The following is a 220,076-nucleotide window of genomic DNA, read 5'->3' as shown; positions in this document are numbered from 1 at the left end:
CGTTACTACGGCCAGAAGTGGTTGTTCTGGGTACTAATTTCTCAGGATTTATGCACCTAAATTGCGTGAAAATGTAATCACATGTCAGTTGTAGTATAATATATTTGTCCAATGAATACCCGTTTATCATCTGCACTTCTTCTTGGTGTAGCAATTTTAATGGCCAGTAGTGTTGTTGTGACTTGGCAAGACAGCCAAGTCACAATGAGAGGAAGCCGAAAGGCACGCGTTAAGCTCACGCAGATTGGCGTGAGGTCTGGAACAGTTAAAGGAATTAATAGTAGCAAATAAAGTACGTAGTTGATGTAATACTTAACTTTAATCCACAATTGTAGAACATCTCTCTTGACGGTACATGTTATAACCACAATATAAAATAATATCAAATGCTATGGCGACTTGATAGGTCGTAGCAAATGACGTAACTGAAGGCTATGCTAACTATCGTCTCGGCAAATGAGAGCGTAGTTGTCAGTGATCCATCTCTGGCTAAGTCGGCTGGGGGCGAGTGCCAGGACGTCTCTCTAGACCTGCCGTGTGGTGGCGCTCGGTCTGCAATCACTGACAGTGGCGACACGCGGGTCCGGCGTATAGTAATGGACCGCGGCCGATTTAAAAGGCTACCACCTAGCAAGTGTGGTGTCTGGCGGTGACACCACAGTGTAACTTTACAATCTAACAGTTACTGACCCACCACTATTAGCGAGTTGAACATTCGGTCGCTTCAGTGGTCTTCTATGTCAGAAGTGCTCGCCAAAATATTCCATACAGAACACGGAATCTGCCAAGCGGAATTGTCATTATGACCGAAAATTACATACGCTCTTAAAACTTCAACTAATTAATTTAGAAATATCACACTTTCATCAAAATGTTCGTAACTTAAGCCGTTTTAGCCACAATATGTTCTAAACACATTGAACTCCCGAGTCCTCCATTTTACATAGTATTTTCACGGAGACACCTAGATTGGTGTTACCTGGAAGCAGGTTATCGAGCGACTCCTCCGATGCTCCTTTCGTCTCTGCCTGTCTGATTATCTGCACGCGGGAACCGCTTAATTCTGATTGGCTATTGATCTGAACGACCAATTAGAATGATCCTTCCAGATCATTCTCGCGGCAAAACTTGCCTTAGCCGACCACTAATCAGATAGTCATTTACGTCATTACAGTTTCAATTTCTAATATATTGTTTAATAAAATAGAACGAAATGTAAAATACTCTTTAAATTAATATAGAAACTTATTCCGCTTCAGACTTTTATTCTGGCTGCTCTCTTACAAAAGCAAGCACACATCGACATATGTCATCAGCATCGTGGTTGCAACACAGTTTTCCACCAGTACAATTTTATAAGGTTTTACATAAAATAACATTAAGTTTTAACGTATGTCCCGCATACACTATCTCTTTCATTCCCATGTATTCGCACAACAAAACAATAAGCAAATAATAATTTTGAATGATTTTTATGCTACTTAACGTAGAGTAATTAAAGCTTTGAAAAGAAAATTCCAATTAAGTTATTTTATATATTGTGAGCTTTGTTATGAATTCAGATGATAATAAAATAAATTTGGTTATTGTTCCTAACTGAGTTTTCAAACATAATTGTCGGTTTTAGGACATTTAAGTAATTTTCTCAATCTCCGTAACTATAATACATAGTTAAAAATCTGAAATTTTAACAAGATTCCTTCCTTAATAACAAACGATTGCTTAACAAGTGTGAACAAAATCGTATGATAATTACTGTAGTTTATTTAGATTCGTAGTGAGTATGAGTTTGCACATCGACTGAATGTTACTTGAGAGCTTCTCACGGCTGGTAGCGTCAGCTGCGTTGTGAGTCAGAGAGAAGAAAAAACGTAGCCATCCAGAAGCCACAGTGCTACTCGATTGCGTGCCTTACTGTATCGAATGTTATCTCGTGATAACTTCCGTTTTCCTCAGTCCATGTTTCACTACCACACAATGCTGTGCTCCAAACGTACTTCAAAAGGAACTTCTTCCTCATTTTAATCCCTGTGCTTGATACTATTAGACTTTTTTGGCCAGAAATGCCCTTTTGGCCAGAGGTATTCTGTTTTTGCTGTCTTCCTTGCTCCGTCCATCATGAATTATTTTGCTGCCTAGGCAGAAAAGTCAGTAACTTCATATACTTTACGATCCCCATTGCTGACGTTAAGTTTTTCGGTATTCTCACTTGTGCTACTTCTCATTACTTTCATCTTTCTTTGATTTATTCTCAGTCGATATACTGTATTCATTAGACTGTTTGTTCGTTCCATTCAACAGATTCCGTAATTCCTCACTTTAATTGAGGGTAGCAATGTCTTCAGCGAATCTTATCATTGATATCCTTTCACTTTGAATTTTAGTCCCATTCTCGAACTTTTATTTTATTTTCTCGCTGCATCTTCGATGTATAGATTGAAGAGTAGGGGCAAAAGACTACATCTCTGTTTTACATCCTATGTAATCCTCGTCCTTCCTTCATGGTCGTCCACTCTTATTATTCCCTGTTGCATCTTGTATATATCATATATTACACTTTTACCCCTATAGCTTAACCCTATTTCTTTCAAAATTTAGAACATCTTGCACCAGTTTATTCATATGGGGATGTAATTTCAAGTCGATGAATTAAAACGTAGTCCGCCCCTATTCATATTCATTTTAATAACATAAAAACCTGCACTTTGCCTGTTCTGTTGAACTTTTCCTAAAGTATAGATATCAAAGTAATCTACCTTAAAAATTCTAAGGCGATATCTACCAAACATTTCAGATACAATAAGTTATGTGTCCCTACAAAAATTATTTTGAGGAGAATGACACGTTTTTCGGGCCCAATGAATCACTAAAACCAAGGATGGCACTTTCAGAATCTGGCAAACGTTTCTGCGGATGTCCATGCCACTCGCTGATTGCTTAAGGATACAGGGTACTAATAAATGGTGCAAAAATCGAAATTTTTTATGACTTTATTAAATTCTATAGTCTTTCCTGATTACATTGATATATACATTATAGGGTTTGAAATTAAAAATGACCTATATGTACCAAATTTTAAAATGATAGTGATGTATGCCGCCACGCCCCCTATATTTCTGTTACAGAAACCAGTATTATTTCGAAAATAACTGAGAGGTTTCTGTTTTCAGTGACTATCCGTATGATACATTGTATAAGTTGGTAACAGTGCAGGTTTCTAGTGTCTGTAAATGATTATCTTTGCTAGTATTTACTTTTGTTTCGCTGAAGCAGTTTGTTCACGTGTTACTGAATGTTTGCTGCCCAAGCGCTACATACAGTATATTTGCGGAAGTACATATCCTTAAGTGGGCAATAAATGCGAACGAACTATGCCACGCATCAAGAAATTCAATAAAAGGAAATTCCGTGGTAACCAGTTCACAAACAAAGCAAGCCACACTGTTGAAAGTAACCTATGTATCAGTACTTCAGAGAAGAAACTCCCACATAGCACGCCTCCTGGTGATTCAAATTTTTGAGTTAACAATGAAGCTGTTTGTAATGGATTTGTTCTTGTTGATGTGAGCATCTTATCTTCTTTGATAAAGGAAGTAGCGAAATGTAAACAATGTGATTGTGTAGGCTGCTGGAAATAACTGAACAACAAAGTAGCAAGAAGGGTTTAGCGTTAAAATTAGTAATCTGTGTAGATCCTGCAATAAAACTACCTCGAAAATTACTTCGAACATAGTGCATAATTCATATGTTGTGAATTTGAGGTTAGTGAATGCACTGCGTGCAATGTTGTTGTTGTGGTCTTCAGTCCTGAGACTGGTTTGATGCAGCTGTCCATGCTACTCTATCCTGCGCAAGCTTCTTCATCTCCCAGTACCTACTGCAACCTACATCCTTCTGAATCTGTTTAGTGTATTCATCTCTTGGTCTCCCTCTACGATTTTTACCCTCCACGCTGCCCTCCAATGCTAAATTTGTGATCCCTTGATGCCTCAAAACATGTCCTACCAACCGATCCCTTCTTCTAGTCAAGTTGTGCCACAAACTTCTCCCCAATCCTATTCAATACCTCCTCATTAGTTACGTGATCTACCCACCTTATCTTCAGCATTCTTCTGTAGCACCACATTTCGAAAGCTTCTATTCTCTTCTTGTCCAAACTAGTTATCGTCCATGTTTCACTTCCATACATGGCTACACTCCATACAAATACTTTCAGAAACGACTTCCTGACACTTAAATCTATACTCGATGTTAACAAATTTCTCTTCTTCAGAAACGATTTCCTTGCCATTGCCAGTCTACATTTTATATCCTCTCTACTTCGATCATCATCAGTTATTTTACTCCCTAAATAGCAAAACTCATTTACTATTTTAAGTGTCTCATTTCCTAATCTAATTCCCTCAGCATCACCCGATTTAATCCATTATCCTTGTTTTGCTTTTGTTGATGTTCATCTTATATCCTCCTTTCAAGACACTGTCCATTCCATTCAACTGCTCTTCCAAGTCCTTTGCTGTCTCTGACAGAATTACAATGTCATCGGTGAACCTCAAAGCTTTTATTTCTTCTCCATGAATTTTAATACCTACTCCGAATTTTTCTTTTGTTTCCTTTACTGCTTGCTCAATATAAAGATTGAATAACATCGGGGACAGGCTACAACCCTGTCTCACTCTTCCCAACCGCTGCTTCCCTTTCATGCCCCTCGACTCATAACTGCCATCTGGTTTCTGTACAAATTGTAAATAGCCTTTCGCTCCCTGTATTTTACCCCTGCCACCTTCAGAATTTGAAAGAGAGTATTCCAGTTAACATTGTCAAAAGCTTTCTCTAAGTCTACAAATGCTAGAAACATAGGTTTGCCTTTTCTTAATCTTTCTTCTAAGGTAAGTCGTAAGGTTAGTATTGCCTCACGTGTTCCAATATTTCTACGGAATCCAAACTGATCTTCCCCGAGGTCCGCTTCTACCAGTTTTTCCATTCGTCTGTAAAGAATTCGCGTTAGTATTGTGCAGCTGTGACTTATTAAACTGATAGTTCGGTAATTTTCACATCTGTCAACACCTGCTTTCTTTGGGATTGGAATTATTGTATTCTTCTTGAAGTCTGAGGATATTTCGCCTGTCTCATACATCTTGCTCACCAGATGGTAGAGTTTTGTCATGACTGGCTCTCCCAAGGCCGTCAGTAGTTCTAATGGAATGTTGTCTATTCCTGGGGCCTTGTTTCGACTCAGGTCTTTCAGTGCTCTGTCAAACTCTTCACGCAGTATCTTCTCCCATTTCGTCTTCATCTACATCCTCTTCCATTTCCATAATATTGTCCTCAAGTGCAATAGGAAAAGGAAAAAAAAGGCTGCTCAACTGTTTTGTGGTTTGATCGACCTTCCTCCTCCTCCCAGTAGGTTCAGTAAGTACAAAAAAATATATTTAGGTTGTCTTACGGTTGTGTCTAAAGCATCTATGAAACGTGCGGTAGAAGAAACTGTAAATATTACTCAAACTAGGGACATTGCTGTTGCACTTGATGGGACATGGCCACGTCGAGAACATCATTCCTTGAATGATGTTGTAAGTGCTACTTCTCTGGAGAATGGAAAAGTTGTTGATGTTGAGTGCTTATCTAACTACTGCCACACCTGCTACGGTAACACTGAAGGACGTATTGTACATCAGTGTTCTAAGAATTATGATGGTTACAGTGGAGCTCTAAAAGTATTTCAGAGGTCGTTGCCGATTTATAACGCTAGCAATGCTAAGTACCTAGGTGAAGGGGACTCAAGCTTTCAATAAAATTAATGAGTTCAATGTTTATGGTGATACTCTGGTAACAAAACTGGAATGTTGTGGACATGTGCAAAAGAGGATGGGTGCTAGGTTGAGGAAGATATGAAGAGAAATGAAAGTTGTTGTTGTTGTTGTTGTTGTTGTGGTCTTCAGTCCTGAGACTGGTTTGATGCAGCTCTCCATGCTACGCTATCCTGTGCAAGCTTTTTCATCTCCCAGTACCTACTGCAACCTACATCCTTCTGAATCTGCTTAGTGTATTCATCTCTTGGTCTCCCTCTACGATTTTTACCCTTCACGCTGCCCTCCAATACTAAATTGGTGATCCCTTGATGCCTCAGAACATGTCCTAGCAACCGATCCCTTCTTCTGGTCAAGTTGTGCCACAGACTTCTCTTCTCCCCAATCCTATTCAATACTTCCTCATTAGTTATGTGATCTACCCATCTAATCTTCAGCATTCTTCTGTAGCACCACATTTCGAAAGCTTCTATTCTCTTCTTGTCCAAACTATTTATCGTTCATGTTTCACTTCCATACATGGCTACACTCCATACGAATACTTTCAGAAATGACTTCCTGACACTTAAATCAATACTGGATGTTAACAAATTTCTCTTCTTCAGAAACGCTTTCCTTGCCATTGCCAGCCTACATTTTATATCCTCTCTACTTCGACCATCATCAGTTATTTTGCTCCCCAAATAGCAAAACTCCTTTACTACTTTAAGTGCCTCATTTCCTAATCTAATTCCCTCAGCATCACCCGACTTAATTAGACTACATTCCATTATCCTTGTTTTGCTTTTGTTGATGTTCATCTTATATCCTCCTCTCAAGACACTGTCCATTCCATTCAACTGCTCTTCCAAGTCCTTTGTTGTCTCTGACAGAATTACAATGTCATCGGCGAACCTCAAAGTTTTTATTTCTTCTCCATGAATTTTAATACCTACTCCGAATTTTTCTTTTGTTTCCTTTACTGCTTGCTCAATATACAGATTGAACAACATCGGGGAGAGGCTACAACCCTGTCTTACTCCCTTCCCAACCACTGCTTCCCTTTCATGTCCCTCGACTCTTATAACTGCCATCTGGTTTCTGTACAAATTGTAAATAGCCTTTCGCTCCCTGTATTTTACCCCTGCCAACTTTAGAATTTGAAAGAGAGTATTCCAGTCAACATTGTCAAAAGCTTTCTCTAAGTCTACAAATGCTAGAAACGTAGGTTTGCCTTTCCTTAATCTTTCTTCTAAGATAAGTCGTAAGGTCAGTATTGCCTCACGTGTTCCAGTGTTTCTACGGAATCCAAACTGATCTTCCCCGAGGTTGGCTTCTACTAGTTTTTCCATTCGTCTGTAAAGAATTCGTATTAGTATTTTGCAGCTGTGACTTATTAAGCTGATAGTTCGGTAATTTTCACATCTGTCAACACCTGCTTTCTTTGGGATTGGAATTATTATATTCTTCTTGAAGTCTGAGGGTATTTCGCCTGTTTCATACATCTTGCTCACCAGATGGTAGAGTTTTGTCAGGACTGGCTCTCCCACGGCCGTCAGTAGTTCCAATGGAATATTGTCTACTCCGGGGGCCTTGTTTCGACTCAGGTCTTTCAGCGCTCTGTCAAACTCTTCACGCAGTATCAAATCTCCCATTTCATCTTCATCTACATCCTCTTCCATTTCCATGAAAGTTGTTATCTGATGGGAAATCTCTGTCTGGCCAAGGCAGATTGACAGAAACTGAAATAGTTATTACGTACTGGCCATTAGACGAACTGCACCTCTGAATGATGTTACAGCAACGAGAAAAGCTATATTGACCACCTACTTTCATATGTTGTCCACAGATGACCACCCTGTTCACAGACTTTGCCCTAAAGGAGCAGATTCTCGGTGTGGTTATCTAAAAGAAAAAGAAAGTGGTCAAATATACCATCATAAGCATTCTCTTCCTGAGCCTGTTATGAATGAAATAAAACCAGTTTTAAGAGATCTGAGTGACCCTGTTTTGTTTAGAAAACGTTTTCATGGGGGCACTCAGAATACAAATGAAAGTTTCAGCACATTGCATATGGGAAAGATTACCCAAGAATGTTTTTGTAGAAGTAAATACATTAAAAGTTGGTGTACGAGATGCAATGATATCTTTCAATGATGGAGTGATAGAAAGGTTGGAAGCCCTGAGAAATTTAGGCATGAAATGTAGCTCTAATACGGAAGATCAATTGCTTCCGTGTGACAGACAATGGGTACATGAAGCTGAAAGATTCGCTCTTCAAGTTACCAAAGAAGCAAGAATTGCTAAAAGGAATGTCAAGAGGAAGCTTGAAGATGAAGAAATGCTGCAGTGTGAAGAGTATGCTTCAGGAATGTTCTGAGGCACTGTTTAATTGGAATCATGTCTTCATTAGCAATTTCCCACAAGTTGTGTTCTTCAGAATTCAGGTACAAATATTTGCTAAATTTTATAAACTATTGCTCTAATTTTTTTCTCTAACTTACAATAGTCCATACTTATGTAGTATACCTTAGCTTTATTGCATAATTTACTGAATTATAGAAAAAATAATATATTTATTAGGGAAAAATTATTAAAATTAAAATGTAAGATGTGAATTTTTTTATTCTTGTAATATACAAAATAGGTGGAATTAAATAGGTCTAGTGCCTCAGCCCTCATGTTAGACATGTCTGGTAAAAATTTGGTTGCCTTCAAATGTATAACATTGGATTAAATGGTACCTCAATTTGAGGAATCATTTTTGGAAAAAAACTGCATCAATTTCTTCATAATTTTTTTACAACCATAAACAGTTTCAAAAATATTCATAATGCCTCAAATTTGTTTAGAAAGTGTGCTGCATTAACTGATATCAACAAAAAATCTGTAAAACATGTACATTATAAACAGTGCCTAAAAGAAATAGGTGCTGATTTATACATAATATAGAGCCAGAAAAGTACCCTGTATCCTTAACTCGCTTCTAAATCGTTCCTTTTGATCCGTGCGTCAGTTATTCCGTAGCGGCGAGCCAAGACACATAGGCGGCCGTGCTTAGAGTACATACATACACACATACGCGCGCGCGCACACACACACACACACACACACACACACACACACACGTACACCTGGCAAAGATCGACACGTAACTTAAATTACGCGACTTACTGCTGTCCAGACATCCTCTGTTGGTGGATCCGAGTTAATTTTGTGCAACACTGCGCATACATCGACGAGGCAAAGCATTATGACCAGAACCTTGATATCCATGCATATTTGCGCCATTTCGGTATTCAATACGTAGTTCGAAAATATTTTCGATTTATTAGAATGGATTTAGACATTTTCTTAAAGGAAAATTAAAGAGACCTTTGGAGAAAAGAGAACCACTTGCATGAATATCAAGAGCTCAGATGGAAACTCAGATCTAAACAAACAAGGGAAACCAGAAAGATGGAAGGAGTATATAGAGGGTTTATACAAGGGCGATGTACTTGAGGACAATGTTATGAAAATGGAAGACGATGCAGATGGAGATGAAATGGGACATATGATACTGCGTGAAGAGTTTGACAGAGCACTGAAAGACCTGAGTCGAAACAAGGCCATGGGAGTAGACAACATTTCATTAGAACTACTGACAGCCCTGGGAGAGCCAGTCATGACAAAACTCTACCATCTGGTGAGCAAGATGTATGAGACAGGTGAAATATTCTCAGACTTCAAGAAGAATATAATAATTCCAATCCCAAAGAAAGCAGGTGTTGACAGATGTGAAAATTACCGAACTATCAGTTTAATAAGTCACAGCTGCAAAATACTAACGCGAATTCTTTACAGACGAATGGAAAAACTGGTAGAAGCAGATCTCGGGAAAGATCAGTTTGGATTCCGTACAAATATTGGAACACGTGTGACAATACTGACCATACGACTCATCTTAGAAGATATATTAAGGAAAGGCAAACCCACGTTTCTAGCATTTGTAGACTTAGAGAAAGCTTTTGACAATGTTGACTGGAATACTCTCTTTCAAATTCTGAAGGTGGCAGGGGTAAAATACTGGGAGCGAAAGACTATCTACAATTTCTACAGAAATTAGATGGCAGTTATAAGAGTCGAGGGACACGAAAGGGAAGCAGTGGTTGGGAAGGGAGTGAGACAGGTTTGTAACCTCTCCCCGATGTTATTCAACCCGTATATTGAGCAAGCAGTAAAGGAATCAAAAGAAAAATTTGGAGTAGGTATTAAAATTCATGGAGAAGAAATAAAAACTTTGAGGTTCACCGATGACATTGTAATTCTGTCAGAGACAGCAAAGGACTTGGAAGAGCAGTTGAACGGAATGGGCAGTGTCTTGAAAGGAGGATATAAGATGAACATCAACAAAAGCAAAACGAGGATAATGGAATGTAGTCAAATTAAATCAGGTGATGCTGAGGGGATTAGATTAGGAAATGAGACACTTAAATTAGTAAAGTAGTTTTACTATTTGGGGAGCAAAATAACTGATGATGGTCGAAGCAGAGAGGATATAAAATGTAGACTGGCTGTGGCACGGAAAGTGTTTCTCAATAAGAGAAATTTGTTATCATCGAGTATAGATTTAAGTGTCAGGAAGTCGTTTCTGAAAGTATTTGTATGGAATGTAGCCATGTATGGAAGTGAAACATGGACGATAAATAGTTTGGACAAGAAGAGAATAGAAGCTTTCGAAATGTGGTGCTACAGAAGAATGCTGAAGATTAGATGGGTAGATCACTTAACTAATGAGGAGGTATTGAATAGAATTGGGGAGGAGTTTGTGGCACAACTTGACTAGAAGAAGGGATCGGTTGGTAGGACATGTTCTGAGGCATCAAGGGATCACCAATGCAGTATTGGAGGGCAGCGTGGAGGGTAAAAATCGTAGAGGGAGACCAAGAGATGAATACACTAAGCAGATTCAGAAGGGTATATGTTGCAGTAGGTACTGAAGAGATATTCCTTCACTAAAAGTGTCTCACTTACCTATTCGCTGGGAGCGCATCCATACGGCAGTGGGATGTAACTTGGCGCGATGTAATTCGCTTGTCGCGCCAAGACGGTTGAATGACCTGCGAGTACAGAACTTCCGTTGATATATGGAGGTTTATGGCAGCAAACATGTATTTTCAAGCCACTGTAATTCTTTATTGTTTTAATTTCTTGTACAGATCACCTGAAGATGCAGCTCTATTGAAGCGAAACCGATAGTGACTTTTTAATAAAAGTATTTTAACAACCAGCGCGGAACGTTTTATTCACCGTATACTACACCCTTCCAGAAGATTTGAGGAGCGACCTAAGAACCTCCGCGTGAAACAGTTTCCGCCCACGCTGCGCCCGCAAGTCCGTCTGCCCCCGCGCCCTCCAGAACGCTAGCAAACACGTCTACTCGCTGATTCATTACTTTCAAAATTGAATAGCAATCGAACCATAGGTACAATTTTTATGCAGATTGCATCAATGAACTGGAAATTTGCCGGAGCATATTTTCAAGCCTAGTAAACAACAATTTATCGTTTATCCCAACTTGTGTTATTTCGTAATACGCTCTAAGACAAAAAGGATGCACGACAAAGGAATTATGCGAATGGGACTGAAATCGTTAAAAATGACATACATGTACAGTCAAGGATTGGAACTTCGGAAAAAAATGGACGATTAATTCAAGAGAAAGACCTTCAAAAATTGAGCAAGTCAGTAACTCCTCCGGCCTTTATCCAAGCAGTTACTCGGCTCGGCATTGATGGACAGTGTTCTTGGATATCCTCCCAAGGGATTCTGTACCGAATTCTGTCCGAATGGTGCGTTAGATCGTCAAAATTACGAGATGACTGGAGGGCCCAGTCCATAATGTTCCACGGTAGAGTTGGCAAGATGGACGACATGCAGCTAAGCTCTCGCCCCGTGTTGGCTGTAATGTAGGCTCAGGATGGTTAACCATGAAGGGCAAGAAAATCGGGCATGAAAATCGTCGACGTACATCTGTGCTGTAAGTGCTGTGGATGACAACCAAAGGGGTCGTGCTATGAGAAGAAATGGCACTCCTAGGTGTTGGCCCATATGGCGCATGACAGTTGGACTGGTTTCCCAGATTTGTCCAGATCGTGTCCAGACAGGTCTTTGCTGGCCATTGGGGCTCATATTGAAGCAGGACTCATCACTGAACAAAATTCTACTCCACTCAACGACATTCAAGGCCAAAGACGTGTCTGGAGACAAGCTGGACAGCAGTGGGAAACCAACCTGACTCACCCACCACAGGGCCTGACAGCCAGGAGTGATAGTCTGGGGTCCCATTTCCCTTCATAGCCGGACGCCTTTGATTATCATCCGTGGCACCCTTATAGCACAGTGGTACAGTGGCGATATACTACGCCAAGTCTTGTTGCCCTCCATGACAAGCCATCCTGGACTTACATTTCAGCAAGACAATGCCTACCCACACACGGCTACAGTTCATACTGCTTATCTTTGTACTTCCACTGACCAACCTAGCCAGCAAGGTTAGCGGATCTTTCCCCAATTGGAACGTTTGAGGCATTATGAGCAGCATACTGGCGAGGCATTCGTCTTCATGGATGACAATTCGCGCCCCCATCGTGCACATCTTGTGAATGACTTTCTTCAGGGTAACGACATCGCCGGACTAGAGTTCAAAAAAATGGCTCTGAGCACTATGGGACTTAACATCTGAGGTCATCAGTCCCCTAGAATTTAGAACTACTTAAACCTAACTAACCAAAGGACATCACACACATCCATGCCCGAGGTAGGATTCGAACCTGAAACCGTAGCGGTCGCGCGGTTCCAGACTGAAGCGCCTAGAACCGCTCGGCCACACCGGCCGGCGCTGCACTAGAGTGTCCAGCATGTTGTCCAGACATGAACCTTATCGAACATGCCTGGGGTAGACTGAAAAGGGCTGTTTATGGACGACGTGACCCACCAACCATTCTGAGGGATCTGCACCGAATCGCCGTTGAGGAGTGGGACAATCTGGACCAACAGTGCCTTGATGAACTAGTGCATAGTATGCCACGACGAATACAAGCATGCATCAATGCGAGAGGACGTGCCACTGGGTATTAGAGGTACCAACGTGTACAGCAATCTGGACCGCCACCTCCTAAGGTCTCACTGTATGGTGGTACAACATGCAATGTGTGGTTTTCATGAGCAAAAAAAGGGCGGAAATGATGTTTACGTTGATCTCCATTCCAATTTTCTGTACAGGTTCCGGAACTCTGGAAGCGAAGTGATGCAAAACTGCTTTTACGTGTGTATTTCAGTAAATTTTGCTAGCTACAGGACTGTTTTTATGTTAGCAACATGACTGTAACATACGTTAGCAGTATACAAAAGGTAAACAAATAGAGTGGAATATTTGTTACGTAAATTTTTTATAAGTTACGGAATGCCATATTTGTTACATGATAAGGAGAACAAAATTTATGCAGGAATATGAATAAGTGTTATTATTGCCATGATGTTGTCTTGAAGCCATGATGTTCTGGAAATTCTGCAAGAAAAAGTTTTATGTTGATTCAGTTTGTTCATTTAGGATTTTTTGAGGTGATTTTAATTTTTGGATGTAAATCTTTAATCATTCAAAGAGGTCCATCTGTATTCCTCTCTCAGAATTGTTTGGCACAGAAGATTGGCATTGATATCACCAACAGAGTGTTCATGATGAGCAATATGTGATGCAAAGATGACCTTATTTAAGTTTTCGAGTCAAAGGGCGTCCATCTGTTCTTTGTAGCGGGTGGCAAAACTTTTCCCTGTTTGACCTATGTAGAAACAAGAACAGGAGCGTATGGGTTTGTATATGCCAGAATTTTTAAGCCAATCTCCAGTGGATTTACTGCCGTGAACAATTTTATTTTGTAGTTTATTGTCAGCGTGGAAGGATATTTTTATGTTGTGTGGTCTGAAAAGATTTGCAAGTTTATGTTACACTTTGCCAAGGAATGGAGGCCAGATAAGTTTTGGCATTTCTTTCTTAGGTTGTAATGGTGATGGTAGTTGCTTACGGCTACTTGGGATTTTTGTCCTAGAGATTTAAGTATATTCACGCACATGATGTTGGGGTACTCCTGTGGCCAGAACTATCCACAGACTGTGACGCATAGAAACGCGTGGGACCAGCACGGATGTCAGGTTCCTCCCAGCACCAACATCAGGGATGTCAAGGACCAGTTACAATAGCTGTGGGCGAGCTTGCCTCAGGGCAGGATAACACGGCTTTACGAAGACCCTTACCAATCGAATCAGTGCACGCATCTAGTCCAGACGGGATGCAGTCTCACACCAACAAGTGGACTCACAATGCCAAGTTGTTTATAAATTTGATTCGACATATACGGCTGATGTTTAACAGTATGCAAGGGTTGCCAACTTGTAGCACTACTTCAACTGGCTTCTCGATATTGAATAAACGCTCGCCACAAAATTCCACATAATCTCTTTCAGTAATTACGACTGAAACGTCGTGAGTTAAGGAGAACATCAGGAGTACGACAGACTGCACTATACTAAAATGCGGTCAGGATTGACCTCTACAGTCTCAGGCCTACAATCACAGCTGCGCTGTGGCGTGACGAGCCGCTTCAAGTGGATGTAGATAAAACTCGCGGATGCGATAAGATCGTTGCCACTTCAGGAAAAACGTTCTAAACAAAACATTTCATGTACTTAGCCCACACCCATTGCCAAAAATAACAAAGCCAGTTAGACCACGTGTTTTTGTTTTAGATGAGACATACGATTTTTTCACGAGCATTATGCGTTTAGAAAAGTGCGAAGATTTTTTTTTTTTTTTTTTTTACAGAAAACCAACGTCCAACATGCAAATAAAGCAATTGCTCTTTGTAAATATCTCCCGGCATACAACTCCAGTCATAACAGTAATACACTCATGCAGTTATTACATATAAAATTAAGAGGCTTTCTTGAAAAAAAATATATTATTGCCAGTATGCTGCGCTAAAGACTACCGTAGTAACATACAAAAGATGCCTAATTCGTTGGAGATGAAGTGTGCAAGCCAAGAAACTAGGATTTTTTTGCTGATGTCTTTTAAAAATATGTCCTATAACAACAAAAACGACGAATCACAAAAGAATTATCTGAATTGTAAAGAAATTGATAGATGTCATGTACATGTACAGGCAAACAAATGACTACAATTTCAAAGATATTGGATGATTTATTCAGCAGAAACAACTTCACGAATTGAGCAAGTCAATAAGGTGAAGGTGGCCATGGGGTCGACCTGGGAAGCAATGTTTTAGACAGAGCGGTGTTGCTCCTGGCGAGACAGGGTGTGGGGGCCATGGGGCCGACCTGGGAACCAATGTCTTAGACAGAGCTGTGTTGCTCCTGGCGAGACAGCGTGTGGGGGTGCCATGGGGTCGACCTTAGAACCAATGCTTTAGATAGAGCGGTGTTGCTCCTGACGAGACAGCATGTGGGGAGCCATGGGGTCGACCTGGGAACCAATGTTTTATACAGAGCTGTGTTGCTCCTAGCGAGACTGCGTGTGGGGGTGCCATGGGGTCGACCTCAGAACCAATGCTTTAGACAGAGCGGTGTTGCTCCTGGCGTGACAGGGTGTGGGGGGCCATGGGGTCAATCTCGGAACCAAGATATTGAATGATTTATTCAGCAGAAACAACTTCACGAATTGAGCAAGTCAATAACACATTGGTCCACTCTGACACTTATGCAAGCAGTTATTCGGCTTGCCATTGATTGATACAATTGGTCGATGTTCTCCTGAGGGATACCATGCCAAACTGTGTCCAATTCGCGCGTTAGATCGTCAAAAACCCGACGATGTTGGAGCGTCCTGCCCATAATGCTCCAAACGTTCCCGACGACCTTGCTGGGCAAGGTAGGGTTAGGTAAGCAGTGGAAAAGCTCGCCGTGTGCGAGTGGGCACTTGCTGCAATCTAAGCCCAGGATGGCTTGCCACGAAGGGCAACAAAACAGGGCACAGATTATCGAGACGTTCCCTTGTCCTGTAAGGGTGCCGTGGATGACCACCAAAGAGGTCCTGCTACCAAAAGAAGCCCTCCTGGCTGACAGGCCGTACAGCGAGTGACAAATTCGTATCCACTGCAGTCAGGGCCTTCTCCAGACGTATCTTCGGTGGTCATCAGCGCTCAGTTCGAAGTGGGACTCATCACTAAAGACACTTCTACTTCAGTCAATAAAATTTCATGGCGAAAACGAGTCGTCTCGGACAGCAGTGAGATACCAACCTGCGTCCTGCCATACAGCATATATATCCAACAGGAGTAGTGCACGAACAGGCAAATTTTTTTGCTTCAAGTCTTTTTCGACCGATGGCACAAACTCGTCGAAAAACCAGGATTTGAAAAGGTTGCAGTCCATCCAAGCAGATTTTTGATTGCGGTAATAAACCGGCAAGGAAGATAAGTTTATATTTTTGAATTCCCTTGGCTTCTTAGATTTGCCAATGACGAACAAGGGGAGCTTGTGGGTACCATCTGCATTGCTACAAGGAATGACTTATTCTGTCTTTTATAAGTTTCGTTCCTACTACGGATTCATTTGAAGCTGCGAGCGTTTTTGTTAGCAACATTTTAAAGTTCAGCCCAGTGTCGTCGATGTTATACACTTGGCAGGGTAACAGTTCATTTTCTTCTACAATTTCTTGAAACTTAACACAAAACTGCAGCTGCGGCATCGGCAGATAGTTTTTCACCGGAATCGGCAGATAGTTTTTCACCAGAAATAGAAACAAATCGGACACCGTGACGAGTTTTCCAACGGTCAATCCAGCCTTCACTGGCAGCAAATTTACTTTCGGCTTCCAGTTTTTTGTGCAAAACTATAGCTTTTCCTTTGAGAATTGGCCCGGATATTGGAGTTCCTTTCCTTCTTTCTTGACAAAACCACATCCACAATGCGTAACACCTACATTCAGTTCCTTTGCAGTTTTTTGGAGCGATTATCCTTCGTCTAGTCTTTGTAGCACTGCTAACTTTTCATTTAGTGAAAGAGTTACGTGTTTACTTTTGAATCCAGACATGTTGAAAAACAGACAACTGTACGAACAATGAATCTACAGTAATAAGTACTGCAGAGAACACGGAATAAAGCAAACAACGACGTTTTTTAATCTCAACAATGGATAAAACTGTACAATAACGTACAATACAACAATACGCACAGCGACAGACACCGCAACAATGGCCCGACAGGCGTTCAGTCAGTGACAAGTCGGCACAGGCACGCGAGCCTGAGCACGGTCGGACTAACCGGAGTGACGGACCATCCAAGGTCGGATTAGAGGGGTTCTACTGTGTGTGTGTATATATATATATATATATATATATATATATCGTCCGCCAACAGCACAGCAGCATAGTTACCAGCGCGCCATTGTGTCTACCCTTTAGGCCCTTTAATAGGGAATGTTCCTAGCCAGAAGGCTCGGTGTGGTGGAAGTGTAGTGGAAACGTGTGAAGCAAGCAGGCAACAAAGCCATGGAGACGTACTAGTGCTGCCTACAGCCAACTGAGAGAGTTTGAACGTGGTCAAACTGTAGCCTTCCCAGTGGCGGGATGCTCCTCTCAGATAATTGGCACACAAGATGGACGTGCTGCGTCAGTTTTACAACAATGCTGGTATCAGCGGTTACTTGAGTTTCTTCACTCCTATAGGTATGGTCTAGGGGTAGCGTGTTTAATTCATAATCTAAACTTCGGTCCCGGGTTCGATCCCCGCCACTGCCTAAATTTTGATAAATAATCAGCATTGGCGGCCGAAGACTTCCGGCATAAGAAGTCAGCCTCATTCTGCCAACGGCATGTCAAAGAGGGCGGAGGAGCGGATAGAGGTTCAGGGCACTCTCTTGTCCTAGGGGTGGGAAATTGCCCCTAAAGGCGGAAGAATCTGCAATGATCAACGACATGAGGATGCAGAAGGCAATGGAAACCACTGCATTAAAGAAACGTAACGTGTATCCACAGGACATGTGGCCTGTAATTGAAGAAGTATCATGATGATCTCTCCATTGGCAAAAGATTCCGGAATAGTCCCCCGTTCGGATCTCCGGGAGTGGACTGCCAAGGGGGAGGTAACCATGAGAAAAAAATTGAATAGTAAACGAAAGGATAACGTTCTACGAGTCGGGGCGTGGAATATCAGAAGCTTGAACGTGGTAGGGAAACTAGAAAATCTGAAAAGGGAAATGCAAAGGCTCAATCTAGATATAGTAGGGGTCAGTGAAGTGAAGTGGAAGACAAGGATTTCTGGTCAGATGAGTATCGGGTAATATCAACAGCAACAGAAAATGGTATAACAGGTGTAGGATTCGTTCTGAATAGGAAGGTAGGGCAGAGGGTGTGTTACTGTGAACAGTTCAGTGACCGGGTTGTTCTAATCAGAATCGACAGCAGACCAACACCGACAACGATAGTTCAGGTATACATGCCGACATCGCAAGCTGAAGATGAACAGACAGAGAAAGTGTATGAGGATATTGAAAGGGTAATGGAGTATGTAAAGGGGGACGAAAATCTAATAGTCATGGGCGACTGGAATGGAGTTGTAGGGGAAGGAGTAGAAGAAAAGGTTACAGGAGAATATGGGTTTGGGGCAAGGAATGAAAGAGGAAGAAGACTAATTGAGTTCTGTAACAAGTTTCAGCTAGTAATAGCGAATACCCTGTTCAAGAATCACAAGAGGAGGAGGTATACTTGGAAAAGGCCGGGAGATACGGAGAGATTTCAATTAGATTACATCATGGTCAGACAGAGATTCCGAAATCAGATACTGGATTGTAAGGCGTACCCAGGAGCAGATATAGACTCAGATCACAATATAGTAGTGATGAAGAGTAGGCTGAAGTTCAAGATATTAGTCAGGAAGAATCAGTACGCAAAGAAGTGGGATACGGAAGTACTAAGGAATGACGAGATACGTTTGAAGTTCTCTAACGCTATAGATACAGCAATAAGGAATAGCGCAGTAGGCAGTACAGTGGAAGAGGAATGGACATCTCTAAAAAGGGCCATCACAGAAGTTAGGAAGGAAAACATAGGTACAAAGAAGGTAGCTGCGAAGAAACCATGGGTAACAGAAGAAATACTTCAGTTGATTGATGAAAGGAGGAAGTACAAACATGTTCCGGGAAAATCAGGAATACAGAAATACAAGTCGCTGAGGAATGAAATAAATGGGAAGTGCAGGGAAGCTAAGACGAAATGGCTGCAGGAAAAATGTGAAGACATCGAAAAAGATATGATTGTCGGAAGGACTGACTCAGCATACAGGAAAGTAAAAACAACCTTTGGTGACATTAAAAGCAACGGTGGTAACATTAAGAGTGCAACGGGAATTCCACTGTTAAATGCAGAGGAGAGAGCAGCTAAGTGGAAAGAATACATTGAAAGCCTCTATGAGGGTGAAGATTTGTCTGATGTGATAGAAGAAGAAACAGGAGTCCATTTAGAAGAGATAGGGGATCCAGTATTAGAATCGGAATTTAAAAGAGCTTTGGAGGACTTACGGTCAAATAAGGCAGAAGGGATAGATAACATTCCATCAGAATTTCTAAAATCATTGGGGGAAGTGGCAACAAAACGACTATTCACGTTGGTGTGTACAATATATGAGTCTGGCGACATACCATCTGACTTTCGGAAAAGCATCACCCACACAATTCCGAAGACGGCAAGAGCTGACAAGTGCGAGAATTATCGCACAATCAGCTTAACAGCTCACGCATCGAAGCTGCTTACAAGAATAATATACAGAAGAATGGAAAAGAAAATTGAGAATGCGCTAGGTGACGATCAGTTTCGCTTTAGGAAAAGTAAAGGGACGAGAGAGGCAATTCTAACGTTACTGCTAATAATGGAAGCAAGGCTAAAGAAAAATCAAGACACTTTTATAGGATTTGTCGACCTGGAAAAAGCGTTCGACAGTATAAAATGGCGCAAGCTGTTCGAGATTCTGAAAAAAGTAGGGGTAAGCTATAGGGAGAGACGGGTCATATACAATATGTACAACAACCAAGAGGGAATAATAAGAGTAGACGATCAAGAACGAAGTGCTCGTATTAATAAGGGTGTAAGACAAGGCTGTAGCCTTTCGCCCCTACTCTTCAATCTGTACATCGAGGAAGCAATGGTGGAAATAAAAGAAAGGTTCAGGAGTGGAATTAAAATACGAGGTGAAAGGATATCAATGATACGATTCGCTGATGACATTGCTATCCTGAGTGAAAGTGAAGAAGAATTAAATGATCTGCTGAACGGAATGAACAGTCTAATGAGTATGTAGTATGGTTTGAGAGTAAATCGGAGAAAGACGAAGTTAATGAGAAGTAGTAGAAATGAGAACAGCGAGAAACTTAACATCAGCATTGATGGTCACGAAGTCAATGAAGTTAAGGAATTCTGCTACCTTGGCAGTAAAACAACCAATGACGGACGGAGCAAGGAGGACATCAAAAGCAGACTCGCTATGGCAAAAAAGGCATTTCTGTCCAAGAGAAGTCTACTAATATCAAATACCGGTCTTAATTTGAGGAAGAAGTTTCTGACGATGTACGTCTGGAGTATAGCATTGTATGGTAATGAAACATGGACTGTGGGAAAACCGGAACAGAAGAGAATCGAAGCATTTGAGATGTGGTGCTATAGACGAATGTTGAAAATTAGTTGGACTGATAAGGTAAGGAATGAGGAGGCTCTAACGCAGAATCGGAGAGGAAAGGAATATGTGGAAAACACTGATACGAAGAAGGGACAGGATGATAGGACATGTGCTAAGACATGAGGGAATGACTTCCATGGTACTAGAGGGAGCTGTAGAGGGCAAAAACTGTAGAGGAAGACAGAGATTGGAATACGTCAAGCAAATAATTGAGGACGTAGGTTCCAAGTGCTACTCTGAGAGTAGACTGATGACAAAAAAAAAAAAAAAGCTGAGTTTCTGGTCGTTCACACAACACAGAAGACCGTCAGGATGGCCGTATTGTAAGGGCAACACAGGCAGATCGTAGAGCCACCACAGCACCGATAAATGGGCATGTGAGCCCAGATGTGTCAACACGAACTTTTACGAACTGGTTATTAGCAGTGAGTTACGGACACGCACGCCTCTACCGCGTCTTCCAGTGAATGGCACGAGTGGTGGTGTTAGAAGATCACTTGGAAAGTGGAATGGCGCGTCATGGTCTAAGTAATGAAAGAAGATTCTGCCTCCACGCAAGCGATTGTCGTTTACATGTACGATGAGCACCTGGTAAGCGCTGGCTCGTTGAGTACATTCGTCCAAGACACACTGGCTCCAACCCAGACCTTATGGTCTGGAGTGCGATAAGCTACAACTTCCGTTCACGTTCGATGTTTCTCGAGGGGACGCAAACCAGCTCTCGATACATGCGGAACGTAGTTGGACCCGTTCTTTTGCTGTTCTTGCAACGGGAATGTGATGTATTGTTCCACCAGTGTAATGCCCGCCCACACACTGCCCTTGGAACTCAACGAACTCTGCAAGACGTGCAACAACATCCCTGGCCTGAACGATCTCAGGATGTCTCCAACGGAGCGTGCGTGGGGCAGGATTAGACGAGAAGTGACTCCAGATGCCGGCAGGTGTGGCCGTGCGGTTCTAGGCGCTTCAGTCTGGAACCGCTTGACCGTTACGGTCGCAGGTTCGAATCCTGCCTTGGGCATGGATGTGTGTGATGTCCTTAGGTTAGTTAGGTTTAAGAACTAAGTTCTAGGGGACTGATGACCTCAGAAGTTGAGTCCCATAGTGCTCAGAGCCATTTGAACCATTTGACTCCAGCTCGTCAACCATCAGCTCTTACAAAACTACATGAACAGGCCAAATAGGAATGGAATAACGTATCGCAGGACAGCATTCGCCATCTGTACTATCAACTGGATGTCAGAGTCAGCGCCAGTATTGCAGCCCACGGAGTGTATATCACGTACTAATACGGGTCGATACCTGGTACCCAAGCACCGCTTGTGCTACTGATATGTAAATAATTTCATGTACTCCTTATGTAGTATTGCAATGGAATGGGAATGAGCGTTTGGCGTCATTGGCCGGGAGGCCCCTTATGGGGCAGGTCCGGCCGCCTTGGTGCAGTTCTTATAACATTGGACGCCACATTGGGCGACCTGCGGGCCGTGTGGGGATGAAATGATGATGAAGACAGCACAACACCCAGTCCCCGAGCAGAGAAAATCCCTGACCCAGCCGGGAATCGAACCCGGGCCCCTTAGGAAGGCAGTCCGTCAAGCTGACCATTCAGCTATCGGGGCGGAAAGTATTACTGTAATAAATCTTGAGTGAATTGAAACCCCTATAAGTGTGTGTGGAAGGTAATTCAGCTTCCCATGCCAGTAGGTTTCATGCAACCCCCCATGCCTCGGAAAACCATGTCCTAGATTTTCATATTCTCTGGCTTACTACGCATAAATTATTAGCCCTACAGAAAAAATTAACAGGACCTTTTTGTAGCAAATTTAATGGTTAAAATTTATATCGGAATACGTTTTCGCTGGAGACCGCAGTTTTCGAGTTGTTCAAGAAAACGCTTTTGAAGCTCACTTTGTAGCGAAACAAGCGCTGTTATCATTGTGAGAGATACAGAGGCGAGCTAATGTGCCGGGGCTGACCCCAGTTCTCTACCACTGGCGCCACGTTATCACAACGCGCCTGCGCATAGCATACAAAGTATTGCACCATAACCTAAGAGTGAAATTAAACATTGAAACAGCTTCTCGAAACCTGTCAGTGTATGCTTCAACATATTAATGTTAGAACTGTGAAGTCTCAGAATGATCTAATGAATATGTTTCGTTTATTATTTTCATCATGGCAGCGACAACAGCAACCGTTATGAAATTGCCTCGAATGAAAACAGCCCACAGTTGCACTAAATTATGTTTTAAACAGTGGTAGTGGCGGAGTACATACGGTGCCATATGTAATTTTACTTATGTTCGAAACAGGTTTATGTCTGTTGAAGTTATTTTATTGGTCTTGACGGAGCGGCTGGGCTAATACATTTTCCATTTATTAGAGTGTATGACTTCTAAAGAAGGCTATATTATTATAGCAGAGACCATGGTCACGATTTAAAATAAACGTAATTTAGTGCAACTGTGGGCTGTTTCTCATTCGAGACAATGTTTCGTTAAATATTTTACTTTAAGAAAAAAATATGTGCCGCTAAATAATTAAACTAGAAAGATGAAAATTGTTCAGAATGTGTAAATGTATGACACAATCAAAAGTTACAAGGGCCAACTTGATCTGAGCAATATTTTGCTCAAAATAGGCACTTTTCCGAAAATTTGAAGGCTCTAATATTAGACTCAGAAAGGTGAAAATTCGTAGCCTCAGTTTGATACAAAACCACTAAATATGTAACACCAATAAACTACCTCTCTTAGTTTTCAAGTAATTTACTAAAAGCTAAATTTATAATTAAAATGACTGTGGCAGATTAAAACTGTGTGCCGGACCGAGACTCGAACTCGGGACCTTTGCGTTTCGCGTGCAAGTGCTGAGCTACCCAAGCGCAACTCACGCCCCATCCTCACACCTTTACTCCCGCCAGTAGGTCGTCTTCTACCTTCCAAACTTCCAAACTTCATTCTGGAAAATGTCCCTATTTATAATCGATTAAGTATCATTTGTAATTGCTATAGAAACTTATAACTACAGCACTTGATTACATTCATTAAATAACACAACTGTATCAAGTTTCAAGACTTTATTGTAAATAACAATCAATGCAAGGACTCTTAAAGAGGTAGTTCAGAGATCATGTTCTACCCTACCGTCGGTTCCGTTCTAAAAATTCTAACCGGAAAAGTGTAAATGTAATCAAGCTAAGACTTTTTCAGTAACTAAAGCAAACTTAAATTACACAAAAATTATGAAGATTGTAAATTGTTACACGACAGAGCTATTAAATAAAACGTTTCCGAGAAAGCGGCCATTTATATGCTGTTACTTGAGCCTACAGTGGTTCATAACTCCTTTCATCATTAGAATAAACCTGACGTAAACAAACACAAACGTGATGATTGGTCAGAAGCCGTAGCACACGTACACTGGTGTTATTGCTCACTTGGAAGTAGGTCCTACTTATGTATTACATATATTATTACTAAATCACTTTAAATGAAACTTTAAGATATTGAAATGTATTAACAGTCATCAACGATTTTCTTAATCACGTTATAGCTAAGTAGTTTTTATTTAAAAAATCTTGTACAGTCACAGCCTCCGCACTATTGTGCTCTGATTGTCGGGCTGTTAATGCGCAATATGAAAATGGCTGATGCTATTTCTTGTGCTGTAGTGAAACACGGTTAAAAAGTACCGAGAAATAGGTAGTCCTTAACGTTTTTCATAAATTTACAGAGATTATCGGCTTTGAAGTTTTCCAACAGATTGTATTAGATACACTATAGATAGAAATAGCAACGGGAACGTATACCGGAAGCGGCAGGGTGACGGAGTGATCGTTTACTGCTAGTTCATAGTTCGCTGGTTCAAGTCTTCCCTGAGTCATTTTTTTATCACGTTCATTTTCAAATACATACATCTCGTATTTGTAAAATTCTTCATCATTTTATGAATAATGCACGTCTTCTTGTTTCTAATTACATACCGTACGCGAAATTCCCGTTTTCATTCCAAATTAAAATTCTTAATTATCGATATTTTATGAAAGGCTGTTAATAAAGGCTGCTTAAAATTAAGATAACATAACAATTTAATTTTTAAGGCAAAAATGAAAAACCAAATACTCACAGTACGGTGAAATCCTTACAGTATGCTTCTGCATCACACATAGCTTGCTCAGAAAAATTATGTTGTGTTTAAGTTAGGAATTTTCATCGCTCTTGTTTGTAATTAGGACACTATGTCAGGTGGGAACGAGAGCATTTTATGCTTTCCGTCTGGTCACCTAAGAAGCGTGCAGTAGTGCTGGAGTTTTTCCGAGTATTGGTTCATTTTCCTTAAAAATTAAATGACGATCGAAGCTATATTGTTTCTTTCCTAGTATCTTTTTACGTCTGAAGTGCAGCTGCTCACACCATTGCAGGTCCATTGTTTTACACCACAGATGTATATAAGTGTCGTATAAACATGAAAAACAATCATTTTCACAGCATCGAGCGAGCGCACCATACAAATGCTGCATGTTTACATTTTCCACTGTACCATTACAATATGAACCAATTTAAGGGATTTGGCTCGAGAAATAACAAGACTGTTAATCTGCAGACGCACTGAAACTGACGCACGCAGCTTTTTCACACGTCACTGACGAGCACTGGCGGGATATAGAACGGCACGTCATAAAAGAAAAGGCGAAAATGCGGCGCCTGGTTGGCTTCGTGGATTTTGTTGTTGATCGATTCATTATCAACGTAGCAGATGACAGTTCTAGAGCTCAAGTGTATTTCTCGGATTCGGATAAGAAAGGAATTAACACTGACTGTAATTAATAAAAAAAAATGGTTCAAATGGCTCTGAGCACTATGGGACTTAACTTCTGAGCTCATCAGTCCCCTAGAACTTAGAACTACTTAAACCTAACTAACCTAAGGACGTCACACACATCCATGCCCGAGGCAGGATTCGAACCTGCGACCGTAGCGGTCGCGCGGTTCCAGACTGTAGCGCCTAGAACCGCTCGGTCACCCTGGCCGGCTTTAATTAATAGCTTCAGTGGCTTCGGTATTCAACAGTACGGTGAAATCCTTGCAGTATGCTTCTGCATCACACATAGCTTGCTCAGAAAAATTATGTTGTGTTTAAGTTAGGAATTTTCATCGCTCTTGTTTGTAATTAGGTTAGGGGTTAGGTTAGTGTTGTTTAACGTCCCGTCGACAAAGAGGTCATTAGAGACGGAGCGCTAGCTCGGGTTGGGGAATGAAATGGGCCGTGCCCTTTGAAAGGAACCATCCCAGCATTTGCCTGAAACGATTTAGGGAAATCACGGAAAACCTAAATCAGGATGGCTGGAGACGGGATTGAACCGTCGTCTTCCCGAATGCGAGTCCAGTGTGCTAACCACTGCGCCACCTCACTCGGTTGTAATTAGGACACTATGTCAGGTGGGAACGAGAGCATTTTATGCTTCCCGTCTGGTCACCTAAGAAGCGTGCAGTAGTGCAGGAGTTTTGCCGAGTATTGGTTCATTTTCCTTAAAGATTAAGTGACGATCGAAGCTATATTGTTTCTTTCCTAGTCTCTTTTTACGTCTGAAGTGCAGCTGCTCACATCATTGCAGGTCAGTTGGACCGCTATGTGACCAGTGCTGTCCAAGTTAAATGAGCCGGTAAAGCTGTTATCCCCCATCATCAAATGGTTCAAATGGCTCTAAGCACTATGGGACTTAACTTCTGAGGTCATCAGTCCCCAAGAACTAAGAACCACTTTAAACTAACTAACCTAAGGACATCACACACATTCATGCAGTGTTCTCTCATGTGGAGACCATTTTGAATCTGCAAATCCACAAGCTCATGAAAGTCTAAATATGGTTTGCTATATTTTACTACAAAATGTGCTGTGCGAAATACTTTCTGCTGTTCAACTACAAGCTGTTCTAGAATACTGTCTTGTCTTTCTTTTCGTTGTCTGCATGCAGTTAAATGGGCTACAGATTTCCTATGTTTATGAATTAACTGAGCTTGTTTACTTCCACTAACTGGACCCACCAAAATACTACTCCATTCTTTTCAAATGTACTCTCCCAGTGATTTACTAACTCCAATGTTCTGCACATCTTTACTCACCGAGCTTCTCATATTTAAATTGTCTCCGTGTACTGTCGTTCCGGCAAAAAGGATAATCAGATACGTTTTGGGAATCCAAATAACAAGGAATTGCTTTACATAATTGGCTTTTATTTTCAACAATACCTGTTCCGGTGCTACTATTCGCATATGAAATAGATGGCCCATATCAGCTTCACATGGACCATCGTCTGTTGATTTACTGAAATAATCTACTGTACCATGTTACAGTCTGAAAAATTACATCTTTCAATTACTAGGACAGTTTAGGCATTATTCACTTAAAAATGTAATACGCCAGGCTTTAAAGCGGCGAAGTAATACGTAGAACCGAAGAGTCATCAGAGGTGTTCACTACAGCGTCTATAACTGCACTGAGGAAAAAAAAAAAAAACTGAGCAGCAATACCCGTGCCTGCCGTGCAGACTAGCTATTAACAATCGGACTGTAAAAGCTCAAACGAAAGGCACGACAGTGACTCGAAATAATAAATAGGTCTACTTCGATAACATCACAGCCGAGTAATCAAGTGAAGAACCGACATTCGATATTGTCGGTGTATCATTGGAGATTGCAATATCAGCATGAGGAAGCGGGAAATGTTTTCGTTTTACTTATATCTTATCTTACAGATTAGGTTACAGATAAGAGTCAGGTTTTGTTTTATTATTAATCTTCAGGCGCTCGCGCAATTTCAAGCAACGTTGATTAGTGCTCGAGCGGCGGCATCTACACCGCCACGAATTGATTTTCGTTTTCGAATCCCCATACATCATTACAACGGGCTGTAGAGTCTGAGGAGTCATTGTCAAGGTCACACGCCATAAGGCAAGCCGATAGATAAACGGTACCTGAGAAAAAAGCGCATAAATAGTTAACATGTTCAAGAGGCAACGTAAATGGTGCCCACGCGAGCACCCGAAGGTTAATGAATACATCAGCCTGACGAAGAAGGGAATTAAGTGTTATTATCATGTCACGCTGTGTGAGCTTCTGTAAGCGAGTCAACATGGGATGTGCAACGCCGCTCGGGCCGCCGCATAGCAGTCCACAACTGCCAAGAATGCAGCAGTCATTTTAGGTGCCCAGCAATGCTCCTGAGGGGCCGCACGTGTGTGTCAATCATTAATAATGGAAAACGAGAAACGGCGTCCAAACAGAGCGCGCATTTCCTTTGATGTTTAGACATGGCACGAAACTTTTCATTGTTGTGCAGAGCGGCGCGGTTTGACGTGAGTATGGTCTATCAGTTATAACTAATAACTGACGATAATTTAGAGAGACGATGAAAAAGAATTACTGCAATAAGAAAATATTATGCACTTAATATAGTAACGGGACAGAGTACCAGTCCGAAAAAAGATGGGAGAACGGCGTCCACACGCATTCCCCCTCCGATACGGCCCTGCTCTTGATTCGTCCGCCGGATGGGCACGTTAAATTTGGCGGCACCTTCGCCGTTGTTTGAGAGAAGTACGCTGTATGGTGGGACAGGGCTTCAGCATCTCTATTTCCATCATCCATAAAAACATACACTACTGGCCATCAAAATTGCTATAGACGCGAAATTTAACCGACAGGAAGAAGATGCTGTGATATACAAATGATGAGCTTTTCAGAGCATTCACACAAGGTTGGTGCCGTTGGCGACACCTACAACGTGCTGACATGAGGAAAGCTACCAACCGATTTCTCATACACAAACAGCAGTTGACCGGCGTTGCCTGGTGAAACGTTGTTGTGATGTCTCGTAAGGAGGAGAAATGCGCACCATCACGTTTCCGATTTTGATAAAGGTCGGATTGTAACCTATCGCGATTGCGGTTTATCGTATCGCGACAATGCTGCTCGCGTTGGTCGAGATCCAATGTCTGTTAGCAGAATATGGAATCGGTTGGTTCAGGAGGATAATACGAAACGCCATGCTGGATCCCAACGACCTCGTATCACTAAGAGTCGAGATGACAGGCATCTTATCCGCATAGCTGTAACGGATCGTGCAGCCACGTCTCGATCCCTGAGTCAACAGATGGGGACGTATGCAAGACAACAACCATCTGCACGAACAGTTCGACGACGTTTGCAGCAGCATGGACTATCAGCTCGGAGACCGTGGCTGCGGTTACCCTTCACGCTGCATCACAGACAGGAGTGCCTGCGGTGGTGTACTCAACGACGTACCTGGGTGCATGAATGGCAAAACATCATTTTTTTCGTATGAATCCAGGTTCTGGTTCAAATGGCTCTGAGCTCTATGGGACAACATCTATGGTCATCATTCCCCTAGAACTTAGAACTATTTAAACCTAACTAACCTAAGGACATCACACACATCCATGCCCGAGGCAGGATTGGAACCTGCGACCGTAGCAGTCGCGCGGCTCCGGACTGAGCGCCTAGAACCGCTAGTCCACCGCGGCCGGCAATCCAGGTTCTGTTTAGAGCATCATATTGGTCGCATCCGTATTTGACGACATCGCGGTGAACACGCATTGGAAGCGTGTATTCGTCATCGCCATACTGGCGTATCACCCGGCGTGGTGGTATGGGGTGCCATTGGTTATACGTCTCGGTCACCTATTGTTCGCATAGACGGCACTTTGAGTGGACATTACATTTCAGATGTGTTACGACCCGTGGATCTACCCTTCATTCGATCCCTGTGAAACTCCATATTTTTATACAGAAAATATTCGGCTGCTGCCCTGGCCAGCACATTCTCCAGATCTCTCACCAATTGAAAACGTCTGGTCAATGGTGGCCAAGGAACTGGCTCGTCACAATACGCCAGTCACTACTCTTGATGAACTGTGGTATCGTGTTGAATCTGCATGGGCAGCTGTACCTGTACAAGCTATCTAAGCTCTGTCTGACTCAATGCCCAGGCGTATCAAGGCCGTTATTACGGCCAAAGGTGGTTATTCTGGGTACTGATTTCTCAGGATCTATGCACCCAAATTGCGTGAAAATGTAATCACATGTCAGTTCTAGTATTATATATTTGTCGAATGAATACCCGTTTATCCTCTGCATTTCTTCTTGGTGTAGCAATTTTAATGGCCAATAGTGTAGAAACAACACTCACCATGGACATTCACACGACACAGTTACACATGCTGGACACTTAATAAAAGGTCCGAAGAAGGCAACGGCAAAACAGCTCCCCTAGAACAAACCTTGCCGCCAACGGCGATGTAGGATTTCTGCACCTGCTCCCCCACGCTCAATCCCTGAGTAAGGAACTACTATGAATAATTAAAATTGAAAACATATACACAAACAGATAAAAATTTTCAGCTGCGTCAGTGTGCAAGATTAACTAAGATAGAGAACCACTGCAACGCATTATGGTAATACTGACAACCTCGTTTTCCACAAAAGATGTCAAATTTACTGAAACAACAGAAAACTTGCAGATTTTTGCAGCAGTCTGTCTTAACACACAAACCTCCACATGACAGACACTCAGATCGGTACCGAACGTTGTATGTCGATAGAGTATCAAGCAAAACACCGATTTAGTTCGTACTAAGAGCTGTCATCCAGCAGAACGGGCGTAAACGTTAATTAAAAGTAACAACAGATCTATGGACCAAATTAAAATCATAACTGTGAGCGATTAACACATGTTGCTTTCATGCGGAAGTTGGTAGAGCGTTAGATTTACGTATCAAAGGCAGTGGCGGATACACATCGGGGGCGCACGGGGCCGACAGCATTTCCACCCTCGCTGCCCCCGCCAGTCAGCCCGCACGCAATTCGTTCGTTTCTTTCGTTAGTCATCATTTAACGAAGAGAACCACAATTGTAACATTTGGACATTTTGTTTAAGAATCATGAAAGAAGTTTGTACACATGGAAGAAGCCTGGAGATACTGACAGGTTTCAGATAGGTTATATAATGGTAAGACAGAGATTTAGAAACCAGGTTTTAAATTGTAACACCTTTTCAGGGGCAGATCACAATCTATTCGTTATCAACTGTAGATTAAAAAAATGGTTCAAATGGCTCTGAGCACTATGGGACTCAACTGCTGAGGTCATAAGTCCCCTAGAACTTAGAACGAGTTAAACCTAACTAACCTAAGGACATCACAAACATCCATGCCCGAGGCAGGATTCGAACCTGCGACCGTAGCGGTCTTGCGGTTCCAGGCTGCAGCGCCTTTAACCGCACGGCCACTTCGGCCGGCAACTGTAGATTAAAACTGAAGAAACTGCAAAAAGGTGGGAATTTAAGGAGATAGGATCTGGATAGACCGACAGAACCAGAGGTTGTAGAGAGTTTCAGGGAGAGCATTAGGGAACGATTGACAAGAATGGGGGAAAGAAATACAGCAGAAGAAGAATGGGTAGCTTTGAGAGATGAAATAGTGAAGGCAGCAGAGGATCAAGTAGGTAAAAAGGCGAGGGCTAGTAGAAATACTTGGGCAACAGAGTAGATATTGAATTTCAACTGATGAAAGAGAAAATATAAAAATGCAGTAAATGAAGCAGACAAAAAGGAATACAAATGTCTCAAAAATGAGAGCGACAGGAAGTGCAAAACGGCTAAGCAGGGATAGCTAGAGGACAAATGTAGAGACATGTATCACTAGGGGTAAGATAGATACTGTCTACAGGAAAATTGCAGATCGCTTGGGGAAATTCAAAATCGACATCCTTACCTTCTCGATGTTTTCAGGTGTTCTGGTGGTTCTTGAAGGTCCTGGTTTCCTTTTCTGCACACTTCCAGTATCCATACACATATCAAGGGGAGACATATCAGTAGGTATGAGAAAGTCCATTCTTAGTATAAAAATAAATGTGCAGCTTGTTCACTTATATTGTCACAAACCCCACAGGAATTCACATTTCGCACGCTATTGATGATGCTTAAAAATTACATTATTTCATTTTTTTAAAATCTGTAGTTGCTTGAAAATCGCGATACATATGCCAAATGGTTCAAATGGCTCTGAGCACTATGGGACTTAACTACTGAGGTCATCAGTCCCCTAGAACTTAGAACTACTTAAACCTGACTAACCTAAGGACAACGCACACATCCATGCCCGAGGCAGGATTCGAACCTGCGACCGTAGCGGTCGCGCGGCTCCACACTGTAGCGCCTACAACCGCTCGGCCACTCCGGCCGGCGGTAGATATGCCAGTTTCGCATATTAATCACGTAGCAAAATACTGTTCACTTTGCGTGCTGTCATTTGTCAAAATCTTGTTTTGACATCTCAGACCATTAATGAGATACGGGGAATTGATGAATATTTCATTCTGGCCTTTTCACTGCCCAGTGCGTTCGTGATGGAGTCGTTTACATAGATTACGTTTCCTCGACATCGGGGACAGGCAGCGATATCCTTCGAGGTGGAAAAAATAATTTAATATGTTATCTACACTTCTCATGCAGCAAAATATGACCTAACACACACCTCAGTGAGTACTCACAATGACCCTATTTTTCACTGCAAACTTTAAGGATTTGTTGCAGTAGTTTCGCTAATACCGAAATATCACAGTAACTATGATCGTCAACAAAGCTATGACATGTGTGAGACTCAGAGTTTACTACCGTACAGTTTCTTTATAATCGTTTGAGGAAGACTGCAGATCGGCCAGCTGTCGCGCCAATCAGGCCTGGCGTTGTCGTCGCCCGCTGACGTGTCCCGCACACGCTGGCAACTGCACTTCCATCCACCTGCTCCGTAGTGAACTGCCAAAAGTCGCAACTAATTTTAAACGCACTATAGACAAAATTTCTATTAGGACGAATGGCAGCTAGCTCTAAATGTAGAAAAATGGAAGTTAATGCAGATGAGCAGGAAAAACAAACCAGTAAACTTTGGATACAGCATTAGTAGCGTACTGCTTAACACAGTGACGTCGTTTATACATCGGAAGTAACGTTGCAAAGCGATATGAAATGGAACTAGCTTGTGAGGACAGTTGCAGGGAAGTTGGATGGGCGACAAAGTGTGATTCAGCTGTAAGGGAGACTGCATATAGGGCGTTAGTGCGACCAGTTCTTTAGTACTGTTCGACTGTTTGGGACTCGTACCAGTTCCGGTTGAAGGAAGACATCGAAGCAGTTCAGAGGCCGGCTGCTAGATTTGTTACCGGTAGGTTCGGACAACACGTATGTGTTACGGGGATGCTCCGAGAAATGAGAATCCCTGGAGGGCAGGCGACGTTCTTCTTCAGGAACACGATTGAGAAAATTTAGAGAACCCACGTTTGAAGCTGACTGCTGAACGATATTACCGCCGCCGACATAAATTACCCCAAGGACGAAGAACACAAGATAGTCGTTTTTTCCTCGCTGTACGAGGGGCGTTTGAAAAGCCTGTGCAAAAATAAAAACTACTTACGTGTTCGGGGGAAACCTTTTGTATTTTTCGACATGGTCTCCTTTTAGACTTACACATCCTCCAACGGTGTTCTAATTTGTCGATCCCTTCCGAATAATAGGAATTGTCCAAATCTGCATAATAGCTATTAGTTGCTGCAACCACATCCTTGTTTGAATAAAATCTTTGTCCCACCAGTCATGTCTTCAAATTGGGAAACAAATAGTAGTCCGAGAGAGCCACGTCTGGAGAATAGGGGGGATGTGAAACGAGTTGGAATCCTATTTACATTAATTTTGCGGCCACAACTGCTGAGTTGTGTGCTGGTGCATTGTTGTGATGGAAAAGGACTTTTTTGTGGTCCAATCGCGGGCGTTTTTCTTGCAACTCAAACGGTCCAATAACGAAGAATAATATGCACCTGTAATAGTTTTACCCTTTTCCAACTAGTCGATGAGGATTATCCCTTGCGAATCCCAAAAGACAGTCGCCATAACCTTTCTGGCAGAAGGAATAGTCTTCGCCTTTTTTGGTGCAGATTCTCCCTTGGTAAACCGTTGTTTAGATAGTTGTTTGGAGTATAGTAATGTATCCATGTTTCATCCACAGTGACGAAATGACGCTTAAAGCCCTGCAGGTTCTTCCTGGACAGCTGCAAACCATCCTTGCAACACTTCACACGATTCCGCTTTTTGTCAAGCGTGAGCAATCGCGGAACCCATCTTGTGGATGGCTGACTCATGTCCAAATGTTTATGCAAAATATTATGTACCCATTCATTCGAGATGCCCACAGCACTAGCAATCTCATGCACCTCAACTCTGTCATACATCACCATATCATGAACTTTATCAATGATTTCTGGAGTCGTAACCTCCACAAGGCGTCCAGAAAGTTCAGCATCACTTGCGTCCATACGGCCACTCCGAAAATTTTGAAACCACTTATAAACTGTTCTAATCAAAGGTGCAGAGTCATCGTAATGTTTATCAAGCTTCTCTTTAGTCTCCTGAGGCGTTTTACCTTTCATAAAGTAATGTTTAATCACCACACGAAATTCTTTTTCGTCTATTTTTTGACAATCACTCGACTTCCTTGGTTCACACGAATGCCAAACACAAAGAAATAGACCAATATGGCTGAAACTTGGTGTGCATTCTTTCCAAAGATACTACTAGCTAAACATGACATCGATACGCGCTGGTGGTGCCATCTCTCGGACTTTGCACGGACTTTTAAAACGCCCCTCGTATTTGTGAGTGGAAAAGGAAAGGAAAAGAGTAGTAGTGGTGCGGCGCACCCACCGCTACGCGCCTTACGGCGGCTTGTATGTACACTACTGGCCATTAAAATTGCTACACCACGAAGATGACGTGCTACAGACGCGAAATTTAACCGACAGGAAGACGATGCTGTGATATGCAAATGATTAGCTTTTCAGAGCATTCACACAAGAATGGTGCCGGTGGCGACACCTGCAACGTGCTCACACGAGGAAAGTTTCCAACCGATTGCTCATGCACCAACAGCAGTTGACCGGCGTTGCCGGATGAAACGTTGTTGTGATGCCTCGTGTAAGGAGGAGAAATGCGTACCAGCACGTTTCCGACTTTGAGAAAGGTCGGATAGTAGCCTATCGCGATTGCGGTTTATCGTATCGCGACACTGCTGCTCGCGTTGGTCGAGATCCAATGACTGTTAGCAGAATATCTAATCGGTGGATTCAGGAGGGTAATACGGAACGCCGTGCTGGATCCCAACGGCCTTGTTTCACTAGCAGTCGAGATGACAGGTATCTTATCCGCATGGCTGTAACGGATCGTACAGCCACGTCTCGATACCCGAGTCAACAGATGGGAACGTTTGCAAGACAGCAACCATCTCCAGGAACAGTTCGACGACGTTTGCAGCAGCATGGACTATCAGCTTGGAGACCATGGCTGCGGTTACTCTTGACGCTGCATCACAAACAGGAGCGCCTGCGATGGTGTACTCAACGACGAACCTGGGTGCACGAATGGCAAAACGTCATTTTCTCGGATGAATCCAGGTTCTGTTTACAGCATCATGATGGTCGCATCCGTGTTTGGCGACATCGCGGTGAACGCACATTGGAAGCATGTATTCGTCATCACCATACTGGCGTATCACGCGGAGTGATGGTATGGGATGCCATTGGTTACACGTCTCGGTCAGCTCTTGTTCGCACTGACGGCACTTTGAACAGTGGACGTTACATTTCAGATGTGTTACGACCCGTGGCTCTACCTTTCATTCGATCCCTGCGAAACCCTACATTTCAGCTGGATAATGCACGACCGCATGTTGCAGGTCCTGTACGGGCCGTTCTGGATACAGAAAATGTTCGACTGCGCCCTGGCCAGCACATTCTCCAGATCTCTCACCAATTGAAAACGTCTGGTCAGTGGTGTCCGAGCAACTGGCTCGTCACAATACGCCAGTCGCTACTCTTGATGAACTGTGGTATCGTGTTGAAGCTGCATGGGCAGCTGTACCTGTACACTCCATCCAAGCTCCGTTTGACTCAATGCCCAGGCGTATCAAGGCCGTTATTACGGCCAGAGGTGGTTGTTCTGGGTACTGATTTCTCAGGATCTATGCACCCAAATTGTGTGAAAGTAATCACATGTCAGTTCTAGTATAATATATTTGTCCAATGAATACCCGTTTAACATCTGCATTTCTTCTTGGTGTAGCAATTTTAATGACCAGTAGTGTAGATGTAGTCATAGATGTAGATGTATCCTCAATTGAACAGATGGCCGTTGTCCACGGCGTAAACGTCTCAAGGGGGAGCAGGTAGCGTTAGTGTCTGGGGAATGTTTTTATGGCATTCTCTGTGTGACTTCGTCATTCTGGAAGACATAATGGATCAACACAAGTATGTGTTTATCCCTGTGGATCACCTCCACCACTACATTCATATCGTTTTCCCTCAGCACGATGGCATTTACCAGCAGGACAATGCATCGTGTCACACAGCTCGCAGCCCCTGGCCACCAGACTCGCCGTATTTAAGCCAAACTGAGAATCTACAGGACAATTTCGAGCAGGTTGTACGCGCCATAGAACCTCAACAGAGAAATCTACTGCAACTGGCCACAGCACTGGAGCTGATATGGCTCCACATCCCTGTCGTTACCTTCCAGAACCTCAGTGATTCTCGTCCTATCCTGCGGGTCTCGCAGCCGTTCGCTAAGCAGGAGGTTGTTATTCGGGATTTTGACAGGTGGTCATGCAAGATGTGGATGGACCATGTACGAGGCCTGTTGAGAAAATTGCGGTACTTCGTCCGCAAAACTTTTCTGCGCTTGAGTTTTACTTATTGTGCACGGTCTCGTTCGGCATACTCTCCTCTATTATTGATACACGGCTCCCAACGCTGTTTTCACTTCCCGAAGCAATCTTAGTACAACTCTTGTTGGATCGCGCAAAGCACCGTCTGCGAATTTTCTTTTATCTCGTCTGTCGTTGCGAATCTTCGATCTCTCAAAGGATTTCAACTTTGGTAATAAAAAAAAGTGCTCACGGGCGAGGGCTCGAGAGTGCGGAGGATGAAGCAGCACAGTGATTTCGTTTTTTGCAATAGCCACACGCACCAACAAGGATGAACGTGCGGGTGCGTAATCGTGATACAAGAACCAAGAATTGTCTCGCCATATTTCAGGCCCTTTCCTTCTCCACATTTCAGGCCGTTTCCTTCCCCATCTTTAGTCAGAGGCGATGCAACATGTCCTGATAGTACGAGGGTGAGTCAAATGAAAACCTTAAATTTGTAATAACAAATCGAAATTTCGCGCTATTATCCTGTAAGTTGGTAACCGTGCTACAAACAGCGTGCAGAATGGCCTGTAGGTGGCAGCACAGTGCAGATGCACACATATAGTCGCAGTATCGGTATAAAGATAGCCGCCCCACTTGCGACTTGCACCAGGGAAGAACAGCGTTCTGTTATTCGGTTTTCATCGACCAATAAGGTTCAGTACGGTGATGCATGTGTGTCACAGCAGCAAGTCTACGAATGGAGTAAGAAGTTCATAAATGGTCTGACTTGAGTGGAAGATGTTCCTCGTCCAGTTGTGACTCCACAGAACATTGCAGCAGTTGAAGCCATGGTGAAGGAAAACCGCCGAGCGACGCTGAATGACACTGCAGCATGTTTACGGATAAGCCATGGGTCAGCACACCACATTGTGCATGATGTGCTCCAGTTTCACAAAGTGTGTGCAAGATGGGTGCCACGGCAGCTGACTCCTGAAATGAGAGAACGACGTGCTGATGCTTGTGAAGAACTTCTTCGGCGCTCTGAACGAGAAAGTGATAGCTTCCTTGCAAGAATCGTTACTAGGGACGAAACCTGGGTTCACTTCCAACTGGAAACGAAGAGAGCGAGCAAGGAATTGCGCCATTCCTCATCACCAAAATCAAAGAAGTTTCGAACAGAACCATCAGCAGGGAAGGTTATACTGACACTCTTTTGGGACGAAAAAGGTATCATTTTGGAGCATTACATGCCTAGAGGGACCACTGGCACCAGTGCATCATACATAGATCTCCTAAAAAAACATCTGCGGCCTGCAATCAAATCAAAACGGCGTGCATTGTTGTCAGCAGGTGTTCTTTTGCAACATGACAATGCAAGGCCCCACACTGCCCGTACAACAGTTGCAACAATCACAACCTGCATTTTGAGTGTCTTCCTCATCCACCATACTCACCAGACCTTGCCCCAAGTGATTTCTATATGTTTGGACCACTCAAAGACGCAATGGGAGGAAGGAAGTTCCGTTCTGATGAAGAGGTACGCCACGTGGTGCATGAGTGGTTGCGCGGACTACCAAAAGAATTTTTTTCTGAAGGAATTTATGCATTTTGTAAGCGCTGGACGACTTGCATTGAGCGTGGGGGAGATTGTGTTGAAAAGTGATACAGCTTAGTACCACTTCTGCACAATAAATAATATTTTAGAAAATATTTAACGTTTTCATCTGACTCACCCTCGTACCATAGATTAACTGTTTGTCCTTGTAGCACAAATTCATGATGAATTAATCCTTCAAAGTCAAAGAAAACTATCAGCATGGCTTTGACATTTGACCTGACCTGACCAGCCTTTTTTGATCTTGGATAACCTTTCCCGACACGTTGCAGGATTGAACCTTGGTCTCAACATCATAACTATAGACCCACGTCTCATCATTAGTTATGGTTCTCTTAATTCCTTCTCATTTGCGCGATCCAAAACTTCTTTACAGATTGCGAGGCGAAGGTCGTTCTGGTCATGACAAGTGGAACGTACTTGGAGGCAACACGATGCATTGCAAGATGCTGTGTCAGTATTTCGTGGCATGATCCAACTGAAATGTTATATTCTTATGCAATCTCACGGACAATCAGTCTTCGGTTGGCACGCACAATTTCGTTGACATTCGTCAAATTGGCGTCGTCTGTAGACGTCGACGGGCGTCCTGAACGTGGGTCATCTTTGACTTCCGTCCGGCCATTTTTAAACCGTGTAAACCATTCGTAACACGGAGTACGGCTTAAGCACTCATCAGCGTAGGCTTCCTGCATCATTTGGCGTCTCTCTGTAATGGTTTCCTTCAACGCAAAATTTAATGCAGACGTCGTGCTCCTTCAACTCTTCCATCTCTGAATTCGCAAATTGTGCAACACAACGTTCTACTCAATACAGCACTGAACAATAACTAACACACACAACAATGAAACTTCCGGCAGTTAAGGGGACCACATCCTGCCTATCTAACCCATGTTAATTTAGGCAAGTATTTGACCCATTTCTGAGAAAACTATTTGATACAGTATCGGACTTATGGAGGAATATGGCCCAAACATCTCTCTTCATTGCCTCCAGATTTTCTTTATTTCTCCTAATTGCCTGCCTATAGTATACCTGCAAGTTTTCTATAACAACTACTCGCAATCACACTTGAACAAAACTAACCGCGTGTTTGAAAGCGTGTTGTTTACAAACAACAGAAACAAAAGAATACCGGCCGTCGCATTACAAGGATATCCAACACACTATGGAGTAAAAAAAAAGTACTATATGTAGGGGATATAAAGATCTAAAATATATGCAGAAAAGTGGGTGACAAAGAAAGTGGGTGTGGCACATAAACACACGTGGTAGGAAAATGCTCTTTAAATGCTCGAAAAAAAAAATTTTCTGCGAAATCCTTTTCAGAGTACTTAAATAAAACCTTAATCTATCGAAATATGATGAAAACCGAAAATCGATTGTTTTCGACCTGAACCATGGTGTGGTCCTATAAAGACTCCTTTCTTACTAGGCTAATTACTGTTTAGCTCTACAGGGCCTTTATACTGAAATGTTTCCCCACACCACCTAGTATTGTCTTTCTATGTGTGTGAATAACTGTATGTTCACTGTTGTGGGTAAAAACATACAGCGTACACAGGGCGGTGTGTGAAACTGATAGCGATTACACGCTTCCGCTGTTGTAGAAATCTGCTCCAGATGCTGCAGATACCGTGTTGAGCTGAAAGTGGTAACCAAAGTACGGAGAAATATTCTTCGGGGCTCTGTTGCATAGCAATCAGATTGCTTTCAGTTCTGAGAAATGTCCGGTTACTATTGTGGATTTGAATGATCCATGAAGTGACTTCTTTTCCGAAGAAAACATCGAACTATTTCACTAGAACTGAACGCCCCGGCCGGAACTGTTCTCAAGCTGGTGTTTATTAGTAAATCACAATAGCAGTATATCGCTGGGTGTATAATAAGACGTACCTTCTTGAAATGAACAATATTTTATTGTTCTATTAACTGATTTCCTTCCATATACACTTATATTTTACAATGTGAATCAAAAACTCGCAATGGCGTCGATTTTTTACATCACAAGAATGGCTCTCCACTCCTCAAATTATTCTTAACAAGAACAAAAAACTCGATATCCTAAGAATAATTATGTGAGCGCTGACCGCCAGAGAGTAATAAACAATATCTTTGTCTCTCTCTCGCACTGTCACAGCAAGTTACGCTGCATGATACATCATGGTCCCCTTAAAAAAACACATTAACACAGGGGTGTGCTGGGGTGCTATTCGCATTTCGCTCCTGCACACTATTGGCGCGAAATTACGTATGTTCCAGAATTTTTTGAACAGACCTCGTATACCAGTGCTGGCGATGAGCCAGACGCTATTGCGCACTGCAAAAGCTTACGCAATCAAAACACTGTTTCCGGTCTGTGGAGAATGATCCGTGTAGCGCACGACGCAGTCATTGGGCTCGTTTGGGCACATCACTACCTGCGACACAAGTAAAAGATTTTTCTTTTGTACCCATCTCTAATTTTTAAATGACTTATACAGTTTCATCACTCATTAACGTAAATTTTCCAATATCTCCGCGTTCTGTAATCCATACACATAACATTTCCTCAGAACCTAATTTACTTCTACGTATAAAACGAATAAACAAAGGCTTATCAAAGGCAATAGCTGCATTTGCATTAGCACGATCTACCACACAGTCGATGTTTACGTTAAAATCCTGTCGCTGATGACATCTCGAAATGGGATATTAGTTATTGCAGTGATCCCAGCTGTAATATTCTTGTTTAGGTGAACAACAGCAAGAGTTAAGTTTTTACCGCTGTCAACATAAATATTCGTCAAGGTGAAATCAAATTTAACACCATGCATAACTGCTCGACCACGAAATAACTACTGATGTGTAGCGGTGACGGTAGAAAAGCTATACTCAATTTATACATCATAAACTTGTTTGTAGGCGGTAAAACGCCACCTATACACGCGAGGTGTCATCTCCACATTCTTCTTATATGTTACGCTTCTTATCTCGGTACTGTTTCTGTAGCTGTTCTAGATTAAGTAAAATTGATAAAATATAAACTCTTAAGTTTCTTTAAAAGCCGGATATTATGGATAGAGATGAATGACTCGCAGTGGAGAAAATACAGGAATCCCCCCAATAATTGCAGTTATGTCGCTTGTAACAAAAAGATCTTTCAGTACAGTGTTCACCCTTTCAGCTGTCCAAATCTAGAAACGATTATCATGGCATTGATTCTGGGAATTTCGGAAAAAATTTAGTCAACTGTACTATCGCATGTGTAACGCAGCGTGTGCTTAAAGTTTATGATTACAAAAAATCAAAACTAGGAAACTGTTAGATATCGAGAACCGTGGCTTGTTGTAAAACGTTTAGCAACGGTCGTAGTTTTATTTTTCTTTGTCCTTTGCTGCAGATTTGACTTGGAGTGTGTGATAATGGTCACAGATTACGAAAAGCGCTAAGTGTCATGTGGTATGTAGAATCCAAATCTGCGACAACAGTAGTGCAGAATAGGGTATTCGACTGTTTGCTGGAAATCGTCTTAAATGGTTAATTATGTCATTTTATACTTATAACATGGTTTCTTCCTTCTTGAATTTCCACATTCTTTTAGAAACGGAATTGAAATTCAAATCATTTGAAAGCCCGCTAAACCCCCCCCCCCCCCATTCGAAACATGTGATGCCTCTGACGTCACTGGCTACCTTGCTGCTCTTACTGTCATTAAGCTAATTCACAGTGATGTCTTGTTTTGGAATTTACGCTTCGGAAAATGGATTACAAATGGTGTGTAATACCACACTGTACAAATAAATCCATAAAAGCTCTCCAAAAATAGTATTTGAGTGCTTCAGAGAATGAGAACGTGCGTAAAAATTGATTGCACCGTACTGACAAAGTGCCACCATGTCAATGCCCAAGTTGTCTTACTTGATTAAACGCTTTCCCGCTATGACAAAGATGGATAGCGTCAGTCGAAGAAATTAGACTCTGTCTAAAAATTATCGTAGTTCCGTTGGTAGAGCGGTGAATTGTCGAATAGTGAACGAAGAAATCCATAGGTCGCTGGTTCGAATTTAGTCTGTGACAATATTTTAACTTATTTATAAAACAAATTGACAGCCCTTGCGTATGAAAATCAAGACAAAATTACAGAACTTCACCTCACCGATTAGAAACAGAGTAGTATTGCGTTTTCCTTGCACTTACATTTGCGTGACAAACGTCGCGTTCAAGAAGATGTTTCCTGCTTGACGTGACCACACACTTTTTATTTAATTAGAAACATTGTTTTTTTATCTTCTTAGCGTCTAGCTAGCATCCTTACTGTTTAAGCTTTGAAGTTTCAACATCTTACAGAAGATGAAGCTAGGTTTGCTTCAGACACTGACGTTAGTTTACACTCTCAACGTTTGTGTTACCTGCATGTTATACATGCTTTATGTCTCCCGCACACAAAACCTCATCCTCGTACGCCTCATTATGGGAGAATGGTGATATCTTCCTTACTAGAAATGCTTTCTGAAAGAGGTAATTGTTTGTAGGCAAAAGTAGATACATTTATCCATAGTTGTCCATTTCTCAGACTAAGATTACTGTGACGCTATATGCAAAACATCCCACCATCGAAACAACTGCTATAATGAGTGCTTGCTAACGGTAGTTTCATATTTCGTGTAAAACTTTAAAAAATGTTGAACCCTTCCAGGATTCGAATATGTGCTCTTCTTATAAGTAGTCGCATGCGCTTTACGTTGCGTCACAGAGAGCACGTTGGCAGTACGTGTGTTGAGCGTCTTGGATAGCGGAAATCAGCACATGTTACCCCGTGTAATAGGTCCTACCCGAATAACACACACATCACAGACCTTCATAGATAATATATTCTCAAACATAGATTCCAATGAAATGGAGGTAAATAACACTGACCTTGGTTTACCTGATCACAATGCTCTTGTGCTTACCGTTCCCCCAATGCATATGAAAAAAACGTATTTTTTCTAAAGAAAAGTGCACACATTTTGTTAACCGTCTAACCAATGAAATCTGGACAGATGTGAGATGAGAATCAAATGCAAATAATGCATATAATACCTTTTCTTCTATATTCATGCCACAATTTGAAATGTTTTTCCCTAAGAAGTTAGTGATGTCCAAGTCTTCAGAACAAAAAGTACACAAACTTTGGATAATTACAGGCATTAGTATTTCCAGTGTGGCCATGAAAAGACTGAACCAAGAAATTAAAACTTTCTCAGATCCACAGTTTGTAGAATATGTAAAAACATACAGAAAAATATACCGAAAGGCAATAGCAAAGGCAAAGTTGCTATATAATGACAATTTAATCAGTAACTCAGACAACAAACCACAAACTATATGGGACATTGTGAGGAACGAAACTACTACCTTGGGAGAAGACGAAGAAATAATACTCAAAAGCAGTGAAAATTGCAATGTAGAAAAGAAGAAAATGGCAAACTATATTAATAACTATTTTTTAAATGTACCACGTTCACTAAACTTAAACTTAACAAAACAAAAAATAATACATGCTCCAAGGGTTTCCGGGAGCATGAATATTCCTTCAACAAATGAACAGGAAGTAATTAGAAGCTTAAAACTAAAAATGGCAGCAGGTGTTTATGAAGTATTAGTTTCAATCATAATGACTGCAGTGCAGATTGCAAAACCTTTAGCACATATTGGAAATTTATCCTTTAGTGGAGGTGTGTTTCCTCAGCGACTGAAGATCTCAAAAGTGAGGCCACTATTTAAAAATGGAGACAGACATAAAATAGAAAACTACCGTCCCATATCACTTCTTCCTGCTACCTCCAAAATATTAGAGAAACTGATGAAATTGAGAGTCACCAGTTACCTAGACAATAATAAACTTTGGAATAGTAATCAACATAGTTTTCGTGCAAAATGAAGCACAGAAACTGCAGTCATAGACTACACCCAAGAAATAATTAAAAATTTGGAGAAAAACAAAAGTGTAGTAGGAATCAATTTAGATCTACCTAAAGCTTCCTTGAGAAGCTGGAAGCAGTAGGTATTAGAGGAAGAGTTAAAATGTGGTTTGAGTCATATCTCAAAAACAGATCTCAGATTGTAGAGCTCACCACTGTAAATTTAAATCAAAAAATAAGGTTAGTTTCAGAAGCAAAAGAATTAGGAGTACCCCAGGGCAGCATGTTAGGGCCACTACTATTTTCCATATATGTCAATGATTTACAGTTACAATATGATACAGCCAAAATTGTACTATATGCAGATGACACAAGTCTGATAGTGAGCGACTTTAAAAACTCGTTACAGTCAACTGCTGACAAAATCCTAAAAAGTACTGAGACTTGGTTCAGTGCAAATAAACTTACACTCGATGAAAGAAAACAAATTACATACAGTTTGGTAAAATGATTCAGGATGAAGACATTAATCTAGAACTGGATGACAGACTAATAGAGAGAGTGAATTTTTCAAAAGTGTTAGAAATGCATAAAGATGAAGCTATGAATTGGAAACACCATGTAAAATTTCTGACAAACGGACTCAACTCAGCCTGCTTTGCACTGAGAGTTATTGCATATGTTTGCACTCTAGAAGGCATCAGAATGGCATACTTCGGATACTTTCATTCTATTGCCTCATTTGGAATAGTGTTCTGGGCCAGCTCAAAATCTAATTTGAAAGACATTTTTATTTTACAGAAATGGGCTGTTCGAATAATTACCCACAGTCTGACAGAAGCTCACTGCAGACCTTTTCAAAAAGTCAGGAATACTTACTCTGCCATCAGTCTATATACTTAAATGCGTACTCTTAACCAAAGGTAATGTAAGCAGTCTCCACACAAATGCAGAGTGTCACAACTGTAACAAGAATGACCTCCACATAGAACAAGTAAGAAGAACAGGAACTCAGAAGCATGTAAGCCACATGGGTATTAATCTCTATAACGCACTGCCTCAGTACATTAAAGATTTAAAGGACAATACAAATTTTAAATTGGAACTTAGAAAATATTTAATTGATAAATGTTGCTACTCAATAAATGAATATCTTGAAGACCAAGAAAATGAGTTTACAAACTAACGTCCAAAATGACTTTACAAACTAACCTCCACAATTTTCTATCTTCGTTTGTTTCAGCTTTTATTATACCTTACCATCTATAGTACTAGTTATATATTGTTACTGAGAAACAAATTACTATAAACCATTTATGTGGAAAGAAACTGTAAGTTTGCTGTCATTTATTATAGACAATTTCATTTTGTACATTCTATATTTTAATTTCTGTGTATGAAAAATCCAATTTAGACAATTTCATTTTGTATATTCTATATTGTTAATTTCTATGTATGACAAGTCCGATATCGTTTATACGATCACACAGATGCTAAATAAATCAACAAAAAATAAATAAAATTTGCCAAGAATAACTTTATTGTGCTTTAGGTCACATTTAATGACTGATAGTCGATAATCTAGATGTAAGATACGGACCCATCTTGCAAAAGTTTCACAATTCCTTAGCTAACAGCAGGTTTAAACGATGTTGCAAGGAGCAGGGAAAAGAAGGTTTGTCCTTGCACATATCGCTGCTCTAAATGAGTGAAGCATGAACGCATCAGTTTTCGTAAGGTTTCCACTAACCTGTGTTAACAAAATTCTTTCCTATTGTTAGTTAAAAGTTGTAAATGCGTTTCCCATCACTAAGTGGCTAAACTATTTGCAAAAAAAGTATGTTCCTGTAAAATACGTATAGTTTCATCTTAACTCCAAGCCTCTGACATCATCATAGCTCCAGCCAATAACAGAGCGTTTCCGAACACGTGGCCAGATCTTGATATTTAATGATTTTAAGGTTTAATTACGTAAAAATAAGAGATATTTTGTGAGAACATTAACCGAAAATGTGATTTGAATGTTATAGTGACTCCAAATAACATCAATCCGAACCATATTTTTAACACAGGAAAATAGGCTATTATAGACGCTAGCATGGGAGGGTGCTACAGGCTAAGACAAGGATAATGAGGTTGTTCAAAAAACTTTAGAGCCAAAGGATAGTAACAGTCCTGTGACTCGAATACAAACGTTGAAATACGTGAAAAAAACTTTAAGTTGTAACACATTTTGAACAAACGACGATGCTCTATCTCTCATAGTTTCCGGGTTTTTGGAAGGATGGCGGGACCTCATTGGCAAGCTTTGCTAACAGTCGAACTAATTTATCCGAAATTCTCAATATTAATGTGATGATAACCGTTTTTACATTGGCCAACTGAAACAGTTTGAAACTCTCTAGTGACAGTTCCTTAGCGGCAGAGCTAGAGTTGTTATGTGAATTTCACTATGAGTCGCTTAGTTCGCCAGTTCAACAGGAACAGTGAAGGAATAGCAGTTCTATATCACCTCCTTATGGTCCCTTTGATATATTAAACTTTGATTTGAAAAATCTTTCACTTTTTCTTTCTTTCTTCTACAGCGCATTTGTAAATATATTGTTGTTGTGCTTGTCAGTTATTGTTTTCTTTACTTTTCTACAGTGAATAAATCAAAGCAAATTAAATGTTTATTACTTGCAACAATGCACTGCAAACAATTTTCTCCACAGGCTGTCGGCCGAGACACGGAAAGTAAATAGTTGGAAGTTTAGTTTGAAACGTGACTATTGTGCAAGCAATTTTGCTTTTCTGGCTCGTGAGTTTGGAACGATAAAATTTCGGGACAATATGAAAGCAAACACCGCGTCCCACTTTTTGATGGAAGCAGTTTTGGAAACTGGAAATTTCGAATGCAAGTTATATTAGACGAACTAGCTTAGCGCTCGCTGCTTCGCTCGCTTAGACTCTATGACCTTAACAGTTTTGTTTAATTATTTGATCTAATTTTTATATTGTTCATAAATTGCAACGCCTTCTAAGCTTTTCACGCTAATTAAGGCCACATTAGCATGGTCTTTTCCGAATATACTTCTGACGAAAAAGCGTTTCTGGTAGGTGGAGTCCAAAGTTTTTGTTAACCATGCTTTTTACGTTCTTGTGCAGATATTTCCATAGCAACTTTCATCCCCTAACATATATTTCTTTATATCTAACAGAGAAGTGAAGTTCCAATTTTCATAAGTTTAGCTTTAAAACTTTTATAGTATAACGAAATATTTTCTTAAAGAATTCCATCCGCTGTTGCACTCCCTTAGGGGCTGAATTTTCGGAAGCACTGAAACACATATTTTTTTAATTTCTAGCCGCGAAGTCAAATACCAATTTTCGTAGTTGTGGCCTTACAATCCTTTAGTAGTTCTTTAGTACTTATTTATTTTCAAAAAACTTTCACCACTGTTTCAGCCCCTTAGTGGTTGGATTTACAAAAACACTGAAACACATATTATTTATTTTCTGACCTGAGAAACTAAATACCACTATCCGTAGTTCTAGCTTCAAAATTCCCTAGATAGTGATATACTTTCAAAACGCCTTTCATCCCCTATTTCACTTCCTTAGGAGCGGAATTTCGCACAACCCTTTCTTAAACGATGCCTAAAGTACAAGATCCACACCCTCTCCAGGTTTCTATCCTTAGCGACTTGGGCTGGGCGGTAATGAGCTCGTGACTTCATTTCTGACGAAGAGGCTGACACCAATTTTCAAAGATTTAGCTTTAAAAATTATTCGCAATGAAATGTTTTCATATACCATTTCACCACCTATTACACATACGTACGGGTTGAATGTCCGAAAACAGTGGCATGCGTATGTTTTATTTCTAATGGAGAAGTAAAACAAAAATTTTCAGAGATTTAGCTTCAAAAATACTTTCATCCTATCTACGAAATATTTTCATAAACACTTTCATACCTCGTTTCACCCCCATAGAGCTTAAATTTCCAAAAACAGTTAAACTTGTATTTTTTTTATTTCAAACTGAGAAGCTAAAATGCTTTCATGGTAAAATATTTTCATAAAATACCTCATCTCTTATTTCACCCCCTTAGGGGTTCAGTTTCCAGCAACATTGAAACACGTATTTTTTTATTTGTAACGGAGAAATCAAACACCAATGCTCACAGAAGTAGCTTTAAAAATACTTTAGTAGTTCTTTAATAATGATGATTTTCAAAAAAAGGTTTCACTCACTATTTCACCCCCAAAGGGTTAAATTTCCAAACGTGCTGAAACATGAATTTATTTATTTCTGACCAAGAAACCAAGGTATAGCTTCCAAATTGCCTTAATAGCGACAGTTTTCAGGAAAATCCTTCTTCAGGTATTTCACCGCCTTACGGTTGGAATTTTGACAAATCCCTTCCTAAACGACACCTACAGTATAAGGTCCACACCTCCAAATTTTAAGTTTCTATACTTAGCAGTTTGGGCTGGGCGATGGTGAGTGAGTCAGTCAGTCAGGATATCGCCTTTCATATATAAGAAGATTAGATTGGCTGTATCTCGCTTCAGAAGAATACGTAGAAAAAAATCAGATTCTAGAAACTGACACAGAAGAGGAATGTACTGATAAAGACGAACAACTCAAAAATCTAACGAAGCGTGATAAAAAGCGTCGTTCAAAAACGATAGGCCGTATTGCTGACAGCCATCTGGAATACTTGGAAGATTATGACAGTGCGTTTCGGATGTGGAAAAACTTGTCTGTACATATTTGAAAGGAAAAGCATCGCTAGTCAGTTACTTCTGCGTAGTTACAACAACTGAAATTCAATCCGAGACGAAGTGCACTGACTGAGCATTTCTTAGAATTTCACAATTTGACTCGTGATCTTCGGTCGGCCGGTGCGTCAATTAATGAAACTAGTGCCATGTGCCCTCTATTGTTGAAAATTATTCAAAAATATGTTGACGTCGTAACTGCTATCGAAACATAATCCATCGAAAATCCGAAGTTAAGCTTCGTCATAAACAGGCTCATAGATTACGTAAATAAACATGCAGATAATAAGAAGAAACCTGCAGTAGACTCGGGACAGAATGCAGTGCTTAATGCGTACCGGAATGGTTTCAGTCAGGGGCAACTCAATGGGAAAACAAATTCGTGAACGTCGTCGAAAGCGACAAGCGCTATTCAGGCAGAGAGAAACCGTTTAGTTTTAAATGTAATAAGTACGGTGAATTTAGACACAAAAGAACTGACCGTAATAAAAGAAACAAAAAAAAGTTCTGCAAACTCAATAAGTTGCGACTCTCGAGAAGTTTTTGTGAGTTAGGATGCACATTGTTTTTGTACTGTTATTGAAACGGTTTCGTGGTATTTGGAGTCTGCTGCTAGTGAACACTTTGTGAATGACGTGAAAGATGTTGGAAACACGGAAACGCTAGAAAGACTGGCAGTGATAAACGCAGTTCCGTGAAATGAATGTTGTCAGCTACATCGACAGAAGGTTAGTTCCAATTTCGATTAAAAATAATTTCTTTGTTCCTGGGCTGGCTCACAACTTGCCGTCAGTGCACGAACTGGATACATATGGTTTAAAAATCACGTTTACGAACGAAAGAGCAGCTATTCATAAGGAAAAGGATGTTGTTGTCACGACAATGAAAAATGAGGTGAAAATGTACGCTTTGAAATTCGCTAGAAACCCCTCAAGGCGTTTCTTGTCGAAACACTGCAATCTGTTTTCAAAGGTTATGATACGTGAATTATGCCGATCTAAAGGTCCTTCCGAATTCCGTAATACTTGGAATGAATGAACAGTGAAGATCTGAAGACACCAGTATTATGCACCATCTGCACAGAAAGCAAGCAAACAAAACCTCCACAGGATCTGAAGAGGACAAGAGCAAAACTTCCACAGGAACTACTACACAGGATGTCATGGGTTCTATCACTCCCACGTCTTACGGTGGAAAGAGGTACATCATTAGATTTATAGACGACAATACTCCTTTTACAGCTGCATATGTGATACAAGATAAATCCTACGTGTTGGAATATGTTAAACAGTACGAAGCAATGGCCACTGTTCGTTTCCGTTTGACTCTGCTGTGATAATGGAGGTGAACATCTGTCAAATGAGATGAAAATCTTCTTAATGGAGAAGGAAATCTATGATTTGACGCTGAGACACACTCCACACAAAATGGGGTGTATGAGCGAATGAACAGGACCATTATAAACAAGGTTCGTTGCATATTGTTGAACAGTAAACTTGAAAAATGTTTTTGGTCAGAAGCAATAAAGACTGGTGTTTACGTGATGAAAAGAACATCAACATGTCCAGTAAAAATGACAGTTCCCGTTACTCCGAGGTACGGTGAAATGCCAAAGCTGCAATAGTGAAAGTGTTTGGCTATGGCTTTCTGCAAAAGTAATCGCTGGAAAGTTTGATTACAGAATGAAGATGCGCATGAATAACGCTGTATGGCACATTTTGACAATTCGCAGAATCGCGTGGAATAATGCTGTGTACGGCAGTCTCTATCGCCTGCTGTTATAATTGACATGTTCACCGTCCGAGGGCAGCACTAAACAGCGACGAAACGCGCATAGTTTACGCGTCTCTGCGCGAACAATGCTGTATGTCACAACAATGGCGGAGTGCAGCAAGGTGACGCTTACCGCAAGTGGTTTGAAACGTGCACGGAAAAGGAAAATTAACATTGGTAGTTGGCAGGATAACAAGAGGAAAAGGCTTCGTGATGCTGGACTGGAACATAAATCACGAAAAGGAAAGGTAGTTCCTGCGAAACAGCCTCCAACACAGGTGAGTGGAATAATACTGTATGGGTATTGTAGAAAGGTGTATATCTTTAGAGAAGCATATGTGTCCTGTAAAGCGGCGACGTGCCCTGTAGAGTACATGGCTCTAATGACATGTTATGTGTATCTTCTGAAAACATTACAGTAAAAGTATGTAACGTGAATGAAATTAACTACGGTTCTGAAAAAATAGAATACTCAGTCTGAGTAATGCTATATTATTAAAAGAGAATGTGAAATTTGATAATCTAGTTGAATATTAGATAGTAATAGTGACTGATTTCGTGATTCAGGAACGTGTATGCAATGCAGAAGTGTGCTCAAAAGAAGGATGCAAAAAACCTGGAAATGAAGATAAAGCTGTACGAAGAATATCATCCCTTAACATACGATGAGCAGTCCATATACTTAATAAAATCCATGGAAATAGGCGTGCCAGCCAGGCGCAAGAGAGGTAAGACAGACGATACTTCACGGAAACAAGCTACTTTCAAATACAAAGTTTACTCAAAAGAAGTGTGTCAAAAAACATCGCTTGACATATTCTCCATCACCCAGCGACGAATGCAGACTCTGTAACGTAAAGTAAAAGGTGGAATAACCACTCCTAAAGCCGGTAGAGGAAAACATTGCAATAGGCCACATGCCATATCAAATGACGAGACGGCTCTTATTCGGCAACACATATCGAGTTTCCCAAAGCAGATGAGCCATTACAGCAGGAATAAATCCTCAAAAGAATGTCTGCACCCCGATGTCAACCTATGCAGAAACTATCGGTTGTCTACCGAAAAGTTTCCTGATAGGTCAATAAGCAGGTCATACTATCAAAGTGTGTTTCAAACAGATTTTAATCTGCGTTTCGGAACACTTAGATCAGATACTTGCAGACTGTGCGATTTGTTGTTTAACAAAATGATTGCAGCTTCAGATGAAATAGAACTGCACAAGATCTAAATTGAGAGTGAGTTGCATCATTCAAGAGCAGACCAAGCATACAAAGCCCTAAGAAACGATACGGAAATGGCTAAGAAGAATAACAATATACATGTTATATGTGTTGACCTACAACAGGTTTTACTTTGTCCTAAATTGACTCATTCCATGGTATTCTACCAGAGACAGCTGTCGTCGTATAATTTCACGATTCATGACGTTGGTACTGGAAACATCACCGTAAATTTGTGGGGTGAATCCACCGCAAGGAGAGGTTCAGCCGAAATAGTTTCCTGTCTGCTTAAATTTGTGACGCACAATTACGATACGCTTGAAGGATGTATGAGACGAAAACTGCTTGGTCTGACCGCTGCGTCGGTCAGAACAACAACTGGAGAGTTTTAGCGCTTTCTTTCTATCTGACCAGCTGCAAGTACTTTACAGAAATACATCAGAAGTTTTTATGTTCGAGTCACAGTTTCCTACCTTGTGACAGGGATTTTGCAGTCATCGAGAAAAGAAAGAAAGTGTCAAAACTTATGGTTCCTTCAGAATGGAAGCACGTCATTGCTGAGGCCTTTGTCGATCCTTCAAAACGGACCATTCACGCGATGATGATGGAAGACTTCAAGGACATAGGATCTATCGAGTTGCTTTTGAAGAAGCCGCCTGCTTTGAAAATTACCGATGTACTTTGGTTGAAGCTGTGTACTGACGATACTCGAGGTTTAAGCGTGCGCCGTACCCACAATGTGCTTCGTCCATGGGAAAGACACTGTATTGTAAAGCATGGTTGTCAACATTAAGTAAAAAATTGGCCATTGCCTTCTGAATTCCGGTTGCTCTATAACGAGACACTGAAAGTTCATAAGGAGAAGAAAAGGGACATGACGAAATATATGGAACCAAAATACAGGTAGTTTTATGAAAACCTGCAGTGTGACAACTGACTATAATGTACTAGATTTGAGCCTAAACTTGATAAACTAATGTTGTATTTTTTTTAAGGTCAATCAATTCAGTGTAGAATAAATATTATTTAGTATCTTGTTTTAAATCTCTTACTTACTATTTTTGGATTCTAGACACCTTATAATTACAGAAGAGCACTGGCTGATCTGGAATAACGCTGTATATCCATTGCCATACAGCGTTATTCCATTTTAAAACTTACTTATTTTCGAAAAATCTGTGCTTAGCGCAATTTTAAAAACCAGAAATTAGTATTTTCCACAGTCTGTATGCACAAACAATACATATCTTCTATTACATTATTATATTGTATTATTTCTCTGGAACTAACAGTTTTTGTCAGTTTCCCAAATTTTGCCATACAGCATTATTCGTGCACATGCTTCAAATTATGAAGCTATAATCGATGAAGAAAATGTCAGTGACTGCAGAGGTGACTCTATATCAAGTAGAAATGAAGCTGAGGATGTTAAACCTCTTGAAATACGCCGAAATACCAGAGAGAGAATGCGTCTTTGGTGGATGGAAGACTATGCTGTATTAGCATTTAAGGCAGAAATGTACGTTGAGGATGGTCTGGAGACTTTCAGTGACATTTACAGAATATCAGATAAAGAAGAATGGTTTCGCGCTGTGGCAGAAAAGATGCAATCAATAAACGAAACAAGTCTATGAATCACCTTAAAACAGGACGGCTCTTGACATTAAGTTGGTCTTTAATGGGAAACGTGATGATGTAGACAACATTAGTAGTTATAAAGCTAGACTAGTTGCTCGATGTTCTTCTCAAAGAAACGAGTTTGACTGTTATGAAAAGCATGCTTCTATAGCAAGGTTGACAACCCTGAGTACATTGCTTGCTGTTACAAATCGTGAAAAATTGGTTGCACCTCAGATGCATGTGAAAAATGCCGTTCTTCATGAAAATTTAGATGAAGAAATTTTTGTAAGTATGCTGTCAAAATTTAACGTAGAACCATGACTGCAGGTAAGCTAAAAAAAAAAAAAAAAAGGCAATTTATAATTTAAAACGGGCTACAAGATCTTGAAATTTAACGTTTGACGAGTTGTTTGTTATATATTCATGCATTGTTCAAATCAACCCTGATGGGTGTCTGTATACTTACAGAAACTTAAACGCTACTGTTTATGTTTTATTATTGTTTTATTATATGTAGATGACACTGTCATTTAAAAAAATGGTTCAAATGGCTTTGAGCAGTATGGGACTTAACATCTGAGGTCAGCAGACCCCCAGAACTTAGAACTACTTAAACCTAACTAACCTAAGGAGATCACACACATCCACGCCCGAGGCAGGATTCGAACCTGCGACCGTAGCAGTCGCGCGGTTCCGGACTGAAGTGCCTAGAACCGCTCGGCCACCGCGGCCGGCACACTATCATTTAAGATAACAATAAGTTCAAAATTGAAGAATTCAAATTAGCTTCCAGAAGAAAATTTAAAATGAAAGATTTGGCTGATCCGAAGCTGTTCTTGGGAATTAAGACAGAAAAGTGGGAGAATGGAATAATTTTGAGCCAAGAAACTTGATTGGAAAATCTGTTGAAGAGGTTTGGTATGGATGAATACAAGCCAGTCAGCACACCAATGGAGCAGAATTACAGAGAAGTAGAGGATGATGGGAGATTGTATGAGAAAGCGCCATTCAGAGAATTAACAGCATGTTTCCTGTATGTGACTTAAACAACGCGTTATGATTTAAGTTGTATGTTAATGGTTTCAGTCGTTATCAAAATGATCAAAAGCAATCAGGATGGGAAGGTTTAAAAAGAATTCTGCGTTATACAAAAGGCACACTATGTTATGCGATGACAAAACTGAACAGAACGATGAAACTGTAGTAGCATACTCTGATGCTGATTGGGTTATTAGTTCAGATAGTAAATCAACGTCAAGTTATGCTGTCAAGCTGTTTGGTAACACTATAAGCTGAGGAACTAATAAACAGAGCACTATAGTTTTGTGTTCTACAAAAGCAAAATTTGTATCAGTTGCAATTTGTATTATAGAATACCTGTGGTTTGAGAAATTATTCCAGGACCTAAAAGTTTTGAAATGAAAAACTTGTAATTTATGAAGACAGTCAGTCTTGTATTGCCTCCCTTTGTAAATGTAAATATAATAGTCTAAAACACACAGTTGTTAACAATGAGTTTGTTAGAAACTTATCTTCGATAAGGTAAATGGTTGTCAAGTATATTGCCACAAAATATCAGTTAGCTCATTTTTTTCGAGATCATTGTACAAATAATTGAAAAACTGTCGAAAGTATTGGGGATATGTAAAGTTGTAGACTAGAGTCATACAGAACTGAGACAGAGTGAAGGAATAGCAACTATAAATCATGCTCCTTGTGATCACTTTGATATATAAATCTTTGGTTTGAAGGATCTTTGATTTTTCTCTTCTTTCTTGTACAGTATGCTTGTAAATGTATTGTCGTTATGTATGTTACGTATTTTCTTTATTTTTCTACAGTGAATACATTGTTTCACCCTAAATGTTTCTTGCTTTCAGTTACGCTCTGCAAGCATAGAAATAGAAGATGAAATATCACTTTCGTAGTAATAATGTTTAGTATTCTGTGAATTCCTTAACAATATGAGTGAATTTTTTTCTGCTTTTATCTGGAACTAGTGAATCCACCGGTGCTTGACGATTGCTACTGATGTATTGGTGTCAGACATTCGTCCTAATGTCCTCTTTCTCCTCTCTGTGTCCATCTCCTCCTCCTCCCTGTTACTGTTTATCTCCTCCATCCCACTCTCTGTATCAATCCTCCCCCCTCCCCACCGAGCGATCGTCACCTCTCCCCCCCCCTCCCTCTCTAACCCTGAGCGTTGAGCGAACGAAATTTTGATTGGGAAATGAAGTGGTTTAAAGCGAATGGGTAAAATGGTTGGGATTGTTGGTAAATGGGGTATGAGAAAGACGCCTCCTGCTGCTGGGTTGGTGGGGTTAGCAACTTCGATGACAGTACTGCGCGTAGTTTTAATTTGTAAAGGGGTTGGATTACAAAATTTCGGGCAATTCAGATTCCACGGTAGTATTCTAATCATAAGCCTACAAGCCATAAATATAACTTTCTTGTTTTCTGTGAGGAAGAAAACAAACCAGAACATAGTTGGGTATATCATTTTTATTTAAAACTGCACATAAGAAGTAGGAACATATAATGGGAGAAACAATTTGTGTAATGTTTAAACGCGCTGCTATCGCAGTTAAAACTGAAGAAGAGAATGGAAATGAAGCCGTACTTTCTCTTCAGCACAGCATTTTTCATATCACAAGGGGTTTTAATACAAAACCTGCACACTGTTGTTTTTTAAAAAATATAGCTGTATGAACGTTTGTTAGACTGTTGTGTAAAAATCTGAAGTAAATCAGTCAAGAACTTCTATATATATATATATATATATATATATATATATAATCTCAAACATTTCTTTACCTATTTACCTCAGATTTTTACGCCTTACCCTAATAAACATAGCATAGGCTACATACTTTTTAAAGCATATATACACATATATTATATGTAGCCTATATATATATATATATATATATATATATATATATATATATATGCTTTAAAAAGTATGTAGCCTATGCTGTCCAAATATTTATTAGGGTAAGGCGTAAAAATCTGAGGTAAATTGGTAAAGAAATTTTTGAGATTTTTGCTAACAAGTTTGCCCCATATATACGTTCTGAAAGTTTATTAGACTATTGCGTAAAAATCTGAAGTAAATCACTCAGGAACTTTTCGAAACTTTCTTAACCATAAACAACGACTTGTCTTGAGAAGTAGTATAGATTTTATATATCTATTTATATACCAAGTGTATTTAAAATACCAAACCTATATGAGTCCAAATGTTTATTAGAGTGTAGTGTAACGACTTGAAGTAAATCGGTCAAGAATTTTTCGAGATTTTTGGTAACAACGTTAAATAACGACTTACTACTGTAGAGATATACAGGGCGAGTCAAAAGTCCTTAGACAGCTTCATAAGTTGGAAGATTAAAGGGAAAATTGAAATGTGATGATGGGAACATAGGTTTGATGTGGGGCCACAACTTTTGGAGTGAATGTCATTATGGCCGCCATGTTGAAATCCGCCATTTTGGATTCAAGTCATTTTTTTTTTTTTAATGGGAAGTGGGGGTGTATGACACATCAGATAACACTCGCTTGAGCTCTGGAATTGAGGGGTGTAATTTGTTTTTGTCTATCTTGTACAGTTTAGAAGTTACTAACGTTCAAAGTTTCCTTGATACCGACTCATTTCGACAAAAATGGTTAAAATGGCTCTGAGCACTATGGGACTTAACATCAGTGGTCTTATCAGTCCCCTAGAACTTAGAACTACTTAAACCTAACTAACCTAAGGACATCACACACATCCATGCCCGAGGCAGGATTCGAACCTGCGACCGTAGCAGTCCCGCGGTTCCGGACTGAGCGCCTAGATCATATCGACATATCTTTGTTTTAGGTGATCTAAAATGGATCAGACACGTGAACAGAAGGTCTAATCATCCTTATATCAGGGAAACGTAGCTACCGAACAATAGCAGCTGACTACAACAGACGGCGCCCAGTATAGACGACGTCCGTTTACACCAATAATATACGACTTTTACACAGAATGAGGGTTTATGTCTTACTGTTTTTGCTTAATCTAGCGCTGCCACTACATCAGTATCCGTAGAGAAAGCATAAGGTGCATTAGTGAACAATAAGTCGTTCAGTTATTAAAACCAGTATTTGATTTCAGCTGCAAATAAGACTAACTGTGAATGTCGATCCCACTTGGCACAGCATGTAATGCGAGGATCTCTGGTCTCTGTCTCGGCCACGTGCCTCAGACGGCAGAGCCTTAACACGGCAGAGGTAGGGCAGTGCGTGGTCTACGTGTAACTCTACAGGGTGTTACGAAAAGGTACGGCTAAACTTTCAGGAAACATTCCTCACGCACAAAGAAAGAAAATATGTTATGTGGACATGTGTCCGGAAACGCTTACTTTCCATGTTAGAGCTCATTTTATTACTTCTCTTCAAATCACATTAATCATGGAATGGAAACACACAGCAACAGAACGTACCAGCGTGACTTCAAACACTTTGTTACAGGAAATGTTCAAAATGTCCTCCGTTAGCGAGGATACATGCATCCACCCTCCGTCGCATGGAATCCCTGATGCGCTGATGCAGCCCTGGAGAATGGCGTATTGTATCACAGCCGTCCACAATACGAGCACGAAGAGTCTCTACATTTGGTACCGGGGTTGCGTAGACAAAAGCTTTCTCATGCCCCCATATATGAAAGTCAAGAGGGTTGAGGTCAGGAGAGCGTGGAGGCCATGGAATTGGTCCGCCTCTACCAATCCATCGGTCACTGAATCTGTTGTTGAGAAGCGTACGAACACTTCGACTAAAATGTGCAGCAGCTCCATCGTGCATGAACGACATGTTGTGTCGTACTTGTAAAGGCACATGTTCTAGCAACACAGATAGAGTATCCCGTATGAAATCATGGCGGTGAATCTAGGAAGTACAGTACATACTGACGAAACTAAAATGAGCTCTAACATGGAAATTAAGCGTTTCCGGACACGTGTCCACATAACATCTTTTCTTTATTTGTGTGTGAGGAATGTTTCCTTAAAGTTTGGCCGTACCTTTTTGTAACACCCTGTATATCCACGGTCTAAGGAAGTAAGAGCCGCGCGGAGTGGTCGCGCGATTAGAGGCGCCATTTCACTGGTTGCGTGGCCCCTCCCGCCGCAGGTTCGAGTCCTGCTCCGGGCTTGGGTGTGTGTGGTGCTCTTAGCGTAAGTCAGATTAAGTAGTGTGTAAGTCTAGGGACCGATGACCTCAGCAGTATGGTCCCTTAGGAATTCACTGAATTGAAGGACACACATCTGACTACGTGCAAAGCGGGTAGCGGCGATTCGTTCGGCAACCTGCAGGTCGTCTTCACTCACCTCCGTAGCCCGTCGTGAGGAAATGTATCGCTCAGCTGGCAGCGAATCTCTGGATGCGAGGCCGCCCGTGTGAGAAGGACTCTTCGTTGCAGCCGATATCTTAGCAGTGTACGTCCCTTGCCCTATCTATGAACTTTCACATCAACTCGACTTGTGTTCACCAATCGACATACCTCGCAAATAGTCAACATGAGCTATATGTGCTAGTGAATTTATGAGGTTACAAATGTAGCGCGTCTTTTACAACATTCATCATCACGTTAGCTATGCAGTTTTCTGCGGATGTGAATCAGACGACCAGTTTTGCAATACTTTTGTGCATATTCCCTGTCTCCTTGAGGGAGAGCTCTCTTACAGGTACATAACATGGAATATTTCGGAACATACTTGTATTAAATTAACCCTCGTTATACTAGCATTTTTTTTAGTCACTGGGTAGCACTGGATTCATGCAGACACCAAGTAATTTACATAGGATAAATTGGAATTATTTTAACGAAGTAACATAAAAAATGCATTACAATTGTTCAGTATAATAGTAATGATCCTATTTTCATTAATATTACGTTCAAGAAACAAAAGAAATTTAGATTGGTGTAATATCGACCTCAGTGGTACTCGCTAGAAAAAACCACGAATAAATTTTAATTTGTTGTAAATTTAAAAATGAACGAAACATCTTTGGATGCAACTGGCTCAGATCGAGAAAGTGAAATATTCTGAAAATAATCGGGAGGGTCCGTAAGAAAAACCCAGAATCCCTTAGAAGCTTGAAGGGGAATAAGTTTGGAAGTACCAAGTGGCGAACCTATTCCTTCTTACTTCGTGCCTCCACGCCTTTTCACACTACACCACTGTTAACTTAAGCAATTTGTGTCTTGCAACCTATAGTCTCCTTGTCATTGACTGAAATTTTATTATAGAAAATCCTACCAAGGACGATACTCTTTTAGAAATCTTCACTATTCCATTATCTTGAAATGTCATAAATTTATAAGTTATAACATGAAAACCATCAAATACAAAGTCCAGTATCGGTGCTCCCAATTTCTTCAGAGCAATAGTAGGGTCGACGTAAATATGGAATGTTTGACGTTAGTATTCGGTTACGTCGCCTCACGTCATTTCATAAAGGCGCTCGTGTGCAAATAATCTTTGTCAAGAATTCTACCCCCGACACTTTGTCCCTGAAAGCAGTGCTGCTAACGTCTTCGAAAAAAAAAAACGTTTTTCAGCTTCACAGGCTCCATACACTTACATTCTGGTCATGCCTCCTATATTCTAGATGTGGGACTACATGCAGCACGTGCTTTTGGTAAAATAGGCATGGGTGTCAGATGAAACCCAATTACAGCGTTATGCAATGGTTTGATAATGACTGTCATAACAAAATGGAAGAAGGTAGTATCCTCTGAGTGTACGAATAATGAACCACGAATAGAGTCATTGATGCTGTACGCACATTTTGGTAGTAGCGGTGGGCAGAGCACTGAAATGGAACCATGACATAGATCTAACTGAGGGGCACCAAATGGCAGGTTACGAATCTCTGGTAACACTGGCATCTATTCATCGTAAGAACAATACTGATATTAACAGTACTGTGCGTATGCTTTCGCGTTTGCTATTACCTCATTGGCTTTTATTTTCCGCGGAGCATGAGCTGCGTGTAGTCAGGTTCAATAATAGCCTTACGTGTCATGCAGCAGCGTAGCTCACCCACGCTATCGAACGAAGATAACCCAGGGTACAGCGCTGTACCGGCGTATTGAAGCAGGGAATCCGGTCGATAAAGCCGGCAACAGTGTGAAAAACTGCGGGTAATCATGTGCAAGCTTATTTGTCTCTGTTCCACGTTCCACAACTGAATGTTAATAAGGTTTTCTTTAATCTATATGCAGTTGCTTTATTTTAACACTTCTCGTAGAGAGCTACTTGAAATTACTAGAACACTCAAATCATTCACGTCAAAAGTATTAAAACATTCGGAAACAGATTATACGAAACACTACACCTGCAGATAATAAAATCGACAAACAGCAGACAAATATTAAGCTTTAAATTTTAAAAGGGATAAATTAATATACATGAATACTATAGTAATACGCTTTTTAAGGGACAAAGCGTAAATCGTATTTTAGCCTAGAAAAAAAGCAACAAAAAATACTTGTGTAAACACAATATAATAGAGAGCTACTTGAAATTACTGGAACACTCAAATCATTCACGTCAAAAGTATTAAAACATTCGGAAACAGATTATACGAAACACTACACCCGCAGATAATAAAATCGACAAACAGCAGACAAATATTAAACTTTAAATTTGGATTTAAATTTTAAAAGGGATAAATTAATATACATGAATACTATAGTAATACGCTTCTTAAGGGACAAAGCGTAAATTGTATTTTAGCCTAGAAAAAAAGCAACAAAAAATACTTGTGTAAACACAATATAATAGAGAGCTACTTGAAATTACTGGAACACTCAAATCATTCACGTCAAAAGTATTAAAACATTCGGAAACAGATTATACGAAACACTACACCCGCAGATAATAAAATCGACAAACAGCAGACAAATATTAAACTTTAAATTTGGATTTTAATTTTAAAATTGATAAATTAATATACATGAATACTAGAGTAATACGCTTCTTAAGGGACCAAGCGGAAATCGTATTTTAGCCTAGAAAAAGAGCAACAAAAAATACTTGTGTAAACACAATATAATTCATCCATGATAGCGATGTGTGATTTTGAGAGCGTACATAATTGAATGCTCCTCTACAGGAATGTCATCTCTTACAGGCTGATGTATGGTGGGCAGTGCATTGTCACATACAAAAGTTGATTTTCCTCCGCATACTCCACTTATTCTCAATTGTGCAATACAAAATGCCATTTCGACAAACATTTTAAAAAAAGTGGAGTGGAATCGAGCCCACGGCCATGCATGTACAAGTCAGCTATTATATTCACCACTGTAGCACAACTGTGTACAATTTGTAACGTTTTCATAATGAGACTACACAGTTTCTCAAATTTACTAAAAAGAAGAGCAAAACGTAAGCCTGTAGTATAACACAAATATCTAATGCATTCAGGGTGACAATTATTGAAGTATATGAAATAAGATCATCATAACTTCTGCGTTAGGACGTTCAAACTGCACGACTGGCCGCGGGGCATGATGGGAATTAGTAAGCGCTGTATTATTTTGTTTAGAGACGAAGCCCACTTTCATTTGGATGGGTTCATCAGTAAGTAAAATTGGCGCATTTGGGGGACTGAGAGTCCGCATTTCGCGATCGAGAAATCTCTTCGCGCTCAACGGGTGACTGTGTGGTGTGCAGTGTCCTATCAAGGAACAATCGGTGCTTTATTCCTTGATGGCACGGTGACTACCGAATAGTACGTGAAGATTTTGAAAGATGATTTCATCCCCATTATCCAAAGTGACCCTGATTCCGACAAGATGTGGTTCGTGCAAGGCGGACCTCGCCCCCTTGAAGCAGGAGAGTGTCCTGGAGGAGCAGGCATGGGCCTCGATTGGCCACTATATGCTCCGGATCTAAACACGTGCGACTCCTTTTTGTGGGGCTATATTAAAGACGTGCACAGCGCTAACCCCAAAACCATTGCTGAGCTGAAAACAGCCATTCAGGAGGTCATCGACAGCATCGATGTTCCGACAATTCAGCGGGTCATGCAAAATTGCGCTATCGTCTGCGCCACATAATCGCCAATGATGGCAAGCGTATCGAACACGTCATAAACTATATCCGGATATCTGTAGTCGTGTTTACACTTTGAAAAAAATGTGTGCACGCCGTAGTTTGCAACTAATTTACGTTTTCTTTCATATAGTTCAACAATGGTCACCATGTAATTAGCATCTATTTCCAATGGCGTAATAACACCCGTGAACCTGTGCTACGAAGGATGCCAAATCTCCAAGCATGTGTTTGGTTACATCAGGATCATTCTTACAATAGAGGGATTATAGCTGGGCACTTGGAGTGTACACAGATGGAGCGAATGGTCACAGTCTCGGTTTGAATATAAATATGGAAGTCTGTGGCCTATCATTTTTGAAATATTTGTTTATTGCCCTAAACTAGTTTTCCTTTTCATGCTCATCTTCAGATAGGTCACATGGAAGTTACGTCTTTGTTTTCGTACTTGATGTTCGACACTGGCTCGGTAACAAGAATGAAGGAGACACTTTAATGTTCACTTAAATTTTATTCGCCCCTTACATGAAGCTCATACAAAGCCCGTATATATTGTGATGCTACAATTGCCAGCGGTGTGGGCCTTTATCGGCGTCTCTGGGGTGCGGTTGTTACAGCCTAACAAGATTTTGAGGCTGTCACAGACACCTCTATGGAAAGTAATTAATGTTGTTGTGGTCATCAGTCCAAAAGCGCTTGATGCAAAAATCGTTCAAATGGCTTGAGCACTATGGGACTTAACATCTATGGTCATCAGTCCCCTTGAACTTAGAACTACTTAAACCTAAGGACATCACACAATACCCAGTCATCACGAGGCAGAGAAAATCCCTGACCCCGCCGGGAATCGAACCCGTGAACCCGGGCGTTGGAAGCGAGAACGCTACCGCACGACCACGAGCTGCGGACCGTGTGATGCAGCTTTCTATCCTGTCGAAGCCTCTTCTTCTCCAAGTAACTTCTGCAATCTACATCCTTCTGAAACAATCTGCTTACTGCATTCATCTTTTGGTTCCATCTACGATTTTTACCTCCCACACTTCCCTCCAATTCTAAATCGGTGGTCGCTTGATGTCTCAAAATACTGATCCCTTCTTCTAGGATCCCTTCTTCTAGTCAGGTTGTGCCACAAATTTCTTTTTTCCCCATTTCTCTTCAGTACTTTGTCATTAGTTAAGTGATCTACTCATCTAACCTTCAGCATTCTTCTGTAGCACCAGATTTCAAAAGTTTCTATTCTCTTCTTGTCTGAACTGTTTATCGTTCATGTTTCGCTTCTATACATAGCTACACTACAGACAGATACCTTTAGAAAAAACTTCCTGACACTTAAATCTATATTGGATGTTAACAAATTTCTCTTCTTCAGAAAAGCTTTTCTTGGCATTGACAGTCTACCTTTTATATTCTATCTACTTCGGCCGTCATCGATTACTTTGGTGCCAAAATAGCAAAACTTGTCTAATACTTTCAGCTTCTCGTTTCTTAACCTAATTTTCCTCAGCACCATCTGATTTAATTCGATTACATTCCATTATCCTTGTTTTTTTTTCGCTGATATTCCTCTTATATCCCCTTTTCAAGACGCTGTTCATTCCTTTCAACTGCTCTTCCAAGTGCTTTGCTGTGTTTGACAGAAATACAGTGTCATCTGCAAACCACAAACTTTTTATTTCTTCTCGCTGAACTTTAATACCTACTCTAAATTTTTCTTTGGTTGCCTTTACTGCTTGCTCAAGGTACAAATTGAACAACATTGGGGATAGACTACATCTCAACTGCTGCTTCTCTATTATGCTCCTCTACTCTTATAACTGCCTTCTGGTTTCTGCAAAAGTTGTAACTAGGTTTTCGTTCCCTGTATTTTACCCATGCTACCTTCAGAATTTCAAAAGTCCTCCACTCAACATTGCCAAAATCTTTCTCTAAACCTACACATGCTATAAACGTTGCTGTGCCTTTCCTTAACGTATCTTCTAAGATAAGTAGTAAGGTTAGTATTGCCTCGTGTGTTCCTACATTTCGCAGGAATCCAAACTGATCTTCCCTGAGGTTGGCTTCTACCAGTTTTACCATTCTTCTATAAAGAATTCGTGTTAGTATTTTCCAACCATTACTTATTATAGAGTAATGTGGTACAGTTCCGCTCATTTAGGACAAATGTTATTGTAAGTGGAAACATATTGAGGAAAGAAATAATTTAAATTATTACACTTGTTCTTTGATGTTCAATGAATAAGTAACACAAATATTATACCATTACAAGTGTTGCTTTAAACACAAAAAAGATTACAGAATTGAACTAAACTGTTCGAAAACGTATCAGACTAGATACAACTATCACTTCTTGGTACAGTTCTGATCTTTGACATCTTCCACATGAAAAGCACTTTTCTCCTCGGGCACAGACGCAAACTTCGTCTGAAACAGGTCTATTGGTAGTTTGATATTTGAATTTCTGGAATTTGTACGTACTATGGATGTCTCAAACGTTCAGCGACAATTTTGGATCGATTATTATTCATTCACAGCTTTTGGTCACAGTAGCTCTGTCGCTGGAAGATGTGTTTGTCTTGTCATCGCTGCTTGGCAGTGAGGAGTGAGGGAATTCTATTGTTAGTGTAGTACTGAGGCAGGGGCCGAGAAGACGACCTAAATTTTTACGTGCATCTGTGTTTAAGTAAAATGATTTGTGTTTGAATATTGTGAAACAGAGGTCAAGGATTTGATTAGTGATTTAGAATGAAAAGAATATGAAGAGGAATAAAGGTAATATTTTTATTTGTGCGCACACAGTTGCGAGTAGTTAGAGTCACTGATGAATGAGATATCCACGTTACGGAAGTTTAGATTTTTCATTAAATGGTTCAAATGGCTCTGAGTACTATGGGACTTAACATCTATGGTCATCAGTCCCCTAGAATTTAGAACTACGTAAACCTAACTAACCGAAGGACATCACACATCACCCAGTCATCACGAGGCAGAGAAAATCCCTGACCCCACCGGGAATCGAACCCGGGAACCCGGGAGCGGGTAGCGAGAACGCTACCGCATGACCACGAACTGCGGACTTTCATTAAAGATTGAGTAATTTTCACTGTCAGGTTTTTTTCATGTTTGTTAATGAGTTGCCTAGCATTTGCGAGAGTAAGAGTTCGATATCAGTGTTACCCTTTGTCAATGTTAATCAGTGTTGTAACATGAATTTCATACAAGTAATAATATATCAGATAGTTTTTTTAAGAAAAATATAGAGGAATATTCCACATAAGAGCGTTGTCCACATCCTCGATCCAAGTAATTTTTTTTAAAAAATGATAGAAGAATATTCCACATAAGAGCATTGTCCACATCCTCGATCCAAGTAATTTTTATGATGTGTATAAAATAGTTTACTTGTTGTCTGGAGCATTGCACTAAGCTCTTAGCAACGGTAGAAATTTTCAGTTGGTGCAGAGAGCAGGAAGCACCGCATTTCCAGGCAGTTACATTATGAGGTAAGATATTATCATTTCAGGATCAGTTTGCTACGCAAATTCGCAACAGCAGTATTAATGCACAGGGACAACTTTGTTTAATTAAGAAGATTAACAGTAAAGTTCAGGATTTAATCAGTTTGCACATTTTGTTAGAAATATTATAAGACAGAGACGATTTCATGTTGTGTTCTCACAGGCAGATACGTATATTTGGTTCCTCTCGCATTTGGAAATGCACAGTCACCCAAAGCTAAACAATAGCAAAATTGCAACCAACCAACGAAACGAGTCAAAATCAAATCAAACGAAAAGAGTTTTTAAAGGAAACTTTCGTGTGGTACCAAACATTACATTTTTGACAGCGAATGCAGTCACCATTTGGCAATGATTCCGCACAATAATAATTCAAGAAACAAAATCCACAGTTATTCTCGTTGTTTGCTGGCGATTTGAAGCTTTTAACGCTTCTTTAGTCATTGCTCATAAACCTACATTTTCTTTTTATTGTTCTTGTTGCATTTGATTATTTCTTTCTTTGTGTGCTGTTGAAAACGATTTCTCTTGCTGCGGAGATTTTCCAGGTTTTCATCTGAAGTGAGTCGACTTGATGTCTGTATTTCCTCTGTGGTTGGCGAAATGTCCTTGACAGTATAGTGTTGAGAAATGATACTGGATGCTGGTGTTACGTATTTGCCGTGCTCTTCAGTTTCACCTTTTAGAGATATGCTCTCTTCACCCAGAATGCTGGTAGTGGCTTGACTAGTGGGGCTGAAGGAGCAGGAACCTTGAATAATGTTGAACGTGCAAATTTCTCCTAGGGAACTGTGTCTTTGCAGAAGGGCATTGTTCTGTGCACAGGAACCCCTTGGCTGCAACGCAACTGCTGCAGTATTGCTCTAAGCACCATAGCAAATAGTACAGAATTTTTTTTTAATGGTTGCATTGAGGATACGATGAATCCACTCTGTAACATTTCTGTGATATTGAGCCTTTAGAGATTCAAAGAAATTTCCGTCTAATGGCTGTGGTAGGCCTACATGAATACTGTGTGGGGGCAATCCCAAAGGTCCTATCCCATTTTCCTGACAGTGCTCAATAGCATCGAAGGTGGTATGGCTGCCATGGTTGCCAATAATACGAATTTATAAACTCTGGTTTATCAAACAAACCATATTCCTTTGTGATTTCTTCCAAATTAAGGAAATATTTACAAATGCAGGATAAAACTGCAAAACAATTTGAATTTTTTTACTGGGTAATTTATTAGATTGATTCTTTAAGAATAACATTGCAAAGTTTCATAATCGAATTCTGGATAGAAATATGTTTTAAAAACGTTTGTTTAGGTATCAGCATTTGCCTCACCCCCTGTTATCCACATCTTCCCTACACTAGAAATTCCTTGTGCGTTAATTTTTCGTTCACACAATGTAAACGAACTACAAATGAGTCTAGAAGGCTGTGAGAAAGATTATCTTTGCTTGTTCCTTTGTTTACAACGATGGGTATGAAGATGGTAGAAGATGTAAACCCCACTCAAAGGTGTTAACAGACTAACAGATAAGGAAATTCACACTTTACAAATATATTATGGAAAACCTAACATGGATATTTTTTATAGTGTGAAAACAATGCAGGAAGCAGTGTGGGCAATACTCTTTCTCAAACTTCCTACAGACGATAATCCTCAACGTTTCCTTTGTGACATATCATGGTGCAAATATCTTCAGGCAGAAGCCAGTAGAAAGCCATACACCCAAAAACGTGGTTTGCCACTTGCTGTTTTAGATGTTATAAAACCAACTTTCAGGTACCAAGCCAATCTGGAACTGCTGAAAAAAATGTGTACATGGGAAAATACAGAATAAAAATGAGAGCTACACTCACCTTATATGGATCAACAATATTTGTGTTGTCTTTGTTGTGAAGATAGCTGCACGTGATGCCTGTGTAGCATTCAGTAGTGGAGATATGTATGTATGATCAAGTGCCTGCAGAGACTAAGTGCATTCACACTGAAGATTGTCAAAAGCATCGATGAAGCGTGACTGGACAAAGGTCAGGTAGCAGAAGAAGAAAAAAATGCATAAGCTGGCTAGGCAATAGGGGCAGGGGAATGGAGTACTCAACGACGACGAGGAAGAGAATAAAATTTTTGGCTATGGACAGCATTAGTCACTAGAGGTATACCAATGTTGTCAAAAATTGAAATAAAAATTTGAAATGCGAATTTCCATAAAATGACTTTTTTGAGTTATGATGTACATTTTCTCAGGAATTATAAAAGTTAACATCCTGAAATTTGGCACAGTTCTTAAGAATTATTTACTGAATAATCCTGTCAAGCGCTTTCCCATTATCTTTTCTCTGCGAAAAGTTCTCCTTTAAAATTTGAGAAAGATAGAGCAGTCCTGGGTAACACAAAACTGAAAAATTAATTTCAAAGCAACTATGACCTTAAACAAAAATCTGTTCAACACGTTTTATTAGCCTCTAATGGACATGTAAACTGTGAAATTCCAGTTTTATTGCTTGATTAGTTTACGAGAAATGCTACATTATAGAAACAATGGTAATTAAAAATGCAAATCTTTATAAAATGTATGTTGGTGCTCATTTTCAAGTAAAAATTGCACAGAATGTAAAGCATTATGTTGTACATAATTTTCTCAAGTTTTACTATTTTAGCTGTAATATTTGTGGAAATATACGCGTTTAAGTACAAGAATGCATTTTGTCCTACAACTGACCTTAAGCCTTCAGCTATGGTTCTTGATATACCCTTGTATTTTCGCAGGTTAAGGTTAACGTGTCTCTTAATAAAAGCTCTAAGCCTATCGGTTTCAGCAACCTTGCTTTCTAAATTCCATCGATCTTTCAAATTATTATTCTCAGCCAAACGAAATGCAGCTTTTCTTAACTGGAGTGGTGACAGATCGAGTGTTCTCTGTTCTAGAAATAAATAACCATTCTTTCAGAATTGAGTACCATTGGATGACCAATTCTGCTTTTTTTGTAGTTCAGAAGTAATCCAACTTGTATTTTCTTTTTAATCTGTATTTTACCCTGTGGAGTGCTGAAAGGAATGTCGCATAATTCCGGTGGAACTCGAAGGCTCATATGTCCACCCATTGCCTTTTGTAATGCAGGTGGATGCCATTTGCAGTAGATTTTCTTTTCTGGTCGTTTATGGGGCATATAAGAGAAAAAAAAGGGTTTGCTTTAAAAACTCATGAGAGAAAATATTTTTAAATATACAGAACTAATTTGTAATAATTGTGTATAATATATCTACACGAACTAAACTGAAGAACTGCATTGATCGAAATTGTACTAGGGTATCGATATTATACCTTTTTTCTGATCGAAAATTTACTACTGGCGGGAGTGAAATCACGAGTAAGTAGCACTGAACTGTGCCAAGAGATGGCAGCACATTTCACACGGTGTTTCCCTGTCGGTGCGCCAGAACAAGTTACAATTTAAAATAAGTCTAACCTGACTACTATAGAATTCACAACGACATGGAAACTAGTCAGTTTACAAGAGTGCATAAAGCTAATTAACTTCACTTACCTCTCAACATGAAAAAAATTATACCTCTGTAGCACAAACTGGTCGATTCAGGGAAAAGACAGGAGGAGCTACAGAAACCTTCCACACCGCAACCCCACAAAAAGGCAAGTGCTACCACCACTACGAAACTGAAAAACGGCGTGAAATCTTATGTTGATCGACACTGTACTTATATCGAAATTGTACTACTGTACCCTACTGATATTGTATGATTTTCACACCTGTTAGCACCTCTTCTCTTTGGAACAGGAATTATTATATTCTTCTTGAAGTTTGAGGGTATTTCCCCTGTCTCATATAGAATACTTAATATTAACTACAATTATTTATTTATAATTGTATTTGGGTTAAGAGGGCGGAAAGAGATGCCAAATAGATATGGATGATGCTATGGTATAGGATTTTGTGGATCGTAGTTACTAATAAGTGAGAAGTAGGCAATTTTTGCCAACATGGCGTTAACAGTTGCAAGGCAGCCCTCTGTTTCTGGTTTGAAGTGTTCTTTGCTCATAAATTCACCACAGGGTCGCCAGATAAACGATCCCGACTGTTACAGGAAGGCAGTGGCAGCCCAACCTGACTTGACTTTTTAACCTGTCCATAACGGTGGAAATGAGCGCTGTTAGACTGGCTGTGGAAAGCAGAGCCTTCCTCGCAGTCGGCCGTTTTTTCTGTTACCCAAAGAGTTGAATAACCCCACAGCCTCATTTGGACTCAACATCTCCTGCAGTCTAGACGCGTTTCTGTGGCTGGTACACACAGTCACCAGAGCACATGGTCCTACCGCTCATATACTCTTCAGTCCCCAGGTATATGATATCTCCAGGTATTATTTTTTTTCTGGGGCGCGTACGCAGCGGAATCTTTTTCGGCCTGTGGTATCATACACGATAGACACAGCGCTTGCCGCAGCTCGCTTGTTCGTGCTTCTGCCAAGCGCCACTAGGTGACAGCATAGATTGGAAAATACGGATTTTGGAACTGCACAGCATGTCTCGGCGAAATAAAGGTAAAGACATAAATTTTATCAATTACATGTGCTTTCACGTGCTTTAACAACTTATGAGAGCTGTACAGACAATACTCACTCAATAGTCAACTATAAATTAACGTAACACAGGATTTATAAAAGATAATGTTTTGGGTATCATATACTGTACCCTGCGACTCAATGCCGATTTTGTTCACGTCAGTGGAAGTGAGGTTATATTTGTTTTATGCTTGATTCTCAGGCTTGACTGATGAAGAGATCACTGAGTTGGTCAACAGAATTGATCCAGATGAGTCTGATGTACAGTTTGATCAGTCTGATGATGAAGATGATGCTTTGATACAAAGAAATCAAAGTGACGAAAGTTCATCAGATGAAGAAACTGTACCACTTGCTAAAATTTGAGAAAGAAGCGAGTTTTGGAGGCATACAGATGTGTAAGAATAAGTGGGTTATTAAAGAACTTACTAGATGGTTTACTTAAAAAAACTAATTTGCCTTTTTTTTAGTTTTCAGGTGCTTAGCACTTCCAAAAACCTCCGATCCAACATTGCTGCCAGCACATCAGTAGCCACAGATGAACTCAAAAAACCATTTGAATACTTTTGCAAATACTTTTATTGTTCATTTTTTCAGGATATGTCTCAATTCACAAATTATAGGCATGTCAGTAAAACAGGAAAATCACTAAATTGTACTGTAGAAGAAATGCACAAGTTTTGGGGAGTGAGTATTGTTGCAGCACTTATAGGTGTACCACGTCTAAGAATGTGCTGGGAGAGGAAAAGTAGGTACCCACTAGTTGCAGACAGTGTTTCAAGAGAGAGATTTTACCTACCGAGGAACAATATAAAATTAGTTGACGACAATGCTGTTAGTGAACAAGAAAAGAGATACCACTTTTAGAAAATATAACAAATATTGGAGACTGTTAGAAAGGGATGTTTAGAAAACCATCAGTCAATGGAAATATCTATCGATGAGCAGATGATTCCGTTTCATGAACAAGTTAAAATGAAGCAGTATGTAAAGGGAAAACCTAACCCAGAAGGTTTGAAGAATTTAATCATGACAAACCCTAATGGCATACCCCTTGATTTCTGTATGTATGAAGGAAAAGGGAAAGTAATTCAGTCTGAAAAAGTGCCCCCTCCAGGAAGTTAGATTTAGGAGGCAGAGTATTGTTGAAACCTAGTGATAGAGAAGTTGTCAACGTATGTTGACAGATATTTTACTTCTGTTCCCCTCCTCGACAAGTTACTGAGAGACAGGAACATTACTGCCACTGGAACAATAATGCTGAGTCGCATCCCCAGGAGTATATGGTGTCAGGAAGGTGCAGCAATGAGAAAAACAAGAGGCAGCCATGATCAGTTGGTAAGGAATGATGGGAACCTAGCAATTATCAAATGGTTTGACAACTGAGCAATTTATTTGGCTTCAATAGAATCAGGCATCGAGCCAATTGAAAAATGCACTCGGTGGTCTAAAAAAGAGAAAAAGTACATTGACGTTCCTCGCCCATGTGTAGTAAAGGCATACAATACTTACATGGGAAGTGGTTGACCTGTTAGATATGATGCTGGGAAAGTATGGCATGAGAGCCCAGACCCACAAATGGACCATCAGAGTGATTCATCACTTTATTGACTTTGCAATTGCTGCTGCATGGTAGGAATAAAGAGAGACTCCAATGCAGAATGGTATTGCAAAGAAACATACATTGCCATACTATCAGTTCAAGCTTGGTATTGCAGAAAATTTGATATATTTTTACCAACAGGCAAGTTTACTGATCGAACCTGTGGAGCAAGAATTAGACTCCGAAGATGAAGATTATTTACAAGATAGGAAAAGATCAAGATGTCCCATCCCACCACCACCAATGGAAAAAAGAAAAGCAAGCAAGCTTCATTTGCCTGAAGTGATGAACCATGTTCAGAAAAACAGGTAAAAATGCCGGGTAGAAGGCTGTAGATGTCTCACTTTTGTACGATGTGAGCAATGCAAAGTATTCCTTTGCTTCATTGCTGACAGGAACTGTTTCCACAAATTCCACAAAAAATAAAATAAATTTAGTATAGGTGTTGTAAATTTACATTTGATACTTGTCATAATACGAAAAGAGGAACAAAAATTTGACACATTTTTCTATGGTAATTTTGTTTATATATTTTTAATTGTTTACATAATGTAGTTAAAAATTTTGATATCAAATTTCTGTTTTCACCTGTCATGGTATCTACAGAAAATATGAACAATGTGTGTAATATTTCTGACTGGAATTTTTTTGGAATAAACCAAAATGAAACTGAATAGTTGTGTGTAGAAATGCCCTGCTTGAGTCCCGAGGTATCATATGTGATACCATCTATAAGAAATTGTCAATGGTTAAAATTTTTTTAGGGTCATTCATTGTTAACTAGCATTAACAGATTGCAGTTAACACAAATTTAGCTCACTTGGAATTTTAATATGTGCTCAGGACTGAAGAGGATATACCATGTGGGGATAGTTGAACTGAGTGCTACAGCCATCAGGCCACAGAATTGTTACTTCCAGTTAGTCAGATAATCAATCCATTGTCTTGTTGTCTGCTAGTGGCTACAATCAGATAGCTTGAAATTATGAGCCACATTCAGTATGTAATGCAACACATTCATTTCTGTTGGTTTTATTAAGGATTTCAATACACCATGTTATTCCCCACTCTTTTGGCTATAAAACCCTATTTTTCAACACAATCTCCGTTCAATGAGACTGCCTTAGGTCGCTTTACTGCGAGGGCACGTATGCCTACATGGCACAACTCTACTAGTTGATGTTGGAGCCAGCGTCGTGCTGCATCAATAACCGCCCCATCATTCAAGTGCTGCTTCCCATGGAGTGCATCCTTCATTGGGCCAAACAAATGGACATCGGAAAGTGACAGATGTGGGCTGTAGGGTGGATGAGAAAGAACAGTCAGTGCATCGTTCATTGGGCCAAACACATCGAAGTCAGAAGGCGACAGATCTGGGCTGTAGGGTAGATGAGAAAGAATAGTCCAGTGAGGTTTTGTAAGCTCCTCTTTCGTGCTCAGACTTGCGTTGACATGGAGAAGTTCGTTTACATTTTTGTGACGATGAATACACTGTTGCACCATGAGGGTGCACATTAACCAGAATAACCCCTTCAGAGCCCATAAAATCGTCGTCATGAGATTTCCGGTTGAGGGTGTGAACTTTTTCTGTGGACACTACTCCGTGGATTGTCATTTTGTTTCTGGTTCAAAATGATAAACACATCTTCCCTGTGACGATGTTCGACAAAAAATTGTCAAAATCAGTCTTGTAACATGCAATCAATTCCACACGGATGGTCCTTCATTGCTCTTCATGGTCTTCTGTTAGGCCTTGAGTAACCTAACGGGCACACACCTTTCAGTGCCTCAACTGGTGGATGAGTGTGTCAGCACTAGCAACAAGGATGTCCAGATGAGCAGCGAAGTGTTTGATTGTAAAAATGTCGATCACTCGAATCACTGTCTCTGCATGTTCCAACACTGCAGGAGTCCCAGCTGTGTGCACTTGTCCGGCACGCGGCATTTTGGACAGGCTTGCGTGGCCTTGTTGCGATGGTGGCATTATAGCCTGTTTTAAGTTTAGAACCGTGTAGCTTTAGGAGTGGGAGTGTTTATATTCTCTCTTACCAACATCCTCTGGTACTGCTCCCAGACACTGGAACAATACTTTAAAATTGATAGCGTAGTTGATTCACATAAAATGCTTTGAACTCCACCTGTCTGGAGCTCCGTCATTCGTAAAAATCACACATTTCTTGTTCTTCTTGACTGTCCGCTATTACATCTCAACACTTTCCAATCTGTTAGTATACATCGATGAGTAGTGCTAACCTCCTCGACATGGGCGAATCTGGAGAAATCTTGTGCTCTTGGATAGGCGAGGACTCGGCAAGCTCCATTCATTCACGAGACATGGAATGAAGCGGTCTACTTCTAGTCGGCTGCAGATTAAATCGATGACGGTGCTGCAGGTCAGGTTGGTCAAAGACAGTACGAGGGGATCTTTCAGTCTCTAACTTTATCCTAAGACTGCGAGAATGCTCTGTGACTCCCATCCGCATAGAGATAGATCGTAAATTAAGCAGTATGCTCGAGATGCTAGAAATATGTAGAGCACTGTCTGGTATACTTTGATGTTGTATGTGTTCGAGAATTAACAATGAATGAACGTACCTACATTTGCAATGATACAAAGTAGGGAAGCGGTGTTTTAGCTATGCTACTGAAATTGGGAAACATGCTGTCGCATCATTGGTCGGTGTTGAAATACTGTAAAATTGCTAAAATTTTTCACAGTATCAACTGTGATGCTTATTATTATAGCTCATTGATGGTGTCTTTTCCATCCAATCTGTCCACTGGTATGCTGTTGGTTACCACATAATTACTGACTGTCATCGCTTGTTTGAGTTGGAGAAAGAGTTCTGGTGAAGGGGCAACATCTTCTGGGGATGGCTAGCACCGAAACAGTGATCGCATACAAGACTGCATTATGAGGAATCAGTCGAAATGCAATGCAGAGTTATCAGCTATTCCGTCACTGTGACAGATGAGTGTAAATGTAGAGGTCATCAATTGCCTTCAGACAGCAGCTCGAAAAATCTCCACAACGCCGCCAAACCCTTGCAATTTCCTTATGTTGTAACTGTCTTTTATTTAAAATCATCCAGGGTTTGTGGTGTGTTATGGTAGCAGCAGTAACACCATGACTTATACCATGTGACGTCTAGTTTTCTGTGAGAAGCAATGGATCAGAACCTTTTTAACGTCAGTTTAGATCCTGGCACGGATGTCAAAGTCGTGGCGGAAAAACAAAATGTATGGCAGTGTCCAAGGCATGTTACAGCATAAAAAAACATTTTTTCAAATTACGACACAGGTTCACAGGGAGCGGTTCTTGGGACTTATTGTATAGTTTGTGGGATACGGTCATCCGCCTACAGTACAGGAGATGCAACTTTACACTGGTCTGTGTAGGAGGAGAGAGACGCAGTAGAAATGTTATACAGTTCCCTGTTGGATGAAGTTAGTGGAGCTTTTATAGTTCGTAATTTTTCTCCGTTGGATGGTACAGAATAACAAAGATAGCGTGTTGGGCTGATAGACATGAATGGGACTGAGGGACGCGGATCTGCTTCAGACAGCAGTACTAGTATGTAGTTTGGGGACCCACCACAATGCAGTAGCAAAATGCTCGTCCTTCCCCCAATACCAGACTGTCTTTTATACTAACTCGTTTGCAGCAGCAGGCTTCATTTGGTGCTGACCTTACACATCGTACACTGTTGACGGAGCTACGACAACATGTTCCCCATTTCCACTGACTGGTCAAAAATTGTCCTGTCACACTAACTCAGGTCACTCTGTTTCTACACGGGTTGCAGAAGGTGGTGGATATAGCTCTCTCTGACTTCTGCTGAGTTGCAACTTAAATTGGTACGATCACATGTGCAAAGCTGCATAAATGGCACCAGTTGTAAGAGGCATTGGGACTATCTGAAATTTTACTGTAGCTGGATAGGTTCGAAAAAGGTGACTCGTTTTGAGATATGAGAGTGCCAGAAATATGATTCACTAGTGACAGCAATCATTAGCGGACTTCTCCATAGCATCCAATGCAGGTATGTGGTTGAATGGAAAGACTTGATTCCATATCCCAGACAGCATTTCTACTGGAGTGTAACACTAGGGATCTGAAAAGCCTGTGTACATTTCTTACGACCTCAATCAGAACACCATCTACGGTTTGTGATCCTTCTCCATCAACCTTCGTCTATAACACACTGGATATATCGCCTTTGACATGGCATCAAGACAGAATACGTTACAAATACTGGAGAAATATCTAGTGGTGGCATGAGGGAGATGCAAATACCGGTTTCATACCACGTTCCTTAGCTTAATCACTTTCTAAATTCGGTAACTTTTATTATGAGGTTGCATCGTCGGCAATGTGTAACAACACTTTTGATCTGTGGCGATCACTGTCTATATTCAGGGTCGCTGTATTTGTCTGGAAAAATCACTTCGGAGGTAATGCCATACCTCGACTTTTAAAGCCAGTATAGCTTTTAACATGGATATTTGTATGCACCTGTAGAACCAAGACCACTTGTGACGGTAACATACAGTAGTTGTACCGATCGTGTTTTTTATCATCTGGCGGTTTGTAGAACAAATACGCCTCTCTTCCTAAGGCACAGTGGTGCCACTCGCAAGAAAAACTTATGAGACATGTCCACCCATCGCTGATTTTCGTTGTGGTGTGCGTACTGTAAGACCTTCGGTACACACACCATCAGATTATTTGACTTGTCGCTCTAACGAAGTAGCCGCGCGGGGTTAGCCGAGCGGTCTAGAAGCTGCAGTCATGGACTGTGCGGCTGGTCCCGGCAGAGGTTTGAGTCCTCCCGCAGGCATGAGTGTGTGTGTTTGTCCTTAGGATAATTTAGGTTAAGTTGTGTGTAAGCTTAGGGACTGATGACCTTAACAGTTAAGACCCATAAGATTTCACATACATTTCTAACGAAGTAGGCGTGTGTCAGCAATACTCTCATGGTCTTATCGTGGCGTGTTTATCTTCTGCCGTTAGGTCAGACGATAGAAATGCCACTTGCACGCTTAGAGTAGCAGATTGACGGTGACCAATTTTAAACAGAACTTGATTAATTTTCACACACATTTATTAAAATAATAACAATCAAAAACATTACTTAACTTGATTCTGGATGCTATTTACAATTGGTATAAGTACGTTAATCTTATTCTCACATACATCTCTGATACTTGACAAAAGTGTCTATACATTTATCTTCATGACTATGTACAGGAATATGGTAATCTTATTAGGCGCAGACTGAAACTTTACTATAGACTGGTACAGACTAATGCAGACTCGTACAGACTAGTGCAGACAAACGCAGACTAATGCAGACTGACTAATCGGAGGTCTGTACAGTCGTTATAATACCTCGCACGTTCATGTACCACTGTGCGAGTGTGATCCCCGAGGAGAAAAGGTTCTACGTTAGCAGCAATCTCATTGGCTGCGTTACATATTAATACATATTAATACATGGATTGGTGGAAGCAGAATATGGTCCGTCTCTAAGGCAGCGCCATCTCGTAGTGCGGAGACGGACGAGCGCTGCGCCTGCGCTGTTGTGCTTAGTGGGGCGCACTCTAGTGGGAAAGTTGTGTATGCGCTGACTACGTGGAACTATGTACACACCATTCAGTCAGTATTATTCCGCATCGCTAGCAATCAGTTATTGACGAAGTATTATACTTAGTAGTAGGAAATGCATGATAGGTTCGCCTTGAGCCTCAGACTTACAAAGTATGTGTTTGTGTTCCAACATGTGCAAAGGAAATGATTATGTCCACTCGTAAGGAAGGTATGGATTTGACATGGAATACTGTGATAGCAAAGGGAAGAGTATGTCAAGTGATAAGAATGGTAAGATATTGCTATTTCCAGAGCCACAGCCGTCAACAGGATTTATTTCCGATACTTCGCTCATTGTGGAATGTCGTTCAACTCAGACCACAATCATAGCATTTAATTGTAAGTATAGCGATTAAATATACACTACTGGCCATTAAAATTGCTACACCACGAAGATGACGTGCTACAGACGCGAAATTTAACCGACAGGAAGAAGATGCTGTGATATGCAAATGATTAGATTTTCAGAGCATTCATACAAGGTTGGCGCCGGTGGCCACACTTACAACGTGCTGACATGAGGAAAGTTTCCAATCGATTTCTCATACACAAACAGCAGTTGACCGGCGTTGCCTGGTGAAACGTTGTTGTGATGCCTCGTGTGAGGAGAAAAGCATACCATCACGTTTCTGACTTTGATAAAGGTCGGATTGTAGCCTATCGCGATTGCGGTTTATCGTACCGCGACATTGCTGCTCGCGTTGGTCGAGATCCAATGACTGTTAGCAGAATATGGAATCGGTGGGTTCAGGAGCATAATACGGAATGCCATGCTGGATCCCAACGGCCTCCTATCACTAGCAGTCGAGATGACAGGCATCTGCATGGCTGTAACGGATCGTGCAGCCACGTCTCGATCCCTGAGTCAACAGATGGGGACATTTGCAAGACAACAACCATCTGCACGAACAGTTCAACGACGTTTGCAACAGCATGTACTATCAGCTCGGAGGCCATGGCTGCGGTTACCCTTGACGCTGCATCACAGACAGTAGCGCCTGCGATGGTGTACTCAACGACTAACCTGGGTCCACGAATGGAAAAACGTCATTTTTTCGGATGAATTCAGGTTCTGTTTACAGCATCATGATGGTCGCATCCGTGTTTGGCGACATCGCGGTGAACGCACATTGGAAGCGTGTATTCGTCATCACCATACCGGCGTATCAACTGGCGTGATGGTATGGGGTGCCATTGGTTACACGTCTCGGGCTCCTCTTGTTCACACTGACCGCACTTTGAACAGTGGACGTTACATTTCAGATGTGTTACGACCCGTGGCTCTACCCTTCATTCGATCCCTGCGAAACCCTACATTTCAGCAAGATAATGCACGACCGCATGTTGCAGGTCCTGTACGGGCCTTTCTGGATACAGAAAATGTTCGACTGCTGCCCTGGCCAGCACATTCTCCAGATGTCTCACCAATTGAAAACTTCTGGTCAATGGCTCCGAGCAACTGGCTTGTCACAGTACACCAGTCACTGCCTCTGATGAACTGTGGTATCGTGTTGAAGCTGCATGGGCAGCTGTACCTGTACACGCCATCCAAGCTCTGTTTGACTCAATGCCCAGGCGTATCAAGGCCGTTATTACGGCCAGAGGTGGTTGTTCTGGGTACTGATTTCTCATCTATGCACCCAAATTGCGTGAAAATGTGATCACATGTCAGTTGTAGTATATTTTTCCAATGAATACCCCTTTATCATCTGAATTTCTTCTTGGTGTAGCAATTTTAATGGCCAGTACTGTATACGTGGCTGATTTCGGAGGGCGATTCTGTGTGTGTGCTAGGCGCGGCGGCGGCGGCGGCCACGATGGCCTGTGGCGGGAATGATTCACGTTTCCCACTAACGGCAGGAGCCATCTGAATGGACAGGCCTGTTGGGATGCAGGAATGTAGTTGACTTAACCATGTCGTCCTGTAGACCGCCGAATAGCGGACTAATACCTAGTATGTGTTGGACAGCTTTCGTGATCGCGTGGAAATTTGAGACGAACAAAATCTTTGTTTTGTTTTCTCGTAACAAACTCAATTTTGCCTCTTGAAAGCGCAGATCCATCTCGAGATGATCCTACCCCTGCTCCAAAGTGTTAAATAGGTACGGTGGTTAGCAACATGAACTTAAAAATACGCTTAGACTACAACAGTTTTGCGGTTTCTCCACGCACCTGCTCCACCCGTGAAAATTAACTCTGGATGATCGTACTCCAGTATATTTTGCACTCACAATGATTTCATAGTCAGGGGACAATTGTGTGATCTGGGTGGTGGAAGCTATGCACGGAATGCATGGACACAAACCCCGAGGCCGGCCGGTGTGGCCGTGCGGTTCGAAGCGCTTCAGTTTGGAACCGCGTGACCGCTACGGTCGCAGGTTCGAATCCTGCCTCGGGCATTTATGTGTGTGATGTCCTTACGTTAGTTAGGTTTAAGTAGTTCTAAGTTCTAGGGGACTGATGACCACAGATGTTGAGTCCCATAGTGCTCAGAGCCATTTGAACCATTTTTGAACAAACCCCGACTCGGCGGTCTGAAGACGCCACTGTGTGTTGGCTGGATTTACAAGTATCGAAAATAGCAAAAGGTTTCGTGGAAGTGGTGAAATCGATAAACCAAAACGACTCTAGGGCTTTCTTAGATTGTAATTACATCCTTCATCCATCCACAAATACGTAATGGCGGGAGGCTTTTTGCAGCGCAAAAACGACACCCAGCTGGTGCAAGTGTGGATGTACCATTATTTTTTTATACACCTATAATCGATAGTCAGAAATCTTGTGGTGCTGCTTGAACATAAAGGTACCGTGGTTTAAGTTCCGACATACGTTTGTGGGGAGTAATCAGACTACTATTCACGTAAAAATAAAAAGAAATACGTATGTCTAGGCGTAATGGGAGGATAGATTGTACACAGTGAATTGTGATTTCTGCGCACTGAGGAGTATATCTGAACGGAAGTGGTGATAGATCAATTTCGTAAACAGCTGCAAAGTATAGCAATGCAAGTACTCAACTGGACCTGCTGTAGTGTTCAAGCAGGACGGGTAATATGGCTCTAACAATAAATCGCCTCATCGGCACCCCTAAGCGTACCCTCGCATTTTCCTTGTTGTTCTATCCGTAGTTATTTAATTACAAAACACCAATCCGTGTCAGTGATGTCTTTCCAAGCATTACGTCCGCGGGTGCGGTATTCATTATCATGTAGTGCCGGATCCCTGTCCTGCGTAACACTCGTTTCAGAGAATCTTGGCAGGATGCAGCACTTTCCAGGTGCGCTGATTCGAAGACTTTGTCAGATAATTTCCTAGAGCTAAGGAGAATCGAGACAGATAGCCGGTGTGAGTGTAGGCATACCATAATTTTTTCAGGCGCTGTACAGATATAAACGATAACTGCATCGTTTGTGTAAAATGTGTATACATTGCAGTTTAATGTTACTGTGGCTTGTGTTGTGGCATGTCCTCTCGTGAGGGACGTATAGATTCAGTACATCTATAACCGAGAGGATATGAGAGAGATTTTTACATAGAAAATAATGTGCGCTATAGATACTGAGATTCGTTCCAGATCCACAGCCGTCAAGAGGAGACATTACCTGTACATCGATCGGTGCCAGACTGCAGCAGCAATCGTAATATTTAATTGTATTCAAACTGGTACACCCGTTCCTGACTCCCAATATTCTTGTGAGTCTTGCATGTATTTGACGATCTGTAGACAACTTTTGCGGGGTCTAACAGTCAGTGCAATGTGGCGATCTGCAGAAAGTCTCGTCTGCAGAAAGCAATGGCGGATGGTGTTCGAACACTGGCAGCAGCATCAGTTTGACAAGTAAATTCAGTGAAGAGTGTTCTGTCCCATTACGATTGCTAGGAAGAATGCAACCTGTGTTATTCAGGAAGCACTGCAACAGATTTCTATAGCGTGTCCAGAGGGGGGACTTGACTATTATTTACACAGACATGTGATGTCAGTATAACATTGAGAACCTTTTAGCTGCTATGCAAACATCTCTGTAGGTGCTGGACCGCACTGCAGCTATGCGTCTTTGTGCCAGCAACAGTGTCTAGGTGAACACGCATTTCGACAGGAATTTCTCAGTGTCAAGTATGAAAAGGATGACGCCGCCAGATTCTTGTGGGGCCCAAATGGACACCTGTGCATGGCTCGGCAGCTGATGGCCAAGTCGTCTCTTCGCGAGGGCCAACAGTGCACCCCGACTCCTGGGGCTGTGTGCGGCGGCGTCCTGTGCGGTCCATTGCACAGGGGACGGCAGGAGGTCTGGTCATCGTGATCGAGAGATTTTTAACTGTGTAATTACGTGTGATGTGTGTTTCATGATGGTATTCCTTGCGCAATTGGAATAAAAAAGAAATGCGACTGATGTAATCACGTCTTACAAGACCTGCATCTTACCAAACAGCAGAGAATGATGTGCAAGAGAAATTCAAGCCTCACAAACTGATTTTTTTTATTAAAAATCAATATACCCTTGAATTTCCCTTCATGAGATCCTTCCTCTCCATCGCACAACTGCCAATTTCCAGGTAGAGGAAGGTAAGGGGGAACGGAGGGGCGAGGAAGGTGGGGATGGTGTGGTGATCGGTTTCCTGAAAAATTATTTAAATATATAAAGAAACTACATTCTATTCACTGCCGTGAACCCCTAAATTGTATAAATAAACAATATTTCACACACTGTCTAAATTTTTTAAACAATATTCCATATACAGCTATCGATTTCTGGACAAATTCTTTACCTAAATAAACTATATGCCATACACTACTATAAATAATTAAACAATATTTCAAACACTGTATAAATTGTTTAAACAATATTCCATGCACTGAAATCGAATTCCCTCTAAATGACCGATCAACTGAGTCTTTTTCCCGCCAATTTCCGAGAGGGAGGGTGGGAGGGGAGGGGGTTTACCAGGGGGGAGAGGATAATTAATTTAACAGTTTAATTAGGTAGTCAATCAATTTGATAAGAGTGAGAGGGGCTATTCAAATAACTCAGACCTGAAAGTGCTCTTGTAACAGCGATGGGGGAGGTTTCCTGAGGGTTTGGGGAGGGGGGAGGGGGAGGGAGTGGGTGATCAATAGGTTAAGAACCTGTCAATCAAAGGAGAACAATAGGTTAAGTAACAAAGGAGAACAATAGGCTTGCCCCTGAGTGCATACCTGCCGCTGATATAAGCAACCTATGCTTTTTTGCCCTACAACTGGTGTGTTGCATACCTATTAGGCATTACCTCATAACGATCGCTTTCTTTACGTATGCCATTACTGTCTTAGATTCCCCTAAAAACCTTAAGTAGTGAACCCTCTAGAAATTGGGTGAGCTTATATAAATGTCTGGGTAACCTACGGGAAATTTTTGTACAACATATGCTACGTCCTTAGAACAAGACGCAGCCAGGGCAAAATTTATTCAAAGACAATAACTAACCTGCAGTAAGAATGCCCGGTTAGCCGAGCGCTTCGCCACTTGAGCGAGTTCCACCAGCTGACAAGGGAATCTCCCCATCGCACCCCCCTCAGATTTATTTATGTTGACACAGTGGATAGACCTTGAAAAACTGAACACAGATCAGTCGAGAAAACAGGAAGAAGTTGTGTGGAACTATGAAAAAAATAAGCAAAATATACAAACTGTGCAAGATAGGCAATATCAAGGATAGGCCGAGCTCGGGAGCGCAGTGGTCCCGTGGTTAGCGCGAGCAGCTGCTAAAGGAGAGGTCTTTGGTTCAAATCTTCCCTCGGGTGAAAAGTTTAATTTTTTATTTTCAGACAATTGTAAAAGTCAGGCACTCACACATAATCATCTTCGCTCTCCAAAATTCCAGGACATGTTCAGATTTGCTTGGATATATGCAGGATTTGACGGTCTACACACGGGAAAGTTTGAAAACGCTAAAAACATATGTTTTTACAGAGCACAGGGAAAACTGTGCGACTGTGAAACTGTTGCATTAATTTGTTGCAGTTTATGTGACAAACTCTTATGTTTTCATCACTTTTTTGGAACTGATTATCACATCCACAAGAAAACCTAAATCGGGCAAGGTAGAAGAATCTTTTTAACCATCCGCCAAATTTACAAGTTAGGTGCGTCGACAACATGTTCCTGTCAAAAAATGGCTCTGAGCACTATGGGACTTAACATCTGAGATCATCAGTCCCCTAGAACTTAGAACTACTTAAACCTAACTAACCTAAGGACATCACACACATCCATGCCCGAGGCAGGATTCGAACCTGCGACCGTAGCGGTCGCGCGGTTCCAGACTGAAGCGCCTAGAACCGCTCGGTCACACCGGCCGGCTGTTCCTGTCATGTGACGCACATGCCGTCACCAGTGTCGTATAGAATATATCAGACGTGTTTTCCTGTGGAGGAATCGGTTGACCTATGATCTTGCGATCAAATGTTTTCGGTTCCCATTGGAGGCGCACGTCCTTTCGTCTACTAATCGCACGGTTTTGCAGTGCGATCGCAAAACAAAGACATTAAACTTATTACAGTGAACAGAGATGTCAATGAACGAACGGACAGATCATAACTTTGCGAAAATAAAGAAAGTAAACTTTTCACTCCAAGGAAGACTTGAACCAATGCCCTTTCGTTCCACAGCTGCTCACGCTAACCACAGGACCACGGTGCTCCTGAGCTCGCACTCTCCTTGATGCTGTATATCTTGCACATGGACTACTCAGTTTGTATACACTCCTGGAAATGGAAAAAAGAACACATTGACACCGGTGTGTCAGACCCACCATACTTGCTCCGGACACTGCGAGAGGGCTGTACAAGCAATGATCACACGCACGGCACAGCGGACACACCAGGAACCGCGGTGTTGGCCGTCGAATGGCGCTAGCTGCGCAGCATTTGTGCACCGCCGCCGTCAGTGTCAGCCAGTTTGCCGTGGCATACGGAGCTCCATCGCAGTCTTTAACACTGGTAGCATGCCGCGACAGCGTGGACGTGAACCGTATGTGCAGTTGACGGACTTTGAGCGAGGGCGTATAGTGGGCATGCGGGAGGCCGGGTGGACGTACCGCCGAATTGCTCAACACGTGGGGCGTGAGGTCTCCACAGTACATCGATGTTGTCGCCAGTGGTCGGCGGAAGGTGCACGTGCCCGTCGACCTGGGACCGGACCGCAGCGACGCACGGATGCACGCCAAGACCGTAGGATCCTACGCAGTGCCGTAGGGGACCGCACCGCCACTTCCCAGCAAATTAGGGACACTGTTGCTCCTGGGGTATCGGCGAGGACCATTCGCAACCGTCTCCATGAAGCTGGGCTACGGTCCCGCACACCGTTAGGCCGTCTTCCGCTCACGCCCCAACATCGTGCAGCCCGCCTCCAGTGGTGTCGCGACAGGCGTGAATGGAGGGACGAATGGAGACGTGTCGTCTTCAGCGATGAGAGTCGCTTCTGCTTTGGTGCCAATGATGGTCGTATGCGTGTTTGGCGCCGTGCAGGTGAGCGCCACAATCAGGACTGCATACGACCGAGGCACACAGGGCCACCCGGCATCATGGTGTGGGGAGCGATCTCCTACACTGGCCGTACACCACTGGTAATCGTCGAGGGGACACTGAATAGTGCACGGTACATCCAAACCGTCATCGAACCCATCGTTCTACCATTCCTAGACCGGCAAGGGAACTTGCTGTTCCAACAGGACAATGCACGTCCGCATGTATCCCGTGCCACCCAACGTGCTCTAGAAGGTGTAAGTCAACTACCCTGGCCAGCAAGATCTCCGGATCTGTCCCCCATTGAGCATGTTTGGGACTGGATGAAGCGTCGTCTCACGCGGTCTGCACGTCCAGCACGAACGCTGGTCCAACTGAGGCGCCAGGTGGAAATGGCATGGCAAGCCGTTCCACAGGACTACATCCAGCATCTCTACGATCGTCTCCATGGGAGAATAGCAGCCTGCATCGCTGCGAAAGGTGGATATACACTGTACTAGTGCCGACATTGTGCATGCTCTGTTGCCTGTGTCTATGTGCCTGTGGTTCTGTCAGTGTGATCATGTGATGTATCTGAGTGTCAATAAAGTTTCCCCTTCCTGGGACAATGAATTCACGGTGTTCTTATTTCAATTTCCAGGAGTGTATTTTGCTTATTTTTTTCATAGTTCCACACAACTTCTTCCTGTTTTCTCGATTGATCTGTGTTCAGTTTTTCAAGGCCTATCCACTGTGCCAACTTGTAACTAAATCTGAGGGGGGTGCGATGGGGAGGTTCCCTTGTGAAAATGAAGGTATCGACTTCGCCTCGGCCAGTTGCCGGGCTAGTACAATCCGATCAGACGACAACGGACGGATGCCCACTCTCCCACTTGCTTATAGATCATCGTTCAGGGCTTACTTAAACAGGGAAAGTCGTTTGGTGAACTCTTAGAAGTTGTTATAAATTGCATTTGCTATGTACTGTGAAGTTTACCTACGATTATGTGCACTTAGTCATCGATGCAGACTTTGTTATTCGACAAGTCACAAAGATAAGTAAAACTTTTCAACTCATTTGAGTCACTTCATTACTAATTTGTCGGAGTATTATACTACATTCATTCTTCTATCCTATTACCTGACCCTGGAGCATAACTGTGTAATAGTGGCAGAGAGAAATTGTCTTAATGGTGTACTGCACCGGAAGCCGTTTCACGAACTCACAAACACAGCCTGGCTTCAAATCCGTAGCAACTCGGCCTCCGCAGCAGTAGCGACGAGGCCTTTATAAAACTGGCGACGACGGTTTTCAAAAACATAGTTACGCTCCTGTCTGCTACTCAAAAGTAAACAGTATTTGTAGCAAAATTGAAACTCTAAATGTTTAATTCAGGCTTTATTCGTAAATTGTTGATTAGTTGTAGCAAAAATAAAGAAAATAATACAGATTTTTCGTATTTCGCTAGAAAACACAATTACCTTAACAAAAATGTAAAATAAAAAGAAACTGCAAAAGAAAAATGTAGTTAACATGACTTTAATACTTTGTTGAACTTACATAAAACATGTTTCTGTTTATCATGCACAACTATCTCATTTATCAGTATGAACAGGAAACTCTTGCCTTTGATCATGATGAAGAATGTTCGACTGAGTGCACAATAACAACAATAATTATACAGATAATGATGTCTGAACATATAAACTATACCTGCATCAAAAGTAATTGCTTTCGTTACATACCGAGCGAGGTGGCGCAGTGGTTAGCACACTGGACTCGCATTCGGGAGGACGATGGTTCAATCCCGCGTCCGGCCATCCTGATTTAGGTTTTCCGTGATTTCCCTAAATTGCTCCAGGCAAATACCGGAATGGTTCCTTTCAAAGGGCACTGCCGACTTCCTTCCCCGTCCTTCCCCAATCCGATGAGACCGATGACATCGCTGTTTGGTCTCCTTCCCCAAAACAACCCCAACCCATCCATCCCGTTCATCTTCCCTTCCAGGTCCTTTGCCGTCTCTTACAGAATTACAATTCGTTACATAGAACAGCAGGCATCAAATAATTTCTGTCACTTATAAAATTCAATTTATAGGCCTATTTTTTGGATATAAAATACACATTGGACTAACATTGAATAATATTCGATTCTCATTATGTGCAAAACGGACAATCAAACAAACAAAAAAGCAAAGAGAAGTCGTCGTCTTCCAGTTTGTCTCTTACACATTTATAATGACGTACGTTGGACACTCATTATTCCTGCTAGTTCGTAATATATCAAGTATACCTAGATTACTAGTGATCAATTTGCATAAGAGGAGTGAAATATTCCTCCCTTCACCTCTGCCGTGCCTATGGTTAAAATAAATTACAGCCCGCTCCTTTCTGCCCCCCCCCCCCCCTCTCCGATCAACATATTATACCGTATCCCTTTCGTGTCTTCAACTTCAGCTTCTAAGGTAAGTTCCACCTGAGTCCCAGTCTACGAGTACATAGATGGCCTAAAGAGAGGATCAGTTGTGCTGATTACTATGACTGATTACCGTAGGCAGTCTAATCGTATCAATTCAGTCAAGGACTTGATGTATCAACATTGATTCTTAGAGTCATAGTAAAATAGTAGGTACGTCTAGGCAACTGGCGGGTATCCATCGATAGTTGGCCTTTTAATTCGACGCTTTAGAGGCACACTGACTGTGAACTCACTGCCATAGATAATGGATATGAGTGAGATGGCTTGAGTCATACTGCTGTAGTTACTCATGTCGCATCGGGATTCGTGACTGAATGCGCCCATGCACAGTTACGGGGCGGTCAAAATGATCAGTATTAGGCTACTATTACTGCTATCGTGATCACATTGTTATTATTAACCGTATGCTATTTAAGACCTCAGCAGCTGTCCCACCAACATTTTGGCAGACTTGTCTGTCATTGCAATTGTCTCCCTAATTTGTAATTTTCAAGTATTTTGCGTCCTTTTCCACATTGTAAAAAGAAAGGTCATTACACTAGGGTAATTACCTATGTTGGGTGGTTGGCTTAAAAGGGGGGAGGGGGGGAAGTGACCAAACTGCTTGGTCATCAGTCCCTAATTATCTATGTTTAGCACTTTCATGTTAGCACTGGCATCATTATTTGGAGACTGGTAAAACTTTGGGAGTGCAATATTTCACGATTTCACAAGTACCAGAGCAGTAATTATCATTGCAAATAACATTAAATTAAAGTCAGTATATAAAAATACACTTGGATTTGCCTGTGTCTCACAAATGTCATGTTGGTCAACATAAATCCCGCCTTTATAGTGATGGTTAATTTCTTTGGAAGCTTTCTCAAAATTCTATCATTTGTAGTCCAAATGGCAAAATATTGCCCCATCAGGTCACATGGGCGGTAGTTACTTATTTCTGGGGCAAACAGTATTTCATTTTGTGTTAGTTTGCATAAGTTTTTGACAATATGTGTAGCTCACTGATATTTATGTTGGAAGGTGGCAAGCAATCGTCATTTTGTACTATGTATCTGTGTAGAAAGACGGCTCACATGTGGAATGGCGATATATCCTGTTTTCAAGTTTTACCAATCTAAAATATGTTAGACTGCATTTTTACTACGATAACTATGTTCTAATGTGCAATGTCTTTTGGTAATATCCTTGGAACAGTGAGTCCAACCATCACAATGCAAATGTAGCTGTAAACAAAGTTCATTTAAACAACCAAGTATGTTTTACTTTCTGGACGAGTTTATTGGCATCAAAGACTGTATAAGCATATTCTCATAGATAAATACAAAGTCATTTATGAGAGCACATACATTTGTTAGCAAAGGATGGTACAGTATATTAGACTTTTAATTTGTTTGGCAATAAAGTGAAGTTACCATACTGGGCAATAAAGAAACATTTAATTGAGCTGTAGGGTGTGTCTCATATATATATTGAGAATATATGCAAAACTTTTTGAAGAAACGCTTTTCTTGATTAATTTTATAGGCTAAATAACATTTATATGAAGGTCTCCCAAATAATTGGCAAACACGAGCCTTGTTAAGGTCCTCTTTAAGAAATCGGAACCGACCTTTGACAAAATCCTGGCTACATCATTGGTTAGTTGCTGTGTTCGTACACTGGCGCTTTATGCGGAGTCCAGCTGCCTGTTTCCATAAGGCTTGACCAGATGGTGTAAATGGTGAAGGATGCCATCGATGTGGGCAGTGCGCAGTGCTGCAGCTGTGGTTACATCCCTGTGACATTCACAATAAAGTAACATCATATATAGTTTATCTTCATTATTAAAAACCAGCATTTTGACAAGATGACCCCAGATGTCGCAGGCAACACCAAAACAGGGGAAGTACTGCCCCAAACTTGTGATAAATGTGTCACAGTGTATTTTCCTGTTTGTCACTGACAGCAGTGCAGCAGGGCTGAGTAGGAGAAACTGGCAGACCTAAGAGTGTAGGAGAATGTAATGTGCATGCTGATAGTGGCCTGTTCGCAGCAGGCTGCAGATCAGTGCAGTCAAGCCTTGCCCTGCACATTATGACAGAAACTGCAATGCTGTTGGCATATTTTTAAAGTCTAATATTACAGAATGTATGAGGGTTCGGATAGTGAAACCAAGTCTGCCATCATCAATTGTACCTCTAGCTTTCATTTGGCCATGCGGGGTAGCTGCGAGGTCTAAGGCATCTAGTCATGGTCCGCACAACTCCTCCCATCGGAGGTTTGAGTCCTCCCTCAGGCATGGGCGTGTCTGCTGTCGTTAGTGTAAGTTAGTTTAAGTTAGATTAAGTAGTGTGTAAGCATAGAGACCAATGTCTTCAGCAGTTTGGTCCCATAAAACTTTACCAAAAATTTCCAATTTCTAGTTTTCATTTCAGTAGAGAAATCATATATGTGCCATTTTCAAAAAACCTAACTTTGTATTGAAGGTTGTGTTCATTGACACGTCAGGATTATGCATTTCTGCTCACTTGGTGAAACCCTGAGAGAGGTGCATCTCTGGCCAATTGTATTTTCCACATCTTGTTTCTTCTGTACAGTAATTAAGTCGCTGTATGTAACTATTACAAGGGTGAGTCAAATGGAAACCTTAAATTTGTAACAACAAATCGAAATTTCGCGCCGTTATCCTATAAGTTGTTAAGTGTGCTACAAACAGCATGCAGAATGACCTGTAGGTGGCAGCATAGTTCAGATGCACACATACCGTCGGAGTATCAGTATAAAGATGGCCTCCCCACTTGTGACTTGCACCAGGGAAGAACAGCGTTCTGTTATTCAGTTTTTGGGTAGTGAAGATGTGAAAACTATTGAAATTCATTGACGAATGAAGATTCTGTACGGTGATGCATGTTTGTCACAGCAACAAGAGTATGAATGGAGTAGGAAGTTCGCAAATGGTGTGACTTCAGTGGAAGATGCTCCTCATCCAGGTCAGGCACAACAAGTTGTGACTCCACAGAACATTGCAGCAGTTGAAGCCACAGAGAAGGAAAACCACGGAATGAAATTGCAGCATGTTTACAGATTAGTCATGGGTCAGAACACCACATTGTGCATGATGTGCTCCAGTTTCACAAAGTGTCTGCAAGATGGATGCCATGGCAGCTGACTCCTGAAATGAGAGAACACTGTGTCGATGCTTGTGAAGAACTTCTTTGGCGCTTTGAACGAGAAGGTGATGGCTTCCTTGCAATAATCATTACTGGGGATGAAACCTGGGTTCACTCCCACCAACCAGAAACGAAGAGAGCGAGCAACCCAGACCTTGCCCCAAGTGATTTTCATATGTTTGGACCACTCAAAGATGCAATTGGAGGAAAGAAGTTCTGTTCTGATGAAGAGGTACGCCACATGGTGCATGAATGGTTGCACAGACTACCAAAAGAATTTTTTTCTAAAGGAATTTATGCACTTTGTAAGCGCTGGAGGACTTGCATTGAGCATGGGGGTGATTATGTTGAAAAGTGATACAGCTTCTGCACAATAAATAATATTTTTAAAAATATTTAAGGTTTTCATTTGACTCACCCTCATATAAAATTATTCTGTGCCCTTAAGTGTATATACACTTACAATTTTGTGAAACTTTGGTTTTAACTTGTAAAGGAAAACATGTTTCATATTTTGTGCTTATCCTTTTTGGAAATATATGTATGAATATTTCCTTTCAGTAGTAGAACCGCCCTTGATTTAAAATTCATTTAAATTAAAAGAGAAAGGACAAGATCATGTTGCCCCATTACTACTTGATGATAAATTCAGTTGGGAGGACCACACCAGTGACTGTGAATGCCTGTCAAATCTTTATTTTCAGCATGCATTTTGTTACAAACAGCTATTACAAAAATTTAGGAAAACTGGCATACTTTGCTTAATTTCATTCTGTATCATCCTACTGCATCATACTTTGAGGTAATTCATCAAGCTAAATTAAAATTCCCTTAGTACAAAAGCATGTAATAAGAATTAATTGATGTGCAAATTCAACAGTGTGTTATATAGGCCTGTTGAAGGAACTATACATGCTAATTCCTGCATCCCAGTATATTTATTCCTTAATGTAATTTGTCATAAATAGTATATCTGTTTTTTCAGAATAACAGCTCAGTTCATGGAATCAATACAAGAAACAAGAATAATCTACTTATGTATTTAAAGTCTTTTCCTTTTATGTAAGAACGTGTCCATTATTCAGTAACATAAATTTTCAATAACTTCATTGCAGCCATAAAATATTTAGCTTTCAATAAGTGGAGCCTGCAGATGAACTGGTGACAAACTTGTACTCCATTGAAAATTCCTCAGTAGAACCAATTTATATATAAGCAAGTATTGCATAATATCTGACATCTGCTCATCTGTGCAGTAATTACATCCCTGTATGTAACTACTATAAAATTATTTTACGCACTTAAGTGTATATAACTTTACATGTTTGTAAAACTTTGGTTTTAACTTATGAAGAGAATTATGTTCCAGATTTTGTGCTATCCTTCTTCCTTGATATTGGTAATCATTTCCATTAGGATCTTTGGAATAATCATTACCATGTCTCCTATGGATTGTATGTATATCTATCTATCTACCTATATAATAGAAGGAAACATTCCACGTGGGAAAAATTATATATAAAAACAAAGATGAGGTGACTTATCGAACGAAAGCGCTGGCAGGTCGATAGACACACAAACAAACACAAACATACACACAAAATTCAAGCTTTCACAACAAACTGTTGCCTCATCAGGAAAGAGGGAAGGAGAGGGGAAGACGAAAGGAAGTGGGTTTTAAGGGAGAGGGTAAGGAGTCATTCCAATCCCGGGAGCGGAAAGACTTACCTTAGGGGGAAAAAAGGACAGGTATACACTCGTACACACGCAGACATATGTCTGCTTGTGTCCCCTAAGGTAAGTCTTTCTGCTCCCGGGATTGGAATGACTCCTTACCCTCTCCCTTAAAACCCACTTCCTTTCGTCTTCCCCTCTCCTTCCCTCTTTCCTGATGAGGCAACAGTTTGTTGCAAAAGCTTGAATTTTGTGTGTATGTTTGTGTTTGTTTGTGTGTCTATCGACCTGCCAGCGCTTTCGTTCGCTAAGTCACCTCATCTTTGTTTTTATATATATCTATCTACCTACCTACTTACCCACCCATCTACTTACCTACACTTATAATAGTCCTTTTGCCTGGAGAGTCGAGTTTACTCTTGAAATCCTCCACAGGTCTAGATACTGTTTTTAAATGTTCAGTTAACATGTGTGTTACAGATATACAAATAGATGAATGACAAATGTGTGTACATACATATTGATGTGCACTGTTGAAATATAAAATCATCTCCAATAAGTAAATACATTGTATGTAGCATAAGCAAAAGGTGCCTGAGGTTCAACAGTCATAAGTCTGCTCTGAGATCCAGTAAAAATAACACAATGAAAGAGAAACAAAGGCACACTTCTCAGTCGAAATGCCTGCACAGAAAGAGGGAAGTGACTGCAGAGGTTTAGGCACTAGACTCACATTCAGGAAGAGCAGGGTGCAGATTCTTGCCCATCCATACAAACAGATATTTCCCATGATTCGGCAGCAGTACCTAATTAAAGTCAGCAAATCTAAATAAAGACCTTTCCAACTGGCTCTGGTACTGTCTTCAACAAAGCATAAAAATTACACTAAAAGTCATACTGAAGACTAAATTTTGAAAGCAGAGCTGAAAATGGCATTTGCGGGTATCACTTTATTTTGTCCTTATCTCTGAGTGGAATGGCATTCTTCAAAGGTATGCTTAAGCTCCTGAAAAGGGTGACAAACTTTACTTTATCTTCTAGGATCTCTCATATATAGTGATATTTTTAATCCTCCTGACTCACTCATTGACTGCCCGTTTCTTGCATATATTTCATCAGTAATCACTTATTAAATTAATCCTGATAAGTACTTTCAATAGTTCAAGTTTTGTGACCGACAGATTTCAAATAATTTTCATAAAATAACTGATACCTTGGTTGGTGTATAGTTTGTTTCCTATTCATGCTTCTATGGCAAGAAGACAGTTCAGCTCCAGAGAAAGCGAGGAGTGTGGAATGAATGACATAACTGGAAGCTTTGAGAGGGAATGATTACTGCATGTGCAAACAAAGTTGACACTCAGCACAGTGGCTGATGGGAATGACTGTAAAGGCATTTCCCATTTACAGTCGCTCCCATCAGCCACCGTGCCGAGTGGCAACTTTGGGTGCACAAACAATACTTGTTTCTTAGTCCGCCTCCGTAGCATAACAGTAGTGTTACTGCCTACCATGCAGGGGGGGCCAGGTTCGATTCCCAGTAGGGGACTGGGTGTTGTATGTCCTTCAACATAATTGACTCGCAAGTCACCAGTGTGGCGTCACCTAAAAAGGACTTGCAATACGGCGGGTGAACTCGCCCAAATGGGGCCTCCCGGCCAACAATGCCATACAATCATTTCCATTTTAGTCAGTACTGGCAACCTATGGATGTGCTCAATCAGGATCTGTGGTATAAATAAGGACTCCCAAAAGAGGATTATAGAGATATTCATGTTACAACAGGCTAGTTACATTATTTATTCCTTAATAGACTTGGGCAACACAACAATATTTCACAACACATCAAGAGTTTTATCTCTTACAAACAATAAATGAACTGATCAGAAAAATAGCAGCAGCGTAGAATTGATTAAGTCAGAGCTTCTGGTTGAAAGCCATTCTGATTACAGAGTTCTGCTAAGTACTTTTAGGACACATATGATACATATGTGCAAATTTTTTAAATTTTATTGTGATTATATTTGTGTATTATGTTCAATGAACAAATAAACTTGTTTGTTTGGATTCGATTAGATGTATTTTTAATTTCATGGACCCAAAAATGGGGGATTGTTGTAGATGTGGAACATGTCAGGAAACATAATATAACAAACATATTTAGAATGCTTGAATGTAAAGTCCATTTCTGAATTTACACCACAAATAAGTCTTAGCACGTGCTTTTGCTCTCTAAAAACTTTGCTTTGCTTACAACAAATATCATAAGTGAATATAAGTATTATGAAGGTGCTATGAATATCCTTACTTCCTTGAATAAATGTCTGCAAGAAGATCTTGGGAGGGCTCCAGCTATTATTCTGTTTACACACTTTTGTGCACTGAATACTTTTCTCTTAGTTTGTGAAGCAGCAAGGGTTTCATGCAACCAGTTATTACTCAGTGTGTTTCATTTAAGCTTAAGGTGACCTTTCTGGCATGGAACCACACTGGGCAAGCATAGTCTGCTATGGAGAAGTACAGTGTCTTGGTTGTGGTTCTCAGCACCCTTGGGTTAGCTCTCCATCTGCTGTTAGCTAATTTTATCAGTCTTATTTCTTGCTGAAACTTTGTAATGGCCTTTGTCAGCAGTAGACACACACACACACACACACACACACACACACACAAATGCAATTTTCACACTCGTCTGCAGTCTCAGAGAGCTGAAACCCCACTGGTGTTTGATTTTAACACCTTGTCCTATAGTGGATCCTGTCTGTAGTCAGGATTGTCATTTGAACTTCATATATCTGCTCCTTATACAACTGGCTTTCATTCATTTCTTTCTTATTTGAAATATTTTCTAATGATGCTTTAACATATCTTATAATGTGTGACATAAAAATGATAAGGATAGAAAATTGTATCGAGCAGTGCTATTATGATCACAGATTTGTGTCACGATGTTGTGCAATTACTTGAGAAAATGATAAAATATTTTAACGATTTAATTCATAAAGACATTTTTGAGGTGATCCAGAAAATACACATTCAAATTGAATTGCACTGTTTATAAACATTCATTTATTACAGAGTGCAATTACATGATAGTGTAATAATGTCATGTTATTTTATTTGGAGCTGTAGTCATTGTTCCTCTTTCCAGTAGCTCAGATCCACCTGGGGAATGAGTGTGCAGTCCGTTGCTGGGTTCCTGGGAAAACAACATTGCAAATGACAATCAAATATTAACAAATCTTAAGTGACAATGGTTCAACAAAAATGTGTCAGAGAACCTCAATTACATACAGGAAGAATGCAGGATGCAAGTGGAAATGTTGTAGGAAAAGAAGAAATACACTAATAATAACAAGAAATCCTGATCAGCATGTAAATATTGTTTGATTTCTATGCAAGTAAGCATCTCCCACTAGACCTCAACAAACCTACCTGCATTGCTCAGGCAGTTTACTTTATCATGGAATTAATTTTATAGTTAATTGATTCTTACATTCATTCTTCATGTTCCATAGATCCCACCAAGAAAGATAAAGAAGTAAGATATACATTAATAAAAGACGAGCAAATTAAAAACTTAATCTGTACAATGTATTAACAATAGACCATCACTGAAGTGCTTAACACTATTTATGCTAAACCCAAGTAAGTGTAACTCAGTAAATTAAAAGAGCAGCTGCTAATCTGAAAAAAAATCAGGTGCCTCCTCATTTACATTAAATAACTGCCATTTATCTCCAGTCAAAATATGCTCAGAAAGCACTTACGTGTCACTGACTTTCTTGAAACTGTTGGTCTGTATTCTGGTTATGTTGTCTGAGTTGTCACAAATTATCCTGGACATTGTTACCTTTTTAATTTCATTTAGCTGATCTGCAAACAAGTTAGATAAAAATTAATCTCAGACAATGTAATAAACCATATTGGAGCAGTGAGTTTGCTATTTTCAGGTACATGATATAATTTGAAAGCAGAGATGCAGGGTGTGTTTACAAAACTACTACAATCTAACTCACCCTTGCAGCTGAAGTCAGTAAAGCATGCCTGTGCAGTGGCACTCAATTCTGAGGTAATGAATTGGTCTTTTTTACATTCATTAATTCACTCATTATGTTCAGCAAATCTCATCAGGAAGGAAAAGCAGCAGAGATGTGAAATGAGTCAAGTTATACATTAACAGGCAGGAGCAGTCATCATAGCTATTATACTTACAACAGATTATGATTAGTGATAAATTACTCATTTTAAGAACTATGGTGTTGCTTCCCAATTACTTTTTATGTAAGGCTCATTCCAAAAGTAAAGAAAAGTTTGGTCAAACAAGCCATGCAATTCTCCCCTTGCCCCCCACCCCCCAACCCCACCCCCACCCCCACCCCCACCCCTCCCCACCACCGAGTCATAGACCTTTTAATCATTGGCACCATGTGTGCTATTTTGAAATGTATCCAAAATATAACAATTTCAGCAAGTGTGAGGTTTATATTATAATATGGTTTCTGAATAACAGCAAAAACGCACTATCAAAATTTGCAGATGGATAATCAAAATTTATAACAATGTGGAAAACAAAGCTTCAGTTTGAATTTGATGCATAATTGTTAATGGTGGATAAACAAATATTCATGAAGAGGAATGCTTAAGTCAGCCTTCAGTTGTGACTGACAACCTCAAATCAAGGATTATGAAAAGAATTAAATAGGACAGATATGTCACGGAAGAGGACTGAATTTTCACTTCCAGAAATTTCTCGATCATTATTTATGACTTCCTTGTTGGTGATTTTGGGTTGTAGAAAACTGTTATCAGCACCACAGAAAAAATGCTACGATATCAAAATGTGTTGTAAAAGAATGTTTTCTTTCATTGTCTTGAGTAGAAATATATGAGAAAACAAATATTATTTACTGTTAGGATAACCCTCATACATTTATGAATAATGGGAAAAAAAAACAGATAGTTTGAAGAAAGCCATTGATCCTGTCCTTATACCGTGCAGTAAAATCTACTCACTTATCTTTCACAGTGAATAATTATATCATTTTAAATATTTTCTCGGAAATTGTTACATTAATTCATTATGGAAATCTGGGCTTTCAAAAATATCAACCATTATCATTATCAGGAAACCAATTGACTGTCAAAGTAACAGAGTCACAACAATGTAACTTGTGTAGCATTAACCCCTGTGACCAAAGATTGTCTTGACGTCAATGATGTGATGTTACTAACAGCATCCTTGTTTCCATTGTCATGCATATTATGAACATACCGCTATGCACTCAGTAGAGCACAGATGCAGACACCAAAAGACTGCATAGGTGTGTGTCTCATATTGTCCATCGTGATGATAACAAGGATGTTGTGAATGACATTTCATCATTGTACCTATGTAATGTTTGGTCTTAGTGGACACTACTTCATCATCTACAGCTGTCAGTACCTTTCCTGGCATTGACAATGGTGGATATTGTCAACAACTCTTATTCTCATCTACATCTACACTCAGTAAGCCACCTTATGTGGTGTGGTGGAGGATATTTTGTGTACCACTATCACTATCACATTTTCCTGTTCCATTCACAAATGGTTTGTGTGAAGAATGATTGCTGGTAAGCTTCTAATTTTATCTTCATTGTCTTTTAGCGAGATGTACCAGGTGATTATAATTAAACTTTTCCTATTTAACACATTATAAAATGGAAACTAATTACAGTACAATTAGCAAACTCGGTAGCATTAACATCAAGGACATGGGGAAAGATGTAATGCAAAATCAACTCAATTGAAACACTTTTAACGTGCTACTATGGTACATTTTTCCCGAGGGCATGCAGCTTTACTGTATGGTTAAATGATGATGGCGTTCTCTTGGGTAAAATATCCCGGAGGTAAAATAGTCCCCCATTCGGATCTCCGGGTGGGGACTACTCAAGAGGACGCCGTTATCAGGAGAAAGAAAACTGGCGTTCTACGGATCGGAGCATGGAATGTCAGATCCCTTAATCGGGCAGGTAGGTTAGAAAATTTAAAAAGGGAAATGGATAGGTTAAAGTTAGATATAGTGGGAATTAGTGAAGTCCGGTGGCAGGAGGAACAAGACTTCTGGTCAGGTGAATACAGGGTTATAAATACAAAATCAAATAGGGGTAATGCAGGAGTAGGTTTAATAATGAATAAAAAAATAGGAGTGTGGGTAAGCTACTACAGACAGCATAGTGAATGCATTATTGTGGCCAAGATAGACATGAAGCCCAAGCTTACTACAGTAGTACAAGTTTATATGCCAACTAGCTCTGCATATGACGAAGAAATTGAAGAAATGTATGATGAGATAAAAGAAATTATTCAGATAGTGAAGGGAGATGAAAATTTAATAGTCATGGGTGACTGGAACTCGACAGTAGGAAAAGGGACAGAAGGAAACATAGTAGGTGAATATTGATTGGGGCTAAGAAATGAAAGTGGAAGCCGTCTGTTAGAATTTTGCACAGAGCATAACTTAATCATAGCTGACACTTGGTTCAAGAATCATAAAAGAAGGTTGAATACATGGAAGAATCCTGAAGATACTAAAAGGTATCAGATAGATTATGTAATGATAAGACAGAGACTTAGGAACCAGGTTTTAAATTGTAGGACATTTCCAGGGGCAGATGTGGACTCTGACCACAATCTATTGGTTATGAACTGTAGATTAAAACTGAAGAAATTGCAAAAAGGTGGGAATTTAAGGATATGGGACCTGGATAAACTGACTAAACCAGAGGTTGTACAGAGTTTCAGGGAGAGCATAAGGGAACAATTGACAGGAATGGGGGTAAGAAATACAGTAGAAGATGAATAGGTAGCTTTGAGGGATGAAGTAGTGAAGGCAGCAGATGATCAAGTAGATAAAAAGACGAGGGCTAGTAGAAATCCTTGGGTAACAGAAGAAATATTGAATTTAACTGATGAAAGGAGAAAATATAAAAATGCAGTAAATGAAGCGGGCAAAAAGAAATACAAACGTCTCAAAAATGAGATCGACAGGAAGTGCAAAATGGCTAAGCAGGCATGGCTAGAGGACAAATGTAAGGATGTGGAGGCTTATCTCACTAGGGGTAAGATAGATACTGCCTACAGGAAAATTAAAGAGACCTTTGGAGAAAAGAGAGCCACTTGTATGAATATCAAGAGCTCAGATGGAAACACAGTTCTAAGCAAAGAGGGGAAAGCAGAAAGGTGGAAGGAGTACATAGAGGGTTTATACAAGGGCGATGTACTTGAGGACAATATTATGGAAATGGAAGAGGATGTAGATGAAGATGAAATGGGAGATACGATACTATGTGAAGAGTTTGACAGAACACTGAAAGACCTGAGTCGAAACAAGGCCCCGGGAGTAGACAACATTCCATTAGAACTACTGATGGCCTTAGGAGAGCTAGTCCTGATAAAACTCTACCATCTGGTGAGCAAGATGTACGAGACAGGCGAAATACCCTCAGACTTCAAGAAGAATATAATAATTCCAATCCCAAAGAAAGCAGGTGTTGACAGATGTGAAAATTACCGAACTATCAGTTTAATAAGTCACAGCTGCAAAATACTAACACGAATTATTTACAGATGAATGGAAAAACTGGTAGAAGCTGACCTCGGGGAAGATCAGTTTGGATTCCGTAGAAATGTTGGAACACGTGAGGCAATACTGACCTTACGACTTATCTTAGAAGAAAGATTAAGGAAAGGCAAACCTATGTTTCTAGCATTTGTAGACTTAGAGAAAGCTTTTGATGTTGACTGGAATACTCTCTTTCAAATTCTAAAGGTGGCAGGGGTGAAATACAGGGAGTGAAAGGCTATTTACAATTTGTATAGAAACCAGATGGCAGTTATAAGAGTCGAGGGGCATGAAAGGGAAGCAGTGGTTGGGAAGGGAGTGAGACAGGGTTGTAGCCTCTCTCCAATGTTATTCAATCTGTATATTGAGCAAGCAGTAAAGGAAACAAAAGAAAAATTTGGAGTAGGTATTAAAATCCAGGGAGATGAAATAAAAACTTTGAGGTTCGCCGATGACATTGTAATTCGGTCAGAGACAGCAAAGGACTTGGAAGAGCAGTTGAATGGAATGGACAGTGTCTTGAAAGGAGTATATAAGATGAACATCAACAAAAGCAAAACAAGGATAATGGAATGTAGTCGAATTAAGTTGGGTGATGCTGAGGGAATTAGATAAGGAAATGAGACACTTAAAGTAGTAAAGGAGTTTTGCTATTTGGGGAGCAAAATAACTGATGATGCTTGAAGTAGAGAGGATATAAAATGTAGACTGGCAATGGCAAGGAAAGCGTTTCTGAAGAAGAGAAGTTTGTTAACATCGAGTATAGATTCAAGTGTCAGGAAGTCGTTTCTGGAAGTATTTGTATGGAGTGTAGCCATGTATGGAAGTGAAACATGGGCAATAAATAGTTTGGACAAGAAGAGAATAGAAGCTTTTGAAATGTGGTGCTACAGAAGAATGTTGAAGATTAGGTGGGTAGATCATGTAACTAATGAGGAGGTATTGAATAGAATTGGGGAGAAGAGAAGTTTGTGGCACAACTTGACTAGAAGAAGGAATCGGTTGGTAGGACATGTCCTGAGGCATCAAGGGATCACAAATTTAGCAATGGAGGGCAGCGTGGAGGGTAAAAATCGTAGAGGGAGACCAAGAGATGAATACACTAAGCTGATTCAGAAGGATGTAGGTTGCAGTAGGTACTGGGAGATGAAGGAGCATGCACAGGATACATTAGCATGGAGAGCTGCATCAAACCAGTCTCAGGACTGAAGACCACAACAACAACACAATGGTACATCATACCATTACATACTGGTATGATTAATGCTACAAAAGATGCTCAATATGGCACCCATCAGTGTCTAGAAGAGTATGCAAGTAGTGAATTGCATTCTGCACAGTAGTACAAGGCATTTCCGTAGGTATGCTGGGTACCTCTCTTGATATGCTGCACTTCACATCAGCACATGTATTACTGTTCCTCTGGTAAACCCTGTCCTTCAGGTAGCTCCACAACCAGAAATCACAGGGAGAGGGATCAGGTGATTGTGCCAGCGAAGCCTTTGGATACAATCAGCTCATAATTCGATCATTTCTAAATGTGTTTCAGAGAAGCAGGTGCGCTTCACAAGTGATGTGTAGTGGGGCCCCATCATACATGAAAACTGTTTATTTCAATGTGTGTCTCCTGTAGGGCGGGTATGACATGCTGGTGAAGCATATCACAGTAACGCTAGCCAGTCACACTGCACATCTTTGGTCCTTGAGCACCAACCTGTTAAAAAAAAAACAATGTGCCAAAGATGAATGTAGCCACAAAGCCACACAATATGGTGACACGTACACCATACAGAGGAACTTCATGCACAGTGACTGGAGGTGAAGGTCCCCACACTCAGCAATTCTGTGTGTTTACCTCATCCATTAGGAAAACATGAGCTTTGTCTGTCCATAGGATGGTTCAGGACCAGCTCTCATCAACTTCAGTCCTGGTGAGAAAGTGGAGAGTGAAGTCAATATTTCATTGTGCGTCCTGTGGTGCAAGCTGCTGTATGATACAGATGTTGTACTGATACCGTTTGAGAATGGTTCAAAGTACCTCCCATACAGTGGACCACCACATGTTCAACTGTCATGACACAGCATGTGCAATGCCTGACAATTGGGAATTGCGTGCAGTGTTGTCTGCTGTAGCAACAGTGATTTCATCACCCACCTGTGGTGTAACCGTCATCGGCCTGCTCCTGAAGCGATGCCCAGTTCTCCAGTTGATTCAAACTACTTCATCATGCTCTGCACAGGGAGTGGAGAAAGAGGACCCTTCCATAATTCTTTCAGCTGGCAATATTCTCAAATTTCAGCTGCAGTATTACTGTTGTTTTGATAATAGAGTTTCACCAATAATGCCCTGCTCCTTTTGTCCAACCTCACGTTGACACGTCAACAAGCACTATGACTGATCAGGTGTGTAAGACTGTGAATCATGATGATTGAACACGGCATCTGGTGGCCATAGTAGGAACTGGACGGTGACACTGTGATGCATGGAAATCATGCACCTCATACTCTGTACGTTAATGCTACCAAGTTTGGTACTCATACTGTAATTAGTTTCCGTGTTATAATATGTACACAAGCAAAAGTAATATACTGATTGACTCTTCTAGAAATGTAAGCTATCCAAACTTTGACTGTAAACCACACCATGACATAGAACACCTGTCTTGCAGCATCTATCACTGGAGTCAGCTGAACATTTGCATGATGCTTTCATGCTTACTATATGAACCTGTAATGAAAGATGCTGTCCTTCTTTGGATCTTCTCTATTTCTTCCATTTGTCCTATCCATAAGGAATGAGTGCAACAATGTACTGAGAGCATGTAATATGAAAGGAAGGTCTAGATACCTAAGTTGAAATAGTCTAATAAACTGTGGAACGACTGGCTAATGAGATTTTCTTTTAGCAACTAGGGATTTCCAGTTTCCTTTCTGATGTCTACCGACACCTGTTCTAGTCTTTTCCAACAGTATATAAAACTCCATTCAGAACCCTAAATTGAGATGCATAATTACATGGAAATTATCCTTACTGCCAATATTGTCATGAGTTACAGAGGCGAGAAGACAGTAATTTCCCTGAGATTACAGAAACCCAAATTAAATGTTTTTCAGAACTCCATGAGTCTATTGACCTTCACTTCAAACAATTCACTAATTTTATTACCCACAAATACATTAGAGAATTTATCTATTGATATGTAAGCCTAAGAATCCCTGGGTCCCTACAGAGTCTTGTGCAAGATGTTTGGTTATCAATTTTAGATAGCATTCTTACTACATGTATCTGTAGAATTGTGCATTGTGCACCTTAGTAGCATTGCTCCACAATATGTCACTTGACAGTACTTAGTGAAAGTAGCCAAACTGTGTTAGCAATCTGATGTGCAGGTCAGCACAATGAGAGAGATTTCTACATTCAAACATGTATAACTGAGTTTCTTGGTTAACTTATGTATGTGCTGCTGTCCATTCAATGTATTATTAATTTGTATGTCAAGGAACATAACAAATGAGGCCTCAGTGTGTGCTCACTTATATATCTCTGGTACCTGTGAATCATTTTCACTTGTTTGAAATTGCATAACATTAGTCCTTTTTATGATAAAGTGTTAAACTATGAACTAGTTCTAATACTACAACATTATTTTCCTAGGTGTGCCTGATATGGAACTGTGGACCCTTTATCAGTATACTAGCGTAATCAGCAAACAAAAGTTTTTGAAGGGTAGTCCAGTGTCCCAGGTAAATCACTTATGTTGGTCAAGAACAAGAGTGGGCCAAGCACTGATTCTTGTGGGGAGCCATATTTCATGATTCTTAACTCCTAATTTAGTCTTATTATTGCTGTATCATTTGTTAGTCTGTATATCTGTTTTCTGTTGTTAACACATTTCCATTCTGGCAAAGGGAGTGCCTTTTACAAAACACCAGCAGCATTTTAGTTTTTTGGTTTCTTTAGTAGACTTTCACAATCTTCATGATTAAAGGCCTTGGCTAGAACACAGAAAATTCCAACATCATGAGATAACATGCAGCTTTCTCAGTCAAGAACAGTTAATGGAAGCCAATCTCAGCTACTGTAAAAATGTAATTCAAAGGAACTTGATTTAATATTCTGTTTTCAGCTTTCTTCTCAGAAGTGTTAGAGAACTTAGGAATGATGTGTCTAACATTGCTGGGACTTTACTTTTGGAGATCACAGCACAGTATCCCTTAGGCTGTGCATGTACAACTTAGTAACAACATTCAGACTTTATGAAAGATGCCATCATTGGCAGGAAGGACATGGGATCATCATCCAGTAAATTTCACAGACATTTAGTTGTAGTGCCATGACTGGATAATGAATAGAGATGAAATTTGGTGAGGACAACAGTCTGTGAAGAGATCAGGTGGGGGGTCCTTCCATAAAGCCTACATCACAAGAAGAACATAAGATTGTTATACCATTTCTGATGAGCAGGAGGATGACAATAGATGAAATCCAGCCAGAGATTCGTAGAACCATTGGAACAGATTATTGGAAGTTGAAATGAACCTATACTTTGGTAATACATGTGCAATAATAGATGATGCTGTAACTGTGTCTAAATAAACATCTCGATACAGTAATTGTCCCCGTGATATCTCTCAGCATTCACAAACTATATTTACTGTGTGTGTGTGTGTGTGTGTGTGTGTGTGTGTGTGTGTGTGTGTGTGTGTGTTTGCAGATTCATTTTGATGTTTTGGGACGTGTGTTTGAAGTTTCATTTATGATTTTATATTGTTTCTTCCATATGTTAAACATCCTTTTCTACATATTTTGCACCTGCTATCTGAAAACATTAATTGTATCATGTGATCCATATTGCTTACTATAATGAGTGTCAGCAGTGGAACTTATTCTCAGCAAACAAAATTATTAAAAATTCCATTATTAAAAACCATATTTAAAAATTACCTAACAAATTATATTTAACAAAATATGCTAATGAATTAAATAGTAATATCTACCTAAACATGATTTCAGTTGAAGTATACTGATATTTATGGAAGTGTTTGATCTGTTGGAATGAAACATCTTTGTCTTTGCTTTGTTTTACTCTCTGAAGCTTCTATATATGGATAGAATGTCATAATGTGGCAGTGAAGTTGTAAGGAAGTCTGTTTCGAGTGTTAATAGTGGATGAATAGGGGAGGCAAAATTGAACTTTTCTCCACAGCACCCACATGCAATGCATCCATAGAGTTATATTGTTCTACAAAAAGTGTCAGCAGTCAAGAAGTGTTTTGTCAGATGTGCGAAAGATATAAAAGTGGTACTTCAAAACATGTTTCATTCAATAATATTTTGAGTTTACATAGTTACAGTATTTCCAAATGAAACAGTATTGTACTTCGTTATTGTCTTAATTGTTTGATGAATGGATTATGACAAAAAATTGATTCTAGGAAGAAAGATGAATTTTGTTCTTAAACATGACAAACTGTGGCCTTTCTCAGTGAGATCACACACCATTTTATTACATGACAATGGGCAAGAACAGCTACTTTGACATCAAGAGAATTAAGTTGAGGATAACTTTTTAACTGTTGACTTTATCAACAAATGAGTTGCACATTATTCATCTGCAACCTATGTCCCAAAAAGTGCAAAAATCATTTCTATGTCTGTGGCTTTAGTCAAAAATCTTGAAATAATTTTAATAAGGAAAGTAACATTATTACAATAAATTGAACTGTGGGACTGAGTCATTTAGAAAGGTAAGATCAGATCTCAAGATGCCATATGTCAGTTACTGCTGATGCCATTCCAAAACAATAGACCCTTGCATGGCATAAAGCCAGAATGAAATGAGGTATTGGGTAGCATTCTGTGGTGTTCACCTATGAGTCTTGCTTCTGCTTGTGGCAGTCAAGTGAGATCAAAGGGCCTGTAGAGGATGTGGTGAACCAGCAATTATCAAGACCCTTATGTCTTCATCTCTTGGAATCATGGTCTGGGGAGCTGTGGGACATGACAAAAGGACTGATTCCATAGTAGTTGAGTGGAGACTGAATGTTTTCCAGTAAATGGAAAGAATGACAAACATTGTTGTCATAGACCTCATGGCCATGGTACAAAATCGCATATTTCAGCAGGATACTGTAAGATCTCACATACAGTTCACACCTCAAATGGCTTGAAGAATGTATGGATTCTTTTCTGCCCCCACTGGTTTCCTGATTTGTTGCCCATATAACTTGTGTGGTATATGGTGGAAAACCAAATATTTCCATACAAGCCTTCGACCAGCAATTTTCATGAACTGACACAGTGTATGTTTCAGACATGACAATAAATCCACCAAAATGGCATTTAGAGGTAGTCTGCTTCAAAGCCACAATCAATACAAACGTGTTTTCACGCCCACAAGAGTTACACTTCATACCGATATTGTTGGTGTGGATATGTTTGAAATGGAGTAAGCTTGTTTAATCTGCTTCTGCCAGTTTACATGTAGTTTGACTCATTTCACAACTCTGAAGAGCATCTTCATGATCAGATTTGTTGAACAAGGCATTTGAATAAATGAATGTGGACACACTCTTGTTTCATGATTTTACTTAGCTTTTAAATATTGATGCATAAACACACACACACACACACACACACACACACACACACACACAGAGAGAGAGAGAGAGAGAGAGAGAGAGAGACAGAGAGAGGGGGGGGGCTGGGAGGGGGGGTTAGGGATTTGAAAATATTTACAAAGTAATGGAAAAAGAGGAAGGGTGCCATATTGTGAATGTGCTAATGAAATAACAAGGGCAGTGTTTGTTATTCTGAACCATGTCAAATCACATAAGTAATGTTTGCTGATAGGAAGAAAACAGTAACAAAGTTTATACAGACTTATTAAACAGTGAAAAAATGTAAAGCAATGAGACATTAACTGATACCTTCTGAGAATGGGTAAGGGGACCCACTATAATCATAGAAGAATCTGTCTCCACATCTCCAGCGGTAGAACTGCTCTGCGACAATAGCCTGCCTCACTGTCAGTTTGTCTGGGCTGGTTTTCTCCAGCATCACCATCATCAGCTCAACGTCATCTGGATCTGCATAATACTGTCCCAAGGCTATGGCATCCTTAAAAGGAAAGTTATGTCAGCTGGAAATAACTTATATGCTTTTTTGATTAATGTGCATATTGTGTAAACAACTCTGTTTTTAGGTGTCTCACATTGTCACCATTCAAATAGTCATGTTTAATCGAATAAAACAACTCATTAGTAGGTATTTCAGATTAAAACTGTAAATTACATTGTGTGTTCTCTGGTTAGGTGCAAAATGAAATCAAAGTTTCATGCTGTACACTCTCTTCAGACTCTTGCTTCTCTTCTATACACTTCTTGCTCATATGAGTTTTATTTCAACATATTTCTCTGACAGCTCCACTATTTGCAAATCTAGTTTTGTAACTTTAGTAAATGACTGTATGTGTGAATATGCTCTTCAAAAAAATCTGCACCTCAAATGATGTGGTAAGCTCGTGGTGTAACAGACGACAAGTGGTCTGTTGCATGCACCATCTATCGCCTCTGGCCTTGCACAAATTCTAATTAAATGATAAAATTGAACTGCGGGCTAGGATTTGTTAGTTATGTGCATAAATACTGCGGAAGTATTTGGTTTTTATATGTGCAGATAATTCAAACACCGAGCCAGCAACCAGCGCGGACTTTCATTGACGCGGCAAGTAGGGGGCTGCCGTGGAGCAAACGCAGTGAGGCTGATGACGTTGCTCCATGGAGGTCCAGAGTCACGGTGGCGGGATACTTCGAGATGACTGTTGGACTTCAGAGGAAAAAAGAAACAAAGAATGTATAATGAGGAACTTTGTGTATAACAGCGAAAGTAGCAAGAAGCAATTTAACAGCCAGTAATGCAGTAGGCGGTACCTCAAGAGCTGACTGTACATAGGTATCAGAAATAAATCACTATAACTATTGTAAAAAAGGAGTTCTGAGTAAGAGTTATTACAAGAAGCAGTCAGACAGCATCAGTTACTGGTGAATGATTGCCATAGGCAACATTTACTTCATCAGCTGCGCCACCCCCTCTTTCACTCAATGGATTTAGTCAACATTAAGACAGAGCCAAACTACACAAATAATAAAACTCATCAGTGGGGTGGGGACAGCGCAAGCTGACGAAATAAAACTGTTACTCTGGTACGGAGCACTGCTGGTTTCGAATCCGCACCAGACAGCATGGACCTCGATTACCTCTAGAGGGCTCTGCAGCCATCACACCGTAAGCCGTGGCTGCGTGAGCTCCTGGCCCACATATAATGTGAGGGTGCCACAGTGGAGCAAGTGGTCCCAGTGGCCAATAGCAATGTACCCATCATATATTTAAGCGCCTGCCTCTCATTCAGCGAGGCAGTCTGATATTCACGTGAGTATATCGACATCCCGCCTACAGACAGTGTTTGCTTTGTTTCCGTGTGTGAGTGGACATTGCTTCTTGCGTGTTGTTGTTCATAAGGTCTTGCTCGGTCATCTGTCATTGTTCTTGTATGTCCTTTCCCATTCGTTTTGTTTGTTCGCGGGCCGCTCCCATTTAGTCCCTTCACTACAGACTAAAAATATATAATGATAACAGAAATTACTCAATGTAAACACCAAATAAAAATGAGTAAAAGCAACTAATCACCAACGGACTGACTATTGGTATTGCAGTGATCAGGTTTCATGTATTATAGTTGAGTGAGGGAGAGTTATCTTAGCTGTCAGAGTTAGAATTAATGAAATGGTATTGTCATGGCCAAGGAAATCAGCATTTGAATTTTGTTTGACAATGTTTTACATGTGCCCCACATATCTTTTTATTTGTGAGAGAATGAATGTGCTTCCCACAGGCAAATCTATCCTCCCTCAGCCCAGGGAACATTTTACCAACAGCATCTGTATTTTTAAGTATGTCAGTTCTCAGGTTCAATGGTAATTTTTTGGAAAATAAACTAGTTTGGAACTACTCTAAATACAGAAAGGAATCCTTGAAAATCACAAGTGGGCTGACTGGTTCCAGAGAACATTCCAGCTGGGTACAGGCACCCATTCACAGGCTGGCCACATCTTCTGCCAACAACAAATCCAACTCAGTTCCGGAGTCTACATGTAACAACAGGAAGGGGAAGACCCTCCACCAAAGATAAAATTACAGAAACACTGAGTTCCCTGACTGTGAGCAGAAACAAACAGCACTACATTCATTCACACACTCACATAACACTAGTCTGCAGACCTGTGTTCACAACTCTATTCTCAAATGAGACAGTGATAATGATGAGTGCATACTTTGATTTTATTTCATGTGACTTACTATCCTTGTACGCTATTCTAAATCAATCTACCAAACATCAATCTTACCAAATTGTTAATATATTAAATTAATTATTCCATTCTTGTTACTATTAAATTCTAGCTATCTGAGGTACCTTAAAAGTGCTAGTAACACCTTTTCACATCCAAATGCTTGATACAAACATATTAATATATGTAACCTCATATAAGCCCAGTGAGGGTACCCACAGTAGGAATAAAAGACCTCCTAGTGGATGTCTCTGTCTCTGCCTTTGCTGTTATTTGTCTCATGTCTGTCCGTGGACTCCACAATGCTGCAACTATTTACAGCATTTAGTTTTGTGGATCATAAACATGGTATTTCCACCATCACTAGCCTTTATGAAACACTGAAACAAAATACTGTTTATCCAGGTAAGTCAAGCAAGGACTGCAGTCTTTCCACTGGAACAATCTCAGATCCATTTCTGCTGATATTTCACCATGAACTGTTTCTGCTTCATTCATGGACTAACTGATTAATTACATCTTCTGTGCTTATGTTAACCTTCCCCCTCCCCCCTCCCCACCTCCACCCCTCTCTGGCCCACTTTCCAGATGCAACCCTTGTTCTGTGTCTGGCCTTTCCTCAAATTTTTATTTTTGGAGATCAGATCTGCTTTAAGCACAGTTTTATTTTATTCTCACCCAAACATGTTTTGCAACAGCTATGGCATCATCAGTGTATACACTATTTGTCCTCTAGCATTATTTCATGGTATGTTTGCAGATGACTTAGTCCTTCTAGCAGTGGATGGAAAAAAAGTTACAGGGACTCTGGATGCCATTGAAACTAAAGAAAGAGCTATGGAATTAACATGAATACAAAGAAAATGAAAGTAATGAGATTAGGAGGAAATGAAAGAGCAAATATAATACTGGATGGAGAATCATTAGAACATTTGCAAAACTTTAACACTTAGGAAGCAGAAAGGAAATCAATTGGAAATGGAGCACAGAAATTAAAACCTGGGTAGCAATGAGGAAAAGGCATTTTATAAGAATAGGCGACTTTTCTTCAGCAATATGGAGAAATATTCGAGGGAAAGAGTGATGAAGTGTATTGAGTGTCATCCTGAGTGGTTCTGAAACATGGAAAATGAAGCAGAAAGAAAGAATAAGTTAGAAACTTTTGAGATGTAGACATGGTGCAGGCTTCTGAGAAGTGAATGTGGTGCAGGACAGAAAGAATAAGTTGAGTAGTGAAGTGAGATGTTGAGATGCTGAGAAGACCATGAGAGCAGAGACAATGTGTAATAAAATAAGGAGAAGAAACTAAATGGGACATATGTTAGGAAAGAAGTGGGGGGGGGGGGGGAGGGCATTTTGTTGGAAGTCTTACAAGGGAATGTTGAAGTGAAGAGAAGGCAAGAGAGGAAGAGATTTGAGGTCTTTCATGATGTGCTGGATGGTAGCATTGAGAAGCAAGTGATAGACTGCCAGAAATGAAGAAATGAAGGCTTTCCCAGCATAGCATAAAACCAATGATGATGATATTTTATGGTATGGTAGGCACATAACAGAGTTGTAAATTATAACAATATCATTACAGGATATCATATTCTGGCTTATCTCCATCAGCTGAAATGTGTGACTTTGGGAAGGTATGTAATGTCTGCTATAAACAGGAAATTGAAATTTGCACCAGCTTCTTGAAGTAAAATTTCAATATACATAGGTTCATCTGTCCACCTGTGATAGACATTTGCTGTTTTTTGGCACACCATTGGGACAAAATTATTTCCAAAAAGCATTTGTGGATGTTTGCAAATATGGGGAAAACTGTGAGTAGCCTAGAGTTACAGATATTGAAGATGATTGCCTTTCCTCCATTTTATTTGTTGTTTTCTATCATGAAAGATCAATATCAGTTTTATTAATGGATATGATTCAATTAATATATGCTCTGCTTAGAAAATTATATCATTCTGAACCATTAGCCCAAATTGAATTATAAAGACTAGTTAAGATGTAGTACTTAGTGTTTAATTTTCACAAATAAAAATGAACATAGAGTAACAATGACTGTTTAAATACCTCATATGACATAAGATCAGCAAAGTCTTCAAATTTTGTTGCTCTTGGTAGGCCTATTAATTCTCGATAATCATTATAGTGTCCCAAGCCATTATCTCTCCCTCTTATTATGTCAAACATGTCCAGGTCCTGGCCGTAAGGCCCATCAACTTGGAACAGGTTCCTGTTAAGCTGAAATCATTTAAACTTCATTAATTCAAGCACTAGTGAAAGAATATTGAAATATTTGCATTAATATTGTTAATTCGAAACAGGATGACTGACATTGGTCAGTGTTATTTAACTTAATTTGGGAATGGAGAGAAAAATTCCAAGGATAAGGCACAACAGATATAAGGCTCAGTGAAAAGAATGACAAACTACAGTGAAGGCAAATGGAAACTGCAAACTACTGTAAAGGCAAATGGAAACTGCGTTAAGAAATAGATTTACAGCAAACACAGAAATAAGAAGAAATGTTACAGAACTGTAGATCTGGAAGAACATTTATTTAATATTTGACAATATTATGAAAAGGATAGATTGCTACCCACCATATAATTGAGATGCTGAGTCACAGACGGGCACTACAAAAAGAGTACTAAACACACAAGTTTTCAGCCAGAAGATCTTCTTCTGAAATAGACAACATACACCCACACATTCACGCAAATGCAGCTTGCACACACATGACCACTGTCTCTGGCTGCTGAGGCCAGACTGCAAGCAACAGCACATGATGGGAGAAGCACTCTGGATGATGGGAGTAAGGAGGTGGGTAGGGAAGAGAGGGGGTGCGATACAGAGTACGGGTGGGTGGCAGTAAAGTGCTGGCTGTGGTAGCATAGCGATGGGGTGAGGGTAGGACAGCTAGGTGCAGTCAGGAGGTTAGACAGAGAGCAGGGCAGTGGCAGAAAAGTACGAAGACTGTGGGTGCACTTATGGAATACAAGACTGGAGTCAGAACAGGGAAGGGATAGGTGGGTGAAGGACAATGGCTAACAAATGTTGTGGCCAGGAGGGATATGGGAATGCAGGATAAGTTGCAGGGATAATTCTCACCTGTGCAATTCAGATAAGCTGGTGTTGGTAGAAAGGATCCAGATGGAACAGGCTGTGAAGTAGTCATTAAAATGAAGAGTGTTGTGATGGGCATCATGCTGGGTGGTCCAGCAGCTTCTTGGCCACAGTTTGTTAGTGGCCATTCATGCAGATGGACAGGTTGTTAGTTGTCATGCCCATGTAGATTGAAGCACCATAGTTGCAGCTTAGCTTTTAGGTGACATGACTGGTGGTGTGTTGCAAAAGATATCAAGTGCCAATGCTACACAGTAACATACTGCCATTGGGTTGGTTGCCAGCTCAGTCCCTGTGACTACCTGACATTCCAACTCCACTATTTGCAGTGCAACCTGCAGAGGGCCTTTGCCTACACTGGACTAAAGCACAAAAATGGCTCTGAGCACTATGCGACTCAACTGCTGAGGTCATCAGTCGCCTAGAACTTAGAACTAATTAAACCTAACTAACCTAAGGACATCACACACATCCATGCCCGAGGCAGGATTCGAACCTGCGACCGTAGCGGTCACGCGGTTCCAGACTGAAGCGCCTTTAACCGCACGGCCACACCGGCCAGCGGACTAAAGCACAGAGGGTGTTTAAATCAGCAAGAGAGGTTGCTCCTGCCTTGAACCTTTTTTTGCATCTGCCAGTGTCGCAAGTAGCCAATCAGGAGGAAGTGTACTTCCACTGTGTAGGTATTAGGGCCGTGTCTGCAATGATCGTGGCAGTTGTGATGCACCCAGCCAAGAGAAGTAGTCCACTCTACATCCAGCACAACTGACCGCATGCTGCCTTTACCACCAAAGGACCTCGGAAACTCCTCATGGGCCTGTTAGTTTTCTGTCAGACTCACTTGGCAAGTCCTTAGAAACTGTTAACTTGTACAGATCATAATTAAAGTGTTAGTCACTTCTACTGTGCTCCGCTAAAGAAGAGTGAGGACTTAAAGATTTGATAGTCAGACTAGTGGAGAGCAGAATTTGGCTGTAAAAGCCTTCCTTTTGTTGTCCCCTAAACCAAGATTGGTATTACAAGTACTTGCAATTAGTTACGAACTTATTGCCCTATTAGGAAACAGTTACAAAGTTGGTTACTTGTTTTTTTAAGGTCAATGAAAATTATTTGTGTTGAATTCATTGTGCTCTTAAATATAGACAGTGAACTACATGCTTGTGGATTTCTTGTAGAAATGTTCAAAGTAAAGGACACTTCCTGGTTTCACGGGTATCTCTGCCTTTGATGAGATGGATTATGCTTGTTACCAGACTGGAGTAGGTGGTGGCAGGATGATGCATGGGACAGGTCTTGCATCTAGATCCATTAGAGGGATATGAACCATGAGGCAAGGGGCTGGGAGCAGGGATTGTGTAGGGGTGACCAAGGATGCTGTGTGGAACATCACTGTGGGAGTGGTGGCTAGGGTACAGGTAGGACATTCCTCATTGCAGGGCACAATGGGAGGTGGTCGAAGTCCTGGGGGAGAATGTGATTCAGTTGCTCCAGTCCTGGGTGGTACTGAGTCACAAGGGGTGTGCTTCTCTGTGGCTAGATGGTGGGACTTTGGGAGGTGGTATGTGTATGGAGAGTTAAGGCACAGGAGATCTGTTTCTGTACAAGATTTGGAGGGTAATTACGGTCTGTGAAGACCGCAGTGAGACCTTTGGTATATTTTGAGAGGGACTGCTTGTCACTACAATTGCAACTGCCATGTGTGGCTAGGCAGTATGGAATGGACTTTTTGGTATGGAATGGGTGGCAGCTGTCAAAGTGGAGGTATTGCTGGTGGTTTGTAGGTTTGATATTGACGGAGGTACTGATGTAGCCAGTTTTGAGATGGAGGTCAACTTCGAGGAAGGCGGTTTGAAGAGGACCAGGTGAAGCAAATGAGGTAGAAGGTGTTGATATTCTGGAGGAATGTGGACAGGGTGTCCTCACTCTCAATTGAGATCACGAAGATGTCATTAGTGAACCTGTACTAGGTGAGGAGTTTAGGATTCTGGGTGTTTTAGGAAGGATCCCTTTAGATGGCCCATGAAAAGGTTGTCATAGGATGGTTCCATGTGAGTGCCTATTGCTGTACCCCAGATTTGATTACCGATGATGTCTTCAAAGCAAAAGTAATTTTGGGTGAGGATGTAGTTAGTCATGGTGACCAGGAAGGAGGTTTTAGGTTTGGAATCCATTGGGCATTGGGTAATGGTAGTGTTCAATAGAGGCTAGGCCATGGGCATTAGGGATGATACTGTGACAGAAGATGGCATCAATAGGCACCATGTGAGAAAGCATGATCTCCAGTCTCTCCTCAAATCCTTTGGCCTATTCCAGAACCTCTCCCCAGAGTCTCTCTCTCTCTTCACCCCTAACACGCCTCACTCATGCTTCCTAAAGTCCATAAACCTAGCCACACAGGACACCATATTCTTGCCAGTTACTGTGCCACCCCCACTGAGAGAAACTCTGCTCTCTTGGACCAACACCTTCAGGCTATTACCCACAACCTAACCATCTACATAAAAAATACCAACCATTAACTCCACCGACTCTCCATGGTTCCTGTTCCTTTACCAGACAGTGGCCTGCTCATCACTATTTATGCCACCTCCCTTTATACTAACATCCCTAATGCCTATGGTCTGGCCACTGTTGAATGTTTTCTACTATTGATGAACTCCAAGTCTACAACCTCCTTCCTGGTTGCCATGAGTAACTACATGCTCACCCACATTACTTCTGCTTTGAAGGCATCACCTGTAATCAAATTCCTCCAGAACATCAACACCTTCTTCCCCATTTGCTTCACCTAGTCCTCCTCAGCCATACAAGCCATCTTCATGTTGATCTCCATCTCAAAGATGGCTACATCAATACCTCCCTCCATACCAGACCTACCAACCACCAGCAATTCATCCACTTTGACAGCTGCCACCTATTTCATACCAAAACTTCCCTTCCGTACAGCCTAGCCACCCATGGCTACTGCATCTGTAGTAACAAGTAGTCCTCTCACAATATACCGGGGGTCTCACTGAGGCCTTCATAGAGCACATGTGTACAGAAATAGATCTCCTGCACCTTATGTCTCTGAACACACACCACTTCCTGAAGTCCCACTGTCGGGTCACAGAGGAGCATACAACCCATAACTCAGTACCACACAGATCTGGAGCAACTGAATCACACCCTCCGTTAAGGTTTCAACTACCTCTTGTAGTGCCCTGAAATGAGGAATATCCCACTCACTATCTTCCTCACCCCTCTCACAGTGGTATTACAGCGACCACCGAACCTACACAATATCCTTGTCCACTCCTACACAGCTCCTATTCTCAACCTCTTACCTCATTGTTCATATCCCTTTAGCAGACCTAGATGCACACCTGTCCCACACATCCTCCGACCTACTCCAGCCCAGTCACAAGCATCATCTACCCTATCAAAGGCATGGCTACCTGTGAAACCAGTCATGTGATCTACAAGTTAAGCAGCAACTACTCTGCTACATTCTCTGTGGACATGACAACTAACAAGCTGTCTATCTGCATGAATGGCCACTGACAAACTGTAGCCAAGAAACAGGTGGACTACCCACAACAATGTTCTTCAATGTATCCTTCCTATCAATGCCAGCTTTTCTGAATTGTGCAGGCAAGAACTCTCCCTGCAATTTATCCTATGTTTCCGTAACCCTCCTGGCCTCAACATTCGTTACTCATTGTCCTTCACCCACCTATCCCTTCCTGTTCTCACTCCACAATATTCTGTTCCACTATCACACTCAAAGTCTGTTTACTTCTCTCCTTTTCCATCCCAACCTGCCCACCATCTAACCTCCTGACTGCACTAACTGCCCTACTCCCTCTCTGCCTAGTCACTATATGCCCCCACAAGCAGCACTTTACCATCCCCCACCCATACCATACCGTCCCTCCACTTTCCCACCCCAGCCACCTCCTTATCTCCACCATCGGGTTTGGTTCTCCCATCATGCACAATAGCTCACATTACATCGGCAGCCAGAGACAGTGGTTTTGTGTGTGTGTGTGTGTGTGTGTGTGTGTGTCACAGTTTAGTAGTCATTTAGTTGGGTAGTTGGGCCTGTCTGCGATTCAACATTTCCACTATATGGTGAGTAGCAATTTATCCTTTTCATACTATTGTCATTACTCCATCCTGGATTTTCTATAGGATTTAATTTTCTCTACGCAATGTAGAAGTTAATCAAAAAATGACTTAAAAAGTCATTGAAACCATGAGAAATATGAAGATGAAAACAAGCTAAAATTATCAGCCATAATTTTTTTCAAAGTGTATGGATTTCTCATCTTATTACAGTCATTTTAGTTAGTGTATATGTCTTCAAGTGACTGCTCAAACCAGTTTTTGGTGAAATTTATGCCCAGTTGCAGTGTGCTTAATTGCTTAATGTCATATTATTTTAGAAGCAGGAAAAGAAATTGGAGTGATTATATGTATAAAAATTGGTAAGTCCCAGTCTGAACAACTCAATACTGAACAGGTGTTTGCTAAACAAGATCTGAAAATATGCAAGTTAAAGTACTAATACTTTATGGGCCATCAGCAGGAAACATAAGTTTCATCAAACAGTTAAAGAGAGTATTAATTATATCTAAAGAAAAACTATAAAATTGCAAACAGGCAGAAAGACTGGACAGTGCTACCTTCAGGAAGTGAAATTCCAGTACTGCTGATAGACACATTTATAAGTGACATGCCCCTCCTTTCTAACCTTACAAGACATATCACTCTTCTCTCCCTATGGAAGGAACAAACAGGCTCAAAATCTAGGTATAGCCTTTTCACATTCAAACGTGTTGGTCAGCAGTGCGGGATTTCACTTCCTAAGGGCAGCACTAGCAAGCCATTACTTATCTTTGTGCTATTAATAATGCTACACAGATTTAATTGAAGGCCCATTGCCCATGGAGACTTAACTATAATTTTCTGGCATAGTGTGCTGATGAAGAGACTGTGAGGGGCTGATGCATGGCTTTCAATTATTTCTCATAGAAAAACTCCTGACAAGGATTGAAAATCACAGAGTGACAGCTTCTTGTCAATTTATTTAGAGATACAACTACTGTCAGTGATTTACAGTAAAACTGATAGTTATTAATCTGATCATGATGGCTGAATGTAACAATAAGGTATGCTCCCCATTAGGTATATATCACAAAAGTAAAAGATTTTATAACAGAAACATTGTATCAACACTACAGGAAAGAAGAAGAATTATCTATATCAATTCCGTATCTACATCACATTGAGAACTTTTTGTCTTGCATCATATGTACCAGTCTTACAGTTTATATGTATATGCTACATACCGTGTAGCAGAGATGCTGAGTCACAGATAGGCACAACAAAAAGACTGTTTTTTGTTGTGCCTATCTGCAAGTCAGCAGCTGCGCTATATGGTGAGTAGCAACTTTCCTTTTCATGATTTTGTTACATTCCATCCTGGATTTTCCATTGTTTGATATATGCTACATATACAGGTATATGCTAACTGGAAGAGATTTGTTTACTCATTTTGGCCATACATCGAAGAATGTATTTGATTGTAACAGACATTGCACTTAAATCTAGCATTTTCAAGTAAAAATGTTCATGTTGATATGTACAAGCTCTACAAAATTATTAAATAGAAGAACTGAAGTGGTAAGTAGATATTCTCCAACAAATTTTCCAGATGCATTTTTATTTGCTATTCATTTTACATTTTGTGGAAATTTTTATTCCCACAAAGAATTTTCTTTCTGACTACAGTGTCACTTGTACTGTCTGAATAATAAAAAAAATTTCTTCTAATCTTATATTTTTATTGGGCATATCACTAGCTTTTTAATTGACTCCATCTTCCCCCCCCTCCCCCTGCCCCCTCTGGATATTCACAGGGACAAAAATACATATTTTGAACAGACACCATATAGATGCATGGAAATAACAGCACATTTAGTCTTTTGAAGAATAGTAGCCAAGCTCCCTGCAATAATCCTGACAATTGTCTTTTTGATTCTGAATTACTGCATTCATATTGAAGTACTGTATTCAAACATGTGGTGTTTTTACTGTTCTGTACTTGTCAAGATAATAATGGCAGATGGCCACTAAGTGTCAAGTGTGATTTTAGTGCTCATCAAAACACAAGTTTTGATCATATTTTTCTTGTTTCTTATCTGTTTCACATTTTGCATACTTTTTAGTATATTTATTGGCTATTACATTTAACATTTACTGTACACTGAATTTCCAATACTCATTATCTAGGCCTGACTTTTGTTTACTTACTCATAGTGAACTGTGCAAATTCATGCACATTTTACATATACTTTTGATGTGAATATCTGCACTAAACAAAGTTGCAACCAAGGCTGTCTTATTTCAAGACCATCTTTTTATTTCTTGTCACAAAAGTGAAGACTTGTCATCTCTGTATTGCATTTAGGAAATACCATGTGTCATTTTATGGTATTTTTTTGTAAGTATAACTGAAGTTACTGAACTCACACTCATAGCAAACTCAGCACATTATCATAAGGTAACTTTCTTTGTATTGAAACAAACAAAATACATATCAGAATATCCATTTAGTTTCACACATTTAGTGTTTTTATTTGCTGTAGATATTTCATTTGGACATGAGTGGATACTGTGGGAGCTACCATAGGAAAGTAAGTAGTGGGATACACTGTAGGAGCTGTAGCAAAATGATTACTGGAAAGGAAGGGGGCATGTAGTGAGGAGAACCCTGGGAAGGTCACCGAGACTCTCTCTTGAGCTGTAAAATATGCAGCAAGAGAGGAAGATTTATGCACTTGAGGTACATTTTGATGAAGGTAGGAGAGAGCTAATGAGGATGAAGGAAGGCAGTGGTAAGAGGAATGGTTGGGAACTGGCAGTTGGTAGGAAGGCTAGTGGGAAGAGTACACAGTCTGACAATGTTGTTGTTTCTACCAGTAACATGTTCCAGCTGTTAGAGTTGAAGGGAGAGGAGCCTCACATAAGTGTAGGAGTATGAAATGTGCAGCAGACTGTCTGTGAGGAGGGAGGCTAGGAATAACACTAATGTTAGGAAGAAGAGACTGCTGCTGCTAGGTAGCAGTCATGCCAGAGGCTCAGTTACAAGAGAAGTTACGGGGAGAATTTCAGACCAACAGCATTTTCAAGCTGAGTGTTGGGCTGAATCAGATGACTGAGGGTTTAGAGCCTTTTAAAGAGGATATCATGAAAGATGATTAGATGGTGAAAGGAGGGAGGGACAGGGAACAGCTTGGGCAGGGATAGGGCTCACAGCATGGTTGGTGGTGACCTAAGCAAGATAGCTTCCCTAACTGGAGCACCAGTGTGAGCCCAGTTGGTCTGTTTGGGAGGCACAATTGGCCTCATCTCAACAGTGCTGTGTAATGAGTCACTGTGGAACTGGAGATGGTGCTGATGACTACTGATGGGCACACATTGTAATGGTACTACTGGAGACTATTGGGAGAAGGGGCTATTCTAGGCATGATCTGCACCTCACCAGGATTAGGAAGGGGAATTTGATGGCATTAATTATTGAGAGTATAGCAGGTGGGTACTGACCTGCACATGTTCAGATACCTGTTGTGATGGGTAGGAGGACTAGGCCTTTTCTTGGAATAAAACATGACACCAGATTTCTGCCCTTTAAAAGTATTTCAACCAATTTACAAATTTCTTCAGCACTTACAAAGAAGATACGATGTACCACACTGGAGAGCATAAGCATTGCAGTAATTTGCTTATAATTATTTAGTCTTCATCAAAATGTGCAGTTATTAACTGACTAATATAGATGTTTGCATGATGAGTCATGGACAACAAATCTGTAGATGTATACTTTTTTTATTTCCAGGTACTAACTAACATGATGACACTGAACATAGGAGGGGCACTTGTTGATGACTAATTACCAACTGAATTAGAACTTCACATAATTATTGCAGAAGCCTGTTTGACTCAAATATAACTATATAGAATGATTAACATGTGCTGACTGATCAACAACACAGTCATTGTTCTATTTGATGATGACTCACTGTGAAGTTTACTTGTTGACTGCCTGGCATGGACTAACTGTGGCATTGTGCCCAAAAAGAAACACGTAGTACAGAAATCACAGAATACTCAAATACAAGACTATTGTGTTTTAAATGTTAATATAAATGACAGAGAAAGTAAAAGATGCAAAGATACAATTGGCAGTGAATTAAATTGGTTTATCTATAGGCTGTATGATAAGGAAATAGCCATAAAGTAGGAAGTATTTTTGTGAGGGGAGTTTTTTCATATAAGGGTTTTACAAAGCCTGCCAACAATTTTCTGGAAAGTTAAATTTGTCAGTTAGAATACTTTGTTAACTAACATGTTATTTTAGAAAGATTATACATTTTTGGACTCAGAAAAGTCATGACTATAAAACTATAATAGTGGCTTTTGGGAAGAATCACATTTTAAGATTTGAATTAATAACTTTTGGAATGATAGGTTCTGGAAACAGTAAAATGTTTCTTTTAAAGAGGACTATAGGGGCTCTCAAATAAACACTATTGATCTTAAAATAAACAATTCTTAGTAAGTTTGAATTTTGACGAACACTTGGTTTATGGGTACTGTAAATTATAAATATTTCTATAAATAATATGTCTCCATGTGAGTGTTATTTATACTATTGTCATCAGCACAGTATAAAAAATACCCTCAATAATAATGTTTCATGAAATGTAGTGTATGTAATAAATTAATTATGGTATACCAGCTGTAGCGGTATGAAATGAGCGTTTTTTTTTTTTTTTTTTTTTTTTTTTTTTTTTTTTTTTTTTTTTTTTTAAATGAAACACTAATTTTGAATTGAAAAGTAAAAAAATTATATCCAAAGTATTGACCATTGCTTTCTATACATTTTGACCACCTTTCTGGCAATTTGTGGACACCACACCAACAGAAATGTTTGTCTTTTGAAGCAAACCAATCAGACCCCCCATTTTCGACTTCTTCGTAGGAATCGAAGTGTTCCTCAGCCAATTTGTGTCCCATTAATGAAAACAAATGGTAGTCAGATGGGGCCAAGTCTGGTCAATACGGCAGGTGGGGTAGCAGCTCCCATCCAAGTGTTTTGATTGTATGCTGAACCAGTTTTGCTTTGTGTGCAGGTGCATTGTCATGTAAAAAATTTAATTTTCCATGTCTTCTGGCCCATTCTTGTCTTTTTTCGATCAATGCATAGTTGAAATTGATCATTTGTTGTCTGTAGTGATTAGTATTCACAGTTTCACTGGGTTTTAGAAGCTCATGATACACTACACCTTTCTGATCCCAACAAACACAGGGCATTGTCTTCTTGCTGAATCAATCTGGTTTTGCCGTCAATGTTGATGGTTGTCCCAGATTAACCCATGATTTTTCCCATTTAGGATTCTTAAAATAAATCCATTTCTCATTGGTAGTAACAGTTTGATGCAAAATTGAATTTCTTTCATGTCTTTGAAGCAAAATTTGACAAATGGTTTTTCGGTTTTCCATCTGTCTCCCCCCCCATGAACCATAGACCTTGCCGTTTGTGGGGAGGCTTGCGTGCCTCAGCGACACAGATAGCTGTAACGTAGGTGCAACCACAACGGAGGGGTATCTGTTGAGAGGCCAGACAAACGTATGGTTCCTGAAGAGGGGCAGCAGCCTTTTTAGTAGTTGCAGGGGCAACAGTCTGGATGATTGACTGATCTGGCCTTGTAACATCAACCAAAACGGCCTTGCTGTGCTGGTTCTACGAACGGCTGAAAGCAAGGGGAAACTACGGCCGTAATTTTTCCCAAGGGCATGCAGCTTTACTGTATGGATAAATGATGATGTCGTCCTCTTGGGTAAAATATTCCGGAGGTCAAATAGTCCCCCATTCGGATCTCCGCGCGGGGACTACTCAGGAGGACGTCATTATCAGGAGAAAGAAAACTGGCGTTCTGCGGATCGGAGCATGGAATGTCACATCCCTTAATCGGGCAGGTAGATTAGAAAATTTAAAAAGGGAAATGGATAGGTTAAAGTTAGATATAGTGGGAATTAGTGAAGTTCAGTGGCAGGAGGAACAAGACTTCTGGCCAGGTGAATACAGGGTTACAAATACAAAATCAAATAGGGGTAATGCAGGAGTAGGTTTAATAATGAATAAAAAATTTGAAGTTTGGGTAAGCTACTACAAACAACACAGTGAGCGCATTATTGTGGCCAAGATAGACACAAAGCCCATGCCTACAACAGTAGTACAAGTCTATATGCCAACTAGCTCTGCAGATGACGAAGAAATTGAAGATATGTATGATGAGATAAAAGAAGTTATTCAGATAGTGAAGGGAGACGAAAATTTAATAGTCATGGGTGACTGGAATTCGATAGAAGGAAAAGGAAGAGAAGGAAATGTAGTAGGTGAATATGGACTGGGGTAACAAATGAAAGAGGAAGCCGCCTGTTAGAATTTTGCACAGAGCACAGCTTAATCATAGCTAACACTTGGTTCAAGAATCATAAGAGGAGGTTGTATACATGGAAGAAGCCTGGAGATACTGACAGGTTTCAGATAGATTATATAATGGTAAGACAGAGATTTAGGAACCAGGTTTTAAATTGTAAGACATTTCCAGGGGCAGATGTGGAATCTGACCACAATCTATTGGTTATGAACTGTAGATTAAAACTGAAGAAACTGCAAAAAGGTGGGAATTTGAGGAGACGGGACCTGGATAAACTGAAAGAACCAGAGGTTGTAGAGAGCTTCAGGAGGAGCATAAAGGAACAATTGACAAGAATGGGGGAAAGAAATACAGTAGAAGAAGAATGGATAGCTTTGAGGGATGAAGTGGTGAAGGCAGCAGAGGATCAAGTAGGTAAAAAGATGCGGGCTAGTAGAAATCTTTGGGTGACAGAAGAAATACTGAATTTAATTGATGAAAGGAGAAAATATAAAAATGCAGTAAATGAAGCAGGCAAAAAGGAATACAAGCGTCTCAAAAATGAGATCGACAGGAAGTGCAAAATGGCTAAGCAGGCATGGCTAGAGGACAAATGTAAGGATGTAGAGGCTTACCTCACTAGGGGTAAGATAGATACTGCCTACAGGAAAATTAAAGAGACCTTTGGAGAAAAGAGAGCCACTTGTATGAATATCAAGGGCTCAGATGAAAACCCAGTTCTAAGCAAAGAAAGGAAAGCAGTAAGGTGGAAGGAGTATATAGAGGGACTATACAAGGGCGAAGTTCTTGAGGACAATATTATAGAAATGGAAGATGATGTAGATGAAGATTAAATGGGAGATATGATACTGCGTGAAGAATTTGATAGAGCACTGAAAGACCTAAGTCAAAAAAAGGCACCGGGAGTAGACAACGTTCCATTACAACTACTGACAGCCTTGGGAGAGCCAGTCCTGAAAAAACTCTACCATCTGCTGAGCAAGATATACGAGACAGGCGAAATACCCTCAGACTTCAAGAAGAATATAATAATTCCAATCCCAAAGAAAGCAGGTGCTGACAGATGTGAAAATTACCGAACTATCAGTTTAATAAGTCACGGCTGCAAAATACTAACACGAATTCTGTACAGACGAATGGAAAAACTGGTAGAAGCCGACCTCGGAGAAGATCAGTTTGGATTCCATAGAAATATGGGAACACGTGAGGCAATACTGACCCTATGACTAGATTAAGAAAAGGCAAACCTACGTTTCTAGCATTTGTAGACTTGGAGAAAGCTTTTGACAATGTTGACTGGAATAACCTCTTTCAAATTCTGAAGGTGGCAGGGGTAAAATACAGGGAGCGAAAGGCTATTTACAATTTGTACAGAAACCAGATGGCAGTTATAAGAGTCGACAGACATGAAAGGGAAGCAGTGGTTGGGAAGGGAGTGAGACAGGGTTGTAGCCTCTCCCCGATGTTATTCAATCTGTATGTTGAGCAAGCAGTAAAGGAAACAAAAGAAAAATTCAGAGTAGGTATTAAAATCCATGGAGAAGAAATAAAAACTTTAAGGTTCACCAATGACATTGTAATTCTGTCAGAGACAGCAAAGGACTTGGAAGAGCAGTTTAACGGAATGAACAGTGTCTTGAAAGGAGGATATAAGATGAACATCAACAAAAGCAAAATGAGGATAATGGAATGTAGTCGATTTAAGTCGGGCAATGCTGAGGGAATTAGATTAGGAAATGAGACACTTAAAGTAGTAACGGAGTTTTGCTATTTGGGGAGCAAAGTAACTGATGATGGTCAAAGTAGAGAGGATATAAAGTGTCGACTGGCAATGGCAAGGAAAGCATTTCTGAAGAAGAGAAATTTGTTAACATCGAATATAGATTTAAACATCAGGAAGTCGTTTCTGAAAGTATTTGTATGGATTGTAGCCATGTATGGAAGTGAAATATGGATGATAAATAGTTTGGACAAGAAGAGAATAGAAGCTTTCGAAATGTGGTGCTACAGAAGAATGCTGAAGATTAGATGGGTAGATCACATAACTAATGAGGAAGTATTGAATAGGATTGGGGAGAAGAGGAGTTTGTGGCACAACTTGACTACAAGAAGGATCGGTTGGTAGGACATGTTCTGAGGCATCAAAGGATCACCAGTTTAACATTGGAGGACAGCGTGGAGGGTAAAAATCGTAGAGGGTGACCAAGAGATGAATACACTAAGCACATTCAGAAGGATGTAGGCTGCAGTAGGTACTGGGAGATGAAGAAGCTTGCACAGGATAGAGTAGCATGGAGAGCTGCATCAAACCAGTCTCAGGACTGAAGACCGCAACAACAACAACCATCTGTCTTTCATTCAATTCATGTGGCACCCATTTTCCACACTTTTGGATCTTTCCCATAGCTTTCAAACGGTCAGAAATTGTTTATTGTGCAACATTTAGCATTGCTACCATTTTCTTCTGACTCAAAGTATCATCTTCATCCAATATTGCCTTCCACGTTCGTCATTTCTTACATCAAAATCATTATTTCTGAACTGTTGAAACCATCTTTTGCATGTTGCTTCTGATAGAGCATGATCACCATATGCCTTGACAAGCATTCAATGCAACTCTGCAGCACTTCTATTCAAATGAAAACAAAAAATTAATGCTTTCCCCAAATCATCACTTTCTGGTACAAAATTCGACATTGTTAACAAAATGAAAACACATGATGTTGTTTGTTCCATGACTTGATGTAGACTGAATATCTTTGACAGATGACATACCAACCAAACAAAAAAAAAATTAAGGCTTGTTCACAACAAATGTTCCCTATCGACACATTTGTATCTTAACACTCATTTCATACCGGTACACCTGGTACATTGAATTACCATACTTTAATGTCCAAAAACTGGGGAAATTCAGATAATGTGATTTATTTCACATACTTTTTATTTGCTTGGACCTTTTCAGTAAATCTTTTTTAAAGATAATTCTGTTGTAGTACTGAACACATGTTGCATTTTTCATTTTGTACAGTACGATCAACGACAGCTTTGCTCTGAGGTTACAAAAGTCGTGTTACAATGATGAGCACATATACAGATGGAGGTAGTATCACATACACGAGGTATAAAAGGGCAGTACATTGGTGGAGCTGACATTTGTACTCAGGTGATTCACATGAAAAGGTTTCTGATGCGATTATTACCATGAGACTGAAATTAACGGACTCTGAATGAGGAATGGTAGTTGGAGCTAAAAATATTGGACATTCCATTTTGGAAATCATTAGGGAATTGAATATTCTGAGATCCACAATGTCAGGAGTTTGCTGAGAATACCAAATTTCAGGCATTACCTCTCATCACAATGTAGTGGCTGACAGCCTCCACTTAACGGCCAAGAGCAGCAGCGTTTACATAGAGTTGCTAAGAAACTAGGAACACAGTGAAATAATCACAGAAACCAATGTGGAACATAACAATAATCATATCCATTTGGACAGTCTGGTGAAATTTGGCATTAATGGGCTATGGCCACAGGCAACTGACTCGAGTGCCTTTGCGAATAGCACAATGTCAGCTGCAGAGCATCTCCTGGCTTCATGACCATATCAGTTGGACCCCAGAGGACTGGAAAACTGTGGAATGGGAGAGCTGATGGTAGGGTTTGACACCACAAAGTCATGGGTCCAACTTTTCTGCAAGGAAGTTTTCAAGCTTGTGGTAGCTCCATAATGGAATGGATTGTGTTTACATGGAATGGACTGGGTCTTCTGGTCCAACTGAAGCAATCTCTTACTGAAAATGCAGTCAAACAATGATGGAATTTTGAAGGATGATAATGTGCCACATCACTGGGCCACAATTGTTTGTGATTGGATAGAGTTTTGTTCTCACCTTCAATGTGTAGAATTTCTTTATGCATGAAGCTCATTATGCCATGTACAAACCATAAGTAGCACTGTGCCAATGTGTATTCTAAAAAGAGCCTAATAGTTACAGGACAGGTTTGTTCAGATAAGAAATAAATTTTTAGACAGTCATATATCTGCATATGCTAGTGACACCATCTTATTAGCAGTGAGACAAAACCTCATATTCTGTTCCCACAAACTCAGAGCGATTCATTAACTTCTGAGCTCTTACAGTGCAGATTGAAAAATATGAAAATGCTTTATGTATGAATGCCTCCACATCCAAGTCAAAATGTCAGAGGTAGCCTTCCCAGTATTATGAAGAATATGACAAGAATTGTACTGAACTGAAAAATAAATAATGTGTTTTTGTTGTGAACTAAAATGGGTAGTTTAGCAAAACAATTCAAAAAACTGAATGGGGATCATGGAACGGTGTCAAAAATGGGTGGCTCCCAGTAAAAACAGGTAATATTGCATCACTAGGTATACATAGTGCAACTAATTTCCCTTTATAGATATTGAGGAATTGTAGTGGAGACCATGACAATTAAGTTTATCATAGGAACTTATGTCCACAAATGTACTATTGTCCCCACTACATGTAAAATACCACAACAGACATTCAGATCCATGCTCACTACAGGTTTGCTTACACGGCATTCAGTTGTGTTTGTGACCTGCCTGGACCTCATTTTACACATGCTGTCCTAAATCATGGGGCCAAAGTGGATAGGTCACTGTGGGCTGACTGCTTGGCCTGGACATTCTCCCAATGTGAACCTGATAAACTACTGGCTCTGGGCTCACATGAAATGCTTGATTTACAAGATCCCTGTGGTTTATGGGGAAGACCTACTAGGGTTAGTTACGACTGTTACAGACACTGGAGGACCAAGGACTGGCACTCACATGTTCCACAACACGGTACAAAGATACTGTATCTGTTTTGATGTTGATGGTTGCTACATTGAGCCCTGCTTGTAAATGAACTCAGGCAACAAGAAACTGGAGTCAGAGAGCAATGTGTACTGTGGTATTTTTTGTGTAATGGGAAAATAGCATGTTTCCAGACAGGAGTTTCTATGCTTAACTTAATCACCTTGCTCCTCACTTCAAGTCCTCAAAGTTTTGTAAATGGAATTTAGTTACACCCATTGTGTATTATGAAACAAACAGATCAGAAAGGAAAACTTAAGAATATTGACACCAGGTGTGGTATAAGAACAAGCAAGATAATTCCACCTTGCTCTGTTACAAACTATACTCTAAATACTACACATGAAGTTTATTTTTGGGTGTGTTACTGGGTTTGTGTAAATCACAGTTCAGGTGAAACAAACTTGTATTATCTGCAACAAAAAGCATTGATGGCAAATGTACTGGGAAGTGAGTGTCAGAATTCCAGCATCCTTAAAGAGACCTCTGCAATGTACGTAGTCATCCACTCTACACCATATTCTTTGTACTTGCTTCTACTTAATAAATACTTTATTTACTTTAGCTGTACTACCTCCGAATATAATTCCATAACAGTAGGGTGTGAAAGTATGTAACATGTGGCAATATCCATACAATCAATACAGTGTGTAAAACATGCTGAACTAACTGAAGGAAAAACATTTTTCAATTTTTATACCAAAGCTTCTAATTATTTATTGGCTGACTAGTTTCAGGCTCTGCCCATTTTCACAAGCCATGTACTTGTTGTGGGCAATTTATGCCATCACGGTCCACCCCTGGTAGATGAGTGGTCAGCGCGACAGACTGTCAATCCTAAGGGCCCGGGTTCGACTCCCGGCTGGGTCGGAGATTTTCTCTGCTCAGGGACTGGGTGTTGTGTTGTCCCAATCATCATCATCTCATCTCCATCGACACGCAAGTCGCTGAAGTGGCGTCAAATCGAAAGACTTGCACCAGGCGAGCGGCCTACCCAACGGGAGGCCCTCGTCACACGCCATCATCATTGTATGCCATCACGCTTTGGATGTTGTAGCTCAAATATTTAGTATCCAGTACGATCCTGATCCATGTGGCAAAGATATTTCATCTGCAATGGATAATTTGTTCTCATTGGAATTAACTGCATCTCATGCTGGCTTATTTTTCATAAGTATTATTGTAAATTTGACTCATAATGAATTGCATTGACATCTGTCAAATTTACAATAACACCTACGACAAATAAGCCAGCATGACACATGGTGAATTCCAATAAGAATGAATTCTCCATTGTATTGTGAAATATCACTGTCACATACCTCAGGTCATGCTAGTTAATAAAGATCTGAGCTACATCTAAAATGTGATGACATAAATAGAACTATCCTCACAAAATATATACCTAATACAAAATATGTGGCTGATGAAAATAGGGAAAGCCTGAAACTTGTCAACCAATAAATAATTAGCAATTTAGGTGCAAGCAATTAAAAGTGCATTTTTTTCAATATTTGAAAGTTGCAAGCTGTTACATACTGAAAACCTTTATATGCTGAATTAAGCTTAATGATTAGTTTGAACATGTGTTGACTTTACTTTAATTTGTTATTCAGTTGTGAAATCAAGATGATATCATGCAGAATATTCAGACCTGAGAAACAAAAATTAAAAGAGGAGTATGCTATGCAAAAAGTGAGTGTGTGGCAGCCAAATTCCAGCAGCAAACAATTTACAATTGATTCAGGATCAAGCTGTGAAATTTAATATTTCAAATCTGCTTATAGAACAACTGCATTAAGTATGACAAAAGTTTGTAAAAAATTGTCTTACCTCATAGACTGTGTATTTGTCATCCTTTGTGGCAGGCTGCTGTGTGAGGCCCAAGGTCAGCTGATCCAAGTTATTACCCTGAATGAGGATTTCTGGTTTATCGAACCATCTGTTTATTTTTATTTTTCCAACTGGACATCCTATATCTTTGTACATACTGTAAAATGTGATTTAATTAGTTTATCTCATTAAAAAGAAAAGTGAATGTATACATGGACTGTTTCTTCGAAAAGGAAATGGATTTAGATTTTGGTAGCAGCTGCTGTAAGAGGGCTTGCACAATATTTGTTCAGTTTTTATCTCTTTATTTATATTTTTTGCATGGAGCCATACAATAATGCCTTTTGCACATGTCAGAAGTGACAATAATTGCACTTACAAAATATGTTACATATTAAAGTTGTTATATCTTACATTTGTTTTATACATTTATTACTTAATAGTTGATATGCTACTAGTTGAAGTTACTGTTCAAAGTCTTAAAATTTGGTAAATGAATATAAACATTTACCTGTCAGAAAAATTTTAATGTGACATTAAAATTGTTCCCCATACACTTTCTTAGAGAGTTTGGTAGTTGGTTAAACCAAGTAAAAACATTAATGAGTTTCCTCTTTGCATGCATCCATGCAAGTGCTGACTATATACATAGTTAATCATAAGTGATGTACAAAGCTGACATAAACTCAATGATAAGGTTACAAACTTTCAGTCCAGATATGAAGCAGCCACAGAAGGTGTACCCCAGGGCCTAATTTTAGTCACTTTCCTCTTCCTAGTGTCCATGAATGATGCAGAGTCACCCATCATCTCCCAGTTGGTAACTTATGCAGATGATTGTTATTTGTTGGCAAACAAAATGATGAGTTAAATAACTGAGGTCAAATAATTGCTTATTTCCAGGATTGAGATTTGGAGATTAATATCTGCAAATAACTGTTATTACCATTTAAACTTGCAAATTCACACCAAACATCTGTCAGTAATATAGGTGGAACTGAAGCAGCAGAAACAGAAGACTGTAGACTAAATTTCTAGGTATTTACCTAAATGAAAACCTATGAGGGGTAAAAGATATCAATTTCACATGTAATAAAATCAGTAGTGCACTAAGGCTAATTAGTCTTCTCCCATCAGACATTAAAAACAATTTATCATGGGACAATTTTTGCACAGATTATTTATGGGATAGAGATATGGGACTGTGCTACTGACATACATACGAACGGAATATTAACCCTGCAGAAAGTGCAATCGTGATCATCAGTGGAACAGGGTACAGAGGGTCACACACAGAAATAATTGTACATCATAAATACCTCAAAGTCTGCTCATTGTACTGGTAGCTTTACAAATCAATTACATTTTTTTGTGACATCAGAAGAAAGCATTCAAGCAGTCTATTATGTATGACTGTAATAAAAGAAAGGAAGGATGCTACTATTGACTAGGAGCTAAACTAAAAGCAATGGCCCATGCTTTAATAGTCACATATAGTAAAACAAACTGCTGGCCTTTATAAGGTATCACAAAGAGAACTAATTCAAATTGAAACAGAAATCATTCTTGATGGAAAAGTGCTTATAATTTTTAAGTGAATATTAACATTAAGCTGAAATGAAATCTTTGTATATTTTCTTATGTGAAATATGAATATTTGTAATAATTATGATGTAATATCCAATTGTGTTGTCTTACTTAGTACACTGACATTTGTATTATGTGTATGTAATCACCTACGCATATATAAAATGTATCTGCTCTCTGTTCATACTAAACTTATTAATTCTTTTGTCTTGCTAAATAAACTGATATTTGTATTACATATATGTAATCACTTATACATGTATAAAATGTATCTCTTCTCTCTTTGTAAAAAACTTGTAAATTCTATTGTCTTACTGAGTAACCTGATATTTGTATCATATACTCAAATATCTAGTCACTTATGCAAAAATTGCTGTGGCATTTGCAAAAGTAATCAGTTGGTGGCTCCATGAAAAAAAATACAATAAATAAATAAACAAATTGTTTTTGGGGTGCACTCAGCCCCATGACGCCAAATGAGGAGCTGCTCGACCGAATAGTAGTGGCTTCGGTCAAGAATACCATCATAACGCCCGGGAGAGCGGTGTGCTGACCCCACGCCCCTCCTATCCGCATCCTCCACTGAGGATAACACGGCAGTCAGATGGTCCTGATAGACCACTCGTGGCCTGCAGATGGAGTGCTTTATTTTTAGTCTTGTTCTTTTCCAGAAATAGTTAAATTTTCTCCTAGTGTTGTGATCATATACATCATTGCACTTGATAATTTCGTTGGTTGACTCATAAAAAATGTAACTAATTTAAATGTGTATAAAGGATAAGTTGTTAGGTACTTGTCATGCAAAAGTACTTCACAACATGAATCTCTGTGGGCGATCCTACAAATAAATCTTATTCGACTTTTCTGTAACACAAATATTCTTTTGAGTGAATATCAGCTGGACAGCTCCATATTTCAACCCCTTAATTAAAAAAGGTGTAATTTATTCCATGGTAGCCTTTAAAATTTTTAATGTTTGGCTAGCAATTGTCTATGTGAAGTAGTTAAGGAGATATAAGCCACCACTGACTTTTCCACATACAGAGTTAATGTGGTTTGTCCACCGACAATTTGTATCATCATACATACAAGAAATTTATTGCCATCAGATTTTGTTACTGAGCGTTTACATACATAATTAATATAGTTGTATTGTGAACTATCTGCTTTAAATCTCAGTAAGTGAGATTTAGTGACATTCACCTTGAGGCCCTGATCATTGTATTTTTTTACTTTTCCTACACCACTAGTTCCTTACACTCTCTACCATAGAATAAAACTGAATTACCATTTGCAGAGCTTATTATATCAGGATTAGTGGGATATGCAATGTCTTTCTTGTTACAAGGAAGAGAAAGTGACCAAGGATAGAGCCTTGATGTTCACCTTGTGTTATTGTTTCACTCGTGGACTAAAAGTTAGTTAGTTAGTTTCATGTGCGATGGATTATTTTACGTGCTAAATCTTATTGACTCAGAGTGAGTCATTTTACATTCACATCTCAGATTAACTAGGAAATATGGTTATGTGCTGAAAATTTATGAGCATTCCTACCTGTCAAGTTTGGCACATTAGAATAATAGAAAATCTTCTCTGGAATAGAAGGAGTTGTCGAGGTGGAATGTTTTCACTTTGTTATCAGATTTTGCTTTGCTGTCCTTCAGATATTTTACATCACTAGGTAAGTGATGAAAAACTTTAGTTGCCACATTGTGTACCCCATGCCCCCCCTCCCCCCCTTTTTTTAAATTTTTTTTATTTAAAAAAGCTCTGCAACAGCATTAAATCCAAAGCCTAAGAGTTTAGTGATAATTAATTCTTCAAGAAATGCTTAAATGGCAAAGACTTCTGTGCACTTTTAAAGGCATAATGTTCTTATTGCAACATACTACAAATTACTTGCTTTTGAATACTTTGGTGCATTCTTAATTTGGCTTTGTAATATTTCATTTTACATCTGGAGCACAATTTCTTTTGTATTGGCAGCAACAACTATGAATTACTATGATTGCACATGACTTCCAAGACACTCCTAAGTGTCCTATGCCCCTAACTACAAATTATACTGCTAATGATAATGATGTAAATATTTTCTGAATGTTATTATTATTTGAAAATAAGCCTATTAGGACTAGAGGTGAGCATTTGCCTTCCTTTGTGTCCATATTTCTTTCACGTTCCCTTCCTGTGGGCTTCCTTCCTCTCTTATGATCATGTCATTCCAGACTTCTTCTTCAGTTTCTCCTCTTGATCAACATGTCATTTGTGAATTTCAGACCTAAATATTTTACAGTGTTGGACATGTTGTGGATTGATTCCCACTCATTTCAGATCAGTCTGGATATCACAAACCCATTTCATTGTGTCAGTTTTGGCTTTGCTCCTGCTGTCAAAAAATTTCTGTTTGTTTTGTAAGTTTGTCTGGCTTCATGCTTTTAATGTGCCCATAGAATCTTAACCTGCATTTTCAAATGTCACTATGTATATTTGTGTATTGTTAGAGTTCCTGAGTGCTTTGGAGTTGGTATTGTTTGTCTATAATGTTTCCAGTGTCTGTTTTCCTAACCAGAATTAGCATTTCTGATCCATAGAGGCACCTGGTTTAATTACTGTATTGTAATGTCTGAGTTTCGTGATACATTTCTTGTTGAAAATATTTTGGGTAACTCAATATGCAGTTTCCATCTTCTGGCATCTAATTTGCTTTTCTTTCAATTCCATTTCACTCAATTGTTTCACTGAGCTATTCAAATCGCAGAACTAATTTAATTTTGCCATATTTTGTCTCCATGAATTTTGGTGTGTCTTTGTTGCAGAGCATGTACTCTGTCTTTTCATATCTGGGAACTGACTTTTTCTGCATTTTCTTTCAAGAGTTCAGTCTGATTTTGGGCTGATGAGATGTCATGAGGTAATACTGTTAGATTGTCTTCAAGTGCTCGGCAATCTATAGATAACTTTCCTCTGCCTGAAGTGACTGGTTCATGAATTTTGAAATCTGACTTCTGTTTGCATCATTCTTGTATCACTTTCTCAAGAACGGAGTTGGAAAATAACTGTGACTGTCCATCTCCTATTTTGATTTCAAAAGGATGTGGGCATTTTGCCATAAATTTAACCTTGGACTTTATATCTCTCAGTGTCTCTTTTATGATTACAAGTGTTTTCACGTTTAGACATTGTTCTTTTAATATCTGGAAGAGTGATTCATAATCAGCTGAGTCATAGCTTTTTTGAAATCAACTAAAGTGCAGACTAAATTTTTGCTACAGATGTTGTGATGTCTTAGGATTAACTATAGGTTTAAGATTTGCTCTGGATATGAAAGGCTTGGTCTGAATCCTGCTTGATATTCTTAAATATTTAGTTCTCTGCAGTAAAATGTCATTTATCGTAGCATTCTAGCATTTTAAGTATTTATACTTGTATGATGATGCAACAGTACACTTACAAATACATGGAAGCCCAGTTTCCTCATACAGTGCCTTGTAGCAGATTTTCATACTTTTTACAGATCTCTAATGTAGTATGTCAGAAATTGCAGAATGCAGTTTTGGAAAAACTGTTATTACGCTGTGTCATTTAATTCGTGTGAAATCATTATGAGTTAATTTTAGAATCAAGTATCACTTACAGCAAGTCACTCTGAGCGATCCCATGGAACATCCTGTAAACTGCCTCTGTGAACTCGGAAAGTGTAGCTGGTTTCAAGTCCTCCTTGTAACAGTTGCTGTAGCCAGTTTGATTTGATTTTATATGGAACTTCTCTAATAAGTCATCACCTGTAAGCAACAGATAAATAGTGCTGCAGAATTAGCACCTAAAATTAAAGAAGGGGTAAACTCAAATATTTTTAAATAAACAAATAAAAGATGGTATCATAAAATTTTAAATTGGGGCAGGTATACTTTAGTGTAGTTGTGTCGAGTCTTTGTTCTGTAAAGAGTATCCTCCTCACTATTCTCTCTACCTCTCCCACAGTCTATTTCCACACCCACACAATCTGTTCATTATCCTTACCTGTCCCTGTTCCAGCCCTGCTATTAACCTGTTGCCCTGAGAGTCATGTCCCTGCAATGGACCTCAACGCAAGACCTGTCCTGTACTTTCTCCCTGTACCGTCCACTCCAGTCCTGTCACTGGCATTTTCTACCCCACCAAAGGGTCACATGTGAAAGCAGCCATATAGTCAACCAAGCTAGCTGCAACCACTTTATGTGTTTCTATTTGGACTTGACCGTTAACCAAGCTCTCTGCCTGCATAAATGACCAACCCTAAGCTGTAGCCAGTTGACAGCTGGACCACCCAGATACCAAACATACTGCACAGCACTGTGTGCTTAACTTCAAAGACTGCTTCACAGCCAACACCAATGGTTTGTCAGTACTAATGCCAGATTTTCTGACCTGCACAGGTGGGAAGTCTTCCTGTAATGCATCCTTTAATCCCATAACACGGTGCTCACTTCACAGCCCACTATCCTTTTCCCATCCCTATCCGACTAGTTTCATTTGATTCTATCATAATCTGATACATAAAAAATCTACTCACAAAGCAGCAGCAGAAGAAAACACATGTGGAGGTACAGAAATTTGCAAGTTTTCAGAGCATTGTCTTCTTCTTCTGTACATGTCTTCAAAAGGATCAAATGTAATGTGTGATGGTATTCATCATGGCAAAAGAAAAGGGTTGGGTGTGTTAGAGGTGGTGGGAGTGGCAAAAAAGAAGCACATATTAGGGTGTACATATTTCATTCAGTCCTTTCGAAAATGTCTACAGTAGAAGCCACTGTCTCCAAAAGCTTGTAAATTTCCTCCTGGCACCTCTTGGTGAGTAGATTTTTTATTTATCCACTTACACTATATTTTGAAATATTGATTATTTTTGTTAATCTATCCTAATTAATATACAGGGGGAATTGTCAGTATTCATGGTATGACAGGAATGCTCATTTGAAAGAAAAACCTACTTATGGACATATGCCCTAATCTGAACAGTTTCTGAGACAGAAGACATTTAATGTACATTTAATTTTGTTCTGGTAGCTTGTATGTATGTGTCTTATCCACTCAACCTTTTTGAAGTTTTATTCTAGCCCAACTTAGCTCATTGCTTTCAACCTCTTTGCTCAGGATGTCTTCTGCCATTGAACTACCCACTGAATGCACGTTTTCCATAGAGTTTCCTGATTGAAGTAGTGTGAAGGACTGAGAATGTCTCAGAGAGAAACATAGGTTAACTGCGTTTGTACATATCCTGGGCAAAATATCACACATCTACAATAATGAGGAATATTCAGTTACAGTGTATGTTTATGGCTACTGTGATGGTAGTGCTTGTGCTGCTGTCAAAGAATACCATGAGTTCTTTCTGATACGTTGAATTCATGATTGTAGGGTATTTACCAGAGTTTTTAGCACTTAGCATGAAATAGGTATTCTTCCAAGATCTCTTTTTCATCTGAACATGTAGTTAAACAACATGTACAGGAACAGTGACACATTGTTGAAATGGTGCTGTGTAGTCCATCTATCAGCATAGGATGACTTACTGCACATATCAATGTCCCATGAACAAATGTATGGTAATCATTACATGTGGAAAACTTGCATCCATTTCACATAAGTGTGTCCTAAATCTTGAAGTTGTTGAAAATGCCACACACCTTATTTTGTCACCAGGTAAATGACAATTGCCATTTGCTTTCTTCAATTCTACTCACTGATGAAGTCACATATACATGGAATGGAATCAATAACACATGTAGTAATCATTGGTGGTTGCAGAAAAATTCACACACTATAGTGAGAATCAAATTCGAGTTTCACGTTTTGAACAATATTCAGTGCAAGGTGATCAGTAACGTGTTGTTGGTAGGTCCAGTCATTTTAGAAGAGTAATTTATGGGACAGAACTACTTGCAGTTTTTGGAAAATTCACTTATTTAACACCTTTTGAATGTTCCTTTGGCCATGTGGACAGCAGTGTACCTCTAATATGATGGATCCCTTCTCAGTTTGCAATGTATTTGAGTGAACATCTCAACTGCACTTACCATAATTGATGGATTGGTATGGTAGTACCTATTAATTGGTCACCAAAACCATAAGACCTTATGCTATTAGGTTTTTGTTTGTAGGACTGGATGAAGTCTGAGGTGAACAAATGAAAGGTGAATACAAGAGATGAACTGCTTGGTTACATAATGTACGTTGCAAAGCACTCAGACAAGCAACACAACATGTTCTCCCAAGACTGCACAAATGCATTGAAGTTGATGCTTGATATTCAAATGTTTATTGTGAACTGTACAACACCTATAGTGTGAAATGTATGATAATGCTTAGATGTAAACATGTTAAACTATTTATTTTTAATTGATACTTTGTAAAACACATGTTGTAATGTTTACTAACTGTTGTACATGTGTATATTTGCAAACCTGACAATGTATTGAATAACACAGAAAATAAAAAAAAAAAAAACAATGTGCATTGAATGCATTCTATCTTGGAAACTATTCAGAACAGGCTATATGCCAATATGAAATTTTTGTTTCAAATGATCATACCACCATGTCTTTAAATACTGACCATTCATTCTGTGACAGCCTGTATATATAAGGCATTGTCATTGTAAGTGCATTAGCATTAGTGGAACTGGTTGTTAGTATATGTAAAAAAATGTAGTCTGCAGTGGTTGCTTCTGCTTGTTAATGTATAACTTGTCTCATTTCACACCCCTATGGCCCTCCTTCATTATGGCGTTTAGGGAATGCGATGCATGAATTAACGGAGACTCAGAAGTTTGTGTGTTAAAACAGAGAAATATAATAAGTTAATTCTCTTACAGTATAACAGGTTAACAAGGGTACTTACGCAGAATCTGTGAAATGAATTCCGTGTAGGTTATGTGTTCATGTTCTGCAATAACAATTCTGCGAGCCTCTTGGTATGTCTTCTCGTCATCCCAGTGTTGGTTCATGGAAGACAGCTTGTCAGCCACCCTGTTGTGTTCTCGTAAATACAAATTTTGTAGAATCGTCAGTTGGGTGTTCTGGTTCACACGCACATCACCTGAACATGTGACATTTTATATCAAAGATTAAATAAGACACTGTGAAGATAAAATCAATTTTAACTTGTGAAACGAGGTCAGACTTTTTTTCCAGTTTTTCATTTATTGCACTGAGTTTCACTCAGTGATAGAAGATTGAAATATCATAAATTCTGTAGAAAAAACATACTGGCATAAACTCATTTGCATATCCATACAGGAAACTGCAGTTTCTCTGTGTAATAAGTATTGGGCTAAATCTGTGTCTGAACTAAACTCCCATCTGATTCAGTTCTTATGTTTTTACCCACAACATAAGAAAGTACAGAACATTTGTGCTAAATTTCAATTATTAATGCAATGACATTTTTTTCTCAATCTCTCCTCTTTCCATGCCCCTATGGCCCTACTCTGCAGCCAGACTCTGTATAGACATTACAATACTGTTCTTTTATCATACAAAGAAGTATCATTGAACAACACTTCCTCACATACAAAAAGTGCCCCATAAAAATAAATGACATGTAAAATTATGTACCTGCGATGAAGCATGTTCCGTTTGACGGCAGGCTACAAGATACCATTGAGTTAGACACTTGTGGCAACACTTTTCTACCATCAGGAAGGACCTGTTCAGTAAGCTTCCCACCTTTAAATTTTCTTATTTCATATGCTCGCTGCTGGCTAGGGCCATATGTGAAAGAAGCGTCAATAAGGTGATTTTCAGAATTAATCTGAAACAGATAGTGATAATTGGTTTCAGTCTGAATTTCTCTAACTGTCCCAGAGGAAACATCCAGTTGGTAACCAATATTGTAATATTGTAACTAACTATGTATATGAACATATGTGTAAATTTTGTTTCAGTTTATGACTCTCAGACTATACTGCATATTAATTAAAATGCAGCAGAACAAGGAGGAACATTTGAGTTAGGAAAACCCACATGAAGAGGACCTTTGATAAAGAAAACTTGTTTTATTTTCAGCAGTAAGCTAAATAAGATAGAAAAACTTCTTGGTGATTATGTCTTAAGTAACAAAATTTTGACAAATTCTTTAACAATATTCTAGATGTCTTCAGTGAAACATTTCCACCTAGAACCTTGTGCCAAATAAATTAAAGTGGATTTACAGTGAATGGAAAAGGAATCGGCACAAGAATAAAACTATAACACCAAAACTCTGATAATACTTTAAATACTTATATTTAGAAGGAGTTGTTAAGGCAGAAAAACAAGTGGAAGTAAGAGAATAATTTTAAAATATGGAAATAATATGAAGATCAAGTGGTAAGCTGTTAAATCACAATTATGTGTTAAAATCTGCAAATGAATTTCAGAAATTGAGCTTGAGGGAAACATTGTTGTATGTTGAACTCTATGTCAGAGTGCTGCAAGTTTTCTTTAAAAATGAAGGGATAACTTGTATCCCTGTAACAGAGTGTCACAATAAAGTAACTCTCTTTGATCTTGATGAGAACTCTGAGGGCCTTGACTATTTGTTAAAAATTTCAATTAAGGGTGTAGAAAATACAGAATTACCATTAAAAATACCCACTAAAATTGTCAAAGCATTACACAACATAATGACATGCCCAGTCTTTGAATCAAGGCTGCTTCCTACAGGTAATGAAGTACTCATTGCAAGAAAGGGATAAAATGGATGGGAAATTAACAACCTACCTCTTTCCTCTCAGCCACATCAAACATATCTGAGGTATTTGCTGCTTTACAAATCAAAAATTCCATTACAAAGTATGACATTATTCTAACTGACAGTTTGATTTTCAGGAAGGGATGAGCTAAATAGATGCAGCCATCAATTTTCTAGAGAAAATAGTAAAACATTAGAAAAGAGCAACAAAGTTACAGGAATCTTCTGTGACTTCACAAAGCCTTTTAATTCTGTAATTGGCAATTGTGTTTTTGTGGTGTTTCTGGGAAGTTTTGACATGAATTGTTTGCTTTTGGAGAATAAATAAACAAGTTAGGGGCAGTATTCCACATAGCTGAAGTCCAACTTATGGGACAGAAAAGAGAGAGTTATCATCGCTCTAAATCAGGAAAAATTATTAGTCTGACTGGTAAACACAGTTCCACTCTGTGTCTCTAGATTCCATAACAGACCTTGTCTTGTTTCTGTTCTGTGTGTGATTTTCTGGTAGATATCAGCTTCTCATCAGTTTTGTTTGCTTATGATAATCCTGTGTTAGTTGAAAATAAGGATGCAGAAAAACTTCATGACTTGATGATTAGTATTCTCAGTAGCTTAAAAACTTGGTCTCACTGAAATAGGTTGAACCTGAATACACCTGAAACCTACATGGTGCAATTCAGAACCAAACAGTCAAATTGTGACTGAGTTAAGATTACTCCTAACAGTCAAAACTGACTGACCATCAAATTCTTTGGATTTAATTTAGCTATAAACACTGAGAGAAGGGCCAAAACATGAAATCACCTTCTTAATGGTGTGTTTGTCCATCTCTGAAACACAAAATGCCCATTATAGTAGCACACAAATAGCATACCAGCTTTGCCATTTCATTCATAGATGTCATGCCATAACACTCTGCATTTTGTTGAAGTTGATTATGTCAAAAAATTCCTCATCTGCAGTCTGTTTCATCATTACAATGATTCATCATTTGTCTCTTGTTTGCTTATGTATTTTTCTTATTGTAGCTTGTGTTCACAACTCCATCAGGTGGCATTAATCTGGTGGTGGGCAGTGGTCATAATATTTTAACTTATCAGTGTATCTGAGAAGCATGCATACATGGAGTGCCATACTTGGTAAACAAGTAAGCAGCTTTGCATTTGCGATGCATATATTATCAATTTTAATTGGCATGGACACATTAAAAGTAACATATAATAATTGTTTTTAATCTGTACTTAAGCATAATATTGATTTTTGAAGAATTTGGGTAACACAGTGTGGATACTACAGATACAGAAAAAAAACATTCAGAATATGTGATTTGTACATCATAAAGAATCATGTCACCATTATTTAGAGACCTAAAACTATTAACTGCCCTGTCTATGTCTGTTTATGGAATTGTTATCATTTTGCACATACATACAATGCAATAAACAAAGAAGGCTTTATGCGTCCCACATGCCAACTCGGAGTATACTCTCCGGATCCTCAGTAGTAAACAATTTTATGCTTATAATTTCTAATTATGTTTATAGTAATTAAAATGGGACAGGTTACTTGCCCCACTAAGTAAATATAGCTTTTTATTGTTTGACATTGCATTTTAATATTGTGTTAGTCATTATTAACATAAAAAGTACTGTTACTATGATGTACATTTCTGATGTGTCTCCTGTACACAAACCAAATGTTTTACAGATTTTCATCACATGATGAATAAACTGCAGTCCTCATAAAGTAGTAATGTTTCTTGCCAAATACATGCTTAAATACTTACTGTCTCTGCTGGACCTAAGATACCTCCAAAAGTGTAAGTCTTCATAGATCGTGCAACACTCATACATGTCACCCCTTTGTCTGCATAGTACTCATCATTGCGTGGTATCCTAGCTGGGTAACAACCAACACTGATGTTCTTACATGGGAGACGAGATGCATTATATGAGCAACATTCTACCCCAAGCCCATCTGCAATTAAGAATGTAAGACATTTTATCAAATTTATAATACATTAAATTTGTGTGGTGTTAATACAACACATAACATTCCAGTAATTGCTACAGTGGTAGTGTAATCATTATTGCAATCCCAGTTAACTCCATTGTTTGCCATTGTGGTCTCCTGAACAAATACACATAACAATACTTATCATCCATTTAGAAGATTCCAAAGTACAGCATGTCCAGTTCCTTTGGTATCACTCTTACAGTGAAGAAATATAATATTTTTTCCTTTTAAAATTTGATTTCAGACAACAATTTCTTAAAAAAATATCAGGATAACTTCACAGGCTATGTTTTCCAAATCCTTATTAGTCAGACAGCAATTCATGATCTGATGATTCCTATGGTGTTGTGAATTTTCCTGAGGTATTTTCATTTTACTGAAGCACTTGAGATTTAACATTTAAGAATTTCATGAACTAGAAAATTTTTGACCTCACTAATAAACTCTTGATGGAACATTAATTTATATACTAACTTATATTACTAGGTATCCTGATAATAGAAATGCTTTTAATTTTACCTAATAGTCTTAAAGTGATGTTAATTGAAAGATCTGATTCTTTGTATAAAAAGATAATAATGTAACAATGTGATGTCATCCAAAAAGTGAGGTGCGAAGCAAGGTTGGTAGCTTATGATGGAACCACAAGTAAACTTAGTTGCTACCAGAAGCAATGAAAAATGTAAGACAGTGGTGTAGACACACCCAGAACAGTTTCCATATGTCACCACATCTGCTCGCTTACTTACGCTTACATGCAGTGCCACTCAGGCCAGTTAGCACTGTGTCTCTAGCAAACCAGAAATCAGCATAAAAGTTTGTAGTTGGTTGTACTCTGTGAGAAGGGACTAGTATCTTGTTCTACATCAAGGCATGCATTAATTTTGAATAACAGTAATGAATACTTATGATATTCTTGTGGACATGGATTGTTGCAAAGTTAAGTATTTCATCTTTTTCAAGTTGTAATATTTTTGTGTTGTTGTAACATGTCAGTCAATCCAGAACTAAAGGTAAGAACCCACCGTGGTACTGGCGAGTGTTATTTTGTCTGAAAACTGTTTCAATGACACTCCAATAAAGTCGGAGCTGATTAATTAATACCAGTTGTTAAAAAGTCATATGAACTATCCTGAGTTACAAGGAAATTTGTGTTAATTATGCTATTAACTAAAATTACTGTATGAAGTAAAACTACTTACAAAATTTTTGAAGTATTGGTATAAATACTTCAAAAATAAAAATTTATACTACATAGAATGAGGTGGAGTGGGAATTGCACATTGTTGTCAGTAACAACATGTAATGATCTTTACATGATTCATCAGTTTGGACTCTCCCTCACAAGCACCCCCCCCCCCCCCCTCTCATCCCCCCAATGAGCTTTAATTTGTTAAAACTTGATAAGACAGTTATAATGTCTACAGTCAGAATTATGCATAAGAAATGCATGGCAGAAAATGTATAGTCTGTATGAACTATAAATATTTCAATATGTAAGGTTTTGGACAATCATCCATGGATGTGCTCATTATTGAATAAAAACAAAGGGTATCTATAAAGTAACAGATGTTTTGAAATAAAAAAATTAATGATATGGTTAAACCAAATTTTACTATACACATTTTAAAGGTACATGCTTAAGCCATTTTTTTTGCATAATCACCAAGCACTTTGTACTCAATCACCAAGCACTTATCATACCATGGCACAAGTTTTTCAACACCATTTCTGTTGAAACTTGCCACCCACAATTGCAACCACTGATTTATACCAGAATGCAGTTGGGCATCAGTATCAACGTTTTGTGTAGCGAGCCATGTCTTCAATGCTGGGAAGAGGTGGCAGACACTTGGTGCCAAATTCGGACTGTATGGTGAATGATCACCCACCTCCCATCCAAAACCCCATAGAAGCTCTCTGGTATGATTGGCCATGTGTAGATGTGTGTTTTTGTGTAAAAACAAACCTTTTGTGCTAAGATTTCCCAGACCCTTGTTTTGTACTGCCCACCTTAACATTGTCAGTGTTTGGTAATAACTCTCTGAGTTAACTGTTGTGCCACATTCGAGGAAATCAATGAGAATCACCCCCTTAGAGTCCCAAAATGCAGCAGCCATAATCTTTCTTGCTGACAGCGTTTGCAAACATATCCTTGTTGTTTTGGGAGAATTTGTGTGTCCCTGTTCTATCAACTGCCTTTTTGTTTCACAATTTTCATGCTTCATCCCCAGTTATGATATGGTCAGTAACTTAGTTATCATTTTTCTCGTAATCTTTGAGAAACGTCAGTGCTGCAGCCAGTCTCTGTTTTCTGTGGTCTTCCATTAGGATTTTGAGAACCCACCTAACACATTGATTTCATCATCAGTTTGTCAGTCACAAGGCTACCCCACCACTGCAGTCCTTATTGGTACAGTCATTTTTAAAATCACTGCATCATTGCCTCACTTAGCTTCCACTCATTATTCCTCTTCTGTACAGATCACAAAGGTCATGATAAGTTTCAACTGGTTTGCAGTTTTTTTGAAAAAAAAAAAAAAAAAAAAAAAAAAACTAATCACAGAATGCACCTCACCAGTGGGGGATTTTCCATTGCAGCGCACATTTTACTGCATCACAGAAAGCAAAAGTAGCGTAGGTACAGACCACATGCTGCCATTGCTGGATGCGTATTGAGTGTAGGAACCTCACGGCACCAAGAAGGCAGCTGTAGTGCTGCTCACAGCCATGATAGACCAAAATGTCTATTACTCTCCGGATAGCACTCATAAAAGGCAACAGTTTTTCACCATTATCTTTATTGTTTATGAAAACCTCTGTCATGAACTGTGTAATTTCTTGAAACAATGACGTTATAACAGTAGTTGAGCAGTGAACATTAGAACACTATTAAGTTATAACTTTGCACACTGTGGGGAATAAGCAGTATGAAGCATTGACTTTTGACTTTAAAAAATGTTTAGGTTCAGTAGCACTTCAACACTCCATATAAAAAAATGTGTTGACAGTGGATTATATAGCATGACTGAGGACTCTGCAATGGGCACAAGGCAACACATCATCCTTGACTATTGAGATGTTCTCAGACTCATAAGCAACTGCTGGTGTTCCTCAGGTAAGCATGAGAGGGCTATTACCATACATGTTCTTTTTCTTCAGTGCCTGACCCACCATTGCATTGTCTGCTAGCTATAGGTCATGATCAACCGGTGATCAGACACTTTTTTTATTCCAATTCTGTGGCTGGTAGCCCCAAGGGGAATAAAGGGTGTGCACTTTCAGTCTGTGAACTGTATTAGTTTTTTCCACTTGTACAGATATTCATATATTTGTGTGCTGTGTATCAGAGACAAAGATTGTGAATAAGTCTGGCACTTACCATGAAAAGTAGGAAAAACCAACTGAAATCCACACTCAGACTGCCTGCTAAACCAAACAAACAGCTGATCTGGTGTACCAGTTGGGCCAGGGTTTGCCTCACCTTTGTAATATCATTGCCACAGTGGGCAACAAAAGTCTGTGCATTATGGTTCATGTTTGATGAAATGATTATAATTCTTTGTTTGGGTTACAGGCCATTTTTGTCATTGAGCAGAGAAGCATGTTTGTGCCACTATCATTGCTGCTTACTTCACCTTCAGGGTTCACAGTGAAAGAGCGAGAAGGCTATCGGTGTAGAGATAGGGACACTCTTGTGTTTGGACAGCGTAGATGTATTCATTACTCTGTCTGACCAACATTCACATCACTGCATTACTTTATGTATTTTAAATAGTTTCTGTTAGAAGTTACAGAATTTCCAGACTGGGATTGGCTGATGAAATTAATCTCAAAATGTCGGGTCTTACAGTTTAACAGCAAAATACTTGGCTGGGAATCAAGAGGTTGGAGTAACAAATTCCATTTAGATCACTGAATATTTCAGTTTTCCTGTAACTTAGCCTTTACTTCTGAATGATGTGGAATTCACCAGGAACAACACACTATTCAGAGTCCATGTAAAAACTGTAGGTCCCCTTTCTCCACTAGAATTACTGGGTAAGGTTAGTGGCATGCAAGTTACCGATGTGGTGTCAAATTGATCATCATCATCATCCTCAACAACAACAACTCAGTGTCTGTGTGAAGAAATATATTTGTAATTTGCTAAGAATGGAGGTGGCTATGAGGTGACCATGAGCTGGCTGTGACATCTTTGTCTCACAGGTTGATGTATTACACTGAACAAGTGGATCCAGACAAGTGGTGTTCATGTTACATAATCTTATGTTGGCAGATAACATTAGCCATAATCTTAGATTTTTGTAACTAACATAATGGCTGTGTGCAAGAGATTGTCATCCAAAATATGTTTTTCTAATACCGGTATCCAGACAGAGCTTGACAAAATATGAAGCTGAAGTAAACAGTAAAAGGATCTGTATTTAGAGAATTACAAATCTTTATATATCAAAAGATTAAAAAATATGGTAGTTTGTGACTGCATGATTAAATAATTTTATACTTTCAGTCATGCAGAAAATTGATATTTCAGTAGGATGTTATGAACTACTTTTTCTATAGAGGGGAGACTATATATAAAATCATTGTATAAAGTAGACTAACATACTGTTTTGTTGAGTAAAAGTAGCACATGATTAGATTAATCACAGCATACAGGGTGTGATCAAAAAGTAACGAGAATTTTTTTCTCGTAATGAGTCTTTATTTATTCATCAACATCAAATGTGTCCCATTTAAAGTAGTCCCCTCAGATATTATACACATGAGCCAGCATTTTTTCCAATCTAGGAAACACTTCTAGAACAGAGTTTTTGTTACTGTGTTCATTCCTTCAGCAATTCTGTTTTTATATCATCAATGATGGCAAAATGACGTCCTTCATGGCTCCATTCATCCCCAGGAATAGAAATAAGCTGCAGGGACCATGTCCCCAGTTTTGTTTTTTACCAAAAAATCATGAACATGCATTGAAGTGTGAGTGGAAGCATTGTCATTACCATAAGTGGTTTTGGCACAGTTCTGGTTGTTTTCTTCGGATTGCTTCACACAAACAATGCATAACTTCAATGTAGTATTCTTTATTGACTTTATGACCAGAAGGCAGGACCTCATGATACACTATCACACTGTAATCAAAGAAAACAGTGAGAAGAACCTTCACATGTGATGAAACTTCTTGAATAGTTTTTTGTTCTTGGTTCTTCACGCAGTTTCCATTGGGGTGATTGGGCCTTCATTTTGATATCAGATCCATGTACCTATGTTTTGTCACCTGTTCTCCCACAAGCTGCTTTCCAAATCCTAGAGCATTGTCGACTTCATTCAGCAACTCCTGAGTGATGTCTACATGATTTTGTTTCTGGTCAAAATTCAACAATTTCGGAACAAACTTTTCTGCTAAATATTTGATGCCCAAAACACTCAAAAATTGCTTGGAATGAGCCAAAGGATATTCCAACATCATCAGCAACCTCTCTGATGGTAATTTGCCAATTTTACAGAATCATTTTCTTTACTTCCTCCAGATTGTCATCAGTAATTGATGTGCTAGGGTGTACAAGGCAGTCTACATCTTCAATGTCTTCTCAGCCCTCTTTGAACCCAACAGCTACAGTAACATTTTGAATGTGGTGCTGCACTTATTCCATTTTTCAAGTAAAATTTAATGCAAGTTCTTTGATCCAGCTTATTCTAAAGTAAAAATTTGTCAACCACTCAAAAACTTATATAACCTTTTTGAGTGTCAACAATAAACTAAATATTAAAGCCAACTGAAAATGCAATTGCATGCCAGGAATACATGTACCAACAACATAAAAAATTTGAAAATCGGATGCATAAAGCCCACAAAATTAAAAAAAATCCCTATTATTTTTTGATCACACCTTGTGTATGGCAAAGTACAGTGCCAGTGGTCACAGGTCTAACACACTCACAGGTAAGTATCACAAGATTTGCTGCATATGTGAGTACAGACAAATGGAACATATTATTTCTGTAAGGCACATTTTGTTCTCCAAGACTGTGGAAACTGCTATCTCCTTCTTGTTAGAATTAAACTGGGTCATCATAAATTTTGTTCTCAAAATCCGTGTAACATTGAAATTTGTAGAAAAAGGAAGACAGTACTACTCACTAAATCCAAGCCAGTCAGAACTAAGTGCAGTATCATGTGCTATTAGCTGCCCATACTGCATTACCAGCAGAGTATTTGTTTCATCATCAAAATCACCAGTGGGCAGTAAGTGCTGTCTGAGAATTCTGGGATTTGGCAACTCTTTGCCTGTTACTGACTTCTTTGGTGCATTGATACCTGCCAAGGAGAGAGAAATATCATCATCATTCTAAAGGTTACATTAAAACACAGGGCTACAGAGAGCTCAGGAATGATTAATATACTTTACAGAACTGACTCAAAGTTGTTGCTTCTGCCAGTTAATGTAAAACTTGAATTTTATACATCACTGAAGGCTCTCCCTTGTTATACAATTTATGGAATGCACTGTGTGAATGAATGAATGTAAATGAGAATTCTGTTGCAACTGATTTTTATTGTTAATAATTAATACCATTAAGGAGTTAATGTACTATGGATTAAATGAATAAATGTAGAAATTCCAAGATCTTTGAAGAGGTATTTGTAACACATATGGTTATGTACTTTACAAAGCTCTCTTAGTGCTTGGTTTAGCTTGTGTTGGATGTTACACAAGCTGTTGGGTTGGTGCATAAGTTAGTAGCACTTTCCATAAGTTTAATAAATACAACAGGTACACATAACAGCAGAAGCATTAGTCATCAATAATATATTCTCCTTCACTATTTACAACAGTCTATCAATGCTGGTGTAAGTTTTTGATTCCATGCCTGTAGAAATCATGTGGGTTTGTGATAGAGAACTTATCGAGCCATGTTCAGAACGTATTTTCATCCAACAAAGAAGTTTCATGAAAGTTGTTCAATAAAGTGTGGAAAAGGTGAAAATCTGAGGGTACAACATCAGGTGAATAATGGAGGTGTGGAATGACTTATAAACAAAACTCCTGTATAGTGCATTTTTGCAGTCTAGCAGAATGCGGGTGAGCATTATCATGGAGTAGACTCACTTCTCGCAGTCTTCTTGGTTGTTGTTCTTGACCTGTGTCTGCAAAACGTCTCAATTGTTGACAGTAGATGTCTGCAGTATTGGTTACACCTCAGAGAAGAAATTTATAGTACACCATGCCTTGGCTGCTCGACCAGATGCATAACACTATTTTTGTGGACATGTGCAGGTCTTTCAGGGTGAACTGCCACTCTGTTTGGGCTCAGCCACTCCTTTCTTTTCCTTATCTTAATGTGAAGACACCATTTCTCTTCATATGTGTAGATGTGGGATAGGAATGGTCAGTGTTGTTCATGAGCAAATTCATTATGAGCAGGCAGAGATGCACATATGCCAACCCACTGATTTTTGTGATTTTTGCTTAGAGCATGTGGTACCCACACACCTGATTTTTGAACCTTCCTCATTGCATGCAAATATCACATTTGCCAGTTCTCAAGTACACTGATATGGATCATTGTGGATTAATGCATTTAAATGATCTTCATCAAACCCTAAAGGTCTTCGTGAATGTGGGGAGTCGATAATGTTGAAACATTTTTGTCACTGGTTTGATGCAGCCCAACACAAATTCCTCTCCTTTGCACAGCTCCCTCTAGTACAATGGAAGTTATTTCCTCTGTCTTTCTCTACTGTTTTTACACTCTACAACTCTCTTTAGTACCATGGAAGTTATTTTCTGATGTCTTAACTCATGTCTTACCATTCTGTCCCTTCTTCTTGTCAGTGTTTTGCATACATTCCTTTCCTTGCTGATTTTCCAGAGACTCTTCTCATTCCTTACCTCATCAGTCCATCTAATTTTCAACATTCTTCTTATTCCCATATTCAGTGCAAATGTTTCTTGCTGCCTTTGCTGCTGTCACCCGACTATTTAACTCAGACAGACGAATATGTTAGAAATGTTTTGATATCTCCACTTTTCTAGTGTCCACAGCTTTACTCTCTATCCCCAAATAACAAAATTTCAATATGTAAACTCAAATGGCAATCTTTAAGTACAAGTAAAACATGAAAATCGATAAATAAATCCATAGGAAAGGGAATACCAACATGCAAAAGAAATATGATATGAACTTATGCATCAACCTAATATATAGAAGCCTCAATTCAGCAGTGTTTGCTATTCATATGATTGCACCCGTTTGTAAAAAGAAGGCAACCAAATCAGTCTGCTAGGGCTATTTCCATTCAATTAGGGTGCACAGGATTATATTCTATGGCAGTGAGACTCATGCAAATAGTTTGTTTCTTTCATTCAGTTTATCGGAAGCATGAACGGATCCCATCCCAGACACTCCTAAGAGATTTTGTCAAACAGTCTGGAATCCTCACAAAGACAAATAAGTATATTCTCTCAGTTATCTTCTTCATTGTAAAAAAAAAATTAAATGTTATATAGACTGAAAAGTGTATATAATGAGTATGATGCATGTAATAACTAGGATTTACATAAAGAGATAAAAATCCTCAGCACTGTACCGGTTTCAGGCTCTGTCTCAGGCTGATACTGATCTTCGGCCTGACATGGCTGCTTGTCCTGTTCCAGAGGTTGCCCCTCAGTCTGCAAGATCCGGGCAGTGGCAGAGGGTGGGCTTACTGGTAGTTGGGAGCTCCAACGTCAGGCGCGTAATGGGGCCCCTTAGGGAAATGGCATCAAGAGAGGGGAAGAAAACCAATGTGCACTCCGTGTGCATACCGGGGGGAGTAATTCCAGATGTGGAAAGGGTCCTTCCAGATGCAATTAAGGGTACAGGGTGCACCCATCTGCAGGTGGTCGCTCATGTTGGCACCAATGATGTGTGTCGCTATGGATCGGAGGAAATCCTCTCTGGCTTCCGGTGGCTATCTGATTTGGTGAAGACTGCCAGTCTCGCTAGCGGGATGAAAGCAGAGCTCACCATCTGCAGCATCGTTGACAGGACTGACTGCGGACCTTTGGTACAGAGCCGAGTGGAGGGTCTGAATCAGAGGCTGAGACGGTTCTGCGACCGTGTGGGCTGCAGATTCCTCGACTTGCGCCATAGGGTGGTGGGGTTTCGGGTTCCGCTGGATAGGTCAGGAGTCCACTACACGCAACAAGCGGCTACATGGGTAGCAGGGGTTGTGTGGCATGGGCTGGGCGGTTTTTTAGGTTAGATGGCCTTGGGCAAGTACAGAAAGGGCAACAGCCTCAACGGGTGCGGGGCAAAGTCAGGACATGCGGGGACCAAGCAGCAATCGGTATTGTAATTGTCAACTGTCGAAGCTGCGTTGGTAAAGTACCAGAACTTCAAGCGCTGATAGAAAGCACCGAAGCTGAAATCGTTATAGGCACAGAGAGCTGGCTTAAGCCAGAGATAAATTCTGCCGAAATTTTTACAAAGGTACAGACGGTGTTTAAAAAGGATAGATTGCATGCAACCGGTGGTGGAGTGTTCGTCGCTGTTAGTAGTAGTTTATACTGTAGTGAAGTAGAAGTGGATAGTTCCTGTGAATTATTATGGGTGGAGGTTACACTCAACAACCGAACTAGGTTAATAATTGGCTCCTTTTACCGACCTCCCGACTCAGCAGCATTAGTGGCAGAACAACTGAGAGAAAAGTTGGAATACATTTCACATAAATTTTCTCAGCATGTTATAGTCTTAGGTGGAGATTTCAATTTACCAGATATAGACTGGGACACTCAGATGTTTAGGACGGGTGGTAGGGACAGAGCATCGAGTGACATTATACTGGGTGCACTATGCGAAAATTACCTCGAGCAATTAAACAGAGAACCGACTCGGGGAGATAACATCTTGGACCTACTGATAACAAACAGACCCGAACTTTTCGACTCTGTATGTACAGAACAGGGAATCAGTGATCATAAGGCCGTTGCAGCATCCCTGAATATGGAAGTTAATAGGAATATAAAAAAAGGGAGGAAGGTTTATCTGTTTAGCAAGAGTAATAGAAGGCAGATTTCAGACTACCTAACAGATCAAAACGAAAATTTCTGTTCCGACACTGACAATGTTGAGTGTTTATGGAAAAAGTTCAAGGCAATCGTAAAATGCGTTTTAGACAGGTACGTGCCGAGTAAAACTGTGAGGGACGGGAAAAACCCACCATGGTACAACAACAAAGTTAGGAAACTACTGCGAAAGCAAAGAGAGCTCCACTCCAAGTTTAAATGCAGCCAAAACCTCTCAGACAAACAGAAGCTAAACGATGTCAAAGTTAGCGTAAGGAGGGCTATGCGTGAAGCATTCAGTGGATTCGAAAGTAAAATTCTATGTACCGACTTGACAGAAAATCCTAGGAAGTTCTGGTCTTACGTTAAATCAGTAAGTGGCTTGAAACAGCATATCCAGACACTACGGGATGATGATGGCATTGAAACAGAGGATGACACGCATAAAGCTGAAATACTAAACACCTTTTTCCAAAGCTGTTTCACAGAGGAAGACCGCACTGCAGTTCCTTCTCTAGATCCTCGCACAAAGGAAAAAATGGCTGACATTGAAATAAGTGTCCAAGGAATAGAAAAGCAACTGGAATCACTCAATAGAGGAAAGTCCACTGGACCTGACGGGATACCAATTCGATTCTACACAGAGTACGCGAAAGAACTTGCCCCCCTTCTAACAGCCGTGTACCGCAAGTCTCTAGAGGAACGGAGGGTTCCAAATGATTGGAAAAGAGCACAGATAGTCCCAGTCTTCAAGAAGGGTCTTCGAGCAGATGCGCAAAACTATAGACCTATATCTCTGACGTCGATCTGTTGTAGAATTTTAGAACATATTTTTTGCTCGAGTATCATGTCGTTTTTGGAAACCCAGAACCTACTATGTAGGAATCAACATGGATTCCGGAAACAGCGATCGTGTGAGACCCAACTCGCTTTATTTGTTCATGAGACCCAGAAAATATTAGATACAGGCTCCCAGATAGATGCTATTTTTCTTGACTTCTGGAAGGCGTTCGATACAATTCTGCACTGTCGCCTGATAAACAAAGTAAGAGCCTATGGAATATCAGACCAGCTGTGTGGCTGGATTGAAGAGTTTTTAGCAAACAGAACACAGCATGTTGTTATCAATGGAGAGACGTCTACAGACGTTAAAGTAACCTCTGGCGTGCCACAGGGGAGTGTTATGGGACCATTGCTTTTCACAATATATATAAATGACCTAGTAGATAGTGTTGGAAGTTCCATGCGGCTTTTCGCGGATGATGCTGTAGTATACAGAGAAGTTGCAGCATTAGAAAATTGTAGCGAAATGCAGGAAGATCTGCAACGGATAGGCACTTGGTGCAGGGAGTGGCAACTGACCCTTAACATGGACAAATGTAATGTATTGTGAATACATAGAAAGAAGGATCCTTTATTGTATGATTATATGATAGCGGAACAAACACTGGTAGCAGTTACTTCTGTAAAATATCTGGGAGTATGCGTGCGGAACGATTTGAAGTGGAATGATCATATAAAATTAATTGTTGGTAAGGTGGGTACCAGGTTGAGATTCATTGGGAGAGTGCTTAGAAAATGTAGTCGATCAACAAAGGAGGTGGCTTACAAAACACTCGTTCGACCTATACTTGAGTATTGCTCATCAGTGTGGGATCCGTACCAGATCGGTCTGACGGAGGAGATAGAGAAGATCCAAAGAAGAGCGGCGCGTTTCGTCACAGGGTTATTTGGTAACCGTGATAGTGTTACGGAGATGTTTAATAAACTCAAATGGCAGACTCTGCAAGAGAGGCGCTCTGCATCGCGGTGTAGCTTGCTCGCCAGGTTTCGAGAGGTTGCGTTTCTGGATGAGGTATCGAATATATTGCTTCCCCCTACTTATACCTCCCGAGGAGATCACGAATGTAAAATTAGAGAGATTAGAGCGCGCACGGAGGCTTTCAGACAGTCGTTCTTCCCGCGAACCATACGCGACTGGAACAGGAAAGGGAGGTAATGACAGTGGCACGTAAAGTGCCCTTCGCCACACACCGTTGGGTGGCTTGCGGAGTATAAATGTAGATGTAGATGTAGAATTACTCAAACATAAAGGTATAAATAACTCGCGTCAAATCTGTTGGTGGTCACCAACTCTGCAGTGATTTTTTTTATCTTCTTCTGTAGTGATCCATCTGAGGACAAGTCGATAGCAGATCTCCACTGTCACGTCTTTCCCATTTGCTCTTAACTGCTCAGTAGGTCTATCATCCCATATATTTCTTAATTTTCCATGTGTATCTTAGTTGTGATCTTTGTTTAGGTCTCTTTCTGTGAACATGCTGTTCAGCAGGTGTTTCCAGAGTCTCTCAGGTCTCATTAAATGGCCAATAAATGGCACTCTTTTTTTCACAACTAACTTCCGCAAGCTTCTCTTCTCTCCCACTTCTTTAATTAAGAACTTCTTCACTTGCAATCATGTCACTCCACTTTACTTTGAACATTTGTCTGTAGCACTTGACCTCAGAAGAACTTAATTTATTCCCTCCCTCAGTTGCCAGAGTCCAGGATTCACAACCACTAATGTGCCACACATTTTAGCATCATAGGAGGTGTGTGAGAAAAATAATAAGACTGACAACACTGCAAGCAATCTGGCAATGCTGTGTTGTTCTACTTGTGTAGGCCACTGTGTTCATCACTCCCAGATACTCAGTCCAAGTTTCAGCTCTGTACAGTCATCATGTGACTGTTGAGAGTGCCATTACTGAAGTTGTGTTTTTGATATGTGTTATGAAAATGGAATTCAGAGCAATGTTATGCCATCAAGTTTTGTGTTAAACTTGGGGAATCCAGGAGAGTGACCTTTGCAAAGTTGAAACAGGCCTATGGGGAACATTCCTTATCAAGAGCACAAGTTCTTCCCTGCCATAAATCATTTTTCGGAGGCCGAGAATATGTTGAAGATGATGAACCTAACTCGGGGACACCTTCAACTTAAAAAACTGACAAAAATGTTGAATTCATGTGTGCTCTTGTTAGATCAGACCAATGTTTAACACTAATGATGATGGGTGATCTGTTAAACTTAAACCCTTTCACTGTACATCAAATTCTGCGCATGCGAAAGGTTTTTGCCAAAAAACCTCACAACTGAGCAAAAGGACAACAGACGTGTGCATTGAGAGATAGCCAGTGACTCCAAATGGTTCAGTCATCTGATCATAGATGTTGAATGCTGAGTTGATCTGCTTTTCTGACAGTAGAGTTTCAATCATAAAGAATTTGTTCTTCCAGGTCAAACTGTCAACAAAGTGTTTTACAAATATTTCCTTGAAAGGTCCAAGAAAATGGTGAATCAAGTGAGACTGGATATTGCAGGTATGTGGATGCTGCATCATGACAACACACCATTTCACATGGCCACTTCCATCACAGAATTTTTGCTTTCAAAAGACATTCTTGTTGTTTCACAACTCCCCCCCACCCCCTACCAACCTGTGTTCACCTGATGTCTGGTGACCTTTTACTTTTCATAAAATAGAAAGATGTCTCAGAAGGATTCATTTTGAAACTCTGGAAAACATTCAAAAGAAAGCGAATGACATATTAAAGGCCCTACCTATTTAAAACTTTCAGTGCTGCTACTGAGACTGGGAATGCTCTGGTGTACAGGAGCCAAAGGGTGATAATATTGTTGTGTGAAAAAGATTAAAATATAATAAAATCAGTCTCATTAATTTTCTCACACACCTCATATAATACTTTATAAGTTCTGAGGTTCCACTAATCACATCCATACTTAAACTTAAAATCTGTGAATTCAGTTAACTTGATAAATGAGAATTTGTTTGATATTATGGTGAAATGCATGTAGTAAATGACATGCTGTCACTACAGTACCCTACACCATTTGTCAATAAACTGTAATAACACAGCAGCTGTACCATTATGTAAAAGTTTGTCATTGTTATTAACATTATACCTTATTATTAGTATTGCATTATTCCCAACTATTGCTCTAAAAATCTGGCTGTAAAGTCATATCTGCATTTAATAATTTATAATGTAGCCATAACATGTGAAACGTTCTACATCTGCACTAACCACTTACAATCAATTATTCAAAATGACAGTAACAAGCGCATTATTTATTTTGCCGCCAACCAGTTTCAACCCACAGTGGGGTCATCTTCAGGGCAATTTACACCATTTGGTTGCACAGGCTGGGTGATGACTGCAGCGAGCAACCAAATGGTGTAAATTGCCCTGAAGATGACCCCATCGCAGGTTGAAAACGGTTGGCAGCAAAATAAATAATGCGATTGTGACTGTCATTTTAAATAATTGATTATAAGTAAATTAATCACTGTTTATCTCCGTACAACTATGTTATCTAAAAAAAACACTTACAGCATGGATTCACAAAACATGAAATTAAAAAATAATGATAGTTACTTAGTAACAGGCCATACATAATTACTTTCTGAGTTTTGTTTACCTCTGTCAAGGTGTACAAGAGTACTTTGTGAAGTTCACAGAATCACCACCAGATGTCACCACTAGTGCAAGAAGGTTCCCACATAATAATAGATCATTATATATGAGCAAACACATGCCACATCAGTGCTCTGGGTGGAGATCTGTGATTCAGATGTCTCTGTGTTGTTGTTCCCATGTAGTGGTTTGTAAAGATTTGAGCAGTGATTAAGTACATTGTAGACATGTATGACAGCAGAGGAAAGTCACACCCATTTTCAGGACACACTGAAGGAGTCTGCCACTATATATTCAACTGTTGATTAGTGGACATATGTGTATAAATTTTGTCAGGACAGCTTAGAGATGATCTGCACAGTGGTCGGCCAAGATGTGCAGCTACCCCAGATATTATTGCACAAGTGCATAAAATGGTCATTGACAACTGCCAACCGAAATTGTGAGAAATTACTGTAGCTGTAAGGCTGTCACCTGAATGGACATATAACGTTTTAACAGTGCAGTTGATATGAGAAAATCATCTGCTAAATGGATACCACAACCCTTAATGCAGCATCAGAAACACATCAAAATGGAAATGTTGGAACAGTGTTTGACCTGTTTTCAGAGCAACCAACAATATTTTTTGTGTCAGTTTCTGACTAGAGATGAAAATTGGGTCCACTAGTACACCCCACAGACAAAACAACAGCCAAAGTAGTGGGAACATTTTGATTCACCTCCAGCAAAGGCAATATGCTTGGCCAGAAAGATCATGGTGTCAATTTTCTGGGATGCAAAAGGGATTCTGCTGATAGCTTGTCTTCCCACTGGTCAGACAATTGCAGGATAATACAGGGTGATTCAAAAAGAATACCACAACTTTAGGAATTTAAAACTCTGCAACGACAAAAGGCAGAGCTAAGCACTATCTGTCGGCGAATTAAGGGAGCTATAAAGTTTCATTTAGTTGTACATTTGTTCGCTTGAGGCGCTGTTGACTAGGCATCAGCGTCAGTTGATGCTAAGATGGCGACCACTCAACAGAAAGCTTTTTGTGTTATTGAGTACGGCAGAAGTGAATCGACAACAGTTGTTCAGCGTGCATTTCGAACGAAGTATGGTGTTAAACCTCCTGATAGGTAGTGTATTAAATGTTGGTATAAACAGTTTACAGAGAATGGGTGTTTGTGCAAAGGGAAAAGTTCTGGACAGCCTCCAAGAAGCCCTGATCTTACCCCCTGCGATTTTTTCTTATGGGGATATGTTAAGGACATGGTGTTTCGGCCACCATTGATGATTTGAAACGAGAAATAACAGCAGCTATCCAAACTGTTACGCCTGATATGCTACAGAGAGTGTGGAACGAGTTGAAGTATTGGGTTGATATTGCTTGTGTGTCTGGAGGGGGCCATATTGAACATCTCTGAACTTGTTTTTGAGTGAAAAAAAACCTTTTCAAATACTCTTTGTGTTATGTCCTAGCCAGTAATGCCACCTGAGCCCGCTGCCAAAAGGTTGGCAGCATCACAGTCCGGACGCCATCCGCATAAGCAGCGCCAGCGAGAGAGGAAATCGCCGCAAGTCTGCGCGCGCCACCGCTGGCTTCTGGCTTCTTAAGCGCTGGAGTCGCGAGCGCTACCACAGTTCTGCATTCGCCGCTCAGTTGTATACTCACCTCCGAATTGTGTACTTGGTAGTCAGTTGTGTGTTCATCGCAGCAGAGTTGTTGTTTGTCGTCAGCCGACGCTGACCTAGCCACTCCGACTCGAACTAGACAGATTTCTGTAGACACCGAGTTCACTACTGTGTTACTGTATCTTCATTAATAAAAGATAAGTACCGACTTTTATTTAATCTGAGTGTTTGGGCTTTCATCTTTCTGTTCACTGTTCCAGCGGACCGGTCGGCCCGCTATTAAAAGTGTGGCGGTGACTTCGTAAGTCATTTCCACAGCCAAGTGTTTGTCGCTACGAACACCGCCACAAAACTTTGTAATGATGTATAACAGAAGGTTATATTATGTTTCTTTCATTAAATACACATTTTTAAAGTTGTGGTATTCTTTTTGAATCACCCTGTACTATATTAATCTCCTGGACAAACTACAGCAAAAGACACATGGAAAAAGGTCAGGTTTGGTAAAGTCATCTTTCATCAAGACAAGTGCACCCACACACAAGTGTCATTCCATGGCAAAAATGTGGAAACTAAGATAAAATTTGTTCCAGAACCCATGTTATTCATCTGATTTGCCTTCATCAGACTTTGATCTCTTTTCCAAAATCAGAATTTTCCTCAGTGGGCATAGATTCCCTTCCAACAAAGAACTGACAGCAGAAGCTGACAGGTATTTTGCAGGCCTGGAGGAATCTAATTTTTGAGATGAGATCAAGGCATTCAAACTTTGCTGGATCAAGTTCATTAGTGTACAGGGAGATTACACTGAAAAATAAAAAAAAAATCCACTGAGGTGAGTAACTGCTTTCTATTCTGTTACAAGAACTTTTAGAACTATCCTTGTACCTCGACTTGATCAACTTTTTTGAAAATGAAATATTAAGAGTGATTGAATGAATGAGTTTTATACAAGTATTTATTAAAGGTTTTTGTGAACAAGCATTTTTTTCTAATTAAGGTAGCAACAGACTTCATCCAACAAGAAACTGAGATTCTATATTGCAAGAACATGTTCCAGTATTACTTCTTCTCTGCCCAATTTGACTGTCTAATTTTCATACAATAGTTAAAGAGGATTTATAATTCATTGAGCTTGTGCTCGGACTCAGCTGTAACTGTGGTTATGAAATACTTTACAAAAGTAGGAGAACTTTTTCTTAAAATTGTTAGAATTTATTGCTTTCAATTGTTATAAATTATCTTACACCACATTTCATGAGTCATTAATACGTATCATTTAAAATATTGCTTTGTAATACTAAGTAAAACTAAATATATATATATATATTACCATCACGAAAAATTGAGCTCACAAGCCGTGGGTAAACAGTCTCAGTCATTCCCCAAATTGGATGCTGCAGGTTGTTGCATGACCCATTATATGTTCTGTAGATGGCAGACACATTGCAAGTTGGACTTTGTGGAATATGGGATGGATCTGCTGGTACCTGAATGTCAATGAGAAGGTCACCCACTTTGTCTCGGGATATGTTAAACCTGTGAAAAAGCAAAAAATTGTCTGTGACAAATAATATCTGTCATATCCTCAGAATCTAAGGCAAAAGATGCAACTAATGGTTTCTGTATTACAGTACCTAATGACCAAGTAAATTTCAGTATCCACTTTGAGATTTGCCTGCGCCAGCTATATGGAAACTATCAAACTGGGAAGAAAGTCTAACATTAATAATATTTATTGAATGTCAGAACCACCTCTTATTTTCTGTAACATAATAGGTTTTAAGGTGGATGGTTTTCATGAGTCAGTCGCACCAAGCCTGATACAAAAGTAGTGCTCAGACTTATTATTTTCACACCTTTCCAAAATGTTTTTTAAGCGACTGAGATGTCTCAGTAACAGCAGAGCAGAATACCACAATTCAGACAACTGACTGCTATTAAAATATTAATTAATTAAAAGATAAGAAGACACCCATAATTTTCAAAACACTTTGCCTTCACAAAATCTGATTATAGACTTCTACTCTCCTCAACAAATGCAGTTATTTGGTACACATAACAACTAGATTCCTTTCATCCTTTGTTTTGGGAGTGTTGTAGACAGGGCCTGTTCTAGAATATTTTTCAGCACAGGCACCCACACTTTCCCCTCTTTCCCCTTGCACATTCCCATTGGTGTAAATTATCACTACACAGACAATATGCGCAGTATCCAAGCCTTGCATTTGGGTGTCATGGGTGCTGTGATCAGCCATACTAATTGTACTATGCCCTGTACAGAAATATTACAATTGTGGCACTCCTGGCACCCATCTCAGCTTCGTGCCGCAAGCGGCAGCTTGTGTTGCTTGGGCCTAAAACCAGCCCTGTTTGTTGTAATTCTTTTCATGTGTTGTGACCTGCTTTCCTAACATCATATCAGTTCAGTAAACATAGTTATTATGGCACCATGTCACAGATTGCACGGTCCCTCCTGCCAGAGGTTCAAGTCCTCCCTTGGGCATGAGTGAGTGTGTTGTTCTTACCATAAGTAGTGTGTAAGTGTAGGGACTGGTGACCTTAGCAGTTTGGTTCCATAGGAATTCACACACATTTTCTAATAATATTTACACATTAAAAGTGTGGCAGTCTGTGAGAGAATCTGATTTTTATTACGATGCACTTCATCTTGCAACAAATTGACCTTCAGCTTGATTTAAAATTTGAATTAAAAGACATGTTGTTATTATGATGTATGGCTTGGCTGATGCCATAAGAATGATGTCATGCACCATTGTTACAAAACTAGCTGTCTCACTTGAAGCTGGGTGGAGTGATTGGCTGTTAGTCTGACAGTGATAGCAATGAACAAATGATGTGTATAACTCGAGTTGGAACTCTATTTTAGCTTTAAATAATTATGTAGTGCCAACAATGGTGGCATCCACATTGGTGTGATTCAGGCATATGTATTTGTTTTTGCTGGATGCTATTACAATAAAGAAAAAGGCAGAATTATCATTGGTCAAACAATGGAGTCCCCCAAAGTTTTGTACTGGGTTCAATCCTGTTTTTACTACATTTAATTGATTTTGATACAAACAGTAGTAAAAGGAAACAACACCAGTTTGCAGATGACATGAACATCTTAATTACAAAAAGTATCAGAGAAACATTTGAAAAAAGAACATTAAATTTCCTAGAAATAACATAGCAGTGTAGTTTTTATGCAAACAGTTTCATTATAAACCTGAAAAAAAAACTGTTACAGTGGACATATTAACCACCCACAATAGGACCCCAAGTTATACTCGTACTGAAATAAATGGACACGCAATTAGCAAAATAGAAAGAATGAAATTTCTCTGTGCATGGATATGATAGAACTTAAAATGGGTTGGACGTAAACTGAAAATTGAGCAAAACATCTTTCATAATACAAATACTAAGAAACTCTACATCAAATGATGATCTCAGGGCTATATATTTTACCTATGCTCACTCAGTACTGAAATATGGTGTAGTATTTTTGGGAAAGTGTGCAGCATGTTTGAAATCATTATGATTACAGAGAAAGATAATTAGACTAATGGATGTGGTAGACCAAGAGCTTCATGCAGGCAGCCATTTAGGAAAAATAAAATTCTACTATGTATACATAGTTACATACTGTGAAATGTAATTATTATAAAAGAAAAATCCATGTATTGCCTGTAATGAATCTATACACAGCTCCTACACAAGAAAAATAAATGAAATACATTTACAACAGACAAATACTGCACGATTACAAAAAGGCATACTCTATGCTCCTAGCATCAGCTTGTACAACACTTTACCCACATCTGTGAGAACACGAATGGACAGGAACAGTTTCAAGTCAACCATGAAGGATTACTTGGTCAAGCACTGGTTCTATATAATGAGGGTGTTTCTAAGAAAAAAACTTGGAGCAGCAATTAAAATTGTATTTGGAAAGAGTACAGATCAACATATACATCTATGCTTTGCAAGCAACCTGACAGTGTGTGGCAGAGGATATTTGTGAGCCAGTGTCTCTTCCACCTTTTCCTATTCCAGCTGCATATGGTTTGTGCAAATAATTATTGCTGGTAAGGTTCCACGTGGGCTCGAATCTAAATTTTATCTCCATGGTCTTTTTGTTAGCTATGCATAGGAGAAAGCAATATGTTGGTTGACTCTTCTAGGAATGTACACTCTTGGAACCTCTACAGTCAACCACATCATGACACAGAACACCTCTCTTGCAGTGTCTGCCACTGAAGTTGGCTGAACATCTCTGTGATGCGTTCGCACTAACTAAATGAATATGTAATGTAATGTGGTATTCTTCTTTGGGTCTTCTCTATTTCCTGTATCAATCCTATCTGGCAAAAATCTCAAATTGATGAGAAATACTCAAGTTTTGGACAAATGAATGTTGCATAAGTTACTTCCGTTGTTGATGCACTACTATTCCAGAGAATTCTATCAGTGAATCTCAGTTTTGCATGTGCTTTATATACAGTTAATTTAATGTGGTTGCTGCACATCAACTGACTCTGTAAGCATATCCTAGACATTTTATGGAAGTAACCACTCCCATTGATTGTTCTGTAATCGTGTAAACTTACAGTAATGGGCCTTCTTGTCTATGTATGCACAGTACATTTAATTTTTTTATGTTGAGAGTCAATTGTCACTATGTGTACTAAGCATTGATCCTGTCCAAGTTTTCCTGTATTTCACTGTAATTTTATAGCATTTATAGCATTCTATATATAACAGTATCAGCTACAGAAATGCCGATGGACCTTCTATTTCTTCTATATGTGTTGTGAAAAATAATGGACATATAACACTGTGTTGGGATACACCTAAAGTAACTTATATGTTTGATGACTTGTTCCACTTCATTTCAATTTATCATGTAAATGATCCATGGGACATGATACCAACTAACTAACTCTCCATTGAGAATGACATCCTGTTCTGCTTGAGAGAAACTGTTCAGTCAAATCATGCAGTTGGTCTGGCATCCCGCATGCTCATATTTTGTTCCTTAAGCAGCAGTGTGGAACTGTATCAAATGCCTTCTGAAAGTCAAGGAACATGGAATTCAACTAGGCACCTGTATCTACCACCTTCTGGATCTCATGGATGAACAGGGAAAGCTGGGTTTTGTACAATTGTTGTCTCTGGAATCAGTGTTGATGTCTACAGAGGAAATTTTTGGACTCCAGAAACATCATACTACGTAACATAAAACATATTCCAAAATTCTATAATATACTGACATCAGAGATATAGGCCTATACTTCCATTCATCTCTTCAATGATCTTTCTTGAAAATGAGAATGCTCTGTGCTTTTTTACAACAATTAGGAATGCTTTGTTCCTCTAGGGACCTACAGTACACAGCTGCTAGAAGTGGGGTAAATTCTTTCACGTATTCTGTGTAGAATTGAACTGGTATTCCATCAAGTTCAGTGGCCTTTCCTCTGCTAGTCAATTTCAGTTGCTTTTCTATCTCTTACCCTTTTCTATTATTTTGATATCTGTCATGTTGTTGTTTGTGTGACAGATCAAAAAAATATTGTGTAATATTACTTCTTGAATATTGTGTGTGTAAAAGATCAAAAAATGTATATAGTGGCTAAAAATGGTCCAATTTCTTTTGTACACTTTGCAGTTGTAGAGTTACAGGATCAATTAATAAACACATAATGCTATCCCAGGTTTTGGAACCAATAGTTCCTCCCATAGATAAGAGAATGGGATAGGTTGAGGAAGTTTAAGGACAAATACCTAGATCCCAGGATGAGACAGGCTGTCTGCACACATACATCCACAGTCCTGATGTTTCACCTCTGGAAGGTAAGTACTGGCAGCAATTCTGGCTCTTTTTTTTATAGTTTTCTTGAGTGAACACTACTTTAGATAGGGTGTCCTACTTATCTTGCCCACCCCACATAACTTTTTGTCTAGAAGCAAAATAAAACGTGTATGAAGCCAAATTTGCCAAGCTACCATCTGACCTTAACCAGAATGACTGCCTCATCCACTTGCAGGAGTGGCCAGAAAATAAGTGGAAATACAAGGACAATGCACATCAGTCATTCAATCAGCTGTCTTAAATTGGAGCTCATCCACTTGCTGGAGCTGACAGTAAGCAAATGGAAATAAAAAAAAAAGCTGTGCACTGATCATCCAGTCAGCCATCATCTGTTGAAGATTTGTATGAGTACATTGTACACAATGAGGAAAAGGTAGAAATATTACTCACCTATGTAGAATGTAAGTTAGCAGAACAGTAACTGCAATAAAGCTTTCTTACTTACATTACAGATACAAGCAGTATGCCTGGTGCTGTACCTTTAAATAATATGTTGTGTATATTCTCCATAAATGATTATCAACTGCTAACATCTCTTCATTGGTGTACCTCGTACTCACACAAACCTTCAACTGAAGTGACTAATTGGAAGCCCAGTGTGCAGCTTTGTCTACAGTCAACTTCAACACTGCACTGTCCACAAACATCATTGTACACTGATAGGTGGTGCTATACACTAGATTACTGGAGTGGATTGCTGCTAGGTGGTGCTGTACACAGGAGTACTGGAGGGGAATGTGAAGATTTCCTCATTCAAGCACTAGTCAGCATATGAGAAGCTCAGAACAGTACATGAATGGTGAGCTTACAGGCATGTGCTTAATCTGTGGAATAGCTGAGTGCAATGGATGAGCTGCTGGACACATATGTCAAGAACATTTTCCAGAGAGATGTCAACTTTGCCACAGTTTGTTTGCACATCTGCATCAAAATTTGAGGGAGTACAAGTCATTCAGAAGTGATAGGGCTAGTGAGGGCAGCCCACAATTGGCACGTTTGATCACTAGGGAAGAAAGTGTGTTGGATGCAGTGTAGACCAGTCTAAGCAGTAGCATACTTGGCATTGCCTTGGACTTACGAATGTGCTGTAGCAGTATCCAGCATGTTTTGAATGCCAAGTCCTTACACTCCTTTCATCTCCTAAGGGTGCAGTTATTGCATCCTGATGATCATTCTGCATGGATGCATTTTTTGCAGTGGTTTCTGCAACAAAGTGGCCAAGATGTGAATTTCCCAGCTTATGTGTTGTCCACTGATGAGGCCACATTCACTAGGGGTAGCATACACAATCACCACAGTGAGCACTTATGGGTACCAGGAAATCCCCCAAGGTGTATGGCACAATGTGGTTTAATGTCACTTTACACTTAATGTGTAGGTGTCTTTGGTCAGTGAGTGCATAGTCAGGCTGTACCTTTTACAATCCCACTTGACTGCCATGAGTTATTAGACCTCTCTGGAACAGGTTGTTCACAGCTTGCTTGAAGATATATCAGAAAATGTGAGGTGCAGTGTGTGGTTCCAACATATGGGTGCCTGCTTATTTTGGACTGGCTTTTCATAGAAATTTGGAGAGACCATTCCTACACTGATCGACTGGGCATGTTGGACTGGTTGCCTGGCTTCCACACTCACTGGATTTATCAATCCTTGATTTCTTTCTGTGGGTAGCCATGAGATTCTCATGTATTGCGATCCTGTGAAGTCTGAATTGGATCTCATTGCAAGAATCATCTGTGCAGTTTGTAATGGTACTTGAATTATGTAACCATTATGGCACCTCACCTCAACCTCTCGATACTAGCAATATTCTACTGTGTTTCTGTAAAATAGTTAACATATTTCTGTGACAACATTCAGATTTGATTTATATTAATGTAGAGATACTTTGATACACCGATATGTTTATATTGCAATGATGTTATTCTTATGTGTATTCTTTCTTTTGTCACTATGATCTTTGACGTACTTGTAACTCTGATTTTTGGGCGCGTAAGTGATTATTAGAGAGTCAAGTCTTGGTTGTCATGTTGAAAAGACGCAAATTGTAGTCAGTTTATGAAATGTGAACTTTAACAGTGAGGAAGATATTTTCAAGTATGTTTTATATTGTGAAGTGATGTTGCAACAAAAGTAATAAAAAAGAAGTGTAACTTAAATTCGGAGTGCTGATTAGTTTTTTACATCACCATTGTCTTAACTTGCAAAAGTTTAATCTTCAAGAATGGTTTATGAAACACATCTATAAAACTTTTGAATATCGCAGAATAACACATAGGCCTCTTTCCATCTGAGCTTGGAATCGTCACTACCTAGATTTTCGACGATTGAGCCATGAGTTCACAATGAGATCAGCATGGGAAACACGAAAAGATGAGTGCCTAGTTTATCCATTATTTCAAGAAATGACTTTATTAACTGTGCTCTAATGATACCTGCCACATAATATAACTTTGTTGTTGCCCGAAAATGCAATATTTAGCAGCGTGAGCAACACTACAATCGTAATTAATTTTTGACCTTTGTTGTGGTAGGGTTGTTAGAAGTTGCTACAGTCAAAGAAGCTCCTGGTGAATTTGAGCATCTCTGGCAAACAGTTCTCCATTAGTGTCAAGCATCTCCGGCAATCAGTTCTCCATTGCTGTCGAGCATGCATGGCATCTGATGGTGCAAACTTCTAGCATCTGTTGTAACAGGAGAGCTGTAATCAAGTCCAACAAATTTGTCAAATGAATCACTCTCGTGTTTCCTTTCCAAATCTTTGACCTCTGCTACAACTTACCCCTGGCACTTGTGGTCATGGGCTGCTATGAAATTCTCCATCGTTATGATGAGCCCCACCTCCACTAGAAGTTTGTCACAATGTTTCTGGGTCACTCTGTGTGTGTGTGTGTGTGTGTGTGTGTGTGTGTGTGTGTGTGTGTCTAGATATATGATGCCAGTTGATGAATTAACTGACTGAGTAGTAGCAAATACAAAGTGTCAGAAGAGGACGATTTAAAAGTCAATAAGCACTGAATGATCCACGATCATGATCTATGAGAGAGAGAGAGAGAGAGAGACAGAGAGAGAGAGAGAGAGAGAGAGAGAGAGAGACTCACTCGTGCACCAGGAGGGTGGCCAATGCGGTGACATTGGCAAGGTCTTCTAGCGTGTCCATCACGTGTTGCTTCTCAGAATCAGAGGCCTCATTGGTGAGGTAGTGGTGGTACTCTGGTGTGGACGGTGGCACATGCAGGCGCTGGGACACCCACCGCTCATGGTCCTTCACCTTCTCTGCCAGCTTGGACCCCCTCTTCAGTCCACGCTGCACCACGTCCCACAGTTCAGAGTCACTCACATTCAGCTCACCTGTAATAACAAGCCTGCATCACCACTTCTTACCCAACACAGTGTATAAGCTGTGACATTGATAAAGAGCACCTTAACACAAAGGTGAGAAGTTTAACTTGGCCATAGCAAACAACAAATCACTGAGTCAGCGACTGTGGTGGCACAGTCATTGAGACACTGGGCTCATATTTGGAAGGATAGGAGGTCGTATTCCCATTCAGTTATCTGGGATTAGGTGCTCTTTAGTTACCCTAAGTTGTGCAAGGCAAAAACTGAGATGGTTCCCTTCAAACCGTCTAACACCAACTATATAATTTATTATTAAATGCATGTACAACATAAATAATCTATATATGTTTCTACATTTAGAGCTGGAGTACTGTAATTAATAAATTGGACTTCACAGTTATTTTTTTAACATATTAAGTCAAACAATGCACAATGGGGTAATATAGCATGCAGTGGCTGGGTGCATCATATAGCTCTACAATATCGAAGAAGAAAGCAGGGCCTTCTAACACAAAATGTAAAAATTGTAAGAGAAAACTTGAATTTTTAACATCTGAATCTGAATGGGAGGAAGATTTGACTAACTTGTGTCACAATAATAGACTAGATGATGTGGCTGCAGAGTCAAAACAAGAAGTTTGTTTAGTTTGTGATAAATATGAAAAAGGCTGAAGCTTCATACAGGTCTATATCTCGCTTGTACTGGAGCCATTGAGAATGCGGTGGTTAGGATGGTGCACATACATTATTGCTCAAAATTATTTTGCAGTTGAACATGTAGGTTGTTAGGCATGTTTATCTATACACAGACTCAAAACAACTGGTTATTCAGACAGAAGACTGCTTGACGTTGATGCAGTTACATGTATTGATTTCTGAGTGCAGGTAATCGTGGACATCAGCCATAAGCAGTGTCCAAGAGGTTCATAAGCATATTGCAGGTTAGGAAGACTATTACAAACCTAACTACACAAAGCAAATCTAATTCTAATATTTTTATTTACTTACACTAGTGCCTAAATCTAAAGAATATTCAGTAGATTTCAAACAAGCTGTCTTAACAACACTGATTCAAGGACAAACTCAGAACTTCGTTGCAGTGTTTGGCTTCTCAGAACACCTTGTGAATGTCTAGGTAATAAGTGGTGACCTACAGGTAAAACATGGCTTGAAGGTCTATGTTTCAACAGTTAAATGTCACTTAATAGCTATAGATCTAAATGCCAGGTGACCTTCTCAAAATCCTATGATAATTGCAGAAAATAGGAAGGCAAGACTACGATTTGCTAAGAAGTACTCATCGAGGACCACTCCAGACTGATCAAAAATTCTGTGGAGTGATGAAATCAAGTTTAATCTCTTCCCCTCAGATGGGGTACAGCACGCATGTAGTATTTGAAGACATTGCAGACTGCATAAAACTCAGCAGTAGAGGTAGCTGAGTCACCATGTATACGTCATATTTTAGGTAAGGAGATGCAAAACTGCTGGAAAGAATACTGGATAAATATCTGAGAAGGTTAAAATTTCAGGCAGGTAGATGGAATGCAGGGAACAATAAGGTACCTTACCTATATAGCAAGCGAATAACCCTTCTCCACTAATGTTTTCAGTTAAGAGAGTGAGTTATGGAGACATATTAAAAATTATATAGAAAAAATGTTTGCAGGAAGGAGTCAGGAGTCAGTTCCAAAAGTTGACAAAACTGCACTATCGCCAAATGCTTTGGCTGCACCTGTTTGAAGAACTTTGGTACGTGAACTTACTTGGCCGTCTGACTACCACTACCCGGCAGTTTTTCCTTCTGTGTGGCCGCCACATTTGCTGGAATTCTTGTCACATTTTTCAAGCTCAAATCACACTGGAACACACTAAAGTGGTGCATAGCCTAAATCGTGAATTGGAAATTCATCAGACTAGCGTTTCCCGAAATTTTAAAGTCCCTCAGGAACTTCACAGCAATGATTTCTAGAAGCCAGTGGCTGTTCCAGCAAATACAGAGGCACCAGCTGCTTTGCTCAACTGTCATTCTCTGACAGGTCAACCTCACGATTAACCGACACAACATACATTGTTGGAATGAGGAAAAGCCATATTGGTTACAGCAGGTTGAACATCAGCTTCTGTGAAATGTGAATATCTGGTGTGAAATAATTGGGGACAAATTCATTTGTCCATTCTTTATCAATGACACCTTCAACGGTGATTAAGTATCAAACATCCTTGGAGGACGACCTTCCAGTACTGCTTTCAGCTTGAGACAAACATTGTGTTTTCATAATGATGGTTGTCCAGTACATTATTCTGTAGCAGCATGGGAGGCATTAGAGGCCGTGTACAATCGTCAGTGAATCGGAAGCGGTGGTCCAGTATCTTAGCCTGCTACATCGACAGACCTTACTTCTCCCTGACTTTTGTTTATGGGGTTACTTGAAGAGTGAAGTTTATAACAACGTGCCATAACATGATTCAATGTATCACCAATGGATGCTAGCAGATTACATTGCAAACACTTCTCACAAGGGAACCTCCCCATCGCACCCCCCTCAGATTTAGATATAAGTTGGCACAGTGGATAGGCCTTGAAAAACTGAACACAGATCAATTGAGAAAACAGGAAGAAGTTGTGTGGAACTGTGAAAAAATAAGCAAAATATACAAACTGAGTAGTTCAAGGGAAGATAGGCAACATTAAGGACGATGGAACGCAGGAGCACCGTGGTCTTGTGGTAACGTGAGCAGCTGCGGAACGAAAGGTCCTTGGTTCAGATCTTCCATCAAGTGAAGAGTTTAATTTTTTATTTTCAGTTTATGTGACAAACTCTTATGTTTTCATCACTTTTTTGGGAGTGATTATCACATTCACAAGAAAACCTAAATCGGGCAAGGTAGAAGTATCTTTTTACCCATTCGCCAAGTGTACAAGTTAGGTGGGTCGACAACATATTCCTGTCATGTGACGCACATGCCGTCACCAGTGTCGTATAGAATATATCAGATGTGTTTTCCTGTGTAGGAATCGGTTGACCTATGACCTTGCGATCAAATGTTTTCTGTTCCCATTGGAGAGGCACGTCCTTTCGTCTACTAATCGCACGGTTTTGAGATGCGGTCGCAAAACACATACGCTAAACTTATTACAGTGAACAGAGATGTCAATGAACGAACAGACAGATAATAGAAGAAAGTAAAATTTTCAGTCGAGGGAAAACTTGAACCAAGGACCTCTCGTTCTGCAGCTGCTCACGCTACCACGGGACCATGGCGCTCCTAAGCTCACATTGTCCATTATGTTGCTTATGTGACCCATGGACTACTCAGTTTGTATATTTTGCTTATTTTTTCACAGTTCCACACAACTTCTTCCTGTTTTCTCGATTGATCTGTGTTCAGTTTTTCAAGGCCTATCTACTGTGCCAACTTATAACTAAATCTGAGGGGGGTGCGATGGGGAGGTTCCCTTGTCAGTTGTCTCGCGTCATTCCATGTGGAGATAAATAAGTGCATCGAAGTGGGCTGCTACATTTTTGAGCTCTTACTGTGAAATAAGTGTTACAAACAAGTATCCCTTTGGTGGGAAATGAGCGAACACTCCTCAAAAAAGCTTTTTTCACAATCACTGAACACGTCTGGATTTTTTTAAAATCCAGTATGTTCTTTTCTAGATAAAACTGTTTTGGAACTCAACTGTGTAATTCGTCGATTACAGTGTCATCTATCGTGCAACGACAAAAGTATCTAGACTAAAAATGGGATGTTCATATGTAAGATTTCAATCTTGCCCCCGCCCCACCCCCTGGGGGCGAGGCAGAGTGGCAGGGGGAGGGGATCAACATTGGTATCACCGGATAGTATTTTTAAAAATATCGAACGCGTATGTATGTAAAAAATGTTCAAATGTGTGTGAAATCTTATGGGATTTAACTGCTAAGGTCATCAGTCCCTAAGCTTACACACTACTTAACCTAAATTATCATAAGGACAAACACACACACCCATGCCCGAGGGAGGACTCGAACCTCCTCTGGGATCAGCCACACAGTCCATGACTGCAGCACCTTAGACCGCTTTTTTTCTTTCTTTTTTTTTAATCTCATCTTGTTCGTTGATTTTATTCATGGCGGACGTCCGATGACACTCATTCAGGTTGTTCGTTGATCCGTTCACTCAGTTTTTTTATTACAGAGGGTAGCTAAACCCTCTGACCGAACACGCTTTCTTTTTTATTTCTTTTTTTTATCTCATTTTGTTCGCTTTTGTTCGTTGCATCTGCTCGGAGCGGACGTCGTAAGACATCCGTTTAAGTTCGTTATTGATCGATTAACTCAGTTTTTTTATTACGGAGGGCAGCTAACCCTCTGACCGAACACGCTGAGCTACCGTGCTGGCACGCTCGGCTAATCCCGCGCGGCCGTATTTATCTGTTCTTTAGTCTGATACATAGTTTTTTTAAAGATATTTCAGTGTTCCAAGACAAGAAAATTACCCCGTAATAAATTAGGGCAGTGTCAGTATTTAATAGTGCTTGTAAAGTTCGATGCAGTATTCTTTTGGAAATACATCCATGTCCATAGGAACAAACACCACAAACGATTTACAGCCATGTCAAATCATGAAATGTATCAGCAAATTGCGAAATGGTACCACAACAGCTATACAATTTGCTGGAAAGAAATGAATGTGCCGGATCGGGACCCGAACCCGTATTTCCCGTTTCACGCGAGCGCTCACCTAAACCGCTTTGTCTGTCTGCGCATGTTGCACGGACACACCGCAAACTTGAATATGTCCAAGTGTCTGTTTCCCGTAGTGCTCGCACAATTATGTGACTCCTGCACAGGGATAGACTTACTTAGTTTCCTCATCAGATCGCCTTCGCTTTGAGATGAAATACGTTAGTGTAGTGTCTGTATTTTATAGTATCTGTAAGATTTGATGCAATGTTCCTTCAGACATGCACGCATGCATGAAAACAAAATACACTCATGCTCATAAATTAAGGATAATGCTGATACATGGTGAAACAACGCTCTGGTGGGCGGTTTGTGGGTTTAAATCACCTCAGGGTATGACGATGCAGCGCATTTGACCTGCGGTCGTCGCACGGTGGCGCTGGCAGCAGTTCACATAGGCAGAGGTGTGTTGGTGCATTTCAGAGTACGGTGCAGCGAGTAAGTGTGCAGACGTTTTCAGACTTGCTAATGGTGACCGTGTGTTGAAAATGGCTCAAAGAACAAATATTGATGACGTTATGAGGGGTAGAATACTAGGACGACTGGAGGCTGGTCGAACATAGCAGGTTGTTGCACGGGACCTCCGTCTGCCACAAAGTGTGATCTCAAGATTATGGCAACGATTCCAGCAGACAGGTAACGTGTCCAGGCGCTACAGTAAGGGACGTTCACCGTATACAACACCACAAGAACACCGATATCTCACCATCAGTGCCCGCAGACGGCCACGGAGTACTGCAGGGAGCCTTGCTCAGGACCTTATCGCAGCCACTGGAACAGTTGTCTCCAGACACACAGTCTACAGACGACTGAACAGACACGCTTTATTCGCCCGGAGACCTGAAAGGTGCATTGCACTGATCCCTGGTCGCAGGAGAGCCCGTAAAGCCTGGTGTCAAGAACGCACTACATCGTCATTGGAACAGTGGTCCCAGGTTATGTTCACAGACGAGTCCAGGTATAGTCTTAACAGTGATTCTCGCCGGGTTTTCATCTGGCGTGAACCAGGAACCAGATACAAGCCCCTTAATGTCCTTGAAAGGAATCTGTATGGAGGTCGTGGTTTGATGGTGTGGGGTGGGATTATGATTGGTGCACGTACACCCCTGCATGTCCTTGACAGAGAAACTGTAACAGGACAGGTGTATCGATACGTTATTTTGCACAAGGTATGTCCGCCTTTTCAGGGGTGCAGTGGGTCCCACCTTCCTCCTGATGGACGGTAACGCGCGGCCCCACCGAGCTGCCATCGTGGAGGAGTATCTTGAAACAGAAGATATCAGGCGAATGGAGTGGCTTGCCTGTTCTCCAGACCTAAACCCCATCGAACACATCTGGGATGCTCTCGGTCGACGTACCGCTGCTTGTCTTCAAACGCCTCCGACAGGTGCAAGAATTGGAGACTATACCCCAGCAGCTGTTCGACCACATGACCCAGAGTATGACAACCCGTTGTGTGGCCTGTGTACTTGTGCATGGTGATCATATCCCATATTGATGTCGGGGTACATGCGCAGGAAACAGTGGCGTTTTGTAGCATGTGTTACGGGACGGTTTTCTCAACTCATCACCAGTACCGTGGACGTACAGATCTGTGTCCTGTGTGTTCCGTATGTGCATATGCTGTTAGCGCCAGTTTTGTGTAGTGCCACGTTGTGTGACACCACATTCTGCTATTATCCTTAATTTATGAGCACGAGTGTAGATCATCACAATCATGAGATTTCTTTCCAGTCCTCTTTACGTATGAACGTGAGCGTTGCATCCCAGGGAAGCCACTATCTGTTGTAACGTGTATGTGATGCAGCTCTGTACTGTTTTCCGGGAAGATCTGTTCTCGTTCCGTGCATACCGTCCATTTCCAGACACAGGCTCATATGATCTTTTTTCCCTCATTTCCAGTCAGGAATCAGTCCCTGCAGTTTTATTAATGTTGAACAATTCCAGCAGACAGGAAACGTGTCCAGGCGCTACAGTAAGGGACGTTCACCGTATACAACACCACAAGAACACCGATATCTCACCATCAGTGCCCGCAGACGGCCACGGAGTACTGCAGGTAGCCTCGTGCGGGACCTTACCGCAGCCACTGGAACAGTTGTCTCCAGACACACAGTCTACAGACATGGTTTATTCACAAGGCGACCTGCAGGGTGCATTCCACAGGAAACAGTGGCGTTTTGTAGCACATGTGCTTTGGGACGGTTTTCTCAACTTATCACCAATACCGTGGACTTACCGATCTGTGTCGTGTGTGTTCCCTATGTGCCTATGCTATTACCGCCAGTTTTGTGTAGTGCCACGTTGTGTGGCACCACATTCTGCAATTTTCCTTAATTTATGAGCATGAGTGTAAGTCCGTTCCTGTGCGGGGATCACATAATTGTGCGGGCGCTATGGAAAGGAGACACTGGAACATACGGAAGTTTGGATGGGTCCGTGGCGTCCCAGTGCATCACAAATTTTCATTTGTCTCCAGTAAATTGTATAGCTGTATGGTACTGTATTTGCAGTTTGCGGATACATTCAGTCAGCCTGTATACTTTTCTTACTGTCTCGGGTGTCTGCAACGTGTCACAGTGCGCAGTGGTCAAAATTTATTTAACTAATCGGTCTGAATCTCGCGTACATATAATGAGTCTAAATTAAATTAATGTGCGCGCGAACACATATAGACAGCCATTTTTCCCACAAAATCGATAATACTGGTGCGGAAGACCCTCCACCCGCAACGGAATTACAGCTTGTGGATGTATTACCGAAGTACAAACAAATAAATAATAGTACGCAGCGCTTGTTCAGCAACTTATTAGTTCTGTAAACAATCTAAGTAATTAAGAAAAGTTCTAAGCGTTAATAACTTGCTGCACTTTTCGCTTAATCACACTGCACACTCGATAGAGATAACGGTGACATGACGCACGTAACTCACCAGATTTCCTACTTTTACTTATTTTTAAAACTACGTATCTTGACTCGTTAATTATCACTATCTATTATTTCCTTGTTATCGTACTTAAATGGTTCCACGTTCTGACACCAGCGTTGCCTGAATAATTAGCGTAAATTGGTTGTAAACCGTGCGACTCGTGAGGTGTCCGAGAAGAACAGCAAAACACACAGGCCTGCAACCCCGACTGTTAAATCGCGTTAGCGGTTTGGCGTCGTATTTGAGAAAAGAAATAAAAGAGCAAGGGGCACTGTTGGCAGTGCCAAAGTTCACTTGTGACATTGTGAAAGTAGGGCAATTTTCGGCAATGTAAGAACCCAAGACACTGGAGGAGACTAAGACGGTTTGTTCAAAGAACAGCGTTTCAGAAAGCGTATTGCCGAGTGTTTCAATGTCAATCGTTCGTATTATATCTTTACACGACAGCCAACACTGTCAGCTATTGCCAGTGCTACACCTACGACAAAACCCATGATCTACACATTCAAATATATTGCCAGATTACAGCGCTCCGCCACATTTTCCGCCTTATGTGAAAGCTAATCCCAGGAACTGATGTATACATCGATTCCAGAGGAACGTGAGGAACGTTTGAGCACGAGGGTTGGAACTTAAATAGAGGCAACTATTTGTTCACAACCGATACAAAAGAGTTACATGTTTGCGACTGTTACTGTCCTTCAAAGTAGTCACCAGCGTTGTGTAGAACACGTTGCTAGCGATGTGGAAGGCGTAGTATACCGTTAGCAGAGCTGGTTCTGTTGGTGGTGCGAATGGAGCGGGCTACTGCCTGTCGAATCTCTGGAACAGTTCTGAAGCGAATGCCACGAAGTGGTTGCTTGAACTTCGGAATCAAATCAAAGTCACAAGGACTTAAGTCCGGAGAGTAGGGTGGATGGTACAGTGCTTCCCAGTCCCATCGACCGGACAGAGCAGCCACAACTTGCGCTGTGTGTGCCCTCGCATTGTTGTGCAAAATGATGAGTGGGTTGCGCAGAAAGTGTTGCCGATTCTTTCGCAAAGCTGATCGCAGGTGAAGCTCCAAAAACGAACAGTAGCACTGTGCATTGACGGTCTGTTATGGAGAAACGTAATGCGTTAGGATAACACCATCACAGTCGTACACGAGAATCAGCATAACTTTAGACCGCTCCAATCGCACCATCAACAGAACAGGCTCTACTAACGGTATACTACGCCTTCCACATCGCTGGCAACGGGTTCTACACAACGCTGGCGACTACTTTGCAGGACAGTAGCAGGTGCAAACATGTAACCCTTTTGTATCGGTTGTGAATAAGCAGTTGCCACTATTTAAGTTCCAGCCCTCGTATATACAATGGCTATCCTGGAAGTAACAGACTTTTTGAAATAAAAATAACACTATGGAAAAACCAAATTTTGTTACCTACATTTTGAAGGTACACTCTTAAGCTATTCTCCTACATAATCGCCAAACTGAGACACTTCTCATACTGTGGCAATTTTTTTTTTTTTCCAAATGGTCTTTGTAGAAATCTGCCACCTGTGATTTCTACTGCTGGTTTATACCGGCATGCAGTTTGGTCTCAGTATCAAAGTGTTCTGTAGAGAGCCATATATCTTCGCTGCTGGGTCGCCACCAAATCCGGGCTGTATGCTGGATGACAAACACATCCCATACAAAACCCCATAGGAGCTCTCGGCTACGTGAAAAAACATGAAAAAACAAAACTTTTGCGCTAAGTTTTCTCCGACGCTAGTTTTGTATCGCTCGCTTTAACTTTTTCAGTGACTGACAACACCTCTCTGATTTAATTGTTGTGCCACATTCAAGGAAATCAACGAGAATCACTCCCTTAGAGTTGTAAACCGCAGCAGCCATAATCGTTCTTGCAGACAGCATTTGCAAAACACTTCCTCGGTTTCCCGGCAGATTTTGTGTGTCCCTATTCCATCGACTGCCTTTTTGTTTCACAACTGTCACGCTTCACCCTAGTCTCGTCCCCAGTTACGATACGATCGATAACTTTGTTGCCATTTTCCTCGCAATCTTCGAGGAAGGTCGATACTGCAGCTAGTCTCTGTTTTTTGTGGTCTTCCATCAGGATTTTAATAACCCTTCTAGCACAAAATTTGTCGTAACCAAATTTCTCCGCCACAATTTCATGCACCAAACTCCGTGAAATTTGGGGAAGATGTTGTAGGAGTTCCATAATTGTGAAATGACAATTTTCACGAATTTTTGTCGTAGAATTTCATCACTAGCTCGCCAGTCACAAGGGTAGGCCTGCCACTGCGGTTCTCATCCTGAACACTGTGTAAGGTGGCAGGATAAATGGTCAGATTCACACCTTACAAGAGACCTTTACAAATCGCAATGAGAAAGTGAAGATGACACCTAATGTAAATCGACAGTTATGAGAACATTTGCCTATCAATATGTAATGCAAAAAGGGATGACAGTCAATCAACGGTAATTAACACACCATTCCTATACAATCCATATCTTTGAGCGGAAGATAGAACAGGCAGAGCGAGTCGAGTCGTTTTTAGTTTTGAAAAGGCAGCACTACAACAGCACAGTGAAGCCGCGCTGCGGGAATTACGCCGGAAACCACTTAAAGGGGTGGCAGGAAGGAGGACAGTGACCCCGGACCAGATGATTCAAGCCAGAGTACCGCCTGTAGCGAGGCATCTGCTCAAAGGCAGAGAAAAAGCTTTAGAAAACTGCCTTTCGGAATTCTAATGGGATACGAACAAAAGCAAGTGACGCATTTTCGTCCAGGGAGTGCGACACATGGAAAGGTCAATGCACTTAGGCGTCTAGATTGGGCAAAAAAAAAAAAAAAAAACACCGACAACCTTATAATTGGTACGGACGTTTTTGAAATCAGTGCACTCGGATTTCACTCATTATTTCTTTTCCGTACACATCACAAAGTTCACAACAAATTTCAACTGGTCCGCAGTGTTTTGCCACCAAAAATCTTAACACAGAACGCACCTCACAAGTGGTGGGATTTTCTACTGCAGTGCATACTTTAACACTTTACATGAAGCAAAATAGCAGACACACACGCTACCACCACTGGATGTGTACTGAGTGTAGGAATGTTATGGCGCCAAGATGGCGGCTGTAGCCCTACCCTCTGCCACGACAGACCAAAACATGTTATTTTCTGTGTAGCCCTCTTAATTTAAATACTTCATGCAAATTGGCTGAACTACTCTCTAAGACAAAAACGCGATGCTCCACAAAGGAATTATCAGTATGAGATGGAAATTGGTGGTTGTGAGTACATGTACAGACAAACGAATGATTACAATTTCAGAAAAATTATTTATTTAAGAGAAAGAGCTTCACAAATTGAGCGAGTCAATAACCTGTTGGCTTTCCTCTGTCCCTTAGGCAAGCAGTTATTCGGCTTGGCACTGATTGAGAGAGCTGTAGGATGTCCTCCTGAGAAATATAGTGCCAAATTCTGCACAGTTAGAGCATTGTAACGGTAACTTTGTGTTCTGCCTTACGGCAGGTCCTGTCATGGGGGAAGCCTCGTCAGAGACGTGCACCGCATGAGGGTGTAGGGAAGTGAGTCCAGTGGTGGTTTCCATTAGGCTTCCACTGAGGATGATGAAATGATAATGAGGACAACACAACACCCAGTCCCTGAGCGGAGAAAATCTCCGACCCAGCCGGGAATCGAACCCGGGGCCATTGGCGTGACAGACCCCGATGCTGACCACTCAGCTATCGGGGTGCACACTGGAGCATTAGGTTATCAAAATCCCAACTTGTTGGACGACCCTCCCCATAACGTTACAAAGGTTCCCCATTGGAGAGACATCCAGCGACCTTGCTGGCCAATGCTGGGTTTGGCAAGCACAAAGACAAGCAGAAGAAACTCTCGCCACATGCGGGCGGGCGTTATCTTGTTGATATGTAAGCCCAGGATGGCTTGCCATGAACGGTAACAGAACAGGGCGTAGAATATCGTCGATGAAACCGCTATGCTGTAAGGGTGCCGCAGATGACAACGAAAGAGGTTCTGCTATGAAAAGAAATGGCACCCCAGACCATCAGTCCTGACTGTCCAAGTGTAAGGCGGGCGACAGCTAGGATGGTATCCCACAGTTGTGCAGAGCGTCTCCAGGCGCAAGTTCGGCCTGGAATCTCATTGTCTGGAGTGGAATTATTTTCGTTGATGAGTCCCGCTTCTGACAAGCGAAGACGTGTCTGGCAACGACCCAGACAGCGGTGGGACACGAGCCTGAATGTCGGACAGAGTGTGGCCGGACAATTGGGAGTGAGAGTCTGGGGTGTCACTTAATTTCATAGCAGAACCACTTTGGTTGTCATCGGCGGCACCCTTTCAACACAGCTGTACGTCGACGATATTCTACACCACATTATGTTGCTTTTTGTGTGAAAGAATCCTGGGCTTACATTTTAAAAAATGCCCACTTGCACACGGCGGGAGTTCCAAATGTTTGTCTTCGTGCTTGCCGAACCCTACCTTAGCCAGCAAACGATTACTCTGAAACAACTGTGAAGTGCAAGGCAGAGGGTACTTCCCGTTACTAATTATTAGGGCTTTTTCCCGTTCCATTCATGATGGGGCACAGAAAGAACGACTGCATAACTTAAGCCTCTGTGCATACTGCAGTTAATCTAATCTTGTCCTCACGACCTCTACAGGAACGATACGTTGAGGTTCCAAGTCACATCATTTAAAGCTGGTTTTTGAAACTTCGTTTGCGGCTATGTTCAAGTGCCTGCTCACTGAATTTTCTCAGAATCTGTGTGAGATTCTCCAATACTTCAAACTTGCGCCCATTGGTGCTGCCCTTCTCTCTGTACCCTTGTGAGTCCTGTTTCGTAAAGGGCCCACAAACTTCAGCAATTTTCTAGGATGACTTGCGTCTACTTCTACATCTACGTTACTACTCTGCATTTCACAATTAACAGCTTGGCAGAGGATTCATCGAACCCCCTTCAAGCTACTTCTTTACCTTTCTACTTTCGAACAGCGTGCTCTGATTTCACTTACTTTCTTACAATGAACATTTCTCCTTAGGGAGGTGATCGCCAAGAAAATAATTTTTACATTATAAGAAGAAAGTTGGTGACTGAAATTTTATGACAAGATCCTGCTGCAATGAAAAACGCCTTTATTTTAATGAGTGCCACCTCAGTTCGAGTATCATGTCCGTGGCAATCTTTCCGCTATTTCGCGGTAATACAAAAGGAGCTGTCTTTCTTTGAACTTTTTCGATGTCCTCCGTTGATCATATCTCATACAGATCCCACATCATACAGCAGTACTTCAGAAGAGGGTGTACGAGCGTAGTGTAAGCAGGCTTTTCAGTAGACCTGTTGCACTTCGTAGGTGTTCTGCTATAAATTGCAATCTTTGGTTTGCTTTCCCCATAACATTATCCATGCGATCGTTCCATTTTAAGTTATTTGTAATTGTAATCCCAAAGTATGTAGTTGAACCTGCAGCTTTTACGTTTGTGAGATTAATCGTGTAACCGAAATTTAATTGATTCCTTTTAGTACTCTTGTGGCTGGCTTCGTGTTATTCATTATTTAGAATCAGTCGCCACTTGTGCTGTGTCAAAACGCACGGGTTACGTTCGCCCTTACTAGTGCTGAGCATCCTACCCGATAACTTAATAATAACGCCTGGTGGTTACTGTAAATATACGTATACGATGCATTAAGACAAAAAAATATGTTGTAGACGATCCGAGAGCGTCGACGCGACCTCAGCGATTCAGCAACTCGCCGTCGCTGGGTCCAGAGATGCTGCCCGAGTTACGCGCAGCAGCCGGCCGCTGTCGTGGAGAACCGACAGCAACAACGGATAATTAATCATTTGTCGAAGGTTGGCGTGGCGCTGCGTGTTTGACGTTTTAAATGGTTCTTATGGTGTGACATAAGGAGTTAGTTAGTTCCCATATAGACCTATCACCGACTAACAAGGGGAGGCCGCCAATTGTGAAATTCAGATTCGATTCATACTGCGCATAATAAAAGCTCATGGCCAGAGGTGTAATGTGGCAAAGCACCAAGATGCACTTCTCAGCCGTTGTCGAGAAAATCGACACTTAAAAGAAACCGTTGTGTTGAAATACTCTCTACGATTGATAATTCTCTACAGCGTCGTGGCGCAGCGGTAAACGCTCGGGTTCGTAATCCGAAGGTCGCCGGATAAATCTCGCGCCACGCAATTTTTTTTATTATTAGTTTTTTGTAATTCAAATAAATAAATAAATAAATATATATATATATATATATATATATATATATATATATATAAACAATTAATGAATTGCTTATGCATGTTGGTGAAGGCGGATCGCTCTCCAGTTGTACCGCCTCCATTTTTCCGTTTTTTTAACAGGGTGTACCAAAGCTCTCCCGTCCGCACTGATTTTCGACGATGTTATAAGCTGCGCTAGGGACCGCATCTACCTTCTTTCGAAGTTAGCAGGCAACTACGCTGTTATGCGGCGGCTCGTTTCGGCCCATTCAACATCTGTCCTTCAAGTGTAACGAGCGAGTAACGGAGTTTATATTTCATACCTGCCGCAGCAAATTTGTGTTCGTGGGGTCTCTATTCTAATTCGAACGCTTGACTTACACTATACTTATTCGTTTCGGAATACCGTTTCTACGTCTTCCGTTAACTATACGTGGTTAACATTATGAAGACAATTAATAACATTTGTGAAATACAACTTTGTTTACGGAAAACATAATGATGTTCGAAGTCGCCAGTTTTTCCACGACAAACGACTTTCAACAACTTATTATATGCAGAATTGTTGCAACTGATTGCCGGGAATTTTATATATATATATATATTTGAATTACAAAAAACAAATACTAAAAAAAGGGTTGCATGGCGCGAGATTCGTTCCGGCGACCTTCGGATTACGAACCCGAGCGCTTACCGCTGCGCCACGATGCTGTAGAAAATTATTAATCGTAGAGAATATTTCACGGCAACGGTTTCTTTTAACTGTCGATTTTTTCGACAACGGCTGAGAAGTGCATCTTGGTGCTTTGCCACATTACACCTCTGGCCATGAGCTTGTATTATGCGCACTATGAATCGAATCTGAATTTCACAATTGGCGGCCTCCCCTTGTAAGTGCATACATCGATGTGCGTCTAGGTCTGATAGTAGAGCGACCCACTGCGTGGTGTAGTGAGGCACCGCAGCTGGCGGTTAAGCCTTGGGAGAGGGGAAAGGAGTTTTGATTGGTGGTACCAGTACTTTAATTTGGGTACAGTTCGCGGAGGCAGCGTGATTGTTTAGTCTGTTAGGCCCCTGTTCATACACGTGGCTGTGGCGGTTGTTTCCTCCCAACGCTGAGCAACGAAATATACAGAGACTCTGTGGGATTTTCTGAATATTCGCTGGTGATACACTGGTTTTGGAGAATTTAGGTGCAAGAGCTATTGATTGTCATCTTGTGGACAGTCTCGGTAGTAGAGTTTGCTGTGGTAAATCCAGGCTGAGCCTGGTTAGAGAGAGAAGATGATTTGTAGGCGCTGAGTTTTTGGGAATCGGTGGAACTGACATCCTGTCCGTGTTGTACGATTGGTGGTCGCGGCTCGCCCAGAGGTAATTGGGTTGTTAGCCGTTTTGTTGAAATCGCTTGGTAGTTGTTGGTGAGTGTGTCGAGAAGGTAAAGCCTCGAACACACGTTCGTAGTTATTTACATACCACTATCTTACAGCGGACCGAGAATTGGCTCGGATAAATACGAACTGTTTCACTATATTGTGATAGAGTGCACCAGTAGTTGAGTGTATAAGCGACGAGGAAATAAAGGCACAATTTTACAAGCAGCACGTAGCTAAACAAAAACTTGATTAGTTTTCTTGGGTTAACAAAAATCTTACGTGTACTCAATAAGTATCTGGTGTGTGTATATATTTAACGAGAAAATCAAAGGGTGAAATTCAGTCGGGGAGTGGCATTTCATTTCACAGCAGGACCCCTTTGGTTGTCATCCTTACAGCACAGCGGCACGTCGACGATATTCTATGTCCCTTCATAGCAAGTCATCCTGGACTTACATTTTAGCAAGGTAATGCCCACTCGCACATGGCAAGAGTTTCTACTGTTTGTCTTCGTGCTTGCCAAATCCTACTTTGGTCCCAAATTGAGAATGGTTCAAATGGCTCTGAGCACTATGGGACTTAACTTCTGAGGTCATCAGTCCACTAGAACTTAGAACTACTTAAACCTAACTAACCTGAGGACATCACACACATCCATGCCCGAGGCAGGATTCGAACCTGCGACCGTAGCAGTCGCGCGATTCCAGACTGTAGCGCCTAGAACCGCTCGGCCACTCCGGCCGGCCAAATTGAGAACGTTTGGAGCATTATGGGAAGGGCCCTCCAGATATCTCGGGATTTTCACGATCTGAAGCGCCAATTGGACAGAATTTGGCACGACATCCTCAGGAGGACATCCAACAACTATACCAGTCAATGCCGAGCATAGGACCAGAGTTAGACTGACGCATTATTGAATACCACAATTTGTGAACCTCTTTCACATCTACCGATTTCGGGCCCATCACAATTTCCTTCGTGATGCGCTTTTGTTTTAAAGAGTAATTTCGGATCTTCCTTTTCTTTTGTGTTCAAACTAATTTTTTCACTTGTTCCATACCTCCATGTGTATTAACTTGAGAACTTTCTTCTCGAGTACACTAAATTCTATTTAATTGCATTTGGAGCCTTCAGGAAATAAGCTGCCTTAAGCAGAGGTGAGAGTTTTATTACTATCAAGTTTTTCAGCTATACTGGTAAGTTTATGAGACTACTAAACTTCGAGACACGAGTCACCGAAAGTGGAGGCATCGAAATAATTTCTGCTATCACCCTATCTCAAGAGTTTCCAATTTACTAGGTGATGTAGGATACGCAGAGCAAAAATACACTGATGCAAAAAAGGTCTGCATCACCAAAAAAAAAAAAAATTAATGTAGAGTAATAAAATTTATTGGTAGGTCTAGGTAAAATATTTGAGTGATTGACACTGCAAGATCATAGACTAATGTAAGTGCGAGATAAGCCATTTCAAACGTGAAATACTGGTACATTAATAACCTGTCTAAACGCCAATATTGAATGCAAGCATGCATGCACTGTGTCGTACAGGTGCCGGATGTCAGTTTGTGGCCTTTTGCACCTGGTCAGACAATGCATAGACGGTTAATGCTGTTTGTGGATGATGCTGGAGTTTTCGTTAGATGAGGCTCTATATGTGCTCGACTGGAGGCAGATCAGGAATTGAGGAGCCCAAGGCAACATGTCGACACTCTGTAGAGCATATTGTGATACAATAGCGGTATGTGGGCGAGCGTTATCCTGTTGGAAAACATCCCCTGGTATGCTGTTCGTGAATGGCAGAACAACAGGTTGAATCAACAGACTGACGTACAAATTTGCAGTTAGGGTGCGTGGGATAATGGCGAGAGTGCTGCCGCTGTCATACGAAATCGCAACTCGGGTCATAACTGCAGGTGTAGGTCCAGAGTAGCATGCAGACAGGTTGGCTGAAGCAGAACTGACTTTCATTGGAAAACACGACAGACCTCCAATCTTCAATAAAAACAATACCAATCGCCGTTGTATAGGTTTCTTTCTAGGCGACCAGTTTCGATGTTACACTACGTCCTCTTCAGGCCTAAACTGCCGCAATCCAGAAACCTTCGTGTTACAAATATAACAGCTTAGGGCTGAAGATGACGTATTGTAACGTCGAAACTGGTTCCCTAGAAAGAAACCTATACAACGGCGATTGGTGTTGTTTTTATTGAACATGAACAGCCGTAGTCCCATACTCCACCAGAAGATTGAGTTACATTCATTGACCTCCAATCTGTCCACCAATGAGCTTCAAATGTCTGTGGTTTGGGGTCAGTGGAATGCGCGCTACAAGGCGTCTGGCTTGGAGCTGTCCTTGAAGTAACCGATATCTATCCTCATCAACAAAACTCCCAACCTCAATCTTGAGGAATCGGCCAATATTGTCTTTAGTGAAGTATGTAACTGATTTGTAAATAATGGGTTATCACTAAATGTTGATAAGACCCAGTTTGTACATTTCCAAGTAAGGAAAAAAAATTGAGGATCAGTTTAGTATTACATTGAATGGTAGTGAGTTACTACAAGTTGAGTCAACCAAGTTTCTGGGTGTACACATTGACAACAGTCTAAAATAGTCTGAACATATTTTGCACCTCCACAAAAAACTCAGCTCAGCAACATTCGCTATTCATATTATTTCCACTGTATGTGACCGAGACACCACAAAAACTGCGTATTTTAGTTATTTCCACGCACTATTGCTGTATGGCATAGTTTTATGGGGTAATCAGCCACTATCCAAAAAAATATTCATTGCCCAAAAGAGAGTTATTAGGATGATGAGCGGAGTCCAGCCTAGACATTCTTGTAGGAACCTTTTCAGAAAATTAGGGATACTGACAACTGCATGCCAATATATTTACTCCCTGTTATGTTTCATTGGTAAAAATGGACAATCGTACAAAACCAATGATTCATACCATACCCACAATACCAGGAGGAAGATGGACCTCCATTATGAATCAAAAAACCTTACTATTGTACAAAAAGAAGTCCATTACATGAGCTGCAATGGTGTTCAATGCTCTCCCACCATCACTGAAAATTACGTATCCACGAGCTTCCCAAATTTAAAGAACAGCTCAAACAGTATTTATTAGATAATTCCTTCTGTTCGGTAGAAGAATATTTCAGTAGAGTTAACTGTAATTGATTTTTTCATTTACTAATTTGATGTGCTATTGTGCGTTACGATACTCACAATCACTGTTAACATTACTGTGTCTTTCATTTAGCTATTAAGATCTGTCATTTTTTAATGTAATTTTTTCTATACCTATTAATGTGTATTTTGTCTTATACCAGATATCCTCTTGCAAGAGGTACTTTTATGTATTCCTTTTGTATTATTTGTAATAATTCTGACACGTCCTACGTCCATGCGAATGCCTCGCAGTATTGGATTTATGGGATATAAATAAATAAATAAAATAAATAAATAAATAACAGTTCGATGCCAGCTGCTGGTCAGATTGCTGCTGCAGATGTAGTATGACGCTCCAGAGCCGTACGCTGAACACAATGATCTTCCCTCTCGGTAATGCCACGCGGGCGTCCGGGCGCACTCCGCCAGTGACCGTACATTCTCGTTGTTGTGTCCGACTTTATACACAACAGTAAGGAGGGGCGGACTACGGAGTGGTGTGGCAGATGTCACTGTAGGAAAGCTGGACATGAGCAGAAATGATTGGCAAACAAAAAATTAACACAGTAAACAGAATATTTACTTAACTTGTATTTCTCCAAGAACACATAGACTCATTACAACGCCGCAAGAAACGGAGGCCCGCTATCACAATGTCAACAAGGATGAAGCTGCCTAAAGAAAGCACGAGCGACGATGTTGTAGCAAAGAGGCTCCCAGTGGTAGTGGCCATCTCGCTATTGCCGGCCGTGCTATATCAGGGCGGCAGAGGGCGCTGGAGGTGTGGCTCGGTGGGTGTGCACCATTGGGTCCGACAGATCCCACATGACCGCTATAGGCGTCTGACGGAAACTTGCAATTCCGTTTCCAACTTCGAGACGCCCGTGGGGTGCTATCGATATCGAGACCACCACTGTCAGCAGTCATTTACAGTGGCCACATTCCTGCAAGCCTTTCTGCAACATCGCCGAAGCAACATCCAGCTTCTCATAACCCTGTTACACGACCTCGGCCAGACTCAATGAGGTGTTGATAATCGCATCTTTGTCACCTTAAAGGCGTTTTTGACTAACATCAACTCACCACGTCCAATCTCAAAGCCAACTAACGCTCACGATCTTTACGAACGTGTCTTCCAAGTAAACCTGACGTGCACCTTCATAGAGGGGCTACTAGCGCCGCTCTAATGCGACTGGAGCAAAATTGGAATAGTGATCATCTTTCAGGCGTAGAAACAGGCCTACCAAGTTTCGTTAATGTCATCACAACTCCTTCTGGTGTTGCGATTGATTTTTCCATCAGAGTATTTGCGTCGGATGATTTGGCCCTATAAGCTGCAATTCTTAGACATATCGTAGCACGGTCTATTGTAAGGATTATAGTTTCAGTGCGGTCTTGCTTAACTCTTGTCAAACCCCCATTTACTTATTCCGTTGCGCTTTGCGAAAGTCCTTGGAACTAGGAAACGTACGGGTGTTCAAAAAGTCTCTCCGCAGTGCCGTATGATCGTTCGCCTGCCTGGGTTACTTCCCTTCAAGTGGTCTCTCCCAACATTCCTCTGTTTCGTATATCTCAGCCAGCGTCAGTAGTATCGTTGGTGTGTGACGTTACGTGTTGACTTGAATGTTTAAGTTTAGTTCCATTGAAGAACGTGTGTTTTTAGTCGAACAAGTTTTAAAAGCTGGCGGTAAATACACAGTTTCAGTTCGTCAAACATTCAATTCAGTGGTCCCGGAGACAACACTCCCACGTCGCGGCACTGGGCGAGATTTGACTAACAAATTTCGAAGCACAGCTTCAGTGACAGATGCACGGAGAAGTGGTCGTCCTAGCGTTTTGTCTGAGGATAACCTACTCTACATTTCCGATAAAATGTCCATGAGTCCGAGCAAGTCAGTAACAAAACTCGCCCAGGAAATCGATGTTAGTGTCGGAACGGCCCGCACAGCTGTAAGGAAAAAATTAGAATTTTTCCCATACAAAGTGACAGTCGTGACGAAACTGAAAAATATTGATCATGGCAAGAGACTGCATTATTGTGAATAGTTAAAAAAATTCTTCAACAAAATGGAAGGGATATTCTTAATGAAACGTTTTTCACTAATGAGGCGTGGTTTCATTTATCCGGGTCAATGAACCCGCAAAATTCTCGTATGTGGAGTACTGCAAATCCATTGTGTATTCATGAGGAACCACTTCATTCTGTGGAAATAGCAGTTTGGATTGCAATTTCTAGACGTCGGATTATGGGTCCCATATTTTTCAACGAAACAATAAACGCACAACGATATTGCAGTGATGTTCTGTAACCAGTCATAGGAGAACTTGTGTTAAGTGAAATACTGAACGGTTATTTTCTACAAGAGGGTGCAACTGCGCATACAGCTCGCTTTTGAATGTCACTGCTTGCTGATGTTTTTGGTGATCGCATAATTTCACAGGGACTTTGGCCTCCACGATCGCCTGACCTAACACCACCTGACCTTTTCTTCTGGGGTGCAGCGAAAGCAACTGTCTATAAAAAGCGTCCAAAATCCATCAATGAACTGAAAACTGCAATACCCACTTTTAGTGCTTCTGTTACAGAAGAAACGTCACAGCTCGTGTTTGGAAACATGATTAGACGAATTGAATTCTGTATTCAACAAAGGGGGGACACTTTCAACATTTAATGTGAAAATTTGTAAGTAAAATTGAATACTCAATAAATTAATGACTTGTATTTCAGTGAGTTTCATTTCGGTATATTCACTGCAGCATACGGCACGCGCAGCTAACAATCATACGGCACTGCGGAGAGCCTTTTTGAACACCCGGTATAGTAAACTCAGCAACACTGCGTTTATTCACAAATGGGGCCGATTTTACACAAAGTAATAACATTTCGAGCGTAAAATCCGGGATCACAGTCCCTTATGAATTCACAGGTTAAAGCAGAAAACAGGCTTTCAGAATCACTGTCGCTCCTAGATTTCCTATCGCGCTCGAATACGAATTTGTTTCTCGTTACCGATGATAAGCACCAAACTAGTCTCTGCAGCCTCGGGAGTCAACAGCTGATGCAGAGGAAGTGTTTGGTTTCATTTAACGGATCTCGTGCCTCTATTCTGTGATCTGTTGTGACCGTGATTTTACCTCCTAAAAAAAAAAAAAAAAAAAAAAAAAAAAAAAAGAACTGGGATTTGACGTCCCATCAACAATAAGGAGATAGAGGTTAGTCACTGATACATCGTCCCATATCGTTCGTACGTACCTGCAGCAAAATCATAGAACGCATTCACGTACCTGGGACTAAATAATCTTTTCCATGTCAGTCACCATTGGTTCCGAAAGCATGGATCGTGCGAAATGAAACCCTTGTTCTTCCCAAGTGATTTACTCACTGCTATGAATAGAGAAAACCACGCGCATTCGATATTTCCAGACTCTGGGAAAACTTTCACCACAGTATATCAACGACTTCTATGTGAAGTACGAGAGTTCAATGAAAAGTAATGCCTCCACCTTCGTTAATTGGGTTCGGATGGGAATATTTTAATAAATCAAACGCAGAAATAATCCTTAGAATGTGATCTTTAATTACCAATATTCACTTTTCCACATAATCACCAGCCAATTGGATACATTTCTGCTAACGATGAACGAGTTTTCTGAAGCCATCACGGAAGAAGTCGACACTGTTTCCGCAACCACACAGTTCTCTCAACGTCTTCACCGGAAGCATAATGATGTCCCCGCAGATCGTCTTTCCCTATGTCATTCTCATAACGCGAGTGGAATACCTGGCAAATTTCAAGTCTGTGCGCTTTCATTTCAGGAGTCAGCATCTGGGGTACCCATCGTGCACAGACCTTCCGATAGCCAAGCAAAGCAATAACGTGACCCAGTTTCTCTCTGAGTGATACGATGATCGTCCTGAATCAAACTGTCAACATCTGCTTGTGAAACTCGGTGGTTGCTGTCACAGGACGTCCAGTTCTTTGTTTGTTACGCAGGTCAGATGTTCCCGCCTCAACATCTTTAAACTTACTCGCCCAATGGCCCACAGTACTCACATCAATACAATCGCCATAAATTGCTTTCATTCTCTGATGAATCTCCTTTGGGATGACACCTTCTAGTTTCAAGAATTCAATGACAGAGCTGTAGAGAAGGGGCTATGGAAGAAGCCAGTTCCTGCCGCATACCAATGCTGCCAACTATTGAAGAGTTACGAAGGTGGAGGCATTACTTTCAGTCAATATTTCTATCTACAGGGTAATTTGACAAAACGTTTACAAACTTACTTGGCACAATGGGCATACAACAAGAATCAGTAACCACATAGGAACTAAGGGTCACAAATGCCACGGGAGGGCGCTACGGTGACGAGACGGCGCTGTCATACAAACACGGGCAGAGCACCCGGGGACCGTCACCATTAATGCCGTGGAATCGTTGGGAACAGCATGGCTGGCTACACGAACCGCGAAACGGCTGAGATGCATTCGATGTATGGCGCGGCCAACTGCAATGGACGAAAAGCCGTAAAAGGTGCCGTGCCACACATTATTCGCCACCCTACATCGCCGACTGTGCGAAACCGGCTCGTTCCATGTGCACAAGTCGGATGCTCGTCGCCCAAGAACAGCACGGAGATTTGCGTTCTCGAAAGAGTGCAGCGTGCGCCGTCAACAAGTACGAGAGGTGTATCCTGCGACACTGATACCCCCAACCATCCGTCTAGCGCGTTGTACACGACGAAGGCCTTCATCCGTTTCGTTTCCATCCGAGGTACTAAAGCAAGCACATTCGATTTGCTCGGTAGTTTCTGCATGAATCCACTGCAGACGCAAAATCCCCATGACTGGCGATCTTTTACAGATGCTCGAAAAGAAGCGCGGACTTCAATGCGAGATGCTTATAACAGTTTCCACAACGAAACTTTGTCTAGAAGCCTGGCAGAAAATCCGAACAGATTCTAGTCGTATGTGAAGTATGTTAGCGGCAAGAAACAATCGATGCCTTCTGTACACGATAGCAATGGACATACTATCGAAGACAGTGCTGCCAAAGCAGAGTTACTAAACACAGCCTTCCGGAATGCCTTCACAAAAGAAGACGAAGTAAATGTTCCAAAATTCGAATCGAGAACAGTTGCCAACATCAGTAACGTATAAGTAAATATCTTCGGAGTAGTGAAGCAACTTAAATCACTCAATAAAAGCAAGTCTTCTGGTCCAGACTGTATACCAATTAGGTTCCTTTCGGAGTACGCTGATGCATTAGCTCCATACTTGACAATTATATACAACTGTTCGCTCTACGGAAGATCCGTACCCAAAGATTGGAAAGTTGCGCAGGTCACACCTTTATTCAAGAAAGGTGATAGGAGTAATTCATTAAATTACAGGCCCATACCATTAACGTCGATATGCAGCAGGAGTCTTGGAACATGTATTGTGTTCGCACATTATGAATTACCTCGAAGAGAACTGTCTATTGACACACATCAACATAGATTTAGAAAACATCTTTCTTGTAAAGCAAAGCTAGCTCTTTATTCGCATCAAGTGCTACTGAGAGGCATTGAATTTCCGGAAGGCTTTTGACACTGTACCACACAAGCGGCTCATAGTGAAATTGCGTGCTTATGGAATATCCTCTGTTATGTGGCTGGAGTTGTGACTTCCTGTCAGAGAGGTCACAGTTTGTAGTAACTGAAGGAAAGTCATCGAGTTAAACAGAAGTGGTTTCTCGCATTCCCCAGGGTAGTGTTGTAGGCCCTTTGCCGTTCCTTATCTATATAAACGATTTGGGAGACAATCTGAGCAGCTGTCTTCGGTTGTTTGCATATGACGCTGTCGTTCATCGACTAATAAAGTCATCAGAGGATCAAAACAAATTGTAACACAATTTAGAAAAGATGTCTTAATGGTGCGAAAATTGGCAGTTGACCGTAAGTAACGAAAAATGTGAGGTCATCCACATGAGTGCTAAAAGAAATTCGTTAAACTTCGGTTACACGATAAATCAGTCAAATATAAAGGCCATAAATTCAATTAAATATCTAGGAATTACAATTACGAACAACTTAAATTGAAGGAACACATAGAAAATGTTGTGGGGAAGGCTACCCAAAGACTGCGTTTTATTGGCAGTACACTTCGAAAATGTAACAGATCTACTAAGGAGACTGCCTACACTATGCTTGTCCGTTCCCTTTTACAATACTGCTGCGTGATGTGGGATCCTTACCAGGTAGGACTGACGGAGTACATCGAAAAAGTTCAAAGAAGGGCAGCACATTTTGTATTACGGCAAAATATGGGAGAGAGTGTCAGTGAAATGATACAGGATTTGGGCTCGACATCATTAAAAGAAAGGCTTTTTCGTTGCGACGGAATCTTCTCACGAAATTCCAATCACCAACTTTCCCCTCCGAATGCGAAAATATTTCATTGACACCGACCTACATAGGGAGAAACGATCACCACGATAAAATAAGGGAAATCAGAACTCGTACGGAAAGATATACATGTTCGTTCTTCCCGCGCGAGATTGGAATAATAGAGAATTGTGAAGGTGGTTCAATGAACCCTCTGCCAGGCACTTAAATGTGATTTGCAGAGTATCCATGTAGATGTAGATGTAGATGTAGATGTAGATAGATGCAGATCGGAGCTTGACAGCGAGTGTCCTCTTCACCGATAAGGCTGTGTTCTCATTAGACGGTGTGATGAACGTTCACAGCCTGCGTACGTAGATGGATGTGAACCCCACGTGGTACATGTTCGCATGCCTCAAAAGGCAAATTTACCTTTAAGGTGTTAAGGGGTGGGCTGGCATCGTCGGAAACTGTTTAATTTGACCGTACATTCTCCTAGACAGACTTGATGGTCGCACGTATCTTGTATTCCTGCGAGAGGTTCTGCCGGACATGTTGAATGACGATCCCATGCCTGTTCGTCGTCGCATTCGATTTCAGCATGACGGAACCCCCGCGCATTCCAGCAGACAAGTGATAGAACATCTCCTGGCAACCTTTCCCAACCGCTGGATTGGTCACGGTAGGCCACTGTGATCACCCGATCTGTCCCCAGTCAATTTTTTCCTGTGCGGTTGTCTGAAAACCCTTGTGTATGAAACACCTATTTCATCTCCGGAGGACCTAGTGGGCAGGATTGTTGCGGCAGCAGGATGTCTTCGAGATACATCAGCGACCTTTGAGAGGGTGCAGCGTCGATGTCATCTACATCTACATCTACATGACTACTCTGTAATTCACATTTAAGTGCTTGGCAGAGGGTTCATCGAACCACAATCATACTATATCTCTACCATTCCTCTCCCTAACAGCGCGCGGGAAAAACGAACACCTAAACCTTTCTTTTCGAGCTCTGATTTCTCTTATTTTATTTTGATGATCATTCCTACCTATGTAGGTTGGGCTCAACAAAATATTTTCGCATTCGGAAGAGAAAGTTGGTGACTGAAATTTCGTAAATAGATCTCACCGCGACGAAAAACGTCTTTCAAAATGGGTCAAATGGCTCTGAGCACTATGGGACTCAACTTCTGAGGTCATTAGTCCGCTAGAACTTAGAACTAGGTAAACCTAACTAACCTAAGGACATCACACACATCCATGCCCGAGGCAGGATTCTAACCTGCGACCGTAGCGGTCTCGCGGTTCCAGACTGCAGCGCCTAGAACCGCACGGCCAATTCAGCCGGCAAAAAAACGTCATTGCTTTAATGACTTCCATCCCAATTCGCGTATCATATCTGCCACACTCTCTCCCCTATTACGTGATAATACAAAACGAGCTGCCCTTGTCAGACGTGTCTCGATGCATCTCGACAAAACTTTTGAGTACCTCCTGCAGTCTGCGTCCATTTGTAGCATGTGACTACTAGCAACGCCAGTTAGTAACCCCAGATGGCCTTTGCGATCTCTGGCTCCCATGTGATTACTGATCCTTGACGTATACCCGATGTGCAATATCAATTTGTAAACATTTTTCGAATAGCGCTGTATGCAGGGCGATTTTTTCCACCAGGGATTAATCGATGAGAGGATATGGAACAAAAAGGTATAATGAACTTATGTCATGGTTTCCATGCTAGAGACCATTTATTCAATCATACTTTATTATAGAGAGTGTGATCTAATATGTGCTGTACGATGCAGTCACAGTTACAGTACGCATGGGTTCCTCCTAGAGTGTGGTGTTGTTCCTCATACGTCAGGCCCAGCGCCCTCTCCTGCCACAGTCATTGGTAATGCTATGTCCAATTCACTTCTCTTCCTGATTCATCTTGTAGTGAATGTGATACATCGTTGTACACAATGGTTCCGTATTCTGTCCAGAGTTTGCTGACAAGGTGGTTACTTATGGAAAGACAGATGGCAATGGGCGTCGGACAACAAGGTTGTATCAGTAGACCTATCCCCGCCAGTGACAAGTACAGCATTTAGTGTTTGCTACAGTGTTTCGCCGTTTGTCTGAGACAGGGTCGTTTCAGGAAGCAGGAAACCGTGACTGTTCTCACACCAGACTTGGAGGAAAATGTGATTAACTCTGTGAAAGGCGACCGCCTTATCAGTACCAGGCAGCTGGCCCACCAAAACAGTGCAAGCCAGACGAATGCGTGAAACATCCTACTTGACAATTAAGTAAATGTCGTGTGACTAGGGCCTCCCGTCGGGTAGACCGTTCACTGGGTGCAAGTCTTTCGATTTGACGCCACTTCGGCGACTTGCGCGTCGATGGGGATGAAATGATGATGATTAGGACAACACAACACCCAGTCCCTGCGAGGAGAAAATGTCCGACCCAGCCGGGAATCGAGTCCAGGCCCTTAGGTTTTACAGTCTGTCGCGCTGACCACTCAGCTACGGGGGGCGGACTCCTTGACAATTGTTACTACCCTTATCACTTACGTTGTGTGCAGGGCTTACTAGCGACAGACTTTCCACATTGGAAGCAGTTTTGTCACTGGTTTCTTCAACATGCAACCACGATTCTGGGATCTATGTCAGCCATCCTATTCACAGATGAGGCCACCTTTACGTGGAATGGTATCTTCAACTTTCATAAAAGTCATTTGTGGGAAGTTGATGAAACGACTTCAGCGTCTTCGTTGTCCCAAAAGTGCAAACGAACTTCCCCTTCTCCATGACAACGTCAAGCCTATCTCCCTCGTCCACCCTACAGCCGAGATACCGCACCTCCCGACTTACATCTCTTTGGCCGAATGAAACATGCACTCCGCGGGAAGCAATGTGTGGATGATGGGCAGGTTGCTGATGCAGCAAGACATCGGCTCCGACGTCGAGCAGTAGAGTGGTAGCATGCGGTGAGACGGGCCCTCCCAGTTAGATGGAGTAAGACCGTCACGTTGAATGGAGATTACACTACTGGCCATTAAAATTGCTACACCAAGAAGAAATGCAGATGATAAACGGGTATTCATTGGACAAATATATTATACTAGAACTGACAAGTGATTACATTTTCACGCAATTTGGGTGCATACATCCTGAGAAATCAGTACCCAGAACAACCACCTCTGGCCGTAATAACGGCCTTGATACGCCTGGGCATTGAGTGAAACAGAGCTTGGATGGCGTGTACAGGTACAGCTGCCCATGCAGCTTCAACACGATACAACAGTTCATCAAGAGTAGTGACTGGCGTATTGTGACGAGCCAGTTGCTCGGCCACCATTGACCAGACGTTTTCAGTTAGTGAGAGATCTCGAGAATGTGCTGGCCAGGACAGCAGTCGAACATTTTCTGTATCCAGGAAGGCCCGTACGGGACCTGCAACATGCGGTCGTGCATTATCCTGCTGAAATGTAGGGTTTCGCAGGGATCGAATGAAGGGTAGAGCCACGGGTCGTAACACATTTGAAATGTAACGTCCACTGTTCAAAGTGCCGTCAATGCGAACAGGAGGTGACCGAGTCGTGTAACCAATGGCACCCCATACCATCACGCCATCGATGACGAATACACGCTTCCAATGTGCGTTCACCGCGTTGTCACCAAACACGGATGTGACCATCATGATGCTGTAAACAGAACGTGGATTCATCCGAAAAAATGACGTTTTGCCATTCGTGCACTCAGGTTCGTCGTTGAGTACACCATCGCAGGCGCTCCTGTCTGTGATGCAGCGTCAACGCTGACCGCAGCCACGGTCTCCGAGCTGATAGTCCATGCTGCTGCAAACGTCGTCGAACTGTTCTTGCAGATGGTTCTTGTCTTGCAAACGTCCCCATCTGTTGACTCAGGGATCGAGACGTGGCTGCACGAACCGTTACAGCCATGTGGATAAAATGCCTGTCATCTCGACTGCTAGTGATACGAGGCCGTTGGGATCCAGCACGGTGTTCCGTATTACCCTCCTGAACCCACAGATTCCATATTCTGCTAACAGTCATTGGATGTCGACCAACGCGAGGAGCAATGTCGCGATACGATAAACCGCAATCGCGATAGGCTACAATCCGACCTTTATCGAAGTCGGAAACGTGATGATACGCATTTCTCCTCCTTACACGAGGCATCGCAAAAACGATTCACCATACAACGCCGGTCAACTGCTGTTTGTGTATGAGAAATCGGTTGGAAACTTTCCTCATGTCAACACGTTGTAGATGTCGCCAGCGTAGCCTACTTTGTGTGAATGCTCTGAAAAGCTAATCATTTGCATATCGCAGCATCTTCTTCCAGTCGGTTAAACTTCGCGTCTGTAGCACGTCATCCTCGTGGTGTAGCAATTTTAATGGCCAGTAGTGTATGTTGAAAATCAGGGTTTTGTAGTCAAAACAGAATAATAGCCGGCCAGTGTGGCCGCGCGGTTCTAGGCCATTCAGTCTGGGACCGCGTGACCGCTCACGGTCGCAGGTTCGAATCCTGCCTCGGGCATGGATGTGTGTGATGTCCTTAGGTTAGTTAGGTTTAAGTAGCTCTAAGTTCTAGGGGACTGATGACCTTAGAAGTTAAGTGCCATAGTGCTCAGAGCCATTTGAACCATTTGAAGTGAGAATAATATTATGTGTTGGAATCCTGAATATAAGCAACCTGTCCTCAGAAAAAGGAATGTCTCGCAATACTTATTTAACGCTCCCCGTGGTCTGCACACCCCATACTTGAATATTGTTAGACTGTGTGGGACTAAAATCTGGACTGGCCCGCATCCGCCAACATACGTCTGTGCGGTGGCTCTTGACTCGGAGACAGTGGTTTCGAATCATATGGTGGAAGGAACCCTCATCGTCAGTGTCTAACCGGCAAGGGCAGGAGAGTTGGTGGCGTAACGTTCCTGATCATCAGTCTTTGCTCCAGTGGCCTGGATTAAATTCCAAACCTCTCAGCAGTTTCTCAAGGAGTGGGGACATATGACATTTGATACGCCCGCTAAACCTGCTGGGCAGAACAAGTGATTAGGATTGTGAAAAGAGCTAAATAAGGTTGGGCTGAGCTTCACCTTAAAATTGTAATTTATTGTAATTTAATAACACATTTACAACCAAAACGGCACCTAGCCGAACTTTTACGAGTTTCAAAGTGCAATTCTTTCACGGCTGAAGGCCTCCAAACAAGAAATCTTAAAATCAACCAAATAAATTTCAAGTAAACTAAGACATGCAGTTAAAATTACAAATGAAATAATTAGAATATGAATATATCACAGCTAGGCCGAAAGACTCAAGGCAAGGGTGGATAGACAAACCTAAACAAGATGCAATGCAAGGCCCACAATAAAATTTTCAAGATTTTAAAATAAATTACCATAACCTTTCAAAGGCAGAAGACCGCAATGTTTATGCTTGAAAGGTAATTTTAAGAATAAGGTTCCAAGGTTGAAGGCCCACAATTAATTTTCCAAAATTAAAAAAATATAACTATAAGCCATAAGTTTTAAGTAGCTGAAACCGCACTAAATGAAAAGACAACACAACGGCAATAACCTTTCAGCAAATATCCACTTGCCGGAATTCAAACTTACTTACACAAAACACAGTAAAACCAAGAATTTTTTTAATCATTGGCTGTTTATAAACAGACAATTAAACACTGGTGAGAAAGACAGTAAAGACAACAGCACTCAGAAGCTTCCAGGGGGTCGGTCTGCTCTCGTTCACTTAGGTGAGACAGGTGGTGAGCCCAACTACACTTGATCCGTCGGAACCCAATCAAGGGACAGCCACGGACCGACCGACAAACGACTTGCTTGCTACCAATCGTGTTGGACAAGGACAACCGGTGGGGAAAGGACACTGCCTGAAATTACGTTAGTGGCCAGGACAGGTAACCGGAACGCTACAAGGCAGAAAATTCCGCTGGTGCACTTGAATTGTAGTCAGCAATACAAACCCCCGGTGTTGCTCTCAGGAGAACCTCCCCAACAGCGAATTATCGAAACGAACCACACAACACGAATGGACGTCGCTTGGGTACTTGAAACCACTACTCAACTTTAATGTCCTGGGTCGGTGAGCTACGAAGCTCGTAGCGATCGGACAGCTCCACACACGCTCCGACACTGCGCAGGGACCACCAGTGGACCCGACCAACTACACCGCGCGGAGGTAACTTCCTTGGTCCGCAGCAACCGACCGACTGCCCTCAGAATGCCGACAACATTTAAAATATTCGTCAGTGGAAATAACGCCAACTACACACACAACCTGACACACACTTGCACGAAGACCTGAACGATACCCAACAGGAACTAAGGACACACGAAGACAAATCGGGAGTCGATGCACATCGATACGCGCTGCTAGCGCCGGTCACGGTCAGGCAAAGCAGCAAATCAGTGACAGTAGTGATTTAAATTACCGTAGTGAGGTGGAAGTACGTTAAAAAGAGGGTGTAGAATACATGATGGCGGGAACACGAGCCACGCACGGCTCAACATTACGGTGATCTTCCTGTCGGTCAGGGAGTCATCATAGAGCGTGGCCCGCGGGAAACATCTTCAATTGGCCACTCTTCAAGGTGTAGAGGTGCTGGTTCTATCCACCGCATCTAATTTGGCTCACAGAGTATGACTTTCGGTTCAGTATGGAACGCCGTCCAGCGCAAGTGCGTACCGAGGCAGTGCTGGAGTTCTGCCGTGTGCAGAGCGTTGCGATTGTGTAACTCTCAATGAGCCGTTGACGGGGCCGGCATTTCCGTGTTCCAGGCAGAAGGACATTATCGAGACGGATAAGACAACGGCGTGGTACGAGTTCTGTAACGAATGTGAAGCATAAGAGACCTGAAATGGCACTCGGAACGCTGGAAAATATCCGACGAGCTAGTGTCGCTCTGCAACGAAGCCCACAGTGATTTGTTCGTCGTCATGCCAGAATATGACAAATACCTCGCACGAAGGAGGGTGAATAATACACACTGGAATTATTGTTTTAGGCGCCTTTTTGTAAAAGGAGAGCCGCACGACATCTGCTCATTGTTGCTTTCGTTTCAAATCAAATGGCTCTGAGCACTATGTGACTTAACTCCTGCGGTCATCACTCCCCTAGAACTACTTAAACCTAACTAACCTAAGGACATCACACACATCCATGCCCGAGGCAGGATTCGAACCTGCAACCGTAGCAGCAGCGCGGTTCCGGACTGAAGCGCCTAAAACCACTCGGCCACAGCGACCGGCTGGTTTCGTTTCCTGTGAGGGTTCTCCGCAGCTAGAAAGTGGTCGTACCGCTTCTTTAGTCAGAATCCTAATGTCAGAGCAAGAGATACCGTCATCTGTTGCGCAACGCATTATTTTCAAGATTCTCACAACAGAGACCGTAAAATCGTCCAAAATTTTGAAAAGGCATGGTGCACAATACGGAGACAACACCCTGAGAAACACTCGAGTGTACACAAGGCACAAAAAGTTTTCACGAGAACGAGAAACACTTGGGACGCAGTTCACCAACGTGACCCGAGGACCAGCCTTACTGAGGAGAATATTCGCTTACCAATCGAGCAATCACGTCATCAACACAGATTTTCTGTGAACGTTTGGGCAGGCATTGTTGGTGATGTCTCGATTGGGCCCCATGTTCTTCCACCTACGCTCAATGGAGCACGTTATCATGATTTCATACGGGATACTCTACCTGTGCTGCTAGAACATGTGCCTTTACAAGTACGACACAACATGTGGTTCATGCACGATGGAGCTCCTGCACATTTCAGTCGAAGTGTTCGTACGCTTCTCAACAACAGATTCGGTGACCGATGGATTGGTAGAGGCGGACCAATTCAGTGGCCTCCACGCTCTCCTGACCTCAACCCTCTTGACTGTCATTTATGGGGGCATTTGAAAGCTCTTGTCTACGCAACCCCGGTATCAAATGTAGAGACTCATCGTGCTCGTATTGTGGACGGCTGTGATACAATACGCCATTCTCCAGGGCTACATCAGCGCATCAGGGATTCCATGCGACGGAGGGTGGATGCATGTATCCTTGCTAACGGAGGACATTTTGAACATTTCCTGTAACAAAGTGAAGTCACGCTGGTACGTGCTATTGCTGTGTGTTTCCATTCCATGATTAATGTGATTTGAAGAGAAGTAATGAAATGAGCTCTAGCATGGAAATTAAGCGTTTCCGGACACATGTCCACATAACATATTTTCTTTCTTTGTGTGTGAGGAATGTTTGGCCGTATCTTTTTGCAACACCCTGTAGACAAGTCCTCAAGGTCTCGTAGTGAACAGTCTGACGGGTCCTCCTTTCCTTACTACGACCAGTACAAGTGCAGCGCTATTGCGGTAGGCCTACTCACTCTTGGTGAGCCGCAGTTGGCAGGGTTTGCCCTCAAATATGGACAACGGCACCACGTTGGGTCCGCAGCGGTCCCCCATCACAGCAGGCAGCAGCAGACACAGGGCGGACAGCGCTACACACGTCGCCAACATGCTGCGGGAACACACACACGCAACACGCCGTGAGTAGCTAGTCGCTAGGGTAGCTGCTTCGTTAGCAAGTAGCTTAGCTAGTCGGTTCTCTCATAATTGGATTTCGGGTCGTGCCCAGCCAGACAATCACAGGAGATACGAGGGCTATCCACAAAGTACATTACGTTTTCGTTTCTGTCCGTTAGGGGCGGGGCTAGCGCGGCCATCTTGGTGTCATGGCATTCCGCCGCTCAATCGGCATCCTGTCGTGCTAGTGAGAGTTTCGTGCTGTACTCCGTTGAGTTACTGTGACAGTTTGAAATGTCAGCGTTAATTGAAAATGCCGCGACGTGTGAAGTGCGTGCTGTAATAAGGTTTCTGACTGCAAAAAACAGTATACCGATAGAAATCTATCGGCAGCTTTGTGAAGTGTATGGGGACAACATAATCACTGAAGGTGAAGTGCGTCAATGGGTCATAAAATTTTAAAATGGCCGAACTAACGTTCACGACGAAGAGCGAAGTGGAAGACCCAACATAGTGACTGCCGAACTTGTCGAAAAAGTCGATGCCGCGGTCCGTGAAAACCGTAATTTCACAATAACGGAACTCACAATAACGGAACTCTCTATGAGTTTTCCACAAATTTCACGAAGTTTTTTGCACGAAATCATTACCGAAAAGCTTGGTTACCACAAGTTTTGTGCAAGATGGATACCAAAAATCTTGACAGAGATTCACAAAAATCAGCGAATGGCTGCAGCGTTAACGTTTTTGGACGCTTACGAGAAAGATGGCGACTCATTACTCGATCGCATCGTTACTGGTGACGAAACATGGGTTAAGCATGTGAACTGCGAGACAAAATTGCAGTCAATGCAGTGGGGGCACACAAATTCCCCCCAAAAACGCAAGAAATGCATGCAGACAGTGTCGGCAAGGAAGGTGATGGCGACTGTCTTTTGGGACAGAAAAGGTGTGATTTTTGAGGATTTCCTGGAAAGAGGCACTACAATAAACTCTCAAAGGTATGGCCAAACTCTGCACAACCTCAGAAGAGCAATACAAAACAAGCGCAGGGGAAAGTTGGGCTCAAAGATCTTGCTGATTCACGACAACGCCCGGGCCCACACGGCAAATGCCACTCGTGAAGTTTCGAATCTTTCAAGTGGGAGTTGTTTCCTCATCCGCCGTACGGTCCCGACCTGACACCGAGCGACTTCCACTTATTCCCAGCAATGAAGAAGTGGTTGGCTATGAAGCGTTTTGATGACAACGCACAGCTTCAAGAAGAGGTAACCACGTGGTTGAAGGCGCAGGCGGCTGAATTTCCAAGCTCGTCCATCGCTACGATAAGTGCCTTAATTTAAATGGCAACTATGTAGAAAAGTAGTATTTAACTGTGGCTTTCATCTGTATATAATACAAAATTTTTCCAATACTTTATTTATTTTTAATTCCAAAACGTAATGTACTTTGTGGATAGCCCTCGTATTATATTACAAGTGGTTTTGTCAATTCATGGTAGACATTATGAAGTCGTATCCTGATACGACGTAACGCAGGATTAACAGAGGACTGATCCGACATAAAACAAGATTTACAACTAGAGTATACGAAAACGAGACTAAAATGGAAAACAAGAGATACACTGGTGGTATACTATAAAATTCGTCCTGTGGAACATAGTAAGAACCGGTGAAACTTCCCCATTGTATGCAAAGAATGACAGTGCTGGAAAAACTCTTACGTTATTTGATTTTCACACAGCTGAGCAAAACAGAACGTACTCAGACAGATCTCTCTTTACTTAGTCTGATCATCACTAAACTGATACAAAATATTTATAGCGCAACGCGATCTGACTTTCAATAATCCCTACAAAAGAACGGCCCTGACTAACAATAACCTATACCTTTCATGAATCACTTACCTCACAAAAATCTTCGTTACTCGGACTACTGCAATACAGCGAGCGCCAAAACTGCCAAATAAATAAAAGATTTTACCTACTGAAGGCACCAACTACCGATAGGCATAATTAGCGGATTTTGATAGAGAACAAACAATGTATTTACCTTAATAGTGTTCAATAGTCATAATATATATGTATCAGTTCATGACATCCAGTCTTACAAATTTCCTTTTTCTGCTATGTGAGTAGGCTGTTTAGGTTTTTATGTTGATAACGCCACGTAGAGCTCTGTATGAAAATCACTGACTGTGCTGTGTGCAGTCTGTGGCTGGTTGGACTCATTGTTGGAATATTCGCTTGTGTAGTGTTGGGCAGTTGGATGTGAACAGCGCGTAGCGTTGGGCAGTTGGAGGTGAGCCGCCAGCAGTGGAGGATGTTGAGAGAGAGATGCCAGAGTTTTGAGAGGTTACTATGAACGGACGATCTGGACGTGTGTCCATCAGAAAAAGGAAATTTGTAAGACTGGATGTCATGAACTGATACATATACATTATGACTTTCGAACACTATTAAGGTAAATACACTGTTTGTTTTCTATCAAAATCTTTCACTTGCTAAGTATGCCTATCAGCAGTTAGTGCCTTCCGTAGTTAGAATCTTTTATTTAGCTGGCAGTTTTGGCGCTCGCTGTATTGCAGTAGTTCGAGTAACGAAGATTTTTGTGAGGTAAGTGATTCATGAAAGATATAGGTTATTGTTAGTCAGGGCCATTCTTTTGTAGGGACTATTGAAAGTCAGATTGCGTTGCGCTATAAATATTGTGTCAGTTTAGTGATGTACAGACTAAGTAAAGAGAGAACTGAGTACGTTCAGTTTTGCTCAGCTGTGTGAAAATCAAATAACGTAAGAGTTTTTTCCAGCACTGTCATTCTTTACATACAAATGGGAAGCGTCACTGGTAAATCTCCGTTTGTACACATTTGGGATATCCCCAGTTCAGTTCACATTAACGTCTATACAAGCTGTTTCCATAAAAGCGTACAAAAATTTAACGGGACATCCTATGCTCCAATGAACAATTTGAGGTAGAGAACCTGGGGTCGGAGAAGCCAGCTTAAGAAGATAATAGGAATAAAATCACGTTACTGTGTACAATTTTTATTTACATTAGTTACAGTTAAATACAAATACCATCACTGACACAATGAACGTACAACTTGTTCTGTACGTTTGCTGAAACTGACGACCATCAACCTCAATGCAAGCATGATGTTGGCGAACGAGATCTGACGCACCGTGACAAATATCCCTTCTGTATTTCGAATCATATCACAGGCAACTACAATTCTGGCAAATAATTCCATCTCCGTATCCACTGGGGTCTCACACGCAAGTGGGTTTAGATATCGACATAAGAAATAATCAAGGGGATTCAGGTCAGGTGACCTCTCAGGCCATGGAAGAGGACCTCCCCTTGCATTCCAGCGACCAGGAAATACACCACTGAGATGGTTGCGGACATCCAAACTGAAGTGAGGCGCGCACCATCGAGTTGCATCCACATCGTCTCACGAACAGCCAAGAGTACGTTCTCGAACAACTCAGGTAGAACTCTTTGCACGATCGAGCACCTGTTCATAACGCACGGCGTGTGGCGGTGTAATAAGTAACGTCCCTGTAATGGACTGGCGTGCACGGAGTCCTGACCTGAATCCTATGGAACACCTTTTGGATGTTTTCGAACGCCGACTTCGTGCTAGGCCTCACCGACCGATACCTCTTCTCAGTACAGCACTCCGTGAAGAATGGGCTGCCATTCCCCAAGAAACCTCGCAGCACCTGACTGAACGTATGCCTGCGAGAGTGGAAGCTGTCGTCAAGGCTAAAGCCATCGGCATACGGACCGTGCTTTCGAACGTTAACGTCGAGCGTGCCAAGTTCAACGTGCTGCTGAACGCTCAGGAACGATGCGACTTGTGCATACGGTACATGGGCCCCAACGTGGTATACTCGATCGCAATGCACCCCAGCGGCAGTTGAGGGATGTTTCTAGCTCGTAAATCACACCGTTTACTCGACGGGCGAGCGTAAAATTCCCACGTTATCTCTATTAAAACGCACATTTCCTCCATCGTCCACGAAAAGGAAAGTACCATGTTCAATCAATAAGGACACAGGCTTATAAAAGTTCCATTACAAACAGTGCGGTACAAATTTGGAATACTTATCTGCATAAGATAAACATTATTTCATCATTCTCACATTTTAGTAAAACCCCAAAGTCAGTCTTACTTGATCACTGTTCCTGCCCAGTAGTAGAATCTTTATAACAAGTGAATTACGAAGCGTAAAAGAAAAAGGAGCAAAATATCTTTATACAAATAGCGCAAGCGGTCCTTTAAATTAAGCCAATCGAACAAAGTCACCCCTCAAAAAGAGGTGAACTTATATTTACATAATATCAAATATTATAGTATATACTTATATTAAACCAATAATAAAGTACATAGTGCTCAGAGCCATTTGAATAATAAAGTATCAGAACCTAATAAAACCGCCAATGTTAGGAAAAAAAAATTGTCATTGCCAAGACGCGAACCACCGCCCCTACAAACATTCCAGAAGGGACAGTGACGCTGCTCACTACGCTAAACCAACATCAGACCCTGACCAACTAATCACATTGTTTTACTATTGCTGGAAACTTTAATCGTGGCTATGTTCCTAATTGAAATTTAGTTATAACAAATTGTACCAAGAACAATGCGTTTTGGTTGGATCTTCAGTGTGTGGCTGCCTTCAAATAGCCTACTCTCATAATACGCAAGTTACAATAATTCTTTTGCCACGAATATGATGTTTCTCATTATTTTATTGGAACGAATCACACAGTTAACAACGGGTTTTCCAGTGATTCTCAATTTGCTAGTGCTCAGAAACGGCATATATATACATATAAGCTTGAAATGAATGCCAATATGGCGCCCCACAATTCTGTACTGAAGGGAGACGGCGTGTGTGTGACGTAGGTGGCGTTGTGCCATCTCATTGGTCAATGTTCAGACGCACGCTCAGAATAGCTGACATGCCAGATACTGCTCTGCACGTTCGGAAAGACTCCCGAATGTGCTGTTCCACGCTATGACGCCAGAAACTCAGCACGCTCAACGCTCAACGTTCGGATGCACGGTCCGTGTGCCGACGCCTTAAGGGTGGGCCAACACCATATTGGCTTCCAGCATTACCAGCATTAATGCCACGTGTTCGGATACCTTTGATCACATAGCGTACGTAGCCAAAGAGATCCACTGCTGTTCGATTATGTCATTAACGTCAAATCACTGGAAACAGTAACGTCTGTTAAATACATAGCAGTGACCATCCAGACAGAGAAAGAGGAAGGAAGAGGGAGAGAGAGAGAGAGAGAGAGAGAGAGAGAGAGAGAGAGCGAGAAAGAGAGGCTCTCAATGGCGAGATTTTCAGCGTCCTTACGAAAACTAGTAGAAACGAACATGATTAAAATGTTTAAAATATTATCAAACAAGAAAGTGTGTGTCTGACATGCGCACCTCCCAACTTCAATCGCGGTCAGCCGCACAACTATTCCATCTCAGATTCTTTAAGATAGACCACATATGACCAGACGGTCTAAAATGAAACACAAGCAAAACAAGAGGAAGGCTAAAAGAACTGCACATAAATATGAGGCTGCCTGAGTACTTACAGCTAGGAGGGGAGGGGGGGGGGGGGCGGAGGAGGGGCGAGCACGCAGTCTCACAACATATTAAAAGTTCCTCCCTAAAATTTTAGGAAACAAATCGAACACTACACAGAACCATGAAAGGCGTGTGAGTCGTGCTGAGTCCAACGTGACACGTCACAAAAATAATGTAGAGTTTCATGCCACTGCACGCTTACTTATACTAACAAGGGAGTATATTCAAGAGTAAATAGACGACTTTCATGAAACTGGCGAGTTTGTGGAGGAGGAAAAACAATAAAAACTTGTTTTCTTTTTGTTTGTGCACAGTTTCACTTATAAGGAGTAAAACACAAACCTTAAGGTTATTTGGCATATGAGGTTTAAAGGGATTAACTTTCAAACGATGATATATAAAAATATTTATCATACAAAGGCTGCTATCTAATTAACTTTCTTAATGCTTGTATAAGCAACTTTTGTAATAATTTGAAATTTTGCTTAATATCCCACCACCATTAATTTATTAGTATAGAGAAATGAAAACTTTTGTTATAACATAAAGCAGCTTTCGAGCCTCAGACATCCAAGTGTAATAAAGCTGGTTTCTGAAATACTATTCTTGGAAAGTAAGTGCTTCACAAGGTCCTGTCAGATTATTTTCAACATATCAATTAAAACATTAAATCATTCATCATTATTATTATTATTTATTTTGCGTATATTCATTTTATGTTTTAAATTTTTATTTTACGTTTTATTTTCATGGTTCTTCCGATTTTTAGTTTACCATTCCACGTATGTGGATTTAGTTAACATTATGATACAAAATCATTGCAATATAGATAATCTGTGAAGAAATGCTTAAAACATAACGTTTTTATACCACGCATCTAAAATGAACGAAATTTCTTCATATAATATACACGACGATGATCACAATACAAAACAGAATTCAGCAGAATTTCATATACTTTCGGGTCATCCTCTAAATATCCTGATTTGTGTCAGGCATGTATCGGTACATTCGTAAGAGCTGGAGAAGAGAATTGATTACTAGTGACTGCAGCTTGGTTACATTGTTTCGAGATTGACATTGTCCTCATACAATAAAACTAGATTCGAAAATATTCTCACAAAATTCTTATAACACCGAAAACCGTCTACGTTCCAGAGCTCTATCTCTTTCGTCGGGTCCTACAGGATCACCAGATGAAAAAAATTTCTTGATCTTGGGTACAACGCTCAGAATGGATTTTTCACACTGACCACCTGCCTTTTCATAGTTTTAGAAGAAGCTAATAGTGGTTTTAGACTGAGCATTCGAGATTCTCTTTTCGAACCCCCAGATGGCGTTGTGACAGCATCGAAATCTCGTAAAAAAGCGTCTGACCAGATCAAAAGTTATTTGAAAGATGTCGTCCTTCCCAATTAGAGAGAAATGTTGTATTATTGTTAGATTCTTCGGGTGGTCAGTGGGAAAGAACCGTGTAGGACATCGTATCTGAGGACAAGGAACTGGTTCATCTGGTGATCCCAAAGGATTCACCAGCAGACGTACAGCCGTGAGGCATACACTGCTTTCGATGTTGGGAGAACTTCTGCGAGAAGCTTTCAAGATCTAGTTGTGTTGAATGATTACGACGTCAATCTTCATTTGAGAAACGACATAATGGAGTGGCGTGCAGTAGTAAAATCTGTGGGCAAGTTTGCTATCGCCTGGTCTGAAAATAAAAGACACTCTAGTAAATTGTGGCCCACCGCAATCTACACTCGACAAGCACCTCGCATTGGAGGGTACTCTAGACGCATCAAGGAGCCATGAGTCTCAGGGCTGAGGCCAATACGAAGACGAGTAAGGAGGACCTCGTCCCGCCTGCATAGCTGGAAGGTGCGCTACGGCCAAGCGATCGACTTCACCAGGAGCAGAGTGTTTTCTGTAACTGCCAGCCACCCTTCTTCCCTATATCTACGATTATGTGATAATACTTTGAGATAGGGGCTCCAGTATTAGAATCAGAATTTAAAGGAGCTTTGGATGACCTAAGATCAATCAAAGCAGAAGGGGCAGATGACATTCCATTACAATTTCTAAAGTCATTGGGGGAAGTGGCAATAAAGCGACTGTTCACGTTGGTGTGTAGAATGTATGAGTCTGGCGGCCTACCATCTGACTTTCGGAAAAGCGTCATCCACACAATTCCGAAGACGGCAAGTGCGAGAATTACTGCACAACTGCTCATGCATCCAAATTGCTTACAGGAATAATATACAGAAGAATGGAAAAGAAAATTGAGGATGCGCTTGATGACGATTAGTTTGCCTTTAGGAAAGGTGAACGCACGAGAGAGGCAATTCTGACGTTGCGGTCAGTAATGGAAGCAAGACTAAAGAAATTCAAGATACGTTCATAGGATTTGTCGATCTGGAAAAAGCGTTCGACAATATAAAATGGTGCGAGATGTTCGAGATTCTGAGAAAAGTAGGAAAATGCTGTGGGGAAAGACGGGTCATATACAATATGTACAACAGCCAAGAGGGAATAATAAGAGTGGACGACCTAGAACGAAGTGCTCGTATTAAGAAGGGTGCGGTGGAGGTTCGAGTCCTCCCTCGGGCATGGGTGTGTGTGTTTGTCCATAGAATAGTGTAGGTTAAGTAGTGTGTAAGATTAGGTTCAAAATGGTTCAAATGGCTCTGAGCACTATGCAACTTAACTTCTGAGGTCATCAGTCGCCTAGAACTTAGAACTAATTAAACCTAACTAACCTAAGGACATCACACACATTCATGCCCGAGGCAGGATTCGAACCTGCGACCGCAGCGGTCGCTCGGTTCCAGACTGTAGCGCCTAGAACCGCACGGCCACTCCAGCCGGCTGTAAGATTAGGGACTGATGACCTTAGCAGTTAAGTCCCATAAGATTTCACACATATTTGAACAAAAAGGATGTAAGTCAAGAATGTAGCCTTTCGCTCCTACTGTTCAATCTGTACATCGAGGAATCAACGATGGAAATAAAAGAAATATTCACTAGTGGAATTAAAATTCAACGTGACAAGATATCAATGATACGATTCGCTAATGACATTGCTATCCTGAGTGAAACTGATGAAGAATTACATGATCTGCTGAACTGAATGAACAGTCTAATGAGTACAGAGTATGGATTGAGAGTAAATCGAAGAATGACGAAGGTAATGAGAAGTAGTAGAAATGAGAACAGCGAGAAACGTAATATCAGGACTGATGGTCACGAAGTAGATGAAGTTAAGTAATTCTGCTACTTTTGCAGTAAAATAACCAATGACGGACGGAGGAAGGAGGACATCAAAAGCAGACTAGCATTGGGAACAAGGGCATTCCTGGCCAGGAGAAGTCTACTAATATCAAACACCCGCCTTAGTTTGAGGAAGAAATTACTGGAGTACAGCATTGTATGGTAGTGAAACATGCTTTTGGAAAACCGGAACAGAAGAGAATCGAAGCATTTGAGATGTGGTGCTATAGACGAATGTTGAAAATTAGGTGGACTGATAAGGTAAGGAATGAGGAGGTTCTACGCAGAATCGGAGAGGAAAGGAATATGTGGAAAACACTGGTTAGGAGAAGGGACAGGATGATAGGACATCTGTTAAGACATCAGGGAATGACTCCCTTTGTACTAGAGGGATCTGTAGAGGGAAAAAGCTGTAGAGGAAGACAGAGATTGGAATACATCCAGCAAATAATTGATGATGTAGGCTGCAAGTGCTACTCTGGGATGGAGGGGTTGGCACAGGAGAGTATTTGTGGTGGGCCACATTAACTAGTCAGAAGAGTGATGAACAAAAAAGAAAAAAAAGGTGCGTCACCAGTGACGTAGTAACACCTAGGGGCATGGCGCACTGAACTAACTGATTAACACGACACGTCTCTTTGACTGCTACATCTGATTCTTCATTTCCATCAACACCCATTAGCCCAACAAACTGCCGGCCGTGGTGGCCGAGCGGTTCTAGGCGCTTCAGTTCGGAACCGCGCAACTGCTACGGTTGCAGGTTCGAATCCTGCCTCGGGCATGGATGTGTGTGATGTCCTTAGGTTAGTTAGGTTTAAGTAGTTCTAAGTTCTAGGGACTGATGACATCAGAAGTTAAGTCGCATAGTGCTGAGAGCCATTTGAACCCTTTGAACCCACCAAAGTGACACCTCCTTCCCCAGCCTTTGTTGATGGACAACGGCGTCGTTGATGCTCTGGACTACTAACAACCCAGGGCGACCTGAAGTGGAATGATCCCGTAAGAGGCCGGCCGGGGTGGCCGAGCGGTTCTAGGCGCTACAGTCTGGAACCGTGCGACCGCTACGGTCGCAGGTTCGAATCCTGCCTCGGGCATGGATGTGTGTGATGTCCTTAGGTTAGTTAGGTTTAAGTAGTTCTAAGTCCGCAGTTAAGTCCCGTAGTGCTCAGAGTCATTTGAACCATTTGAACCATTTTGATCCCGTAAGAGAAGTTGTTGGAAGAGCAATTGACAGACTGAGCTATTCTGGGGAATCCAAAGGATCCAGTATGAAGCCGCTTTCAAAACACTTATCTGCCATATTACTCGGTACAGTACTACCCTTAATAACGGAAGAGAGAGAAAAAATCAAATGACGAGCGGAAAGTTTCGTCATCGCATCGTTTAGTAGGCGCGAAAGCGCTAAAGAAAGTGTCGAACAAACTTCAGTGGCAGACGCTACAAGAGAGGCTTTGTGCTTCACGGGATATTTGCTGCCGAACGTTTTATAAGAAATTGCCACCATTTCACTAAAAGTTACTGTTCATTTACTTAACAAAATCATGATTCCGGCTTCATAGCCATTCTCATGTGTAACCCGAAATGTCCCAAATATACTACATTGTTAAATGAAATGTCAATTTGTTTTCGCTTTATCGTAATTTCATCCCCCTCCTCCATGTGGGCAGGGGGTGGTCCGTCAGCTGTATAACTTTCCACTCTTCAGGCAAGAGTTGTAAAAAAATATAACATAGACGGGGACAAGTATTAAAAGGCGAAAAATGAACAAATTGTTTTTTTAAAAAATTGAATAATATTTAATTTTTTTGCGTTTACATACAAACAGTAAGATTTCTGGCTTTTTTAAAATAACAGTCAAAGCACTAAAAGTTAAAAAACACAAATTACATACATTTAGAAAACATATCGGAGAAAGGTGACATTCCTGTAAGAAATTGCACTGCAATTTCACTTACCAGCTGAAGCACCTGCACTGGGAGAAAAGGATTCGGGGAAGAGAGAATGTGTTCTATAGGCCTGAGGGATGTGAGCTGAAAAAATATACGAGTCTGTAAGGTAGGAAAACTACGGAGATGAAGGCAGGTGTTGGGAGGAATAGTGGAAAGACAGGTGGCGGGACAGTGATATCAAGAGGAGACGGGAAAGAGAGAGAGGTGGATAGAGGAAATGGATGGGCTGAGCCCTGTTGCGGTGTGGAATAGGTGGAAAATTACAATTGGTAAGGCGGATAGATATCGGTGTGGCTCTCACTGTCTGTGACAGGGAGTCAGTTGAAGGTCGAGATGGCACATATCCGGTAGTACTACTAGACATGAGTACGTATCAAAATAGACATATTAATGGTCAAATTCTGCACAGGGAATAAATATTAACACACTGTAGTGCGCATTTGACAGCCAGTACGTTACTGTAACCTGCGTTCATTACGTTCATACATGAACTGAAGTCAACGTCAGTCATACATCAACTGATGTATTAGGCATGCCAGGCATTTTGTGGTCGTTCAGCTTGCACTTTAGAATGGCTACAAGGCCGAAATCATGACAGTGTGAAATAAATGAACAGCAGTTTACAGTCAAATAGTAGAAATTTCTTTCAAAATGTTGTGCACGTCTGTGGTCTGTAGAAATTCCGAGAGATGTTCCAAGAAGAGTCAGTTTTCATATTACTTCATTCCATACATCACAAGGGGCAAAAAATCAGAGAAATTGGTTGGCATGCGGAGCTTTATTGACAATCGATCCTACCACGCGCTGCTCGTGATTAGAACAAAGAAGGACCACAGGGCGTGAGGCACTCTCCGCCACACACCTGAAGGTGCTGAAAGTGCACACTTGGGAGTAAAATATGGCGACTCGTTTCTTTACCTGCGATGTAGCGTTGACAACGACCCGGATACTAAAGGTGTACAATGTGTGAGGCTCGTTTTAAAGCGCGACCGTCACATGTAGGAAATGGTGCCGAACGCTATCTAATCGGCGAGCTGGAGGCAGTAATTGTAGCTGCGGGGAATTCGCTCGTTAAGGAAGAGGACACGCCCAACAGGTTTCCAATCAGAGGCGTGCCTGCCACGACCAGAGTGGGAACATCTAGACACACACACACACACACACACACACACACACACACACACACAGACACACACACATACATACACGCGAGCGCACACTCCCTCACGGGCACACAGTTTAGTCAGACACAACATCCGGCGTCAGATAGGGACCTCCTCTAATATCCATGCTGCTGCTGCACTTTTTGTAATGTCATCTACCCACCTATATTGAGTGGCAGACCGAGCGAGCTGGCGCATTTGCTAGCACACTGGACTCGCCTTAGGGGGCACGACGGTTCAAACCCGCGTCGGGCCATCCTGATTTGGGTTTTCCGTGATTTCCCTAAATCACGAGGTTGACTGCAAAAGAAATGCACACTGTTTTTGTAAAAGTACAGTTTTCATTCTGTATGTGTGAAAGTTTTACAGTGTGTAGATACATCCTTCCCGCTTGTTTTCAAACTTAGTTCAACCTGTTCCTGTGGTTGGCGCCATCACAGCATGTCTTCAAGATGGCTGCTACACTTGACGTTCGCCAGAAGCAACGTGCTGTCATACAATTCCCGTGCTGTGAAAACGAGACAGTGGGAAACATCCACAACAGGTTGAAATAGGTGTAACGAGATGCTGCTGTCGATCGCAGGTTAGTCGTTCGGCAAGCAGGTTACGTGATGAAAGCGGGCACGGCAATTTTGAGGATTGTCATCGCAGTGGCAGGCCTCGTACTGCACACACTCCAGACAATGTGCTGAAGCGAATTGGTGACTGCTGACAGACGCATCACAGTGAACGAATTGTCACACTACGTTGGGATAGAGGAAGGAAGTGTTTGCAGAATACTGAAAGTGTTGGCGTTAAAAAAGGTTTGTGCCAGGTGGGTTCCCAGGATGTTGGCAGTGGCTCACAAAGAAACAAGATAAACGGTATGCAGTGAACTTTTGGAACAGTACCAGAATGGTGGAGATGAATTTCTTGGAAGAATTTTGACAGGTGATGAAACATGGCTCCGTCATTTTTCACCAGAGACGAAGAGGCAATCAATGGAGTGGCATCATGCAAATTCACCCAAGAAAAAAAAAAATTCAAAACCCCACACCTTCTGCTGCAAAAGCTATGGCTACGGTGCTTTTCTATTCCGAAGGACTCTTGCTTGTGGACATCATGCCAAGTGGAACCACCATAATTTCTGAAGCATATGTGACGACACTGAAGAAACTTCAAGCTCGACTGAGTCGTGTTCGACCACATCGGCAAAAGCAAGATGTTATGCTGTTGCACGACAATACACGGCCACATATCAGTCAAAAAACCATGGAAGCGATCACAGAACTCGGATGGAGAACACTGAAACACCCGCCTTACAGTCATGACCTGGCTCCATGTGACTATCATCTCTTTGGGAAACTGAAAAACTCTCTTCGTGGAATAGGGTTTGAAGATGATGACGCCCTTGTGCACACTGCCAAACAGTGGCTCCAAAAGGTTGGTCCAGGATTTTACCGTGAGGTTATACATGCGCTGGTTCCAAGATGGCGTAAGGCAGTTGAGAGGGATGGAAATTATTTGGAGAAATGAAAATATTGTTCCTAAAGGATGTATCTACACACTGTAAAAGTTTCAAACATGTAGAATAAAAGATAGATTTACAAAAAAATGGTGTGCATTTCTTTTGGAGTGACCCTCGTACTTTAGGCAAATGATGGGATGATTCCTTTCAAAGGGCACGGTCGACGTCCTTCTTCATCCTTCCCTAATCCGAGCTTGTCGCTAATGACCTCGTTGTCGACGAGACGTTGCACACTAATCTCCTCACCCTCCCCTACGATAGAAGTGGCAGACTCTCCTCTGGAAGCTCCCAAGCACTGGCCTGGAACAGAAACTGAATCTGCAGGCAAAAACGTCAACTCGTCAGGAGTATCTGAATCAACAGATATGTGGATAGAGAGGCTAACCCAGTTGATGACGTGGTGAAATAAAGATCGTCATCAGTGAACCTCAAGATTTTGATGCTGTCTGGCAAAAGAGGAGTTGGAAGGGCTATGTTCACATTGATCTGGTTCCACGGGGACAGTTGCAAATTTGTGCGAGACTGTGCCTCGAACGCGGACCACCTGCTTACTAGGCTAACGCGCTCACCATTGCGCCATCCACACACGGCTCTCATCGCACTGCAGACACTACCCTATCACGCCTCCCCACCACACGCTAATTCCCAGCTCATCCACACACTACTAGTGCCCCTTGCCCATTATCTTCATTACTCGCGGCATTTCACCGACTCCTAAGAGTTCGAGCCTGATGCACATCTGCACTGAAGAGATCATTGGCAGCCCCAGCGTTAAACATGTCCGGAAGAACTGTCACCACATAAATACAGGTTCAACATTAATAAAACTGCAGGGACTGATTCCTGACTGGAAATGAAGGAAAAAAGATCATATGAGCCTGCGTCTGGAAATGGACGGTATGCACGGAACGAGAACAGATCTTCCCGGAAAACAGTACAGAGCTGCATCACATACACGTTACAACAGATAGTGGCCTCCCTGGGATGCAACGCTCACGTTCATACGTAAAGAGGACTGGAAAGAAATCTCATGATTGTGATGATCTACACTCGTGCTCATAAATTAAGGATAATAGCAGAATGTGGTGCCACACAACGTGGCACTACACAAAACTGGCGCTAACAGCATATGCACATACGGAACACACAGGACACAGATCTGTACGTCCACGGTACTGGTGATGAGTTGAGAAAACCGTCCCGTAACACATGCTACAAAACGCCACTGTTTCCTGCGCATGTACCCCGACATCAATATGGGATATGATCACCATGCACACGTACACAGGCCACACAACGGGTTGTCATACTCTGGGTCATGTGGTCGAACAGCTGCTGGGGTATAGTCTCCAATTCTTGCACCTGTCGGAGGCGTTTGAAGACGAGCAGCGGTACGTCGACCGAGAGCATCCCAGATGTGTTCGATGGGGTTTAGGTCTGGAGAACAGGCAAGCCACTCCATTCGCCTGATATCTTCTGTTTCAAGATACTCCTCCACGATGGCAGCTCGGTGGGGCCGCGCGTTACCATCCATCAGGAGGAAGGTGGGACACACTGCACCCCTGAAAAGACGGACACACCTTGTGCAAAATAACGTATCGATACACCTGTCCTGTTACAGTTTCTCTGTCAAGGACATGCAGGGGTGTACGTGCACCAATCATAATCCCACCCCACACCATCAAACCACGACCTCCATACAGATTCCTTTCAAGGACATTAAGGGGCTTGTATCTGGTTCCTGGTTCACGCCAGATGAAAACCCGGCGAGAATCACTGTTCAGACTATACCTGGACTCGTCTGTGAACATAACCTGGGACCACTGTTCCAATGACGATGTAGTGCGTTCTTGACACCAGGCTTTACGGGCTCTCCTGCGACCAGGGATCAGTGCAATGCACTTTCAGGTCTCCGGGCGAATAAAGCATGTCTGTTCAGTCGTCTGTAGACTGTGTGCCTGGAGACAACTGTTCCAGTGGCTGCGATAAGGTCCTGAGCAAGGCTCCCTGCAGTACTCCGTGGCCGTCTGCGGGCACTGATGGTGAGATATCGGTGTTCTTGTGGTGTTGTATACGGTGAACGTCCTTTACTGTAGCGCCTGGACACGTTTCCTGTCTGCTGGAATCGTTGCCATAGTCGTGAGATCACACTTTGTTGCACACGGAGGGCCCGTGCTACGACCTGCTGTGTTTGACCAGCGGCCAGCCGTCCTAGTATTCTACCCCTCATAACGTCATCAGTATTTCTTTGAGCCATTTACAACACACAGTCAGCATTAGCATCTCTGAAAACGTCTGCGCACTTACTCGCTGCACCGTGCTCTGACATGCACCAACACACCTCAGCATATGTGGACTGCTGCCAGCGTCACCGTGCGACGACCGCAGGTCAGATTCACCGCATGGTCATACCCCAAGGTGATTTAAACCCACAAACCGCCCACCAGAGCATTGTTTCACCATGTATCAGCATTGTCCTTAATTTATGAGAATGAGTGTAGAACAAAAACCATGTACTAAATTCTTCTCATAGAAGCAAATTCGCTGCTGATAATCCTTGCACCTGTTGCAGGTGACAGCGATAGTAGATTTGTCACATAATCGTACTGTGGCTTACACAATGTTGGCGGGCAACTTGCCTGCAGCTCGTACTAGGGTTCGTCTCAGTATCCTGTACGATCTGGTCCTCTAAATCTGGTGTACGCACAGTCCGCCGCCTCCCAGTTGTTCGTCTGTCCGAAAGGACCCGTGGTCACACAAACGCCAAAAAAGGGCTTCGAATGTTGTGTGATGTGGTTGGTGTTTATGAGAGTGCTTGTACTGATACAGCCGCGCTGGCTCTAGACCGTTCCCATCTCCATGTGTAACCTCCCCCTCACTTATAGACCTTAATGACAGTGAAAAATTAAACCGCGTGTACCTAATGGAAATTTGGGAAAAGCAATCGTCACCGAAGTTAATCTGTCGGTAAATGGGGAGGAAAGTGTTAGATCTAAATGTAAGGAAAAATCCAAATGAAATTGGTGCAAATTAATTTTGAGAAAAGGGTAAAATTAATAAAGGAAGTACATGTGCGGTCGTTACGTTAACAATTAACTGGCGTTAATTAGATATTTGAGAAAATTATGGTCGCCAGTCCTATGGACTACTACTATAATAAATGAAAGAGAAAGGTTATTGCACATATAATTAGCACTGAAAGCGTGGCAACTGAAGGTTGACACATGTTGTGTGAAAACTGAATGTTTGTCAGAAGTAATAAATTTCGCTACACTCTGACTTAATTTAGCAAAAGAATTAATAAAACCGGAAAAATGAAGGTTAATTTAGTGACTGAAATTAATAGTGAACTTTGTTTCTGAAGCACTACGAAATTCAATAAAATAAGGTTAATCTTGGGCTACCTCAACAATCATTTCAAAAGCTACTTGAATCTACGCAATTTAGAAATAAGAGATTTAACTTTGAACTTAAATTAAATGATTCTGAACAATTAACAAAAGTAAAATTTAGTACGTACCAAGCTGAGCTGCAGTCACAGGTAAGCTAAAATGTGGTAACAAAACTCGCACTCTTAATTTCTGCTGTGTAATCTAAATATTGTAGCCAGCTATGAATACTTTAACTGAACTTTGAAATTAAAGCAGTGAAATGGAATGATATTACTTTAATGTTGGCGTATTAATTTCAATGACACTCGGGTTCATTCCAGAAAATGAAGGGACCCTGCTTGGTAATGCAGTTGGGACAATGAGCAACAAAGGTTCATGCTAAGTTGCTGTATTTTTGTGAGGCAACAGTTTGAAAAGCTGACGTCTGCCATACAGTTCTAAAACTTTGCGTGCTTCTAGTCTTCCTTGTTGGTTGATTGAAGGTTTGCAGTCGTCGATCGGGGAGGTGGTTACAGTCACTCATTGTCGGCCGTCGCTGTTGCAGAAGCTGGATGTTGGCGCGCCTTCTTCAGGCGAAACGGGCTCTTGGTGTGCGCCAGCTAATGCTTCCCGTCCGCGACACCGTGTCAGAAACTATCATGGCAAGTCGAGCGCAATTACATGCTGCCAAACCCTGAAAGCGCGGCAACTCGCGGGAGCGTCACACAACACGCCTGCTCTACCGACCTACTCCAGCCAGACTCTGCTCTGCCCGCGCTCCACGCGGCAGAGTTAACACTACCAAAGATCCTAAACACTTTGGTTCTCCACACGACGTATCGATGTAATCGTTCGATAGCATAGTTTTCCCTAGGCCAGACCCAGCGTAAAAATACAAATAATATTTACAAAACAAACCAATTATACATCGATATATATATGTCTGTATGTGTGGATGGATGTGTGTGTGTGCGAGTGTATACCTGTCCTTTTTTCCCCCTAAGGTAAGTCTTTCCGCTCCCGGGATTGGAATGACTCCTTACCCTCACCCTTAAAACCCACTTCCTTTCGTCTTTCCCTCTCCTTCCCTCTTTCCTGATGAGGCAACAGTTTGTTGCGAAAGCTTGAATTTTGTGTGTATGTTTGTGTTTGTTTGTGTGTCTATCGACCTGCCAGCGCTTTCGTTCGGTAAGTCACCTCATCTTTGTTTTTATATATAATTTTTCCCACGTGGAATGTTTCCCTCTCTCTCTCTCTCTCTCTCTCTCTCTCTCTCTCTCTCTCTCTCTATATATATATATATATATATATATATATATATATAGTAAAACAATTACAATATATAAAGACACAGAAATGTCATATCTTCAGGTAACAAATAAAGGAAAAAAATTTATAGTAAAATAGATGCAAATAGGAGGATACGCATTTCCGGCGTTACACTTGGAAGTACACAATCTCGGCTTGTTCCCAGACCATTCTGCTGCTGACAGTATACTGCGCCAGTTACACAGCCTGCAACACACGAGAAACACACGGCACGTGGTCAGAGGATCTTTAATTCATCAGCGCCATTTACCGTGGCAACGATGCATTTCCGGGCATAAGTTCATAGGATCTTTTTTCCTCTGTTTCCGCTCACGAATCCTTCCCTACAGTTTGTCGGTTTTATGAATATTCACTCTGTATAATTAAGGCGGTCTCTTCAGTGCGGACGCACACCAGACTCGAACTCTTTCAGCAATCGGCGAAATCCCGCGAGTAATGAGGAGATCTGGGTTCGAGCCTCAGTCTGGCACAGATTTTGCTGTCTCCATTGATTTAAATGACTGTTCACACGCAACCAATGCCTGTAATTCCTTTGTGTCTTAATTCACTGTGGCTGCTGACTCAAAAAATGATTTCTGTTCTTTCGGACATGTCCGAAGGATCAGACACCACATATACATGGTATATCGAATGAATTGATTTGGTACGTCTGTATTTTTGATGAACAGGAAACCCAAAAAGGTTTTTTTCTTACTTTTTCATAGGTGTTCAATATGTCCCCTTTGAGATACACGGTATATGTCAATGTGGTATTGAAATTGTTCCCACACTGCAGCAAGCGTGTCTTTAGCTACAGCTTCCACAGGTGCTGTTACGCGATGTCTCAGTTCACTTATTGATGTTGGTAACATAAACAGGCTCTTTTATAAACCACTGCAAGAAATAATCACGTACAGTCAGGTCTGGTGACCTTGGAGGCTGGTAATATAAGGCTGAATCGTTTGGTCCAGTGCGACCGATCCATCAATCAGTAATCCTTTGTCACCTTCACGAAGAGCTCGCAGTGGTTGAATTTTGTATGATTTGATGTATAAACGTTGATGCAACACACGCCAGACGGACTTCGGGGGCATGTTGAGCTGTGGAGCCGCACGGCGAACGAATATCTGCGGTTTCCTTGTGAAGCTGTGGCGGATGCGTTCGACGTCTGTGCCAGACACTCGGGGAC

At 40.9% G+C, this 220,076-nt stretch overlaps 1 protein-coding gene across 1 annotated transcript; it reads right to left on the bottom strand.

Annotated features, from left to right (window-relative positions):
• Nucleotides 1–95,412: 95,412 nt before the first annotated feature.
• On the bottom strand, nt 95,413–212,549 carry LOC124717048 (peroxidase-like). Its single transcript, XM_047243722.1, has 14 exons — nt 212,457–212,549; nt 200,583–200,716; nt 167,070–167,319; nt 159,424–159,629; nt 148,085–148,261; nt 141,713–141,903; nt 138,807–139,002; nt 138,091–138,288; nt 134,846–134,993; nt 129,625–129,781; nt 111,396–111,566; nt 106,911–107,100; nt 96,142–96,247; nt 95,413–95,570 (listed from the first exon to the last, which is right to left on the bottom strand). The coding sequence occupies exons 2-14, from the start codon at nt 200,713–200,715 to the stop codon at nt 95,504–95,506; spliced, it is 2,190 nt and encodes a 729-aa protein (XP_047099678.1). The 5' UTR covers nt 200,716; nt 212,457–212,549; the 3' UTR covers nt 95,413–95,503.
• Between the last annotated feature and the right edge of the window lie 7,527 nt (nt 212,550–220,076).

The sequence above is a fragment of the Schistocerca piceifrons genome, chromosome 9, assembly GCF_021461385.2.
Source record: "Schistocerca piceifrons isolate TAMUIC-IGC-003096 chromosome 9, iqSchPice1.1, whole genome shotgun sequence".
NCBI lineage: Eukaryota > Metazoa > Arthropoda > Insecta > Orthoptera > Acrididae > Schistocerca > Schistocerca piceifrons.
This window is presented reverse-complemented; position numbering and strand designations above follow the sequence as displayed.

Bases quoted from the DNA above. Each gene is read 5' to 3' on its own strand.
- LOC124717048 (XM_047243722.1), bottom strand. From the start codon at position 200,715: ATGTTGGCGACGTGTGTAGCGCTGTCCGCCCTGTGTCTGCTGCTGCCT. The intron at 148,262-159,423 runs GTAATATATATA...TCTCCTTGGCAG, and splicing joins GAGCTCAATTTTTCGTGATG to GTATCAATGCACCAAAGAAG. The intron at 139,003-141,712 runs GTAAGTATTTAA...TATCTGTTTCAG, and splicing joins TCTTAGGTCCAGCAGAGACA to ATTAATTCTGAAAATCACCT.